Source organism: Dermacentor albipictus, unplaced genomic scaffold (assembly GCF_038994185.2).
Source record: "Dermacentor albipictus isolate Rhodes 1998 colony unplaced genomic scaffold, USDA_Dalb.pri_finalv2 scaffold_19, whole genome shotgun sequence".
Taxonomy (NCBI): Eukaryota; Metazoa; Arthropoda; class Arachnida; order Ixodida; family Ixodidae; genus Dermacentor; species Dermacentor albipictus.
The window spans coordinates 5,792,800-6,054,414 of record NW_027225573.1 but is presented as its reverse complement, the minus strand read 5'-3'; the positions used below and the strand labels follow the sequence as shown (position 1 = coordinate 6,054,414).

The following is a 261,615-nucleotide window of genomic DNA, read 5'->3' as shown; positions in this document are numbered from 1 at the left end:
ATGTGCTTTCCACGAAATTATTTCCCATTATCGACTAGGCAGGAGGAAATTGCCACCACCTCACCCCAAATTGAACAAACCTCAGTCTACCACACTCAGACTGCTGCAAACCCGTTCGTGTTCCACTCCTCGATCCCTTAACAAGATAGATCCTGAACACTCACAGTCGTGCCCCAAATGTGGTCATGACTCATGCTCTTTAGACCACATGCTCTGGCTGTGCCCAACCCTTAACGCCTCTCCAGCCATCACGAAAGAACAATGGCAGGAATCTCTCAAGAGCAGCAATCTCCACATTCAGCTTCAGGCTGTCCAGAAGGCCCACGACATTGCGGCGGGACTTGATCTCCCGGTCCCATCGTGGGTGGAGCCACCGACTTGATCTTCGGGAGCCTTTGGTTCTGGCTCGCCAAGATCTCAGTCCCTCAGGACTCAAATAAGGTTCTTGTCATGTCATGTTTTCTTATGTCAATGTGCAAAGGGGCTTTTCACCTGCACAACCGTCCTTCCTTGATGCAGTAAGCTGCTGTATAGCTGCGGATGCAGCAGGGCTCGATATCATGACAATACGCTAGCTAAACAGTTCACTTTTTCTGTGTCCCACGCACGTGTTCAGAAGCATGGTTTAAAATGAAAGCAATCTTCTAGGCCCTCTTCTTGAGGAAAATGTACCAGAATGGTGTGCCGTACAAGATGCATTGCCCTAGTCTCTAAGAGCAGCAACGAAATGTCGAGAGTGTGAGCTAGGCGTTCGGTGAGCTCTCGAAAAATCTGATAAAAGGCTAGGTGCAACGAAATTTCACTCTGACTAGAATTATTACAAACAAGTTGTATATACCACTGACGCCATCTTGGCAAAGCCGAAGGGCTGGTAATTCTATAGTTTTGTCGTTGTTGTTGTTAGCAGCCTTTAAATAGCACTTATACAGAATATGGGTGGCCCTGGCGGTAGATTCTATAGACTGATTTCGAAGCACGCCGCCTAAGAAATTTCTTAGTGCGCCGCGAGCTGCCAGACGAGGGCTTTTAGAAATGGATTTAGGCGCAAAAAGAAACACCAAAAAAGCGCGGACAACAGAATAAAAGGCACAGACAGGCGCACTATAGTAACCCTCATTGCTACTACGTCATGCAGAGCAAGGACATTTCGTACTGCCTGAATAACAGTTTTGTTCCCAGGGAAGTGGCGAACCTGTTTGATTTCGTGAGACCATCTTTGGGACATGCCAAGCGCGTGTCAAAGATTGTGCGTTGTGCGCATGGCCGTGTCTTTTATTCTGTTGTCCGCGTTTTATTTTTGCGCCTAAAACCATTTCTTAGAGCCATGTACCGACTAGCCCGGCAGCAGACGTTGCTAAACCAGCCGAGGGCACCGTCTTATTGTGAAGGTCACGTCCAAGAGCCGCGCGTTCTGGGTCGTGTGTCACTTCTGGCGAGCGGTGATGGCGGCGCTTTTTCTTTCAGTTACAAGAAGAGTTATTTTTTAGAGCATTTTGTGAGACTTCCGGTCGTATTTCAAACGTGAAGCTTCGAACGTATGTTCCTCTATGCCTACGCTACCTTAAAGTAGACTTTTTTTTATCCGGTCCCACAATTTTGTTGCAAGCGCCCTTTAGGTTGGAGACTTCAATTTCTACGGTCTCATCAGTTCTCATTCCGTTATATGTGTTTGCCATAGAAAGGAGGAGTACTCACACATGTTTCTGACACCGCAGGGACTCTATGCAACAGACACATCACGCCCAAATGGATGACACAAGCATGGACGTTGGAAAAACGCTTATAGGAATTATTTGCATTCTTTACTAAAGTTGGTCCCGAAGTCACGGACCAGCCGTCATCGATATTATAGCGACGTCGTGATGAAAAGCGAAATTTGCTGGCTTCGTCCAGCAATAATACTGCAGTCGGGTACAACTTTAGAAAAAAAGGAGGTCTACTCCTCCAAGGCGCATGCGCAGGAGCCTCCACCAATGGGCGCGCACTCTAGATCGACGTCACGAGGCGGACAGCCGGTGACCCCGCCGGTGGAGAGACGGCCGCCCGCGCTTCGAACTGGGCCGAATCGCGTCAGTCGCGTGCATCTGCCCCCTCGTCAGAGTGAATTCCCAAACTGTTTGTTGTGGTCTGTCATGCCGGAAATATTATTGCGAGCTTGTGCCGCGTGCTTTCATTCTGAGCCATGCTCCGGCGACGAAAGATTGCAGCGAGCATCGCTGACGCAACGCTACGCGAGCTCGCGAGATTGGCTTGAAAAAAAAAAAACTGAAAAGGAACAAAAAAAAAACCTATCACATTCTTGAAAAATGAGCTTGTGAAAATAAAACAAAAAATGTAAACCTTATGCTATTTAAAACCAAGAGTATTTATTTAAAACGATGAATGAAGCATTTTTTATCTTTCGTGCCTGGATCGTCTTCTCACCCCAGGTTTGAAATGGTTTCAATAAATTCACTTTTTTAGGTGGTTGATAAATAGCAACTGATTAATTTTAACCTCAGAAAACGAATAGTAAATGTGCCGTGTACATATAAACCAGCGCAAAACCCATGCATATGTGCTCTTTCTTCTCTTGTCCCTTGGAATGAAGCTAAAAAGCAGACGGCGCGTAGCATTGTAGAAGGCACGAGGTTATCTTTCTCTCGCGATCCCGCATATGCTGTTCTATTCCAATGCCGAGAGCTCTACCAAACCAGACATCAAAATACAAAAGTCTTTATTTATGCCGAGAACTACGTGTTTTAAAGCACGGTTCTTTGAGCGGGGCTATTTACGTCGCGCAGGCAATCGGCTGTCACACTTCGGTCATCAGGACGGGGCCTCCCCTTTTTTCTGAATTTCTATTCGACTATAGGTGGCGTTGCTTGAGAATAAGCAAGACTGCATATGGCGCGCGTGTTTCCATTGGCTGTGTTCACATTTCACAGCTACAGCGATTGCAGAAAAGGAGTAGGTAAAGCGTATCATGACGTCATGGCGCACCAACCTCCTCGGTAAAATGCAACGGAAGCTGGCAACCGCATTCACAAAGCTTTCCGCCAGTGACCTTTGCATTGCCGACCACCTTCAGTAACATGTCCAGCACGAGGATTGGCTGTAATTTGCTGTTAGAATCATTTCTCGCGTAAGAGCTTTCTTTTTACGAATACGGGTACTCGTACGGAAGTGGGAGAGGGGGGCTGTCATTCAAAGAATGGAAAATACCGTGAGTGAAGGTATTAAAAAAGAAGGATTGATCGATTTCGGCATGCATATCCTATACCAGTGCCGCAATGTTATGGCGATGCCTTCTGCTCGATTCTAGGCCACTCTTCACAGCTATCGTTCTGATCCGCATAACCCTATCGATAACATGGGAGGAACGTCACTCTCACCACTGGCTCAGAAATAGCATTCGAAAAGGCATCACTAGAATATATTGCTTTCTGTCAGCACAACTCACATATTTCACGCCATGAGCGTGCATGCACTGCTAATCTTTATTATCTCCTACTGCGCTGTACTACTGCGGCTGTGTACGTTCTATACAGCGACACGTTCAGGCATATGCCTATTAGGCAATGCAAGATGGAGATGTCATAGTTCGATAGTGACACTTGGTTATCTTTATTGGGTGACCGCGTTACGCTGTCAAGAAATCTTATCGCTCAGCGCAGGACGCACCTGCATGTATCTGAAGTTTCTCGAATCTTTTCAATGATTCTATCCGTTGTCTGTTGTTACTGAACGTTGTGTAATCTGGTTACTCGTATATGTGACGCGAATTGTGAGAACTTTCTGGAAGACACTCGGGCACCCGTGATTATTCTGGAACCTCCTATGACTGATGTATAAAAGCCGACGCGCTTGCCCCGAAGATCAGATTGAGACGATCGCGGATTGCGTTCGCCGCTATCGTTGAGCTTTAAGTGTAGCCTGTCATCTTGTGGGCGCAGGTTCGCTCAATAAAAGTTAGTTTCATCATTCACAGTATTGCTGCTGTTTTCTTTACCGTCGCTACTAGGTGACATCTGGTGTAGGTGCTTGTGCGTTCATGTGCCAGGCACCTCCGCAAAGCCGCAATCAAGACCCGCAACCTGAAGACCTCACCAACTTGGCCCCGGACCATTGAGCAAGCCGCAGGCTACAAAACCAGCCCCCGGTTACGTACTTCTAACCGAGACGACCAACAAGATCGTGGTCAACTCGACAACCTCAATGGCAGCCCCAGCGTACCCCTTCGTGCTGTGACCGCCTCAGAACCACAGACCTTCCGTGGATAATCGACTGAAGACGCAGAAGCCTGGCTTGAACCTACGAAAGAATCACGACATTCAATAATTGGAACAGCGAGGGCAAGCTGAGCCATGTTTATTTCTCGTTGGATGATTCCGCTCGGACATGGTTTGAGAATCGAGAGTCAACCTTAACGTCATGGAATCAGTTGCACAGCAGCTTTCCGCAGTCCTTTACGAGCGTCGTACGGAAAGCAAGAGCTGAAGTCGCTCTAGAACGCCGAACGCAGCTACCTAACCGAAAATTCGCCATCTTCACCGAAGAGATGATCCTCCTGTTTTGTATTGCTGACCCTGACATGTCAGAAGAAAAAGAAAGTCTGTTGCCTGATGACGGCTGTCAAACAAGACCTATTCGCCGGAATAATTCGCAACCCACCGAAGACGTCACGGAAATTTCACCTGAAGCCATGGCCATCGCGAAGACGCTGGAAATGCGCACGAGTCAATATGATCGCCAAGTAGTCAGGACGAAGTACGAGGTCCAATCCCTTGGCACCGACGACACGCGCGAGCCTATCGAGCGATTGTGCGCTACACAGGATGTTTCCAACGTTCCAGACTCAGGTTGCTTCCATCACTGTCGCCGTGCGAGAAGAAATCCAGTGGTCATTGGGAACTCCTAAGTTAAGTCAGAATCACCACAAACCCACAAACCCCACGTGCGCCGCCGTAGCATGCCGCCACGTTCCCCCTCCGCGGCCGCGCCAAGGTAACGCCATAGTTCCGCCGTCCACCACCGGCGCCGCCAGCATGCCAACCAGTCGCCGCGCGCAGTATTCCAAGGGAGACTGCGATTTGGCGCGCCCCTGACCACCGCGCGCTCTGCGATCACTGGGAAAAAGCTGGCCACGTGCACCACCGATGCCCATACCGCGAGATGGGCCTATGAGGATTCGCCATCAACGCACAGCCTCCGATGCAAGTTCAACGACCACCTGAGATCGCTGACTACATCGCAGCCACTGAGTGGAGCCCTCAGCGACCACCCCGTTTGCCGTCACCAGGTCTCTACTTATCGCCACAGCACCGACCATACGCTGGTTCAGCCCGGAGCCGGTCCGTAAGGCCATATCCGGAAAACTAAACGCAGCACCCGATGGAGGTGCAATTGCTGTTCGTCGAACTGACGAAGATCCTTCGCCGCCAAAGAAGACGCCGACAAGACTATCTCGACAACACACTGAAGTGTTATCACTCCTGGCAATCGCTCGTCGCGCTTTCGCAAGCGTGAGTACCGAAGGAAGGTACATGTTGGTGCGGGCCCACAAAAAGCATCACAAACTTGCCCCACTGACCCCCGTATTCACAAACGCACCTCGAATCGACCCTTCACTCGAGATGCTCCTTGAGTGCAGTTTTTCGTTTCACAGATCGCCCTCCACTCGAAACGCGCCTTGAGTGAAGGAAAGCTGGAGCATTTTACTCGACAATGTCAAGGTAGCCTCGCACCTAACTTGAATCGCTCCTTGAGTGAAGTTAGTGCGTAAACATGGCGGCCTTGTTATCTGTCGCTCGCCTCATCAACTTCTTCGGATGGACGCCGGTTGCCTCCGTAACTTTTCTTTAGTTAACGATACTTCGCATTTTCAAAGGCTTCGTTTTTGGGACCGCTGCAATCCTCTGGAGTGCTTCGGCAACGGAATTATTCCACTGCGGTGCCGACACAGATCGGCCGTCCTGTCAAGAAGCCTGCGAGCTAGTGCAGCGGCTGTCGTATTACTCCTGGCATGAGCAAGTTGTTGACCTGCATACATGTATTTTTCGCGCGAGTGCTCCAAAACTACTATTGGCGCCAGAGCATTTGCGTGTTTTTCATGGCTGATCGTACAAGGCCGCATCAATTCAAGCACGGCGTGATGCATTACTGCAGTTGACTTCAAACCTATGAAAAGAAAACAGCGCAAAAGATTCCGGCGATTAGTGCGTGTATTGCCTGTGCGCGTGTATTGCTTGTGCAAGCGCCGGCAGTCGTCCACGTTCGCGCGGTTTGCACTAGGGTAGATCGTCACTGACTGCGCTAAAAAAGGATGGCAAAGCACACCGAACCAAGGCTATCATCTCTATAAACGAGCAGGTGCGTTCACTTTAATTTTTTTTTCATTATTCTTTAATTCCATGCAGCTAGTTGTGCTAGGAAAAGCAACATAACGTACTGTAATTTTGCGTGGACCGTGTGCAGTTGGTGGAATTTAAAGTCGTAACCAATAATTACGTGAGCCTTGATTCTAACTATCCAGTTTAATTGGCTTATCATGCCTATGAACATCCGAGCCCAACTAGGAAGTGGCCAGTTATGAATTGGCATTCAGAATTATACCTTCACGTATACACAGGTGAATGGAATGTTTTATTTGGGTGAAAAACACAATAAGAATACAACTGAGTATACTTTTTGCACATCACATTATTTTTTATTGTGATTAAAAAAGCTGTAGCAGTGCAGTGACAGCTCCTGGTACAGACAATGCTAGCAAGTGGTAGCAGATATGTCTCGAATATCTTTGTTGCGAACATTCCAGGTCTATAGAGAATTCATTACGTAAGTATTAGATCGCTGTATATCAGTCTGGTTGCGCAAGCGCCAAACCAGCTGAAAAATGTTTCTTTGCAAAATGACTAAAACGGGTATGAGCTTATTATAGTAAAAAAAAGGCGCTCTAGAACATAAACTCTTAAACGAATTTAATTAGTACGGAATTTCATAGGTTGATTAGTCCAGTTTTTTTTGCAGTGTCTTTTCAGTTGTTGCTTTGTACATGACCATTCCTTGGATGTTTGTATTATTGTTTTGCCCCCCCCCCCTATGGAATACCCGACATGGGGCCCTTAAGGGAATAATAAATGATGACGATAAAAGTAAACTAAAGACAATGGATAGAGTACCCAAATTTCTTTTCAAGCACCTTACCATCATTGTATATTTATCACCAACCCCATGTCCTACGCTGGAACAAGACTGGCAACACAAGCACGCAGAGCAAGTGCCTTTCCAAGTGTGCTGTGTGTGATGCGCTTGCATTGGTGTGCAAGTGAAGAGCTCCAGTTAATGTGTCCTGCTGCACTACGATAGTTGTCACAATATTCTGGCTAAGATGTATAACCGACCACATCTGACATACTAACAGCTAAAACACCACTAAAAGCAGTTTGACTGCATGCATTTGGCTTCGTAGACAGGTTGTAGCTGAAGTGATTGTATTTTTATCCAGGTTTCTTTTTCTTCAGTCATATTTAAAAAGAATAGTATGTACCCCTAATAATTTCTGGTCAATCCAAGTGCAATTATTTTTTCTAAAACAACTTAACATTATGCTCGTCTTTCCGCACTTTGATAATATGCAAATACTGCGTGAACTGTGATCTTGCAAACAAAAGCAGTAGTATTGCTTACAAATATATTATAGAATAAAACTCCACCTGTATTCTAGACAGTAGCTTGTCGGGTGTGGGCACCCGACGGCGTCTAATGGTAAATACTTCCAGAATATATGCTCTTTCTACTCTGGTTCTAGCTTCAGCTTAAGATGAATTATGAGGGTCGCAACAATGAATTTCTTCTATTAGATAGGGACGACAGCTGGCTTCCACGGGGCTTGCAGAACTTCACCAATTGACCGAGGAACAAAACGCAGGGTAGCAGCGCGTCTTGTAGGATACCAAATTAGGCCAAATGATGGTGCAGACTTTCGCAATGATGATCCTGAAAAATATAGTATAGAGTGCACCACTACCATTACTTCAGACAAGCTGTGATTAACCATAAAATTATGGAATATTTCTTAGTGTACACTAGCTCATGCTAAAGTAGCTTCAGCATACTAAAGTGCTGGCTACAAATGCTACGAAACTGCTGCATCATATATTGTGGGCAGTAGAAAGCTCACATCGCATTGCAACGCATCACGGGCACTGATGACTTCGCACATCATAATGATGAATATGTTGTCTCCAAAACAAGTTTATATGAAAGTTGAAGAAGAAGGAAATATGCATTTCATTTCATTATGGTATAGCTGTTTCATGTTTGTGGTTCGAAATAACACGGTGTACATTTCGCTATTTTGTCAATGTAGGAAGATGTAACATCAATATTATTACAAAGTTTATGAAAATAAGCACACACTAGTTACCGGGTAGGTTAGTCAAATAGTTCTTGAGCACCTAGGTTATTCCAAGGAAGCGGGCTGGTGCATTTCCAGCAGGGCATGCAGGCACCGTATCTATCGATGCGTTCAGGTCTGCCAAGCGCCTTGCTGTGCAGCACAGACATTGATTTTTTTCATCAACTGGTTCTTCCAAAGCCCAGATGCTGCACCAGAATGCCAAAAACTTTATGTACACTGGGCGTTCGCGCGCTAAGTAAGATCAGTGTATCTAAGCAACGGAAATGAAGACATAGCCCAACTTAATAAATGTGGCCACAGCGTGAACATAAATCACAGTTTATGGATCGTGCATCAGATGCTGCCACATAGCACATTGAAAAAGGTAAGGAGAAAACCACTAATGCTGGCGATGTACTGAAAAATAAATTTCCAGAAGATTGAAACATTGCGTAGCGTATATGTGAAGTGAGGAAACACTGGAAATGCGGGCACCAGTGCTGGTTCATTCACTGTGTGCTACAATTTGAACAAACCGACTAACCACCACGGTCTCTAAAACAAAGTACAGGACTGAAAAACGCTTTTGTTCAACCTGCCGGTGCTACGCACAGAACCATATGCATTCTGCCACATGTTTCATGCCATAACATAACATGCCACATAACAGCTTCTCCTCAATACTGAAGGATTTCATACGCGATCAGTGGCGTAGCAACAGGGGGGGCCGGGGGGCCGTGGGCCCCGGGTGCAAGGGGCCAGGGAGGGGGGTGGGGGGGGGTGTCATATACGTCTGAACACACCCGTCTTTCCGCCGGCTACACCCGGGGGGAAGGGGGGGGGGGGTGCGACTGAAGACCTATGGGCCCCGGGTGCTAGACGACCTAGCGACGCCACTGTACGCGATACTAGTTGGTATGGTCGTTCGACATAGGCGCCGATAGGTACATTCTGCATTTTTGTTTAAAAAAGCGAAACCACTAACAGACTGTCGTGCCGAATCTCCTACAAGCTCCGATTAGTAAAAAAAAAAAATCGTTTTGCGCAATCTTATGCTGCCTCAAATATTCATCAGGTGCTAATGCCTGCAACATGAACAACAGGCATGCTTGAGCACATTGGAAACGTTTTATTGACAGCGCCGCAGCAACCTGCGAACACCGCATCAACATAATGTGCTTCTATGCAAAAATGGTTCACTCACCCATATTTTCTGTCCTCTTGTTGCTTTGAGTGAACTTTCAGCGCCGATCGGTCTTGAATCTTGAAGGTAAACAAAGCTGCCCATCGGCCGTTCCATCTGTGGCTTCCTTCGAAGTCAATCCGGCTCGGTCACCATACAGACACGGACAATATCCCCCATAATAACCGCGATTAACAACGGCAACGTAAACCACCAATGAAGCACTAGATAACAAAGAGCAGCGGACAAATGTCGGCGCAAATTTTGTTGGTTTTCAGCCATGCGTCATGCTCTCAGCTGTTGGGGTGCGATTGTTGCCAGACCTCAAACACAGCTCCCGCTTGATCTATCAGTCGAATTGTCACAGTGGCAGCGTTGCCGAGCTAAAGTTGTGCATTGCGGCTAGTAGTCGTTTGATTAGGAAGATGAATTAAAGGGAACACATATTTGTCTTACATAATTGTAGTTTTGACAAGCAAATTTGGGAATAGTCTCGACATCAGGCGCATTTCTCGGTCGGTGCGCTTCACTCGAGTCAAGGGCGCATTTTCAAGGCGTTCCTTGGCGGAGGAAAGGTGGAGTAGTGTTCATGAAACGCAACGGCGCCTTGAGTGAAGGAAGCCCCGTCACGTCGACTTGGCTGAGTCGAGGAGAAGCGTGAAGGCGTGTTTAAGAATACCGGGGTGAGACTCAGTGCACGCCAAACATACTTTCTCACCACGACTGCGTTGCTTTTCGCTAACTGCATCACAACGCCAGGCGCGCTGAGCCTACCGCAAAAGTGTCTAAAAAGTAAGTAACGAAATTACTATAATGTTGGATGGTGAAAGAATGCGCCACGGACTAATCCCAGCATGATTCAGTACAGGCAAAACTAATCGCGTCACAAAACCGAGTTGCTTTTCGCTAACTGCGTCACAACGCCAGGCGCCGTGAGCATGCCTCAAAAATATCTCAAAAAGTAACGAAATTAGTCGCAATGATGTTGGTGGTCAGAGAAAGCGCCAGAACTTGTCCCAGTAATATTTAGTACAAGAAAACTAACTGCATCTCAAAGCCGGATATGGCGCGCGTGCCCAAAAACTACCAAAAAAAAAGTTAAAATAATGTTGTGTCTCATAGAAAGCATCACAAAAATCTCCCAGTGCGCGTTATTAACCCACACTACGCCAGTACGGTCGAGCTGTTTTTCACTAACTGCCTCACAAGTCTCGCTTCCATGCCGTAAAAGCTTAAATTGTGTGAAATGCGTCGTAGACTGTCAACCAAATTTTCTCACCTTGCCACAGTCCAAAATGATGGAGGACGCTTAAGCTTTACTTCACTTTACCGAAGAAAACATAGAGAGCATAGACAGTAGGCTCGCGCATCTGATCGAGGCCAAACAATCCATTCTGCAAAGATGGAAAACGCAAAGACTGAACCGAAAGCTCAGGAAAAAGATAGCGTTGCTAAACAGACAGATCGAGGAGCATTCGAGAATGCTCGTGAAACAGCAGTGGGACGAAGTTTGCCACTTGGCAGACGGCAGAATCAAACATGGAGGCAGTTGGAACATCCTCAAACATCTATTGAACGAGAGCGACACTAAGTCAAACAAGAGAACAGCAATTACAAAACTGGTACATCAAGTCAGCCAGTGCACGACTCAGGAGGTAGTCATGAGACCGCTCGCGGACAAATATCTCCCGCTCGAACAACCGGGCGATAGCGACGAACGCGTGGAGTACATGGGAGGACCGTGCGAGGAAATGGACCGCGTTTTCACCGAGGGTGAGGTACGGGCCGCCCTCCATGGTGTCTCTAGTAGATCGGCAGCCGGACCCGACGGTATTACCAATAAACTCTTAATGAATCTAGACGATGAGTCGATCACTTTCCTGACGGATTATTTCACCGAGTTGTGGAGAAAGGGAGACTATCCGGAGGAATGGAAGATAGCTAACACCATCCTCATACCAAAACTGGGCAAACCACTCCATCTGGATAACCTACGTCCAATATCGCTTACATCGTGCATTGGTAAAGCTATGGAACACGTTATTCTTAACAGACTCACTAGATACGTCGAGCAAAATGACATACTCCCGTATAACATGATCGGTTTCCGCCCCGGACTATCGACTCAGGACGCCATGCTCCTGATCAAACACCAGCTCATACAAGTTAGCCCGGTGCACGCGAGAGCGATTCTGGGACTAGACGTCGAAAAAGCTTTCGATCGCATAGAGCACAAGGCCATCCTCGAGGTCCTGTCCGAGCTGGGGTTGGGCGAGAGGCTATACAGTGTAGTCAAGGCGTTTCTGGGCGGTAGGCAAGCGAGCCTCACGCTAGGTGAACTAAAATCAAAGGTGATGAACCTGGGAAACAGGGGCACCCCGCAAGGGGCCGTACTTTCGCCCATGCTATTTAATCTAGCAATGACCAGAGTCGCGAGGAAACTGGAGAGCATAGAAGGCATACACTTTGCAATATACGCCGATGATATAACCATATGGAGCGCCAACGGTAACGTAGGCCAAACGGAGACCAGACTGCAAGAGAGCATACACGCCGTGGAAGGCACGCTAGGCGAGATGGGACTCAACTGTTCGGCGGCAAAGTCGGAGCTTTTGGTCCTAAAACATCGACGCAGGGGTCGAAGACCCAGGGGCTACGTCCCCGGGGAGGAACCCAAGATTATGTTACGCTGTCACGACGGATCCGCGATCAGGCAGGTGGAAAATATTAAAGTTTTAGGCTTCCACATAGCAGTGGGAGGTACCAACCTGAATGCCATTCAGCACATTTCCAACAAGACGGACCAAGTCATCAGATTACTAGGGAGAATCAGCAACAGACACAGAGGCCTGGGTGAGGACAGCGCTCTAAGGCTAGTGCATGCCTTCGCTTTATGTCACTTCACCTACGTGGCAGGTCTATTTAAATGGTCGCAGGCCGAGCTGAACAAGCTAAACACTCTGATCAGAAAGTTAGTGAAGGCTACCCTAGGTATACCCATCAGCACCTCGAACGTGAAGCTCATGAACCTAGGCGTGCACAATACGATAGAAGAGATGGCGGAAGCGCAACAGATGGCGCAGCAGGAAAGACTGACGAAAACGCGAGCGGGCAGGCTTATACTCAAAGCGATAGGGACAGACCCAAATAGATCAATGAACCCGAAGGAATCCGAGGTAGAATTGAGCGCGAAACTTAGAGACGCGATCAGAACCACCCCTCTCCCGAGAAATATGCACCCGGAACACAATGTTAGCAGGAGAAAAGCGAGAGCGAAAGCTTTGTTGAAAGAAATTGAACAGCTAGGACAACAGGCGGCCCTTGTAGACGCTGCCTGGGTCAAAGGCAAAGAGGCCTACACCGCCGTGGTGGTCGACAGCCGGGGCGAGGTACGGGACGCCATCACTATCTTCACTAAGGATTCCACGGTGGCGGAGCAAGCCGCGATTGCTCTAGCCATCAGGAACCGTAAATTGTCTTTCATCTATAGCGATTCCAAAGCAGCAATTAAGAGCTTTGACAAAGGCTATGTAGCTGGGACTGCGGCTAAAATTATCGACAAGGTCGAAACTATCAAAACTGAAATCCGATGGTTTCCTGCACATATGGGACAAGTGGACGAGACTCGGCCCAACCTCAACGAGGTGACGAACGACCTGGCACGAGGACTTGCTTGCCGTGCCGGTCAGAGCCGAACCGACGCCCACTACCATTCCGGGGAACATAAAGATCACTTACTAACTTACAACGACATAACTAAATATTACTACTTGGGGCGTAGGCAATTCCCTCTGCCACACGTAAAATTGAACAGGGCTCAGGCAGTGACGCTACGTTTACTGCAAACCGGGACGTACCCCACTCCGTATTTCATAAATAAAATTCACCCAGAACGAGAAATTAGGAAAGAATGTAACGTGTGCGATGGCATCATTGACATCAGACACATGCTGGCGGGCTGTCCCGCGACTCTCGCCGACCCCGAAGAAAAATGGATTTACTGGCACAAGTTGATAACAAGCTCGTCATATCAAGATCAGCTACGGGCTGTCCAGAGGGTCCACGATGACGCCATAAGGCTCGGCCTGGCGGTGCCGACGTGGACGCGGCCCGCCTCGGTCTGAAAAGGCCGGGCTTCAGGACACTAATAAAGTTTTGTGAATGAATGAATGAATGAAGCTTTACCTTTAGGAATGGAACGCGATAGCATTCAAAGATCCCTGACTGCTTCTCGCGCTACCCGGCAACTGGAGCGTATGAAACCGTAATGTTTGCCGGAAACGCTGTCCGCGAACGCTATGCACGAAGGCATTCTACCACAAGGGGCCGCGGTAGAAACGCGGCCCCTTGCGTGGGCCACGATGCGGGGGAGGTGAGCGCCATCTGAAGGCATCGCATGGAATCAGGCGCACCACTCCCTGGTCCCAGTGATACTCACGCGCTGGTGCGCGCAAATGGCCGACGCCGTGACCGGTCTCTGGATTGTAGAAACGCTGGAAGAGGGGTTTCTTTCAGTTTACGTGTAACAGAATTATGTTTTCTCGTATATTAAAATGACGATCTGACGATATTATGTCTGTAGGTTGCGTGTAACTCGTACTTTACAATTTGTCTACGTATTTTATCTTGATAAATTCAATTAGCTCAGTAGCTTCCTTGCGCCACATGGAAGGTCTGGTTATGTGTGGTTGAAAATCTTTTTACCGAAGCAACGTTTGACGGGGGACGCCGACGTTGAATTTTTTTCTGCAACATGGGGCTCTAACGCTATCACGTTAATAGAGCAGTGATGCATGTCGAAGTACACAAGGAACGCAAAAATATGCGGGGCCTTGACAAACAAGCTACGTCCAAAAGAAATGGGTCGTCAAACGGGCAAACTTCATAAGCAGAGCCGGCCTCACTCGCTTAGTGGCGTGTCTGGCGCATGACGCATGCATATGGCTCGTCTGGCGTGCCTCTAGCTTCTCCCTAGGTAACGCAAGAAAAATAAGTCGCAAAGTGTAAGTTCATTTATACGCAAAACTTTGTAGTTTTTGAGGGAAAGAAAAAAACACGTTGTCTACGTTAATTTCAATTTTTTTTACCAATGGTTGTGTCATCTATCAGATGGGATTAACACTAGGAGTGACGTGTTTCCTGTTGCCAGTTTTTGCCGAGTGTCCCCTTTTGTTGTATTTCTTTTTCTATGGAAGCACTCGCCTGCATCTATCGGAAGTTTCTCGAACGTTGTCGATGGTTCTATCCGCTGTCTGTTGTCACCGGATCTTGTGTAATCCGATTACATGTTTGCCCGACGCGAATTGTGTAGTACTTTGTGAAAGACACGCGGGCACCAGCGAGTATTCTGGAACCTTCGATGACTCGTGTATCAAAGCCGACGCGCCTCCCCCGCAGATCAGATTTCGACGATCACCGAATGTGTTCGCCGCTATCGTTGTGATTTAAGGGTAGCCTGCTATTGTGGGAACAGGTTCACCCCCAAAGAAGTTGGTTTTGTCAATCACAGTATTGCCACTGTGTTCTTTACCGTCACTACTACGTGACAATAGACAGTTTTAGCAGAGCGTTTGCTTGCGCTCCGCTCCGCACACGTTTCACGCGCGCCGGTGGCTGCATAGAATGCATTGATTTCGCTTATCTAACAAGCGCGTCTCCCAGAGACGCCACTGACGTGCTCTCAGCTTGGCGGTAAAACGATTACGAAAGCAACTACACGCCCCCTGACGCACCGCTAAATCAGGTTTCTAGCGGAACGTGGTCAGCGTCCCACGTTCCGCTGCCGCTATGTGTGCTGTGCGCACGCGCGTCAGTGTTCCCGGTAGCGTTTTGCTGAGCGGCTGCGTGCCAATTGTTGCGATGGGCCGGTCTGAGCGGAGCGGAAGGTAAACACTCTGCTAAATCTCTCTAATATGAATAGCCATATGTTGTGTCGGTTAGGCACGGAACAAGCAACAGTTCTAAAATGTTTAAACGCGACGTTCTTGTTTATTTAAACATGCGTGTGGAGCCTGCATAAAAGCATAGTTTTTTCCCACGGGAAATGCTCCTAAATTGACGGGCACGAAATATTTCCTGCAACGCGTGGCTGCTCGTCGAACGTGGTTTTCGACGCCCCGAAGGAACAGCGCGACGAGGCCTGCACAAAAAAATCACCCGTGCCAATGAAGGTCGATACATTATTACGTAGTATTCACGATGTGTCGTGTAACTTATATAGTACTTGCCTGCTTTCAGTGCAATTTTGCACGAAGTGCAAATCTTCGTGGTGCATTAATGTCTCAGCTCTAACCATTAGTGATCATGTAGCTGCCATAACATCTGATGCCTTGTTATTTAGAACTTTTCTCCGATAAAGGTATCATTCCACATTTCGGTCACAGCTGGTGCCGATATAAACTAGGAGGTGATTTTATCTCTAGTTAAAATCGATGGAAGACGACACTGTGTTCCTAGGCGAGTTGGAAGTGACAATGATGTATATCAACCGTATGAATTGTTCGTGGAAGCCGCGTTGGAGCGACAATGTTTGGTCGATGTCAGTCGAAGTTCGAATCGCCTTACAACTTCTTACCGTCTGTTATCATCATCATCTTATCGATCACCTAAGTTATCATCACTATAATCAATGTTATGATTATAAACACAGTGATCATTAGCACGTGTCTCAGAATAAGTTATACGATTCATCGTGATCATCATCATCACCAGTTGGAAACACTTTTACAGGGCTCCATCTTCGGTATCAGCACAAGAAATAGGTTAGAAACAGACGTACTCGATATGAAAAAGTGGCGGTAACTAGCCAAGGAAGATGTTCTGCGTGCAAAAATATTTTGCTTTTGCCCGAGCATCTTCCATAGAAGAGGCACAACCATCACCGCAGCTTGTAGCGTACCCGCACATGAGCCAAATAATATTCCTTCGCATACTTCCGAATTTATTCTGGTTGCCTCAACAAGCTGAATTTCACGTATTGTACATACGTATCTTGATCGCGATGGTAAATATACTTGGAGGGCATTGCGTTCGCTGAAAGACTCATACAATTCCTGGTGACCCTAGCTCTGCAACGACGATGGAAGTTAAGTTTATTTAAAGGCAATGCCGGCGCAATTCAAAGGAAAACCAGACAGGGTATGTCTACTTTTTTCTCGCATACGAAAAGAAGAAAGTTTCACGTGTCAAAACCACGATCTCATTAAGAGGCACGCTGTAGTGGGGGACTCCAGATTAATTTCGATGACCTGGGGTTGCTTCATCATCATCATCAGCCCGGTTACGCCCACTGCAGGGCAAAGGCCTCTCCCATACTTCTCCAACAACCCCGGTCATGTACTAATTGTGGCCATGCCGTGCCTGCAAACTTCTTAATCTGATCCGCCCACCTAACTTTCTGCCGCCCCCTGCTACGCTTCCCTTCCCTTGGGATCCAGTCCGTAACCCTTAATGACCATCGGTTATCTTCCCTCCTCATTACATGTCCTGCCCATGCCCATTTCTTTTTCTTGATTTCAACTAAGATGTCATTAACTCGCGTTTGTTCCCTCACCCAATCTGCTCTTATCCTATCCCTTAACGTTACACCTATCATTCTTTTGTCCATAGCTCGTTGCGTCGTCCTCAATTTAAGTAGAACCCTTTTCGTAAGCCTCCAGATTTCTGCCCCGTAGGTGAGTACTGGTAAGACACAGCTATTATATACTTTTCTCTTCAGGGATAATGGCAACCTGCTGTTGATGATCTGAGAATGCCAGCCAAATGCACCCCAGCCCATTCTTATTCTTCGGATCATTTCCGTCTCATGATCCGGATCCGCCGTCACTACCTGCCCTAAGTAGATGTATTCCCTCACGACTTCCAGGGCCTCCCTGCCTATTGTAAATTGCTGTTCTCTTCCAAGACTGTTAAGCATTACTTTAGTTTTCTGCAGATTAATCTTTAGACCCACTCTTTTGCTTTGCCTCTCCAGGTCAGTGAGCATGCACTGCAATTGGTCCCCTGAGTTACTAAGCAAGGCAATATCATCAGCGAATCGCAAGTTACTAAGGTATTCTCCATTAACTTTTATCCCCAATTCTTCCCAATCCAGGTCTCTGAATACCTCCTGTAAACACGCTGTGAATAGCATTGGAGATATCGTATCTCCCTGCCTGACGCCTTTCTTTATTGGGATTTTGTTGCTTGCTTTATGGAGGATTACGGTGGCTGTGGAGCCGCTATAGATATCTTTCAGTACTTTTACATACGGCTCGTCTACACCCTGATTCCGTAATGCCTCCATGACTGCTGAGGTTTCGACAGAATCAAACGCTTTCTCGTAATCAATGAAAGCTATATATAAGGGTTGGTTATATTCCGCACATTTTTCTATCACCTGATTGATAGTGTGAATGTGATCTATGATATGATTGATGGTGTGAATATGATAGTGTGAACAGGGGTTGCTTAACGCGTGCCTAAATTTAAGTAGACAGGTGCTTTTGCATTTCGCCCACGACGAAATGACACTGCCGCGGCCGGGACTCGATCCCGCGAGCTCGTTCTTAGCAGCGCAATGCCACAACCGCTAAGCCACCGCCGCGGCTCACAGGTTTCAGATGATACAGATCATTGTTACCCTTGACCGACCACATGTAAAGTTGCGTAACCTCATGTACTTCTGTCGCATGGTAAACAGCAGACGTGTGAGAATTTTCGAAATGTTTAAAAATACCAAATTAGTCACCTTTAGAAAACAAACACCACATTTGTCAGCATTCTTTTTTTGTATTTTGCGCAAGGACGTTGAAACGCGCAAAATAGAACTAAAGAAAACGTAGCTGGCTGGAACTACTGAATACGTTGCTTTATATATTGTTAAGAACAATGTGATATTCGAACATACCTCATTACCACGGAGGAAAATGTACAGGACAAGGCCAATCCTTAGAGGTCGCGAAACTTCGGGCGAAAAGCAGTTCAGAACCAATTGTTACCGAGCAGGAAACCAAGATTGAGAAAGAAAGAAAAAACTTGTCTTAAAAATATAACAATTTACAGTTTCATTCATTCAAAAAAAAGGTTCCTAACAATTTTTATATGCGCGTGGCGAGGAGAGAGAAGGCAACTCTATTTTATAACTATCAATAGATTCCTCTTTTTTGGCACCCACTATAACAGGGGATGGCGACGCCGCTATTACTTGCAATCCATTGCAGCTATTGATGTTTGCAGAAAGACGCGATCGCAAAATTCACCCGTTACAATGCAGCCCGTCCCCTTTGCGCGTTGTGTTGTTTTGCTTGTTGTTTCGTTTCGTCACTTGTTTCGCCACTTGTTGTTCAGATGGCGACACTTGTATTACTTCACGACAGCCGTTAGAATTGGCGCGTTTCTTTCGCCGTTGTGTTGCCAACCGCAGTCACCGCGTGCGCTTATGACACTTGTCGCGTCGCCGATGAGGGTTCGTCTTTCGACGTTACGCTCGTAGACGTTCGCTTGCCACGGTCGTGTTGGATAGACGTTCTCGCTTGACAAGTGCTAAATTCATTTGGACGTATTTAAGTACGGTGCGAGGCGGTTACAATTTAGTACACGCAAACTATTCAAATGAAGCTCAATATTTTCACCCCCGAGCCTGCTCAAACAACCAGTAGCAAAGGAGCTACCTGGGGTATCGAGCCGTTTGCTAGATTTCGCCCATGTACATCACGGCACCATGAATAATTTTTTTTGAAATATGAGTACGGATTGTAACAGCCGCAGGGAACAGCATTTCAATAGAGAAGAAACGGGATTACAATAACTCTTACTACCAGAAAGTAATCCTCCATGTGCACTTCGTTTCACGGTTATGTTCTGAGTGACATAAGAGCATATCTTAGGAACATTCGTGCATTGTTCACGAAGACGAACATTTTCGTGTCTGTTGTCATAACGCGCTGCCAGCAGAAAGCGAAACATTTCTTGACTTCCTAACCGACTATCATACGCGATTAACAACTTAAAATCGTTACATCTTCAACGAGAATCACGTTTGAGTTCAACAATACATTGGAAAACTAACGCGCGCCAGCTGAATACTGAAACCACCACAGAAATGATACAGCATGCCGCGACAGCTGCATAGCATGAGAACCGCTCGAGACAAGCCGGTATCTAAGGTGAGCAATCGATTTAGGTTTGCAACACTTATCAAACAGCCGAGTAATGCTTGCACTGTTGATCAGCTGGCACACAGCTTTGTTCTGATTTTATCGCCTGCTATGAGGTTCCTCGGCCACGTAAGAACCATTTCTGAAGGTGATTGTTTAATACCCAATTTCGACGTTACGCGGTGCATTCTATTCGTGCTAGCAGCCTGGAGAAGAGCAGGAGTGGGGTAGCACTAACGAATGCCTGCTGTGGAAAGTGGGACCAGTGGAGGCCGAGAGCTCGAAAGCGGTCTGCGCCCGCTGACGGTGAGCGGGTTCGTGGCATCATTAAGGGAACAGAGCAGACGCATTGGCGAGTGCCAGAGTTAGCTCTCCTGTATATTTTACTCCGTGGTCATGACAGTATTAATTTTCAATGTGGTGCATTATCAAGGAATAATAACTATCTACATATAAAATAAAATGCGCCAATTTGCGGAAGACTCCTTACAGGACATCGTTTGACCCGTTCTACTATCTCGTACTCTGATTAGAGCGTGGCCTGTGCTAGCTGGGACACCGAGTATACAGCGGCAGCTGCTACGACGCCGCCCAATTCGAGCATTTCCGCACGCCCCTACAATGCCATTATCAGCTGAATTCTTTCTCGGTGCATAGATGGCTTCTTCTTCAAATGAATATAAAATATGGATCCTGACAAACAAGCATACCTTAATTAACCTCTCCGCCTATAGCTGTGAAAATAGTGTTCGACCACCAAAGAGTTCCTATAGCAAATTAGAGCACAGAAAACGAGCTCGTCGACGAACTATAGGCTCGACAAAAAGATTGCAGCAGATCCAACGAGTTAGAATCTGTATACGGCATGGAGGAAAGGAACAAAATGAGGGAGGCCCTGACGTCACGTTTTCGAAGCCGGAAATGCAGCCATGTTGGTGTGCCATCTCCTCTCGCGCGCCTCCAATCAGCTCGCCGAAGCAGATAGGCGCGAGCTTTGAACTTGCTTTGCTACAAGTCAATGGAAGTGTGTGCTGCGGACGCGCGTCAGAACAAGGCCTACGAAACTTCTGTAACAGTATTAGTGAAGCAGATGCGCTCCTGTGCTTTTCCGTGGCACGTTGAAGAAGACGACGAAGACCCGCATCATGAATACTTGAGTGTGTCTGTTGCTGGCTGACACTGACACTCATAGTCCCTAAACAATTTTGAAGCTTACACAACATGCTACCAAGTCACCGTGTCTCGCGAACTCTCACTTTTCAGAGGACGAGAGCAGCAGCGAGAGCTTCAGGAGTGTGGTTGCTATGGTGACGTTGACGTCTGAGGTAGCAGCCCCATGCTCATTTGCGAAAAACAGCATGTAACTTCCACCACAATTTCTCCAACACGTCAGGCCACAAAAGCGCTGCTGCAATATTTGAAAGCGACCGGATTGAGTCAGCGCCTGTGATTCGGACTGAGTGACCAACTGATATCTCCAATGGACTTTCTCTTCTTTCCATCTTTCCGTCCCCCTTTCCCTTTCCCCAGTGTAGGGTAGCCAACCGGGCTCAGTCCTGGTTAACCTCCCTACCTTTCATTTATCATTTTCTCTCTCTCTCTCTCTCCAACACGTCCGTGCTGGCTGGGGCCTCTCCTACGCTTTCCTCCCTCCATGATATACAGCGAAGCTTTGTGTGAGTGCATAAAAGTCGAAACACGAGTACACGCACGCACGCACACAAGCACGGGCGGGCACACAAGCACGGGCGCGCACAAATTATGCCGAATCTCTTTTTAAGCGGAGTTGCTCCTACTGGGAAGTAGGGCGGACGCCTTGAACGTATCATGGTTTCAGAGGCAGCGTGTGCATGCGAACGTAGTTCGCAATAAAATACGAGTGATCCTTGCTTCTGGTTGTTAGAAACCTCGCCCCAAGCTTGCACCATCGAATCGCGAATCGAGTCAGCAAAGGGTAGCATAGGAGCGAAAAGGTATAATTCCTGTAGTCAGGCCCAGGGCCGGCCACGTGCGGTGAAGCCTGCAAGAGTTCCAGCCAACCGCGAGCGTTTGCGGGTGGCTTGATGGAGCCACGTACACCACTTTGCCGTGTCTGCCACTCAAGCCACTGTGGGTACATAATTTTCTCAGCCACGGTCACGACAGTCTCCAAGATCTACCACAATGACCACTATCTGCGGCTGACGTCGTTGTCCAGCTCGCTCAGGTCGATCTCCGGCACGAGTGGATTGCACGACGTCACTGCAGCCTGGCCCGTGCCGCCCTTCTCCTGACGCCCTGTGCACCTGTGGCAGCTTTCATTGACGTCGCCTGTTGTGCCGAGCAGCCCCGACCAGTGACGCTCTCAGTGACGGGTGGCTGCTGGCAACAGTGGTCCATCGGGTGCAATGATGCCAGCCCAAGAGGAATCCTGATGACAGCCGCCGAGACGAGGAACTCGAGCACCTGATGAACACTGGGGACAGCAGGCGTGGGGGCCATGACGATCTTCTCTCAATCCAAGACGCACTTCAAGGACATGGAGTGGTTTGGCGGTGAAATTTTACGACACGTTGTCACGACACAACGTAACATGCAACCAGATGTACTAGATGCATGATGTGCTTACGTGTTTGGTTTCGGTTTCATTTCATGATGGCGCGGGGATTGGCCAAGATTTGGATGTTATTAGGAAATTGGTGTTACTAAAAGAATCGGTAAAATTATCAGGAAGAAATTAATAAAAGGTAAGCTATAGAGAGCTTAAGAAAATCTCTTTGAAATAGCCTTATATTCCTCCACGGCTCAGGAAACATCCCTGTAGTAGTTTCCAAGAGAGAAAGCTCCTAAAGAAGGTGTATTCAGAATCGTAAAATTTAAACCAAGTCGTCTGAACCTTGATTCCAAAGTGTTTTTCCTGAAAGGAAGCGAAACGGTGGCAGAAAAAGAAAAAAAATTATTCAAGGTATCTCCTTCGCCACAGATTGGGCACAAAGGGCATGGCACCAGTTAAGCCCACTAAGAATAAAAGTTAATACTGGTATTCGACAAAGTAATCGGGTCAACATTACTTCAGATTTTTTTTGTTTGAAAGCAATTTTTTTGCCAAGGGAATAGGATATGTCGATATGCTGAAAATTTAGCAATAGCTGGGTTCAAGAAGTCTTGAATGATTGCCTATCGCTTACGTGTTTTTCCCCGTCTTTATCTCTCCTACAAAGGCACATGGCAGCAGCCGCGTTCATGGTAACGCATGGTCTAGTAATGTAGTAAAATAGGAACTCTTAAAGCACATAACTATAGAAAGATATACGAAAACGGTTACTACGCACTCTGTGATGTCCATTCTATTGTTGCACATAGGATTTTACAGGTTACTGTCAACTCATCTACCCGCGTAGATAATTTTCTGCCACACGGGCTCCTTAACACTATCGCGTTAAAATCGGAGACACTTTTATACACCGACAATCTTTAATTCGCACCTATTCTTTGAAATATATATGTCGGTTAACTAGAGCGGAAGTTTATTTCCATCATGTCTTAGCGGACGCTCTGAATTATAGAAACCTGCTGATGGTGATGATGATAGTTTCAGATTCCGCCCTTTTCAATAAGCGAGTTGCATGTGTTGTTGATTATGATTACTTTTAAGCCCCGTTAAACGCATTTGTAGTGTTGGGAGGCCTGTTCCTCAAATACTTCCAACGTTGGCATCAAAGTATATTTGGTTCCTATTTCCAGATTACCTTTTCGAAATGGATCATATTGTCCTCGTGAGCCCTCCACTCTGCCAATACTATCGGTAGTTGCTAACCTGCATTGACAGGTTTAGCAGGCAGTCTGAAGGCTTCCTCTTCATGGATGTCACAGTTGTCACAGTAGCAGCAACATTGCTGTCAATCTATGTGGCACGTTTCGGCTGTCCCAGCACTATCGTCACAGACCGCGGACGAAAGTTCCAATCGTCATAGATAACAAGTGCTACAATTTTCTTCGAGCGACTGGGCTACGCGCAACGAAGGAGCGTATTACTTACAGACATATGGTTTCGTTGAATGTTCCTCTCACAATTTCAAGTCGGCCCTCTAGTGGCGGTTATAAGGGGGCGGGGCGGCATGGGTGGTCACCCCCGTTCCCCCTAAACCGTGCTGCCTGTGAATCCAGTTGAGCTTTTCAATCCAGTGTCACAATTCAGCTTTTATCACGTTTTTCCAGTGCGCACCAAAGAGCAGACATAAAATATGTTGCCATGCTCTGAATTGAGCATATCGCCCATTAACGCCAACGATTAGCAAACATCAGCGCATGCCGAACCGTAAGAGCGTCCGACAAAACATTTTGCGGCGACCAGCTGCATTTTTCACCACTCGCGTCCAGGTCCGACCGGGAATGCTCACCGAAAGCTCCAAGCGCCGGAGTGTTACGTCACTACCCCTCACCTTTGGCTTCTCTTCCAGTGAGCTGTGCTCCAATCCGTAGCCTGTGCGCGTTGCGTCGTCATCAAGCTTATCATCCAGGGCCCAGTGTACCGCGGGCGTCGCCTTCTGCAAGAGGCCGTTTGCTCCCAATCACCCTTGCTGTATCATCTCCCTGTTTATTTATTATTGTGAATTTAAACAAATAAGTTTGTCTCTGGTTCCTGGTGCTTCATCAGAGGCAACAGTCTTCGCAAGTGGCCAGACCGCAACTCGGCTAGCCGAACAGAATGTTCTCTCCGCTACAGGTGAATGAGTTGACTAAGAAACAAGTGTTCTCTCATGCACAATATAGCAAGACTTCCGGTGATGACAATTTCACAGGAGACGTGCTGCGCTCCGAACATTGTTCACGATGTAAATATTGCGTGGCATCGGCTAACCTCGCCCGGCAGCGTTCGCTTTATGTGTCAACAGCCACTATTTTGACTCACACAACTGAACCCGCCGGGCGAATTCCGCAGGCTGATCACAGCGTAAGTGCTCGATGGATTCCTCTCAATTTTACTGCAACCATGCACGGTGGTAGAGTGGAAGTCCGAACCAGATTGTTAGCAAAATAATTACTGCAAGCGGCCCAAAATACTCACAAAACTCTATCGACGGCTCAGACGAACAGCTCGCTTTTGAGCTTGCACTTGCACAAAGCTAATGAAATGCATGGTACATTGATGATTTGTACAGTTGTGTCACCTGTATAACGTATGCTTGTTTTAAATGCATGAAATATAAACACTAAGTGTTTCATGTCACTGGTATAGCGTACTTTTGTTGCGAGAAACGTGATGCAATGTTTCTGGTGCTTCCCCATCACAAATGCTCGTGCGGTCGAGCGACATGCATATTAAAACACGAAGCTCGCAGCTATGGTGCGTGATTATGTACCGACGGTATTCTACATCAATATTTTTGTTTGTCTGTACCCCTAATGTTTTTCCACAGAAGGAAGAGAGCAAGCTTGCAAAATACGGATCAATTCCTCACTCCTGCTCGCAAGAAAGCTCTACAAACTGCAGTCGAGAGCCCCGAACAAGCCAACTCATTAGCAATATTCCCAACGTTGCCATTGGACGAGAAAAGCACGAGCATTTGTATTCCTCCCGGGCCTGCATCACGTAGCATATTGCTACCTCTTGGAAGGGAAAATTCGCAACCTGCTTCTGCACGTAATCGAAATACGGATATCAAGTCGAAGCATTGGACACGATATCCTCGTATGCCTGCTCGAACACGTCGGTCACTTTGTTAGTGCCAGCTCAATGCGACATCGGAAAGTTTGTCTGCGGACAAGTCGATAACTACACTAAGCCATATTTGTTGAAGAGGCGCTGGTTTCCCCTGGATAACTACAGTTTTCTATACTGAGTTCACAGAGAGAGAGAGAGAGAGAGAGAGAGAGGGAAAGGAAAGACAGGGAGGTTAACCAGAGGTTATCTCCGGTCGGCTACCCTGTATTGGGGGAGGGGCAAGGGGATGCAATAGGTGAGAAAGAAAGAAGGATAAAGAAAGGGAAAGAACCTAAACACACGCACATACACGCGAACTATTTCTGTGGGCACTGTCACGCTGCCCGCAAAGGCGTTCCTAGTTCACAGAAGAGGCGGGAATGACAAGCAATTCACAAGTCAGTCGCATTTGCACAAGTTCTCGTGGCCTGTCGCACTCCGATTCTCACAGGCGTCTGTAAAGGATGTACTACGCTTTTTTCATAACAGGTACAATGTGAGACTGTAAGAAAACTGTCCCCCTTCAGGAACTGGTTACTGAGCCACTCATGTCCTTTGGAAAACTGCTGGGAAAAGATGGCGATCTTCCTGTATATGAAGCAAAGAACTACCCCAATGAAGCAATGCAGGCCGGGAAAGACTTTCTCGCCTGTGTCTGCGAACCTGAAAAAGATGCGGCCAACCAAATCCGCATACAGCATCTACATCAGGTGAACGCCAACCGAAACCACCTGTTTCCAATCACCAAGTCGACTATCTTTCTAGGGCTCCAAAACATACAATTTCGTCGACACCGAGGCGACGGAACACATCTTGAGCAGTCAAATGAGGCCTCATTGACTTCGAATGAGGGCAGTGTCCGCGAGCTAGAAGGCCCGGAACAAACTTGCTATGGAGACAAGATCTCGCTACACTTATTCAGTGGGTGCGAGAGTCAAGCGTCTACAACATGATGTTCGTGGAAACAACCGATGTATCTCACATGTCACAGCTAAACCTTGTCCTACGGTACGTAAACAAGAACATGGTCCGAGACGACTTCTTCCACTTCACCTATCCCAGCACTGACAGCAATGCTGTCAACGCCAATGTAACTGAGCCGATCCTGAGAGAGAAAGAACTCGGTGAACGGGTTCTAAAAAAGCTGAATGACCTAGAACTCGCCCTCGGCATGTGCATTGGCATAACCATCCATGGCTGCTTCACCATGGTGTGGGGGCTATGTGGTGCCATGTGCGAAATTAAGTGATGTGCACCAAACGGAGCTCACTCCCCATGCTTTTTTCACGCACTCAACTTGTCTTTATCCAAGTCATCGCGCGTTCAAGCCATCAGGATTGCAGCATCGATCATGAAGGAGATAATTTCCTTCTTCACAGCGTCACCAAAACGAAATAGTGTACTGAAAAACACACTTGTCCACGATATTAAATGCCTTTGTGAGACGAGGTGGTTTGGAAAACACGACAGTGTCATCCAGTTTCGTGACTCACTTGGCTTCGTGGCTAAAGCTCTCAACACTGTTGCATGCATGAGAAAACTGCAACGATCTGCAAAAGCGAGGCCGTTCTGCGCTGATGTTGGAGATGGCAAGATTATAATGGCGATACTTTGGATCTCCGACGTACTAGCGCATGCGTTTCCATTGAGTCACCTCTACCAGAAGGAGTGCATCGATGTGCATACAGCAATGAACACGTTGACACCGTAGCTGTTTTAACTGCTAAAAAAAAAGCAATTCGAAGAGGTGTTCCCGCCTATCTATGAGCAAGCCATCACCCTAGTGGATGAGCTTGAAACAAAAAGAGACAGACCCACAGTTCTACCACTCGATCAAGAAACCTTTTATACAGGATGCCAATATACATCCCGCTACAGGACAATATGTCGGCAGAACCCAAACCAAGGTTTACTAAAGAGACTTTTGGAGTCTGCGGGCTCTTGTTCTTTTTGCTGTCTCCGCTGTATACTATCACAACGAAAGGCGAAGCATAAAAATTCGGCAGAGACACTTAAGACTGCTTACGTGTAGGCATGTGAAAGCATTATATTGCTTTCAGTAAGATGTTTCTTTTTTCTCCGCGTTCATTGTCTGCAAAAACTCTCGCCTACATTGTAATTGCGCCTCGTTAAGGGCAAATCAAGATGCGCCAAGGATTTCAAGCCACTCACTTGCCCGTGAGGAGTTCATAATTCGAAGGACCACTTAGTGGCATTCAATCGGATATTAATGATTTTTATTTTATACACTCATGACGTGGCGCCACCTCCTACCCATTGCCTGAGCCGCCACGTGCCCAACGATCCGCACGCACTAGGCCACACGTTTATTCAGCCAGATGGATGCGACGTGACAGGCGAATAGATGCACACAGTGGGTACACTTTAATTGGTCAATCAGAACCGTGGAGCCGCTGTGACGTCGGGAAAGTGTGCTTGTCTCACACCCCATATGCTCGGGTTCGATTCCCACTCAGACCGAAATTCACCTAACATTCTTTTCAAAAGGGATTAGTTCTCTTTGTTTACAGGAACCTCCATAGGAAATTTGAAGTCTATCAGAGTATTCTAATGTGAAAGGATTATATGCCCTATTACGCCAAAATCCGGCATTGTCGTTGGTGGCGGGACCGAAAGATGGTAACAAAAACAGCCGACGGCGCAAATAGTAAAAACAGGTAAAAAAAAATGCTCGAATCGACGTCCAATTTATGAGGCAGGTTCGTGTAAACAAAGCCTTCGAAAAGAAAAGTACGTAAATTTCAGTCTGGGTAGGAATCGAACCAGCGCCTCCAGGGTGCGAGATGATCACGCTTCACGGATGCCACGTTAGCTCCATGGCTTTGGTTTACTAAATTTTTGCCTAGTGAGCGCTTCATCTTGCAGGTCACGTGATTCCTGCGTCACTGCCTCCCTCGTGACGCTCTTCTGATTTCATCGGTGCTGCGTCCACTACGATGCACTCTCAAAGCCAAATAATGTGTATAAAATGAGAGAGAGGTATTTATTAGGAGAGAATCAATGTTGTGACCTGCCACTCGGCGTTGAGGGAAGGGGAATGGGTGTAGAAAGATACAATTGAGAATGCATTGATTATGGGGATGAAGATATTGGTGAAAATCTTGCATGCTCCATTACTCTTAAAAGTCTCTTCTCCTGTCCGCTCTCATCCAAAAATTTGCTGAGAACCTTCAGACTATCAGGTGATGACGAAGACCAGGCGAAGGTTCCAAGGGAGCCTTTTCAGTTAATTGTGCAACGACAAATTTTAACAACGTGTCAGTCAGCGATTTTCTGTGTACATAAAAGCGCGGGTAGATGCAGAAGAGCTGTTCCAGCGTCTGAGGAATACCGCATTCCTCACATTTTGGACTCTCCGCCCGGCCGATGATATGCAGGTAGCGCCGGATGAAGGCCACACCTAACAGTAATCTGTGCAGAAGCTTGCATTGCACCTTGTCATGGTGAGTGGTATCCGTATTTTCACCTCTAGAGTCGAGTTCGTGGCGGTGGCAATGACAATGCCCTAGGGAGGCCCAATATGCTGCGATATTATTGCGCAGAAGCCTGTGCACTAGGGCATTAGTGTCCGATCGTGAAAATGGGATGGACACTGGTGTGGCATTAATGTTTGCCATCATTGCCGGCAGTTAGCAGCAAATACGTTCCCGGAGCTAATCATTTCATGCCTTTAGGCAGGTGCTGCATGCGGTCATCGGACGCTTCACTGAGGCACGGGCAGTGCAGCCGCTGGCATCGGTGAACCTGGATCTGCGCAGGCTCTGTGCAGACAGCGGGTTTCCGTCTGCAATTTCCGTCCGCAAGCTATCACCCTCTCGTCAGCACATCACCTAGCCTGCACCCCAGACACTTGAGAATGCCTACTTAAGGAACAGCATTGCTCGGCTTCTTTGCAGTTAGCAGCAAATACGTTCTCGGAGCTAATCATTTCATGCCTTTTGGCAGGTGCTGCATGCGGTCATCGGACGCTTCACTGAGGCACGGGCAGTGCAGCCGCTGGCATCGGTGAACCTGGATCTGCGCAGGCTCTGTGCAGACAGCGGGTTTCCGTCTGCAATTTTCGTCCGCAAGCTGTCACCCTCTCGTCAGCACATCACCTAGCCTGCACCCCAGACACTTGAGAATGCCTACTTAAGGAACAGCATTGCTCAGCTTCTTTGCAGTCAGCGGCAAATACGTTCCCGGAGCTAATCATTTCATGCCTTTCGGCAGGTGAGCCTTTTGCTCTTACTTATTTTACCACTGTAATTTTTTACCGCTGACTGCACAGAAATGTCTTCTGATTGTGCTGCTTGCTCTAAGCCGTTACCTTCGGATGCGAAATTTTTAACATGGTCGGCTTGCCAATAAGGTTTCCACCTTGGAAAACGATGCTCTACAGTAGTTGAAAACAGCTACGAAAAAATGAGTACAGTTAAACGTTAAACCTGGCTGTGCCATACATGTCGACCGGAAAAAAGCACACAAGGAGAGTTGACACAGACAGCTAAAGAAGAATCGTTTGCACAGCAATTTATTGCTGTAAATGAAAACTAGACCGACTTGCATCTAGTGTAGAAATACTCGCCACGAAGGTAAAGGAACTTCTTACATTTAAGGACTCGGTTCGAAAGATCGAGAATGGGACACAGGTAGTGCAGACTTCAATAGAATTTCTTTCCGCGAAATATGACTCGGTATTGGAGACAGTCAACAAAAATCAGACGGAAGTGGCGGAATTACGTTCCAAGGTTGACTCGCTGTCTTCTACCGTCGAGTTCCAGTCAAACCTGATTCACAAAATACGTGAGCAATTGGATGAAATGGAGCAGTACAGTAGGAGAAACAATTTCGAGATCCATGGGCTTCCCAGTTAGCCAAAGAAGAACTTGCAATCCTTCCTCAGTGATCTTGCGCAACAACTTGATGTACCTAACTTTGCAGCAACTCATATCTCTGCTATCCATCGTCTACCGAGTAGGGACAATACTGCACCAGCTATTCTTGTCCAGATGTGCTCCGTTGAAGCGAAGGAACATTGGCTTCGATCACGTAAAAACTTGCCAGGATTAGTTCAGAATGATTTTCTATGGTTGTATTTTAGTGACAACCTCACACGGGTTAATCGTGAACTCTTCTGGCTAGCTGGCACTAAAGCAAAGGAAATGTGCTTCAAGTACGTCTGGACAAGAAATGGCAAGGTGTTTGCAAGGAAAGCAGACGGCGCTCCACTCGTTCGAATTAATAGAAAATTGGACATTGAGAGGCTTATCTAGTCATGGGTAGCACTTTCAAGGTTTGCAATGACCTTTTAGAAGTTTCCCGGTTTTTTTGTTATGCGAGTAATGACGCTTTCCACGTTACTCACGTAAACATCAGAAGCATTCGCAAGCACTGGGACTACTTAGTAGGCATTCTATCTTCTGTTCCACTGCTTTTTGATGTCACCGTACTCACCGAGATAAATATCTCGCCAGGTCTATTTTCTAGTTTCGCGGTGCCGGGCTATCAGTCATTCTCCTTTCTTCGTCCGGTCCGGAAGGGGGGAGGCGTGGCTGTCTTCGCAAAAAACACTTGCCCCCGTATTCTTAAACACGCCTTCACTTGAAGCTTCTCCTCGACTCAACCAAGTCGAGGCGACGGGGCTTCCTTCACTCAAGGCGCCGTTGCGTTTCATGAACCTTCACCTTTCCTCCGCCATGGAACGCCTTGAAAAAGCGCCCTCGACTCAAGTGAAGTGTACCGACCGAGAAAAGCGTCTGATATCAAGACTATTCTGAATGTGCTTATCAAAAGTACCATTATGTAAGACAAATATGTGTTTCCGTTAATTCGTTTTCCAAATCAAACGACTACATGGCGCGATGCACAACTTTAGCTCGGCAACGCTGCCACTGCGAGCGTTCGACTAATAGAGCAAGCGGGAGCTGTGTTTGAGGTCTGGCAACAATCGCATCCCAACAGCTGAGAGCATGGCGTATGGCTGAGAACCAAGATTATTTGCGCCGGCATTTGTCCGCTGCTCTTTGTTTCCTAGTGTTTTATTGGTGACTGACGTTGTGGTTGTTAAGCACGGTTATGATGGGTGATTTTTTCCTTGTGCGTATGGTGACCGAGCCTTCGAAGGAGGCCACAGATGGAACGGCAGATGGGCAGCTTTGTTCAGCTTCAAGACCGAGTGGTGCTGCGAGTTTGCTAAAAGGAACAACAGGACAGAAGATATGGGTGAGTGAGCCATTTTTTCATGGAAACACAGTATGTAAATACGGTTTTCGTGAGGTTGCCGCTGCGCTGTGGATAAGGCGTTTCCGATGTGCACAAGGATGATTGACTCCAGTTGCTCATGCTGCGGGCATTAATTAGTACCTGAAACATATTCGAGGCAGCATAAGCTTGCGCAAAACATACTTCACTTCACTTTATTTCTTAAAGACCCTCATGTGAGGGTATTACATAAGGGGTGGGACACATATAGGTTAACAACAGTAAACAGAAAAATGTTGAACGAGTTATACAAACAAAAATGATTATTGTGATGCAAGCGCACGCGTAATTTGGTTAAGGAACATAGGTGGGCATGTGATGGCAGCAAATTCTTGGGGAAGGTCGTTCCAGTCGCAAGCAGTCCGGAGGAAGAATGACGAAGCAAAAGTTTTTGTGTGTGCTCATGGTCGAGACACCTGCTGCTGATGTCCGGTGCGAAGAGAGAAACGTGGTGGGGGAGGGCAGATGTGGGGTTCCTGTGATAGCTCGGAATAAAAGAATTTATGAAATAAGCCCAAACTAGAAATGTGGCGACGAAGTGCAAGAGTAGGTAGGTTGGACTGCGATTTCAGAGATGATATGCTGATATCAAAAGAGTACGAGGAATGAATGAATCTAGTTGCCCTGTTTTCAACTGATTCAAGTGAATTAACAAGGTATACTTGTTTCGGGGACCAGATGGGTTATGCGTATTCTAATTTCGTTCGAACTAGTGATTTGTATGCGAGTAGCTTAACATACCTACCATACCTTGACATAACATACTTGCTTAACATACCTTGCAGAGTGGAGATGACGCTTTAAGAAGCCAAGCGTTTTGTTAGCAGATGAAATAATATTCGCGATATGGCTATTCCACGTAAGATCATGACTAAGATGAACACCGAGATATTTATACGATTGGACAGGGTCGATAGGAACGTTAGAGATAGTGCAGGGAATCAGGAGAGGAAAACTGTGACGGTGGAAAGATGTATATTTGCATTTGTTTATATTAAGTGTCATTAGCCAGTCGTTGCACCAGTTTTCTACCAGACTTAGGTTATTTTGTAGGGATTGTTGGTTAAAGGTGTCAGTAACTGTTTTGTAAATAACGCAATCGTCGGCAAACATACGAATATGGCAATCTAATTTCTGAGGTAGGTCGTTAATATAAATTAAAAACAAAAGAGGCCCTAGGACGGATCCTTGGGGTACCCCTGAGGAAACTGGTAGTAAGTTAGACATTTGTTTATTAATGACGACTGATTGGGAGCGGTGAGTCAAGAATTCTTTTATCCATGCTAATATGTCACAATGCAAGTTTAGGCTGGAAAGTTTCAGAAATAGGCGGTTATGGGGTACCTTGTCAAATGCCTTAGCAAAGTCGAGGAAGATTGCGTCGGTTTGGAGATTAGCGTCAAGGTTGGCATGCAGGTCATGAACGAAAATGGCTAGTTGAGTCTCACAGGAGTAACCTTTACGAAATCCATGCTGTGATGAGTGAAAGAAATTATTTGAGTCCAGAAACTGCATTGTTAAAGAGTAAATGACGTGTTCCATGAGCTTGCAGGGTATGCTGGTAAGTGATATGGGGCAGTAGGTAAGTGGTGAATCTTTTTTACCCGACTTGTGGACTGGGACGACCTTCCCCAATTTCCTGTCGTGGGGTATGATACCTGTAGAAATGGACTGCGAAAATAGCAAGCATAAAAACTTGGTAGAAGTGTGGCGAGTGTTTTTCAAGACCTTTGTTTTGATTTCATCAATGCCGGTAGATGAAGAAAGCTTTAACTTATCTATAAGAAGGGATATGCCGGCTTCTAAGAACGTAACGGCTGGCATTGCAATTGTGGGGTCACTGGCTGTCATGAGGGGTGGTGGTTTTTGTTCTTTAGTGAATACAGGTGCGAAGGCAGAATAAATACGTTAGCGCACTCAACGTCTGAAATAACACGTCCAGAATTGTCAGTCAGGGTAACAACGCGCGAAGATTGGGGGTTTAAAAGCTGCCAGAATTTAGTCGGGTTAGCTGCAAGTATGTTTGGCAAATCGATGTGGTAAAAGGAACGTTTAGCGTTTTTTACTGCGACCAAATACGCCTCTTCAGCAGCGTAATATTTTTCCCATGCGCAGTCTGTTCTGCTCAGTTTAGCACTAGGGAAAAGGCATTTATTTTTATTTTCTAATCTTCCCAAAGTCTTGGTGAGCCATGGCGTGTGGTGGTTAGCGCGGAAGCTGCATTTGGGAATATATTTATTAGTCAATTCATTCATTTTATGTTTAAACATTGGCCAATTTGTGTGGATGTCTTGTTCGTCAAATGACCCCTGATATGATGGAAAAAAGGCCTCCAATTCCGCGTTGAAGGCCTCATAGTTTCCTTTGTTGTAGAGAGAAATTGTTTTTTGGCAAGTTGCTTTTGTTATTGGGGTGAAGTTAAAGCATGCATGAATAACTTTATGATCGCTGATTTCACGGAGATAAGTAATAGTGTTCAGGCTGTCGGGGTGGCTAGATAGTATGAGGTCAAGAATGTTAGCAGTATCACCGGCGATGCGTGTAGGCTGGGTTACTAGTTGGGCTAGGTTAAAAGTTAAGCAGACATCCATATGCTATCCATATGCATAAGCGCTATGCTATTTCCTTAACCGTTTCTGTGGCGGCATCCAAGGTGTAGTGTTTCTTTCCTCTTTCCAAGAAACAAAGTCTTGTATCGCAGGGAGAACGGTCCGGTTTTTGCTTTTGCAAATGCGACAAGGTGTTTGCGTGGTTTACGAACAGGAAGGGAAAAGTCTTCTCCTATGCTTTGCTAAAATTGGTGCCCTTTAACTTGGGCCCGTTTGAGAGGACAGTTTCTTTTGTTTTATAGGACAAAAATTTAACTATAATCGGCCGCTGACGGCCATCTTCGTAGCGGCCCAGACGATGTGCACGCTAAATTTGACATGGGTCCAAGGTTATGCGTAATTTGTCACGACAATGGCGGATTAGCAATTCTTCCGATTCAACGAACGTTTCGCGCGAATTAGAATTTGAAAGGCCATAAAATATAAACTTGCTGCGGCGTGACCTATTTTCGGCGTCATCTAACCGAGCTTCAAGGTTAGTAACAAGAGCAGCAGTCTTAGCGGATACAGATTGGGCAGAGTGCAGATCGATTTTGAGAGTTAAGACACCCTGGAAAACATTTTATAGATCTGCTACGCGCTTGCTCAAATCAGAAATAGTTTTGTCAATAGAACGCATCTGAGGTTTAAGGTCCTGTACATCGGTTATTATTTGGTCCTGGCCGGTTGACAACGTCTCCAGCTTAGCAAGAACACGGTCCAATCTGTCAGGACCAGGGTTCGTCTCTATATCGCCCGACAAGAGCAGGAGGGATCTCATAACACCAAAACATTCACCAGCGACACAAATCGAACACTGCAGGCTCGGCAGCTGTACCAGACAGTAGTTATTAGCCTTTTTAGCGAAAAGGCAGCATGATTTACTGACCTGCATTGCGAAAGTCAGTGGATGAGAAGGCTGTGTCATGGCACAACCACCGAGCCCACAAAGCGCAGGCGGGAGGCGGTGCTCTTTATACGCTGGCAGGAACGATGTTGTCGCTGCCGATTGCGCTTTCCATCCGATGTCGAGGATCCAGTGGGGGAGCGCGGCTTTCGTCGACGCTTCCGAGGCGCTCAAAACAAGGGCTCCGTAGTTCCCGTTCCAGAACGGCATTTCCAGCTGAGGTAGGACGACCGAGGAAACGTTGAAGAGTGCTGGCGAGACGTAGGCGAAGGCAGTCACGAGTACGTGCATTGCGAAAGTCAGTGGATGAGAAGGCTGTGTCATGGCACAGCCACCGAGCCCACATACATTTTTTTTTTGCTAATGAAAGCTTGTGGCAGATTCGGCAGGGCAATCTGTTGTTGGTTTCGCTTTTTTAAACAAAAATGTAGAAGGTACGGATCGGCGCCTGCATCCAACGATCATTCCAGTATCGCGTATGAAATCTTTCGGTAGAGGAGAAGCAGTTATAGTATACGTGTGGCAGAATGCGTATGTGGTTGAGTGCGTAGCTCCGGCAGGTTGAAAAAAAAAGACAAGCATTTTTTGAGTCCTGTACTTGTTTTAGAAGCCGTGGTGGTCAGTCGGTTTGCTCAGCTTTTAGCACATATGCTCAACGAACCAGCACTGGTGCCTGCATTTCCAGTGCTTCCTCACTTCACATATACGCTACGCAATGTTTTGATCTTACGAAAATTCACATGTCAATAGTTCATCACCTGCATTTGTTTTTTCGTCTTAACTTTTTCAGTGTGCTGTGTGGTAGCAACTGATGCACGTCCCATAAGCTGCTTTTAAGTTCACGCAATGTCGACATATTTGTAGTTGTGCTACGCCTTTTCATTTCCGTTGCTTAGGTATACTGAATTTACTCAGCATGCGAGCGCCCTGTCTACATAAAAGTTTTCGCATTCTGGTGCAGGATGTGGGCCTTTGACGCCCAGCTGATGAAAAAAATCAACGCCTGTGCTGTACAGTAAGGCTTCTGGCAGACCTGAAAGCATCGATAGATGCGGTGCCTGCCTGTTGGAATTGCACCAGCTCGCTTCCCTGAAAGAACCTAGATGCTGAAGAAGTACTTCACTAACCTACCCGGTAATTAGTCTGTGCATATTTTCATCAAATTTGTAACAATATTCATGTTACGTGTCCCCACATTCACAAAATGGCGAAGTGGACGCCGTGCTATTTCGAACCACAAACATGAAACAGCCATGCCATAATGAAATCAAATTATTATTTTAATACTCTTCAGCTGTCATATAATTTTTGTTTTAAATAGCATGAATATGATGGGCGAAGTCATCAGTTGCCCGTGGTGCGTTGCAGCTGCGACAGGATCTTTTTACGGCCCACCATTTGTGATGCAACACTTTCGTAGCATTTGTAGCCAGCACTTCAGTATTTAGTGGCATGCTGAAGCTACTTTCAGTAAAACACGTTGTGGTGCTAGTTGCTGCATAGCTTTCAGTAGGTGAAGCGCCAATAGTGAGGGCACACAAGAAGGAATACAGACAGGACAAGGCGCTTGTCCTGTCTGTATTCCTTCTGGTGTGCCGTCACTATTAGCGCTTCACCTATTGAAAATGAAGCTACGTTAGCATAAACAAGGATAGATTAAACATATCCCATAGTTTTGATGGTTGATCTCAGCTTTTATGAAATTACTGTGGTAATGCGCTCTATGCTGTATTTTTCAGCATTGTCATTGTGACAGTCTGCATCACCATTTGACCTATTTTGGGATCCCACAAGACACGCTGGGTTTTGTACCACGGTCAATTGCTGAAGTTCTGCAAGCCCCATTGAAGCCAACTGTCATAGGCATCCAATCGAAGAAACTCATTGTTCCGGCAGTCATAATTTATCTTAAGCTTAAGCTAGAAACATGGTAGAAACAGCATATATTCTACAAGGATTTACTACTGCATGCCGTCGAGTGGCTACAACCGACAGGCTACTGTCTTGAACAGATATGGTGTTTTACTCTAGAATATATTTGTCAGCAGTACTACTCCTTCTGTTTATACCCCTGGAAACAAACAAGCGAAGACACCAAAGACAACATAGGAGAAATTACTTGTACTTACTAATTGAATTAAAGAAATGACAAAGTAATGGCAATGAAAGTGGTTGAGTAAACTTGCCATAGGCGTGCGTTGCTCAAACCAATTGATCTACCGCGGCGCCGTTTTCCCATCCACTTTCTTGTGTATTTATATTTTATTACTAAAACTAACTACTACTACTATGAGAACTAGATCATTCACCACCTGTGGGAAATTATGTGTTCACCTACTTTCATTGATATTAATTTATAATTTCTTTAATTCAATTAGTAAGTACAAGTAATTTTCCATATGTTGTCTTCGGTGACTTTGCTTTATGGGTTCTCATGATATGATTATTAATAATCACGCCCCTCGGTTAACTCCCTTTCTTAATTCTCCTTCATTACTGCTTCTGTTTGTGCGATAAGAGTTCACGCTGTAATGCATACTATCAAAGTACAAGAAGGCAAGAATAATGTTAATTTAATGTTTTAGACAAAAAACTGGCACTTGAAAGGATCAGAAATTATTAAGGGCTACATACTGTCTTAATAAATATGACTGAAAAAAGACATCTGGATGAAAAATACAATGACTTCAGCTACAACGTGTCTATGAAGGCAAATTCATGCAGTCAAACTACTTTTAGTGGTAATGTTTGAGCTGGTAGGATGTCAGAAAAGTGATAGATGTCTTAAGCAGAATATTTTGACGGCTATCATAGTGCAGCAGGACATTAACTGGACCTCTCCTCCACTTGCACACCAATGCAAGCGCAGCACACACAACACAGTTGGAAAGGCAGTTGCTCTTCGTGCGTGTGTTGGCAACCTGGTTCCTGCATAAGAGAAGGGGTTGGTAATAAACATACAATGACGTAAAAAAAGGTCCATGAAAACTAGATTAGGTACTGTATTCGTTGTCCTTAGCTTACATTTCGTAATAATACATTCGTTTAAGAATTTTGTGTTCTAGAGCGCGATTTTTTCAGCATTAATTAGCTCATATTGTTTTTATTTATTTTTATTTGCAAAGAAACATTTTCCAGCTGGTCTAACGCTTGCGCAGCAAGACCGACATACAGCGATCTAGCACTTATATAATGAACCCTATAGAGAGCTGGGATGTTCGGAATAAAGGTGTGCGAGATATATCTGCTACCACTTGCTAGCACTGTCTCTATTAGGAGTTGTCACTACAGTGCTACACCTTTATTCATCGGAATAAAAAATAATGTGATGTACAAGAACTCAACTCTTTGTATTGTTATTCTGTCTCTTTTATTCGAACAAAACATTACATTAACCTGTGTATAAGTGCACGTATATTTCTGAATGCGATTTCATGGTTGGTGACTTCCTCGTTGAGCTCGAATCTTCATAGGGATGATACGCTTATTAAACTGAATGGTTTGAAGCAAGGATTACGTAATTATTGCTTATGCCTTTAAATTGCACCAACTGCACACGGTCAGCGCGAAATTACACTACATTTCTTATTTTCCTTAGCGCAACTAGTCGCATCAAATTAAAGGCAATTGCAAAAATTACAGTGAACGCACCTGCTCGTTTACAGAGACGCTCGCTTTGCTGACGGTGTGCTTCGCCGTCCTTGGATTAGCGTAGGCAGTGACGATCTGCCCGAGTGCAAACAGCGCCGACGGGGCGACGGCCGGCGCTCGCGCAAGCGACACACGCGCACAGGCAATACACGCACTGATGACAGGAATCTTCGTAGCTGTTTTCTTTTTTACAAGTTCGAAGTCCGCCGCAGTTCTGTATCGCGCCGTGCTTGAACTGATGCGGCTTTCTACGATGAGCCGCGAGATACCCGTGAATGCACTGACGCTGATAGTATAGTTTCGGGGCACAGGCACGAAGAATACCCGTGTGCAGGTCATCAACTGGCTCATGCACGGAGTAAGACGACAGTCACTGCACTAGCTCGCAGTCTTCTTGACAGGACGACCGATCTGTCTCGGCGCCGCAGTGGAACGACTTCGTTGCCGATGCGCTCCAGACGACTGCACCAGTTCCTAAAACGTAGTGATAATGCGCAGCATGGATAACCCAAGAAAAGCTACGGAGCCAACTGGCGTGCATCGGAAAAAGCTGACGAGGCGAGCGACCGATCGCAAGGCAGTCATGTTTACGTAATAACTTCACTCGAGGAGTGATTCAAGGTAGCGGCGAGGCTACCTTGAGATTCCCGAGTAAAGCGCTCGAGCTTTCCTTCACTCAAGGCGCGTTTCAAGTGGAGGGCGATTTTTGAAATGAAAAACCGCCCTCAAGGAGCATTTCGAGTGGAGGGTCGAGTCGAGGTGCGTTTGTGAATATGGGGGTTGGTCAGTCTCCGAACTCAAGTTGCCTTTCGACCATGCCGAGACTGTTACTCTCCGCTTATCTAATCCTCGATTTTCATTGGCCTTGCTTTCTGTATATCGTCCCCCATGTGGTAACAGGCGTCTTTTCTTGGCTGAGCTCGACTCTGCGTTATCACGTCTAGGAACCGATGAATGTAGTTTTCCTCACAGGTGACGTCCAACAGTAGGAATAGTTGCTGATTATTTAGATACACTATCTAAATGGGGAAATGAAATGACAATCCATGCAGCAACTCAAGAAGAATTCCTATCGCAACGTCTTGTTTCATCCTGCATTGATCATGTAAATGTTCGAGCCCATAATCTGGATGTAAAATCTACTATTGCACAGGTTAAGCTTTCTGACCACTACTCCGTCTGCTGTTCACGGAAACAGACTGTGAATCCTTTGTTATCAGAGGCTAATAACTCTATCAAACAAATTTGCATAATCGATCCAAGGATTTTCGATTAACTAGTCCAGGAAAATGATTGGGATAATTTTTTATGTACTGTGTCACCGGAAAACATGTACCGCGAATTTGTAGCTGCGTTTGATGCTTTTAGGCAGGCGGCAACGCGCGTTGTCAACATCAGGCAACGTAACCTGAGCCAGAAATGGATGACAGGCGAAATCCTAGCAGCTATAAAGGAAAAACTTGGTGTGGACTAAGGCCAAGCGGTCGTCAAACTGGAATGACACGCGCGTAAGATATAAATGTGCCAGAAACAAGGTGAATGCAATGATCAGACTTGCGAAGCGCGTTTATTTTAGAACGAAGTTTCAAGAAGCTCGATCTTACATAAAGAAAACATGGTCCCTAATCAATAATCTTAGAGGCGGCAACATTTCAATGCCTAAAAAGCGCCTTTCATCTTATTTTTCTGCAGACGACGAAACTTTGGAAAACTTATTTAATCACTGTTCTTTTCAAGTGTCTCGCGATCCAGGACACGCTGACCATCGGCGTGTACTTTAACAGATAGCTTGCCAGATTCCACATATCTTCCTTTACTATGGCTTGAAGAATTAAGCTCCATTGTCTTCAATCTTAAAACGAACAAATCACCTGGCTTCGACAAAATCTCTTTCAGTGAACTCCAGAGAAATTTTGACGCAATTAAACATGTATTGCTATCTCTTTTGAACTTTGTTTTGTAAGGTGGTGTGATTCCAGTTGATATGAAAACCGCAACTGTAATTCCGCTTCATAAGCAAGGTGCATGCAATAGTATTGAAAATTACAGACCTATTTCGATAATTCCCTGTATAGCTGAAATATTAGAAAAACATGTGGCTCTTACGGTAACACAGTTTATAGATAAGCATAGTGTATTATCATCACATCAGTATGGATTTGTACAGGGGAAGGGTACACAAACATTGTTAGAAGCTTTCTCTGATCTTTTAAACTTAACGCTAGACCGTAACCGGGTAGCATGTGCCCTCTTTATGGATGCCTCTAAGGCATTTGGCAGTGTTTGGGATGACATTTTGTTACGGAAACTATCTCTTCTAGGCCTTCATGGATCATTCTTGAATTCATTAACTAACTTTCTGCAGGATAGACGACAATGTGTAAAGGTGGGAAATAGTTTAAGTGTTTTTACCAGTATTCACTCTGGAGTCCTTCAGGGCTCAATATTAAGCCCCCTGCTTTTTAACATTTATGTGAATGATCTGTCCAGTGTAGTAAGTAATGATATATATCAATGTACCGATGATACTGTTCTTGTATCCTGTGCAACTGATTACCCTGATGCAATCAGCTCCTTACAGAATGAGGCAACTAAAGCTATGGACTGGTTTACGGCTAATTTAATAAGCATAAACCCTTCTAAAATGCTACTTGTCTGTTTCCATAACCCCATGAAAAAAATCCTGCCTACGACATCATTATTCTTACACACATCGGACTGTTATGAATGTACATGTCAACCTGTTAAAAATGCATCTTCTGTTAAGTATTTTGGATTGCTTTTTGACTGTGATCTTTTATGGAACTCACAATTATCCCACGTCTGTAAAAGGCTGCGCGCGGTCTCCTGTGTATTATACAATGTACGATGTCTTAAGCCAATCTCCGTTCGAAAAATTATTGTTCATGCTTTAGTCTACAGTGTGCTACGTTATGGCTTGACTGTATGTGGCCATTGTACTCTTAGGTGGAGCTCAAGAATTAATTCAATTTTAAGTTCACTGCTGTCAACAGTGGCTTACGATTTGTGTCCAAAGCAAGATGCAGGTGTGTTTAGGATGCTGAATTTGCCAAACTTCACTTCCCTCATTGCTGAAAGTGTTGTAATTAAACACTTCTGGAATAATGATTTTAAAACACGATATACGCCTATCCGCTCCTTAAGACCGAAGGAACCCTACGTCATCCCCAGGACTGCGACAAAGAACAGGAAAGAGAACGCGGCAATACTGTGTTCCAGCCATATTTAATAAATTGCCAACGCCTATGCTAGAAGCAAACACAAGACGTGGTATTAAGAAACTACTTAGAATTGTCGATGTTTAATGTAACATTTTGAATAACTTCTCTCCACCTTGCGGGTTTCCGCAGAACAATTATGTCAAACTCTTATGCCTTTTCTTCGTGTTGTCCAGAAATTCGACTTCACCCTGCCATCTGCTAGCCGCCTGGTTAGCTCAGATGGTAGGGCGGCTGCCCCGGAAAGGCGGTGGCCCCGGGTTCGTGTCCAGGACCAGGACAAATTTTTCTTCAACTATGAGGCTTTTCTTTCGAGGAACCCGTATGGGTTTCCTTTGTAGCAATTGCTACGAACGGGTGGATGTCTGATTTTCCCGTTATTCATTACTTCTCTCCACCTTGCGGGTTTACGCAGAACAATTATGTCAAACTATTTTGAATAACTGTTCAACATTTTGCTCCGACCTGCTAATAGCTAACTCCGCTATTAACCTTGTGCAATTTTCTGTGACCTGACTGTCAGGCACTGCCAGTCAAGCCCTCTGAGGCTTTGGAAGGCCTGCTATATGTACTTTGTTTTCTTTATGCACAATAAAGATTGTATTGTATTGTATTGTATTGGCCCCACGTCGGAGCTCATTTCCATCTAAGCCACCGTGTCCCTGAATCTACTGAAACCTTATGCAATGGCCCGCTCTTAGGGTGACATCGTGTGATTCGATCACCTCTTGAGCAAGGACCAAGTAAGGTCCTCGTCTAGTGGCGCTCTTTGGCCAAACCTGGCCCTTGCGCCATAAAACACCACACATCATCATCATCCTCGTCTAAGTGCAGAATCGATCACTTGAAGTGTCGGCTTGGAATCGCACAATATAGTCCAAGTCCCATGGGGCTCCATCGACATATAACGAATTGCCTCCCGGATAGCAACAATCTCTGGTTGATATAGTTTGGTGGTCTACATGGAAGCGCTTACTGGTCTTCATATTCGGCATTGCGAATGCCGCTGTTGAAGTGGCTGTTGACACTGACCCCTCAGTATATTTATGTATGGAAGCGGGATAATGTTCGGATATATGATCAAAAATGAGGTGCGCCTAGTGCATGCATCATAACACGTCCCGTCGTTGTCTCCCGCGCGTCACTTGACCTTCGGATTTCATCGGTGCTGTGTCGACTCTGATGCACTCTGAAGCGTCTACCTCAACGACAGCTGTGAAACGTGGTGGTCCACGGAAGCACGTGTCAGAAGACCAAGCAAGGGAACACAAAAGAAGACAACATAGTCGCGACAGACCTACCATTAGGCATAAAATAAAATTCATCGTCATGAAGCAAAATTGTCCGAATGTTTCCAGCCTGTGGCCAACGTATGAGCAAACATACACATCGATTAAGGAGAAAGAACTTTAATGCATGTCAAAAATATCAACCCAAAAGAGTTCGCCTAAGTGATTGTAATGCTTTCGCATTCCCACACGTGAGCAGTCTTAAGTGTCCCTGCTGAATTCGTTTGGCGCATTTTGACTCTTTGCCGTGGGCATTTTTGGCGCCATAATTCGGTCCCGCCGCCGACTACAACGCCAGATTTTCGCCTAATGGGTCATGTAATGATTTCGCATTAAAGTAGTCACTGAGATTTCCCAGCGGTACGGCTCACTCATCGGAAGGCGTGCGCCGATAACTGCAAGTGTTATTGACGTCGAGCTGTGGCTAAGGCGGGAAAAGTGGAAGCGCGAAAGCGAAGGAGTGGACATCTCTTAGGCTGCGGTTGAAGGTTGATGCGGTTTACAAGATCGACAGTGACATCTGCCGCCTGCAGCCAGCCACATCTCCCTCTATCGTCCAGTGCACAGCGTGACTCCAGAATACTCCAGCCACGCTTCGCAATACTTATCCATTTTCAATGCGCTCGCTGAACTACTCCCGTCGCCTGACCGCCACGCATTGTGACTTTTGTGAATTAGTATCCGGCAAGCTTACCTTTCCCTTGTTTCTGAACTCTGAGCGGCACCCCAATATCCTGGAACAAATCACAGCGTCTAAGCAGAACGAAGAACATCCGCTTTTTCTTCAACGCGGAAAAGAAGCCTACAGAGTCTAAACAACACATTCTAAAAGTAGTTCGTCGCAAGGGTGAGAGCTTATGTTTATCGCAGATGGAAACAAGCCTCAAATGATTTGGAAGCCTTACTACTTTAGCTTTAGAGAAGAGAAGAAAATGAAACAAAATTTGAGGATTTTTTTTTTTTACTCAGGAAACCGCCACTATGAGTTCAGGTTTCACAGATACTGGTTAGATATACGAATGTCAATACAAATTTGCAAAGAAATGAACGCAGGGAGATAATTTTTCACGCAAAAGTCTATCTAGAACGAATCGTGCATTTAATTATTCAAAGTGCAAACGATTGATTTCATAAAAAAAGAGGTGGAGGGGGAGATCTTCAACTTCGCGTCATATCTTAAAGGGCATGTAGCTTCATTTGGCTCTTTCGCCCATTTTTATGGCGTCGATAACTGCACTAGGGCGATGCAAAAAGGCACGTGCTCTTGCAAGACCAAGCTGCGGGGGCGCGTTGGCTCTGACAGGGCTATGGCTCTAGTAAATAAACTTAAAAACACACTGGCGCATAAAGTAGCGTACGTGGATGCCGCCTACGGCAGAGACGGGGCTGCGGTATCGACGGTGGTTAATGGCGACGGGTGCGTTAAGATAGCATGTTCCACGTGCACCAGTGACGCCTGTACAGCCGAGGAGGTTGCAGTAGCGCTCGCTTGTGCGGGCACAAACGCGGGAGTAATATTATGCGATAACAAATTAGCTATCCGAAATTTTAACAAAAGTAGAATCTCAGAAGAGGCCCACCAAATTCTACTCAAAAACCCTCCTGGGAGGTACGTAACTTTTATTTGGGTTCCGACCCATGAAGAAGTCGCAGGCAACGAAGCCGCACACGAGCTCGCCCGAGCACTCTACCACTGGGCAACTCTAGAGCAGCCAGTTCCAGGGATCAAAGATAGCATCATTACGTACAGGGAAATTGTAGATCATTACAAAGCCGAAAGAAGAATCTTTCTGCCTCCGCATCGGTCTCCCTCTCTGGAGAACGCTCGCATTTGGCAGCGCCTCCAGGGAAACAATTATACATCCCCACATTCAATCTACTTAACACAGACGACGGACTATAACGACGTCCGCTGCAAAATTTGTAAGAAAAAAGGTACGTTAGACCATATAATATCGGAGTGTTCTGGCTCCCCAGGGGCTAAGGAAAACTTTGAAAGTAGAGAAGCCCGGGAGGCCTTGCTCCAGAGCGAGGCTGAAGACGACCAGGGTCGAGCAATCCGCCTGGCTGTTGAGGCCGTGAAGACTCACCGTCCTCAACGCGCGGGGTCTGCTTCGTCATCCCCTCCTACCTACGTGTAGGTTAAGAGGCGGGCACCCCAGCTCGGTGGAATAATAATGCTTTCAATCAATCAATCAATCAATATAGCGAGAGCTGCGTGGTGGCGTTTCGAGGTTTACATGCTGTAGTCGTTGGTGCATTGGCGCAGCGCTTGTCGGCTAAGTACGCTGCGCGTGTCTCAACCAGACACACTTACTTGTGAGCTGCAATTGCTAAATATAACTGAAATGACCTGTAATGCCTAGTAATTGCTCTGAAATGACCAATATGTCTCACGAGAACTTGAAACGACAATTCATTTGAAATGACTTAAATGTTTAGTAATGACCAGTAATAACTAACAATGACTGAAATGGGTTGCAATGACTACTAATGACTAGGGTATGACCAACATATCTAACGACGGCTTGTAGTGAACCAAATTGAGTCTAGATGACTAAAAAGCTTTAGTAGTGAGCAGTAATGAGTAAAAGAAAGAAGAGAAAGAGAAGAGGCAGAGAAAGAGGCGAATGATGAGTAGGAAGAGTAGGCTTTCACTGTTCGCCTCTCAACAGAGATAGTCATTATGATCATCATCATTATCATTAACATCAGCCTGGTTACGCCCACTGCAGGGCAAAGGCGTCTCCCATATTCCTCCAGCTACCCTGGTCATGTGTTATTGAGGCCATGTTGTCCCAGCAAACTTCTTAATCTTATCCACCCACCTAACTTTCTGCCACTCCCTGCTACGCTTCCCTTCCCTTGGAATCCAGTCCGTAATCTTTAATGACAATCGGTTATCTTCCGTACTCATTACATATCCTGCCAGGCCCATTTCTTTTTCTTGATTTCAACTCAGATGTCATTAACGCGCGTTTGTTCTCTCACCCAGTCTGCTCTTTCTTATCCCTTAACGTTACACCCATCATTATTCTTTCCATAGCTCCTTGCGTCGTTCTCAATTTAAGTAGGCTTGGAGTGGGCTTGGCAGCAGCACTTCAGGCACAATGCTCAAGAACCCATTTTACTTCATTGCGCAGGTTTTGACCCTCTTGCTGCCCGCACAACTGCTTTATCCCGGTGAAGGATTCGCCCGATCTCCCTCTTACCAAGCAACTGACGTTGGCTTCGAGCATCCAGCACGAGCTGATTTTTGCTTGATCAGCGACCTCATCATGACTTCCATCAACGTGTCTGCGCCTGCGCTGTCAACGGTGACGTCACATCACGGGGACACCATGCCCTATATAAGAAGCTTCCCATCGCCGGTTGCAACCAGTGGGCTTGGCAGCAGGACCTCAAGCACAATGCTCAAGAACCCATTTTGCTTCATTGCGCAGGTTAGTAACTACTTATCGGCCTACTGCTATCGTAGCGACAACCGCTTTTTGTTGCTGCTGCCCAGCCCACTACGTATAAAGTGTGTTTGTGCATACCTTTTTTCTTCCCAAGACAATCTTTTAAAATGCGGTGATATTGAATCAAACCCAGGCCCAGACACGACTGAAAGGGAAATGCTCCAGCAGATTCTATTAGGTCAAAGTTCCCTGAAATCATCTATCAGTGACATTCTTGCAAAACAGGGCTCTTTTGAGAAAAAAATAGATGGTTTGACCGAGAGAATCAAAAATTTGGAAGACGAGGTGGCAACCATCAAGACCGTAAAAGCAGAAGTCGAGCACGTGAGGTCAACTATTAATAAACTGGAAGCCACTGCATCACACCTGTTAACTAAAACTGACGACTTGGAAAATCGAAGCCGTAGGAATAACTTGCTTATTTATGGCATAAAAGAAGAGGAAAGGGAAACAGAAGCGGAACTTACGGACAAAATAACAAAGGACATTCTTAGCGAAAAACTTGGAGTTTTGATAAAGAGCATGCAAAGATGCCATCGAATAGGTAGGAAATCAAACAGGAATCGTCCTGTCATCATAAATCTACATGAATACCGAGAGAAGACTTTAATAATGAAGGCATGCACGAAATTGAAAGGTTCAGAATATTCAATCAGCGAAGACTACTCGAAAAGAATTCGTGATGTCAGAAAGAAATTATGGGAAAGCGCATCACAGGAAAAGGTTAATGGTGCTAACGTTAAGCTGATTTTTGATAAGTTAAGCATTAACGGTGATATGTTTGGATGGGATAATGCAAAAAACAAACGGTATAAAATCCCGAGGAACCATAAATGACACCGCAAAGGGACCAGCCCTGCATTCAAAATCTTAAACATAAACTGTCGTAGCGTCGTCAATAAAGCTGCAGAACTTGAGGGCATGCTGTTCTCGCATGATGCAGACGTTGCCATGCTTACAGAGACGTGGTTGAGCAGTGAAATATTTGACAGTGAGTTTGTTCCTAAGGGCTATAAGGCATTTCGGGGTGACCGTGACAGAAGAGGTGGAGGAGTGGCCATTTTGTACAAATCATCAATGCAACTTTTTAGTATGCCCGATGCGCAAGATATTGAAGCTGTCTTTTGCAAAGCATACATCAACAAGGTCCGCTTCATCCTTGGTGTTTTTTATAGGCCTCCAAACTCTTCTGCTGCGGTACTTGGAAACTTAAGGGAATATATGCACTGCCATGTAAAATCAGAGGACAGAATACTACTGGCAGGGGACTTTAATTTACCAAACATTGATTGGCACACCTTTTCATTGCATTCTGCTCACAGTATTGATAACACTATCTTTGATATTGTATTCACATTTGACTTACTGCAAATGGTAAATAATTTCACGAGAGTACAGGGAGCCGTAGGCTCAATTCTGGAGTTATATTTTGTAAGTGGCGCCATCCGAAATGCGATAACCTGTGAAGTCACAAACAGGATTTCTGATCACAAAGCTGTCTTGTTGAGCTTGTCAAATGTCTACCCTGATCACAAAAACGGTGTTCATTTGTTTCCCAATTTTTCTCGTGCTGATGATGAATCTATTCTGGATATGCTTGCATTCTACTTTGATGACTTCAGAAACAGCACTTGCAATGTAAATGACTTGTGGCTTTCTTTTAGGGGCATTGTCTCTGAATGTATCCAACAATTCGTTCCCACAATTGCAAAATCTTCTGTGCACCGTAACCCATGGATTTCTCGCGAGACGTTACGCTTACAGCGAAGGCTTAAAAGGTTAAAAGTGAAAGCAAGAACAAATGTAACCTTAAAATCTGTTGTAGAAGGCACTTCAGAACAACTAAAATAGAAAATAATTTGCGACAAAGAAAAATATTACGGAACGATCCTGCCTTCGTTTATTAAAATGTCTCCCGAGAGATTCTGGCGCCAAATCACACCTAAATCTTCTTCTACCAGTGGGTTCATGATAGACGGCAAATGTGTAAGTGATGAGACTGTCGTTTGTTCTGCTTTTAACAAATTCTTCCAGACGGTATTAACCAAAGATAATGGTTGCCTTCCCAACTTTTCTATATCGCTTCCTGTTATATCTGACGTTGTCTTTTCTGAGAGCGGCGTTTTTAATTTGCTATTGAACGTTGATACTAAAAAGTTTCCAGGACCAGATAAAATACCAAACGCCTTTTTAAAGCGTTATGTGGAATGGTGTGCTAAGTACCTGTATGTCGTGTTCACCAGATCTTTACGCGATGGTTCCCTACCGGATGACTGGAGGACGGCCGAATTCAATCCTTTACATAAATCCGGGAAAAAAAACACACATAGACAATTACCGACCAGTATCTCTTACATCTACATCATGCAAAATTTTAGAGCATATAATTCATAAACATATATTAGGTTTCTTAGAAGAGCACAAGGTATTTACAGAGGTCCAACATGGTTTCAGGCATAGCTTTTCTACATGTACTCAATTAGTTGAGACTGTTCACGATCTCGCACAGACAATTAATGAAGGGAAGCAAACAGATATTGTGTTCATGGATTTTCGCAAAGCATTTGACAAGGTATCACATAACAAATTAATCCATACATTAGGGTATTATATAAAAAATGAGCAGATACTTACATGGATCAGAGCCTATCTTACTAACAGACACCAATTTGTCACCTTAAACAATACTTCTAACAATACAGAGGTTGTGTCTGGAGTCCCCCAGGGATCAGTTTTGGGACCACTTTTATTTCTATTATTTGTAAATGACATAGTCGCAGAACTTTCAGTTTCCGTGAAACTTTACGCAGATGACTGTATTTTGTATGAAAAGATACCTTCTGTTGATGATCAGGTGCGTCCAAATAATGACCTGACAAAGGTCACTGCTTGGTGCGAACAATGGCAAATGTCTATTAATTTTGAAAAAACTGTTTTTATGAGAATCACACATAAGAAAGAACCTCTTCAATTTGCACATAATGTTGACAACGTATCTCTATCAGAGGTAAGAGAGTACAAATATTTGCGCCTATGGATAACCAATGAGCTTTCCTGGACGAAGCACATAGATACTGTTGTTGCGAATTCTTTGCGTAAACTGTTTTTCTTGAGGCGCTCTCTGAAATCATCTACGTCTGGTGTTCGTTTACTGGCGTACAATTCCTACATTCGTCCGTTGTTGGAATATGCCGTAATTATTTGGGACCCATTCACTTTAACCAATATTAAAAAACTGGAACGTGTACAGCATAAGGTAGTTAGGTTTGTTTTTAATTCATAGGGCCGCGCGTCTGTTGGTGAGCTCGTAAGGCACAGTGGATTACCCCCGGTGACTGTGCGCAACCGTATCTGTCGATTAAAGTTCCTCTTTCAACTTGTAAACGGCCATTATAAGATTAATACTTCCAAGTTCTTTACTTACTCATCAGGTTATAACACGAGACGAAGGCATGCTTTATCGATAACCCCCATCAACGCACGGAATAACTGTTTCAAATATTCTTTTTTTCCCAGCACAATAACAGACTGGAATAATCTTAATTCTCATATTGTTACCCAGAATTCCTTATCAATGTTTGAAAAATGCTTGCAAATGTTATGAATTCGTGTGCATTGTCTGTTGTATGTTTTTTTTCTTGTATGTATTCTTCACCGATGTCCTAAAATGCCTGCATATGTGATGGATTTGTATGTGTTTACATGCTTGTACATTTCTATGTATACCCACGCTGCTATGATCTGATTTCAGATCGCATATCTATAAATAAATAAATAAATAAATAAATAAATAAAAGTAGAACCACTTTCGTAAGCCTCCAGGCTTCTGCCCCGTACGTGAGAACTGGTAAGACGCAGCGGTTATCCACTTTTTTCTTGAGGGATAAGGCCAACCTGCTGTTCATGATCTGAGAATACCTGCCAAATGCACCCCAGCCCACTCTTATTCTTCTGATTATTTCAGTCTCATGATCCGGATCTGTGGTCACTACCTCCCTAAGTAGATGTATTCCCTTACCACTTCCAATGCCTCGCTACAAATCGTAAACTGCTCTTCACTTCCCTGACTGTTAAACATTAGTTTCCTGCAGATAAATTTTTAGGCCCGCCCTCCTGATTTTCCTCTCCAGGTCAGTGAGCATGCATTGCAATTTGTCCCCTGAGTTACTAAGCAAGGCAATACCATTAGCGAATCGCAAGTGACTAAGGTAATCTCCATTAACTCGTATCCCCAATTCTTCCCATCAAGGCTTCTGAATACCTCCTGTCAACACACTGTGAGCAGCATTGGAGAAATCGTATCTCCCTGCCTGACGCATTTCTTTATTGGGATTTTGTTGCTTTCTTTATGGAGGACTATGGTGGCTGTGAAGCCGCTGTAGATATTGTCACGTGGTCTTGACGTCAAAGAACACAGTAGCCATACTGTGAAACACAAAACTAACTTTTATTGGGCGAACCTGTGCCCACAAAAGAGGCTACACTTATAGCACAACGATAGCGGTGAACACGGCCGGCGATCGTCGAAAATCTGATCAGCGGGTCAAGCACTCGGCTTTTATACAGTAGTCGTCGAATGTTCAAGACTAATCGTTCGTACCCGCGTGCCTTCCACAAAGTTCTACACCATTCGCGTCACGCGATGAAATCAGATAACATAAGGTTTGGCGACAACAGACAGCGGATAGAAGCATCGATAACTTTCCAGAAACTTTGGATACATGCAGGCGCGTCCCACGCTGTGCGATTACATTTGTTAGGCGGCGAAACGTGGTTGCCCGATACAGATAAGTACACGTGTCAATACCCCCCTCTTAAAAAGCATCGTCCCGATGCTACAAGTACAAGAGAGCGAAACACAAAAGGACACTTCTTAAACATAAGTAACAAAACAACAAAAAGAAACAAAGTCCAAAGGTCAGTTACGCGAAGCCCCAAAGTTCATTAACGCTGGTAGTACGGTTTGAGTCGCACAACGTGGACTATTTCAGGTCGTGAGCGGCGCCGCTGTGATAGCGAAATGCCGTCTGGCACGACCTCATAGTCCAGTGCGCCAATACGTCGGATGACCTGGTACGGTCCGAAATAGCGACGCAAAAACTTCTCGCTCAGTCCTCGTCGGCGTATAGGGGTCCAAACCCAAACACGGTCACCGGGTTGGTACTCGACGAAGCGTCGTCGGAGGTTGTAGTGTCGGCTGTCGGTCCTCTGCTGGTTCTTTATTCGAAGGCGGGCGAGCTGTCGGGCTTCTTCGGCCCGCTGGAGATAGGTAAAGACGTCAAGGTTCTCCTCGTCAGTGACGTGCGGCAGCATGGCGTCGGGCGTCGTCGTCGGGTTCCTGCCGTAGACCAGCTTGAACGGCGTGATCTGTGTTGTTTCTTGCACCGCCGTGTTGTAAGCGAATGTTACGTACGGCAGGACGGCATCCCAGGTCTTGTGTTCGACGTCGACGTACATCGCTAGCATGTCGGCGAGGGTCTTATTCAGTCCCTCCGTAAGACCATTCGTCTGCGGATGGAAGGCCGTTGTCCTCCTGTGCCTTGTCTGACTGTATTTCAGAATGGCTTGGGTGAGCTCCGCTGTAAAGGCCGTTCCTATGTCGGTGATGAGGACTTCTGGGCGCCATGTCACAGCAGGATGTTTCAGACAAAGAATTTCGCCACTTCGGCTGCGCTACCTTTCGGCAGTGCTTTAGTTTCAGCGAAGCGGGTGAGGTAGTCCGATGCCACGACGATCCACTTATTTCCGGTTGTTGACGTCGAAAAGGGTCCCAGCAAGTCCATCCCGATGTGCTGGAATGGTCGGCAAGGAGGGTCGATTGGCTGTAGTAATCCCGCTGGCCTTGGCGGTGTCTTGCGTCGCTGACAGTCTCGGCATGTTCTGACATAACGGGCGACGTCGGCGGTCAGGCGCGGCCGATAATACTTTTCTTGTATCCTCGATAGTGTCCGCGAAAATCCGAGGTGTCCAGCGGTCGGATCGTCATGTAGGGCATGCAATACTTCTGGACGAAGCCCTGACGGGACAACAAGAAGGTAGTTGGCGCGGACTGGTGAGAAGTTCTTCACAAGTAGATTGTTTTGAAGCGTGAAGGAAGATAATCCGCGCCTAAATGCTCTCGTGACAACGTCGGTGTGCCCTTCCAAATATTCAACGAGGCCTTTTAGCTCCGGGTCTGCCCGTTGCTGTTTAGCAAAGCCTTCCGCACTTATCATTCCAAGGAAGGCGTCGTCATTCTCGTCGTCTTGCGGCGGAGGGTCAACGGGGGCGCGTGATAAGCAATCGGCATCGGAGTGTTTTCGTCCGGACTTGTAGGTTACAGTGATTTCGTATTCTTGTAGTCTGAGGCTCCACCGCGCCAGTCGTCCTGAAGTATCCTTCATATTCGCTAGCCAACACAACGCGTGATGGTCACTGACGACTTTGAATGGCCTGCCATAAAGATAAGGGCGAAATTAAGCTGTAGCCCAAACGATGGCGAGGCATTCCTTTTCGGTCGCTTGAACAGTTGCCTTCCGCTTTTGACAGTGACCGGCTAGCGTAAGCTATCACTTGTTCGACTCCGTTTCTCCTCTGGACTAGAACGGCACCGAGGCCTAGGCTACTGGCGTCAGTATGGATTTCTGTATCGGCGTACTCGTCGAAGTGCGCAAGTACCGGCGGCGACTGCATGCGTCATTTGAGTTCTTAAAATGCGTCGGCCTGCGGCGTTTCTCACTTCAAGTCAACATCACATTTAGTTAGACGTGTCAACGGCTCGGCGATGCGTGAAAAGTCCTTGACAAAGCGCCTGTAGTAGGCACACATGCCAAGGAATCTACGCCCTGCCTTCTTGTTGATGGGTTGCGGGAACTATGTGATGGCAGCTGTCTTTTGCAGGTCTGGACGGACACCAGATTTGCTGATTACGTGGCCTAGGAACAGAAGCTCATCGTAAGCGAAGCGGCATTTTTCCGGCTTCAGAGTAAGCCCTGACGACTTGATGGCCTCTAGTACTGTCGCAAGCCGCTTGAGGTGATCGAAGTTTTCGGCGAAGACGACGGCGTCATCCAAGTAAACGAGACAGGTCTGCCACTTCATTCCTGCTAACACCGTGTCCATGACGCGCTGGAACGTTGCAGGCGCCGAGCACAGTCCGAATGGCATAACCTTGCACTCGTAGAGGCCGTCTAGGGTGATGAAGGCCATCTTTTCGCGATCTCTTTCGTCGACTTCTATTTGCCAATAGCCAGACTTGCGGCCCATCGACGAGAAGTATTTAGCGTTGCAGAGCCGATCCAATGGGTCGTCTATTCGTGGGAGCGGGTATACGTCCTTCTTCGTGATTTTGTTCAGACGACGATAATCGACGCAGAAACGTATGGTTCCGTCCTTTTTCTTTACCAGGACAACAGGGGATGCCCACGGGCTTTTCGACGGCTGGATGATGTTGCGCAGCATTTCGTCGACTCGTTCTCTTATAGCTGCATGTTCTCGCAGCGAAACTCGGTAAGGGCTCTGGCGGAGTGGTCGAGCGCACTCCTCGGTGATTATGCGATCCCTGGCGACTGGTGTTTGTCGAATACTCGATGACGTCGCAAAGCAGCCTTTGTATCGTCGGAGCAGACTTCTGAGCTGCTGTTGCTTAATCATGGGGAGAGTTGGATTAATGTCGTAGTCTGGTTCGGGAACCATCGTCGTCGGGGTAGATGCGGCGGAATCCGAGAGGACAAACGCATTACTGGTTTCCAGAATTTCCTCGATGTTCGTGATTGTCGTGCCCTTGTTGATGTGCTTGAACTCGTGGCTGAAGTTTGTCAGCAACACTTCAGTTTTCCTTCCATGCAGTCGAGCGATCCCTCTTGCGACGCAAATTTCATGGTCTAGCAGTAGACGTTGGTCGCCTTCGATGACGCCTTCTACGTCAGCGGATGTTTCGGTGCCGACCGAAATAAGAATGCTGGAGCGAGGCGGGATGCTCACTTGGTCTTCAAGCACACTCAAGGCGTGGTGAATACGAGGGCTCTCCGGCAGTATCGCTTTATCTTCCGACAGCGTTATTGACTTCGAGCTCAGGTCGATGATTGCGCCGTGTTGGTTCAGGAAGTCCATACCGAGAATGACGTCTCGTGAACACTGTTGGAGGATAACGAAGGTGGCAGGGTAAGTCCTGTCATGAATGGTTATTCTTGCCGTGCAGATTCCAGTCGGCGTGATGAGGTGTCCTCCAGAGGTTCGAATTTGAGGGCCTTCCCATGCAGTTTTAACTTTCTTCAACTGCGCGGCGATGGGTCCACTCATGACGGAGTAATCGGCTCCTGTGTCCACTAAAGCGGTGACTGCGTGGCCGTCGAGAAGCACGTCGAGGTCGGTGGTTCTTTGTCTGGCGTTGCAGTTAGGTCTCGGCGTCGGTTCACGGCTGCGTCGTGTTGAACTGAAGCTGGAACGTCGCGTCATCAGGTCGTCTTTCGTCGTCGTATTCTTTGCTTCTAGACTTCGTCTGGACGGCGGCGTGTCGTTATGTCGTCGAGGTAGTTTCTTCGGTGTCTTCGTCGGCGGCGGAGGATCTTCGTCAGTTCGACGAACAGCAACCGCACCTCCATCGGTTGCTGCTTTTAGTTTTCCGGATGCGGGCTCGCTGACTGGCCCCGGGCTGGGCCAGTGTTGGTTGGCGCTGCGGCGACAGGTAGCGGATGGTGATAGCGAACGCGACGGTCGTCGAGAGCTCCACTGAGTAGCGGCGAGGTAGTCGGCGATATCGCGAGGGCATTCACTTTGCTGCGGGCGCGGAGCGTTCATGGCGAAACCTCGCAGTTCCATCTCCCGGTATGGGCATCGTCGGTAGACGTGACCCGCTTCTCCGCAGTGGTAGCAGAGCGGGCGGTGGTCAGGAGCGCGCCAAACGTCTGTCTTCCTCGGGTAGCTGCGCTGGGCGTGCTGGTGGCGCCGGTGGTGGTCGACGGAATTGCGGCGTTACGGGGCCCTGGCGCGGTCGTGGAGGGGGACCCTGACGGCGGGCGACGGCGGCGTAGGTCATCGCTTGCGGCTGAGGCTGCGGTGATTCAGGAGCTACTCCAAGTTGTTGTTGGAGCTGCTCACGTACGGCGTCGGCAATCGAAGCCACTTGAGGCTGTGATGATGTGAACTGCTTCTGTAGCTCCCCCCGGACGACAGCTCGGATAGTCTCGCTTAGGTGGTCGGTGGCCAGTGACTGAACTCCGGCGTAGTTTGTCGAGTTCGTGTGGCGGTGGAATTACCGGTTTCGCATCTCGAGTGCCTCGCGAAGAAACTCGTCGACGGTCTTCGGTGGGCTTCGTACCATTCCGGCAAAAAGTTCCTCCTTCACACCACGCATGAGTAGGCGGACTTTCTTCTCCTCGGGCATTTCAGGGTCGGCGTGGCGGAAGAGACGGCTCATTTCCTCCGTGAAGATCGCGGTTGTCTCATTAGGTAGCTGAACCCGGGTTTCCAATAGCGCTTGGGCTCGTTCTCGGCGCATGACGCTTGCGAATGTCTACAGGAAGCCGCTACAGAAAAGTTCCCAGGTCGTTAAGGTGGCTCTTCTCGGTTCTCTAACCACGTCCTGGCTGCGTCTTCCAATGCGAAGAAGACATGTCGCAGATTGTCGTCGCTGTTCCAGTTGTTAAACGCAGCGACTCTCTCATACGTGTCAAGCCAGCTTTCCGGGTCCTCGAAAGTTGAACCGCGGAACGTCGGAGGCTCCCTGGACTGCTGCAGCACGACGGCGGACGCTGGGGCTGCCATTAGGGTGGACTTGGGGGCGATCTTCCTAGTCGTCTTAGGCAAAAGTCCGTGCTTCGGGGGCTGTCCTTGCAGCCTGCGGCTACCTCGCTGGTTCTTGGCGACGTTGATGTCTTCCGCGTGAGGACTTAGGTCACGGCTTTGTGGGGGCGTCTGGTACATGAACGCAAAGCACCTCCACCAGATGTCACGTGGTCGTGACGTCAGAGAACACAGTAGCAATACTGTGAAACACAAAACTAACTTTTATTGGGCGAACCTGTGCCCACAAAAGAGGCTACACTTATAGCACAACAATAGCGGCGAACAACGTCGGCGATCGTCGAAAATCTGATCAGCGTGTCAAGCGCGTCGGCTTTTATACAGCAGTCGTCGAATGTTCCAGACTAATCGTTCGGACCCGCGTGCCTTCCCCAAAGTTCTACACCATTCGCGTCACGCGATGAAATCAGATAACATAAGGTTTGGCGACAACAAACAGCGGATAGAAGCATCGATAACTTTCCAGAAACTTCGGATACATGCAGGCGCGTCCCAACAAGCCGAGAGGCAAGTGCTGGTGCGCGGCAATTGTCATGTCATCGCTGTCACGCTGTAATCATTCCTTTGTCCTCGTGCGGCCGTCGTCGTCACGCTATCATGACTGCGTTACTAAAACATGTGGACACGAATTTGTGCCGCAATCATCAAACACCCTTTAATGACGTCAGCAATATGCTGGGTGTTTAACGTAACTTGTGTCAAGGATTAAAAATAAAGTGGTTTGCCGCAGCACAATGAAACTAATGGCATACGTTTCGCCCTCATGTGGCGCACCTTACAGAATTTCTTTTGCATTCAGCCTAATTAGTTAATTAACTAAGGTGAATTGTGAAAAATTTTAACATTCACTTTATGGCTAAATGCGTTTCATTGTGTTGTAGAGGGGATTCAAAACGTCCGATCAAATTTGTTGTGGCAACGTAAGCACAGTGGCGATTTCTTTTTCGGCGTTTAAAGAAAGCCCGCTAAATATGAGATAAAGCCACGTGACTGCGCTCGCGCGCTATCGTATTGGAGCGCTCTCACTCCCGTATTCACAAACGCACCTCGACTCGACACTCCATTCGAAATGCTCCTTGAGTGCGGTTTTGCGTTTCAAAAATCGCCCTCCACTCGATACGCGCCTTAAGTGAAAGAAACCTCGAGCGTCTTACTCGAGAATGTCAAGGTAGCCTCACAGCTACCTTAAATCGCTCCTTGAGTGAAGTTAGTGCGTAAACATGGTGGCCTTGTTATCTGTCACTCGCCTCGTCAGCTTTTTTGGATGGACGCCAGTTGCCTCCGTAGCTTTTCTTTAGTTAACCATGCTACGCAATTTCAAAAGCTTCGTTTTTGAGACCGGTGCAATCTTCTGCAGTGCTTCGGCAACGGAATTATTCCACTGCGGCGCCGAAACAGATCGGCCGTCCTGTCAAGAAGACTGCGAGCTAGTGCAGTAACTGTCGTATTACTCCTGGCATGAGCCAGTTATTGACCTGCAAGCAGGTATTCTTCGCGCGAGTGCTCCAAAACTACTATTGGCGGCAGAGCATTCACGTGTTACTCGCCACTGATCGTACAAGGCCGCATCAGTTCAAGCACGGCGCGATACATGCCGAGCGCGGCAAGAGCACCGGCTTCCTGCACGGGGTGGTCGGGTTACCCGCGGACACAGACCTGCTGGGAGCCATCGAGTCGAGCGTTCCCGTGCTGTCGGCAACGAGGGAGGAGAGCACCATCACCATCCGATTCGCGGGACCGGTCCCCCCTGAAAACGTGCGCCTTTTCAAGCTCGGGTTCAGGGTCAGGCCTGCGAGGCCCCGTCCAGTGCAATGTCGGCAGTGCGGCCGCTTCGGGCACGTGCTGAAGTCCTGCAGATGGCCGACCGACTGCATCTCCTGCGGCAAAAGCCACGCGGAGGGCGCCTCCTGCCAGAAAGTCCGCTGCAGGAACTGTGGGGGCCCCCATAGGGCCGACACTCCCGCCTGTCCCAAATGGCAGGAAGAACAGGGCGTGGCCACCATCATGGCTTCCTCCACCTCGGCATTGTCGAGGCGTGCTGTCAGGGCAGCAGTCCGGGAGGAGAAGCATCCACAGCAGTCCTTCTCATCTCCGGCGCGGTCCTATGCGAGCGTGCTGAAGGGCCCCACTGCTGCACCCAGGCATCCGGTACCATCCCCTCGTGCCTCTCAACGCCAGCAGACACAGGATACTGCTGCTCCACCCGCCCAAACTACTATGGATCAGCTGGTAAAAAACCTGCTGCTCACCATGCAAGCAGTCAGCACCATGCTGCCAGCAGACCATCCGCTCCCGGCCATCTGCGCAGTGGCACGTCAACAGCGACACAATCACCATGGCTAGTCGCACAGCAAAACGTCGGCCGCGAATCCTCCAATGGAACGTGCCTTCGCTTCGCCGACGACACGCCGAACTTTCCGAACACCTACTTCTGCACGAGTACGACGTGCTCGCGTTGCAAGAGACATACACGCGCGACGGGAAGTGCAACTTTCCGGGATTCGTGGGATACCACAGTGCGACCACCTGCGAGTTACGGACTTGCGCCAACGTGCAGTGCTGTGATCCGCTGCATCCACCCGGTCGCTCCCGCGCGTCTATTTACGTCCGTGCGCGCCTTGCCCAAGCCGTCCTTCGTGTGGCCGACATCGTTCCCACCTCCGTAGAGAGTGTGGCTGTGACTGTGCGCGTTGGGGGGGGGGGGAGGCGACACTTGTGTCGCCAGCGTGTACATGCAACTCGTACGACGGTGGGATACGACCTTCATCGAGAGCCTCACCGCGCGCATCGGTGGTGACTGTGTCGTGTGCGGTGATATCAACTCGCACCACACGGCGTGGGGCAGCGCCCACAGTGAGCCGAACGGCAGGGAACTGCTGAGTTCCATCCATGCTTCGGGCCTGCTAATCATCAACACCGGAAGTCCCACTTTTGTGCGTCGGAGGGTACACGGGAGTGCGATAGACTTGTCGCTCGCGAGTGAGCGATGCCACTACTAGTGGGTTCGCAGCCCTGACACGCAGGGGTCGGATCACTATCCGATCTCTCTCGACCCGTTCGGCCTGAACCGCACGAGGACATGTACGTACCGCGTCACGGACTGGTCCTATTTTCGGTCCCTCTGTGCCATACCCCCTCCGGCAAATACAAACTTTCTTACGCATTTTACGAGGTGCTTGGATGCCGCTACAAAATGGTGCACGGTGCCTGCTGAAACGCCGGTCCCCGATATCAAGCTTCTCAATCTGCGCGCTGTCCGTCGTCGCGCCGAACGCCGTGCCATCAAGAGCGACAAGGTGGAGCATTGGACTTTATACAACCGCCTGGACGCTGTGTGTCGCCGTCACGCCAGGCAGCGCCGCAATCAGAGCTGGCAAAGTCTCTGCGTGTCGTTGGAGGACACTCGCGACATGTCACGCCCTTGGCGCATTCTCGCTTCCCTCCTCCGTCCCAAAATCGCTCGCCATCCTGCACTCTCCATCGCGGTGGCTACGGGCTTGAGCACAGAGCAACTGGCCGAACTCTTCGCCGATGCCTTCGCTCCACCGCCACCGTCTGTGCGCCCTGTCAGTGCACCCTGCGAGCTACCGCCGCACAACAAGGCTGAACTCCTCGCTCCCCTGCGCTACTTTCCCTACGAGGGCAATCTTGGAGCACGTTGAGGTGCTTTACTCGGCCGAGTTTACCCTCAGTGAGTTGCGCATTGTTTTGAACAGGCGTAAACGACGCTCAGCGCCTGGTGCCGACGGACTAACTCATCAGGTCCTCAGGAACGTCGATGCAGCGCAGCTCCCTTCCCTACTCGAGGCCTTCAACGGCGTCTGGCGCAGTGGCATTGTTCCTGCTGACTAGAAAGAGGCGATCGTCGTCCCTATTCTCAAGCGCGGCAAAGCTGCCACGAGCGTTAGCTCCTATCGCCCAGTGTCGCTCACTTCGGTAGCCGGCAAAACTCTGGAGGCCATGACTTTGCGCCGCCTTGAGTGGATTGCCTCCACCCTCGACGCTCTCGCCCCTGAACAGAGTGGTTTCCGGCGACTGCGCTCAGCAGCTGACTCGCTCGCGGACGTCGTCGCTACGCTCGAGCACGCAGCAAGTCGCCAAGAAGCCGGATATCTCGTGCTGCTCGATGTGCAACGCGCATTTGATAGTCTCTCTCACACCACCATCATTCAAGCCCTCTGTGAGCTACGTGTCACCGGCCGCCTCTTTGACTACATCGCGGCCTTCCTCAGTGACCGCACGCTCAGAGTGCGAGTTGGCGACAGGCTCAGTGCCCCCCGCAGCGTGACCTCCGGGGTTCCCCAGGGCAGCGTGATCAGCCGATTTCTTTTTAACTTGGCTCTAGCAAGACTACCTGACTACATCCCCAAGATGACAGCCCACGAAGTCCACTTGGCGATCTACGCCGATGACATCGCACTGTTCGCGTGCGGGCCCACGGACCTCGGCTTCCAAGTGCGAGAATCCCTGCAGTCGGCGATCAACGCCGTCGATGAATATCTCGCCAGCATAGGGCTCCAGCTCTCGGCGTCAAAAACTGAGGCGTTGTTAGCACACCCCCGTGCTCGTGCGCGCTTCGAAATGCCTTGTCTCACGCTGCTCGGAAGCCCCCTCCCGTGGCATAGAAAAGTGCGCTATCTCGGCCTGAACATCGACTGTCGGCTCAACTTTAACGCCGCCGTCTCCCAGCTCTGCAATAATTCTAAGAAGGTGGCTGGCGCCGCACGCTCCCTGCTCGCCCGTGGTCGTGGTTGTACACCGCAACTTGCGCTTCGAGTTTACAACTCGGGCGTAACAACGCGAGCACTCTATGCGCTTCCCCTCACGAACGCCAGAGCCACCAACTGGAACGCCATCGACATGCAGCACCGCACCGTAATCTGCCAACTTTACGTGTTTCCTCGCAACTCGCAAGTAGAAGCAACTCTCGCCGAAGCTGGAGACTGGCCGCCCTCACTTCGCGCACGGAAGCAAGCGATGAACCACATCGAGCGCCGTCAACGTTCGCCACAGGGACAACGCCTCGTTTGTCGCCTCCACACCCTCGAGGGCTCGGGCATGGGCCAGCGTGCCACCGAATTCAGCGCACTCGTCGCATCGACGCCGCAACTCCTGCCCCTGCCGGTATCGCCGCACGCCTCCGCGCTACTCGATGTAAACACCACGGTGCCAAGCGTCAAGTCCAAGCGTCAAACAGCTGTTTGTGCTATGCAGCAGGAAACGGCCGCACTGCTGCACGAGCGCCTAGGGGGCCGGCTGCTCGTTTACACCGATGGCTCAGGTGCTGCAGCGTGCACGGCGCCGGATATTTGCGCTACACGGCAGTGCCGCCTTCGTGTTGTGTCGTCGTCGACGGTGGCCGAGCTTGCTGCGATCGACCTAGCAGCTGATCTCCTGCTTCAACAGTGCAGTGTTGTTTCTGCCGCGATCCTTTCGGACTCGCGCGCGGCAGTGTGTATGCTGGCGAAGGATTACCTTGGACCTCCGTTGGTGCAGCGCGTCGGCTCAAAGCTCCGCTATCTCGTCGCCAGGGCTGCGATTTGGCGTTGCAATGGGTTCCAGCGCACATCGTCCTGCAAGGGTACGAAGCCGCCGACGCTCTCGCAAAGCAGGCTCACTCCCTGCGCTTCCACCTCGCCACCTCCGTCAGCGGCTTCGACGTGGCCAAAACAACCATTCTGCGAACGCTCCGTGCGCAGCACCCGGACCAGCGCGTCGCCGTGGGTACGTCACTTCGCCTCCTCCCCCGCGTGGGCTTCTCTCGGGCGGACCGCTCCTTCCTGCTTCGCCTCCGCGTCGGCTGCCAGGAGACGGCTGCGAGAACGCACAGGCTTCAGGGAATTGGCCGCGCCGCATGCAGCAACTGTGGCGATTTGGAGACGCTCGACCACTTGCTACTTCCCTGCCCTGCCTTCGGTGTGGAGCGCACGGACTTGTGTACAGTGTATCGACGACTGGGACTGACTTACGATACGGCGACCGCGCTGCTATTCCATGCAGCCCACTCGTCCATCGTGAAGCACGCTCTTTCGGCACTGCTAGACTACTGCAATGCGACGCACTTGAGAGCGCAGCTCTGAGCCCCGCACCCAATTTTTTTTCCCCTTGCCACGTTCGTCATGTCTTTCTCTCCTTCATCTTTTTCTTCCCATTCCCCCCTTCCCCGTGCAGTGCTGTTGAGGTGTCCTCCTGTGAGAGACAGTTACGGCGCTGCACTCATCTCTTCCGTCTCCTTTTCTAAAATCACTTCACACACACACACACACACACACACACACACACACACACACACACACACACACACACACACACACACACACACACACACACACACACACACACACACACACACACACACACACACACACACACACACGCGCGCACGCACGCACGCACGCACGCACGCACAAACGCCGGCAGTTTCCCGCGTTCGCGCGGTTTGTACTCGGGTAGATGGTCACTGACTACTGTAATCGAAGGACGGCGAAGCACACCGCAGCAAGGCGATCATCTCTATAAACGAGCAGGTGCGTTCACTTTAATTTTGTTGAATTTTTCTTTAATTCCATGCAGCTAGTAGCGCTAGGGAAAACAACATATAGTACTGTAATTTTGCATGCAGTTGGTGGAATTTAAAGCCGTAACCAATAATTACGTGAGCCTTCCTTTTAAATATTCAGTTTAACTATACAGCTTATCACGCCTATGAACATCCGTTCACAACGAGGAAGTGGCCAGTTATGAAACGGCATTCAGAACTATCTATACCTGCATGTATACACGGCGAATGGAATGTTTTATTTGAGTAAAAACACAATAACAATACAACAGAGTATACTTTTTGCACCTCACTATTTTTTATTGTGATAAGAAATGCTGTAGTAGTGTAGTGACAGTTCCTAGTACAGACATTGCTAGGAAGCGGTAGCAGATATATCTCGCGTACCTTTGTTGCGAACATTCCAGCTCTGTAGACGGTTGATTATGCAAGTGTTAGATCGCTGTATGTTGGTCTGGCTGCGCAAGCGGCAAACCAGCTGAAAAATGTTTCTTTGCAAATATAAATAAATAGAATATGAGCTTATTACAGTAAAAAATCATGCTCTAGAACATAAAATTCTTAAACAAATTTAATTAGTACGAAAAGTAAACTGAAGAAAATGAATACAGTACCTAAGCTTCTTTTCATGCGCCCTTAACATCATTGTATATTTATAACCAACCCCTTGTCTTATGCAGGAACCAGGCTGCCAACATAAGCACCCAGAGCAAGTGCCTTTCCAAGTGTGCTGTGTGTGATGCGCTTGCATTGGTGTGCATGTGAAGAGCTCCAGTTAATGTGTCCTGCTGCACTACGATAGTTATCACAACATTCTGGCTAAGATGTATAACCTACCACATCTGACATCCTATCAGCTAAAACACCACTAAAAGCAGTTTGACTGCATGCATTTGCCTTCGTAGACACGTTGTAGCTGAAGTGATTGCCTTTTTATCCAGGTTTCTTTTTCTTCAGTCATATTTTAAAAAATAGTATGTACCCCTTAATAATTTCTGGTCAATCCAAGTGCAATTATTTTTTCTAAAACAACTTAACATTATGCTCGTCTTTTCGCACTTTGATAATATGCAAATACTGCGTGAACTGTGATCTTGCAAACAGAAGCAGTGGTATTGCTTACAAATAAATTCTAGAATAAAACTCCCCCTATACTCTAGTAGTTTGTCGGGTGTAGGCACCTGACCGCGTGTAATGGTAAACCCTTGCAGAATATATGCTGTTTCTGCTCTGGTTCTAGCTTCAGCTTGAGATGCATTATGAGGGTCCCAACAATGAATTTCTTCCATTGGATAGGGAGGACAGCTGGCTTCCATGGGGCTTGCAGAACTTCACCAATTGACAGAGGAACAAAACGCAGGGTAGCAGCGTGTCTTGTAGGATCCCAAATTAGGCCAAATGATCATGCAGACTGCTACAATAGCGATCCTGAAAAATACAGTATAGAGTGCATAAGTACCGCTACTTCAGACAAGCTGCGATTACCCATAAAATTAGGAAATATTTCTTAATGTACTCAAGCTCATGCTAAAGTAGCTTCAGCATACTGAAGTGCTGGCTACAAATGTTACGAAACTGCCGCATCACAAATTGTGGGCAGTAAGAAGCTCACATCGCAATCACAATGCATCATGGGCATTTGATGACTTCGCACATCATAATCATGAATATATGGTCTCCAAAACAAGTTTATATGACAGTTGAACAGGAATAATATATGCATATCATTTCATTATGGTATGGCTGTTTCATGTTTGTGGTTCGAAATAACACAGTGTCCATTTCGCTATTTTGTGAATTCAGGGAGATGTAACATCAATATTATTACGAAGCTGATGAAAATAAGCACAGAATAATTACCGGGCAGATTAGTCAAGTACTTCTTGAGCACCTAGGCTATTTCAGGGAAGCGGGCTGGTGCAATTCCAACAGGGCAGGCACCGTATCTATCGATGCTTTCAGGTCTGCCACAAACCTTGCTGTGAGGCACAGACATTGATATTTTCATCAGCTGGTCCTTCCAAAGCCCACATCCTGCGCCAGAATGCCAAAAATTTTATGTACACTGGGCGTTCGCGCGCCAAGTAACATCAGTGTACCTAAGCAACGGAAATGAAAAGACATAGCGCAACATAAAATTCTGACCACAGCGTGAACTTAAAGCACAGTTTATGGAACATGCATCAGACGCTACCACATAATACATTGAAAAAGGTAAGGAGAAAAAAACACTAATTCTAGTAATGAACTACTGACAGGTGAATTTTCAGAAGATTAAAACATTGCGTAGCGTGTATGTGAAGTGAGGAAGCACTGAAAACGCAGGCCCCAGTGCTGGTTCATTGAATATGTGTGCTACAATTTTAACAAATGGACCTAGCACCACGGTTTCTAAAACAAAAAACAGGGACTCAAAAACGCTTTTCTTCAACCTGCTGGTGCTACGAACACAACCGTATGCATTCTGCCACATGTATACTATAATGGCTACTTCTCAATACTGAAAGATTTCATGCGCGAGACAAGAATGATCGTTGCACATACGCGCCGATAGGTAAGTACATTCTGCATTTTTGTTTAAAAAGTGGAATCAATAACAAACTGTCGTGCCGAATCTCCCGCAAGCTTCGATTAGTAAAAAAAAAAAATGTTCGCGCAAGCTTATGCTGCCTCAAGTATGTTTCAGGTGCTAATGCCCGTAACATCGACAACAATCATGCTTGAGCACATTGGAAACGTTTTATCGACAGCGCCGCAGCAACCTCACGAAAACCGCTTCAACCTAATGTGCTTCTATGCAAAAATGGTTAACTCGCCCGTATTTACTGTTCTCTTGTTGCTTTCGGCAAACTTTCAGCACCAATCGGTCTTGAATGTTGAAGCTAAACAAAGCTGCCCATCGGCCGTTCCATCTGTGGCCTCCTTCGAAGTCAATCTGGCTCGGTTACCAGACACACACGGACAAAATCACCCATAATAACTGCGATTAACAACCGCAACGTGCACTACTTTTGCGATGGTTGACGGGTGGAGGCAACGCCCCCTCCCGTAGTGAACGAGACAGTCGTTCCGGCCGAAGAACACCGGGTTTATTCACGCTCGGAAATATAAAGAACAGATAAGGGGAGAGGGAAGGTGTGAAAGAAAGAGTGCGCACATGCGTACTGAAAGAAAAGCTTGCTTGTCATGTTCATGGGTTACCGCAACTATCAATGAAGCACTAGGAAACAAAGAGCAGCGGACTAATGCCGGCGCAAATTTTCGTGGTTTTCAGCGATGCGCCATGCTCTCAGCTGTTGGGGTGCGATTGTTGCCAGACCTCAAACACAGCTGCCGCTTGATCTATCAGTCGAATACTCACAGTGGCAGAGTTACAGAGCTAAAGTTGTGCATTGCGCCATGTAGTCGTTTGATTAAGAAGACGAATTAACGGAAACACATATTTGTTTTAAATAATTGTAGTTTTGATAAGCACATTTAGGAATAGTCTCGATATCAGACGCTTTCCTCCGTCGGTGCACTTCACTCGAGTCAAGGGCGCATTTTCAAGGCGTTCCTTGGGGTAGGAAAGGTGGAGTAGTGTTCATGAAACGTAACGGCGCTTTGAGTGAAGGAAGCCCCGTCGCCTCGACTTCGCTGAGTCGAGGAGAAGCTTGAAGTGAAGGCGTGTTTAAGAATACCGGGGTCAGCCGTGCGTCGAGCCTATCGCCTATCGGGGACGACAGCGTTGCCTTTCCGTGCGCCAGCGCCAATGATGCTGACGCAGCGTGGAGCGATGCCTATGGAGCCGCGGTCCGCGCGCACCTCTCTTTCGCACGAACCGCGATTGAGAGCGCTGCAGCACGATAGCGCATGAGCCCAGTCCCGTGGTTTTAGTTCACATTTCGCGGCGTTTCTTTAAACGACGGAAACAAGTCACCGCGCAGCATGTATGTACGTTGCCAGGAAAAATTGGATCGGTCGTTTTGGAAGGCCCTCTACAACGAAACGAACTTGGCCATCAAGTGAATATCAAAAATTTTGCGCAACTCATCTTAGTTAACAAAATTAGGCGGAATAGAAAACGTACTCTAAGGAGTGCCGCATAAGGGCAACCTATACGCCATTGGTTTCATTTAGCTGCGGCTAACCGCTTTGTTTTAAATCCTTCGTACAGGTTACGTGAAACACCTTGTATATTTAATTCGAAAACAGTCCGCGTCCGTTTCGTTTCTGCCATCCGCATTAGCTATATTGCTTACTTCGATATACTCGACCGTTTCTGCAACATTTTTTTGCCCTCGCATCGCTCTTTTTCTAAATATGTTCACCTTGTGAACTGCTGCACACATATCATTAGCGTATTCGACACTCCAACAGCGTTTTCTTATTCTTTTTGCGCTATCGCAGTTTTAAAGACACGTTCCATTTCACATCGCACTGGCAGAAGACTGACTCCCTGCGTTCGCAAGCTGATAGTGGTGTGAAATTTGATATGCTACTTCGCGATGGCACTGCTCTGTTTTATGTCGAAGCTAAGTGGGAGAAAATATATACACTTGCATTATCTCCGCTTGCTTCGGTACCCGTCGCTTTCTTAAGGTGGGGGCCATTATCGCAAGGCATTGCTGGCGCTAAACTATTTTCGCAGTCGCCTGTTTTTTGACTTCGAACTGCCTCGGTTTAGATCCGAGAAGCTTTGTGTGACATAGGAGGGCATCTTTTTGTTTTGTTTAATATTATTTCCGCTCTCTGTCGCCTCGACCACAGTGGAAAGTGGGCTCTCTAAGGGCGCACACAGCGCTGTGAATGCCGACGCGAGAACTTCCAGATAACGCACCGTTGCGCCACCCTTAAGCACATCGAAGATCACAGCGTCACCCGGTGCAACAGCGGCGAAGCATATATTAGACAAAAGTGAACGCGAAGGCAAATAGTATCGTCGCCATGACAACTGGCTTGCAGTTCGATCGCTTATCGTGCACAGGACCAGCGGCAACGTTTCTGCCTCGCAATTGGCAGCGTGCTAATAGTTATTCTCGAAGTGCGTTTCAGCAGCGCCCCAAAATTGCTGCTTTAGCAGTTCTTAATAGAGAATAATTTTTTGTGACTTCGTGCACACAACAAAGTCATCCCATTCATTCATTGCCTGTGTTTATGCAATACGTAGCCTAACATTGTTGACGAATCTGTAAATTGTAGAAGAATTCACAAATTTCAATATGCAATGCGAAAGATACTATTTTCTGATCACAACATGTTTAACGAAAGGTACTGGCGTTTTAAATTGTTTGATGTCATAGGGATGTTATAAATGTTATATTCTCAATGTATAACTTATGTTAGTAACAGAATGTTCGTATTTTCTGCTGCGCTGTATTTGTCTATTTACTTGCCATTTTGCTAACAGTTGATGCTTTGCAATCTGTTTAAGATTTTGCTGTAAATAGTTTGAATTTTTTTCACTCTTATTATTTGTATTGGGTTTTATTAGTCAACTGCTACTTCTGCTGCGCCAGCGAGGCAAAGGCCTTAATCAGGAGGTTTACGCACTCGTTTCGCTTTACCTTGCGTGTAAACCTTGTATATGTATTGCCCAAATAAATAAAGAACTTACAAATATCGCGTAGAAACGATGCTAGAACGCGGGCATTTCCCTATATATATATATATATATATATATATATATATATATATATATATATATATATATATATATATATATATATATACATACCTGTCTCTTACGTGACACACCTATGGTTGAAGAGTCATCTGCTGGCGCTATTTTAAAATAGCGGACACTATGAGCCGTATCTGCAAGGCGCGCTGTGCACGCGAAAAGAGTATATCTTGCGCCATGTTCTCGACTTACTCTTACTTTCGGATTGGCTGTTTATCAGAGCTGGCACGCAGTGACCAAGCCATGATAGTTCTCGAAGGCTGCTTCTAGAGGAAGGACGGGACAGCGAGTTCTGCAACGGCACGATGAGGACGGCTTGCGTGGTTTTGCGGCTGCTTTCTCTCGAACCGACAAGTGAGTGCATGGGCGAGCGGATGAATTTTTAAGCGTTTTCATTTTGGTATTTGTAGGTTCTGTGCAAGTTCAAACCGCAGCGCGTAAAATAAAATTGCCAAACTCAACTGTAGTAGCCGTCTACGCAATCCGAAGCATTCGTGATTTGTCGAGAGCTATTGTTCGGATAACGTAACTGTTGTGTATCGAACGGTTATCTGATGACTATAGGCTGTAGTGTTTACATTTATAACAAGCACGGCACAATGTTGGTTATGGCGCGATATAACATTGCACGTGAACTAAAACCCAGAGGCGCATACCCCGTGACACGTACACAGTGTCCCCAGTGCACATAATTTTAAACAGCACTTTCACCTGGATCGGCTCACGAAAACGGCGAGATAGGCTGGCCCACCAAGAAGTGTGTTACTCAAAAGTCAAATATTAATTAACCAATGAAATGTTGCGCTTTTACGCGCAAAACCACGATCCCATTATGAGGCACGACCGTTGTGGGGGACTACGGATTCATTTTGACCACCTGGGATTCTCTTTAACGTGCACCTCTCTGTCAAGTTAATTTTTACAATTACCTCGGCCTTTACATCATTCACGATTTATCACGGCACAAGCATGTTGAATTTAAAACTCATAACGCTAATCGCGTGCTAGGCTATCTACGCAGAAACTTTTACGCCGTTCCTGCATCTTTAAAACTGACGCTCTACAAAACACTTGTCCGATCAAAATTAGAATATGCCTCGGCCATCTGGGATCCCCCTCAAGTATCACTTACCCTCTCACTCGAAGCCATTCAGAACCGTGCGTCCCGCTTTATTCTATCTAATTATTCTCGTCATGCTAGCGTAACACTCATGAAGCAAATCCTTAACATACCGGAACCATCAGTACGTCGTGCATACAGTCGCCTCTGCCTTTTCCACAAGATTTACCACAGCCCGGTATTAAATGAAAAACTTCTTACTCCTCCTTCCTACTTTTCATCCCGCAGCGATCACTTTCATAAAGTTTTCGTGCCATCTTCTCGCGCAAACGCGTACTATTACTCTTTTTACCTCGCACCTGCAATAACTGGAACCACCTCCCCGCATCGGTCACTACTATTATAGACTCATCGAGGTTCAAGACTGCCGTTTTCCATGCCATCTAACAAATATTTTATTCATTGCTCTGCATTCTTTTTCTGTGTAAATGTACCACTCCTTTCTGTAGCGCCTACGGGCCTTGATAGTATTTCAAATAAATAATTAAATAAATGAACATTACTTGGGCGTTCTTGCATTTCGCCCCTATCGAAATGCGGCAGCAGGGACGGGGATTCGATCCCGCGACCTCGTGCTTAGCAGTGCAACGCCATAGCGAGAAAGCCATCATGCCGGAGCACGCAGAAGCATGCTTCGCATTCGAAATTGACGGCTGTACCCACATGACGTCCCTATTCCGGACCACTTTCCCCCAATTCATTTTAATTAGCCCGTCACTATGCGCGCTTGTTCGCAACTGCATGGTAAAACCAGCAGCAGTAAAAATCAATTTGCCGATTGGCGCGGCCTATATGATTGGTTCTGCTCATTGAACTGGTTTTGCACACGTTTGTCACTGCATTACTCACTAAAACCGGATGCGCACTGCAGTGTTAATAATCATAGCGACCACAACTAGGCACAATACCCCATGTTTCAGGAAATCAGAATCAACAATTTCAATAGGTGCGTATCTCGAAACAGAACCCGTAGCACGATATACGCCGTAGTAGAAGGCTACCTATTCACCTGGGTGCTTAAACGTGCACTTAAATCAAAGTGCATGAGCGCGCACTTGCATTTAGCCACCCGCCGCGTTGCATCGGAAGCCGCCGGGAATCGAGTACGTGACCTCCTGCTCGGTAGCTGAACGCTATCGCCGCTGAGTCACGTACGCCCCTTGGTGGTGTCAAAATCAATGAGGCGGAGTTAATTAGCGCAGCCCTGTCTCACGCACAGCCATCACGCTCTCCATTCGAATACTTTGTTCTGACTGTTCTATACCTCGGATTGAACGTGTTTGTGAATGAGGAATACGGGAAGGAAACCAATTATTGCAATCGGCTTGCTTTCTTTCTTCCTAAAGGTTACGGCTATGAGGAAAATGATTTCGAATGCCCACATACCAGTGTCATTGTTCCAACAACATCAGTTTGCGACGGGATTCCGGACTGTACTGTACCGTCTAATGTTAGCAGCCGTGACGGCCTGTCCGACGAGAGCACAGATATTTGTGGTAAGCTTCCCCGGAAAACTCGCATGCACTTCAAAACCTAGGTGCACTCATTCTACAGCTTGTGGTAACTATTTATGCACTAAAGTATCTTGAGTATGTGTAATATTTTATTCATTTAAAGTAGCGCTTCATTTTCTATCGTTCGAGCAGTGGCACGAGCGCGAGGGGCAGTATGAGAACGCTGGTATGACGAGCGGCATCGGAGTCAGCTATGGAAGAAGACGACGACGAACGCGAGAGCAGGGGCACGAGCGCGAGGGGCAGTATGAGAACGCTGTTATGATGAGCGGCATCAGAGCCAGCTATGGAAGAAGACGACGACGAACGCGAAAGCAGGGGCACGAGCGCGAGGGGCAGTATGGAAACGCTGGTATGACGTGCGACACCGGAGCCAGCTATGGAAGAAGACGACGACGAACGCGAGAGCAGGGGCACGAGCGCGAGGGGCAGTATGAGAACGCTGGTATGACGAGCGGCATCGGAGTCAGCTATGGAAGAAGACGATGACGAACGCGAGAGTAGGGGCACGAGCGCGAGGGGCAGTATGAGAACGCTGGTATGATGAGAGGCACCGGAGCCAGCTATGGAAGACGACGACGAACGCAAAAGCAGGGGCACGAGCGCGAGGGGCAGTATGGAAACGCTGGTATGACGTGCGACACCGGAGCCAGCTATGGAAGAAGACGACGACGAACGCGAGAGCAGGGGCACGAGCGCGAGGGGCATTATGAGAACGCTGTTATGATGAGCGGCATCATAGCCAGCTATGGAAGAAGACGACGACGAACGCGAGAGCAGGGGCACGAGCGCGAGGGGCAGTATGAGAATGCTGGTATGACGAGCGGCATCAGAGCCAGCTATGGAAGAAGACGACGACGAACGCGAAAGCAGGGGCACGAGCGCGAGGGGCAGTATGAGAACGCTGTTATGATGAGTGGCATCAGAGCCAGCTATGGAAGAAGACGACGACGAACGCGAAAGCAGGGGCACGAGCGCGAGGGGCAGTATGAGAACGCTGGTATGACGAGCGGCATCGGAGTCAGCTATGGAAGAAGACGATGACGAACGCGAGAGTAGGGGCACGAGCGCGAGGGGCAGTATGAGAACGCTGGTATGATGAGAGGCACCGGAGCCAGCTATGGAAGAAGACGACGACGAACGCAAAAGCAGGGGCACGAGCGCGAGGGGCAGTATGGAAACGCTGGTATGACGTGCGACACCGGAGCCAGCTATGGAAGAAGACGACGACGAACGCGAGAGCAGGGGCACGAGCGCGAGGGGCATTATGAGAACGCTGGTATGACGAGCGGCATCAGAGTCAGCTATGGAAGAAGACAACGACGAACGCGAGAGCAGGGGCACGAGCGCGAGGGGCAGTATGAGAACGCTGTTATGATGAGTGGCATCAGAGCCAGCTATGGAAGAAGACGACGACGAACGCGAGAGCAGGGGCACGAGCGCGAGGGGCAGTATGAGAACGCTGGTATCACGAGCGGCATCGGAGTCAGCTATGGAAGAAGACGATGACGAACGCGAGAGTGGGGGCACGAGCGCGAGGGGCAGTATGAGAACGCTGGTATGATGAGAGGCACCGGAGCCAGCTATGGAAGAAGACGACGACGAACGCAAAAGCAGGGGCACGAGCGCGAGGGGCAGTATGGAAACGCTGGTATGACGTGCGACACCGGAGCCAGCTATGGAAGAAGACGACGACGAACGCGAGAGCAGGGGCACGAGCGCGAGGGGCATTATGAGAACGCTGTTATGATGAGCGGCATCATAGCCAGCTATGGAAGAAGACGACGACGAACGCGAGAGCAGGGGCACGAGCGCGAGGGGCAGTATGAGAACGCTGGTATGACGAGCGGCATCAGAGCCAGCTATGGAAGAAGACGACGACGAACGCGAAAGCAGGGGCACGAGCGCGAGGGCCAGTATGGAAACGCTGGTATGACGTGCGACACCGGAGCCAGCTATGGAAGAAGACGACGACGAACGCGAGAGCAGGGGCACGAGCGCGAGGGGCAGTATGAGAACGCTGGTATGACGAGCGGCATCGGAGTCAGCTATGGAAGAAGACGACGACGAACGCGAGAGCAGGGGCACGAGCGCGAGGGGCAGTATGAGAACGCTGTTATGATGAGTGGCATCAGAGCCAGCTATGGAAGAAGACGACGACGAACGCGAAAGCAGGGGCACGAGCGCGAGGGGCAGTATGGAAACGCTGGTATGACGTGCGACACCGGAGCCAGCTATGGAAGAAGACCACGACGAACGCGAAAGCAGGGGCATGAGCTCGAGGGGCAGTATGAGAACGCTGTTATGATGAGCGGCATCAGAGCCAGCTATGGAAGAAGATGACGACGAACGCGAAAGCAGGGGCACGAGCGCGAGGGGCAGTATGGAAAGGCTGGTATGACGTGCGACACCGGAGCCAGCTATGGAAGAAGACGACGACGAACGCGAAAGCAGGGGCATGAGCTCGAGGGGCAGTATGAGAACGCTGTTATGATGAGCGGCATCAGAGCCAGCTATGGAATAAGACGACGACGAACGCGAAAGCAGGGGCACGAGCGCGAGGGGCAGTATGGAAACGCTGGTATGACGTGCGACACCGGAGCCAGCTATGGAAGAAGATGACGACGAACGCGAAAGCAGGGGCACGAGCGCGAGGGGCAGTATGAGAACGCTGTTATGATGAGCGGCATCAGAGCCAGCTATGGAAGAAGACGACGACGAACGCGAGAGCAGGGGCACGAGTGCGAGGGGCAGTATGAGAACGCTGTTATGATGAGCGGCGTCAGAGCCAGCTATGGAAGAAGACGACGACGAACGCAAGAGCAGGGGCACGAGCACGAGGGGCAGTATGAGAACGCTGTTATGATGAGCGGCATCAGAGCCAGCTATGGAAGAAGACGACGACGAACGCGAAAGCAGGGGCACGAGCGCGAGGGGCAGTATGAGAACGCTGGTATGACGAGCGGCATCGGAGTCAGGTATGGAAGAAGACGACGACGAACGCGAGAGCAGGGGCACGAGCGCGAGGGGCAGTATGAGAACGCTGTTATGATGAGTGGCATCAGAGCCAGCTATGGAAGAAGACGACGACGAACGCGAAAGCAGGGGCACGAGCGCGAGGGGCAGTATGGAAACGCTGGTATGACGTGCGACACCGGAGCCAGCTATGGAAGAAGACGACGACGAACGCGAAAGCAGGGGCACGAGCGCGAGGGGCAGTATGAGAACGCTGTTATGATGAGTGGCATCAGAGCCAGCTAGGAAGAAGACGACGACGAACGCGAGAGCAGGGGCACGAGCGCGAGGGGCAGTATGAGAACGCTGGTATAATGAGAGGCATCGGAGCCAGCTATGGAAGAAGACGAATGCCAGAGCAATGGTATGAGCGCGAGGGGCAGTATGAGGACGCTGGTATGATGAGAGGCATCGGAGCCAGCTATGGAAGAAGACGAATGCGAGAGCAGTGGCATGAGCGCGAGGGGCAGTATGAGGACGCTGGTAGGATGAGCGGCATCAGAGCCAGCTATAGAAGAAGACGATGACGAACGCGAGAGCAGGGGCACGAGCGTGAGGGGCAGTATGGGAACGCTGGTATGATGAGCGGCATCGGAGCCAGCTATGCAAGAAGACGACGACGAATACGAGAGCAGTGGCCCGAGCGCGAGGGGCAGTATAGGAACGCTGGTAGGATGAGCAGCATCAGAGCCAGCTATAGAAGAAGGCGATGACGAACGCGAGAGCAGGGGCACGAGCATGAGGGGCAGTATGAGAACGCTGGTATGATGAGCGGCATTGGAGCCAGCTAAGGAAGAAGACGACGACGAACGCGAGAGCAGTGGCCCGAGCGCGAGGGGCAGTATGGGAACGCTGGTAGGATGAGCAGCATCAGAGCCAGCTATAGAAGAAGACGATGACGAACGCGAGAGCAGGGGCACGAGCGTGAGGGGCAGTATGAGAACGCTGGTATGATGAGCGGCATCGGAGCCAGCTATGCAAGAAGACGACGACGAATACGAGAGCAGTGGCCCGAGCGCGAGGGGAGGTATGGGAACGCTGGTAGGATGAGCGGCATCAGAGGCAGCTATAGAAGAAGACGATGACGAACGCGAGAGCAGGGGCACGAGCGTGAGGGGCAGTATGAGAACGCTGGTATGATGAGCGGCATCAGAGCCAGCTATAGAAGAAGACGATGACGAACGCGAGAGCAGGGGCACGAGCGTGAGGGGCAGTATGAGAACGCTGGTATGATGAGCGGCATCGGAGCCAGCTATGCAAGAAGACGACGACGAATACGAGAGCAGTGGCCCGAGCGCGAGGGGAGGTATGGGAACGCTGGTAGGATGAGCGGCATCAGAGGCAGCTATAGAAGAAGACGATGACGAACGCGAGAGCAGGGGCACGAGCGTGAGGGGCAGTATGAGAACGCTGGTATGATGAGCGGCATCAGAGCCAGCTATAGAAGAAGACGATGACGAAAGCGAGAGCAGGGGCACGAGCGTGAGGGGCAGTATGAGAACGCTGGTATGATGAGCGGCATCGGAGCCAGCTATGCAAGAAGACGACGACGAATACGAGAGCAGTGGCCCGAGCGCGAGGGGAGGTATGGGAACGCTGGTAGGATGAGCGGCATCAGAGCCAGCTATAGAAGAAGACGATGACGAACGCGAGAGCAGGGGCACGAGCTTGAGGGGCAGTATGAGAACGCTGGTATGATGAGCGGCATTGGAGCCAGCTATGGAAGAAGACGACGACGAACGCGAGAGCAGTGGCCCGAGCGCGACGGGCAGTATGGGAACGCTGGTAGGATGAGCAGCATCAGAGCCAGCTATAGAAGAAGGCGATGACGAACGCGAGAGCAGGGGCACGAGCGTGAGTGGCAGTTTGAGACCGCTGGTATGATGAGCGGCATTGGAGCCAGCTATGGAAGAAGACGACGACGAACGCGAGAGCAGGGGCACGAGCCTGAGGGGCAGTATGAGAACGCTGGTATGATGAGCGGCATCGGAGCCAGCTATGGAAGACGACAACGAATGCGAGAGCAGTGGCATGACCGCGAGGGGCAGTATGAGGACGCTGGTATGATGAGAGGCATCGGAGCCAGCTATGGAAGAAGACGAATGCGAGAGCAGTGGCATGAGCGTGAGGGGCAGTATGAGGACGCTGGTATGATGAGAGGCATCGGAGCCAGCTATGGAAGAAGACGAATGCGAGAGCAGTGGCATGAGCGCGAGGGGCAGTATGAGGACGCTGGTATGATGAGAGGCATCGGAGCCAGCTATGGAAGAAGACGACGACGAACGCGGCAACAGTGGCACGAGAACGAGGAGCAGTATGGAAACGCTGGTATGACGAGCGACACCGGAGCCAGCTATGGAAGAAGACGAGGATGAATGCGAGAGCAGCGGCACGAGCACGAGGGGCAGTATGGAAACGCTGGTATGACGAGCGACACCGGAGCCAGCTATGGAACAATACGACGACGAATACGAGAGCAGTGGCACGAGCACGAGGGGCAGGATGGAAACGCTGGTATGACGAGCGACACCGGAGCCAGCTATGGAACAATACGACAACGAATGCGAGAGCAGCGGCACGAGCACGAGGGGCAGTATGGAAACGCTGGTAACGTGCGACACCGGAGCCAGCTATGGAAGAAGACGAGGACGAATGCGAGAGCAGCGGCACGAGCGCGTCTCGGCGCGAGGCGAGCTCACATGACTTTCTGTACCGCATGCCGCGTTTTCAAGGCATCCCTCCGATGGGACATTTAAGGCTTTCGCCTTAAAAACGGCACCTCCAAGTAGCGGCCGCAGCCACTCATCGACTTTAGCCTGGCCACGCCCACCGCAGGGGAAAGGCCTCTCCCATGCTTCTCCAATTACCGCGGTCATGTGCTAATTGCGGCCATGTTGTCCCTGCAAACTTCTTAATCTCATCCGTCCATGTAACTTTCTATCGCCCCCTGCTACGCTTGCCTTCTCTTGGAATCCAGCCTGTAACCCTTAATGAACATCGATTATTTTCCCTCCTGATTACATGCCCTGCCCACGCCCATTGCGTTTTCTTGATTTCAACTAAGATGTCATTAACTGGCGTTTGTTCCCTCACCCAATCTGCTCTCTTCTTATCCCTTAACGTTACACCCACCATTCTTCTTTCCACAGCTCGTTCCGTCGTCCTCAATTTAAGTAGAACCCTTTTCGTAAACCTCCAGGTTTCTGCCCGTGACCGATCAGCTTATGGTCCGTTGCCTACAAAGTATTTACTAAGGTAATCGCAAATAGAATCAGGAACGCCTTAGACTTCTGTCAACCAAAGGACCAGGCAGGATTCCATAAAGGCTACTCAACAGTAGACCATATTCACACTATCAATCAGGTGATGGAGAAATGTGCGGAATATAACCAACCCTTATATAGAGCTTTCATTGATTACGAAAAAGCATTTGATTCGGTCGAAACCTCAGCAGTCATGGAAGCATTACGGAATCAGGCTGTAGAAGAGCCTTATGTAAAAATACTGAAACATATCTATAGCGGCTCTACAGCCACCGTAGTCCTCCATAATGAAAGCAACAAAATCTCAATAAAGAAAGGCGTCAGGCAGGGCGATACGATCTCTCCAATGCTATTCACTGCGTGTTTACAGGAGATATTCAGAGACCTGGAGTGGGAAGAATTGGGGATAAGAGTTAATGCAGAATACCTTAGTAACTTGCACTTAGCTGATGATATTACTTGATTAGTAACTCAGGGGCCAATTGCAATTGCAAAGCCGTCGAATCAGAAATACTTATTTTCTTTCCTTAGGTTTAACCATGCATAATCAGTGTGCCCGCATTATAGCCCATGGGGTGTTTTCGCGGTTTTCGTGACGTCGTGTCAGAGAGAGGCAAAGTGGGGGTGGCCCAAAAATTGTTCGACCGATTATGGAAAGCCGATTGCAGAATTGGGCTGGAAAAGTTTGGAATATCTTTACATTACCGCGCCTCATTTTACGATCAATATGCATCATGCAAAGATGTTCGGGCACACGCACATTGAACGTAAACGCTTGGCACGTTCTTCAATGTGTACCTTAGAAAACAGTGTCGTCGAAGGTAGATCTACGTATTTTGTGGATTTTTACCTGAGTTACCGGCGGACATGAGCGTGCATCGCCGTCACTAGCGGGGAGAGAAAAATTTGCTATATTTGCGACCTGCTTTATGTCATATTAGATAAATCACAACGCATTAGTATGTGACTCATTAACGAAAATTTTGTTATGAACGAACCAATGTAGAAATTTAGACACATAACGATGTGGTACCCGAGCAGGTCTGTTTACGGATTTCTTTGGCGTAACCAAACACGTGTCATATCTGCATATTTGCTAATTTTACCATACCACCTGATTTTCAGCCGTCCTCGAGTGCGTTTTGCTTTCCCTTGGTGCACATTCTGTCACCTTAGTTAGTCCCCTTCTACCCGCCCTACACGCATGAAGCAGAATCTCGCCTATCCCCGTTTGATCTCAAATCCAAAAGCGTTGTCTTGCTGTCTCTCAACACTGCGCCTATAATTTTTCATTCCATCGCTTACTGCACGGTTCTGAGTTTCTTTTCAATCTTCTTTGTTGATCTCCAAATTTCTGTCTCATATGTTAGCACCGGTCTATTGCAACGACTGTGCACTTTTCTTTTGAAGAAGAACGTTAAGGCTTCCGGTAATTACATGGCAATACTTGCCGTATGCGTGCCAACCCATTTTATTCTTATGTAAATTTCGTTATTATAATCATGGTCCCTCGTGAGTAATTGGCCTAGATAAATGTACCCTTGCGCAGATTAGAAATGTTCCAACTGATCGCAAATTCTCGTTCTCTTACCATCTTACCTTAGTATTACCTTGCCTTAGACGAACATTACCCTGCATAGCGTCCTCAAATATTTTGTTTGTTTTGAAATCGTTTCTAGCGATGCTGAACAGGACGCTCTCGCAGGAGGGCCACATGTTGCGGAGCTATGTTCCTCACACCCAATCATTCCCCCTATCACAACTTGAATACATTTAAGCGTGCAGTGAATAGCAGTGGAAATACCTGGACACATTTCCGGGCCCTTTGCTTAATCAGCACTTTCACGTTTCCCTTTTCAGGAATTATTGTAACTTTGCAATCCTTGTAGATAATGCCTACACACATTCCAGCATGCTTCGTATATTTCATGGCTGCGCAACGTACACCTGTACAACCTTCAATGTGTACCTCTAATTAAGTTTCACAAAAAGACCTGCCACCCTCTCGTTAATGCTATAAAATTCCTTTATATTACCAGCTATATCCTTATTAATCAGGAATCCGACTCCTAGTTCTCGTCTCTCCGCTAAGCCCCGGTAGCACAAGACCTGCCACTCAGCAGACCTGAAACGGTAGCTGGAAGAGGGCCTTGTCTTTCAGTTTCCGCGTAGCCGAAATATATTTTCTGGCATATTCAAATTACAATCCGTCAGACCTACTGACGGTTGTTCATCACTACGGGATTTTCTAGTGAATGAAACTTCCCTTCGTAACATACGAAAGCCATATAGAGACGTTGGTTATATTGCTCTAATTTATCAATTATCTGTCTGAAAACATAGACGTGATCCATTCTTGGATAGTCCCCCCCCCCCCTAATGCCAGCCTGTTCTGAGGCTTGATTTAAGTGTTGTCCTGAAAATGACTTTAGTGAATTTTTTTTGCAATAACGAAAGCAGTTAATGCGCACGTAATTCTGTTGGAAATAGAGCTTAGCAAAATTTTTGAATTTGTCTATTTAGTTAATAGAGAAAAAAATTGGAGGACGCTTAAGCTTCGCCTTCAAGAGTGGAACGCGACAGCGTTCCCGTCGACCCGCCAAGGGGTATAAGACAATGGGCTACAGGGCAGCCATCACTTACGAGGCGCCCCGCATCGGACGCGGTGAGCGTCGAGCCATATGGTCGAGCAACGTGGCGTTCGGCGCAGCAACGAAACGTGCACCTGAGCAAGCGGAACGAACCGAAGAACTCGGTATCTCGGAGGGGGAAATGATGCACGCCAGCCAAACGTCGTGACCGGCACGGGCAGAGAGATAGACAGATAGCGATCTAAAGAAAGGAAGGACGCTTGATTCTCCAGAGGGAGCAAGGCGAAGCGTTGTCAGGGGAGAGAGAGTCCGGGCCGCGAACCGCCTCGCACCGGTCCTCGCAGCTCCAATGCGCTCGTGGCGCACCATCTGTTCGGGCAGCGCCGTACATGGAGAGGAGGGGGTCTTCTGTGTTTGCCGCAAGATGGCTCTGCGTGTGCGGAAAGCGCAGAAGAAATGCAGCGGAAACGCTCTTCGCTACTCGTGTAATTGCGACTTCTGTAAGTTACATGTTCATAATTACCGATATACACCGCAGTATAACTGTCCACGGCTAGTTTCGAAGGCAACACCGCCTTCACTAGAGGCGCGTTTGTACCGCTTGGAAGCATCGAACTCGTGGCTGAGTGGTAGCGTCTCCGTCTCACACTCCGGAGACCCTGGTTCGATTCCCACCCAGCACATCTTGGAAGTTGCGTTTTATTTACGAAGTGCCTGCCGTGATTTATCGCTCACGGTCAACGCTGCGGACGCCGACCCCGACGACACCGGCTTTTCTGCGACACGAGCTCCTTAACGCTGTCGCGTTAAAGATCACAAATTGCCGCACAAATTGACGAGGGCAGGAAGACATTACACGAGACAACGGCTACATTGCCAACTGATGGTTTATTTTAAAAACACTGCACTTCCTTCCAACTACCACCCCAGGAACTGGACATCACACTTGTCATGTCTTGTTTCAAAAAGTCCATTGAAAAATCCTACTTCACGGACAGGCTGCCATCTATTTAGAAAAACACTATCTCAAGCTATTATGTTTCTATGACGTACCCCGGGACTGCAGAGGGAGCGAACGAGTGAAAGTGTATGCAGCTGGCCAAGAGACCCATACTGCAACAGGAAGCACGTATTTGGGGGATTGTATGTTCTACAGTATCAGCATGCTACAGAACGGACGTAATATTTATCACTTTTGACATATGTTTCAACTGTGAACAATGTTTCTGCTGTGTAAATCGAGGGTTCCACACTAATATTCAACAGTTTCCTTCTCGTGTTCACATTGGGCAAAATAATAAAACCGATGCGCTGAACTAAAAAGCACTTTCACACCTCTAAAAGAAATCAGAGCACTGCCCAGAGATTAACTTTCTTCAGAAATGGTTAACTTCTGTTTCCATGGTCTCCTGACAATATACAAATGGCCTGCATATATTAAAGACGATCAGCCGAAAAGCAATTCTATAGAACCAGAGCAGAAACGGGTGTGCCACCCTTCTGCTTGCCAGCGTGGCTCTTGAGATAAGGAGCAGCATTTCTCAGCTTTATTCTATAGAAATTGCAAGTGTTGAACATACGCAGCGTTCAGGTTTGATTATGAGAAAACGTACTTGAGAGCTTGCGAAAAGAGGCTCCACATGCCTGCCTGCTGCAGAGAGATTCCGGAAGGGTAAAGCGTAGTTCAAAATACCGTCTCACCGCTCAACACCTTCGTATATGGAGTTTCCTAGAAGCTTCCTGGCGTGTAGACACCATCAGACAGCGTATCCGGCATGAAACTATTAAACAAATGCTTCATGCATATAATAGGTATGTACGTGCACTATACCATTAACATTTACAGACGATGAGATCTGAGAAGAAGCCCAATATCTCCACAGCCTCACAACGAAATCTGGTATTAGCATTTACGACCTCTACATGTATATGCGAACGAAACTATCATGCACGCTTTTATTGGCCCTGCTGTCACACGCTCCTCTAAAATTCAACAGTTGCCAAAATCCCATGGTCCGCAAACGTTTTGGTGAAATGTGCGTACGGCACACGCCTTCAGTACATGTTGTGTCATTATTTAGACGCAGGCCTTGTGCCAAGACCGCACAAGAGTAATCATCATCGTTGTTCATTTTTTATGTACTTGACGAGGCTCTCAGGTTTAGTATAGCATGAACAATTCTATTGTGTGACAGTTATTTATTTCGCCAAGAAAAGAATAATAATTACAATCAGTAAGAACTATCAGAATTTGCAGGCTAGGTTGGACGTTAATGAGTGCTAGTAATAGATAATTTGTACTACCAAATGGCGCAGGCCTTGTTCACAGTAGCTTTACGCGGTAAAATTCCTGCGCCTACAGTTCAGTGCTACACGGGAACGAATTGAAGGGACGGGGCAGGTTCTCTCTGTCCTTTCTGCTATACAATAACAAAAATTATCAATATCACGGGAAGCCAACAAACACTGACACCAAGGACCACATAGGGGAAATTACTTGCACCTAATAAATGGAATGAAGAAACGATAAATTAATGGAAATTAAAGTGGATGAAAAAACAACTTGCCGCAGGTGGAAACCGAAGCCACAACCTTCGCATTTGCGAAGGTTGCGAAGGTTGTGGGTTCGGTTCCCACCTGCGGCAAGTTGTTTTTTTCATCCACTTTAATTTCCATTAATTTATCGTTTATTCATTCCATTTATTATGTACAAGTAATTTCCCCTATGTGGTCCTTGGTGTCAGTGTTTGTTGGATTCTCATGATATGACTAATAAAAATCGGGCCCCTCGGTTAACCCCCTTTCTTCTCAAAAATTATCAACAGTATTACAAGCAGGCCAAACTCATTACTGGCAACCATTACCACCTCCACAGCTAAATATGTGAGCACCGTTGTAAAGAAGTTTCCTAGCCTTGTACTCTGCACCGAGAGAAGGAAAGTAGTGGAATATTATTGTTTCACCCTGGGACGCAATCGCTCAGCGCAGTATTGTACACAAGTCGTATGCATTTTCGTCTACCAACGGATGGAGTAAACATTCACATATCTAGGCGAGCAATTTGCTTTCGAAAGAGATTTATATGTAGAACAAAAACAATGAGGTGCGTTTAGGTTAGCAGCAGAGAGGTAGCATGCGTGCATCTAAGAAAAGAAAATAGGAGAAAATTGGGAAAGAAGGCGGGTGCACAATGGCACAAACATTATGGCCTGGCACAGCCACAGGACTACCACAGGATATCACAACACCTCACTAAGCGCGGCCAATTTCAGAAAACCAGCACAGATTGAAGTGTGGAATAGTATACTGATTAAAGTATGAAGTAAAGGGCAGACTGGCTGTCAATAATGCCTCGCCGGAACAGTATCTATTGGGCATCTTGAAACAGCAAGCCTAAGTGATGAAGACGTTTTATTTTTCATTGCTTTTCTCTACTTGGCCTATTTGGAGCAGCACTCTCAGAGTGCGTGCGATTGGTCTACTTTAACGTGACCTTTAACGTGACATTTTGAGGGAAGGTACCCCATTCTATGTAGCTGGGTGGGGGTGAAAGCACTGTTATGCGGGTGCGCAGCCAAGACAATGTCGATCTCTCCACGTGGTTGAAACCTCTCGTGGCCAATGCAGGCTTCCCCGCTGAGCAGCCCCGTGCGATGGACGGATAATGGCTGCGAACAGCGCCGTTGAGCACTCCACGGTTGTGAGCCGAAGTTGGTGTCAGTGGATGAGAATGCGCTAACCAGTGTGGCAGCCCTCTCACTGCCTGCAATTTCAACGTGGGAGGGCACTCATTGAATGACCACTTTTGTGGAGTTACTGTGAGTCGCTTTAGTTTCATTTGAAGAGAACGTTCCTCAATATCGAATCTAGCTTACGTCGTCTTCCTGTTTTGAGGCTGGCGCCCTCAGATGGCGAGCCAGTACTTCGTTCGCTCTCTTGTCCTGCATTTTGCGTCGTAACCGTCGATCGCTGCTTACGTTTAAACCCAACTCGGTGTTGGTTTATAGATCATCTCCAAAGCCTCGCATGAACCAATTACCACTCTCCATATGTATTATTCATTTCTGTTGTAGCATATCGGCAAATGAGCATTATTAGGCGCAGTAAGTCATTCACAGTTCCGCACTGCTATGATCGAGCTAAGTTTTCCAAGAAGCCATCCACTACCACACCTGGCGGTGGAAGGATGCCCCACCAGCAACACGCAGCCGTCACGGTTGATGTTCACGCCTCATCGTCCACTTCGCTTCAAGAAAGCAACGTCGCCCTTCTGACCATCACGAAGTGGCCAATTATCGATGAAAAGGTCCTTCCCGGTGGAACGCATAGACTACAGATGACAGTTGAATGTCTCCTATTGTGACACGTTGGAGACAGGGGCACCACGTACACGAGCAGCTCATAGAGGACATGAGCTCCCCGAGCAGCTCATAGAGGACAGAGCCCAAGCAGCAGCACGCTGATAACCAGTGAGGGGCGATGGAGGTGGTGAACAAATCGGCGTTTTGATTGGCCAGTCGATTCTCTCAACGAACGAAAGGCCGCCCTGAGGCCTGAGGCCGTTTGAGGCCATCCTGGCCCCCGTGTTAGATCAGAACCTCTCGAAACTCGGATGAGAGCCACAACCATGTACCAATGAAGTGAATAAAATCTTTTCTACTTTTTTTTTCATCTCGATGCCCAACTTCCTCGTCGTTTCTTGATTTTTGCATTGGAGACCCACCTCACCCGGTCGAGATCGTATTAACTGGTTGGCAGCAATGGGATATTCCACCCTTCGTCCTCGCTGCAGCATAATGGTGAGCGCTTGACTTTCTTTGAGAATTTGCCAACCTTTAGCTTATGTGTCTGCTAAAACTGCAAGCTAGTTTCTGTGCATGAAGGTTTCTGTTGAAAGTTTCTAACGTCACAGCAGAGAAAGAGAGTCCTCGTTTGGCATTGACCACGGATTTAAGGAAACGGGAAAGCCAAAATTGTTATTGCTACATTAAGAGCTGAAAATAGAGGTCGGGAAAGTTAAAGAAAGCAGCGGCTTGTTGACGTGATTGAGAAGTTCGCGCCTCTTGAGGACGAAATTTAAGAATCATGGGACGAGATAGAGAAACGAGTTCAGAAAGCTGAACAAAACGCTGCAGAGTAAATGCAAAGAGCTGTAACACAGGAAGCTCAACAAAACGCTGTAGAAGAAAGGCAAAGCTAGAGCTTCAAGGGAAAGCCAAAGAGCTGATCAAAGGGAAGTTGCAGAAAGAGAGGAACGAGAGCAGCAGAGAGCTACAGAAGAAAGACAGAGAGCTCACGAACTAAAGTTAAAAGAACTAGACGTACAGGGGGATCTGGCCAAGTAATCGGCAAATAACATCTCAATAAATGAAAGACGTTCAGGTGCAGCAGGAGTAAAGATAGGGAATGTCATGCCGTCGTACAGGCTAAACAATGACATGGAATTGTTTCTCAGTACTTTTGAACGAACCTGCAAGAAAAACGGGTTGGCACTAGAAGGTTAGCCTCAACATATTCTGACCGCTCTTCCTGAAGACGTAACCTAATTGATTGCATGGCTAACGATAGCCGTAAAAGCTGTGTTGCTAAGGAAATATCGGCTCTCAGTGGAGGCTTTCCGTCTCATTTTTGGGAGACAGCTAGAATAACGGGCGAGTATTTTCAAGATTTCACTTATAAGCTGAAAGCCAATTGAATTGCTAAAAGGGGAAGATGCATTCGGTTGTCAAGACAAGGTTGTTGAGTTAATCTGCATGGAGGAGTTCTATGGTTCCTTGACCGAAGAGATGCGACTGTGGATTCAAGATAGGTCGGGCGAAAGGGACCTTAAACGGGCTGCAGTGCAAGCAGATGAATCCGAGGTATCGCGTGTCAGCCATTCAATAAATTGACCAAAGAGGAAAACAGGCGCCCCATTCACCACGAAAAGGATGGAGGTGGGACAAAAGAAGTGCAGTCCGATAATTCAGGAGAGAATAACACCGCAGTAAAAGATGAAAGAAAAACAACAAAGCGTATGAGACCAGGAAACCGGTCGTCTGCTTCCATTGCCAGGAAAGTCCAGGAACAGCCTGGACTCCTTGCGATCGGCAGTCGGAAGCCTAGAATTGTTTTTCTTTCGTGAAAGGCGGTGATGACAACTTGACCCTCTTATAACCATACCTTCGCGACCTAGTAGTGAACGGTATGCCGTGTAAAGTACTGTAAGTAGCAAAGGACACATCTGGGACAATGGACATTGCCCACCCTGCGTCTGTGAAACCTGATGATTTCAACGGGGAATATGAATGGATCCGTGAGGTAGTCGAGAAGGATAGTGTTTGAACGCCCACAGCCGGCGTAAAGATTGAAGGGCCGTTTGGACTATTGCTGAGTGAAGCAGCAGTATCACCAAATCCGTCAAAACACTATCCCTACTTATTTTCAAATTACTAGGAAGTTGAAGTTGAAATTACTAGGATGTTGAATTACTAGGAATGTTGAAGAAAAAGGGCCTGGGATTCAGCGACCATGCCATCCGAGCTCTCACGCATTCCGAGGCTCAAGAGATCTCGGCGGAGATAAATCACAGCAACGAAGCCAAAATTGTGCCTCGTGACAGAGACACTCGGGAAGCACAGCATATAGCTAGTCAAATCAGGGAAAAAAGTGCTAGTGAGAAGGCATCCGGATCCGTGAGATTACCGCAGCAAGGACTAGCAGAGGAATTAGAGAATAATTTGGTGCAAAAACATGCGAAAACTCTTTAGACCTACTGAAAGCTGTTAAACAAGGAATCGCGACGAAACAAGAAAGCAATTACGTCGCGAAAGTAGAAACAAGAACTATTCTGGAGGACGTTCCTTGCGGAGACGAGACCAGTTTCATCATCATCATCATCATCATCATCATCATCATCATCATCATCATCATCAGCCTGGTTACGCCCACTGCAGGGCAAAGGCCTCTCCCATACTTTTCCAACAACCCCGGTCATGTACTAATTGTTGCCATGCCGTCCCTGCAAACATCTTTATCTCATCCGCCCACATAACTTTCTGCCGTCCCCTGCTACGCTTCCCTTCCCTTGGAATCTAGTCCGTAACCCTTAATGACCATTGGTTATCTTCCCTCCTCATTACATATCCTGCCCATGCCCATTTCTTTTCCTCGATTTCAGCTAAGATATCATTGACTCGCGTTTGTTCCCTCACCCAATCTGCTCTTTTCTTATTCCTTAACAATACACCCATCATTATTCTTTCCATAGCTCGCTGCGTCGTCCTCAATTTAAGTAGAACCCTTTTCGTAAGCCTCCAGGTTACTACACCGTACGTGAGTACTGATAAGACACTGCAAATATACACGTTTCTCTTGTGGGATAATGGCAACCTGCTGTTCATGACCTGCGAATGCCTGCCAAACGCACCCCAGCCCATTCTTATTCTTCTGATTGTTTCCGTCTCATGATCCGGATCCGCCGTCACTACCTGCCCTAAGTAGATGTATTCCCTTACCCTTTCCATTGCCTCGCTACCTATTTAAATTTCTGTTCTCTTCCGAAGCTGTTAAACATTATTTTAGTTTTCTGCAGTTTAATTTTTGCACCCACTCTTCTGCTTTGCCTCTCCAAGTCAGGGAGCATGCATTACAGTTGATCCCCTGAGTTACTAAGCAAGGCAATGTCATTAGCGAATCGCAAGTTACCAAGGTATTCTCCATTAACTCTTATCCACAATTCTTCCCAATCCTGGTCTCTGAACACATCCTGTAAACACGCTGTGGATAGCATTTCTTTATAGGGATTTTGTTGCTTTCTTTATGGAGGACTACAGTGGCTGTGGAGCCGCTCTGAATATCTTTCAGTATTTTTACATATGACTCGTCTACACCCTGATTCCGTAATGCCTCCATGACTGCTGAGGTTTTGACAGAATCAAACGCTTCCTCGTAATCAATGAAAGCTATATATAAGGGCTGGTTATATTCCGCACATTTCTCTATCACCTGAGTGATAGTGTGAATATCGTCTATTGTTGAGTAGCCTTTACGGAATTCTGCTTGGTCCTTTGCTTGACAGAAGTCTAAGGTGTTCCTGATTCTATTTGCGATTACCTTCGTAAATAGTTCGTAGGCAGCGGACAGTAAGCTGATGGGTCTATAATTTTTCAAGTCTTTGGCGTCCCCTTTCTTATGGATTAGGATTATATTAGTGTTCTTCCAAGATACCGGTACACTCGAGATCATGAGGCATTGTGTATATGGGGTGGCCAGTCTTTCTAGAACAATGTTCCCACCATCTTTCAACAAATCTGCTGTTACCTGAACCTTCCCAGCTGCCTTTCCCCTTTGCATATCTCCCAAGGCGTTCTTTTCTTCTTCCGGCGTTACCTGTGGGATTTTGAATTCCTCTAGACTATTCTCTCTTCTATTATCGTCGTGGGTGCTACTGGTACGGTATAAATCTCAATAGAACTCCTCATCCCTTGAACTATCTCATCCATATTAGTGAAGATATTGCCGGCTTTGTCTCTTAACGCATACATCTGATTCTTGCCAATTCCTAGTTTCTTCTTCACTGCTTTTAGGCTTCCTTCGTTCCTGAGAGCATGTTCAATACTATCCATATTAAACTTCCTTATATGAGCTGTCTTACGCTTGTTGATTAACTTCGAAAGTTCTGCCAGTTCTATTCTAGCTGTAGGGTTAGAGACTTTCATACATTGGCGTTTCTTGATCAGATTTTTCGTCTCCTGCGATAGCTTACTGGTATACTGTCTAACGGAGTTACCACCGACTTCTATTGCACACTCCTCAATGATGGCCACAAGATTGTCGTTCATTGCTTCAACACTGAGGTCCTCTTCCTGAGTTGAAGCCGAATACCTGTTCTGTAGCTTGATCTGGGATTCCTCTATTTTCCCTCTTACCGCTAACTCATTAATCGGCTTCTTATGTACCAGTTTCTTCAGTTCTCTCCTCAGGTCAAGGCTAATTCGAGTTCTTACCATCTCATGGTCACTGCAGCGCACCTTGCGGAGCACATCTTGTATGATGCTAGGGTTAGCGCAGAGGATGAGGTCTATTTCATATCTAGTCTCGCCGTTCGGGCTCCTCCACGTCCACTTTCGGCTATCCCGCATGCGGGAGAAGGTATTCATTATCCGCATAATATTCTGTTCCGCAAACTCTACTAATAACTCTCCCCTGCTATTCTAGTGTTTATGCCGTATACCCCCACTGCCTTGTCTCCAGCCTGCTTCTTGCCTATCTTGGCACTGACGTCGCCCATAAGTATAGTGTATTTTGTTTTCACTCTAGCCATCACCGATTCCACGTCTTCATAGAAGCTTTCGACTTCCTGGTCATGATGACTGGATGTAGGGGCGCAGACCTGTACAACCTTCATTTTGTACCTCTTATAAAGTTCCACAGCAAGATCAGCCACCCTCTCGTTAATGCTATATAATTCCTGTATGTTACCAGGCATATCCTTATTAATCAGGAATCCGACTCCTAGTTCTCGTCTCTCCGCTAAGCCCCGGTAGCACAGGACGTGCCCGCTTTTTAGCACTGTATATGCTTGTTTTGGCCTCCTAAACCAGGAGACCAGCTTACGCAACCCCAAAAGGTTCAAGGAAGCGCTGAAAAACTCCCTCGTACCAGCGCACTTGGGCGACTTTCCGGAATCGACAAAAGGAGAGGAGAATACCAGGGCGGTCCAGTAGGGCAAGAACCCAATGCTCGGGAGCTTCAGAGGCGCATTAGGCGGCCGCGTGGCATGACAAAAATTGGTACAAAGCGCAAGATCAACGCGCCAAGTATTCAGCTCAGTGAAGAATAGGGAAAGTCGCCACACCGCAGCCCGTAAGACAAGAGAACAGCCATCGCGCAGGACTTCAAAGGGCTCGTTGTGGCGGGTGAGACAACGAAGGCGTCACCTAACAACAAATCAGAGGGTGTCTCTGCGAGTACGGGTGGGGCTGAAAGGTTCAACAGCGCGGAGATATGCGCGTACGAACAGGACCAGTCAGACTGTCACTGCAGGAGAACGCGCCGCGAGAGCGAGGGAAAAGGGAGGCTGACAATTCTTCCCGCGTTTATGGCCTCCTTTTCAAGGACGAAAAAGCAAGCTTCGGGCACACAAAGTGGCAGACGATGACACAGGGCAGCGTATGCCTCGCGCCCTTTGTCGCCATCGGCGAGGCCCCAAGGCCTTCAGACAGTGCTCCAATGAGGTGCGCATTAAGAGGTAATAATTGTAGATTTAGGCGTATTCATAAGCTTCTTGTTTATTGTAAAAGGGCCCCTTTTCGTTTTTTTGCTTTTCTTGGAAGGAGTTTTGATTGTCTATTTTGAATTTATGACTAATGCCGTTATTGCTGGGTTTCAATACGTTCTCAGTCTCTCGACAACTGTGGCGTTCTCAGAAAAATGAAACACCTAAAACCTTAGGCATTATGCTGGTTGAAATACGTACTGAAGTCTCGTTTTCTCCTTTGTTAGTTCAGGAATCTCGAACGAGAGCTCCAGGTACGATTCTGATATTGTTTACTGTGAAGAACGTGTGAGCTTCACAGTTCTCGAGGTTATTGGGGTGATCTCTGTTTGTTATGCCTTGGGCTTGGCGCGGTTTACTTCCAGAAGGTGTCACCTGGCAGGCCTTAAAACGATCGGCGGAACAAAGCGAAGGCACGGGGTCTTCCGGTCTCTTCGCGGTGGTTGGTGTATCGGTAATGACGCACGTGCCATGCCTGGTGCGGCGATTCATCGTGCTCGCCTAGATTAGATATGCGCCTTGGTTGCCACACCCCTTGCGGCTATAAAAGCACTGTACGTTCAGCAATAAAGAGCATTTGGTCGCTGGCCACCTCGACTGATACATGGTGTCAGAAGTGGGATGGCTCACGTCGATGGAAACACAATGGAGCAACTGCTGAAGCTTCCTGAACCACTACTGTTGTCTGGGAATATCGCCAAGAACTGGGAATTGTTCCAGCAGAAATTCGAGCTTTTTCTGGACGCAACGGAATCGCCAAAAGAGCCCCGAACCACGGCCGCCAAAACAGCACTGCTGCTCAGCACTGCCGGAGACGACGCATTGGAGGTATTTAACAACTTCCTTTTTCTCGGGGACGAGAACAAGCAAGATTATGCTACCGTTGTTAAGAAATTCAAGGAGTACTGCCAAGAACAACAGAATGAAGTCTATGAGCGGTACATATTCCGATCCAGAGTGCAAGGCGAAGGGGAGTCATTCGAGCATTTCTTGCGGGACCTGAGAAAACAAGCAAGAAGCTGCAATTTTTTGGGAATAGCTGATTCCTTAATCCGCGACCAAATAGTGTTTGGCACCAGTAGCCCACGACTGCGTGAAAAGCTCCTCAAAGAAAAAGACTTGACACTTGCCAAGGCTGAGCAGATTTGCAAAGCGGAGGAAGCAGCATCGCTGCAAAACAATGCCTGGGCGCAGCCCGATAAGCACGTGGCGCTGGTCATGAAGCGGTCTGGGCAGGTTCGCAAAGCGGAGCATGCGGTACAAAAAGAACCGTCGGCACAGCCCGATAAGCAAGTGATGCAAGACATGCAGCAATCTCGGAAATGCACCAGATGCAATCGTTTACACGCCATACCTGGCAGATGCCCTGCGTTCGGCAAAACGTGTTTCATATGCCGAGGTGTTAACCATTTCGCAGCTTGCTGCAAGAAGGGCCCGCAAATCCGAGAAGTTGGCGAGAAGCAAGACAGCTTCGACATTCTCGATGTGACAGTCTCGAGCATCGACGCGAGAGCGGACTGGGTAGTACAGTCGCGGACAGAATATTATGGACCATGAAATCTAAGAAAAAGCTGAATATCTCCGCAACATCACAACGCAATCTGGTTTTTGCATTTTGGACCTCGACGAGAATATGCTAACAACGTTGTCGTGGGCAGTTTTACTGGTTACTGCTACAGGCTGCTCGGGAATTGAACGTTTTCGGAGATCCCGTGGTCCATTTTATTCTGTCCGCGACTGTACATGTGAACGTGGCTGACCAGATGGTTAACTTCAAAGTGGACACGGGATCTCAGGCCAACTTGCTGCCTTACTCCATCTACCGACGATGCAAGACGGCCGCAGATTTGAAACCGAGCTCTTCGGTGCTTCGATCATACAGCGGTGGTGTCATTCGACATTTCGGTATGGCAAGGCTACCAGTGACCGTGAACGGCCGGTCGAAGGACGTCAACTTCTATGTCGTCAAAAAGGGCAACCAAGCTATACTGGGACTACTAGCATGAGAGTCGCTTGGTCTGGTGTCACGTACAATGGATGCTGTAAAAGAAGGAAGCACCACAGCGGGCGGCAGTGAGGACGTTCTAACCGAATTCCGCCAGCTTTTTCAGGGAACAGGCTGCGTGAGTCGCCAGTATAAAATGGTCCTACGCAAGGATGCGACGCCAGTTGTCCAGCCAGCTCGGCGGGTGCCCTTGGCGCTGAGGGAACCTCTGAGGGAGGAGCTGGAGCGCATGCAGCGAAGTGGCATCATTGAGAGGGTCCAGAAACCGACAGACTGGGTGAGCCCTTTGGTTATCGTGCGGAAGAAAGACGGAAAAATACGGGTTTGCATGGACCCTAGAAGTATCAACGAGTGGATACAGCGAGAGCATTATCAGATGCCAAGACGCGAGGACATAGAAGCTGAGCTCGCCGGCGCTAAGTACTTCACGCTCCTCGATGCAAGGGCGGGTTTTCATCAGGTACCTTTGGATGACTCCACAGCAACTATATGCACGTTCGGTACTCCGTTCGGGCGTTACCGGTTTTTGAGGCTCCCGTTCGGAATCTCATCAGCCCCGGAAGTTTTCCAGAAAATCCTGAGCGAAATATTTGACGGCTGTCAAGGTGTGGGAGTGTACATTGATGATATTCTAATATGGGGCTCGTCTAAGGAAGAACACGATGCGCGCCTGCGGAAAGTGCTGCAAGTGGCAGAAAAAGCAGGCTTAACTTTCAACGCTGAAAAGTGCAAGGTTGGAGTGACTGAAATTAAATTCTTGGGTGACATCATTAGCCACGATGGAATAAAGCCTAACCCGGCGTTGACGCAGTCGTTGAGGGAGACGCCATGTCCAACGGATAAAGCCGCTGTCCACAGAATGCTAGGGGTAGCAAATTATTTCAGCAAGTACTTGCCTAATCTCGCAGAATGTACTACGCTTCTTCGCAGCCTCATCAAAAAGGACTCTGTCTTCGAGTGGACCGAAAACCACGCTAGTGAGTGGAGGATGATCTGCGACATGCTTAGCAGTGGGCCTCTCCTAGCTATTTTCAACCCAGCCAGAGAAACTAAAATCGTGGCAGATGCATCAAAGAATGCTTTGGGGGCTGCACTTTTACAGCGCCACGGTGAAAACAGGCGGCCAGTCGCTTATGCCTCGCGTGTAATGGCCAACTCGGAGCAGAGGTACTCACAGATTGAAAAGGAAGCATTGAGGATAACGTTCGGTTGTGAAAAATTTCCTCAGTTCGTATACGGACGTAAAACTGTTATCGAGACTGACCACCCTCCACTGCTTAGTGTTGCAGCGAAAGGAATCAGTGATATGCCACCCAGGCTTCAACGTTTTTTCTTGAGGCTAATGGCTTATGATTTTGAACTGCAGTATGTACCAGGAAAGAAATTCTTTCTCGCAGACATGCTATCAAGGGCTCCAGGGACAGCGACTAAGGACTACTCCGACGACACGGAAGATGTGGAGGTCCACGCGGTTGCAGTCATGTCAACCTTGGTAAGCGCTAGAACACTGGCCCGTCTGGCCAAAGCAACGGCGAATGATCAGGACTTGCAGTCAGTGATGCGCTACATTAATGGCCACGGTGACATTGTGGGAATAATGAAGCCATTCGCGTCCAAGCTCTCATTGATTAAAGGAATTGTATTTAAAGGCAGCAAAGTTGTAGTCCCGAAGTCAATGCGAAAGGAAGTTCTCGAACGTCTTCACGAGGGACACATGGGCTTGAACAGGTGCCAAGCAAGAGCCAGGGGCCTAGTGTTCTGGCCGGGGCTGAACTCTGATATCAAAAACCTGTTGCAGAGTTGTGCAGTTTGCCGCAAATATACGTACAAACAGCAAAGTGAGCCTTTTATGATCAGACCTACACCGGCCCATGCATGGTACCGCGTGGGCGTTGACATTTTTCAGTACGGAGGCAGCTCGTACCTGTCCGTTTTTGATGCCCATTCCAACTTCCCGGAAGTGGAGAAGCTGACTCGTACAACATCCAGTGCCGTAATTGAGAAATTGAGCGCCATCTTTTCAAGATACGGCATTCCAATGGAAGTCCACACGGACAATGGGCCGCAGTTTTGCATCCAGGTACGACTTCAGCCACGTCACGTCGAGCCCCGAGTTCCCGCGATCGAATGGACTCGCTGAGAAGGGGGTTCAGATTGTGAAAAGAATCCTAAAGAAAACGGAAGAAACAAAACAAGACTTCTGGCTCGGGTTGCTCAACTACAGATCCACTCCACTCGAAGATGGCCGCTCCCCTGGTGAACTCTTGCAGGGCAGGAGGCTTCGCACTCTACTCCCAGACTTCAGGCAGCAGCCAAGCATACCAGTATTCAAGCGAGCCCAGGCAGACACTCGGGCGAGAACGTTACCACCTCTCAATACCGGCGATGTCGTGAGAGTACAGGAAAAGACATGGAATCGCCGAGCTCAAGTTACCGAAGCAGTTGCACCGAGGTCTTATCAACTAGTTACCGCGAGGACAACAGAGTGCTACGTCGCAACCGACAGCATCTGCTTCCAACTGGTGAGCTGTTCCAGCAAGAAGCCCTCGAATGTGATGACCGGGAGAGCGAACGAGCGTGTGAAGCACTGCAACCCACGGCACCTGCTGCAACTGGAGACTCGCCTGTGAGCTCCGAGAACATTCCGCAGGCGCCGCCGCCCGTGATTACGACTGGACCGACTGTGAGCTCAACGGCTTACATTGCGCCGATCTACCAGAGATAGGAGACCACGCAGCGCCTGCGGTACGACCGCAATTTCAACCAAGTACTTGGCATCTATTCTCCACAGGAGGGAAGATGTATCGGTAATGACGCACGTGCCATGCCTGGTGCGGTGATTCATCGTGCTCGCCTAGATTAGATATGCGCCTTGGTTGCCACGCCCCTTGCGGCTATAAAAGCACTGTACGTTCAGCAATAAAGAGCATTTGGTCGTTGGCCACCTCGACTGATACAGTTGGAAACTGCAACCCCTTCTAACTTTCTGTGGCGGCAGACGGGCTGTTATGATCGAGCTTAGTTTTCCAAGACGTCATTAACTACCACACCTGGCGAGCGAGGAATGCCCCACCAGCAACACGCAGCTGTCACGATTGAAGTTCACGCCTCATCATTCACTTCGCTTCAAGAAAGCAACATCGCCCTCCTGACCATCACGAAGTGGCCAATTATCAATACACGACCGGTGGATGCCTCCTATTGTGACCCGTCTGAGACAGGTGCACCACGTACACGAGTAGCTGATAGAGGACATGAGCTCCCCGAGCAGCTCATAGAGGACAGCACTGGAGCAGCATGCTGACAACTAGTGAGAGGCGATGGAGGTGCTGAACGATTCGGCGTTTTGATTGGCCAATTGATTCACTCAGTGAGAGAAAGATGGGTTATCTGTGGACGTCCTGGCCCCTGTGCTAGATGAGAACCGCTGGAGACTCGCATGCAAGTTACAACCATGTACCAATGAAGTGAATACAATCTTTTCTATTCTTTTTTTTTCATCACCTCTATGCCCGGCTTCGTCGTCGTTTCCTGATTCTTGCGGTGAAGAGCCACCTCACCCGGCCGAGAGTGTATTAGCACCGTATCACTTGGGATATCCATTCGCAGGAGAGAGCGGTGCGATCTCCTCTCAAGAAGAAGAAAACTTCATGTGGAGCTAGCATTCCCCAGTACCTCAGATTTGTGGTCTCCACTCGGGGCGCTAAGTATTTTTTTTATTTCTTCATAAACTTATCTCAGAGCACTTAGGTATTGCTGCAACGGGCGCTGTCATACACCACGCCCGCAGCGGACATGAAAGCGACTATGCGAGCGCGCCCAAGAAGGTATCACCGTAAGAAAAAAGAAGAGAAAAGAAAATAAATATCCTTTTTTACGTAAGTGGCGTCAGAGAGTGATCATCGGAGCCTTGTATCTCACCCTTTTGTTAGTCGCGGGACCCGAATGCCGCCCATTAAAACAAGTGCCTTAAGTAAGAGCCTTCTGAGTAGGGGTCTTGTTTACGCTTTACGTCGTGCTTATATAATATGTGGGACTGCACATTAACAACTGGTCCGGGCGCGCGCTGGAGGCGTCCTTATTAGATATCTTCAATGCTGCCCCTTATCTCTCCGCTCCTCTGCGCAGCACCGGTAGAGCCCGGCTTGGTGTCCGTGCTCTCGGCCCAGCAGCGTCGCATTGTGCTCAACATCATAGGCCCACCGACCTGGAACAGGGACCCAGTCGGTTTCAATGTGGCGTGGCAGGTGTTGAATGATCGCCGCGGACCACACGGAGAGCTGAAAGTGCCGCTGCCGCCCAATTGGTCAACTGAGGAGAACTCGCTGAACGCCACGCTACCGCTTCCAGGTGGCCACGACTACTGTCTTTCCGTGAGTGCACTAGGGTCGGATGGTGCGGACAACGATATCTGGGGCCCCGCAGTAGACGTCAACGTAAGCCTGCCACTCGGTGAGCCAAATGTTCTGTGGACATATACAAAGTGTTCAACATGAAGCTTTATGGATTTCTTAAAAGTAGGCACTACGAGGCACGCGAATACCACCTGCGCAAATAAGTTATATGACCAGGGGGACACAAATTGAGATTGTAATTATCGCTGTGAGCAGCCCAATGAACTAAAATTGAATAATTAACTTTTTTGTTGACTGCAGTAAGTGGGTTTGTTTGTATCGAAAAGTTAGCGGCAGCCATATTTCTACACAATATCAGTTGGAAGAATTATTCTAGCATGTGTGTGCTTCGTGATATATGTCTCCTACCCGCCGTGGTTGCTCAGTGGCTATGGTGTTGGGCTGCTGAGCACGAGGGCGCGGGATCGAATCCCGGCTACTGCGGCCGCATTTCGATGGGGGCGAAATGCGAAAACACCCGTGTGCTTAGATTTAGGTGCACGTTAAAGCACCCCAGGTGGTCAAAATTTCCGGAGTCCTCCACTACGGCGTGCCTCATAATCAGAAAGTGGTTTTGGCACGTAAAACCCCAAATATTATTATTATTATCTGACTCCAAATTTTAATTGTCTTTCGCATGATCACGTGTGCAAGAGAGGAATGGCGCAAAGCTCCTTCCTGATGTAACGCGGCTGTTGCGCGCGGCGTTTAGTCTGAGAACGGGGCGGAGGCATTGTCAAAGATGATAACTGTCCCCTTTCCCCTCTCAGCTGGCGAAATAAAAAATCGAAGAGCCCAAAACTACCGTCGTAACTTGCGACCGCGCAGCGTGTAACTATGGCGACAGCTGCCACGCCGAGATATTGGCGCGAGCGGAGAAGCCGGAGGGCAGTTCGCATGCGTAATGTTGACTAGATGAGCCGGCATGGTCCTTGCTTGGGCTACGAAAATAGAGTGACTGCTGATTTCCAAGTATAGTAAATTTTAATGAAATCAAGAGCAACAACTGCACGGCACACTTCGCTGTCATATCTTGATTTCGCCAGCCGACAGGGGAAGGGGAGCAGTTATCATCTTTTCCTATGCTTCCGCCCTGTTGTCAGGCTAAATGCCGCACGAAACAGCCGCGTCACACCAGGGAAGAGTTTTGCGCCGATCCTCACTCTCTTGCATGCGTAATCAGCGAACGACAACTAAAATTTCGAGTCAGAAATCTCGGAGCACAGACACGCTAGACGAATTCTTCCAACTGATACTGTGTAGTAACACGACTGCCTCTAACTTTTCAGTACAAACATACCCACTTACTGCAGTCAATGGAAATGCAATTATTTAGTTTTAGTTAATTGGACTGCTGAGAGCGTTAATTATCATCTCACTTTGTGTCCCCCTCGCCACATAACTTATTCGCGCAGGTGGTCGTCGCGTGCCTTGCGGTGCCTAATTTTAAGAAAACCACAAAGCTTACTGGTGAACACCCGGTATAGCTGTGCGGTATATGCAGTTCATTGCGCCTGGTCCAAATAATGGTATAGTGCCCTTAAATCACACCTGTCTAGTAACCTAGCTGCTGCTGTACAGGAAAGCGCACACTCACAGAGAAGGATGGTTTGATGAGCGGAAGAAGGAACCCGCCGTGCTACTATGTGCTGACTATGACCCACCCCCCCCCCCCCCTTAAAAAAAAGAAACACACACCCACACACACACACGGTCGCAGAGTGGGAACACGTGCCAAACAGAGGCGTGGGGCGCTGGTGGTGGGCGGTCGTCACGCCGGAGCAACGCAAGACCCAATGGCGGAAAGTTTTGAGTCTGCGAGCGTCGGCGATGACGTTGTAACAGCGAGAGGCTGAGTTGAAAGAAAAAGCGAAAAGCGTAACGCCGGAAAATACAGGCGATGATGTCAGAAAAGCACGAGACTTCATTAGGGCAATTAAAAATTAGCAAATGTGTGCAAGTGTAAAGGTGCAATGAAGAATGAATTATGCAGCGAATTGTGCACATACGTGATGCACATATCATGCGATGTGCATCACGCGTGTGTATTATATGTCTATGAGCATCATATGCACATCCTCAAATGCACATCGTATGCTTATTATCATCGCACATATGAATATCTGGTGAACATACCGCACTGGATCAATCAAGCGCTATTGGAGGGTGACTAGAAAAAAAAAATACACGTTTTCTAATGTCTGAGAGAAGAAGGAAGAAGAATTAAAACTGTACATATATATAGAGAGAGCTTTTTCTTCTTAGAACAATTTAAAAAAAATATATGAAGCACATGACGCACTTTGGTCTATTCAAATGCATTACCTCAGGAGGGGGACAGTAGTTACAGGAAAAATTACAATTTTCAGGCTTCTAAATAAAACGATTCACTGAATAACTTGCAGTTACTCCCTTTAGAGGACAAGTTACCTTTGCGGCACTGAAGCCGAGCAGTAAGTATAGTAAAGCCATGCCTGCTTAACGCACTGCCTAAGCTCTACTTTTGAGATATCCGTGCCTGATATCCGTGCTAAACCTGCATTGGCGCTCCAATTCAGATCGTCCCGAAATCGCTTTGCTCACGCTTTTGGCAAATTGTCAAGTCGAACGTCAATGTATTTCGTAGCACATTTTAAGGCAGGACATCTCGAAAGTGGAGCTAGTCTCGCACTTTCTTCAAAGCAAGCATGAATGCACTGCAGCTTGGCGTCAATATCCTGATTGCAACATGTACCTTGGAATAAATACTGAACAAATTACTAGCTGAATCTTTTTAGTTAGTCATCAAAACTATTCGTGTTATAGTGGTGGTAACTCTTGACGGTCACGGAAATTCAGGTGAAAAAGTGGAACAGAAATGCCGCAATCTATTTCTTTAATTAGATGGTTCGAACTGACGATATGGCTTACGTGTAGCCATTTGTAATGCTGCAGATAACGTCGATTCCACGTAGTGTAAAATCCACGTAACGTTTGCAGCACAGCTGCTAGGCGCCTGTTCCTGAGGCGAGCGTCGGCGTAATCGAGCAAGCGGTTGCAGCGGAGGATGAAAGAGTGAACGTGGAGCGCAGCAGCGGATGAAATACGCGAGGAGGAGAGCGGAGGAGGAAAGTATGACGAAAACGTGCGAAGACAAGCGTAGTGCGGCGACGTTGGCTGCGACATGGAGCCAGAGTAGCGCGCCAGCATTGTTCGCCTGCGAGGTACATCAGCGGCGGCTGCTGCGAATCGCGCCCTCGCATTACCCACGCGCCGGCTCTCGCGATCTCCCGATTAGCGAGGCAGTCGCGCCGCACTTCGCTCCGTTTGCAACGTGCCGCACGAGACAGATTGTCCATGCCAGCCAATATATCGCGAAATGAAAACACGTACAGAGCTGCGCTGAAATATCGCATTAGGGAGTATCGTAATTGTTGGTTAATTTTTTTGACCAGCAATTTAAGTGCGCTATGTGCCACGGTAAATCGACGTGTGATCGGCAGCATTGTTACTTCATAACCTCGCTTTTCAGGACGGAAAGGGCCATTTTCCTATAAAACGCATTGTGGAAGTTTTTAAACATGCTTGCATTCATGGCTCGCTTTCGTTTTTTTAGACTATTACGAGATTTCAGCGCACGCCATTGGCCCATCCAGGGCAGTCATCTCGTGGCGAGCCTCCGAGATAGTTGAAGTCTTCAAGGTAAGCTCGACAAATAATGCTTGCGAGCATTTTTTTTTCTATTTTAAAGATTCATATTTACGTGTAGGCCATTGTGGTATTGGGTAGTTCATTATAGCTATTCGTTCATGGTGATGGCTGGTGGCTCCCAAGAAGACCTAAAATTGAAGTTTAAGGATTGGGATGTAACAGAATGAGCTCAGCACTGTTGTAAAATAGACATGTGCATAGATAGTAACATATTTGTAACCTCACAGTCAAGTGAAATGACTAGAACAAGAGAGACATATTTCCTTCGTATGCGTACGACGGCGCAAGCCCTCAAATTTTCAGGCAATTCCTGAAGAACTAACGTCAAGGGCAAGAAAATGCGATACAGCTAAATGAATATACGAGAATATAAAGTACAAATAGCATGAGAAGGGCTAACAACCGCCAAGTTTCCGCCAGGTTTCCTGTTATTGCTTCCTGTGAAAGACATCGAAAGGATCTTAGAGTCAAATAAGTTAGTTTTGTCTCTTGTAGAAGAAAAACAGTGCAGGGATGGAGAAATTTCTCTTAAGTTCGATACGACCACGTAATATTGTGCTGTGTGCGAACATTCAGGAACACTCATTTGTGAAGAGTGGGTTGACGGCGCTAGGTTTTAGAGTCGGTCAAAAGAAATATTACCCTATGATGCTGAACGGTGTCTGTGATCAGAAAGTGACAATACAGGGATATTAAATTTCCAGAGTTTAAGAATACTAGCAGTTATAAACATGGACCCAATAGATAAAAAGTTACACAGAAAAACAGGAATGTGTACTCAATACTAAGAGTGCGAGGTAGTGCAACTTGTGTGGAAAAGAGTTGTGTTTCCCGAATTTACACATGTAAACACGATGTTGTCTTTCAAATATAAAGGTTTAGCATAACTAGAGATTAAAGCACTGTGTGAAGAGTACCTTTAGGTACGCACTGACAAACCACAAGTGAGGCTGTACAGGTTGACGTAGGCTGGGCATTCTAAGAATTGTGGCAAGTTCCGGGAAAAATCTGCTTCGGCAGATGACTGAGAAATAAGAAGAAAAACAGGTAGGCAGCTAGGGTAATGGCGTACTTGTATAGAATAAGATGTCGCATCGCAGTGCAGGAACAGAACCGAGAAACTAACCATAATAATGGCGCGAACAATGGCATGCAAAAGCTGGTAAACATATAATTAGAGATGCAGAAAAGAATACTTAATAAGCGCGATGGGGAAAAACCCAGCTACTGCTGTATCTCAATCCGCAAGGAATTAGCTCTGAAGAGCGAACGTTATGATAATTCAAAGAACAGCGTACTACTGTTGGTAGCTGTTCTATCAGGATGTCGTAGAACACGGCATCAAAGTAGAAAAATTGCCGATGAGAACTGTGCATGCGTAGAGCGAAAATAGCGTGGCATTAATTCAGACTATTTAGTTATTATGTCGCAGAATCCATCCAGAAGTAAATAAGGACGTTGTTACCCTGTTCTAGGCCTTGGGCATTTAGGATAACAGCGAAAAGGAGAATGAATCTGCGGTAGAGTGTACTCAAAGACAGCCTGACAACGGATAGCGTAGGCGTAGGAAGAACGCATATTGAAAATACTTTTTGGGACAATGAACATCTCACCTAGGATGGTTTGCTAATATGAACCACGGATTTTCATGCCACCTTTAAATGCAGAATAAAGGTAAAAATAACCTGTTTGGTAGCATCAGCTGCCTTCCCCCATGCGATTTTCAATGAGGGTGCTTACAATATTGCCACATGGTGTCACGAAGAGACCCATAGGAGACGAAGAAGTAGGAAACCTACGCTTCGTTTCCGAGGCCCCACGTGCCAGCGCCAGATTACAATGATGTTTAAAAGCGTTTCATTTTACCGACCAATTACATGAGAAGTCTGGTGGAGGTGCTGCGTAACGCGTAGTCAGTGACTGCAACATCGCCTAGCAGCTGAAACATAAGCCCTGTGCCTGTGGACATTCCAGTGCATTGTGCCAGTTAACAACTGCTATGCCGGCCCGTTGAGTCGGAACAACATCCTAACGAGGCAGCAGTACGACCAGAAGCTCATTGTACGACTCATAGACGTCCCTAGCTCTGTCCATTATACCCTACACAACTCGCGGGTGCGAAATTCATTCCACGGCGAGTTGTTTGCAGACGTGGAGGACTGGTTAGTCCAGTATAAACGTGTTCCTGCGTTCCATGAGCGGGACGATGCCACAATACTGGGCGATGTCTATTTCAGCCTGGAGGCCTGTTCCCACACCTGGTTTGAAAACCGAGCACACGTCTTGAAGTCTTAGCGCGAATCACCCGTCGGTTCCTAGAAAGATACATCAGTGCTGATCGTCAAGACCGAGCCGCACATGCTCTCCAGTCGCCCGTTCATCTGCCAGATCAGTCGACCACAATGCATGTGGAACGCATGACGCGCCTTTTCCGATGAGCGACCCTGCCACGACGGAGCCCAAGAAGCTGTACCATTTGATGCGTGGCGTGAAAGAGCAGCCGTTTGCGGGTCTGGTGCGGAGCCCCACAAAGACCGTCGCTGAGTTGCTTACTGAAACCATTATGATGAAGGCGGCCAGTAAGGACTGCATCAGCGCCTCTTGGCTTGGTCACACGCTTCGCATGCAGCACCGACTGGGTTCGCGAATTAGTATATTCCATCAGGCGCGAACAGATCCAAAAGCCCACGGAGAGCCCAAGTATGTGGTTGGTTCCATCATCAGTGTCATCCGCGAGGAAGTTAAACAAGCACTCATGGTTTCACCCAACCCCGGTGTTGATCCACAACTTTCGTGACCATACATTATCGCTCGACTTAAGGCCAGAATACATGGAGCGAATATGCGACGAATAGTTGGCATTCGACGCCCGGCGGCGTACGCGCGACGCGCGGCGGCGGGGAAATCGTCGTTCGCCACCGATCTAGCTGGCGCAGAAAAGTTCGTCAGGCGTCAACGATACCGGAAGCGGCAAACGAGAGGTGCCCCAAAGGGAGCCAATCAGGTCTCACTATCCGCCCCGGCTTCCGACTAGGCTTCCCACCCAGTGTTGCCACAACGCATAGAATCGCCGCTTTCTTTAAACTACATCGGCACATGAATGTCTCAAACACATAAAAAATTCTATAAATCATTTCTAACCAAATTTTACGCGTTTTAGAGTGTTCTGCAATTCAAAAGCGATAATAGTTGTCGTTAAAGTTTTTTTTGTGTGTCATGTGTTTCACTACAGCGCATTTGCCTCGTCTAGCCACACTGATAACAACGCAGCGACTCGCCGGCCGCGGCCGCCGTGCCTTCGCTCCATGTAGCGCAGCCCGACGAACATACGGCGTCCCTCGGCGGCAGATTTTCTGCCGCCCGAACTTCGTCGGGAAAGTTCGCTCCATGTATTCTGGCGATTACGCGGATGTTTTCTGACAAACCATACCTGAGCCATCTCCTGCTGCCGCAGAGCACGCCATGTCTTCATCCCCAGTACCATCAGCAATAGTCGATCCATGCATCAATGGTTACCAATTGTTCTCACGGAATTACCATGCCTGGCGCACTTGTGACCGACGACCCTTTTGCCTTCACTACGGTGAGGCGGCTCACATCTATCGCTAGTGTCGGTACTGACAACTTGGACTACGTGGCTTTTGCGTCAGCTTGCCTCATCCCGAATTGGCCCAGTGAAATTGCAGAATTAATCGCCCAGCAGCCCATGTCATCATGTCTAAAACTTCAGTCTATTTCACCATCTCCCAGGTGATTCTCACTGAAGCGTACATGCTTCGCGACCATGGAACAGAGGTGATAATAACGAACCCGCGTCGGCAACCCCGAAGGCAACGACCTTCGGAGGCAAGGTCACTGGGCGTCGGCGTGCAGATGACTACACATCGCCGCGCTCACGAGAAAACGCGCATCAACCGCAGATATCTAGACCTTGACGCAATCATGGCACATGTCGCCCCTTGTGTGAAACGACAGAATCTGACAACCAAATCTGACAACGGTGACCGTATTTGGCTAGACTTACCTGTGACGGTTGGTCGCGGTAAAGTTAGTGCATTAGCAGCCACGGGTGCAGATTTTTCAATTCTGGGCGGAAAAATGGCGATGGCTGTCCGAAATGTTACGATTCCTTAGAATGGAACGCACATTCGCACAACCGGTCACCACGTTGTTATTCCTCTGGGCCGTTGCACGGCCACAATCGAAATTCGAGCGACCACATTCGTAACCACGTGTCTCGTTTTCCGCGACTATTCTGGCGATCTGATTCTCGGCGTGGACTTTTCGCGAGCACATAGTGCTCATAGTGGATTCTTCGCGAACGCACCGTCCTCTTTAGGAAAGAACGAGCTAAAGGGCGAAACGGCGACAGCAAATGCAAAATTGCGCTCCGTATTTCTGACGACACCGTGACTGCATTCACAAGCGACAGTTCTTGTCGAGGTCACATGCCAAGGCTTGCCGGATGGAGACGTGGTCGCAGAAAGCAGCGCATCACTTTTGTTGCACATGGGGTGCATGCGGCCAAAAGCTTCACCAAGTTCATTACTCAGGCACACAGAGATACCTGCCACAAATTTTTACGAATATTCGCACCTTTTATGCGGCACAGACGTTGCCTATGGAGACACTGCTGCCGACATTGCCGAGTGCTTTGCATACGGGAAAGTACACGTTGACGCCGCTTTCTTTGGTAGCATGGATGTCAAGCCGAAGCATTCTGACTCAAGCAAGACCACACTTCACGCGCTTCTCCTGGAATTCCGGTCGTGCTTTGAGTCTTCGTCTAAAGTGCGCCAAACGCATCTCACCAAACACCAAGACACTACCGATGCTGATACACGCTCTTTGCGACACTATCCCTATCATTTTTCGGCTAAAGAACGCGAGGCTGCGTAGCCGTAAATAATTGATATCCTTGAAGATAGTGTCACCAAATCATGCAGCAGTCCATGGTCCTTCCCGGTCCTTTTTTTTTTGTTGAAGAAAAAAGCCGGAACACTCTGTGCGACGATTATAGAAAATTCAGTAACGCCGCAAAATAAAAGACCTTTTGCCGTTGCCGCGTGCTGGCAACTGTCATGACCGTAGAGGCATGCTAAGCATTTTACATCTAAGGCTAGATGAGTGAAACCACAAAAAAAACTGCGTTCCTCATTCTGGGCTGTCCGTACAAATTTCGTGTGCTCCCGTTCGGCCCCTGATCTGCTCCGGTCACAAAACAGTGAAAGATGGACGCCGTTCTCGTTGGCTTGAAATGTCAAAGCTTCCTCGTATAGCATGACGACGTCGTTGTCTTCGAAAACAATTTCGGGGAACACCTAACGCGTCTAAAAAATGGTCATAGTCGCCACCAGCACGCGTGACCCCCACTCAAGCCCCATAATTGTCAAAGTAAGATGGCGGTCGCTGCCGGTGGGAAGAGGTTCGAGCTTGTCATTCAAGACGCCAATATTAAATTATTTAGAGCCTGCATGCACAGCTTTGCAATTTCTTTATTAAGTGAACGTGCTCCGGCACATTTCTTTGCAAAGCAAAACTTCAATTTGACTGTCGAAAATTCCCTGGTCTCTTTAAGGCGAGAGGGCTGGCGTATTGATGCGCGATGTTTTGGAGCTCACGTTGAGTGCGGAGGTTTGCAGGCACGGCTCGGCAAAATGCTAAAAGGAGCTGGAGTGCGGAATGTCGACTTGCGAAGTGTGGTTTCCTGGCGTCCTAAAAGGCGGTGCTTGGGGTCATCGCGTGAACTCTATTCAAGTGAGTTATAGCGCAGGTACAGGCGATGAGCGAATGTTTGCTGCAATTTACACTACCCATAAAAATGGGAGCCTTGCTTTGTCTGAGATCGTAATACTTTGCTGTCATGGCCAACGCTTCGCCCACAGAGCGAAAATATCCATATCTTTGAAGTTAACGAGGGATTAAATGGTACAGTTTTAAGAGCGAATAATGCGTTGCCGGAAAAAATTACTTCTTTATATCTGCTTCAATAATGTGAATAACTGGTATCCTGGCTGAAAGGATTGCTATGATATATTTTCAAATATATGTTTAGTGATTTTACTAATTTTTGCTACATTCTTTCTTTTTTGCAGGTGACTGTGTACATTGATTATGTGAGTATTGAATTGAATGGGTGTTTTTTTTTGTTGCAAATAGTACACAGATAAATATTTAAAAAAAGATCAATTGGATCCTTAGCGCGAGGTTAGCTGGTATCCAAATGCATTCCTAATTTTTCAGCTTTCCGTCGTCCGAATGTAGTAAGCTTTACAGCAACACAATAATCTGTGTACGCTCAATGTGACATGCATTTTCGCCTGATTCTTTAGCGCATTTTCTCCACACCAAGCAAGCACCTCTCTTATCAGAATGAATGGTAAGATTAAAACGTATGTGCAATACGAAAGGAAACACCTAAATTTATTCAAATTGTCATAGTGTCATAACGCACGTTCCTTACGGAAAAGTATACAATGATAGTGAATGTTCAATAGGTGAGGCACTTTTCACGCATTACAATCTCAGGTTCAATTTCAGATACCACGACTATAACCTTTTGCTTGTTCTAAACTTTAAATGGCAAATACGGTGTTCAATCTCATAGTGCTCACAAATGTACACTAATGTTTTATCTGCCTTAAATATTGGCACCATTTTATTTGATTTCTTTAGCACGTAAAAAAGAAGGATAAGGTGCTGAGGGGGCTGCTCTTATTCGAGTAAGGCAGGTTAAAAGAAAACTTCGTGTATTGCCGTGTAAGAGGATGAGGAAAGCACCCCATTCGATAGGCGATGAAGGCAAGAATTTGACCTAACGAATTACATGTAAGTAATTACTAGTCACTAATTAAGTTCTTCTCAGTATTGCAATGAATGAAATATTTTGTTTGCTCGGTAATGCGCAATGTAATTCAATTACTTTATTTCGCTGTCTACCTACAAGTGATTCTAGGAGGGTGGGTAGCGGTAGGGGGTATTAGCAAAACGTTCTATCTACATGTATGTCTATAATTAGGCAACGATGGCAATTGTATTCCTACGAACAAACATAAAAAATTTATCGACGATTACAGTATTGCCTAATGCGAAATTTGAGCGCCGCTGTATACGTGTTCAGCTGCACGTTGCAAAGGGAGTGATGCGTGGCGCGACTGCCTCAATAATGGGGAGATTGCGAGAGGCAGCGCGTGGGTGGCGCGTGGGCGCGATTCATAGCAGCCGTCGCAGGCAGACCTCCGCTCATACAGACCTTTGTGTCCATGCAGATGACGCGAACTACTCTGGCGACATCTCGTAGCCAACGTCAACGCGACGCGAGTCTTGCGCGGCACTACGCTTCTCCTATATGAACCTCCTATATGAACAACACAATCAAACCCCGGCCCTCAGTCCCCAGCAGCTGCGAAGCAACTGACCACGGCGGCGGTCAGACCTGCGACGCTGCAGAGGGTGCTAAGAATCACTGGCTCCGGACAGGCCGCCATTGGAATATGAACCTGGCAACGTTTAACGCTAGAACGTTATCTAGTGAGGCGAGTCTAGCAGTGCTATTGGAGGAATTAGAGGGCAGTAAATGGGATATAATAGGGCTCAGCGAAGTTAGGAGGCCAAAAGAAGCATATACAGTGATAAAAAGCGGGCACGTCCTGTGCTACCGGGGCTTAGAAGAGAGAAGGGAACTAGGCGTCGGATTCCTGATTAATAAGAATATAGCCGGTAACATACAGGAATTCTATAGCATTAACGAGAGGGTGGCAGGTCTTGTTGTGAAACTTAATAAGAGGTACAAAATGAAGATTGTACAGGTCTACGCCCCTACATCCAGTCATGATGACCAGGAAGTCGAAAGCTTCTATGAAGACGTGGAATCGGCGATGGGTAGAGTGAAAACTAAATACACTATACTAATGGGTGACTTTAATGCAAAGGTAGGCAAAAAGCAGGCTGGAGACAAGGCAGTGGGGGAATATGGCATAGGCACTAGGAATATCAGGGGGGAGTTATTGGTAGAGTTTGCGGAACAGAATAATATGAGGATAATGAATACCTTCTTCCGCAAACGGGATAGCCGAAAGTGGACGTGGAGGAGCCCGAATGGTGAGACTAGAAATGAAATAGACTTCATACTCTGCGCTAACCCTGGCATCATAAAAGATGTGGACGTGCTCGGCAAGGTGCGCTGCAGTGACCACAGGATGGTAAGAACTCGAATTAGCCTAGACCTGAGAAGGGAACGGAAGAAACTGGTACATAGGAAGCCTATCAATGAGTTAGCGGTAAGAGGAAAAATAGAGCAATTCCAGATCAAGCTACAGAACAGGTATTCGACTTTAACTCAGAAAGAGGACCTTAGTGTTGAAGCAATGAACGACAATCTTGTGGACATCATTAAGGAGTGTGCAATGGAAGTCGGTGGTAACTCCGTTAGGCAGGATACCAGTAAACTATCGCAGGAGACGAAAGATCTGATCAAGAAACGCCAATGTATGAAAGCCTCTAACCCTACAGCTAGAATAGAACTGGCAGAACTTTCGAAGTTAATCAACAAGCGTAAGACAGCTGACATAAGGAAGTATAATATGGATAGAATTGAACATGCTCTCAGAAACGGAGGAAGCCTAAAAACAGTGAAGAAGAAACTAGGAATTGGCAAGAATCAGATGTATGCGTTAAGAGACAAAGCCGGCAATATCATTACTAATATGGATGAGATAGTACAAGTGGCTGAGGAGTTCTATAGAGACTTGTACAGTACCAGTGCCACCCACGACGATAATGGAAGAGAAAATAGTCTAGAGGAATTCGAAATCCCACAGGTAACGCCGGAAGAAGTAAAGAAAGCCTTGGGAGATATGCAAAGGGGGAAGGCAGCTGGGGAGGATCAGGTAACAGCAGATTTGTTGAAGGATGGTGGGCAGATTGTTCTAGAGAAACTGGCCACCCTGTATACGCAATGCCTCATGACTTCGACCATACCCGAATCTTGGAAAAATGCTAGCATAATCCTAATCCATAAGAAAGGGGACGCCAAAGACTTGAAAAATTACAGACCAATCAGCTTACTGTCCGTTGCCTACAAACTATTTACTAAGGTAATCGCAAATAGAATCAGGAACACCTTAGACTTCTGTCAAGCAAAGAATCAGGCAGGATTCCGTAAAGGCTACTCAACAATAGATCATATTCACACTATCAATCAGGTGATAGAGAAATGTGCGGAATATAACCAACCCTTATATATAGCTTTCATTGATTACGAGAAAGCATTTGATTCTGTTGAAACCTCAGCAGTCATGGAGGCATTACGGAATCAGGGTGTAGACGAGCCATATGTAAAAATACTGAAAAATATCTATAGCGGCTCCACAGCCACCATAGTCCTCCATAAAGAAAGCAACAAAATCTCAATAAAGAAAGGCGTCAGGCAGGGAGATACGATCTCTCCAATGCTATTCACAGCGTGTTTACAGGAGGTATTCAGAGACCTGGATTGGGAAGAAATGGGGATAAAAGTTAATGGAGAATACCTTAGTAACTTGCTATTCGCTGATGATATTGCATTGCTTAGTAACTCAGGGGACCAACTGCAATGCATGCTCACTGACCTGGAGAGCCAAAGCAGAAGAGTGGGTCTAAAAATTAATCTGCAGGAAACTAAAGTAATGTTTAACAGTCTCGGAAAAGAACAGCAGTTTACAATAGGCAGCGAGGCACTGGAAGTCGTAAGGGAATACATCTACTTAGGGCAGGTAGTGACTGCGGATCCGGATCATGAGACAGAAATAATCAGAAGAATAAGAATGGGCTGGGGTACGTTTGGCAGGCATTCTCAGATCATGAACAGCAGGTTGCCATTATCCCTCAAGAGAAAAGTATATAATAGCTGTGTCTTACCAGTACTCACCTACGGGGCAGAAACCTGGAGGCTTACGAAAAAAGTTCTACTCAAATTGAGGACGACGCAACGAGCTATGGAAAGAAGAATGATAGGTGTAACGTTAAGGGATAAGAAAAGAGCAGATTGGGTGAGGGAACAAACGCGAGTTATTGACATCTTAGTTGAAATCAAGAAAAAGAAATGGGCATGGGCAGGACATGTAATGAGGAGGGAAGATAACCGATGGTCATTAAGGGTTACGGACTGGATTCCAAGGGAAGGGAAGCGTAGCAGGGGACGGCAGAAAGTTAGGTGGGCGGATGAGATTAAGAAGTTTGCAGGGACGGCATGGCCACAATTAGTACATGACCGGGGTTGTTGGAGAAATATGGGAGAGGCCTTTGCCCTGCAGTGGGCGTAACCAGGCTGATGATGATGATGATGATGACGCTTCTCACGTTTTTGCCATACCCTCCTCCTCCACTTTATGGTTCATGGTTCCGCTGCACCCTCCACCTCCGCCTTGGTCCTCGCACTCTCTTCGCTATCGCAGTCTTTTATCTCCCGCTGCGATACTCCTTCGCTTTCATCCATCGCCGTGTTCGTTCGCTTGGTTACGAGGGTCAACGATGACGCTTGCCGCGAGGACGGGTGCCTGAGATCAGCGATCTGAAACCTTTTCAACCTGGCCCTGTGATGAAGGCAGTACAACGCTGCACACCTCCTACGTAACGTTATCTGCTGTGGGGAAAGTACTAGCAAATATGGACAGGTCCCGAAGGCAGTGCAGTACAACAAAGCGCCTAAAAGGGGCTAGCTCAGCGAGGAAAGAATGGGGAAAACTGGCTCGTGACGCTCTTTTCCAACCGTTTAAAGTGTTGGCTCTGGCTCGAGATAAGTAGGCGTCCAATCGTAGCTTCTGTCTTCGAGCACAGCAGCTTGATAATGTACATGCTGGAATCTAGTGAAAACGGGGAGACATAGTTCACCCTGACTGCGCGTGGTCGGTGATCTGGCAGCGCGTGCTCTTCATGAGATAGAACACGTTTGGGAGACCATTAAACGTGTCCGTATGTGACTCCTCGTCTGGCCGTGTCGCTCTTTCTTCTTAGCTACAACTTGGTGTCAGAAGAAGAGGTTCTACCAGCGGACATCGGCTCCTAGTCCTCCTCCGTGGAACGAGCGATGCCAGAAACGAAACGCCGGTGAGTTGCTCCCTATACGCACCTCGGTACTCAAGCAACGCGACCACTTAACGTTCGAGGCCATGGCGTCATTCGTAATTCTACTGCCGGACACCTCCAACTTTTCATCGCCAAACGAGCGGCCGAAGTGAAAACAAAGATTTGAACGTTTCCGAACCTCTTCAGGATTTTGCGCGAAGCCCGAGAAGCATCAAGCAGACGCGCTGCTCTACATCAAGGGCGAGCTAGCCGAAGAAATCTACGCCAATTTCGCTCTCTCTGAAGAGAACACCAAGAAATTCAACGCAGTCGTGGAGCAGTTCGACAAATAATTTATCCCGTGACGCAACGTAATCTGTCAACGAGCCAGATTCAACACCAGAGTGCAACAACACGGTGAGTCGGCCGAAGATTTCTTTACTGCGCTTCACACATTTTCGAAAGACTGCGATTTCGGCGCTCTTCGAGAAGAGTTCGTGCGCGACCGCCTCGTAGTTGGGATAAAAGATAAGCAGCTATCCGCCATGGCTACAGCTCGACGCAGACCTCACTCTTCAGAAGGCTTTCGAGTCCGTCCGCCAGATCGAGAGCATCCTTCAGCAATAAGTCGAGCTCCGTCACAAAATGCCATGTGCGGACAAAGTTGCGCCCGCTCCCCAATCCACCTGGGGTACTTCGAAACAGGACAAAAGCGGCAGGTATTCACGTGGGGCAAAGAAGCCATCTTCATCCTCCGGTAAAAACAGCATGCAGAAACCATGCCGTTGGTTCAGTCAAGAGCGTCACCCTCGTACTCTGCGCCCAGCACGCTCGGAAGTGGGCAGGAATTGCCGGAAAAGGGGTCATTACGCCTCCGTATGCATGTTGCGGCGCCTCAATTAAGTCGAAACGCAACAAGTCAATTTAGAAGCACGATTCTTCGGAGTAATCAAGACGTCGGATACAGGAACGGAGGAGGCAACAGTCTTGTTTCAAGGTGAGCCAGTACATTTCAAAATTGACACTGGTGCCGACGAAACAGTCCTTCCGATGCAACTATTCCATACGCTGAAGGACAAACCTTTTCTATCAGCTCCTCCTCGCCAGCTACATGGCAGCTCCTCGCCAGAGCTCATCTACCGCGACCATGTGACTACTCAGGATGTCTACGTCTTAGATGAAGTCCGCACTCCGTTGCTAGGCAAGCCAGCGATCAAAGAACTCCGAATCTTGACACTTGTAAACGCCATTGCTGAGAAAGTGAATGTAAAAGAAAAATTTCCAGCGTTGTTCCAGAGACTCGGCAAGCTGCAGAAGGAACATCGAATTCAGCTACAAGCTGGAGCGAAACCTTGCGCACTGAGCTCTCCGAGGCGCACCCCGATTCCTTTATACGAAAGGACAAAATTGGAACTAGAAAGAATGCCGAAACTCAGAGTCGTATCACCTGTTGACGAGCCAGCTGAGTGGTGTGCAGCAGTGGTAGTCGTCCCAAAGCGCTCCGGAGACGTGAGAATCTGCGTCGACTTCACCGAACTGAACCGCCACTTTCTTAGAGAATGGCATCCTATCTCTTCCGTGGAGCAGACTTTCGGATTTCTTCATGGAGCTAAAGGGTTCTCTAAACTAGATGCTGACTATGGATTTTGGCAAATTCCACTTTGTGAAGGTTCTAAAAAGCTCACCAGGTTCATGTCACCTGTTGACGCTTCTATTTCAAATGGTTACCGTTTGGAATTCCGTCTGCTCCTGAACACTTCCAGAAACAGATGTCCTACATTTTGCAAGGCGTCAGTAGGGTTGTCTGTCAATGGACGACATACTCATCTGGGATATTCATGAGCATGAGCACAATGAGACCCTCAGAAATGTGCTGCAGCTACTCGTCAAGGGTGGAGTGACATCGAATGAAACCAAATGCTTGTTTAATGACCAGCGCCTCGCGTTCCTTGGACAGTGGCTAGAACAAGACGGAATACGACGCGATGAAAAGAAAGCTGAAGCCATAATCAAAATGGAGAGCCCAAGAAACAGGACAGAGCTGCAGAGAATTCTCGTAATAGCAACATACCCCGATATATTCTTTACCAATCTCTCTGAAGTCCTGCAACCACTTAATCGTTTGCTCTGAAAGAAGGAAGAGTTTGCTTGGGATCCTGCACAACAGCAGGCGTTCAACAGATCTAGGTCGGCGCTCTCGTCTGGCCCTGTCATTGGAGTTTACAATCCTCGAGAGAAACGATCATCACTGCAGATGCATCGTCCTTCGGACTTGGTGCATCAATCCTGTAGAAGCAAATGAATGGCAAGTTTTCTGTCATCGCTTATGCTTCACGAGTACTCTCAAAGACCGAGAAGCGTTACGCTCAAATTGAGAAAGAGGCTCTTGCTTGAGTCTGGGCATGCGACAAGTTCGGGGATTTTCTTGTCGGCAAGCTCTTCAAGCCGGAGACGGGCTATAAGCCGTTCGTTCCGATCTTGACTTCGAGGAGCCTTGATGACCTGACACCAAGATTAGAGAGGCTAAATATGAGAATGATGCGATACCAGTACGAGATTGCATACGTTCCAGACAAAGACCTTCTAGCCGCAGACCTCTAAAAAAATTAGACGACATAGAGTTCCATGAAAACGCGCAAGCTTTCTTATGCTATTTGAAAACATCTTTTCCCATAAAGGAGCACTGCCTTCAATGGTTAAGGGCATCCCCACAAACAGACCCTGTTTGTGCACAAGTTGGTAGGTGTAGCAGGAAAAAAGATTGCCCTCCATGTGAGATTTACTAGTGGCCCTAAAACCCTTCTACGAACATCGACACCAGCTCACTCTGGAGAACGATTTACTCCTCTACGCTGCTTGAGTTGTCGTCCCTGCCTCTTGCCAAAACGAAGTCCTACGACTCTTACATGAAGGACATTTTGGCATAACAGAGACACTTGCTCGAGTCAGAGATTGTGTCTGGTGGCCCCCTATAGAAGCTGATGTCACGTCCTTGGTAAAGCAGCGTCAGCAATGTGTCGAAATAACAAGTAACAGGAAAATGCCACTAAAAAGTTCCAAATTTCCGGAAAGACCCTGGTAACGCTTTGCAATGGACTTGTTTCACTGTAAGAGCCAGTGGTGATTGATAGCAACAGATTATTGTTCAAGATACCCTGAACTGGCTCGGGTCGAGAAGCTTACGTCTGCAGCTGTAGTCAACCACTGCAGGTCATTTTTTGCATGCCACGGGATTCCTGAGGAAGTGGTTTCCGACAGCGGCCCGCAGTTTTTGTCGACTGGGTTTTCACTCTTCGCTCAGGAGTACGCCTTCAAGCACATTACCTCTAGCCCTCGCTATCCTCAGAGCAATGGACTTGCTGAGGCAGCGGTAAAAATCGCCAAGACTTCCTTGACAAAGACGAAAGACCCCTATTTGACGCTTCTAGCTTACAGGTCGACTGTTTTGAAGAATGGGTATAACTTTGCGAAACAACTGATAGGTCGTCAGCTAAGAACCAAGCTTCCTCTTAGTTCCACCAAGCTAACACCCCAACTTCCGGATCAAGAAAGCCTTCGGAAGTTTGAGGAGCAGTATTGGAAACGTCGAAGACTGCAACAGACGTCACAGAGTCCACGACCTGCAGGAGCTATTCTACGGGGACGACGTCTGGTTGACAGACCTCAAGTGCAAAGCGACAGTACAAGCCCCAGCCGATGAGCCCCGGTCCTACTGGATTAACACCGACACTGGTGCTGTACGCAGGAACAGGCCCAGCTAGTTCGCGATTCCCCTGCTAAAACCAACGCAGACAGTGTTTGTATCGGTGATGGTGTAGCAGACGCCCGTTCGTGTTGCCAAGACACTTCCCACATGTATACTAGAAGTGGAAGGTCCGTGAAGGCGCCTGATGTAGTGAACTTCGCTTGCTCTTCTAGGGAGATGTACATGCTGCCATATAGTGAAAGCGGGGAGACATAGTTCCCCGTGTCTGCACGTGGTCGGTGATCTGGTAACGTGTGCTGTTCTTCTTGGAATAGAACACGTCGGAGAGACCATTAAACGTGTGCGTATGTGACTCCGCGTCTGACCGTCTCGTTCTTCCTTCCTGGCTACAGCAGATGATACTCGATATGCCTGCAGGGTCATATATATATATAACTTTTTTATATGTATTTAACTTCATTTCACTTATTCAATTTTAAGGGCTGGAAGGCATTACATAAGGGGGGAGTGCATCAAAGTCGAACAGCTTCATAAGAAAGTTACATAATAAAGTGCACATTGGTTGTAATCAGTACAAAAAAGAGAATTTCAAAAAAGAAGAAAACGGAACATATACACAGTACCAACGAGGCGATAAATAAATAGATGTGGTATTCATGTGGTTATGTTGGCATTATCAAAATTGTTTAGTTTTTCGCGAAATGTTTTGCGGTCGCTGCATGATACAATGTCATCCGGGAGTGCGTTCCAAAGTGTTACGGCATGGGGGAAGAAAGCTGCTCAACGCCATCGTCCAGCACTTTGTCGCAGCCAAGGGGCGAGTATGCAGATCCTAATCACCATGGGGAATTGATGTAAGTGAAACTTTGATGGACCTACAAGGCAAAACGGCACACCACGATGAGAAACGCGTAGCGCTTTTCGTCGACGAATGCATCCCTCACAGCACGTGTCGAAGCATACGGCTGAAAGCGTTCCTGGCAGGGAGCGAAGGTAGCGAGTGCCAGCAACGGTGTCAGATGGAACCCTATGGCGCGTTCGTCGCGAGCGATAACGCGACGCGGCTGCCAAAGCCCGCAGCAGCCCATGCCGCCACCTATGCGAGGGCTTTCACACGACGGGAACGGTGAGGCGTACCTGCGTCGCGCCAAAATTTCCACCATAATGCAGGTGCAATCGATCCGTTCCATCCTCCGTGATTCAATCAGGGCGACACTCGTAAGTTCATTATACCCTATGCTCACTCTGAGTATGGCGACACTATATCTGATGATGTTGCAGCCTGCTGGGAACCGAGCCTCGCGTCGCGTGACTGAATTCGCCGCCTATATTAGGAGCGTGCGCACGTGGCATCGCAAAACAAACTGCACTTACGGCTAGAGCAGCAGCAGCTTCCGTAGGATATGAAAAAGCAACGACGGCCACGGCCACGCTCACGACAAGTTATATCGCCGAGTAGTTCGAAAAGAAAGTAAAAAAAAAGTGCCGTAGTGAAAAAAATTTCGGTTTTACGTGCCAATATCACGATCTGAATTTGAGGCACGCCGTAGTAAGGGACTCCGTATAATGACCACCTGGTGATCATTAATGCGCCCCCAATGCACGGGACGCGGGCATTTTTGCATTTCGCCCCCTTCTAAATGCGGCTGCCGCGGCCCGGATTTGGCCCCGCGACCTCGTGATTAGCAGCGCAACAGCATAGCGGCTAAGCCACCACGGTGCGTAAGTGTAATCGTGGCCCACTGGTTAGAACATGGGGCTGCTATGCTGGTAGACCTATGTTGCGCGCAGAGTGGACGTATATGGTTATATGCGGTGTGAGCGGTGAAATGAACAAGTGGGCAACGACTATGACGTGCCAAGACGAGCTGCTATGGTGCATCGATTACCTGTGCACGTGCCCAGCGGAGAGAAGAAAAAGAAGCAGGTGGAAGGGGCGCGTAAGAGAGTTCGGAGGGAGACCGCGATCGTGACAGAGGTGTCGGAACCCAGAAGGTTGTGTCCATGGCGTGGTAGCAGCTGCCTGCCAAGTTCCTGACGCAAGGACGCGCCAGGCTCCCACCTGTCCGGACGGTTATCAAGCATCAAAACGCAGCCCACAATTGGCGAACGACGCATGGACGTCCAAACTGGGCAAAGCCAGCGTCTCTATCGCCGTAACCGGAACGCTCTTGGGCACCAAAAGGGTGACCGGTCCTTTCCTCCTCCACATGCAAGCCCGACGCGCTACTGCGCCGTCGACTGCCGCTGCTAGATAAAACCTGCGCTAGCGTGGAACTTCGCAGCCAGTATCTCCGCAAGTCCCATTGAGATAAAGGAAGCGGAGGAAAGAAGTCAGCAGCGGCTGAAGAAGCAGCCTGTCAGACGACGGGTATTGGCTCCTGCCTATGCTTGGTTCTCCTGAGCCTTCGGCTTAACGTCTACGGCTGGTTTCTTTCTGAGGGAAGTCCAGCAGAGCACAGACCACAGCCTCTGTGCTCCTGGCCTTCCGTCCTGGCCTACCTTCCTGCACCGTCTTGCCCTGTCGTCTCACCGCCCTGCTTCAGCTAAGGTTCCCGAGTGGCAGCCCACTCGACGCCTGCACAAATCTGGTCAGGATCTCTTCCGACACAGCACCGAAACACATGGTGATATGTGAACTTCTATGATTTATGTAGTTTGAAGACTAGTTATTGACTCCATACTTAGAGAGTGTTGTAATTCATATTTGGTTGAAGTTTTATGTCATTGAAGTGTTAAAAGGTATGTTTCTGTGCTTGCTACAGGTAGCGTATGTTTCGTGTTTTCTTTCCTAAATTGGTTTGTACTGAACAAATTGAAAAACAGTTTAAGCTTTCAAAATGCGCTACCACGATTTTGCGTTGCCCCATGAAATCCTTCCAGGTTCTTCTATGTACAGTTCTGTCTTGCATATTACCGCACGCTCTGCTCTCTCTAAGCATGACCAGATTGCCTATCTCCTTGACGAATTCTGTTTTCAGTATAGTATTTTAATGCTTACTCAAACATGGTATTGCCACGGGTGTGCAATGCTCCATCTTAATGGATACAACAACTTTTTTATCCATCGCAGTAGTCGTAGGGGCGTTGGCGTCGCTTTTTATGTTAAAGCTTCTAAAGAATATGAGGGGAAACACGGGGAATGCGGGAGATGGAAATTCAAGACGATGAACAAAACGAGAACAAGGTGAAAGCAGGAGCCAACGTTTCGACAAGTGGACTTGTCTTTTTCAAGGCGACGTATGCTTTGCTCACCACATATATACACCTATATCCACCTATACCACCTACATACCCACCTAACCCCAGCTATATATACTGTGGCGAGGAAAGCAAACGTCGCATTGAAGAAGACAAGTCCACTTGTCGAAACGTTGGCTCCTGCTTTCACCTTGTTCTCGTTTTGCTCATCGTAACGAATATGAGGTAATATCAGATTATACATGCATTACAAATCATTACGAGGTGCTAACACTGAAACGAAACGCTGACGTCATTACTGCCGCTTATCACCCACCAAATGGGAATTTGAGCACTTTATCAACTTTTTTGAAAACTTCTTGCAATTTGTCTCCACAACTAGTTTGAAAGTCGTTTGTGGTGGAGACTTTAATATAGATACCCTTGAAGCTAGCACCTGCGCTCAAGATTTCAACAACACCGTTTCTTCCACAGGCTTTGTGAATATAATCACTACGCTGACACGCATCACTGTACTAACTCCATCGACACATGATTTGTTTATTACCAACGCTGAAACTAGAATCGCTGATGCCGGAACATTAGCCTCTGACTCAAGTGACCACTGCCCAATCTTCATAATTTTCTCCCCCCCCCCCCCCAGAGTTCATAAATATAGTCGAAGGGACGCAAATACAGTGCAGTATGTATCAGACGATGCATTACTTTTATTTAAGCGTGACATCAGTGCTGAAGATTGGTCTTTTCTATTCGGAATAAACAACGTGAATGATGCATATTCGAAGTTCATTAAAATTTTTCAGTGAATATACGCTATACATTTTCCTTTTACAATTTTCAAACCGTCAAAAAGAATAAGAAAACCTTGGGTCACTCCTGCCCATAGGATGCTATTAATAAGAAAAGTCGATTATTTCCCACCTTTTTACGTACAAGAGCACCATGTGACTTGAAAAATTTTAAAACTTTCAGAAATAAACTTTACGCCGAGCTTAGGTCGGCAAAGTTGGGATATTATCACCGGTTGTTTTCTGATATAAAGAAACAGCAACCTGACGCCGCATGGAAAGTGCTAAACAGGGTTCTCGGTCGCGAAAGTAAAACTGAAATGATCTCTCAAAGTTAACGCACAATAACCGTGAAATAGTTGGTCAGGCGCTTTTTGATCATTTTAACCAAGCGTTTCTAAAATACGCTCTTCCAGATAGTAACCTAGAGCCTATCAGACCATCAAACAATTGCCCTGCTGAGAGCTCTCCTCTGCATGTGATAAGTGAAGCTGAAGTTTATCGAACATTTCTAGGGTCTAAAGAACAGCAAGGCTTTAGATATAGATAGCCTACAAATAAAGCCCATAAAATATGTTATCGAATGCATTACACCTGCGCTCGCTCACATATTCAGTCTCACTATTCAATCAGGTCAAATTCCTGGCGCACTGAAACGATCCAAGGAAACAGTCATTTAGAAAGGGGGCAATAAAAACGAGACAAAAAAATTATAGGCCAATATCTGTGATACCAATTTTTTCTGAAGGCTTAGAAAAGATATTGTTTTCTCGGCTAACTAACTTCATTGACAAAATAAATCGTCTTTCCGACGCTCAGTTTGGTTTTAGAAAAGGACGCTTTACTGAAACAGGTTCATTAACTCAAAAGAAAGTGTTCTAAAAAACATTGAAAATAAACATATAACTCTCGGTCTTTTCGCAGATTACAATAGGGCTTTCGATTAACTTAACCATAACATACTTATACCAAAACTCTAGAACTACGGGGTTCGGTTTATGGTAAGCAGCTCGAACTATTCCGTTCGTACTTAGCCAACAGGACTCAGTGTGTACATTGGTAATCACCATTCCTCTCCCCTTAATATAAAATGTGGTGTGGCCAAACCCAGTATTTTAGGTCCTCTTTTGTTTAACGTATATATAAACGATATTGTCCGTATTGACACAAGCACAAAATTTATCATATATGCCGATGACAGCACTATCCTACTCTTCGGAAATGATGAAGCCGATCTAGCGTTAAGATGTAATCCCGTCCTTGAGAAGCTCGTATTTTGATCAAAGCCTAACTGCCTCAAAATTAACGCAGCTAAAACCAAGGTACTTCTCTTGCGTGTAAAAAATAAGGTAATCAATATGCACCAGGATATATACTGCGATGGGCACAGGATCTAAATTGTCAATGAATATAAAATTCTCGAAGTAACAATTAGCACAAATCTCACATGGGATTTGCATGTTGACAGCTTATGCAAAAAACTTTCAATGACCACCGGAGCTCTATCGCAGTGCCATGCAATTCTCCCAGTGGAAGGAAAAAACCAAATTTATTTTGCATTGTTCGCTTCCAATATTAATTACTGTAGTTTCGTTTGGTCGACCACTACACAAATGAATATTACGAGGAGTTGTTTATTACAAAAGAGAGTTGTTTGCAATATCGCAAATATTGATTATTTAGCTTCCACAAAAAATTATTTCAGGTTGTACAACATTAATAAAATACAGCATATGTATGAATTTCCTGCTCTGCGTTCATTCTTTCTGTCTTCACCCACTTTTAAAAACTTTGTTAACACAATAGCACTGCTTCAGCAATATGCCAATGTTCGTACAGGTGAAGCTACATACATTATTAATTCCTTTTTTTCACAGAAGCTAAATCCTCCTGTGTCTGCTTGTATTTCACATTGTAGTGTTTTAGAATGTAATATCTCTTCCTGATATATTATATGTGTTTGTATGTATGCATATGTGCATTCATATATATATATATATACCTATATATATATACATGGTATTTTCCCCTGTCTTTCTTTATATTCAACTTTTTTATGTATTTTTTTCTGCTGTAGATAAGCATTTATTTTTCACTTACAGGAACATATCTAGTATTGCGTATTCTTATAGTGTATTCTTATTCTGCTGAACTGTTATGTTTATGTTTAATGGTTCGACATGCACGTCGAGGTGAAGCCCTGCCTTGAATATGGTGTCCGGGCCTCTGTCAAGCTGCAGACCGCAGCTTTTAGGCCTGTCCACCACAAAACTTGGTTTGGAAAAATAAAGAACTTGAATTTGAATTTGAATTACCGCCCCACGTAGGTAACTAAGGAGTTACTCGAATGCAATAGATTATTCTTACGTTACTTTCCTGCGAAACTCTTATTAACTAAGCACAGATAGAGGAAAGAGAACCAGCGGGCTCGGCACTCTCAGGGAGTCCTCTGCTGCTTTTCACACATTGCTTATGTTCACTGACAACTGATTTCCAAAAAAAAAATGTCGTTGGTGTTCAGTCGTTTTTGTTGCGAAGACATCAGCAACGGCACTAAAAGCTCGCTTGGTGCACGCGCTGGACGGAAGCGCGGGGTTCTAACCTATACGGATCTTGCTAACATATACGGTTACTCAGCATCTAGACTCTCTGTGAAGCACATCGCTTCACTGTTGCTGATAATTGTAGAAGACGCCCTCGCTTGGGCTAGTGAAAAGTTGAGAAAATCGTCCACATTTGACTTCGTAGCATCAATGTGGCCATCGCTAATCGAGACGTACCAGCACTTGCTCCATTTGCCGGCCATCATCTGGCAGAGCATTGAGTCTAGAAAATAATTATTGAGCTCCAGGGCTTGCCTGTCTGAAAATCCGCGAGGATGCTTCGTGGCCCGATCTCGGGCGTTCTACTGCAGTTGCCGATGAATTCAGGTTCTCAAAGCAGCGTCGCCTCTTACAGCTTGCCTCGTCAACAACGTAATCAGTTGCATGTAATTTGTCACTGAAAAAAAAAGTACTCGACTTGTAGTGAGTGTTGCCGAGCTAACAATCTAATCATAAAATTATAATATTACCAAAAATGTTAACGGATTACATGTAATTCGTTGTGCGCAAATCTGTTGTTAACATGTAGTGCATTACGCACGAGCATATGTAGAACGCCCATCTTGTTAGCTTTTCTTTGCTGTTTTTATTTTTAGATTTAGCGTTTTCATCAGGACCAGTATGTTTGAATCTCTGCGGTATGTGTAGATGTCTAACATGGGGACAAGGGCAGCCTTGATTTCTGGGAATAGCCCTCTCTAACGTCGCCTATATTCAAATTTGTCTACAGCTATGAAACATCTACAGCAAAACCGTACGGTGAATATATTGCTAAAAAGGTAATTAAGAACTAAGCCTCTGAGATACTAAATTCTCGCGCTTTCGGCATTGCACAATGGCCGATTGTTAAAATGTCAAGACAACTATCGCAGCTTTCGCAAACATGTTTCGTTCTTTACAGGACGAAGGAAACCTTGATTTCTACTCTATGTGGGAATTTGAAGGTACCGACACGACGTCCTCGAGGCCTACTGTTCTTGTTACCGATCTGCCGCCTTGGATGTACTACATGGCAAGTCTTGAAGGTTGCCTTGGTAAAAACTGTAGCGCTACAGTAAATACAACATTCAGAACACCACCAAAATGTAAGCACGCAAATCTTAAAACACTCCTCAAGTTGAAATATACACTGCGGAAAAGCACACATCTACGAATGTGTTATGCATGGTGCATGTATGCTAAGAAAGCTGTTTAATGTAGGAAAAATTATTAGAATTGTTATGAACCAATGCATTGTAGCTTGCTACTAGGTGTCGGCTTAAGTGTGCGGGTAAGAAGACTGAAAAGAAAAGCCTCGGTCAAAAAAATTCTGTTAGAAACTGTCATCAAGCCGTTTATATTATATATCTCCAATTGCATTTAACACGAACGTGTGTGACAACGGCATGACAGCGACGAAGATGAAGCTGGCGTGATGATGACGGTGACGAAATGGGCGGATGGACGGTCCCGCCACCTGAGAGCCTAGCGCAACGCCCCAAGGCCCGTTCGCCAATCCAAGAAAACCGTGGAAAGCTCTGAAAAAGAAAAAAAAAGAAAGCATTCGCTTAAAATGATCTAGCAGCAATTTTTTTTTGAGTTTATCATCGAGTTCGCTGTCTGACAGAAAAACCACAATGTACTCCATGGCCTGACGAGCAGAGTATTTCGCCCATTGGGCCCAAACCAGCTATTGCATTAAATCGACAGTGGCCCGAATGTGACACTACCTTTAGTGTCACATTCGTGCCACTGGCGATTTAATGCAATAGCTGGTAATGCTACTTCTTGTGTCCCGCGATGAAAATTTACGGGATGAAAGCTACAATACGTGCCGATTACAATTTATACACTGACAGTTGTGATAATGAAGGCGGCGTATCGTTTCGTACAAAAGGAAAGTACCCTTTGGGGACATGTTCCTAAAGCAATACTTTTGCATGGAAGATATAAGACCGTGAAAAAAAAGGCACTATTGCTGATGTCGCTGCTTCCTACACGCTGTATGCCATTGTACGAAGCGGTCATCCAATGTTATATAAGCAGAACCCTGTAAACCTAAATCACCTAAACGGATTGCCACCTAAACGAAACAACAACCTTTAATTTGGTTTGTTTTGTATTTGGCTAACGCAAGAAAACATTCCCTATTCGGAATGAAAATTTTCGAATTTCTCTCTAAACGCAAAAGAAGCTAGCGGTGAGAGAAAGAGAGAAGAAAGTTTATTAATGAATGCTCCGGCAATTTTGTTGTGGTGGCCTCATGTGGCGGCTCGAAGCTGTAAAGGATCTTTTTTAGAAAGAGGCAGGATCTGAAATAATTTTTCTTGGCGTCACCTTTCTTTTTTTGTATTCACCAAGCCCTTCTTAAAAAGGGTGGCAAAGACTCAAAGAGGCACAAATCTGACAGATGTTTAATGCACGTCCTGTACTACGTGGAACTCCTCGTAACGCCACCACTCGCCTCATAGGCGACCGAAATAAGGACAACCGAAATTTTTCGGACGCCTCATAGCGCACGGCTCGATAATTTGGACTGTGTCTGCACGAGCACTTGTTATTCTGCCGCCGACAAGCGCAGTAGGAGCCATGCTTTTGCTTTGTCATGCCGCCAGCGAGTCCTCGAAATGGAAACTAGCGAAGTCTCCTCTATCCAGCAGCCACCGACGACGCCCAGAACACGATACAAATTAGCTGCTACATTTGATTCCTTACGCTTAACAAATCTGACAGTGGTACGAAGGTGCATGTCATATAGTGGTGCACCTCTGCACATCTTTCTCATAAGCGGCACTCCTGTTAATGGGAAAACATTTGTCTGGCTCGTTGAGGTACCGTTTGAGGAGGCTCTACTGCATTTTATTCAATGCCACTTTATGCACTCTTTTAATTGGCGGAATGTGGCAAACGAATTCGACGACGTGCAATTTGCCATCATTTGCCTCTTTCCCTCCCGCTACCCTTCAGCTTATCCCGTAGGGAACTGCTGGTGAACGCCACACAAGTGCCGCCAAATGTAATTACATGATACCGTGCTAACACAGCGCGAACCCGACATGCTGGGACCTAGGGTGGTAAACAGCTGACATTGTATTTTGCACAGAGCAGAATATTCAAAATTATTTTCTTTTGTTGCCTCTCTCTCTCTCTCGCCCTTCCACCCTTCAAAGTCTTACCAAACCCCGTTCTAGTCAGAGCTGTATCTACAAGCAACAGCTCGTTCGAGCTCGCCTGGTCGTTCCCGAAAGACGATGTCCGCCTCTACAACGGCTTCCGTGTGCGCTACTGTCGCACGAGCGCTGCGTCGTGTCTCCAGGTTTACACCGAGAAACAAGAACTGACTGTGCGCGGGCTTGATTCGGGCGTGACCTACGATGTCGGAGTGCGCGCACAGTTCGGAAGTACTGGCGGACGGCTGATGATCGGGTCGCCTGCTTCGGCATCCGTGACTACGTGTAAAGACTGTAAGTGCTACGTTCGCCTTTTCTACGCAGACCGGTCAGTGTTGTTGTTCGACGCCTGCGTGAACCTGCTCCTTCGGTTTAGCCCGCAGCGATAGCAACTCCCGTGGCTCACGAGTGCTTGTGCAGACGCCATTTTTTCTATTGCGAGTGCCGTTTTATCCTTGCAATGATCGCGAGAAGGAAAGCAGTGAGTCATCTGCAGAGAACGTACCATACTCGGCCTGGATTTCATGCTGGAGAACAGAAGCCCCTGTTTTTTTAATTTATGCCGTAGGCCATACTAGCGCCAGTAAATAAAAGAAAAAGTAAGGAGCGGGGGAGGAAGTAGAAAGCAGCCAGTACCTAAAGGTCCGCCTCGGGTTACACAAAACATTTTGACGAAGTGTGAGAGGTTCAGAATGTGTCATTAAGTAATCGCTACTTAGTGAATTTCCGTACAGAAGCCATAAAGTCCCGTTTGGAATAAAAGAAGGGTGTAAAAAAGCACAGGCACAGGCAGCCGAGTAAACTTTAATTTTACGTTTTTTTTAAGTGCACAGAAACATATGCCTTTCACCTAGCTTTGAAGATAACTCACTGAAATGTTAAAATGATGATCGCAATTTGATACGCCCAACCAGAGAAGAAAAGTGTAAAAGTAGTGCACCTCACCAGCACTAGCCTATTAGTACGTGCTGAAAACTTGAAGGATAACGCATAAGCTACGGAATGAGCTTGCCCAGCGAGTGGTGGAACGCAAAAAAAAAAGGAAAATGCGGATCCCAGGCACATTTTGGCATCTATGTGAAGTGAAGCTTTTGTGAAGCTTTTGTGAAGCAAATGGTATAAACTGGCCCGTTTAATTCGTGCGTCTTTCGCGTAAAAGAAACTGGTGCACCCGCGTGTGTTGTCACGCATCCGTGCTATGCGCAATGTGACAAACTTCCATGTATTGCCTCGCAAAAAAATGTGGGGTTTTACGTACCAAAAGCCCGCTACGATTCTCAGGCACGTCCGGGTGGGGGACTCGAGAACAACTCCGACTACCTGGGGTTCTTGCAAAGTGCACTCCAATGCGCGGTACATGGGAGTTTTCTTTTTTTCGTACCCCCGGCGAAATGCGGCTCTCGCAGGCCGGAATTCAGATCCCGCGCCATCGGGCTGAGCAGCACAACACCATAGCCGCAACACCACCACGGGGGGTCGTGTATTGCCCAGCATTTCTCCCTTTTTTTTTCTTTTCTTACGTGTGTTAAATGTGCCGCCGCTTCTTGGACAATTCCCAATTGTATAGGTATGCACCATAGTGCAGGGTGATCCTTTTTAACTTTTAGAGCAGAATTCTTTTCCTTGAGCTGAATTATTCGAATAGGCGGACATTACTAACACGAGAAATCTAAACACATAATCAACTAATTAAGGGAAATTCACTAATTATGGTCTTAAATCTATTATCTTGCAGCACATATTGCCATTTGCCAATTCTATCCGGTGAGCTTGCAAGACGTATCCACTTGAAATGAATTTCCCAGATGGCATCGGTTTCGAGACATTATTTCCCAAAGTGTGGAACGAGCTACATGGGCGCTGCAGTTACTTTTTCGCTGTAATGGATAAAAGAGCGTTTTATTAAAAAAAAGTAAGTCGGATGACAGTGTTTTTTAGGGCAAGTTTAATGGGGCATATCTCCAAGCTGGCGTCATTCTGGAAATTTATTCCAAGAGGATACGTCTTGCAAACTGCCCGGCTACAATTGCTTAAATGCAATACGTGAGGTGAAGAAATTCATTCAAAAGATAATTAGTATAATTTTGTTAATTCGTTGAATATGTGTTTCGATTTATTGTGCAGGTGCTGTCCTCCTCTCTGATTAATCCCGCTCAAGGACTGACATTATGTTATCTACAACAGCTTATTTTTTCTTGATTTATTAAAACTTAAAAATGGTCACTCTGCATAAAAATAAGCACCATGAACACGCGGCTATTATCTGAAAGCGCTATAGCTCACGTTGGCATGATAGATGTGCGCGTATACGTGAAAGAGAAGCTTAATGTTTAGAGCATGGTGCTGCTGTGCTGGCGGACCGAGGTTGGGCAATATAAGAGCCCCCATGGTAGAGTGTATAAGCGCGACTGAACGAGGACGTAGAAAGAAACAGATACACAGACCCACCGCGGTGGCCGCGTATGTAACCGCAATGTTTACCGCGAAACGGTCGCCGCGAATGCTATTCACGAAAGCGAGCTTTGTGGTAGAGAAAAATTATGCAGATCCCACACATTGTGGGAATCGGTGTAAGCGAAGCTTTCCGTGCTGAACGCTTTGATTGACGGTAAGCAGCGGGCATGCTGACGGCTAAAGCCTAATTCCTTCAACGTTTAGGCTAACGCGAGAGTGGTGAGTTGATGTTAAACGTTACCTTGCGTGTGCCACTGCTGTTTGTCTGCGTGGTACACAGAAGACACAGGAAGAGGCGTTTGCTCGGGGTGTTGTTGTGCGCCATATTTCATAACCTCTGAGAGGGTTGAGCGTTGTCATTTCCTCACATGGCAGATCACATTGCCGCAGAAGTATTAAACTTGAATTGGATTATGGGGCTGTACATTCCAAAACCACACTCGGATTACGAGAGAAGCCGTAGTGAGGGTCTCCGGATTTATTTTGACGCCGTGACGTTCTGTAACGTGTCCCAAAATCTAAGTGCACGTGCGTTTTCTATTTCGCCCCCGTCGAAGTGCGGCTGCCACGATTGGGATCAAATCCACGACCTCTAGCAATGCCATAGCCGCAAAGCTAACGCGGTGGGCACAGAAGTGTTGATTTGACGGTCGACCATTCCGTAGTGTCTCTTGGACCTGCGAGGCGCTTTAATTAATGCGGCTCCCCTTCTGCACGCCCTCCGTAAGTTTCCCGCTTGACATATTTGCATGGCGTTTATTTTTCAAAAATAGCAGCAACGTACTGTACCGTATCTTCAACTTGTACGCGTACGCTCTCGTACGCTACTGACTGGATGCAGCTGTACGAGAGAGGAGGAGACCAGTGACCCTAACCAATCAGCAGCGGCCGAAATGGACAGTCCACTAGGTGGACTCTTACAGAATACCCCCCCCCCCCCTGTTTCCCCGCAACCGCTATCGCATAGTAGTGGGGTATCCTTGCGTTCTCATGTCACTTCCCCCCTCTCTTACATCGGCACTGCCTCTTCTCCTTCTCCTTCTTATCCTCTCGAAAGTTCTATTTGCGTCCCCTCTAACCTCGCACGTTAGTAGAAAGGGAAGCGCTGCACTTTCTGCAATGCTAATGAGGGGAGTCACGGATAATTACAGCTATCAGGCGGCTAACGTGGCGACGGCCAGGGAGCTCCAGAGGGCATTGTGTACATTCAACGTGGTGGGGTGAAAACGAGTTTCTCCCGTCGCCTTTCTCTCTTACTCGCGTCTGTCATCTATATACACGCTGTGAACCACCCCTCGACGTGGTGTGCGCGACGGCAGAAGCGTACAGCAGCAGCAGCAGCAGCAGCAGCAGCAGCAGCAGCAGCAGCAGCAGCAGCAGCAGCAGCAGCAGCAGCAGCAGCAGCAGCAGCAGCAGCAGCAACGAAAAAGTCGAAGGAAGCGGCAAAGAAAGCTTCGCTTTAAAAAAAAAATTACCGACGATTACGTTACTTCCTAATGCGAAATTTGAGCGCAGCAAATAAGCTGTTTCACCTTTTCGATAGATTGAGGCAAAGAAATCGAGCAACACATGTATGCGCTATCACAGAATTTTTTTTTACTTATCACACGTATTCCTTCAACAAAGACTCCACTAACAGTTCTTGACAGTCATGAAGGAAGCTTTGTGGTCGGAGAAATAGACTGATATATGTTCGACTTGGTACACCAAGGCTTGATTCTCAAAGACGAGATCTATACAAGTGCCTCGCGAGGTTGTCACAGCCGTGGGACGCGTTACGAGCGAGAGGAACGGGATGTTCTCCCGCATAAGTGTTTGGAAATTGCTGTTTGTCTTTATGTCAACATTAAAGTCCCCCACTACTAACATCGGTGTGGATCGATGGACGGTTAATGCGAGTTGCAGGAAGTGCACGACGTCTTTCGTGAGTGCGGTAGCGGACTCACGAAAGCGGTATCAGTCGGTCGCTGCTAGCGCTGGGGGGATGAAAGGGGGGCGGAGCTGGTTACGAGGCCGACGACAACGCCGACGCGAAACCCAGGAACGGACGCCAAAGAGCCATTTGTGTAGCCAGCCCTCCTCCACAGTCTCTCCTCCTCCCTTCCATCATCCTCCCTCGCCCGGAGAGCCGACAGCGCGCATGCGCGGCGGCGGAGCAGATTCGTCGGCGAGCTGGTTTCGAGGCCGACGACAACGCCGACGCGAAACCCAGGAACGGACGCCAAAGAGCTGCGCTCTAAAACACGGCGTCTTGCGTGGGCCACGATGCGGCGGAGGCGAGCGCCAGCTGGAGGTATTCCAAGGAACCGGAGGCACCACTCCGTGGCGCCGAGATACCCACGCTCCGTCGTGCGCAAATGGAGGACGTGAATCGTAGAAGCGCTGGGAAAGGGCTTTTTTGAGTTTTCGCGTAATAGAATTATGTTCTTTGCTATAGTCAAATTACAAGCCGAGAGCTATCATGTCGATGGGATGTGTGTCTGCCGTAGTTACGATTTTTCCGTGTATTTTAGCTTGAGAAATTCAATGAGTTCAGTAAATTCCTTGCGTCACATGGATGGCCTGGAATGGGTGGTTCGAAAATGTTTTTTTTTCCCTGTAACTACATACCACGCCGGACGCCCGGCGCCAACGCGGAACACCGGACGCCGAGACGGGACTTTCGGTGACACAGGCTTCACGCTGTCGCGTTAATAGATCTGCCAAGCCCGAAGAGACAGGAGGAAAATAGGTGGTTTGCATTGGAGAGCAAATGGTGGTAGCCGATGTTAGACCTGAGATTAAATAGAAGCAGTGGAGTTACGCAAGCCATTTATTGGGGAGATCAGACAGGGATTAGGATCACAGAATCGGCGCCAAATCCGCCGCGGTGGAATAGCGGCTATGGTGTTGCGCTGCTAAGCACGAGGTTCCGGCATCGAATCCAGGCCGTGGCGGCCGCATTTCGTTGAGGGCGAAATTAAAAAAAAAAAGAAAGAAAACTATGTCCCGTGCTTTGAGGGCACGTCAAAGAACCCCGGGTGGGCAAATTATTCCGGACTCCCCCACTATGGTGTGTCTCATAATTACAACGTGGTTGCGGCACGTAAAACCCCAGGATTGCATTAGTAGAATCACCGCGAATGGAACAGAAATGCAGTGAAGGACGGCAGTAGAATAGGTGGTCTGATGAGGGGAAGAAATGAGCAGGTGCAGATGGGAGTCAGGGGCTGACGCAAGGAAAGCGATTATTGGAGATCGCTGGGGGTGACAACCCTGCAAGCAGACATATCGATGTTCACGAAGACGACAAGACAGCCACCATGAGCACACAGTATAAGGCGCTTTTTTCAGTGAACGCTCGAAGGGCGTTTGGACAGTACAGTGGGGCCTCCTAACATTTTTTCTAATGAATCTACAAAGGTAACAGTTGGCCTCAATAGACATTAACAGGGCGTTCGCCAAGAAAAAAAAAAGACGCCAGCATATGTTATTTTAAATCAGTCGTATGGTGGCTATTCATCGTTATCCCCCAGTGATATCCGCTTACACTGCAAAAAGCTGGTCTCCGATGCACGTGAAGACAACGTGAACCGCGAAGCTGACTCCGCTATTTCATCCATGTTGCAAAGCGTTTACCAACGCACTTTATCTTTCAAGCCATTTTGCGACTTCGAGTTCGCTGTACACTTATTGAAGATTCATCTAATCTTGAGAAGCAGTAATGTAAAGACGCACACATCTATTTAATACGTGAATCGTTTAATTACCAAACCGCTCAACGTATTGAACTACATGTAAAATAATAAACCCATAATAGCAAATAGAATGATATATGCTTATTAATACACCGACCCCTTCCTATATTTCATCAGACAGGTCGGGTGAACCCACTAAGGTCTTTTCTTTATTTATTTTAGATGTGTGTCGCACTTATTTGGCAGGTTTCGCGAACAATACCTTGGACATGCCTACGGACAGTTCTTGGCACAGCCACTTTAGGCAAAGTTCTGCACAATCACGTCAGTGCAATGAATCACCCGCGCTCAAATTGACCCAACTGCACCTCCTAACACCCGCGGTGGTTGCTTAGTGGCTACGGTGTTGGGCTGCTAAGCACAAGGTCGCGGAATCGAATCCCGGCCACGGCGGCCGCATTTAGATGGGGGTGAAATGCGAAAATACCCGTGTACTTGATTTCTGTGCACGTTAAAGAACCCCAAGTGGTCCAAATTTCCAGGATCCCCAGCTACAGCGGGCCTCATAATCAGGTCATCGTTTTCGCATGGAAAACCTTATAATTTATTTGTTTGCACTACCTAACGTCACTTGCATAGGATTTCCCTCCCCGCAATCAGTGTCAACGGAAGATCAGCCATTTTCTATATCTGTACGATCCGCGATGGCTAGAGTGGACCTGCGTGCATCAATATTTCCAAACGGTGCCAACACTTAGTCTTGGTATGCTATTCCCTATCCCAAACTGGGTGACACCAATACGCCAAACACGCGAACTATCAAACCAGCGAATACGCGCTGCTCGTTGGCCTTCGCCTTGTCCATGTGGAATGACAGTGTCGGAAAATGCTTTTTGTAACGAGAGACAACTTGTACCCGCATTTAGTAACAGTCTATGTTATGTTAAGTTTGCTTTTTTTTTCTTCCCTTTTTTTGTTATCGTGCGCTGCGCCGAATGGCCGATAACGGCGGCGCCGCGGTGTCTGAGCCAATAACAAATATTTAATGGACTCTTAGAGCGCGCCGTACCCAACCCCAGCTTTCTAAAGCCGCGTGGCGACCGAAATGCGCCATACGACCATCTGTTTTATATACTACGGGCGGGCTCTATACCACGTGCAGGCTATATGCGTGCAGGGGCCCTATAACGTAAAACTATTCCAATATGTTTTTATTCCAATCTCCTGACGTGAAATTTGCGTAACCGCCGACGGAAGCACCGGATGGTGACCCGCAGGGTTGTCTGAACAGACCAATCAAACGCTGTCCTCGTTTATAGGATGTCACATTTGTTTGCACTGAAAACGCATAATATTGCCTACACTGAGCGGCTTGTTTTATCTAACTGGCTGACGAGAGGCGAGGAGCATGCTCAAGTAAAGAGGGACTCGATGGGGCCGAGCCAGTGCACTGAAAATTGATAACCGGATGGAGAGGGTGGTGCCGGCGTCTGCGATTGGTCTGCTTTCCCTTACTGAGCTTGCGGGGGCTGTTCGAAAATCATGGCGGCATGCAACGGAAGCTTAAGAATGCCGCTAAAACTGATGCTCAGCTAAGAAGACTTGTCCGAACGAGGATCTAAACTTACTGAAAATGCTCGAAAACGTTACACGGCCACGGAAAATAGCTTTATTTTTTGTACGCAAATAAACCCATGCTCTGCGGCAGGTGCAAGTAGCCAGTGCCTAATCAGTCATTCCTTTCAGAAAGGGACAGCCGGGGCCTATTCAGAAAAAAAAAAATCAGTTTTTTTCGGCATAATAATGCATCTATAACGCGTACCCGTCACTTTGACGTGGTGAGTTTTCGCGGTTTTGTGACGTCACGTGACAGGCAGGTGAAGTGGGAGTAGCCCGAAAACTTTTGACCAATGGCCGAGGCCTAATGGCGAAAAATTGTCCAATCAGAAACAACTATTTTTTTTTGTTCTGTCCTATCAGGCATAACCAGTGTGTACACGTCATATCAGATGGGGAGCTGTCATGGTTTTCGTGACTTCGCCTGACATGCAGGCAAAGTGGGGAAGGGGGCGAGGGGTCCAAAAATGTTTTTGACCAATCGCGGAGGGCTGATTGCAGAATTGGAATAAAAAAGTTTGGAATAGCTTTACGTTATAGCATCCCAGGCTTATTTTTGCAGAGCCATGTCAAGACTACATATACAGTATAACCATGGCCCACCATACGGTCTATTATGCGCCGTGCTGTGTTTGATCTTGTACAGCCGAATGCTTTCACTTGAATGCGCCACGGATGAAGATTGGGGATATAGGCCGGAACGCCGCGTTCACTATCTCACATAATGCTGATAGAGCCGCGTAGATTCCAGGGGCGGAATCTTATAACGGTTCGGAAAACGAACCATTCACTTCGCCGCTTACGTCACTAAATGTGCCACTCCCAAGCCGGTGGTGGAAGAAGGGGAGGACGCGACCAATAGGTGAGAGGGTGCCACCTATGAAGTGTACGTCATTATATGACAAGCTAATCAAGGAACTGCATAATGTTTCTGCTTGCTAAATAAACATAAAATATAAATTAAATATTATACGGCAAGTTCTAAAGTATAAAGGTGTCATGGCGGGCGTTTACACAATGAAAAAGTAATTTATTATTGTCATTTTTTTATTCTCAGCGGACAGGCGGTATCGCAAGCGTAAATGAGTTGGCAGAGCGCAGCGCTATATGTCGTCTGCTACCAGGAGCTCGCACGATGCACGCAACAGGAACGCACTGCCAGCACTTCTTAAATCTCGAGCGCGACAAAACCCTGAACTTGTTCTTAGGCCACCTTTACTAGCCAACCATATCAATTTTACTTCTTTTTTCGCCCTTCGGCATCGGCTCAGACATGACTCGCTCACTGCCGCGTTGGCGATATATCCCTGCGATCTGCCCCACGGCGCGTCCCATGATAGAAGCAATGGATCTTGAAATCGAACATTACGATATACGGGCCCTGCATTGCGTGCGCGAAGTAAAATTGAAGAGCGTGGTGCTGACGATGCGCATTGTACCATGAAATTGAGGAACAAATGCGGCCCTTTCGAAGTAGAGAAAAAAGGGCAGCCAAATATGAGATCTCATCAATAATCTTCCCAACCTCACTAGTTTTATCAGCCAAACGAAGGAAGCGCTCAACCAGCCGAGGCTGAACCACTCTGATTGCTGAACGGCGATGTGCGAGCTATTCACGCTGGCGATAGCACTGGGAATCCAATCTCACCATGCAAATATCTCCTTGGCATTGGCTTTGAAGCGGAGGTCTTGGGAAAGCTGACCCAGCCCTTCTACCTCCCTACACAGTAATTCCGAGATCAACTTTGTGGACAATGTCGGCAGCAGGGGTCTAGGCCATTCCGATCAATGCTTCGCTTCCGACCGAGATCTAGGAGCTGCAGGTCGGTGGCGAGGAACCGCAGCGCGCAATTCCGTCCTCTGTGTGGAATGACCACTGGTGTGCTTGCACCCGAGTCTCCTCGAGTTCGTAGCGTAGCCTAGAAAGCGTCTAGTTAGAAAGCCGGCGGAGGGGGTGCAAATAATTATCCGTCATCTCTTCGAACGCGTATCACCCTTCCAGCCGTGTTCGACACCGAAAGAGCAACGCCAAGTAGACGACAAAGGCAAGTGATAGCCTCCGAGTGAACCAACGCACGCGCCCGGATCCCCTCTTAGCTCACGAAGGGTTCGGTTTGAAAATTATTCATAGATGCGTGACGTGATTGAAATTTGCGGTGCCGCACCGCTGTCTCTGACGACTTCTGACGCAAGCAAAATTTTTACCAATCAGGTGAGGGCAAGTGAGCGGTTCCCCTTCCGAACCGCTATAAGATTCGGCCCCTGGATAAAGGTTCAATAGGCCCATTGCTGCGCCGATAGATCGCAGTGTTGTCGGCGTTGGAAGAGGAAAGAACCCCTGAGTAGCGCAATTGTTGCTAGGGTTCCCTGTATAGTTTCTCGTACATGGCTCCCAACTGAACAATGCCGGGACAGCTGTTCCTAATCCACCCTATTCCGCCTTATTCCACGTACACACCTTAATATACTCCATTCCACCCTAAGGCACCTAATTACACCCTAATCAATGTTGATCCACCTTAATTCACCTTAATCCAACTTATTCTACCTTAATCCACCTTCCATGGTGACGACGCTCTTTCTGACCACTCGTTGTGGACAACACCGGCTTTTCTGCCTCACGGGGCGTATAATTCTTTCCAATTAATTCAAACATTCACTGCCACCTGTGTTTTGCTATACGAAGCTTTAATCGGCGAACACGAGTCGAATCCAGTGAGCCGTCATTCCTCTCTATCTTATACACTGCAGAGATTCACGAGACCCGTACCGCAGATGTTTTTTTTTTCTCAAGACCAAATGGGGTATGGCAGTCGTTTTTACTTTGAAAATAGACTTACTCTTCTGACGTACCTCTAAGTAATATTATTTGAGCGTGTACAGTCGACCAAAAAAGTTTACGGACCAAGAGATCTGACAAAAAGCTGAATATCTCCTCACCCTCAAAACGCGGCTTGTTATTCCCATTTCCAGTCTTTAGTGGTAGGTGCGAACAACATTGTGATGCACGGTTTTATAGGCTGATATTAAAGACTGCTCGTATCTTTAGCATTTTCTCAGATCCTGTGGTCCGTAAACTTTTTTGGTCGACTGTACGTCCAACGCACCTTAAAAGGAAAATGTTCAAAGTGAATCAGGTGTGTTCGAAGGACTTTCAGAAATACTGTGGCGTTCGTTTAAAGAATTGAAGGGGTACTTCGGACGTACCTTTGGCCACAACCTAAACGTAAAGCTCAAGTGACCACGATAATATATGCATTGACTCATTGACTAGAGAACAATTCTGCTATGCAAATGTTTCTAAACAGAAAAAAAATGAGCAGGAATCACGCTCTTACGTATTTATGTCCTTGTTCTCAGTGCTTTTCCGTTGTTATTGTTGTCTCCAGTAGTGCAATTTTATTCTTCTCCCACACCCCTCAAGAGTGATGGTAAAAGAGCTACATTTAGGGAAACATTGTTTTCTCTAGGTTAGGTGTCGCAAAAAAATTACAAACTAAAGAGCTCAGAACTTCAGAAGAAGAAGACGCTCAGAGCCCAGAGCCCCATATTTTTTCCTTATAGCCTAACTTCAACGTTTTAAAATAAGCTCTACATATGTTTTGTGTGGCGACAATTTTGTGTGTATCACACGTACGCAGTCCCCGACATAGAGGTCACCGATGAAGCAACAATTCCAGACCACGTTTGAACCTATTTGCTACGCTGGGAGTGCGTCAACAGCAACGTCGATTACTTCCAGGTATGATTCACTAAAGCAAGGAAAGCAAGTAAGAGGTATTTAAGATTCCAAATTATGACGTCGAGTGAATTTAAAGCCATGAGGCTATGCTGAAGCCCCATGGGGTCATGATGGTGTCGTCTAGTCTTCCATATGCTCATCATGGAAATGTCTGTAGTGGATCGTTATTGACACAAGTGGATGACATTGACAAGGCTTGCCTGTGATCACTTGTAACGCAAAAGAATTTGCCAGCAACAGTAAGCGGTGGTATGTCCTCTTGCAGTACAGCGAAAAAAATTTCTTCGCGATGATGTAGCGTGATCTTTTAACTCGCTGACTACAATCTTCTGCCTGAAACTCGCGGTTGTTGCAGAGAGCCACTTACATTTTCTTTACTATGATTAATATAACAGCTTACAATTTTTAAATTTTTTTCTCATTCAGTGGTTGTACTACCCAGTGGCACATACCCAGTGACGCGAGTTGGTGTCAAAGAGGTTCACCTAATACCAAAACCTGCCCAGTGGCACATATCTAGTGACCCAAGTTAGCGTGAAAGAGGGTCGTTGAATAGCGGCACCTACAGAGTGCCACATACCGGGTGGCGCAAGTTAGTCCCACGGCTGGTTCAGAAGCCGGTTCCTTCACCACCGCAGCCCAATGCTCTACCAATCATACCATGGAGAAACATCGACCCAATATGGCGAGAAAAGAGTTAGACAGACAGGCCGACGGGCACATAGACATCTGGAAGTGCGTGAAGTGTCCCAAGAATGCAAATCGCATTAAAACCGAAACCCACATGACAGAAAGCGTTGGTGTTGTTTCATCATACTCTCAGTCACTCGCATTGGTCTGCATTAACCTTGGCAACGTTTAACTTTCAAGCGCTCCAAAAAAATACCAGTCGAGTAAGTTTATGTATACACTTACCGTATAATCTCGAGTAAGTCGCACCCGTTTGACGTAGTAGTTCTGTGGAAACCCGCAAGGTGGAGATAAGTAGTGAACAAAGGGAAAATCAGACATCCATCCTTTCGTAGCAATTGCTACAAAGGAAACCCAAAGGAAACCATTGGGTTTCCTTCGTAGCGATTGCTACGAACGGGTGGATGTCTGATTTTCCCTTTATTCATTACTTCTCTCCAGCTTGCGGGTTTCCACAGAACTACTATACGTCAAACTCTTGCCTTTGCTTCGTGTTGTCGACAAATTTGACTTCGCCCTGCCATCTGCTAGCCTCCTGGTTAGCTCAGGTGGTAGAGCGGCTGTTCCGGAAAGGCGGTGGTCCCGGGTTGGAGTCCCGGACCGGAACAATTTTTTCTTCAACTATGAGGCTTTTCTTTCGAGGAACCCGTATGGGTTTCCTTTGTAGCAAAATGTTACGAACGGGTGGATGTCTGATTTTCTCTTTATTCATTGTCGCACCCGTGTATGGACCACTTCCCTAAATTGGCAGCCCAAAATTTTGCGAAAAAAATATTCCAACCGAGGAGCAATCGAGTTGGGTGTATTGTTGCGGCGTGCGTGCATCAGTGTAGTTTCTTGCTCAGCATTCCTTCGCATGCCGCCACTAAATGGCGAGACCCGCCGTGGTTGCTCAGTGGCTATGTTGTTGGGCTGCTGAGCACGAGGTCGCGGGATCTCATCCCGGCCCCTGTGGCCGCATTTCCTTGGGGGCGAAAACACCTGTGTACTTAGATTTATATGCTCGTTAAAGAACCCCAGGTGGTCGAAATTTCCGGAGTCTTCGAGTACGGCGTGCCTCATAATCAGAACGTGGTTTTGGCACGTAGAAGCCCATAATTTTTTAAATGGCGAGAGCGGTGCTTTTACCTCTGACCTCCGGGATCCGGCCGCGACCAGTTCCTCCATGTTCCTCTATGACATTGCGCAAGTCGCCGGCGCCATCTTTTCTATGTGCGATTAGCCTTCGCAGCCACCCGAGTCAGCTCCTTCGGCTCATCTGTCAGCTTCCAGAAGAACGCGAAGAAGCGTTTGATAGCGTCCGACGCTGCATTTAACTCTAGGTTGCCACGAACGCCGAGGAGTGCGGCAAACGAAGAGCCGGCCGAAACTTCAGCGTCGACTGCAAGTGCTTATGTCGGTGGCTGAAACAGAAGGAAGCGCTCGTCGCAACAAAAATAATCGAGGAAGGAGTTCCGTGGGAAAGCGGCCAAGTTCCTGGAAATAGTATTAAGAAAAGCAAGGCCCTTACACGATCGAGTCTATACAGTATTTTAATATAATGAATCTTCGAAAAGTTGTGCGACGTCCCGTTTGAAAAGTCGCCCCATTTTTTTCCTTTTCTATTATCTGTGATCAGAGTCTTACTGCCATAATTGCTTTATTTTTTTTGGATATGTGTTTTGTGAACAAGAATTATATCCGCACTGCATACCTTACACCTTAAGGCGACATCAAAATATCTAAGGTTCGCGAAATTATTAGCAACTGAACCACTAACAAATTCCGAGAAGGTAAGCCTTTTATCGCAGGTTTTCAACTGTGATTGAAAGCAATCTGAGGCAGCTGGTTACGTGAGATAAGTTTGGGAACTCACATAGGAACGGCCTCGTACACAACACGCTGAGCATAAATGCCTTGTATAAAACTCAGGAACCTCACAATATTTAAAAAAATAGGGGATGAATCCAAATTAATCATACGGCAATGACACAATGCGACAGCACTGAATCAAGGCACAGAGCACAATATGCATGAGGTCAGAGCGCAAATCTTACGTGTGGTGACGAAGGCTTTAAACTTATGAATCAGAACGATGGTGGCCGCTGACTACAACGCACAGTGTATAAGGCATTGTACTGTCCGGCTGGCACAAGTCGGAGGGGATACAAATATCCACGTGTTAAAGCAGAAGCAGCGGAATAAAAAATATATCAAAAGGGATAATCACGACGTTAAATAAACGGCGAGTATAATTATCAGGGAAAGGATGTTGGAGGGAAGGAGTTCCTTGCAACGGCTTTCCTCTGTTACCGTACCGTGCATTGTGTGGAGTGAAGCTAGTTCCGGCGTCATGTTAAGCTCAGCATCAACACCGCAAATGAACACAAGAAGTTCGGCTGCGTCACATCCGTTGACTCATCTAGCGTAAGAACGAGAACCCCCTCCTCTTGTCATCGGAAGCCCCACCCCCGGCCCCGGGTCATTGAGAGACCTACGCGTGCCCAATCCGACCCGCGTGCCATAGTTTGAAAATCTGTGTATATTAGATTCACAAAATGGCTGCCAAGGGAATGGAAGCGCAATCGAGTGCGACAGAGAATTAGGTGGTGTGATAAAGCTACGAAATTTTTCGGCGCAACTAGGATTCAGCCTGCGCAAGACACTAGAGACACTAGACACTTTTCGCTAGGAAAGGCATCTTTTCCTGCATTGCACCTGAAATTATCATGATTATGATGATGATATTGATGTTAAAATGATCCTAAAAATCAGGAATGACAGGAACTAAAACCGCAGTATTAACAATGTGTCTTATTGCGGGTTTCGCTTGCATCTCATATGTTGTTGCTCTGAGACATTCAGTGTTGCGCACTTGCTGAAACCTATCTGCGTAGCTTAGGGGCTGGATTCAGAAACATTTTCGTTCATGTGTGCTGTTTGTCATTGGCTGGCCCCCTTCGCTAATAAAATGCCCGGCGTCAGAATTTGCACGCACAATTATGGGATGCTATAATGTAAACCCATTCCAAACTTTTCTACTCCTGTTCTGCAATCATCCTTCAACGATCGGTAAAAAAAAATGTCCAACCACCCCCACTTCACGCGTCTGTCACGCGGCATCACGAAAAGCGCGAAAATGCCACATTTACCCGCCGTGGTTGCTCAGTGGCTATGGTGTTGGGCTGCTGAGCACGAGGTCGCGGGATCGAATCCCGGCCACGGCGGCCGCATTTCGATGGGGGCGAAAATGCGAAAACACCCGTGTGCTTAGATTTAGGTGCACGTTAAAGAACCCCAGGTGGTCAAAATTTCCGGAGTCCTCCACTACGGCGTGCCTCATAATCAGAAAGTGGTTTTGGCACGTAAAACCCCAAATATTATTAAAATGCCACATCTGACACGATGTATGCGCACTCATTATGCATAATTATACCAAACGAAAAAAAAAATACATATTTATGAATCGATGCCTTTTTCGCCATTAACCCTCTGCTATTGGCCAAACGCTTGCAGGCCATGCCCACTTTGTCTTTATTTTACGGGACGTCCCAAAACCGCGAAAGCGCACCGCGTTGATGTGACGTGTACGCGTTAAAAACGCATTAGTATACCGAACAAAACTGAATTTCTTCTTGAATAGCCGTAGACTGCCCCCGTTCCGAAAGGAATAGAAGATGGCTCACCGGCGATAGCTCTGGCACTGGATAATGGGAGCTGCCGTGGAGCATGGATTTCTTTGCGTACCATAAGCACTTTTGCGTATCAGTATAACGCTATCGAGCACTTTCGGCACGTATACGACATCGCTGTGCCAACTCTTCTTTGCTGAGCATCCATTATGGCGACAATTTTAACCTTCCGTTGCACGCCGCTGCGATTTTGGACCAGCCACCGCAAGCTCAGGGGAAACAGACCAATCACAGACGCCAGCACTGCACTCTTTATCCGGTTACCTAACTTTACTTTGCTGACTTGGCCCCCTCGAAACTTTCTTCACTTGAGCGTGCTCCTCGCCTCTTGTCAGTCAATTAGATTAGAAAAACTGCTCAATGTTGGCAATGCTATTCGCTTTGAAAGGAAAAAGTGACCTTCTTTCAACGAGGAGCGCCTTTGATTGGTCTTTTCAAACAACGCTGCTGGTCACCGCCCGATGCTTGCGCCGGTGTTTACGTAAATTTGACTGACAGGAGATTGGGATAGAAGCAGATTAGAATATTTTTGCATTATAGGGCCCCTGGCGTAAGAGATTTTTGTGAATGCGGGCACTGACCTGAAAATTAGGACATCTACGAGTGCGTGTGCGTCGGTTGCGCTAATTTAAGGCCGCTGCTAAGCACGGTTTCTCTGTTTTCCTCAGTACAAAACAGCGGAAGGAACACCCTGGATCCGGTGCACTCATTTGGTTAACTGCGCTGTCACGGTTGATAAGGGACGGAGCACCGCGTTCTCAAGTGGATACCTACGGCTGACTAACCAAGTGACGAACTTCGACTTCAATCTTTGGGTCCGCGGCTGTAATGACTCTGGATGCGGAGGAGAACGCTCTCTGTCAGTGAACTCATACGTTCCAGGTATAACGTTCAACCCTTTTCGTACTTATAGTTTCATATCTATCCAAATTACATAACACTTCAGATGATTCTTTGCCGACATGGTAAGCAACAACGCCGGTAAGGTGGTCACTCCTTCATGCGCTGCTCACGCATGGTTCTGCCTGAATACAGTGATTGAGAATGTGCGCTGAAACTTACTCAAAAATACGGCAGACGAAATACCTTAGCTTTTTCTCGGGGACTCCCTCTACCGCAGCTACAGGTATTTCGAAATGTCTCGAGATATTAAAAAGAGAAGGTAATATCAAACTAATTACCTTTTTAACTAAAACAGCTTTAAGATGGATCCGACTACGAGTCTTGAAGCACTTCACATCATTCGAAGAGTTTACAAGTGCTTTTACATTTGCAAAAAGCTAACGCTGCTCCCTTCGACGTGCAGCGGTAGTGCACGCGTGGTCATTAGTAGTTGTAGTGCATGCTGGCCATCTTTCTCTCCATCTTGAACTCAAGCAACACGTTGAAGAGCTTGTAGGATATTGTTCTGTTTGCTATGCTGCCTGTCATACGACCGCAGCACAAGGCTGCTACCTTCCGCTTTAGTGTCCGATGCTCAAACTAGGGCACAGTAATACCATGGAAGGACGTGGTAAAAAACGTGGGTACATAAAAGAGGGTCAAGAACTAATTATGAAGTGTTGCCTACTGACTGCATGTATAGCTTTCAATATACCGAGATGACAGCCACGGCACTGGCCTGACTGAGTGCTTCTAAAGGTTCTCCTTAGTTTTGACATATGTTTCCATCGTGAAACAAGCATTCTTCTAGTCAAGCGTGCCTTGGTTGCTGCTAAACATTTGAGAATTTGTACAAAATCTTTGTGATCAATTACAAAGAAGCATTACATGGCACAAATAAATATTTTCTACGGGCTGCTTGAAGAGTGTCTGAATTAGAGTGCGCGCCCCTCTGAATTCTTTCACTTGGATTTTCTCTTGTACGTGTCCATAAGTGCGTGGTGCAGGATCCCTTGTTCCATTTATTTTAGCGTGCTCCTTCCTGTTTATGTCATGCTCGTGCACTTGATTTTGGTGCACCGACTGTAAATGTAAATGGAAAATACACATGTATTCACAATGAAAAAGACGTAATCTTGACTGTTTTGGCAGTACATGGGCATCAGCGAAAACTTGGGGGTTGAGTTAATTTGTATCGTCCGAGTGTTTAGGTAGAATACAGGATGGCAGACGTACTATATATAAAAGGGACATGATGGTCACGAACACGACACGAACCTAGTTGAACCACCGATCAACATATTTGTGTTTGCGCTTACCCATACCCGGTCCTGTGTTCTGTGCTTTAGTGGTCTGTATGATGTCGCCCTATAGAGTAGCCGACTTACATAACTTGTAACCAGTACAGTGCGTTCGCGCGTTAGATCTGAAGCAATGTTAGTGACAATAGCACACGAACAATTATCTGTACCACATAGGGCTTACCACTAGCCCATACTCTGATAACTGTCGCAACTTAGAGACAATGGAGCACATATTACTAGACTGCCCCGCGTACCGCTACCAGAGACAATTTTTCGAGCAACAAATGGACATGATTTGCCATGAACCGTTAATCTTACCAAGCATCTTAGGTCCAATGCCTGGCCCTTCAATACAGCGATGGGTTTTGGATTTATTGTTCAAATACCTGTCAGAAATTGGACCGATAGGAAAGCTTTAAAGATTGCACACTTCATATACAAAAGCCTAAATTTACCCGCCATGTCACCTGTAAATAGTAGTATCAGGTCCACTCGGACATTTCATGTTTATTTTTATCCTCTTTTTCTCCCACTCTCTTCTGGAACCTTTTAATCCCATTCCCCATCCCTATACAAATTACCATGCCAGCGGTTACATACGCACCGGCAAAATTCTCTGTCTTTCTAATAAAGAGCCCTCTCTCTCTCTCTCTCTGAATTATACAGTAAAACCGTCAGTTGCATTATACGGCAATACATTTCATGAATGACGAAAAACACAAGGTATAAAATAGCAAAAGAAAACAGGAGGCAGAAAGCACAGGTAATATTTTACCTTAGTGTGGCTGCGCGATGATAGTTGTGAAGCATGAGAAAATATTTTCATATTGGCATTTTGTGTCTAGTCTATTTGAACATACCTATAAATGTATTATAATTCATTGGCTGACGTTGTTCTTGTTTGCTTTGATTTACCACCTAACGAAAGATGTAAGAGAGCTCAAAAATTGATACACTTTAAAGAACATCGTATATAAGGAAAACTGCGCACCCCTCTGTAATGTTTAGAACGGTGCGCGTCTACGAATCTGAAGCCTTAAACTTATTTTCACGTGCTTGCGTGGATTGCAATGAGAGCTCTTGGCAGGTGAGAGTACCTTGTCCCTTGGCGGTTATAACCTACATTTCACTTAGCTGTTACTACCACTTTTGCCAACGCACTAAGGTACCATCAATGATCATTGTGCTGGTATTTTGTTGGAGACCAGTAACCTAATACCACGTATATAGTGGGCTTGTGTCTGTATAAGCAGGCTTTCTGCGAGAGTGTGCTGCCCATCCGCTCGCCTGCTGCATTAGATGTCCAGCAGGATTTCCAGTTAGGTTTTTGTTGCCCATTGGTAAAGTTACCGTCTTAGTGGTTGTGGTTGTTGGCAAAGAAAAAGAATGATGTAAAAAGCAGGTTTCTAGCTTCTGGCGTGCCATGCTTCCATGCCACACCCAAGAACTTATACAAGGCACAACACGAAGTAAGGGAAATGCCAGCCTAGTGTGGGACATGTTAGAATGTCAGCTACGATGACTTAATTGCAGCAAAGTAAAATAAATGCCGGTAAGTAACATTGATGCAGCTGACAGTATTCCACACATCCTAAAGCGTCTCGAAATCTCTATTATAAACAGGCTGAACGCCGTTCCGCTAATGTCAAGTTGGGGATATTATATATGCAAGAAAAAGATCAGCGTTGCATGCAAACAGCTGCTGCTTAATAATATTGTTAAAATTAAATGACGTTATGGGGTGTTATGCGCCAAAACCACGATCTGATTATGAGGCACGCCGTAGTGGAGGACTTTGGAAATTTGGACCACCTGGAGTTCTTTAAGGTGCACTTAAATCTAAGTGCACGGGTGTTTTCGCATTTAGCGACCATCGAAATGCTGGCGCCGTGGCCGGCATTCGATGCTGCGACCTCGTGCTTAGCAGCCCAACACCATAGCCACTAAGCAACCATGGCGGGTCGACGATAATATTGTCGATGTATTGGGAGATGAATTGGGGTCGATGGATAAAGGTGTGCAGAATTTGGAACGCCACTGCACTTTCATAGAGGGACAATAAAGCGAAACAATAAATCAATTTAGACTAATAAAGCATTGTTTGAGAACCCTGCAGGCAGTCATTTCAAAATAAGAGATTCCTTGTTAGAGTAGAAAAGTCTTCAACTTTCTGCGCCATATGTCAGCACAGGTAAAATGCACTGATTGTATACTGTCCTTTTCAATGACGCCCGTAAGCTTCGTGACAGGAGCTCATGATGTCTGCCGCATGCGATCCAACCCATTTTTGCTCTTCCGTGAACTTCATTCTCATGGTCAAGGTTCCCTGTGGTTAGTTGACCTAGGTAAACGAACTCCTTTACAGACTCTAGAGGGTGACATGCGATCCTGAACTCTTGTTCCCTTGCCCGGTTGTTCATGTATATCTTTGTCTTCTGCATATTAATCTTCAACCCCACTCTTAAACTCTCCCCGTTAAGGTCCTCAATCATTTATTGTAACTCGTCTGTAGTGCTGCTCAATACAACAATGTCATCGGCATACCGAAGGTTGCTGAGGTATCCGCCGTCAATCCTTACTCCTAAACCTTCCCAGTTTAATAGCTTGAATACTTCTTCTAAGCACGCAGTTAATAGCATTGGAGAGATTGTGTCTCCTTGTCTGACCCCTTTCTTTATAGGTATCTTTCTACTTTTCTTGTGTAGAATTAATGTGGCGGTGGAAACTCTCTAAATATTTTCCAGGGACTTTACGTAAGCAGTCTGTATTCCTTGATTGCGCAATGCCTCTATGACTGCTGGTATTTCTACTGAATCAAATGCTTTTTCGTAATTTATGAAAGCCGTATAGAAGGCTTATTGTACTCTGCGGATTTCTCGATAACCTGACTAATGACATGGATGTGATCCATTGCAGAGTATCCCGTCCTGAAGCCAGCCTGTTCCCTTGGTTGACTAAAGTCCACTGGTGCCCTTATTTTATTGCAGATTATTTTGGTAAATATTTGATATAATACTGGGAGTAAGCTAATGGGCCTATAAATTTTCAGTTCTTTAACGTCTACCTTTTAGTGGATTAGTATATTGTTTGCATTCTTGCAGTTTTCTGGGACCCTTGCAGTCGATAGACACTTTGTATAGAGAGTCGCCAGTTTTTCTGGCATTAGGTCTCCTCCATCTTTGATTCAACCGGCTGTTATTCCATTTTGCCCTGCCGCTTTTCCCCATTTCATGTCCTGCAAGGCCCTTCTGATCTCACCTCTAGGTATAGGAGGAGTTTCTGTATCCTGTTCATTATTGTTTCCAATGGGGTACCCTTGAGTCTTCAGGGTACTGTACAGGTCAGTATAGAATTCTTCCGCTGCTTTTATTATACCTTCGAGATTGCTGATGATATCACCCTGCTTATCTTGCAGTGCATACACCTTTGTTTGTCTTATGCCCAGCTACCTTCGCACTAATTTCAGGCGGCGTCCATGTTTTACGGCTTCTTCAGTCTTTCTCACGTTATAGTTTCAAATATCACTTATTTCCGCCTTGTTCAGTTTAGACGAAGTATTAATTATTGTATTTTATTTAGTGAACTTTTTATCAGTGCTTGAATCGCAAATATGTAAATTACAAAGTTGTACGTCTCATTAAATAACCTCCGAATCAAGTATTTATTTCGTGCTGAAGTGTGCCTGGTTGTTTTATCGAAGAAAAAACAAAAACCGCGAAATACGCGAAATATTAAATACATGCGCGCTCGCGCGCTGCTACTCCAACGCCTCCACGCAGCCTTTGAAAGATATACGGCTGGATTCGTTTATCGACGCATCATACACAGCTTCGTCATGTAGGATGGCTCGAGGCCTAAGTAGCGTGGTGCGGCAAGCGTCAGAAACAGCGGACGCAAGAATATGTGCTCGATCGTGAGGCACACGCGATAGCTTTAACTTTCGCGTATCATGAAACACAGCTACCATAGAAATTGAACCAATGGTGTAAAAACAGGGCGCGAAAGAGCACGAAAAAAGAAAAAAATGGCAGCTCTCGAAGAACAGAAAAGAGCTACTCATGTGTTTATTTCACTAAAAAACAAACCAAAAGCAAGTAAGGCGTCTCAGCCGCCCACAAAGGATCATGCAAAGGTGCGACTGCTTTAGCCATTTATCCTTTCTGCGTCTTGAACTCCGGAAATGAGGCAAAACAGCGAAGTTTTTTTACCTATTCCTATCTTTGTCGCAGGAATATTTTATGTGAGGATAGGGTGACATCATGAAGGTGAGCTAAACAGTCAGGTTTAAACCAGTTTTGAGCGGCTATTTTCCACTGTCACTTGCAGGACGTGCTCAAACAAGTCACTGTCTGAAGCCAATATAGTACTTGCTTCTTTCCAACACTTGGGCTATTGCAGCTTTGACCAACGACGTTGGAACCTCACGGCAGACTCTACTAATTTTTGGCATTAGGGCGACCGGTGTGGTAGTTTCACTGCTATACGCGCGATCTTTCACGTAACCCCCCTAGAAGAAGTCCAGCGGTGGCATGCCCGGCGACCTTGCAGATCAGGGCATAGGTCCATGTCGGCCAATACCCTGTCCAGGAAAAAGCTTGTCGAGCCACGCTCGAGACTGACTACTACTATGCGCAGGAGCACCATCGTGTTGAAACCAGATGTGCCGAAGGTGCACAAGTGGAACGCTGCAACAGACGTCGTACACGGGGCCCTTGAGGATGTCGTTGACGTAGCGGTGCGTCGGTAGTGTGTTGTCAAAAAAGATAGTTTCGAGGGTGTTGTCATCAAAAATACCGCACCGTGCCTTCAACAACCACTGGTATTGGTGTCGTGTTTGTGCCAGCCAGTGGGGATTCCTATCAGTTCAGTAGTGCGCGTTGTGAATATTAACTTGTGCGTTTCTGGAGAAATTAGGCTCATCCGCCCAAAGCAGGCGAGTGAGAAAGTCCGGTTGTTCACATTTCGTGAAAAACCAATTGCCAATGTGAAGTCTGTTTTCAAAATCTGAGTCGAAGTTTTCGTTGAAGGTATAGATGGTACGGGTGCGTATGACCTTTTTTTATAATCCTCCACACTGATAACCTTGAGGTTCCGGCCTCCGCACTGGCGTCGCGCGCACTACCAGGGGTTAGCAGCAAAGAATGCCAAAACACCCGTTTCCGCTTCTTGAACTACCGTCGCGGTCCTGTGTCGCTTTCTTGGGAAGCTACCCGTCTCGGAAAGGGCTTCGTAGGTTCTAAGTATTATTGACGGAGTAGGGCGTCTTTCACAAAGCCACATCCAGAATAGCTTGGCTACCTTCCTCTTGTCGCCGTGCGCCGACCCCAGAGCCCGGATCAGTTTATCCTTCAAATTATTGGTGAATAGCATGGCTGTCTCCTTCAAGAGCTGGTCAGTGGCGTGCTACCATTGAGATCGCAGCTATTATCTAGGCACATAGACGTCAAGCAAAAATGAGTTATGTGATGGACAACAGCATATGCCGCCGTAAGGATCCGCCAAAACGCATTAGATGAACATAGCCTGCGCAAGGTGTGTTTCAATTGGCAAAGGGAACAAAAGGAACATACTTTCGGGCGCGCCTATCTGTAGAACAAGATTAATGCCAGAATTACAGTCCCAAGTGCGCCGTTACGGTTTCCAGGCTTCGAAACTTCCAGGCCTCCCCTACGGCTCCGCTAGGCTTATCAATGCGTCAGCGGCGTGCTGTCATGATGCCGTGACCATCACATAACGTGAAGCCCTGTATGGAGCTGCAGACAGTAGCAAAGCCGTGTATTTGTGGCTATTCCCTTGGGGGCGCTTTAGTAGCTGCGTGCGGTGCGAGCGCGTATCTATTTTGTATTTTGGACGTTTCGCGCGCTCTTGTTTTTCCTCGGAGAAACCAACGAGGTGAAACTGAGCATTAAACAAATGCTTGATTCGGAGGTTATTTGAGGTGACCTACAAATTTGTAATGTATATGTTTGCAATTCAAGCAATAATTAAAACGTGCGCTAATTAAACGCAATTAATTAATACTTCGTGATGAGAAATATACTGGCTGTATGCCTACAATGGCTGTATGGCTACGACTATGGCTACAATACAGTCGGTATGATTTCTCTAGAAGTCTTGTTTACTTATTTTTAAAAATTTTGGTCGAAGTTAACTGGGACAACCGGTATATAAATACCGTATAGTCGAGTTAGCGCGGGCTAAGCTGTTTAAAAAATAATTCGGGATAAGAGGATGAGACCAACGGCATCTTCTTAGCAGTCACCTTGCGAACACAGGTAAATTATTATCTTAGCATTAATAAGCGAATTAGTAAAGGTTATACGCCTAAATTTATATTTATTTGCATGACTGCGTAAGTTTCAATGTCAAAACGTGCAATGCATTTAAGAAAATCATCGTCCTCAATTTGAAGCTCTCAACAATTTCCGCAGTATTTTTCACCGACTTTCAAACTCATGGCGCGAAACGAGTAACAGACTGCGAAATGAAAACCTGTCGATATGGCGTATCGAATATGGCATTGTGCTGCATCAAATCCCGGCCGCGGCGGCGGTATTTAGAAGGGGGCTAAATGCAGAAACGCTCGTGTAACGTAGATTGAGTGCGCGTTACATAGTCCTAAGCGGTGGAAAGTAATCCGGTGTCCTCAACTAGTGCATGCCTCATAGTCAGATCGTGGTGTTGGCGCGTAAAATCCCGGGGTTTAAATAATTCTTTTACTGAGCAATGATCGCGTGACACACGCGCGCGATAAGAGCGCTGTCAAAAGATGTTTCGAAGAATCAGCTCTACTCAATGGCTCACTTGGTGACTGCAAGAAAGTGGCAAGGCGAGGGCGTAGCTGTTGGATGCTGCCAGGAGCAAGTAGCTGCTTAACGCTCTCGTCTAGAGCTTTGCCCACCGGCTTAGGGCGGCCATAAGAAATAATACTGAACATACATGTCCAGGAATTCTGGACATTCTCCTTCGGAACTTCGCAGCAACGCACAAGTGTAACTCAATGGGAAAATTTTTTTTCTAATTTATATTTCAGAATATAGGGCGAGGGTCAAAAAGTTTCAAATGACGACAAGAGGGTAGTCCCTTCTAGCAACATATGCATTTTGGCACTTAGTCGGAACATTGGTGGTACGTTAAAGCAGTTCAAGAAAGTCAGACAGGGGCGGTGAAGTCCAACGACAGGAGAAAATCGTTTTGCACCCTCCCGCCAGAGGGCACATTGGCTTGAAAAAGCGCCAAATTTAAACCATAAATCGATTTATTACAGTTGGCATTGAGAAGGTATTGGTAGAGGGAGTGTTATGCAGCCTGTTGGCACGTGCAGGCTTTTGAGAAGCAGCCGAGATGGTACAGAGTGGTTATGCATCTGCATGTCTTAAGCGTGCCTGGGTATGGTTCTATGCGCATGTTCGCTCTGTGTATGAGTGTGCGGGCGTGTGCCTCTGTACCACTACCTTAATGTTAATGGTGTTCCCAATATTCTTAAGACTGTGCGATACACCATGTTTGTATGGCACCACTGCACTTTTTGTTTTCATTTTCCACTCCTTTTGTGGTGCAAAAGTAGGTACATTCAGGTGGCCAGGTTTGAAAGCTTTAATAAGTAAACCTTTGGCTGCTGAAGTGATCACCGACTGTGGGTACCCAGCATTTTTTAGGCGCTCAGCTTGGGCCAGAAAACTACTTTGACACTTATGAATACAGGAGCGGCAAAGAGCGTTCATTAGAGTTAGCTTCACAATACCCCTCTTTGCGAGCTTAGAATGACCAGACGAAAATGGCAACAACTGCTTATTGGCCATAGGCTGATTTGATCAGCATACATGGTCACTTGCCTAACAAATTCGTATACCAAGGAATCAGATTATCATTTTCCAGCATTTCATGGGGGATTACACGCAGATGAAGGCACTTTTTAATAACGTTAAGTAGCTGCACAACATCCTAATCAAATTGATTGTATCTAGGAAAACAAGGTAATCATCAACATACCGGTGCACTTTTTTTGACATTTGAACTACACAGTTGTCTTTCCAAATTTTTCTTTACGCGGGCAAGATACAAGCTACTTAGAACAGGCGCTATACATGAACCAATACAAATTTTTTGTTTTTGAAGAAACAAGCTACCATCGCAATCCGTAAATGTGGCTTGCAAATAGAAAGACAGCAACTCAAGAAAGCCTTTCAAAGGTACACAAACAATATTCATAGATTTCAATTCATCATAAGCTTAAATATTTTCTTGAACGTGTAAGAGCAGCTCATTATGTGGTAAGGAATAGTACAGGTCTTTGACGTCTACTCAGAAAGCCTGTAATGTACTTTGACATTCAGTTTGGAGATAACTGAATCACGGGATAGCGGGCACGGGATAGCGGCAACCATGCAGTCGCCGCTAAACCCTTTTTGCTTCTTCATGCAGTTCATCGTGCTCCTTGGAGTATGGCTGTATCCCTCGACCTGCGCATGTGCGGTTTCACCAGTGCTCATCTATAATGACTCACCGACACCATTGCCAGTCCTGCTATCTGACGCAAGTCAAGATCTTTGGTGCCAGCAAGTAATCCAGGGCGCCATCTTCATACCTTTGCACACGGATTCACAGCCGCCAGGAGCGACATCTCCCTTCTGGCTCTACTTAAGCAGCTGCCTTCGTCCGGCCACTTTCAGTGGGCACGGGATAGCGGCAACCATGCAGTCGCCGCTAAACCCTTTTTGCTTCTTCATGCAGTTCATCGTGCTCCTTGGAGTATGGCTGTATCCCTCGACCTGCGCATGTGCGGTTTCACCAGTGCTCATCTATAATGACTCACCGACACCATTGCCAGTCCTGCTATCTGACGCAAGTCAAGATCTTTGGTGCCAGCAAGTAATCCACGGCGCCATCTTCATACCTTTGCACACGGATTCACAGCCGCCAGGAGCGACATCTCCCTTCTGGCTCTACTTAAGCAGCTGCCTTCGTCCGGCCACTTTCAGTGGGCACGGGATAGCGGCAACCATGCAGTCGCCGCTAAACCCTTTTTGCTTCTTCATGCAGGTCTGTGAAGCTCCGTCTCTTTACTCTAAACGTACAAGTAACGTCTGTCTGCTGCTTTTCCCGTGCCCAAATGTATTTTTTGCCTCACTGTGTGAATGTGCGTTTGTTGCAAGGCTACTCATCCTATCTGGCGACGTTGAACTTAATCCGGGACCCGCAACTGACGCGCAGTACAAAGAACTTCTTGCAGCCATTTCTGCCCTTTCAGCAAAAATAGATTCACGACACACAGAGATAATGAGTGGTCTCGCCGAATTAAAGGAAAAGCAAGCTCAATTAACTAATCAAGTTTCCGATTTAACCACTAGATTAACGACAGTTGAATCGCTTGTTGAATCACTTGAGCTTAACCCGTCGTCAGCTGACATACCTGCAGTTGTAGCTCACGCCATTAAAACTGAAAATGCCTCCCTCCTGACACGTCTCGATGATCTGGAAGATCGCTCCCGCCGGGATAACTTAATATTTTATGGTATTTCTGACACTCCCTCAGAAACATGGGCACAGTCCGAAAAATTGGTGTGTGAATTTTTGTCTCATCATCTTAAGTTTGAGGTCCCCGAGAATATGGTATGTAGAGCCCACCGACTTGGCTCGTATACTGCTAATAAGACTCGCCCGATTATAATGAAATTTTCTTGCTCAAAACTAAAGGATAAAATTCTGGCACTAAAATCTAATTTCAAATCCACCGGGGTATCTGTGGGCGAAGATTTCTGCCGAGCAACGCGCCAGTCTAGGAAAAAGCTGCTTGATTTTGCTAAGGCATCAGGACAGACATACTCAATACGGCTAAATAAGTTATTTTTGAACAAGAAGTGCTACGTTTACTGTTCTACCACTGACAATGTATGCGAAGTCAGCATGCCACGTGCAGCACGCTCTTCTGTTCGGTCGCGTCAAGCTATCGAAGCAAATGGTTCGACATAGCTAGCACATGCGCAATCTAATAACACCATATCTGTTTTTGTCACTAACGTGCGAAGTCTACTAAATAAACGTGCAGCGGTGTCCTCGCTGATTGATTCATGCGCTGCTGACATAGTATGTCTCACTGAAACATGGCTCTCGGCTCGGATAAAAAATAGCGAAATTTTTGATTGTGAAAAACTGTATTCATGTTATTGCTGCGATCGTGGTGTGCGATCAGGTGGAGGTGTCTTGATTGCGGTTACTGAAACGCTCACATCGAGCTCAGTTTCCATAGAAACGCCACTTGAACTTGTTTGTGTGCGCGTCGTACTCTACAAAAGAGATGTTATTTTTTGCACATGCTATCGCCCTCCTACTGCTTCGACGTCATTTTGCGATGACCTTCACGATGCATTGAACAAATTAATTGTCAGATACCCTAACGCTCCCCTTTTTCTTCTTGGTGACTTCAACTTTCCCGATATCATTTGGCGTAACGACACGGCAACGTGCCAGTCTTCTCAGAGTACCCAGTTTATAAACACTTGTTTGGATTTCCACTTCACCCAGCTTGTACTGAAACCAACGCGCGTGTCTGCCTCCTCATCTAACAAACTAGATCTGATTCTCACTACGAACCCTGACACAGTTTCCCCAATTCTTTACATAAAAGGCGTAAGTGGTCACCTTGCACTCAATTTTCATATCAATACACGGGCTCCTGTAAAGAAAACTACGAAGGTGATCCGCGATTACAGCAAAGCCGACTTGGCTTCCATTACCACTGAAATGGAAAATTTCGCAGCTTCTTACATCGCTAATTGCGATCAGCGCTGTGTTGAAGAAAACTGGTGCATTTTCAAAAATAAATTGTTGTCATTAATCGAACGTTTCGTACCGCAAAGAACAGTCTCTTGCAAGCCACGGTCCCCTTGGTTCAACCCCTTTCTGAAGCGACTACGTAACAAAAAAAAGCGGTTGTTTCGTCGCGCAAAAGCTTCATGCAGTGACGTTGCTTGGTCCGCTTACTACCTCACTGAAAGTGACTACAACACAGCCGCCGCTAGTGCGAAACAGCATTTTTATTCTGTTACCCTTCCGTCCATCTTGCAAACTAATCCTCGTAAATTCTGGACCATAGTTAACGGTACTCCAAGCAAAATAATCCAATTAACATACCCAAACGATCAACCTGTTGCTCCTGAAGAATGCTGTAATGTATTTAATGATGTGTTCTCTTCACATGTTACCACAATGCCACGTGGATTACCGCTTTTATCCAATTCTGGTTTTTCGCCCATGGATCCAATCTCTATTGACTGGGTTGGTGTTAGCTGCCTAATAAACAATCAAAAAACGTCCTCCTCTGCCGGCCCAGACTGCCTGAACTCAAAAATTTTGAAGTGTACTGATGTATTTTCTGCTGTTATCTTGTCACACATTTTCACTCAGTCATTACAGCAGTCTGTTCTTCCACACGACTGGTGCGTGGGAAAGGTGATTCCAGTTCATAAATCAGGTAACACACACTTACCCAGCAATTACAGGCCTATCTCACTAACTAGCATTTCATGTAAAATTCTTGAGCATATAATATATTCACATTTGGCTGAGTTTTTAGAATCAAACTCCTTTTTCAACCCCTGTCAACATGGTTTCCGTAAGTTCTTTTCCTGTGAAACACAGCTCTTAACATTTACTAATGATCTCTTTGCAATTTCTGATCTAGGTACCGACATTGACTGCGTATTTCTTGATTTTGCGAAGGCCTTTGACTCTGTGACCCATGATTTACTTCTGCTTAAGCTGTCTCAACTTAACTTGGACACAAATGTACTCCAGTGGATAAAAAACTTTCTTTCTAACAGGACGCAGTTTGTAAACGCTAATAACTGTAATTCTCGGTTTTCTAACGTACCAGCAGGTGTTCCTCAAGGGTCAGTCCTGGGTCCACTTCTCTTTCTAATCTATATTAACGATCTTCCGAACTGCGTTCTTTCCTCTTCCATAAAGCTTTTCGCGGATGACTGTGTTCTTTACCGTAAAATTACTAATCCTTCAGATTCCCAAGAGCTGCAGGACGACCTTAACCGCGTAATTGAGTGGTGTTCTAATTGGTGCATGCAACTAAATTCAAATAAATGCAAGGCCATGCGTATATCTCGTAACACTGCCACGCACACCTACTTTATTAATGGTGCACCTGTGACGTCAGTTAGCTCTTACAAGTATCTCGGCCTTCACATATCAAATAACCTTTCTTGGCACTCGCATATTGACTATGTTACTAAAAACGCTAATAGCATGCTTGGTTACTTACGCCGTAATTTTAGCTCTGCCCCTTCTTCCCTGAAGCTAACTCTTTATAAAACTTTAGTTCGCTCCAAATTGGAATATGCTTCAGCCATTTGTGATCCGACTCAGTCGTCATTAGTTTCTTCTCTTGAAAGTATTCAAAACCGCAGTGCACGCTTGATATTATCTAATTATTCTCGCTATGCAAGTATTTCTTCAATGAAACGAACTCTTAACTTACCTGATCTTTCGTCACGCCGCAAATCTTCCCGTCTCTCCCTTTTTCACAAAGTTTTTCACTTGAACCCCCTTTTAAAAGAGACCCTTCTTACCCCTCCGTCATATATTTCTGCCCGCACTGACCACAGCCTTAAAATCGGGGTGCCATTGTGCCGTACTAACCGGTACAGTGACTCATTCATCCCCAGGACAAGCACGTACTGGAATCGCCTTCCCGCCTCAATCGCACTCATCACCGACCCTACTAACTTCAAAACCGCCGTTCAGAATGCCTTTTGTTAATATCTTTTGTAAATTTTTTGTTAATACTTGTTTGTATTTTTATTTTTTACTGCATTACTTCTTGTTTTGACTCCACTCCTTTCTGTAACGCCTTCGGGCCTTGAAAGTACGTGAAATAAATAAATAAACTGATCACTTCCTCTGAATTCTTTGTCAAAAACGGATCATCAATGTGCAGTCATTTCAAGTTCTCTTGAATGTAAAGGCCAACAGACTTTCGCCAAGTGCCCGATTCTGACACGATAATGTGCAAAGACCATTCTGGCTTATGGGTTTTTACGGAAAAGAACATTTGAAGAACATCGGCTTTTTTACTGCCAATATCACGGGGGAGTTTGCTGACGTTTAACTTTGGAGAAATTCTTTTTGCTTTGATCTTTAATTTCTTCAGTGAAACATTTTTACGCATAAATGCACATCTGACAGCTGCATTGGCCTTTGCATTTAAAAGCTCTTGTGGAAGCACCACAAAACCGCCTTCTTTGTCTGCAGGAATGCCTGCTGGGCTATTATCCTGAAAAAAAAAACTGCACACACACATTAAAAGGATTTTCGACTTGGGAAGCTTAGCTCGCGATACCGCATCAACGCATGCTGAAATGCATCTTAATAGATCGCTGACTTTGTATTACTGTATTACTGACTCTGTATTAACTCACTACTACTGTTTTTTTTTGCACTCATGAACATTGTGATGCCAAATTTGACAAATGCGGTTGTGTAGGCTGTTGCTAAAATCCATATATATATATATATATATATATGAGCGTGACACTTCTGAAAATAAATATCTTGAAAATTAGCGCCTGTCTTCATCAGTTTTCACTACGTTCTTGTCCTGTGTTGTTTGCCAGATGCAGTAATTGATATAAGTGCATTGGAAGGCCACTTATCAACCTCCCATTTTTGGTCATTTAATTGCTTTCTTGTCTTTAAATGAAAATATGCTAAGTATTCAATTTGATATTCACAGTCAGTCTTTATTTTTGTAGACATTATCACTTCATGCATTTGCAATAATACTGTCATATACCGCACGTAGCTCTTAGAAGCAACAAAGGCACACGTGCAACCTGACTTGCAAAAACACCCTCTCGTTGAAAGTGACTACGCAGCATTGATTTGCTCCTATATACATATATTGTGAGGCCATTATTTTTGTCCTGGAATAGATCATAAACATATCAAATTCAAGGAAACAAGGAAATGTTTTCATTTGTATTTCAGATATCAGAACAGTGTGCATTGTTATGCTTATTGCAAAGCTTCTACGTGAACTCAAGGCATGTGATGAAATTCTTGCTCCACGGGTGAGTTTATAAAAGCGTGGGAATATTTTGCAAAAGTGCATATGTGGTGTATAAATGTATAAACTGCTGAATTATTCTGTCACTTTCTATATAGTATAACATAATAAAATTCTAAAATATCTTCAATGCCATTGGCATTATGATACGAGACATCTTATAGTTAAACCTTGACTACATTGGAATTGTAAGAGGATTTATTGGCTCTTCAAGAGCCCTTAGTGAATTAGTCATGCACTAACCAATATTTCAGTAATGAGAGGTAGGACACGAATACAAACTATAGGGCGTAAAATTGTGTGAGTTCGTTCAAGTTCATTGTGATGGCGGCACAAGAGGGATGACCAGACAGAAAAGGAGCACACAGGACAAGCGCTGAACTAACAGCAGAGAGTTTATTGCAATCTGCAAGAAATAAATGGAAAAAGCCCGTCGCCTCATTTAGCCGCAACCTCATTTAGCCGAATTTCTTAAACAAATTTTGCCTTCAAGCAAGTTGATGGGAGTGACAAATGCAAAATTCGTCTTTTCCATGATGATTTCACATGCTTTGACCTATGATTCTGTTTACGACGTGTTCTTTCATAAAGAGCTTACAGCCACATAACTGACAATGCAGTAACAAATGTGACAAAGGCATGCTCTGTAGAGGTTGTTTAGCGTAACTTCTCATTAAGGCAGCTGCCAGTCTGACCACTGTATATTTTGCCACAGGATAGTGGAATGTTGTGCACCATGCAATAGTCAGAAGAGAAAAAATAATTGTAATGGTTTGCAAAGCACAGGGTTTTCCCCGAGTTACCTGCCCTCTTTTTTCCACAGAAGCACAAAACTCTAACTTGGTCCGTGCAGAAAAGACACATGCGCATGTTGTGTTTGGTGCTTTTTCAGCTCGGGGTAAAGTCTAAACTCACCTGTGCCATGGCGAAAAAAAAATGGGAGGGTAGGTCAGTCAGTCAGGGTAGGTAGTCAGTTAAAAACCTATGCTCTGTAAACCATGGCAGTCATTTTTTTTACTGGTGGATGATGCATGGTGTACAACCTTTCACTATACTGTGGAAAAATATACATTTCTCAATTGTCGGACTGGTGCCTGTCTTAATGAGGTTATGCCAACACAACAATTTAACCTGAACACCTTCATCACATCCATAAGTGCATTGTCGCATGTGGTTGTAAGCCAAACACATCTCATAATTCGGAACAAAGGTTAAAATGTATGTGAAATAGCAAGACCCTCCACATAGTGAAAAACCGTTAATTTTGCATTTCTATTTCTACTATCAACCTAGTTGACCACAAGATCTGTCATGAAGATTTGGCTTAAGTCGGTAGTATGAGGCTGCACACGCAGACGGGCTTTTAAGGCGAAAGCCTTTTAGGCTCATGGTGAAGTTTGTCAGCAAACCTCACTGTCGGAGTGTCCGCCGAAGCATCATCATGCCATATGAAGACAGATTAGAGAATGAAAAATGATTGATAGTGACAGTTAGGGAATGATAACGTTATAATAGAGATTGGTAGAGGTTAATAATGACTAATAATGACTACTGATGACTTGTAATGACTACTAATGACTACCAAATGACTAATATGTCTAACGACGGCTTGTAATGACCACAATTGATTAGAAATGACTAGAAATGTCTATTAATGAGTAGTAATGACTAAAATGAATACTAATGACTACGAAATGACCAATATGTTTAACGATGGCTTGTAATGACCACAATTGATTACAAATGCTTAAAATGCTTACTAGGCAACAGTAATGACTAATAATGACTGAAATGACTTGTAATGACTAGTAATGACTATGAAATGACCAACATGTCTAACAATGGCTTGTAATGATCACAATTGATTACAAATGACTAAAATGCTTATTAATGAGCAGTAATGACTAATAATGACCGAAAAAGCTTGTAATGACTAGGAAATGACCAATATGTTTAACGAAACTTGTAATAATTACAATTTATTAGAAATGACTAAAAATGCTTAGTAATGATCAGTAATAACTAATAATGACTCAAATGAATTGTAATGACTATTACTGACTATGATATGACCAACATGTCCAACGACGGCTTGTAATGACCACAGTTGATTATAAATGACTAAAATTCTTAGTATTGAGCAGTAATGACTTAAAGAAAGAAGAGAAAGTGAAGAGGCAAAGAGAAAGAGGTGAATAATAAGAGGAGGAAGAGTACGCTTTCGCTGTTCACCTAGGAGAGATCTTAAAAGACCCTGTAATTTTTTTGCATTCCTTCTTTTCAGATTACCATAAACTGGCAGTTGTTGAGTCCTTATCTTGTGCTATGTCCTGTTGTCCTTTTTTTGCGTTGCTGTAATAATAAGTATATGATCTTTAAGGTCATGCAAGCACATGAACAAGGGCAACAAACACAAACTTAAACAAATAAAAATAATCCAACTGGTAATGACAGTGTTGAGCACATTCTGGCAGTCCATAACGCATTCTAACTGGTAGTAATTCAGTCATGTCAATTTTTTATCACTTTTGCAAATGTGAATTTCATTTGTGCATGGTTTTCTCAAAATATGTTGTCTTTCTATTGTGGCCATTCATGCAGTGATTTTGTACATGTGGGCTTAGGGATAGGCACAGGTGAAACGTACTCGATTTTCCTGCTGAAATATTGTGTGATGGAAAAATGTTGTCATTCCCATTTACTCAGGGTTCGAGGCAGCCTGTACACCATGCCTGACCTTTATGGGAGAGAGAATCGAAGAAGCAGAATTTTTTTTAATCGACAAGCACCAATTGCTTTGCGTCATTGACACAGAAGAAGGATTGATGGCCGTCATGGGTGGATATTGGCAGTTTGACATAAGTTATGACAAGGCAGCACACAGCCTGTGTTGTATTTTTGAGAAGCTTTTTCTTGGTGTCAATGTGTCCAAAGCAAAGTGCGCTGCACATTGTTTTATTGCTCTTCACAAAGGACATTTTGGCGCGTGTATAAGGCTTTGTTGATATTATATGCTTGAGATCTGCGCTAAAAAAACATGGCCTTTGTTGCATTTCTCAGAAAGTATTTCGTTTTCAAACCAAAGTGCCCTACGAAGGCGCTTTTGTGGTTTACAAGTTCAGCCCCTGTGACTGAGCGCCCGCTCTGAAGGCCCATTGCCTTTATTTACATTGCTGTTTCTTTATTTGTAATTTTTATAACAGAGAGAAATAACTTCCTCCTGCTTGAAATTTCTCTGTCCTCTACCTGATCTTTGTATTTCTATACATGCTTTCGAAAGAGCGCTTCTGTTTGTATATTATGCACATGGATAGTGGATAGTGTTGCAGTCACAAGCTATCTGAGGACTGTCAGCAATGAATCAGACATCTGTCATGTGATATCTGCACCACTCATGTCAACTGCATATAAATGTATGGTTAATTTGTGCCTGATGCATGCATACACAACCTATAGGAAAGGGTGGAATGCTGCTTAATGCACCCTTAATTAAAATGGATGTTGTCTGCAAAAAAAAAACCTTGATAAATGTGGAGTGCAATTCTCTCAAAACACCAATTGAGTGAAAAAGCTGTAATTACAGCTAAACCTTTCATATGGGTGTGTTAGTTCTCTAAAACACTGTTCTTTAATTGTGTAAGGGGCGAGTTATAGACATGAAAATCACCCTTGTGGGTGCAGTTTTTCCTAGTGCTTGATGTGTTCCGTTTTTCGAATAAATTTTGTTGAGTTAGCGCTGCGTATGTCTACTCCTGTCCGTCTTGTCTACTTGGCACTGTATAGTCATGAATAACCAACAAGCCCATATTTACAAAGTATCTTGGACCTCCCATGTCGCCAACATCTGCAGCTACTCTGCCTGATGCTTAGGTTATGCCAGAACCTAGGTAAGACACAGATTATAAGGTCTTCATTTTAGCTTATCATTTTTAAAGATGCGTAACAATGAATTGTCACAGCTCCTAAAATATTCAGCCACTCGGTCCACGGTCGTCTTAAGATGCGAGGTGATACAAATTACGAGCTGGCTGTGTCAGCAATTGAAGTTCGCCCTCAACTTGAACTCGAGTGGTCTATATGGTCCACTCATTGGGGGGCATCGATTTCACAAATACGTCCGAACCAATTCAATATTGTACTGCTCAATTTGCAAGATTAAAACTGACTCAAGAACATAATGAGAATTAAAAATTATCTTCGTTAGTCCCTTAGGCACTCGTTATGCGGCACACTTACCATTATTTAACAAGTACATTCAGGGAACTAGGCCATCACTCCCTGCCCCCCCCCCCCCCCCAATTGAAATGGCGAAGCCTACACAATCTTTTGTTCACACGCATCAACGGCAAAAAAGGACACTACTTATTTATCAGCCCTTGATGTGTCACCCTCTCGTGGGGCGACTTTTCCCCAATGTAATTGAAGCTTAATCCAACAAATGTTCCGCCAGCACCTAAAAGAGAATTTTTTAGATTAGCATCTGTTTCCTCGGGGTCGCATGATGGTACAGATAGCTGTATGAGTGCACAGGTGAGGAAGACGTGCCTTCTCAGTGCAGAGCAATTACGCTGCACATCAGGACGCTGCACACCAGCTATAGTAGTGGTGAGATTCGTTGCAGCTCAGCTATATCACGCTCGTCCCTGGACTGAACAAGCGGTCCGTCCTGTCATGTGAAAGCTTAATGTGCGTTAGTGAACTCTATTCCTGCTAGTTGATATTGGTTTGTTGTTCTTAACTACAGCTTCTTCCTGGCTTACTCTATAATTTTAGCATTCATTATTGTAAATGTCTTCATTGTTGGCATGTGATATCTGTATTTGCGTGCTATATTATATATTTATTTATTTACTGCAGAAGCGGAATGTCTGCGCTCTCCCGCAGACATTCGTTTCACGGAAACTACATTGTCGCCTGACACAGTGGAACACATGATAACACGCACATACTGAGTCGGCATATACCTATAGACACACATATATCCTCTGCAGATTTGCCAGTCGGTGGTTCTGTTGTCTACGGTATTACGCAACCAAATGACAAACACTACATAGATGTCCTCACTTGAACAAGTATATATCTTGAAGCGCATCATTCCTTTAATCAACATCATCATCAGCCTATTTTTGTGTCCACTGCAGGACAAAGGCTCTCTCAGCGATCTCCAATTACACCTGTTGCACAAACTGATTCCAACTTGCGCCTGTAAATTCCCTCATTTCATCACCCCTTCAGTTTGCTGCCATACTGGACTACGCTTCCCTTAGCACCTATTTTGTATTCCTAATGGTCCGCCAGTTATCTGCCCTATGCCTTACGTAGCCTGGCCAGCTCCCTTTTCTTTCTTTTAATGTCAACTAGAATATCGGCTATCCCCGTTTGCTCTCTAATCCACGTCGATGTCTTCCTATCTCTAAAACATTACTTTTAACATTTTATTGCGACAGCAATTATTTGAACACGCCAGACGCGTTTCTGCCGCTGCCGTGAGGTTCCGTACAAAGTCCAAGGGCGGCAAAATCGCCACGCGCCGTATGCTGTATGTGCGAGTGAAAGTGTGCGAGGGTGAGCCAGCGATCGCGCCTCATTCTGAAGCACGCAAGACAGGAAAGCGAAGAGGTAGCGCGCCGCCCTTCGTCGCACGCAAGGCTCCGGGGGGAGGGTAGGTAGGGGGCGCGCGTTCTATTCTGGTCGTAAGGTCCCTGAATATCCGGGCTTCCACGCGCCCGCCCGGGCCGCTGTATCTTGAAAGACATCTGCGACGGGGACCGAGTCCGCCATGCGCTTTATTTTCGCGGCTTAGTTCCAGCACGAAGGTCAACCCGCTCGCTCCTGCTGCCGCGCTTCCTCTTTCCAGCGTTTCTTCGGTCATCGAGTGAGATGTGTTCAGGTTTGCTTGTGCGCGCGGGACACCATGCGAGGGTGAGCCAGCGATCGCGCCTCATTCTGAAGCACGCAAGACAGGAAAGCGAAGAGGTAGCGCGCCGCCCTTCGTCGCACGCAAGGCTCCGGGGGGAGGGTAGGTAGGGGGCGCGCGTTCTACTCTGGTCGTAAGGTCCCTGAATATCCGGGCTTCCACGCGCCCGCCCGGGCCGCTGTATCTTGAAAGACATCTGCGACGGGGACCGAGTCCGCCATGCGCTTTATTTTCGCGGCTTAGTTCCAGCACGAAGGTCAACCCGCTCGCTCCTGCTGCCGCGCTTCCTCTTTCCAGCGTTTCTTCGGTCATCGAGTGAGATGTGTTCAGGTTTGCTTGTGCGCGCGGGACACCATGCGAGGGTGAGCCAGCGATCGCGCCTCATCCTGAAGCACGCAAGACAGGAAAGCGAAGAGGTAGCGCGCCGCCCTTCGTCGCACGCAAGGCTCTGGGGGGAGGGTAGGTAGGGGGCGCGCGTTCTACTCTGGTCGTAAGGTCCCTGAATATCCGGGCTTCCACGCGCCCGCCCGGGCCGCTGTATCTTGAAAGACATCTGCGACGGGGACCGAGTCCGCCATGCGCTTTATTTTCGCGGCTTAGTTCCAGCACGAAGGTCAACCCGCTCGCTCCTGCTGCCGCGCTTCCTCTTTCCAGCGTTTCTTCGGTCATCGAGTGAGATGTGTTCAGGTTTGCTTGTGCGCGCGGGACACCATGCGAGGGTGAGCCAGCGATCGCGCCTCATCCTGAAGCACGCAAGACAGGAAAGCGAAGAGGTAGCGCACCGCCCTTCGTCGCACGCAAGGCTCTGGGGGGAGGGTAGGTAGGGGGCGCGCGTTCTACTCTGGTCGTAAGGTCCCTGAATATCCGGGCTTCCACGCGCCCGCCCGGGCCGCTGTATCTTGAAAGACATCTGCGACGGGGACCGAGTCCGCCATGCGCTTTATTTTCGCGGCTTAGTTCCAGCACGAAGGTCAACCCACTCGCTCCTGCTGCCGCGCTTCCTCTTTCCAGCGTTTCTTCGGTCATCGAGTGAGATGTGTTCACGTTTGCTTGTGCGCGCGGGACACCATGCTTGTTAACTTGATTAGTATGCCTATATTTATAAGTTCATACAGCTAGTAACTACTATCCTTACTACGTATAGCTGTCCACTAATTTGCTATTATTTCGCCTTTCAGGCGAAACTGCGACTTTTTTTTTCGTTCCATCGCTATTTGCGCGGTTAACTTGTTCTCGAGTTTTGTTAATCTCCAACTTTGTGCCACATATATTAGCACCGGCAGAATTCAATGATTGTACACTTTTCGATGCAATCCCTTTCATAAGCCATTTTTTTTATATTTGCTCTTGCGTTTTGTACTGTTTTAAAGCGAATAACTTTATGTGGTTCGTTCGTCCGTTTTCATATTTTCGTCGTCGAAAGCCGACTAGCCTTTTACACACTTGCTCTCGTGCGGACTCAACCACAGCCACCCGAAGTGAACGGACGTGCCGTCGGCGCTCTCCGAACCCCGAAATCTGCCAGAAGAGAACGTATCTGCTGTCGCCACGCACTCCGAACCGATCTGAAGTGAGCTTTGCCCGTCGCCCCCTGCCCGGGCCTCCCGAGGCGCGAGCTTTGCCCGTCGCCCCCCGCCCGGGCCTCCCGAGGTGCCGTGCGCTGTTTGTGCCAGTCACCACGGAATACGCACGAATCCCCTCCGTTTGCGCCGCTGCCGACCGCTAAACCTACATCCGAACCTTTTTTGGACCGTATCGATGTCGGAAAGTCTGCTCCTGGCCAGCCGCCGCACTGGGTCTTGCCTCGCTAGAGGCTAGGCCAATCACTGGTAGCGTACCCACCCCCAACAGCCACGGAGGTGCAATCGCAGGGCGAAGACCTCGACCCGACAACGTTCAGACCCAGTGAGTGGACCACGATACTCCGTGCGTACAAGGGAGGAAACCAAGCCCGGAAACGCTGGTTGTGCCTACTCATGCAGCCCCTGTTCGAGATAAGCCTGCCGCACCCACCGTCGGTGCTCCGCCCGACACTGCCCCTGCGACCTTCAAGCCGACATACCGTGCTCAACAACAACAGCTGCGCGTGACGCACGCAATCGCATTGCGAAGTAAGCAACTTGCTTCACTCCCTCCCGGCACAATAACGGTAGTCTTCCGACCAACAGGAGGCCTCGCTTCGAACGGAGCCATGGCGCAGCCACTCATGAAAGCTCTGCGAGTCACCGCCGCTGACCGGGACCTAGGAGAGTTTCACCTCCGGATTCACCCGACGAATAACACCTTCACGGTCACTACACCTCACGAGTCAACGGCCCTTCACCTCGTCCAAATCAAGGAAGTGGTCCTTCAAGAAACCAGTTACCCCGTCGCCGCCTACATCGCGCCGCCGCCCGCTGCTGCGCGCGGAGTCATCTCGCAAGCCTACTGGGCGGAAACACCGGAAGAGATGCTACAAGACCTCCAGACTCGCAACCCGGAAGCTGATATGATCGCAGCCCGCAGAATGGGTAGGACCCTTTCCATATTGATCATATTTGCGCATGGCCCAGTCCCTCACACCGTACGCTACATGAGTGTAGTGCATAGATGGACGACGTACATGGGAAGTCCAGACGCGTGCACAAACTGTCGTCGACCGGGCCACAGATACGACGTGTGCCCCCACCCCAAGAGTGGTCTCTGCCCGCGGTGCGGGGACAAGCATGAACCGCAAGATGTTTCCTCCTGCATCCCGATCTGCATTCTCTGTGGGGGCAGCACCTCACGGGCACCGGCTTGTGCAAGACAAGAAATGCCGCCACCAAACGACTTAGCCCACCGCCCCAGAAGACAAAGTTCCCTACTAAGAAGGACTTTCCCTCGCTTAGCATGACCCTACCGTCTGCCTCTAAATGGGCTTCCAAGGTTGCCAAGACGAACATCATGACCTCCCAGGACTCGGACGTGAAGGCTCTGCGGGATGAGGCAAGGGAGCTCAAGGCAGCCCTCTTTAGTAGCTCCACCCCTGCTCTACGCCCCGCTCCACCATCCCTATCTTCTTCATCCACCCCGTCCGACCAACCTCCTCAGAAAAAGAGGAGGCCTGATGAAAGCCCAGTCCAACCTATAGACCTGGAAGCCAAATTTCAGGATAGCAATAGGGGCTTGTTTGTACGGCATATCTTATTTTGTTATAGCGCAAGCTTGACAAGGACAAAAGAAGGCACATCTGACACACACAGCGCTGTGTGTGTCAGATGTGCCTTCTTTTGTCCTTGTCAAGCTTGCGCTATAACAAAAATTTCAGGATCTCGCCCAAAAGCTAGAATCCTAGTTCACAGAGCGCATTACTGCGCAGGTCACTGCACAGTGCCAGACTATGATTGAAGCTACCATTACCGGTATAATAGATAGGGTCATATCTAGCATCATGGCCAAGGTTGAGGAGCGTTCAGCTAACCTTATGCCTGGACTCTTAGCGGCCTCTCCTCTCGCAGTCCCACCTTCTGCACTCCTCCTTCGCCCCGCCACCCTTCAACATGGCTCCTCCGAGGCACCATAATTCCTTACAAATTATTCAATGGAATTGCAGGGGCTTTCGGCGAAAGCGCGACCCTCTGCAGCAGATTATCGCCAACTCTTTGTCCCCACCAGACATTATCGCTATCCAGGATGCCAATGTTTGCAGGCAACTGCCAGGATACGCTGTTATCCCCTCTGACTCCACTGATCTTCCTCGGGTGGTTACATACGTCTGTAACACCTTGCATTACGCGGAGCACGACGTTACCTCCCCTATTGCTCACACCTTCATCGAAATTTTACCCCACACCCCTGCACAATCTCCCCTGTTCATGCTTAACTGCTATCTTCTCCCACGACAGCCGATTCACCTACTTGCTCCGCTCCTCAAATCCGTAACCCAAATGGCCGGATCAAACCCCCTACTGGTTGCCGGTGAGTTTAACTGCGCTCACATGGAATGGGGCTATTGACGCACCAACCACAGAGGCACAGCTTTATACAATAATACGCTATTACTTTACTTGACCATCTTTAATGATTTTAGCCTACCTACGCGGGTTGGTAACAGTGTTACTGCCGTTACTAGCCCAGACCTCACGCTTGGTAGAAGCTTGGCTCACCAAAGTGGGAAAGAACGCAAGCCACACTAGGCAGCGACCACCACCTGATTCGCATAGCGGTGAACTATCGCCGACCTCAGCGGAAATTTACCGCTAGGCACACTAATTGGGATCAGCTCCGTAAATTTAAACAAGCGCAGCCAGCACAGGGCCCCTTCGACCTAGACACCTGGACCACTCAGTTACAGAAAGACATTCGCCAACATACCCAAACGCTCGATACTACCCCAGACACCCCCGTTATCGACAGTTAGCTCGCCCACCTTCTTGAAGCTCAAGAGAACATAACGCGAAGGTGGAGAACTCAAAAGCACAACAGGAAACTAAAACTCAAACTCACCCAACTTCAATCCCAAATAGAACACCATAGTGCCACTCTTTGCAAAGCTAACTGGGCTCAGGTTTTTGACGGCCTCCGAGGCAATCTCTCCACAACCCGCGCTTGGCACCTGTTATACGCCATATGCTCGATCCCACGCAATCTAAAACTCAGACGCGTCTTAGCATTCGCCGCCTCACTCATAATCATCGGCAGGACACCGACGCCTTCCTCGCGCAGGTGAAATGCACCTATACCACCCCAGGTCCTCCTTGCAAACATACCGAGTACACGGGCTCACCCCAACCACAGCTTGACGCTCCTATTACAGAATCTGAATTTCGCGCAGCCCTATTGAGATTGCGCAATACCACACCCGGGGAAGATCAAATTACGAACGCTGCCATCCGAAATCTTGATGATGACTCCATATCTCACCTCGTTACCTGCTTTAACGAGTGCTGGGAGGCAGGTACCCTTCCTGCCTCCTGGAAGCATGGAAAAATTATATTTATCCCCAAACCCCACAAGCCCATCACCCCCGAGAACATCCGCCCCATTTCTCTTACATCTTGTCTCGGCAAGACTTTGAGCACGTAATCCTTGCCCGACTGACAACATGCATGGAATAAAATAGCCTTTTCCCCCACAGTATGGTGGGCTTCCGTGCGCATCTATCTGCGCAGGATGCCCTACTTCAACTTACGCACGATGTGCTTGATGATACCATCCCCCATCTTACTAAAGCCATCCTGGCGGTTGACCTCATTAAGGCATTTGACAGAATTTGACACGCTGCCATCTTACGGGAACTGCATGAACTACAGGTAGGCCGTAAGACCTACAACTACGTTCGCACCTTCCTCTCTGGCCGCACTGCCTCCTTGCACATTGATCAGCTCAGCACACCCTCTTATACACTCGGTGAATTTGGAACCCCGCAAGGCGCCGTCCTCTCCCCCCTTCTATTTAACATTGCTCTCATCCCCTTAGCCCAGAAGCTTAATCTTATCCCCCACCTAAAACATACTCTGTATGCTGATGATATTACCGCATGGACTGCTCAAGGCTCAGACGGGGAAATTGAGGAAACTCTACAATTAGCAGTCGACACGATTTCCGCTCACGTATCATCTATCGGACTCGAATGTTCCCCCTCTAAGTCCACGCTCCTCCTAATTAGACCAAAATCTGCCGCTAACTCACCCATCCAAATCACTTTACAAGGATCCCCCATCCCCATCACTCCCACCCTGCGCAACCTTGGCCTCTACCTGCAGGATTCCGGACGCAATGACCATACCCTTAAAACACTCAAGGCCTCCACGCAATCAGTGTTGCAGCTTCTACGCCGCGTATCTTCCCTGCACAAGGGTTTAGACGAAGCAGACAACATGAAAGTTGTACATGCTTTTACGCTTAGCCGCATTCTGTACGCAACACCATGTCTCAAGCTGAACTGCACGGAAACCGAGCGCGTGAACGCCATGATCCGCCTTGCAACTAAGGCAGCCCTCAACCTACCTCGCAGTACTAGCACAGCCAAACTCCTTGCACTAGGCATGCATAACACGCTTCTTGAACTAGTTGAGGCGCACCTTCAGACGCAGTATTTAAAGGGACACTAAAGTGAAAAGTGATTTCTTCTGCATCAGTAAATCACCGTTCTACAACACCAAAAACACCACCCTTACAACGATAGGACGTTTGGTAAGCGAGAAAAAGCGCAAGAACGAAAGACGGGTGGCGACGCCTACTTAAGTTCCCGCACCTGGGGGCTGTGACGTCATGGATTTTGATGGCATCTTCTAGGGCCTACTAATTATATATAGCGGTACAGATTGACTACATTGTGTTCTAAAGGAACCAAATATTAAACATGCCAAGTTTCGGGAACCGTTATTCAGTCAATGCGGCCCAAATGCGAAAACAAACTTTGGAATCCCTGACGTCACGCTGACGTACCGGCGCTGGCGTTTCGGCGCGAAATTCAAATACTGATACTTGGACCTTCATTTTCTCATCTAATATTCAAACTATTTTTTTAAATGACTGCCTGCAGGGTTCTCAAACAATGCTTTATTAGTCTACACTGATTTATTGTTTCCCTTTAGTGTCCCTTTAAGACTTGCCACGAGTGCCACTGGCCACCATATCCGCGCCTCCCTTCGCATCAACATACACGCTAATCAGTCAACGCTTATGGCCATTCCGCGACACATTCATACCCCCCTTGTAGTGAAACCCCTTTTTCGAAACGTCCATCCCCAGTATCACATCTCTCGCCGCGTAGCTCGCGCAAATGCCCTCCACAAGTATTACGGACAAGTCGAGAAAGCCATCGGGGTAGACGCCGCATGTACAACGCATGAAGCTGTAGCAGTTGCTTACAACCCAGCCTTACCCCGACCCCTAACTCACCATCTTCCCTCGGGCTCTACACCTGAGGAAGCAGAAGAGACCGCCATCGCCTTAGCCCTTGCCCTTTCGGATGCTGAATACATCTTTAGCGATGCAAAGACTGCTTTGTCCAACTTTGCCAGAGGCACAATTCACAACCCTGCCTGGAACTTGTTGAACATCCCCACCCAGAATTTACCACGCAGGGTTGAGCTCCGGTGGGTGCCGGCTCACTCGATCTGGGAACCCCGGAAACGAGGCTGCCGATAAATTGGCCCGATGTTTAATTTGTCGGGCTCAGGACAGCCTCGATCCGGGTTCCTCGAGGGAGCGGGTACACAGCTTAGCGGAGCTCACGCAAATACCCCGTTTGGACCGTCGGACTTACCCTCCTCCCCACCTCTCCCTGACGCACTCCCAACGCACTCTCTCTGGAGACGCCTCCAGACCCGCTCTCTCCCATCCCCTCAGCTGCTATCCCACTACTGTGGCATCTCCCCTACATGCTTCCTATGCGGAGACCCTCACGCCACACTCTCCCACATCCACTTTGGCTGCCCTGCCGATCCTCCCCCGCAGGGACAGCCCGCAATCTCAAGCTGGGAGGACTGGGAGGTCCTGCTCTCGTCTACGGACCCGACATCGCAGCTTACTGCGGTGGCTCGGGCTGCCGACGTCATGAACAAAAGGAGCATGAACGTCTCAACGTAGTGCGGGACCGTGCGGTGGTCCAGGGACCCAGAGGACTCCAAACTGACTTGCTATCAATAAAGTTTTTCTGTCTGTCTGTCTCATGCGAGAACTTTGAGGCGTTTGAAGGTTTAGATGCTGCAGTCCGCGGTAGCTCTGTTTCGTGTTTCTCCACCGCTAAATATTTCATTGCCTTTTTGTTTATGCTCTCGAAATCTAATCGGTTTCCATGACTAACACCCACTTTAATGGCGTGTAGTAGCTGCAAACGTATTTGCAAGTATAGCGGCCTTAGTTTCTGCGGTAACCTAGTTTGGTTTAGTAATCAAATATCCTTAATTTTGGTGTGAAAGCATCAAGTGGCCCATTAAGCGAAAAAACCGGCGTCTGTAGCAGCGAAATGGCCCCTAAATTCCCATTGGGTGCGACGCCACGTCACGTGCGTGCCTCGCCAGAGCGGAGATAGGGAAGCCGTGCCTTGTGATACCGCGCTCGCGCGCCAGCTGTTGCGTGAGGGGAGCGGATATCGCCATGACGCCACGTAACCTTCGCTCTCGGAAGCATGCGTTATCCACGCGTTCCTTGTCTGCGCAAGCTCTCTTTTGTGTTCTAGCTTCGCCCGGTAATTGCTATAAAGAAATTATTGTATAAACCCACATTTGAAGGGAAGAACGTTGGTGCTAGCGAGTTTCGAACTATACGACCACACGCTCAGAAGCCGAGTGTCTCCCCCACTGGGCCAAACCAGGGCCTTATAGGTAGCACGCCTGTCCACTCTGCTTTATGCAATCATGCTACTTCGACTGAAATTTCCATTGCCAAGCCCTACGTGACGAAAGCGGTGATGTCAAGATTACCGTGGCTTACTCGGTAGCGTCCCCATTACAATCTATGGCAGTCGGGCAAGGTAGCATGACATCACGCATCAAAGTGCAGCGGCCTTGTGATATACCATAGGCGTTGGCCAAGCGTCTCACAGCGCTCGCTTGCCCTCGAGGAGTTCGTAACTGGAAGGATCGCTCAGCGGCGTTGAATTGGACATTAATGATTTCGCATTCACAACTCACAAGAAATGCTTAGGTGTCTGCATTTTTTTAAAACTCTAAACGTGTATATGTTGCTTTTTCGTTGCAAAACTGTGCCTGTAATACTAATTGACTTATGCTTTGCTCAAGATATGAGGTTTAAACGTTATTGGGAAGTCCTTGTTACTCTCGCAATGCTCATCGTTTGACATGTAAAACATTTAGAACATTCGCTAAACTGATCACATTCTCTAACCGCTTAAAGACACGCGACCTACATTACTGTAGCCGTTCAGAAATTCAGCCATTCGGTTCTCCATCGTATTAAGATAACAGATGTGACAAAGCAGGCCCGTATCATCAGTAATGCAAATTCGAAAGTTTCGCTATGCCAGTGCTTGTGTTCTCTTTCTTTCCAACGCTTCGCAACGTGTCCTTGGTGCTTCCTGGAAAATTGTAGCATATAACCATCTCTTGTTTGCAATGAACATCGAAATGATTTCCGTGAAATATTAAAACGTTTCAGTGAAACGTCTGCGCGCCATGAGCATTCGCGCTTCTTCGTATTAACGCGATAGCGTTAAGGAGCTCGTGTCGCAGAAAAGCCGGTGTCGTCGGCGTCGGTGTCGGGTGTCGGCGTCGGTGTCGGCGTTTTGCGGCGTTGACCGTGAGCGATAAATCACGGCAGGCACTCCATAAATAAAAAGCAACTTCCAAGATGGGCTGGGTGGGAATCGAACCAGGGTCTCCGGAGTGTGAGACGGAGACGTTACCACTCAGCCACGATTTCGATGCTTCGAAAAGGTACAAACGCGCCTCTAGTGAATGCGGTGTTGCCTTCGAAACGAGCCGTGGAAAGTTATACTGTGGTGTATATCGGTAATTATGAACATGTAACTTACAGAAGTCGCAATTACACGAGTAGCGAAGTGCGTTTCGCTGCATTTCTTCTGCGCTTTCCGCACACGGAGAGCCATCTTGCGGCAAACACAGAAGACCCACTCCTCTCCATGTACGGCGCTGCCCCGACAGATGGCGCGCCACGCGCGCATTGGAGCTGTCGCGCCTCGGACTCTCTCCCCTGACAACGCTTCGCCTTGCTCCCTCTGTAGAATCAAGCGTCCTTCCTTTCTTTAGATCACTATCTCTCTATCTCTCTGCCCGTGCCGATCACGACGTTTGGCTGGCGTGCATCATTTCCCCCTCCGGGATACCGAGTTCTTTGGTTCGCTCCGCTTGCTCAGGCGCACGTTTCGTTGCTGCGCCGAACGCCGCGTTGCTCGACCATATGGCTCGACGCTCACCGCGTCTGATGCGGGGCGCCTCGTAAGTGATGGCTGCCCTGTAGCCCATTGTCTTACACCCCTGGGCGGGTCGACGGGAACGCTATCGCGTTCCACTCTTGAAGGCGAAGCTTAAGCGTCCTCCAATTTTTTACATGCAGACAGCCTCATGGTGTAAATAAATATGCACTAAAAAGCGAAAGTGCGAAGCGACGCGACTCCGTGACGCGGGCCCTTTCGCCCGGCCGGCATGCGGCACGTTCGAACCTTCCATTTTGGTGTTTTCTTTTTAGAGCGCAGCTCTTTGGCGTCCGTTCCTGGGTTTCGCGTCGTCGTCGGCGTCGTCGTCGTCGGCGTCGGCCTCGTAACCAGCTCGCCTCCGCCGCCGCGCATGCGCCGCTGCGCCGCCGCCGCGCATGCGCGCTGTCGGCTCTCCGGGCGAGGGAGGATGATGGAAGGGAGGAGGAGAGACTGTGGAGGAGGGCTGGCTACACAAATGGCTCTTTGGCGTCCGTTCCTGGGTTTCGCGTTGTCGTCGGCCTCATAACCAGCTCCGCCCCCCTTTCATCCCCCCAGCGCTAGCAGCGACCGACTGATACCGCTTTCGTGAGTCCGCTACCGCACTCACGAAAGACGTCGTGCACTTCCTGCAACTCGCATTAACCGTCCATCGATCCACACCGATGTTAGTAGTGGGGGACTTTAATGTTGACATAAAGACAAACAGCAATTTCCTAACACTTATGCGGGAGAACATCCCGTTCCTCTCGCTCGTAACGCGTCCCACGGCTGTGACAACCTCGCGAGGCACTTGTATAGATCTCGTCTTTGAGAATCAAGCATTGGTGTACCAAGTCGAACATATATCAGTCCATTTCTCCGACCACAAAGCTTCCTTCATGACTGTCAAGAACTGTTAATGGAGTCTTTGTTAAAGGAATACGTGTGAAAAATAAAAAAAAATTCTGTGATAGCGCATACATGTGTTGCTCGATTTCTTTGCCTCAATCTATCGAAAAGGTGAAACAGCTTATTTGCTGCGCTCAAATTTCGCATTAGGAAGTAACGTAATCGTCGGTAATTTTTTCTTTCTTTCACTTTCTTTTGCTTTTCTTTCTTTCTGTCCGTCGCTCTTCTAGCCAACAGCGTCTTCTCGCCTTGGGCGGAGGGGGACCTACCACGTGCTTTTAGAGCGCAGCTCTAGGCGCCCGTTTCTGCGGCGAGCGTCGGCGTTGCCCCTCGTAACTGAGAGAATGAGCACAGCGAAGTATGAAAGCGAACGCGGAGCGCAGCGGGAGATGAGAGACGCGATAGCGAAAAGAGCGCGAGGAGGAAAGCGGAGGAAGAGGGTGCAGTGGAACCATGAGGCGGGAAGCGAAGGGGGAGGGAACGGCGAAAGCGTGAGAAGAAAAGCGTAGTGCCGCGCAAGGCGGGCCTTGCGGCGACCACGTCTACGACATGGCGCCAGAGTAGTGCGCTGCCTCTCGCGATCTCCCAATTAGCGAGGCAGTCGCGTCACATTTCGCTCCATCTGCAACGTGCTGCACGAGGCCGATTGTCCGTGCCAGACAATATATCGCGAAATGAAAACACGCACAGAGAGGGAGTTGCGCTCAAATTTCGCATTAGGGATTATCGTAATCGTCGGTGAACTTTTTCTGTTCCTAATGAATGGCACACCCTGCCAGAGCGGTCCTTCTTTCAAACACGTCTATCGCGTTTTTTCAACATGGGGGAAAGTGATGGGGAGCGGCTTCAAGGACTTCTTGACTTCTTGCGCCCTCTACAAGCAAAATGGCGGTATCGTCGTGCACAGCGCAGACGGTGGCAACAGGGGATTATAGTGTTTTATCGAGATGTCCGCATTCGATGTTTTTCCGCGATTCTATATCGGAATATGATGCCGTGTGGCTTTATAAGTTCCAAAACAGAAAAAAAAGAGAAGAAAAAAAGTGCTAGCATGTATTTGTTAATAATTTAATTTTAATATTTGGGGTTTTACGTGCCAAAAGCACTTTCTGATTATTAGGCACGCCGTAGTGGAGGACTCCGGAAATTTCGACCACCTGGGGTTCTTTAACGTGCACCTAAATCTAAGCACACGGGTGTTTTCGCATTTTGCCCTCATCGAAATGCGGCCGCCGAGGCCGGGATTCGATACCGCGACCTCGTGCTCAGCAACCCAACACCATAGCCACTGAGCAACCACGGCGGGTCATATATTTGTTAAACGGAGGATACATAGGAAGCAATGGTTATGTACATTTCGGAGAGGCCTAGTTTCTATTATTATGTTCGATATTTCTGATCTCAAGGCCCTTAAGTGAGATGCGCCAAACCAATCTCTTTATCATTGTTGAAACGATTCCTTTTTAATGCGAAAGCATTAAATGCCACATTACGCGAAAATCCGGTGTCGTCGGCGTCGCCACCGAGCGATAGTACCAAAAGTGGCCGACGGCGCAAAGTTGGGATACGTTAAAAATGCTCAGATTGACATCAAATTTGTCTGATAGGTTCCTGTAAACAAAGTAAATCAATAGCTTTGAAAAAAGAGAAGAAAGCGGGACGAGCCCGCTTCTCCAATGCCACAGCGGCTCCGCGGTTCTGGTTGACTGAAGGTGTTCCTAGTGCGCGCGTCATTGCACATATCACACTGAAAGGTGTGGCCTAGTGCGTGCGGTCTTGTGCACGTGATGGCGCAGCCAAGGGGAGGAGGTGGCGTCACGTCATGAGTGCATAAAATAAAAAAGCAATAATGTACAATTGAACGCCGCTGAGCGGTCCTTCAGATTATGAACTGCAGTTTTTCTTCGCGCGCACAAGAAGCGCGCGCAGAAAGAAAACCTGGCAGATCCCACGCCCTGTGAGAATCGATGTTATGCGAAGCAGTGTGTAAGGAGCCTACCAAAACAACGAAACGACCACGAGAGCACCAAGGCGTAGGCGGCTCTTTCATGACCTACATGACACACATGTCATAACATTCATGTGGTCAAATGATGAATGTCGTGACCTATCATTTATGTTCGTCATGCACTCGTCATACTATGCCAATTATGGTACATACGAAGGCAGACGTAGGCGGCTGTTTCATGACCTACATGACATGCACGTCATATTAATGTCATCACCTATTATTTATGTTCGTCACGCACTCTTGTCATACTGTCGCGAAAAGAGTATAGCGCGGGCCTCTTTGCTTGCTTTCCGGGAATTTTGTGGGCTCCTCGACGCGGGGGAAACCTTTGTACCCCGAATGACCTCGACGGCGCCGGGCATGCACTGCCGCCCGGCCGCCGCGCCTGACGTCACACATGCACCTGACGCGTCTTCGTCCCACGCTCTGCTGTCAAAAGCTGATTAGTTATGGTCAGAGTGCTTTTGTGTACGGAGTGTTGACGCGACCATTTCTTGACCCCTTGAACTCTGACGCTCATTGGATGATGTCGGCTTGCCTGATTGGTCGGAGTAACGAAGTAACCCATTGGTGGAGAAAAGTGTCTCTTGGATGCTGGGGAAACTTATTTAAGGGATAGTTCGAGTAGTTTTTGGGAGTGAGCAAGTAGACAGCAGCAGACACGGCGCAACTTCACCAGGGGAGACCAGGCCGGTCAGGCAGGCCGACAACGACGGGTATGTCACCGTTCTGTTTGTAAATATTTTTGTACAGTGTTAACTTAATGTAAAATATCAAGTAAATAAACCTAGTTGTTGAAATGCTACTTCTCGTCGTCGTACCAGTGGATTTGGACTTGCCCCTGCCAGAGCTCATCCCCATTCATCTCCGTCTCCCTGGTGAGCTGATGCGTCAGATATCTCACGGCTGCGTCACTTCGCTACAAAGTGGTGGAATGTGCTGGGTACCGAAGTCCATGCTCTAATATCATGGGCCGTGGCAACAAACCCGAAGAACCTAGCTCTAACAGCTCGACTATGACCGAACCCCCTACTGTCCTCGCCACCATGTCCACCTCTCAAGCGGAACCTTTCATCGGACCGCCAGTATTTAAAGGCACACCAGAAGAGTCCATATCCGAGTGGCTGCTTTGCTACGAATGCGTAGCCTCCCTCAACAACTGGGATGAAGGGACGAAAGTAAAATTTTTATATTTGGCATTAGAGGGCAACGCAAAAAAGTGGCACACGACGCAAATTTTAACGGGTGCCCCTAATACATGGAAAGAGTGGACGACGCTCTTAATAACGTCTTTCACAAGTCGCCACTCAGTTGAGATCGCATATTTGCGGCTCCAAAACCGAACGCAGCTGCCATCAGAATCTCCTGAAGATTATTACTATGACGTTGTGCAGCTGTGCGCCAGAGCCAATCCATCTATGACGGAAGAGGAGCGGATGCGAACCTCGTGCGCGGATTGCGTCCGGACGTGCTGGAAAAAATTCTTATTGCAAACCCGGACAGCTGCTCCGCTTTCCTCGAAATTTTACGCCGAATTGATCGGGCAGCTTTTTTGATGCTGCGTGCGTCGCAACCAGAAGCGACCGGCACCTATTTCTCTGCCGACCAGCAGTCGTGCTACCCATTCGCCTCGGCACCTGCCGCCGGAGTGACACCCGCTGGAGCAACAGTGCAGCCGCCTCCAACATGTCTCGCCACCTGCGCTGCGGCAAAGCGTCACTGCCCGCTAGAGGCCACCGACCACGACAGGGACTTGAGGGCGATCGCGGACTCTATAGCCTCATTATTTGACCGCCTGAAAGCTATTGAAGAAGGTGTACGTCGTCCTCCAGTTCCCTGGCCAGCTAGAAATATCCGTGACGACGACAAGCAACCACGCTGCCAGCTATGCGACCGCATCGGCCACTTTGCGCCCCAGTGCCGGCAATGGCTCCAGGAAAACGGACCCCAGTGGAAGGAGCAGCGCTCTAACTTTGAGCAAAACAACTCCCGCACGCTTTCCCGACTTCCGCATGATTCCGCGCCAGCAAGCGACGAAAATCCCTTACCGTTGCTCGTCCTGGATCATGTGGACATCGGCGAAAAGCAGAGAGAGGATTCATGGATGCGAGAAGTAATACAGCACCTAGAGCAGCCTAGTGCGCCCGTTGCCAGAAAAACGAAAAGAACGGCACGGAGCTTTCGCTTGATCGGCGGTACCGTTGTCAGATGGGAGGAGGACTTGGCACCTTTGAAGGCACCGCGTCCATGAGCATACATATCTCATCAACCCATCATCATCCGATACGTCGACCCCGGTACTCCCCCACAACAACCCGGGTTGACTGGGTGGGGGGACTTGGTTCGGGCCAACGGTCCTTCCCGGACAAGGGGGCTGTTGTGGTGCAGCAACACAAAGTTACCGCACGCAACACACAAACAGCCATGCTGGTCGTACAGGACTCGAGCCTGACTGACCTTCGGACTGCCTCGGCGCAAAAGAGGCCAAGGCATACAACCATGCAGAGCACCAAAGCCGTCCACGGAGCAGCGCGACCAACCAAGGGTGCGCCGCCACCGGTTCTAGCTCTGGGTTCCACTGAACCAAACAAAACCCCGTAGATCGACTGGCGCACACGGCCGAGTCGAGCGACCTTAGGAGCATGCATCATAACTTAATGGAAAGCTTTCCGCCTGACTCATCAAAAATTACCGCAGGACGGGCCCACACTTCGAGAAACTTCTTCTCGCCCAAGCGCTGCCGCTCCCGGGTGAGATGGAACCAGACCTCCTTCCGTGCTTTCGCAAGCACTTCGTGAAGGCCCGGCGCCCCCCTCCCGAAAACTGCATCGCAACGTGCCAACCAGACTTGGTAGGAGCACTCAGCGAGGAGAAGCACGAACTGGTTGACCGCCTGATTAGGCAAAGGGTGCAAAAATCGAACTGTCTGATAGGGAATGCCAGGGAGATTAAAAAGACTAGCAATCCTACGGAGAAGAGCTGCAGGAAGCAAACACTGCGCAAACGCATGAACCGTGTCCTCACGAGCGCCACAGAACGGGCACGCTCCACGAACCGGGACGGCTGTGAAGGGCCTGTAGCCCAACGGCAGGCACCCTCGCGCCAGGCGATACATGAAAGTGGCACGCCTAGCGTCGAGGAAACTGGCCGTGATGAGCTTCCAGTTTGGCCTGTGAATGGACAGGTCATACATATGGCAATGCGGGGAGAGGCCTGGGGTGAGGATGTCTACTAACTCTTGGAGTGGAGTTGAAACTACGTCGATGTCGGGGCGAACCGTGCGGAGGCTGACCAAAGAGTTAGCAGCCGCCGCATAAATGGTGGATGGGGTTCCTGAACGAGGAGCACAGTGGGAAAATGTGCTCTGCGAAAACAAGCGGAGTCGGGTGCTAAGGAAAAACGAGGTAAAGCTTCGAGTCAGGAGCATATCCGAGTTAAGAGCGACCTGGGTCCATCTGACGTGTAGTGCGGTAGCCACGATGCCCAGGTCGGGAATTCCGAGTCCTCCCTTATCCCTGGGCAGCTTGAGCACCCGCCTAGCTACACAACCAGTTGTACCCTTCCAAAGGAAGCGAAAGAGAACCCTCTCCAAGATGAGCTTGGTTCGGGTTGGAACAGGAGACACACACGCCACATACGTCAGGAATGAAAACAAAAGTGAGCGCAGGATTGTCGCTCGAGCAGTCAATGGGCATGACAACGCGCTGAACTGCTGAATTCTGGTTTCAAGCTTCTCCTTAGCCTGTTGCCAGTTTTCAGGAGACAGACCATCTGGTTCGAATTGGAAGCCTAGAATGCGCAGCCGCGTTTTCACGGGGAGACCATGAACGGGCTGCGGACTGGACGGAGTGGAGTTCAAGTACATGGCTGCACTTTTCGACCTATTCAACCTTGCACCACTCGCCCTGCAGTAACTGTCCATGACCTCCAAGACGCCGCAAACTGAGGCTTCGTCCGGGACGACAATGGACAAGTCATCCGCATAGGCAAATAGCGCAACCGGAGGGGAACCTGGTGGGAGTAGGAACCTGCCAATTCTGCGGTCACAAGACAACCTCTGCAGAAGCGGTTCAAAAGCGAGCACGTAGAGGGCAGGTGAGAGGGGGTCCCCCTGCCGTACACCACGCCCCACAATGAACGCCTCCGAGACGCGGTCCCGTATGACAACAGCAGAAGTCGGTCGAGAATACAAAGCTTGGACCATCTGCCGAAAACCCACACTAAAACCAGCCTCTTCCAAAACACGGAAAAGGTACCTATGGCTAATAATGTCGAAAGCCTTCTCCTGATCAAAGCGGTGTGTTGTATAGAAGAGCGAAAGGCTTTCAAGACGGTCGCACGGTACTTGTTGTCCCAGGGTGTTTGAGGTCGGAGGTCTTACGACATTGTCAAGTCGATAGCTCGGCGGGCCACCTCGACGTCAGGCGCACCTGGGGGAAAGTTCGCCGCCGTTATTTCTGGCCAAAGATGTTTTGCCACGTCAGCAAGTACGTCCTATCCTCCTCTGACTGCCAGAAACAGCCGCTCGCCCACAGAAAGCCAGCCAGTGTCGCCCCCTTTGTAAGCTCCAAAAATGAGCCTCTACTTCAGCTAGGCCAAGGAATGCAACGCGGAACCCAGGACGCCAAGAAAGTGGCCCACAAAACAGACCCTGCTCAGATTCTAGCCGACCAAACCGGCAAAAAACGCGACGTTTTTAATGTTGCGCGGTTAAAACAGTGCCATGTGAGACAGTGCTCCGATGACGATGCAGTGTTCCTCGCGTTGTGCCCCAATGTAGTTGGCGTGGTGACCGGAGGCATGCCCCGTGTGATCGTGTGTGTGAGACGTCGACTAGTGATCGAGGACGACAACCTAAGAACCCGGACGGGACTGAACTTTACTCCAACTGGAGTACATTTAACTGGAGGACATTTCATAGGAAGGCTGAGCCTCGAACCATCGCTCCATACGACGCGGACACTGATGTGTATTGTAGCGCAACCGAATAATCTTCATTGTTAATTTTATTGTGTAGCGCGCGCGAATGAACTTTGAGGTTTCTTGTCTTGTGCATTTTGTTTCCACTTTGTTAAAACTTGTTTGTTTTGTTTTATGTGATGTTAAATCTTCCTTGCGGATACTTCAGTTTTTATATGAATCCCTAAATGTACGTGTTTAATTTGTTAATTCGTTTTTGTAGTAATACTTTGTAACGAGTGGGACACTCTTTCTCGCAGGGGGGAAGTGTCGCGAAAAGAGTATAGCGCGGGCCTCTTTGCTTGCTTTCCGGGAATATTGTGGGCTCCTCGACGCGGGAGAAACCTTTGTACCCCGAATGACCTCGACGTCACACGTGCACCTGACGCGTCTTCGTCCCACGCTCGGCTGTCAAAAGCCGATTACTTATGGTCAGAGTGCTTTTGTGCACGGAGTGTTGACGCGACCATTTCTTGACCCCTTGAACTCTGACGCTCATTGGATGATGTCGGCTTGCCTGATTGGTCGGAGTAACGAAGTAACCCACTGGTGGAGAAAAGTGTCTCTTGGATGCTGGGGAAACTTATTTAAGGGATAGTTCGAGTAGTTTTTGGGAGTGAGCAAGTAGACAGCAGCAGACACGGCGCAACTTCACCAGGGGAGACCAGGCCGGTCAGGCAGGCCGACAACGACAGGTATGACATCGTTCTGTTTGTAAATATTTTTGTACAGTGTTAACTTAATGTAAAATATCAAGTAAATAAACCTAGTTGTTGAAATGCTACTTCTCGTCGTCGTACCTGTGGATTTGGACTTGCCCCTGCCAGAGCTCATCCCCATTCATCTCCGTCTCCCTGGTGCGCTGATGCGTCAGATATCTCACGGCTGCGTCACTTCGCTACAATACTATGCCAATTTTGCTACAAACTTAAAGGGGCCCTGAACCACCCTTCAGGCTGGGTGAAGTAACGTAGTCGGCGTGTAGCATACGCTGTTGTGAGCATCTCAGCCAAGTTCTGCTGTCGTACGCGATCCGTGGAGCTCGCAAGCGGAGCGCGAGTCACCTTTCTCTCAAACGCTCTCGTTTCAAAAACCTCATAATCCTCGCTCTTTTCTGTGTGCTTTATTTCGTCATAAAGCACACTCCAATACACGGCTTCTACTGGTTGCTGCGCTCGGCTACGCCGCGAGGTGCCGCCACGAGTCCAGTGGCTAAGCGCACTGCGGCTCTCTGAGGACAGCCGCTTTTGGCTTACGTTTAGAGCGGCATGGGCACCAAATCGGAAATTTGAACTGCGTGCCACTGTGACGTCCCTGCCGAAGCCTTCGCAGTGCAAGGAAGGGGAGCACAGCTTAGGCCGTGTTTGATTGCCGATAACTCCGCTTCTGCTGGACGCATTGAAGTACTTTTCGCGGCAAAGTGGTTCTTAAAAAGCCTATCTTCACTTCAAATGTCTTTCGCCACTTCGATAAAAGGTGGTTCGGGGCCCCTTTAATGAAACGACCATGAGAGCAAGCACCATGACGTAGGCGACTGGATAGATAGATACTGTCAAAGTGGCAAATGTTCGCCAAGAAATGCTTGGCATTTGACAGACAGACAGACAGATAGATTCAATACGACTGAAGTAACCAAAGGATGCTAATCGCATTAAAATATGAGAGTGGAAAGGAAAACGAGAAAAGTGCGCAGCAGACGATAGGTGTGTGTGTTGTAAGTGAATGAAGGCCTTTTCTCGTAAAACTTGTCTACTTCACTTTTATTGCAGCACAAATATCATGAAGGACAGTATGGTGAAACGTATAGCACTAAACTCAGGAATGCGTCCGGAGATGTGGTGCAGAGCACCGGAGAATGGTTTTTCTAGCTTTAAACTTTGAGCTATTAAATTTTGAGTCCCTTGTTCATCCCACACTGGAAACACGGTGCCCAATAGTCCATAAATTAGGTTCAAACTGAATTTCAGGGCAGATGTAGTTGAGCCATGGACGGAAGTTTTTTGAAAAGACAGCATTTCATTCAGCCGTGACGCGGTCGCCTTCACCGTCCGCACGTAACCTATAGTTGCCACCGGGTTCTTTTTCATGAGGTTAGGTTTCTGCCCTGCGTGCTTTTCTTCTGTCTTCTGACCTTACATTTCGATAGTCTTCCCCTCCTCTTTTAGCGACACTACTCCACCTACACCACTGGCCTCACCAATGCTGCTTTACGATATTTCGAATGTAACACTACATCCGAGAGGCTGGAGCTCCGGCAGCAAGACTGGTGGTGTATGCTGAGCCTTGGGGTTGCACTATGGTCACTTGATCGAAAGCGAATGGGGGAGCGCCTTGTGGACCTTGTGGGACCATGACTGGATTTCCGTTGCCAGTGGCATTCGGCGCGAAGACGCCAGCGTCGGCCTTTTGTCCTGGCAGCATCAGCTCCGGAGGGCTTTCCTGCACTCCGAACGTAATCCCTTGAAGGCACTGCAGTACTTCTAGCCTTCTTTTCCTCGTATATGTCTCTTTGGCTTGTAGTTCTTCCCGCTCTCTCTTCAGTCCATGCAAAGTGGCAAGTGTCGAAGCGATGCTCTCGTCTAGTTCCGATATCCGTGACCGAATAGCGTCCTCTTGCCGGTACTGGAGCGTTAGATTGTTCACTAGGTTTTGAAGTGGACTGGTCACAAGTGTGGTGTTTGTTGACGGCGTCGAGGATGGATGAGGATTAGAGATGAAGGCTGATGTAGGGGCTTGCGACATCATCACGGGCGGTTCAGAGCTGGAAATTACCGCTGACGTCGGGGCTTGCGCGTTTGGTGTTGGAAGTCCCACCATGTTCTCCATGCTAGGATCCATCATACTGGTTAGATGAACTGGATCATTCTGTAAAGGAAGCGATGATCCATTGTTTGAGACAGCACCAGACGATGTTGCATCGGTCATAAATGATTTAGTAGACATGGAAGTTATTGTGCTTTGTACCGGCACTTCAAGCAGAACAGTAGGCTTAGAGATGACTGCTGACGTCGGGACTTGTGCTTTTGGTGTTGGATGCCCCACTACGTTCCCTATGCCATGATTCATGATGCTTGTTAGAGGAACTGGTGTCGTCTCAGAAGTAAGGGATGATCCATCGCTGTAGGCCATTCCAGAAAACTGCGATATCCCCGTAAATGCAGAAGTAGTCGCGGAAGTCTCACTTCTCACTCCTGGAGTTTCGAAGAGCTGCACAGAAGGTAGCTGCGCTGGCGGCACTCGCACAGCAGGCGCCGGGTTGCCCACTTGCAGTTTCGGCTTACGTCTTTTTTTCTCTGGTGCCTTGGAATGCGACACGGTTCGATTTGGGGGTAGCGGTGGCTGCATCGGTGTAGGCGGTAGTACAGAGACCGAGGTCATGCTTACTTGTGGTTGCGGTGCCTTGTCTAGTTGTTCTGACTCGACACTAGTCGACAATGACGGTGCTGACGGCGGAGCCGGTAGAGATCCGACTGTGTCAACCGTGAAGCTTGTACTCGCATCCGAAAGTCTGCCGCGTTGAGCAGGCGGCTGCGCTTCAGTGACGTTGAATGGCTGCTTCCTTAACCTCCGGCCCCTCTTGCCTGTCTCTGTCCGTTGTTTCTGAACCTGTAGCATCCACTTATTCAATTGAGTCTGTGCCTTGATAGAAGACGGAAAGTTCACTACCGTTTCCATTGCTCCCAATGGGTAGGAGTTCTTGCCTGGAGCCAGGCGACGGACCGGAACTTTGTGGGCGAGTCGTTTCATTACCGGGCTTGCTGTCACGGCAGACCTTGGTCGTCGCTTTCCTATTCGTCTTTGGAGCGTCGGCGTTCGAATATACTTCGTCGTCTTCTACTCGCGACCGCACGTGCTCACGTGGAGCTCTCGCACGCACGTCGTTGCCAATTACCCATTCTTGCTAAGTTGATGATGAGAATATGTATTTATCATCATCAACGTATGAAAAAAATGGGCAATTGACAAAGTTAAAGAAGGACGTAAACGTGAAATAAATGAAAATATGTAATCAATAATGCGCATCTATTTCATAATAGAAACAACAGAAGTGGTACAGTGGCTACAAATATAAACGTTCATGCTTTGTGCGTCCTTCCATACTTGGACCATCGTCATCGCCATTGATATCAACACTCGCGGTAAATTTAACTACATGGAAGCACCCCACAGGCCACAAAACTGTGTGGTTCTTGTTCAGCCATGCAAGGTGAGCATCACCGCTCCGATCTGTGTTGCAGTTCCTACATTGTCACAGACGCCTTTTGCCGATCGATTTGGAACAGGCAGCAGATATGTCTGTTTGAAGAAAAAGTCGGTCTATTTTCGTCGTGTTGCGAAGAGAGCGAGAGAGAAGTGGTTCTTTATGAAGAAGGGAAAAGTTAGCACTCTGTTCTGCAGCCCTTGAGGGAGCATGGCTCAGTGCGAAGTGGGAAAAGGACGATGAGGGAAATGACATACCGCGTGAGAGAAAGAGAAGAAATGTTCAAACTTTTCCTTATGCTAAGCCTTTCTATTTAGTCAACGGGTGGGATGCACTGGAGCTGTGAACAAAGCCATAACGACTAAACTGAGTTTCTTTGGAAACGCCACCCTACAATATACTAATAAGATGCAACGCAAGCGGAAATAATTTACGGGCGTGTGCAAAAATAGTAGCGCCTCCCCCAACTCGATCACTTTGCGACATCTTTGCTGCTGGTGAAAAAATGCAGTCATAAAGTGAATGAAGCGGGGGAGTTCCATTACATTAGCGCACAAGGCTAGATGATACAATTCGCACACCTCTCCACAACGTTATTCAATAACCCACAATGATGACCAAACGAAATAAGGAAATAAGAAACGAACAAATAAAAGCAGACTGGAATCAGGAAAGCAAAAGTTTCCAAGCCGATTAGAAAGCCTATATATATGCAAGAGGCGATTGTGACAACCTAAGCACTTCGACGTGGACTAGAGGGGTGACGTTTGCTTTGCTTTACTGGAGCACGGAGAGCTTACAAGACACCATATATTGTTGCTAAACTAGTATTTTAACTGTTGTTACAACACTCAGACGCGATTGCAGCGCCTTCAAACATGCATACAAACGTTGTCATCTAGTGCGTTGCGCATCTTACTCTCGTTCGATGCCAGAGCTAGATGGGTGTTTCATAAGCACCGAAGATGCATCTCGAAGGCTATTAACGCGCTGGAGGAAAGAGCGCGGTCGCTCATTACCAGTGCGATAAAGTATTACCATATGTGACGAGGTTTGCGTATGAGACCATTGCGATCCATGGCGCTTGGCGGTAATGTCACTAGAGCTTTCTTTCACTTATATGGACACTCCAGGTGCATTTCTACCGTCGGTGTCGCCGTGAGGCTCCGTATAAAGTCCAGGGGCGATAACATCGTTGCCGCGCGCCGTATGATGTATGTGCGCGTGAAATCGTGCGAGGGCGAGCCGGCGATTGCGACTCAACCTTGCGCACCCAACGGAGGAAAGCAGGGAGGAAGCGCGCCGCCTTCCGTCACGCACAAGATTTCGGGGGAGGGGAGGGAGTGGGGCGCGTTCTACTCCCGGCGGCACGGGCTGCCGCGCGCTCCCGGCCGGGCTGCTGTATGTTGAAAGCCATTTGCAGCAAATACATGTCCGCGTTGCGCTGTTTTCACGGCGTAGTTCACGTTGATGCGAGCGGTAGCACGAAGGTCAATTCGCTCGCTGCTTCTACCGCGTTTCGTCACTGCAGCGTCTTGACAACAAGTTTTCACGGTCATCGAGTGAAATGCGTTAATGTTTGCTTGTGCGCGCGTAAAACCATGCTTGTGAATTTATGTATAGTCGGATACAACTCAAGTCTGCAGTGAAGCCCCGCCCACGCCCTCATAAGTGCCAGCTACTGTTCCTCCGCGAGGCTGCAAATAGTTCGTACTTCAAACTTGCCCTGTTACCTAAATAAGGCGGTAACCAAAAAAATGAAATCATAAGCGCGTAATTTTGTACGTTTTCACTCGTCTAATGTAGCGGAATGGTGCAAGCCTAATTCTTTATTCAATTGAAATCAACCGCTTGCTTCGCTGCAACTATTCACTGTCAAGTTTCACTTTAGTTGGCATTGAAATTTCATGAGTAAAACGGGCTCAGCAGTGAATTGAACTGTACCGTGCACGTGGACTTTTGAAGAGTGAAATGCTCAGAGTCCGCACACTTTGTCCATCTCTGTTGCACACCTCACCGCTTCTGCCTATGGAAAGGCTCTTTAAGAACAGCAGGCGCTCCGGAGGAATCAAGTATGACGCCATATTGAAAACGTCGCATGACGTTTTTTCTTCTGTGATTGGCTGACGGAGTAACAACCTCGCGCGGTCCGTGTGCCTTGGTTGCCAACTTCTGTTTTATCCCACTATAGTGTGCCTATGTTTACAAGTTTATGCGACCAATAAAACTGCTATCCTTACTTCTTATAGCTGTCCACTAATTTTCTATCGCTTTCCGGGCAAAACTGCGACGATTTTTTGTGTGTGTCTTTTTCTGAAGCGTTAGCTTTCTCAGCTCGTTTCTTAGTTTCGTGCCGTTGGCGCCGTCCGTAGCGAGAGAGGGGAGTGGGAGAGAGCGCGCGATACCACGTAGCTATTCTAGGGACCATAGCATTACCCAGTTTCGCGACGTTGGTCGCAGGCGCACATCTTGAGAGCGCGCCAAAAGGTGCTTCCATTGGTTGAAGCGTCCGCTACCACCAATGAGAGGGGACACTTCGGTCACGGTGGTGCAAGGCGCGGTTCCCTTGAACACCACGAGACGTGCTTGCCGTCAGCGCATCATGGGTGACGGATACCAGTTACCCAGAATTGGCGTGACCCATTCACAAAGGTAAACCCACGAATAAGCCAACCCATTGCGGCCACAGTGTCGTGGAAAGTTTTAAGACAACAGCAATGTCATTGAGAAGGCAGGACTCTCAGATAGCCAAGCGATGAAGCGAGCTCCAAATGAAGAGCGGAAATGCCCAGCCCGCCAGAACAATCCTGCTTTGCGTGCCGCGGAGCCAGCAACATGGCGACAGAAGCGAGATGACTTATTGGTTTGAGCCGCAGAAGCAGAAGCACAGCGGCATAGACGCAACGACTCTGCAGCATACAGTGGCCACTCGACCAACATAAGAGTGGCCACTCGAGCCGTTTCGCGGCCGAGCTCGAGTTTACTCGATTCCAGTAGTTGGCCCTATTTGTTTTCCGAAGAGGTGGCGGGGGCCATGACTACGGCTGCGGCTATAGCTAGCAGCTTGACAGGTGGCATGACCCAACACGCGCGAAGCCCAGCTGGTTCTTTATTCTATAGCGACTCCGTTCCCCGTCGCCGGGCTCGCTGCGTCGTTACTCTGTTAAATGCGCCCCGAGGATCGTTGCTGAGTATTTGTGCCAGCGTCTGATACTATACTGCTTCGTGGCCGTTTCATGGTAAGGCCGCAGGCAGTCCTTTTGCGTGTTGCTAAAGAGTTATTTTCTTTGTATTTCGTTGTGTCACTGTTAGCCGGGTGAACAAGTGATGGAGAGGTGGGGGGTGGGGGGGGGGTGGCATGGCGGTCTTGAAGTCATGAACAGCTGCTGCCCGTACGCAACGTTGCATTTCATATTGCATTCTTTTGAATAGGGAAGCTCTTAGACGACCGTTCCTGCGTTGAACGTGGGCGTGCTTCGGCGTACCTCGTAACCTAGCGAACGAACACATCGAAAGATGAAAGAGTGAACGTGGAGTGCAGCGGGGGATGAAATACGACGATAGTGAAGCGAGCGCGAGGAGGAAAGCGGAGGAGGAGGCTATACAGTAAAAGGAGGCGGAAAGCGGAGGAGGAGAGTAAGGCGAAAGTGTGAGGAGGAACGCAAAGTGCTGCATGAGACAACGAGATGGCGCCATAGTATTAGAGTGCAGCTCTTAAGGCCTAACTACACGTTGGCGGCGCGTGAAAGATCGTGCCCGCGCGCCTTGTGTTTGTCGCGCCTCGCGAATAGTGGCGGTTGGAAACTTCAAGACGCGCGCCAGCGCGCGTCCACTTGGCTCATATTTTCGCCTTGGTAGACATAGTTTCATATTTTTGTGAGGCAGCCAGAGCACTGATACTTGTATGCAGAAGATACGGTTTTAGGATAGCGTTTGTCGCCTTACGTACATTAAACGCTAGCACCTTTGTGAGACGTTTTGGTGTGCGTCCCTTCAAGACTTTAGTTTAACGTACGGGAACGCAAACGCCAGGAAGCTTTATTGAGCGTGATGTTAAAATCTAATTTCGCTCAAAGAGAAAATGCGGCAGCCGTGGAACCTACCACTTCGGGATCCAGTGGCAGAGCATGATCGAACACGCACGCGATGAACAAACTCCACCAGCGCCGGCACAGAAATTTTGACGTCGTAATTTTCGCAGGGGAACTGCATTTGCAGCTTGTTGCTCTGGTCTCTACGAGGGTTTGCGGTCATAATCACGTTGTGTGATCACAGTCACAAATAGTGCTCTCTCCTATTTTCTCGGGCATCATATTACAGACATGAGCGGAAGCAGCATATTACTGCATCTTTGGTAAACATTTCTTAGTCCACAACATGGGTGAAATGGCGCCTGAACTGTTCCAAAAAGTGTACTTCGTCGACAGGCGGTATTTGCTGCTGCTGTTGTAGGCGTTTAGAACAAGGCTGCTTTAAGCCCCCGTTATTATAATTGAACTTGGCAATTTCAATGCAGACCCGTCAGTGTTTGTGTTCCTGCTGACAACGCGGGTGGGTTGCCTGGGTGTGAACCTGACGGGTGCTGACCGAGTGGTCATCTATGGCCCAGATTGGAACCCGAGCACAGACACACAGGCCCGAGAGCGTGCGTGACGCATTGGCCAGCGCCAGCATGTCACCATCTACCGCCTGCTCACGGCTGGCACCACTGAAGAGAAGATATAGCACAGGTATTATGCATTTGGCCTTAACCCTTTAAGGAAAAGACAAACAAATATACAGAAAAACTTTATTTTTTATATAAATGTGCAAAGCACATCAAGAATAAGCATAATCAACAAAACTAAAAAATATATATTGTGGAATTTTTTTTAGCTATAGAGAGAAGCCCCAGGAAGGAAACTGGACGTGGGCTTCACCCCAAATGACCTAAGGCTTCATTTAGTATTTGTACAAGCAGGCCTCGTCAAATGTGAACTACGGGTGTGCATTTAGTTTGCTTTAGATCACGTGTGTGACACCATTACAGCCAGACATGTCTCCCCTGAGCTTGCTTTCAAGCGAGTCGCATGCCAAACTTCATCTCACATTTCTGCTCCAAACCAAGAAATGACGCTTGCTGCCTGTCATTCAGTGTTTGCCGAAGACATTTTGCCAGAAACTTCGTACTCAATACTGAGACTAGAGAAGATAAAAAAAAAATTTCCGATGCAGCAGTGGTGCAGAGGTAGAGCATCCGCCTCGCGTGCAAGAGGACCGTGGTTCGAACCCCGGTGCCGCGCAATTTCCCACCGGATTAAAAAAAATCCACATGTTGATAAAGTTGCATAAACAGGCCTGGAGTGCGGCCTGATCCCGGTGACCAGAACCGGTAACGCACTCCCTCACAAGAGCAGGATTGGCCACCCTGGTGCAGTACTTCGTCACAACCTCCTATATGAATACAACAATCAAACTCCGGCCCTCAGTCCCCAGCGGCTGTGAAGCAACTGAACACGGCGGCGGTCAGACCTGTGACGCAGCAGAGGGTAAGAATCTCTGGGTACGGACAGGCCGCCATTGGAATCTGAACCTGGCAACGTTTAACATTTGAACGTTATCTAGTGAGGCGAGTCTAGCAGTGCTATTGGAGAAATTAGCGGGCAGTAAATGGGATGTACTAGGGCTCAGTGAGGTTAGGAGGGCAAAAGAAGCATATACATCGCTAAAAAGCGGGCACGTCCTGTGCTACCGGGCCTTAGCGGAGAGACGAGAACTAGGAGTCGGACTCCTGATTAATAAGAACATATCTGGTAAACTACATGAATTCTATAGCATTTAAGAGAGAGGGGCAAGTCTTATGAAAGTTAATAAGATGTACAAATTGAATGTCGTACAGGTCTACGCCCCTACGTCCACTCATAATGACCAGAAAGTCGAAAGCTTCTATGAAGACGTGGAATCAGCGATGGGTAAAGTCAAAACAAGATGCTGATGGGCGACTCCAATGCCAGGGTAGGCAAGAAGCAGGCTGGAGACAAGTCAGTGGGGGAATATGGCATAGGCTCTAGGAATAGAAGGGGAGCGTTTATTAGTAGAGTTTGCAGAACGGAATAATATGCGGATAATGAATACCTTCTTCCGCAAGCGGGATAGCCGAAAGTGGACGTGGATGAGCCCGAATGGCGAGACTAGAAATAAAAGAATACGAATGGATTGGGATGCGTTTGGCAGGCATTCTCAGATCATGAACAGCAGGTTACCATTATCCCTCAAGAGAAAATTGTATAATAGCTGTGTCTTACCAGTACTCATCTACGGGGCAGAAACCTGGAGGCTTACGAAAAGGGTTCTACTTAAATTGAGGACGACGCAACGAGCTACGGAAAGAAGAATGATGGGTGTAACGTTAAGGGACAAGAAAAGAACAGATCGGGTGAGGCAACAAACGCGAGCAAGCGTTCGAAACAGCGTTCGAAAGGGCGAGCACAAATTTCGAGGACGATATCTGCCCAGCGCACAAAAGACTTGGGGGGTATTGCGTACACCACTGAAGTTCCAGTTTTGTTTATTTATTTAATTATTACTTTTCCGCGCACACGCTAAGCTCCTCTTAGCGTGCGCAAGCCGCTTGAGTTCGCCGTTGCAAAAGCTCTTTTAACGAAGCATATGCTCCGCTCCAGGAACGAAAACCAAAAATCGAATATAATGTGGCCCGGGCATCGCATGCGCGCATTTCCAAACGCTGGGAGTCCTTAGTGATAAGCAAAACAATGAAGTGCAGGAAACTTGCGCACTCCGCTTCCTCCCCTCACCATCCAACGGACAGCCGAGCGTAAGTGTCGTACGCGCGACAATGAGCGCTGGAACAGTGAAAGTGTTCCAAAAATATACTGAGAATCTGCGATGGCAGTTAGAAAAGCTACCGCCCGAAAAGAGCAAGCAGTGACCTTCGCTGAAACGAAGTACACGATTTTGAAGTACTCTTCGCGAATCAACGGAAACGATGAGTATAGCACCAAAAAGCGGCCCCGAGAAGTGTTTCGAGTTCTGCTTCCCTGGTGGGCGGCGTTCTGTATAAGCAACGACGCGAAGAAGTTTATTCAGTAACCAAGCATTGTACGCTAGTGTCGATGAAGTAAATTCCCCAGTGCTTATGCTAACCTAACTCATTTGTTTTTCCTGCTATATGCAAAATTAAATCATAAGTAAAATGGACATTGTCTAGGGGCTGGATCCCGAAAACGGTCATACATATTGCATATTGCTCAGGGGCCAAATTCACAAGGCTTTTGGCCCACCAGAGCGGTATGCGATTGGCCAACCGCCTTCTGTAATAACATGTTCAATATCGGGATTACTTGGCACCTCCTCTTACGAACAATGCTAGCTTAAGAACTTTTTCGCGAAAAGGGACACATCTTTGTCATATTAGCAGTGGTAACGAAATCTCCAGTATTGCCTATACCCATGTAACTTAACTTTTGATAGCATTTTGTTCTTCAAATATTTTTTTCGACGAACCTAGGGATCTATAAGATTTTGTTTTCATATATTAAGGGGCAAATTTACCAGAAAACAAAGAAACGTGAAACAAGCGTATACATGTAACACGTGGCAATCCGTTAATGCTTTCAGTTCGCGTTGCGCTGTCCCCATTTCCACATAATGCACTTGCATGCGTACAAAGATGTATATCTATGAGAGAGAGAGACAAAACTGTAGCCGTTATTCCGCATAGTTGCGAGACAGCGCCGCAAAGTATATATAGACTGCTCCATACGCGTGTGGTTCGCTTTTTTTGAGGACGAAATGCAAGGGGGTATCCATCAGGCGATTTAGTGCGTCCTCCAAAGAAACAAAGAGTGATAAACGAGCGATTTCGCAAGAAAAGTTTATGGAGAATTTGCAGGAAGGCAAGTGAAATGGCCCCCACTAATTTTCGCCGCCAGTTCGCGCGCGCAGTTACAGCAAGCGTTTCTTTTCAAGCCGAGTCTGAGCTGCTCCGCTGAGAGCTCTTCTTCCACGTCTCTTCGTGACGGGCGCACAAGTTGCTTCACTTTTCCAGGCGGCCTGGACAAGTTGCTTCCGGCGCGCGCGCAGCCAGCTACAGATCGTGCGAGTTGCTAGCCTGCGTAATGAGCATGTAGGCGTGTACAGGCAGCGAGAAGACAATATGAGCCTGAAGAGCAGGTGATATGCATGCGCCTGCTGTGATATATACCCACCCTGCAGGCGCAATATTAGTGCGCCGTAATTAATGCTTCAAATGACGAGCTCCCCTCCATGCGCAAACAACCCGTGCAATGGCAGGCAAGACGATTCCGTGGAATAATCGCCAAGTAGAGAGAAGTGTGCATTGCCCAATGGGACATGTTTCATACAAATGGTTCTTACACTCTGAGGAAAGTATATGCTGAATAATGAAACGAAATCAACCATAGGAAAAGAAGCGAACCAACAAAAAGAAATCGTCAACGAAGTGTCGATACTGAAGAAGACAAGGTCGGCGTATATGGTGGTTAAAATGATTCGATGACCAAATGTTGACTATGGGCCCTATGACGCAAAACTTCTCCATTAGGCTTTTATTCAAATCTCTTGACGTCAAATTTGCGTAACCGTCGACGCATGCATCGGGCGGTGACCCGCAGGGTTGTCTAAACAGACCAATCAAACGCTCTCCTCGTTTATAGGAGGTCACTTTCGTTTACTTTAAAAACCAATAACATCGCCTACACTGAGCGGCTTGTCTTATCTAATTGGCTGATAAGAGGCGAGGAGCACGCTCAAGTGGAGAGGGATTCGATGGAGCCGAGCCAGTTCACTGAATATAGATAACCGGATGAAGAGGGTGGTGCTGGCGTCTGCGATTGGTCCGTTTTCCCTTACATATCTTGCGGTGGCTGGTCGAAAATCGCGGCAGCATGCAACGGAAAGTTAAGAATGCCACTAAGAAGTATCCTTAGCAAACAAAAGTGGGGTGAGCGAGGTCGTAAACGTGCCGAAAGTGCTCGAAAACATTACACAGCCGCGCAAAAAGTTTCATTGTACGCAAATAAACACATGCTCTCTGTCAGGTGCAAGTAGCCAGTGCCTGAACGATCGGCGGCAGCCATCTTTTATTCCTTTCGGAACGGGGCAGCCTTTCGGGGCGTTCCTCCGGGACGGGGCTTTTCAGAGAAAAATTGTTTTTGTTCAGCATATTAATGCATCTTTAACGTGCGCACTTCACTATGACCCGGTGAGCTTTCGCGGTTTTGTGACGTCATGTGACAGGCAGGTGAAGTGGATGAAGCCCAAAATCTTTTGACCAATAGCCGAGGGCTACTGGCGAAAAGGCGTCGAGTCAGAAATAATTTTTATTTTGTTCAGTCCAATCATACATAATCAGAGTGTACGCGTCATATCAGATGGGGAGCTATCACGGTTTACGTGACGTCGCGTGACTGACAGGCGAAGTGGGGGTGGCACAGAAAAGTGTTTGACCATTCACGGAGGGCTCATTGCTGAATTGGAATGGAAAAGTTTGCATGAGCTTTACGTTACAGTGCCCTATATCTCTCCATTCTGCCTATTTTTATCTCTACTTCATGTGATTATTCACTCATTTCGTATCTTACTCGTTTCATATTTCACGCGCAACTACGTCGACCTTGTCTTTTTTTGGCATCGTCACTTGGCTGACCTTTTTTTATCTGGAAGTGATTACAAGATGGCCAGATCCTAGACACGCCAAACCTGTGTGTCGTCAGCAAAGATGAGCTTGTCTTCAAAGGCACGCACACTGGACGCGCGCGACGATAGCATATGGCAAGCGTATAGGGCGTGCAGGAACATCCGGGATTGGCCGAGCACGTGTGTAAGTAATTATTTTGCTGTTTGCGCCATAAAGTAAAGAGGGGAACTCGTTCGGTGAGCGCTCCTTCCCAAAGTGGTTAACGCCTAATAACTTGTCTAACGCAAATATAAAAAAATTGATCTGAAGCTTCCATTAGCGTTTGAATGCTATTAATGTGTTTCCGGAAATAGTCGACGACCGTGCTCGCAAACGGTGTGTATGTAAGTACCCGTTACCTTAACAATATCCGGCCAAAGCAGCAGACAGGGCCTCTTGTTCCATTGAATAGGAGCCACAATAAGTAAGGAAGAACTACTAGTAAGGAAGAACTACTGCCATAGAGTGCATTTGAGGATGAATCGTACCTGTAGCTGAGGAGCTATCAGAGCCTCGATAGTTTCAGAAGTTTTAAGGCTCGCTGAAATCATATGGATATTTACTTTTCTGTTCGCATTAGTGAAATTTTAATAAAAATTTATCGAGGTAAGAAAAATTATCTGCGTGGAACATTGTTGGGTGTGACGTGGAAAGACAGGAAGAACTTGACAACTTTCACATGAACATGGTGTCCTTAATAATAAGAATAGCAAAAATAATTATTATTATTACTATTACCATTTTGTGTCAGCGGTGTCTCTCGACTATAACTTCAACTCCAACAACAATGTTTCACGCAGTGCGAGTTTGATAATGATATTGATGACGATTTCTATAGGCATCCCCTTCGAAACGGATCGGCGACAAATAGTCACTGAATCTGCTTGAGCTAATCAAATTTTACTACATATATTGCGGTTTAGCATTTCGTCTATCTCTCTTTAATTTTTTCTCTCTTCTATCTCTATGTAGTAGCGTTAACCGTGTTTACGTCCCCGGTTTTATCAATCTCGTTCCTTCTCCTTTTTTTTCTAACCAATACTCTGAACGTCACTTGCTCATCTCATCTGCTGTCCACGGTTAATGTTTCCATTATCTTTGAGTCCCAGCGCTCCCGGGAGGTGGACATTCCCTGCGGTTCTTGCTGGGTAACTAACTTGGCATTCCAGTACGATTTGCCGAGTCGTCTCCGGACTTTTGCTGCTGCAGGAACATGCCTAAAAATATTCGCCCTGCTGCGAATATTTTCTCCGGTATAATTTTGTCCTCGGGCATCCACCTTGGGCCTAAAATAGCAAGGCATTGTCCATTGTGTTGCCGTACGAATGTTCCATCCTTATTTCTATCTCATCATATTTACAAACCTCTATATGGTATTTTTGGTTTATATCCTATGCATCCAATCTACCCTCTCCGTTTCTCGTACTTTCTTTTTGATGACTGCGGGTTCTCACTTTTCAAGTATATCCTGTACTTGGCTGCAAACTTTCTTGACCTCTTCCTCCATTCTGTGCCCGCGCTATTGAGGTACATATATTTGTGCTGTAGCCGCCCATTTATTTTCATCCATATTCTTGAACGACTTTTCAAAACTGATTTTGCTCGGCGCTTTTCTCACTTCAAAAGAGGCCCAACCCACGTCACCATGCACTGCTTCATTAGTGGTTTATACCGTGCCCTCATAGTTTGCTCATAAGGTACGTAGAGCCAAAAATTTGATATGTACCAGCGGGCAAATTACATTACCATTGGGAAATGTTCTAAGCCTCGTAATTTATATAATCTGATTAAATTTTCTTTGTATTTCTCCTTCAAGGTCTAAGATAATGGCAATTCATTCACATCTCGGCTAAATAGATATCGGAAAATTTCTAGAGAAGTCCTTTGTCAGAGAAGTGCTCGCACATTTGTGCGTACAGATGGCCGAGGGTTCTTGTCGCAAATAGGGAAGAAAATGTCGTACTAGGCTCCGCACTAAACCACGAACGGCAGCGCAAATGCTCTTAGTTTAGATTTTACACCTGCTTCTAAAAAAACTGCAGTTTTGCCCTGAACACTTCGTGTCCACGTATAAGTCATGAATGTGCCTCTCGTTGCAACTTCACGTTGAGTTTATTGACGCGTTCATCTAAGTCGACGCGAAAGGCCCATTTTCAGAGCCACTCGAAGCTGGACAGTTGTGGCTCTGGGTGATCCATCTGTCAAGGTACGTCTTTATTTCTTCCCTAGGGTCAAGGAAACGAGTCAAAACTTTTCTGCAGCTCAGCCATCGAACTGCCGTGTGATACGTCCGATCTACGAACTTAGATTCCGTATCCTTGGAGAAATTCACAGAACTGGCAGTGATTGAGTCGAAAGGCCTTCGCGGGCCGTAGTTTGGAGACACCTGCAGTAGCGGATTGTGTGTCGTTCTTTGTCAGCGATAAGTTTCCGCCTTTAAAGCACTAAGCAAACCCTGCAGCGGATTCCGCAACAGGCGTGCATTCCGCGAAGGGTAGCTGTCTATTGCTTAGTATATATAGGCGGCATGGTCATAACGCTTTGTTCACCAAGATGTCCGGCGACATGTAAAGCAGCGTTCTTGAACCACATCACATCGTTGCGTTCCTCTTCCTGACAAACATGCGTAGCCAGCACAGATCGCACCCGTCTCTAGGGATCGCTCCTTTACCGACAATAAATAGATGTCCTTGTAGTTAAATGTGCAGCTGTATCGACTCGCCAAACTTGCTATACATTCGGCTTTTACATCATATCACTGCTGGATAGGACATGCCGTGCTTCAACGAGGGCGACGTGCCACATCATAGACAGGGCAGCATATATGATCGACACCATGCGCAGACGGGACAGCTCAACGCGCGATGCATTAACGCTTTTGTATCTCGAATGCTCCAGGCTACCTCTTTGCCGTCTTCTTTGGGTAGACTCATCCGGCTCACTCACGGTAATATGGCAAGGCAAATCCATTCTCAGAAAACGCCCACAAGCTGGACAAAGTGCTGCAGTATGAAAGACTAAACCCGCTTGGAGCGCTGCAGTTTCTTACACGCAAGGATGTCCTATTATTAGTTTATTTATTTATTTATTTCGTGTACCCTCAGGGCCAGAGGCATTAAAGAGGGGAGTGGTTACATCAAATACAAAAAAAGTACAGTGCAGCAAAATAGTTAATAGTACAGAAATACATGGTTCTCGGTTATACAATGTTATTTGAGTGTTCCTGGAGTGCTGGTCAATAAAAGTAAATACGGTACAGGCAGTGCAGTAATACAGTGTTCCGGTAATACAAAACAAAAACAGTAATACAATTGGTAGTACAAAAACACGAATGAAATGCTCCTGTTTATACAATGCTATCTAATACTGCCGTGAAGTGCTGATGGTCAACAATAGTAGCGGTGGAGGCTGGTAGGCGATTCCACTCGGCAGATGTTCGCGGAAGGAATGAATGAGACATGACATTGGTTTGGCATAATGTAATTCCAACTTTGTTATTGTGATCTAACCTTGATGAAATGTATTGAGGAGGGGAGATTAGTTCGTCGCGAAGTGAAGGATGATGAAATATCTTATGAAAAAGTGAAAGTCTAAGGCCTTTACGGCGAGAGGCTAAAGGTGGCAAATCAAGGTTTAATTTCATTACAGAAATGCTGGCAGTTCGGTTATAATTAGAAAAAACGAAACGAGCAGAGTTATTTTGTACCATTTCTAAAGAGTGAATTAGGTGTTTCTGAAAGGGATCCCAAACTGCTCCGGCGTACTCTAGTTTTGAGCGGACTAGTGACTTGTATAACATTAATTTTAGGGAAGACGGTGCCTTAGTAAAATTGCGTTTTAGGTATCCCAGCATGCGGTTAGCATTTTTAATTACGTAAGAAGCATGCATGGACCACGAGAGGTTTCTAGTAATATGGACACCAAGATATTTGTAGAAGGAAACAGGGTCTAAGGGGTGATTATTAACGCAGTAAGAAGGAAGCTGGTTAGAAGCTCTGGACACGCGCATAAATTTACATTTTTTGATATTTAATTCCATTGACCATGATTGGCACCAAGTAGAAATAGCGTTAAGGTCGGATTGAAGAGAAGATATATCAGTGTCACATATTATTTCCCTGAAGATTACGCAATCATCGGCGAATAAGTGAATGTTAGAGGAAACACAAGAGGGTAGATCATTTATGTAAATTAAAAAAAGGAGGGGACCAAGTACCGACCCTTGAGGTACGCCGGACTGTACTCTGCTCGGTTGAGAGTTTGAGTCATTAGCAAAGACAAACTGTGAACGGTTAGAAAGAAAGCACTCAAGCCATGCAAGCAGTCTGGGATCAATGTTAATTTGATGCAGCTTAAACATTAGAAGGTTATGGCACACTTTGTCAAACGCTTTCGAAAAGTCTAAAAATATACAGTCGGCAGTTGAAGAGCGGTCAAGAATGACGTTTAGCTTATGCGTAAATAAAACTAGTTGTGTTTCACATGAATATGTCTTGCGGAAGCCATGTTGCGATGGTGAAAAAAATGAGTTAGTTTCAAGAAAGCTAGCAAGATTAGAGGCAAGTATATGTTCTAACATCTTACATGGAATGGAAGTGAGCGAGATAGGGCGGTAGTTATATGGAGAATGCTTGTCACCCGACTTATGGAGTGGGATCACCTTCCCAATCTTCCATTCATCAGGCAAAGAACCCTTATCTAGCGACTGTTGGAAGATCATTCCTAGGAAAATTGAAGAGTAACAGCTAGTGCTTTTCAAAAATTTCGCGTTTATTAAATCGTGTCCTGGAGCCGAAGATATTTTTAAAGATGAGATAATTGGTACGATGCCTGCTGGTTCAATGATTATGGGAAACATTGCTTGGTAATCGTAGTCGTGCGTGGATGGAAGAGTAATGTGTGTAGTTGATGAAAAGTTGTGCATGAAAACATCATTAAGCGCGGACGCACATTGATTAGTGGGAATAACATTTCCAGAGCTGTCGATTAAGGTTATCATGTCGTCCGCCTTGGGGTTAATGACGCGCCAGAATTTCTTGGTGTCGGTTTTAAGCATTAAAGGCAAGGTATTGCCAAGAAAGTGATCTTTGGCTTGTTTAAGTGCGGCAACATACTCATCTGCCGCCAGTTTGTATTTGGTCCAGCGGTTTGCGCTAGGTGAACGTTTGGCTAATTTGTGCAGGCGTTTCTTTTTATTAGACAGGCGCTTGAGACGGAGGTTGTACCATGGGGCGTTTAGATTACATGCAATGGTGCGCAGTGGGATGTATTTGTTTGTTAGTTCCGCAATTTTTGCAGCAAACATATTCCAGTTGGTCTGAACGGTACGGCTGTCGAAGTTGTTTATAAATACGTCTAGAAAAGCAGATAATTCGGCGTTGATTGCTTCAAAATTTCCTTTCGCATAGTCTCGAAAAGATTTGATTTTTTTACCGGATTGTGGCCGCAAAATATTTATGTCAAACGAAAGTGCTGAATGGTCGCTCAAGCCGGGTAAATAGGTGATGTCGGAAACTAGGTCAGGCCGCGATGTTAATAGAAGGTCAAGTGTGTTCTCAACGGATTCGGTAGTGCGTGTGGGTTGAGTAACAAGTTGTGAAAGTGAGAAGACAGAGCACATGCCTAAGAACTCATTGGCTAATGAAGAAAAAGGGTGTAAAGTTGGAGGTTCAGTATTCCATATTATGTTCGGTAGATTAAAATCGCCAAGCAAAAATAAAGGTAATGTAGGATGACGAGATGTAACAATATTAATGATATCATGCATCTCATTTACGAAGTTAGATGAATAAGTTGGGGGGCGGTAACAAACACCAATGATTATCTTCTGGTGATTTATTTCCATGATGGCCCAAACTGTTTCGAGGTCAGTATTGACGTGAATACACTGAGATGGGATATCTTTAGAAATGGCTAAGAGCACGCCGCCTCCCTGACGCATTGTACGGTCACAACGATACAGTGAAAAATGTTGTGCGGTTTGAAGAATTTCGTTATCTTGAATCTGTGAATGTAGCCACGTTTCGGTAAGCACAAAGATGTCGGCGTTGCAAGTCTCCAAGGCAGATTCTAAGGAAGTGCGCTTATTCATGACGCTTCGAATATTTGTAAAGAAAACAGATACGATGCATGATTCTCGTGATTCTCGTCCACATCCCCTCACGTTTTCCTAACTGGGCACGTGCTGGGAATTTGCATGCCCACCGTTATCTCGTGGTTCATATGGCGCATGCTCGTTGACGGTGTCTGTTGCCGGGTCATAGACGAACTGTTTTTTATTCATTATTAGTTTGGTGTACCTTAACTGGAAAGGGCATGGTTGGGGCTGGCTTTTAGCGTACTCAATTAGTTTTTTTACGGACGTGACGGGTGGCGGGCGAAAAATCTTCGGAGGTAGAAATACCCTTTTCTTTCAGCTGTGCGCGCAAAGAAAGTACTTTGTCTTTTATTTTCGTGTTGGTGAATTTAACTACAATTGGGCGACACTTATTAGGCGTGTAGTGACTAATGCGATGAGCACGTTCGATTGCCGTGTCAGGCAGGCTGTCGATTACACCAGTTAGTGCTTCTCTTATGCGTGATTCGGACTGTTCCCACGATTCCCGAGAGTCACGGATGCCATGAAATATGAGGTTGTTGCGTCGCGATCTGTCCTCGAGTTCGTCAACGCGCATTAGTAAAGAGTCAAGCCGAGTTGTTTGGGCTTGAGTCGACGCCTGAATGCCAGTCATTTCATCATGGAGATTGTCTAAAACGTTTGTTTTTTCTTCAAGGTTGTCTAATCTTTTCTGGATACATTCCATTTTGGTCTCGATGTTCTTTTGACCAACCTTAATGGCCTTGACGTCGTTAACCAACTCGGCCTGACCCTTAGCAGATTGTACAGAACGAGCCTGAAGGTCTTTTAACAGCCGGAAACGAACTTCCGTCTGCTCAGAAGGATTTGATGGCAAATTCTGCAGCTCGAGTAATGCCTCAGTACGCGTAGTAGGACCGGGATTAGTTTCCACGTCACCTGAGCACAATAACAGCAACGCCATAGAAAAACAATCTGCGACAATTTCACAGAGTACTTGTTGGCACGGAAGCAATAGCAAAAATGGGTCGTCACTTTTCTTAGCATAAAGCGGAAAGTTTTTACAGACCTGCGAAGTGCAAAGGTGCGTTGTATGAGCCATGGTGCTCCAAATGCTGCTTCCGTGCCAACTAAACGGACTGACGCTCGGACAGCCGCTTAAGTTGCCACTGCGATGTGACGACATGGTTGACGATGATGGTGCGCAGAAGGCTGGGCGCAGTAGTCGTAGTGGGTCGATGTGGAGATAGTTGCCGGTCTGCTGGTAGATTGTGGCCTTGCTTGATAGTAGTAGCGGTTGCGAAGGGTCATACTCCGAATACGCTGTGCACGGACACAGCAGCAGCAAGAACGTGAAGATCGCCTGCGAAGTGCAAAGGTGCGTTGTATGAGCCATGGTGCTCCAAATGCTGCTTCCGTGCCAACTAAACGGACTGACGCTCGGACAGCCGCTTAAGTTGCCACTGCGATGTGACGACATGGTTGACGATGATGGTGCGCAGAAGGCTGGGCGCAGTAGTCGTAGTGGGTCGATGTGGAGATAGTTGCCGGTCTGCTGGTAGATTGTGGCCTTGCTTGATAGTAGTAGCGGTTGCGAAGGGTCATACTCCGAATACGCTGTGCACGGACACAGCAGCAGCAAGAACGTGAAGATCGCCTGCGAAGTGCAAAGGTGCGTTGTATGAGCCATGGTGCTCCAAATGCTGCTTCCGTGCCAACTCAAGCCGCTTAAGTTAAACAGTTAAAGTTAGCTTAAAGTTAAAGTTAGCTTAAAGCTTAAGTTAAACAAAGGTTCTAGCCATATCCGTTATATTTACTTTCTTTTTTTTCGGTGACTTTTTGGATTAATAATTGGAACGTTTGTAAACACACGCACACACACACGCGCGCAGATAGATAGATAGATAGATAGATAGATAGATAGATAGATAGATAGATAGATAGATAGATAGATAGATAGATAGATAGATAGATAGATAGATAGATAGATAGATAGATAGATAGATAGATAGATAGATAGATAGATAGATAGATAGATAGAAGCTTGTACGTTTGAAAGTTTTCGTATATACATATAAAGTTGACCGTCATGTGCTACATACTGCATGTAGCACAGTCTTTATGAAGCTATGATGAAAGGTTATACTATAGCTCATGGTTAACGGGCTGTGCGATGTTGAGTGAAATGCCTTATTTAGGGCATGAATTAGCTTGGGGCTCCTAAGTATAACTAGAAAAGGAGAAATTCATTTACTCGGACCAACCAGTGCATCAAATTTGATGGGGTCGTTTGCTGCATTTAAAAGAAAAAAGTTAAAATCTAGTGACTGTTGGCAAGAATTGTTTGATTTAGGCCGCCGCTTATACTTTAGGAATTCTTGAAAATCGCAAACTTTCAGAAAATGATACAGTAAAGTTAGAACTCGGTAAGTCAGCAATGAAAAATGCTATCGCAATTCTGTAAATTGCATCAATAGTACATCTAAAGCGGACTAATGTGATGTGTTATGCATAGCTCTCAATCACACCACTAATATGTGAGTAGCACTTTTTCATAACGTCTGTAAACATTGTAACAAAGTCGCGTAAGATATAAATAATGAAATTATATTCAAATAATTATGTCCGCTTTGGCCATTCTGATGGATGCAATTTGCAGAACTGCGATATCTGTTCTTGGTGCAGAGTTGTGGGTTTAAACTCCGTGTTTATATTTTTCCCAACCTACAACTTTCTGCAATTATCCTAAAAAAGTTCAGAAAGTAAATCGAAATGCTGCTTCCAATAGTCTTAAAGTAGGATACAACTTAAAGAAAGAAACAGCAGTTGGCAACCAAGGCACACGGACCGCGCGGGATTGTTACTCCGCCATCCAATCACAGCAGCGAACAAAAACGTTGTCATGCGACCATTTCAAAATGGCGTCGTACTTGATACCTCCGGAGCGTATGCTGTTCTTGAAAAGTCTTTTCATCGGCGGAAGCAAGAGACACGGACCAAGTGTATGAAGTCTGAGCTTTTCCCTCTTCAAAAGTCGGCGGCACAGTTCATGTCACTGCTCACCCCGTTTTACTCATGAAACTTCACTGCCAATTGAAGGGAAACTGGAGATAAATAGGTGCAGCGATGCATGCGTTTTATTTCAGTTCAATAAAGGATGAGGCTTTCACCGTTCCACTATAATAGACGAATGAAAAAGTTCGAAATTGGGCGCTCATAATTTTATTTTTGTGGTTACCGCCTTATTTAGGTAACAGGGAAGGTTCGAAGTCCGAACTATTTGCAGCCTCGCGGAGGAACAGTGGCTGGAGGTTATGAGGGCGTGGGAGGGGCTTCACTGCCGACTTGAGTTGTATCCAACCATAGAATTCAACCTTTTCTCTCAAATGCCAAAAATGTGATAAAAATGGGCCCAGGGGTTACCTCAGAAAGGCAATTTCTGCGTTTTACATGTCGAATGGAGAAGTAAGAAGCCGGTAGATATGCAGTACTTCGTTCGCTTGTGCAACATTATTCGGTAAGGTATTTGCTTCTGCGGTCAGTGCAGAATTTACCTGTCCCTTCTCGCGTGTGGATGCGCAGCGCCTGCTGTCCGACTGCTTGAATCTTCTCGCTCGCCAGTTCACGCAGATCCCACGCGGAGCCGCTACTGGGTTGCCAGTGGCGGTCGAAACCGAGATGTTGAGTCTCAATATCCTGCAACAGGTGGCGCGCTCGGCCGCACTACGATCGCGACTTGGCGCGAATATCTGCGCTTCGCTGTAATAGCTGATATATTTTTTTCTTTTTTCCTTTAACCGCTAGCGTTTACTTTCCTTCATTTTTAAGCCTTTCCGTTGGCAGACGGGTTTTTCAAGCCTCAGCGTGCATGCCACAATTGAGTAAAGTCAATGTCGCAAGCAGTTGATGGTCACTTCCAATAAGAACGTCCCACTGCAGTCGCCTGAAATAGCCGAGCTAGAAAAATGCTAAACTCCAGAGGTGGCGAAAATAGCATTAGAATGCATTCATGCCACCACTCTTGAGTAGGTTTTTCATTTGCGTATGCGTGCTACTCGAAGTGAGCCTGTGTCCTCCTCTTGGGAAATAGTTATCCATTTGAAGAAGCGCCTACGCACGGGCTATAAAAGACATCAAATGCGAAAAGATAGGAGCGCACTAGGCCACAATGTCTCAAGCGACATCCCAAGGCTCTTGCTATGCCCTAACGTAACGTGCTTGGCGATACTCAGCAGGCAACAACAATCCTACGTCAACGTTGCCGTCTTGGGTTGAAGTATACAATTAAACTTATTTTATCTGTTATCCATGCGTCCGTTTTGGGTTTCCTACTGTGGAGTAGTCAGGTTGACGTCTCGCCTTCCAAGCGCTAGGTTCTTACTATGATCTGCAGTAAGAGAGAGAGAGCAAGAGGAAAGCGGGGAGGTCAACCAGACGAGCGCCCGGTTTGCTAGCCTACACGGGGGTTAAGGGAAAGGGTGAATAGAAAGAGGAAAAGCGGGAGAGAGAGGGAGATCTGCAGTAAAATGCACAAAAGTGTTACTGTACGGCACCATTTTTGTCTTTTACTATAAATCATAATAGTAACAGCAAAAATAAAGGGAAGACGTAGTGTCATGGACCATACTTACTGCTGTGTCATGGAGTTTAAATAAAAAGCGTTTTCAAACTTTTTTATTTTGCTCTTCACGCAACATGTACTTGCGTTAATGGTGAAATTGTCAGTATAGGTTCAAAATTTTTTTAAGGTTTAACGTGCGCATAAACTATCAAATCTTACATGTTTTGTTGTTCAATTTTTACTTCATTTAGGCACGTACGTGGTGACTTTGCGCATGATTGTGGGATCACTATGTTATCCTTCTTTTTGTTCATTGAATTGCCTGCTGCTGTTACAACTCCAACTATATACAGGGAGATTCTTTTTGAAGTTTTAAAGAATTCTGAACAATCGCCTGTGGCAGATAGCACAATTCTTGTCATTGAGCTGGATGACTCGAAGAGGCGGTCATTGCTAGCACGAGAAATTGAAATACATATTCAACTAATTCGCAAACGTTGACTAATTAACTTCTAAATCATTTTACGGCACATACTGCACTTTACGAATTGTAGCCTGAGAGTTTGCAAGACGCATCCACTTGAAGTGAATTTTCAGGATTATACCAGTTTCCATGTATTATTTACCAAAGTATGAGACGAAATACATAAGCGTTCCAGATACTAAAGTGGAGCAACAGTGCATTCCTACGGCGAATTTGATGGCGCATACCTCCAAAATGGCGTCATCCTGCAATTTCGTTCTCAATGAATGCGCTTGGCAATCTCACAGGCTACAATTCTTAAATTGCGATATGTGCCGTAGATTAATTATTTGGGAACTTAATTAGTGAATTTCTTTTATTTAGTTGAATAAGTGTTTCGATTTGTCGATCAAGTAATGTCCGCCTCTATGCACAATGCAGCTCTAGGAGTAGAATTATGGTGTCTGCAAGAGACGATTTAAAAAAAATTCCACAGAACTTGAAAATCACCACCCTGTGTGCAGTTCGCGCCGAGACCTCGTCAGGCGACAGTCTTTTGCTTCGGTGTCCTCCTTCTTTTTGTGAACAAGAGGGAAAAAAACTTCGAACGTCAAAACTTCAAACTACGGTCCATGGATTTTAGAGAGGGTCCGTGGCGACGTCAATTGGAAATGTCAAACGTGTTTAGTGACGCTCGATTTCAGCGCCCTGGTTTCCTGCGTGCAACGCCACCTTCGTTATATCGATTTTAGACTTCGAGTGTCAAATACGCTAAACATTTCACAACAATTCTGACAGTGTGAAAGGTGATATCTCTTTATGGCTGTGCCAAAATTTAACACCTTTCTCTAAACTCGAATTTTTTAGAGGACAAACGTACTGAATGGGGTCCATCACAGACGTGCGGGCAAAATGGCTATACGTTTGAGAACTATTGCCTTAAACGCAGCCTGCTCGGTTCAGGAAGGATACCGTCGAACAAAACAACACCCGCCGTGGTTGCTCAGTGACTATGGTGTTGGGCTGCTGAGCACGAGGTCGCGGGATCAAATCCCGGCCACGGCGGCCGCATCTCGATGGGGGTGAAATGTGAAAACACCCGTGTACTTAAATTTAGGTGCACGTTAAAGAACCCCAGGTGGTCAAAATTTCCGGAGTCCTCCACTACGGCGTGCCTCATAATCAGGAAGTGGTTTTGGCACGTAAAACCCCACAATTCAATTCAGCAAAAGAAGTGGCGTGCGCTTAAATGTTCCTTGGGTGCGTATCGTAAAGCAACCAACGACGTCTTATAAGTGAACACGTTAGTCAAGCTGGTCTGTACTTGGAGGATGTCATCGTAACGCAAATAACACGATACAATAACGAACAGAAAACGCACACTTTCTGTCTTTTGTTATTTGTGTCCGCTTTCTGTGCCCTAATATTACTTCCCCAAATTACAATAATATACAAGACAATTACGCCGAAAAAAAGCACAATAGAAATGCACTCTTTTCGATTAGCTGCCGGAATAGTTAGGAATATATGATTAAGTTCCCGTAACCTCCTTACTTTTGATGTTGAAAACAGAAAATGAAAATTTACCACGATGGTTATACTAGCGGTAACACGTCCGCATTTGCGGCGCGCGTGCTGTAACCGCGTAGGCCATGTACAACCTTAAGCAATAAACCAATATGAAACTACCAGCAATACTCCTTAAAACTCAGTCTGGATATATCGAAGAAAGAAACATCACGAATGTGAATTTGTGGCGTTTTATTACTTCCGTGGCGGCACAAAAACTAAGTAATATGAAAATACTTTACGAAGAATCTTGCCCACAACCTTCCAAGAAAAATAGCGAACAAAGAGTTAATAACAAAACCACCGTTAACTCAACTCGTTAACTACCGTTAACTCGACTGACTCGACTTGCGTCCTGAAGGTCGCTCGCGGACATCACAGATTTCTCAAGCTACAACAACCTCGCACCTAAACCCGAGACACATGTAGGCGCGCAAGATATCGTCGTTATACGGGCGTGTAATTTAACATGCACACTCGGGAACCAAATCCACCTTTCGCTGTTTGGTGAGAAAACATGGATGAGTAACACAATCTAGGCCTAGAAGAGATTGAAAAAAATAAACCAGGTTGTAAAACAGTGTTGAGAGCCAGGAACACAAAATAAAAGTTAGAGAGGGAAAGAAATGAAGGTTTATTGGAATGACGTCAGATTGGATACAGGAAAAGTCAAAGAAATATTCGGAGACTATAGCGAGGACTTTACAGTGGCAAATTCTCCGGGCGGCTTCCGTCTATTGTTGCATTAGCCGGTGGTCCTTAATTCCGTGTTTGTTTCAATGCCTTCAGCAATGACAATTATAGATGAAGCTCTCTAAAGCACCGAGAAAAGGATCGCAGACGCCACGCCCCCCTCATAGCTGGCCAGCAATGTGGCCGCTTTTCTGTCCAGTCGCTACTGTGTCCCATAAATATCCCTGCTAAATTGGGCGTGGGTCGCCCCCCGTATAGGGCAATCGTTAACGGGGCGAAAGAAAGATTTGCCGTGCGTGTGTACAGCCCAAGCCCCATCCCGCCGGGAAGTACAGCCGATGTCGCCGGCGCGAAATATGAAGTACGCCGTTCCGGATACGGCACTCTTTTCGTTTTTTTTTATTCATGCGCGTGTATGTGTATGTGTGCCTACACACCTCGAAAGTTTCCTTCAAGCCACATTCAATTCTGACATCACGCCGCCGTCTCCCTTGACTCGACGCTTCCGGAAACTGCCCGGCGCCCAACTGTCACATTTAGAAGGAGGAGAGAGAGAGAGAGTCGCCCTGCGTGTTCATGGCCGTTCGTCACGAGAGCTCACACAAGTATGGGACAAAACAGCTATATGTAGACCCGAATTAGGTTGCCTCACGGAACGGCGCGTGCTCCGTCTGACGTCAATCGTGGTCAATTGCACCACTGCGCTATACCTGACAGGGCAAAGCTCTCCCAAATGTGACTGTTGCACAGCCTGCAGCACATGCCGCGTGTGCTGGCATGCGCCGGTAAGCAAGCACACGCGGCATCTTGAAATTCGGGCTGCACTGATGTCAAACAATAGCTGCTGCTAGCGTTGTTTTCTTCTGGTGAAGAAAAAAATACGTCGTCATTTTTAAGCAACAACAACAAAAAAATAACCAGCGTTTGAGCGGAATAAATACTTTGCGACCTTAAAATCGAACGGAAACACGAGAAATGATAACGGAGAGGCAGCTACAGAAGAAAATACAGGCTGGACCCGGTTGGCAACGCTGAACTGGGGAAGGGGACCAAAAGATTCACTGCGTACACACGCCCGAACATACAGTCAGCTGTTAGCGGTCACATTGGCGATGCACTTGAGGCTTTGTGCATCGCAAACGCACCAGAATTGAATTCTGGCGTTTTACGTGCCAAAACCACGAGTTCATTATGAGGTACGCCGTAGTGGGGGGCTCGGTATTAATTTTGACCACCAGGAGGATCTTTAACGTGTCCTCAATGCACGGAACACGGGCTTTTTTTGCCTTTCGCCCACATGCAAATGCGGCCGCCGCGGCCGGGATTTGATCCCGCGACCTCGTGCTTAGCAGCGCAGCACCATAGCCGCTAAGCCACCACGACGGATGTAAATGCACGAGACCACGGTCACAAAAGTTCTGCTTCTCTGAAAGAAATGTAATATATTGGCCTCAAAGCGGCGCGAAGGCAAGCCTGTAATCATAGTATGAAGAGCAGTCACACGGTACATATATGTGGTTGAAGTTCTTTTCTGCTCCACGGGTGTGTTACTATTGGCACTGTCCGCCATTACAATTAGGAATGAATTAGAGTTCGTAAAAGCAATGCATATTCGCAATTTATACAGTCTGCTTCTTATTCTTCTTCTCCTCGAGTAACACTAAATAACACCGGTAGTTTATTCTGCGAGTCCATTTTGTGCAAGGCACAGGTCAGTGAAATCCGATGTGCCACTGTGATGTATACGGGAAAGAAGGCTATAGGTGGCCCACTGCGTCCGTTCTCGACTACGAAATCGAATTGCGCACTCGGCTTCTCCGCGCGGGCAGCTTCGTCGGCCTTTGTTTATTGCCTGCCTCAAGCGCTTGATGGTAATGTACTCTGACCGCCGGTACGATTTGCTGATGGGGGCCGCTACGCATGAGCTTACAGGAGAGCTTGCAGAGGCTGTTAATCGCAGAATATAGGCCATTGAATGGACAACTTTTGATTGACATAATAGACTGCGCTAAGGAGGGCGACAACTTTGGACCCTATCGACGTCATGACGTAAGATATTTTGCACTCTGGTGGAACGTGCTATCGGCCCACGCATCTGCCTGCAGCCATCATTATGTATATGGCACATCGCTGCAGTTGAGACTTTCCTGCAAACCCACCTACGTGGTTTCTTCTTTCCGCTATTATATTTTTATGGCAGTTGCAGGTTCAGCCTACTTCTTGTCGCCATGGAAGATTTGCACGACCTCTATGTCTCGCGTCTACATCGAAGGCATTTTACATGGTGATGTCTACGAAATAACCACCGCACCAGTGGAGCTGGCAGCGCTGGATTAGGGGGGGGGGGGGCTAAGGGGGCTGCAGCCCAGGGCCTTACCTCGGACAGTAGGAGAAGGGGGCCCATTTATTCTAACCTGCTTAGTACATGGAACCATGGGCAACGGAACTTCGAGCGACATGTATGAAGCGAGAAAGTCAGAACGAGCAGACGGGGCCCCCTGACTTATGTAACAGCATGCGACCGCATGCGTTTAGCCTGATCAGTTGGGGAGAGCGTGTCGAGCTGCAAAAACAGGAATCCCCCGCCACAACGGCGGGGCCTGTTTCTTACGAAGCGGCATGCGTTTGCATAGAAGAGTTTTCGTGGTTTCCTGTCAGTCCGTCTGTCCAGTGCTGTCTCGAGAGGGGGGACAAGGGGGACCACCTAAAGCATGTATGTGCGACGAAGACCTAAATCTCCCTTGTCCCTCGTCACCACCACGCCGCCCTCCACCTCTCAAATAGTTTCGCCGCTGTCCTTCTCATTGAAAGGATGTGCTGCAGTGCCCAACAGTGCCTCCCATTCGACTTTTCTTTACCGTGATGGTAATTTTGGCGGAGGAGGATGAGTCCGATAGCAGCTGATGATGACTATGATGGCAGAGTCTAGGCAGGAAAGGAAAGAAGACGTCACACGTGCTTTTGTCCGCGTGCCGTGCGGCATGGAATGTTCACTGTTCGGGCTAGGGTTGCGGAAGAGTGAAGGGGGAAGTTGGAGAGCTGGACACAAAGCCCTGTTTCCAGGGCCCATTGTTGCCTAGTGGCTGCGCACTCTCGCGCGCGCTCGACGGAAAAAGTAGGTCAGACTGGCCGCCGAACGTTCCACAAAGTAGCAAAAGATGACTCCGAGGCGGCGGAGGGCGCGTAACTTCGCCCGCGCTAGGAGTCGCCCTCTCCCCTTCGTTCTCGCACTCGGCGTCGACGGGGCGAAAGAAATATCGAGAACTTCCCAGAACAGGACGCTTGCTCCTAGCCAATAGGAAGACGAGACCGGAACGTGAGAAGGAGTGAGTTCGTACGGAGAAGGAGGGAATTAGTGCAAGGAACTCTATGCGTATGTGAACGCCTGCTTTGGCGCTAAAAAAAGGAAGTTGATCGCGTGCTGCGATTCAGCCCCGAGCCGCCGGTTAAGCTTGCATAAGCCCGCCCGCTGAGGAGCTCCCGGGGGACGCACCACTCTCGGCCAGCCACGGACCACCCAGGCAGCGTGCGCCAGTCATCGGGACGGCCACCGTTGGACACCTGTGGTCGCGTCAGACTGACGAATTGCCCGGCGAACAATTAGCATTCATTCATGCGAAAATGCTCTGTCGGAAGCATCAAACTGGTGCATTTAAACGAAAGGTGAAGTTAGAAAGAGAAGAGCGTGAAAAGAAGCTACCAAATATGACAAAGTACCTACTGAATGCAGCTTCCGCGGAGCAGTATGATCGCTCTACCCAGAGTCCATGTCCAAGTTCCAATAGTACCGACTGTGCTTCTGTGGAGGACTTGCCAACTCCATCACCCTGGTTTCCTGGCAAGCAAGGTTTGACTCATCTTGGTTGTCTGGATCCTGTGAAAATGGTGCCAACCTCGGACGTCCATTTTTCTGAGCAGCCGACGCTAACCGAGCCCTGTCCTGTTCCTGAGTCAGCAACGTCTGTGCTACTCGGCCGGGCCTCTGCCACAAAGCTTCAGGCGTCCGGTCCACCACGCCCGATTTCTACTACTGCTGATCAACTCGTGCCAGACTTCCCCGATGAGCCTCCTTCTACTGACGAGCGCCAGGAAACAACACTCCAAGAACTGATTCACTTGTTTGCTGTTAGTTTGGCTTCAAATAATCATGTTCCCACCCACAAAGTGTGCCTCGAGAGGACGCATGAGACGGCTTCTCGTTGCGGCAACACAGAAGTACAGACACCCCCGCAGCAAGAGGTACGTTGCGAGATTCTCCGAAATGACCCTGCTAAGTGGCCGGACGTTATTACTGACAGCTTTCGGAGTGTATGCCTTGAGAAAGGGCCATTGTATTTTCAAAATCGGGCAGAAAAGTTTCCGTCTTCCGAAAGGCAATGCAAAACTCTGAAACGCTATATGTCACCTCATCTTTTCGTGCGAAAGGCTGTAAATGAGGAGGCGTTCGAGCGACACTGGTTAATGTACTCGGAGTCGAAAGCTTCCGTTTACTGTTTCATGTGCAAACTATTATCGATTTCAAGCACCCCAGTGCTTTCACCACGCAAGGCTTTTCTGATTGGAAAAGAGCAGAATAAAATGTTTGCGCACATGAAAATAGCGTCGAGCACCGGAACTACGTGGCAGCGCGGCTCGCCCGCTCTAACTCGAGCAGCACAATTGACAAGAAGCTGGTTAAGCACCTTGTCACAGAGACCGCTTACTGGACAGAGGTGTTGAAGCGCGTAGTCGTTGTAGTTAAGCTTCTAGCTGATCGCAACCTAGTGTTCAGGGCCAGTGAGGAGATTTTTGGTTCACCGAGAAATGGCAATTATATGGGAGTGCTTGAGGCCATTGCCAAGTTTGATCCCTTTCTAGAGGACCACATCAAACGCTACGGGAACAAAGGAAAAGGTAACCCATCGTATCTGTCAAAAACCATTTGTGATGAATTTATCGAGCATATGACAAAGGCTGTCAAGGGACGTCTCGTTGACGAAGTGAAACGTGCAAAACACTTCACTTTAATTGTTGATTCGACTGCAGACCTTACTCACGTTGATCAGCTGTCAGTTATTTTACGATACTATTTAAATGGGAAAGTTTACAAACGCTTTCTTGAATTTGTTCCAATTGAATCGCATACCGGCTTGTATCTTTTGGATACCGTGATGTCGTTCTTGCCGACCAATGACATGTCAATTGATGATTGTAGGGGCCAAGCTTATGATAATGCGAGTAATATGTCAGAGGAAAATACAAAGCACTGCAAGCTCAAATCAAACACCTGAACGAATTGGCTGTCTACGTCCCGTGTGCTAGTCATTCACTGAACTATGTTGGCACGTGTAGCGTTGACAGTTGCCTTGAGACAGTCAAAATTTTCACTGTAATTCAGAGACTGTATGTATTCTTTGCTACCTCACCTAAGCGATGGAGGTATCTTTTGGGCAGCATGGGCGGAACTGGCCAGCAGCTTGTTTTGAAAAGTCTCTCTGAGACCAGGTGGTCGAGACACGCTGAATCATGTAAGGCCATTCTGAAAAGTTTCGATGCAGTCTTGTGTTGCCTTGAAGCTAGATCAAAGAACGAAGAAAACGGTGACGCTAGGAACGAAGCGCACTCTCTCTTCAAGAAAACAACAAAACTAGAGACTGCATTCAAGGCGATTTTCTGGAGTGAAACCTTGGAGCGCTTTGACAAAACATGCGTAGCACTTCAGAAACTGGGTCTAGACATTTACACTGCTGTAGACCCGCTGAGCTCTCTAGAAGACTTTGTTAATTCTTTGCGACCTCTCTTTGATACCTTCGAAGAGAGAGCACGCACGCTAAGTACCAATCAATGTTATCAGGATGAGGGCAGACGCAGCGTTTTTAGTAAGCACTCGGACGGAAAAAGTGATAGTGCGCTACGAGGTAGAAAAAAGTTTATCGCAGAGACCTACAATGTTGTATTTGACAGTCTAGGCTCTGCTTTGCGAGTGCGAAAGGCTGCCTACCCTGAACTCTGCCAAATGTTCGGGTTCTTAAAATTGCTGACAGAATTTGGGAGCGAGGCCTCTCTGGCACAGCAGGCTGAGAAGTTGGTGAAAACCTACAAAATTGATTTGTAGCCAGCATTTTCCGCTGAAATCGTTCAGTTTGCGAACTTTCTGCACAGGCCTGTGTGCCAGGACACGAGTCCCCTGGAAATAATGAAGTTGCTGCACGAAAGAACGCTTATTGATGTGTTTTCAAACCTTTCTATTGCTTTTCGAATGTACTTAAGCATACCCGTGGAAAACTGCGAGAGCAAACGATCGTTTTCCAAGTTGTCGCTGATAAAAAATCGCCTTCGTTCGAGCCTCCTTGACGACAAGGTGAACTCGCTTGCTATCATGTCCATTGAAAGTGACCTCCTCCGCGATCTATCCTTCGAGCAGACTATATCTGATTTCGCCAATGCGAAGGCGCGAAATATGCCATTTTAAAAGAGGACTGTTTGCGCTCTACATGAATAGTTCCAATAAGTTCATTGTGTCGCCTCCCAGCCTCCACGTTGCCAATGAAACGCTGAGCAGTGTAATTCAAGATATGCAAATCTTCATTGTTCGTCTCTTGTTTGTTCTTCTTGTGATATTTAGCGTGCTTATAAAGAACTGTATTTTTGTTGTTTTTCATAGTGACACGTTTATTTGGTGTCGACTTTGCTTGTCTTACTATTAACGAAAATATTTTCAAATAACGCTTTGTAATTACCGTTGGTAATTTTCATCTGAATTCTGGTGCATATTTATGGTGTTTGTATTGCCTTAAGTATTGTATATATTCACTGCATATTTATCGAGTAACGTGTATAACGATTACTGCAGTCTGATACTTGAATTTTAATAAAGAATATTTTGGATACAACGATGTGTCTCCTCACATAAACAGCCTAGCTTCAGAAGGATCGACATCTGAGCTGTGCTGTCTTTTCTACGTTCTTGTTCGTCTTGAGTGCACTAATCGTTTCCTTAAAGCCTAGCTTTTACTGAAAACAGAATGCATATTAATCACAAAGTGAACATATGTGTTGCTGTTTACAACAGCACACGTTTCAAGCATGTTTTGGTGTTTTCCTTATAATAATAACAATAATAGTAATAATCCCGTTGATCGCACTTGGTTCTTTTTAATTTGGTGGAATTAAAATGAAACATGGCATATTTCCAGTAGCGTAGCAGGCGACAGGGGGGGGGGGGGGTTGTTCAGTATAGGAAAAGCGGGCCTGCATGCGCATTAGCCCAGGTCTCCCATTTTTATTTATCTGGCCCTGGGAGCTGGTGATGACGGAAGAACCATGTGAGTCGTGTGCATTCCATCTCAATACGCACCATGCAAAGAGAAGCAGAGTGGCTTGTTTCGGAGCAAACGTGAACAAGCTGGAATGGTTTCCAACTTCTGGAATGGTGAGGCGTCTTTGTGGTCGCCGGAGACACGACAAAGCAGGCGGTGTTCTTGCTTCAGGCGTGAAAGCAGACAACGCGAGAAATGAAAGGAAGCTACAATACTCGCGCACCTTTCTCCGGTTGCGAATGTGGACACTATTCGGAAAACGTATAACACCTCATAATTGGTTGCCCTCGATAGGAACCACATTAGATGTGTTTTGAGAACAGCACTCAACCACTTGATGACAGGCCTGAGGTAACGCTTCCGCGCAATGAGCTCCTCTGAAGGCTTTAGCAGCATTCCTAAGGGATCGCGACATAGTATCGAATTGTGAATATAGAGCGAGCTTGAGCCTTCTTTATGTATTACTTGTTTATTTTCTTGTGTTCTAGTTGCCTTCCTATTCTAGATTCTTCAAGCAAGATTTTGTGTTTGCATGGGTATTTGGCTTTGATAATGTCTCATGTTTGTCGTGTAGTATAGCAAAACTGCACGAAACCTATTTCTTTTTCTTTACTTGTTAAAGTGACCGTCTATGAAGTCGTTATGAAATGCCTATGAACGCTAGAGAACGGTTTCCTGCATTATATATATATTATATATGAAGAAGGGTAAAAAGAAAGACACCGACCACTGAATGAATACAAGAAAAGACGTTTCGGCTACCCTGACGGGAGCCTTGTTCACAATGAAATCAAGGGCGTGCGATACAATGTTTATATATATATATATATATATATATATATATATATATATATATATATATATATATATATATATATATATCAGACTTAGAGCGTCTGATATATATTATTCCTTATGTGTGTGCTTTCTAATTGCAAGTGACTGCCCAACGTTTGGTAGCGAACGGCTAAATAGCGAAATCGGCCCACTTCCCCTGCTATCCTCTTCCGTCGTTCTTTAAGCAATTAAATGTTGTGGAGTGGCCGGCGACATATCGTACTAGTTGCCAACATCTCCAATCCACAATATACGGATCAATCAATGAACGCCGGCTCTGGTCTACTCTCCGGAGGAGAAACAATGCGTTAAGACTGCAGCCGGGAGAGTGCCGAAGGTGCGTTCTAAGCATATCACTCACAATATACGTGTACTGTTAGGATAGTCCCTTGATCGCAGCGACACTTGTTGAGGCACATCACGGAACACCAGCACTGCTCGTAACCGCCTCGCCTTGCATGCTTTCAAGGGCTCGGAGATTTAACTTCCAGGTGATTTACGGTGCTGGGGTGCTGTGGTGCAAAAGTCCCATAAAGAGCGCTTTGTATACTTGGAGTAGAAGGAATTCATGAATGTATGAATGTGAATTGAAAAAAGAAATCGATGCTCCTGACAAGAAGGAGATACTTTGTTTTCTCTGATGATGGCTCCAGCGAGCACTATACGAGTCGTGTCATGCGATCTTTATTAGTTTACGACCGGCGTAAGTTCAGTACCACTTGAAATTGAAGTTTATTGATATTTTGTAATTTTACAACATGTTTGTACAGGATGAGTGTGCAATCGGAGGTACCAAAGTGAAAACTGTCAGGGAAACCTCCTAACAAAAAGTAGACAGGAGATGATTACATTAGTCAGCATACAGTGGCGAATTAGCGGGATAAATATACATTATCAAAGGTATACATGAAAATTGCGGCAACCAATAAGAATAATTACAGGTTTTTAAAGCCAAGAAATCAAAAGAAGGAAAAGAAAGATATGAAACCGATAGATGATCTAATAAATGAATGTGAAAACATAGACAAAATGAGTCCATTGTACATGATTTTAAACCAGAAGGTCACATGTTCCAAAGGGACAGACATGAAAATCTCGCTGCGATACGGCCGCAAATAGCTCGCACATTAAGTAAAAACAGATTACGGTATGTGGAAAATCTAGTGTTGTTGATATTCATAAGACTAAGGTCAGTAAAACTGAAAATACATAATTCAAGATTTATAAGACGAGACATGATGGTCAGTAATTTATGACTAACAAGTTTGCGTAGAGGTAAAATATTCAGCTAACGAAAAACTGGGGCAGATAGAGATCAATATGGCTTGAAAGCGATGAGTCTTAAAGCTGTAGACATAGATGTATGAAGGAGGTGTCTATGAAGTGTCACCGCTAAGGAAGAAATGTTTTGCTTTAACCAACAGGAAAGAAACGCCATGAAATTTGTCTTCGATGGATTGATGCGTAATGTGTTCGTTACGCACCGTGAGTGAATGTTCAGTTATATATTTAGTAGATGTTAGAACGTAGTGCATTCTTATGTATGGTAAGAATTGTGGTATCTTCAGCGTAGAGGAGAGAGTTAGTGTGTTTCAATCTAAACGGTAAATCGTTAATGAATAGCGAGAACAAAAGGGGCTCCAGGATTGATCCCTGGGCAACGCCTATTTTAGTGGTTGTTGCCGTTGAGAGACAATAATTTGCCTGCGCAACATACGTCTGATTAATAATATAGCTTTGAATCAGTTGTAAAGACGGTCCAGATATGCCGAAACAATCAAGCTTATAAAAGAGGAAGTGGTGATTAAATGTACCAAATGCCTTATTGAGATCAATAAACATAGCTTCAAAGAGTAGACCCTGATCTATTGCTAGTTTAACTCTGTAGGAGGAGGAGGAATAAACTTTTATTGTAGAACCAGCACTTTATGATGGCCGGTCCTAAGCCTCCCACGAAGGGACGTCGAGGGCTTGCCTCGCCGCCGCCTCGCGGGCGTGCTGGGTCGCCCAGGTTTGGTCGTCGAGGGCGGAGCTCCGCAGAGCCTCATGCAACCTCGACGAGAGAGTCGTGGTGTTAGTCTGGGTGTACTGTGCTGGGCACTCCCATAGCATATGCGGAAGCGTAGCCGGGTGAATTCCACAGCACCGGCAGTTGGGGGTAGTGTAGACGTCCGGAAATATACGGTGGAGGCGGGCGGGTGAAGGGTACGTGTTTGTTTGTAGTAGACGCAGGGTGGTAGCCTGCGCCCGGCTGAACTTTGGGTGAGGCGGGGGGAAGATTCGGCGACTGAAGTGAAAGGCCTTAACGAGATCGTTAAATGTTGTCAGACTGTCCCTGGTGTCCAACTCATCTCCAGTGACTCCGGCGCGGTTGAGTAGGCCTCGCGCAATGGAGTGGGTGACCTCGTTGAGATTGGGGAGGTGTGGGTGGACAGGGCCCGCATGAGCCGGGATCCATGTTAGGGAGATTATGCTGTCTTTAGAGTGTGGTGCCTGGCAGAGGATGCGAAGAGCTTGGGGAGAAATACGGCCTTTGCTGAAGTTAGTAACGGCTGAGCGAGAGTCACACACTATGGTGTGACAGGTGGGATCTAAAGTGGCCAGGGCGATGGCCACTTCTTCAGCCGTCTCTGCAGGGGGGGTAGTGACGCTGCAGGCGTGGTGTAGGGCTCCTTCGCGTGTGGCGACGGCCACAAATTTCACAAAAGTGAAAGTGATTAATATGACTTGAGCAGAGAGGCCGTGCCGGAAACGAAACTGACCCCCAGATGATAAGTTAAATTTACATAAGTACTTCGTTAAACGCTTGTAGATAAGTTTTTCAGTTATTTTACTAAAGAATGGCAAAATGCAAATTGGCCGATAGCTAATGCATTTGCGGTCACCTTTCGTAAAGATGCGAATTATTTTTCCTACCTTCTGGCTTTGAGGAAACACATCAGCTGAAAAAAAGTTTGTTCATTAAATCGGCCAGGATTGGCGAGAGTTGTTTCGATACAAGTTTACTTCTAGAAGGGGAAATTTGATCAAGCCATGAGCCAGTGGTCTTTAGTGATGAGATCATTTTGTTAACTTCCTCTGGTACTGTAGGGTAGAGAAAGAAGGAACGGGAACTGCGGAAGACTGCACAGTGTGAGTTCTAATTGAATGTTTTTATCTATATCTACTGGGGCGCTGAAATGAGAGCTGAAAGCGTTAAATATGACGTTAGGATCCGTGTATGCATCTTTATTAAAAGTTATGTTAGCTGGGTGTGATTTAGGTTCATTCGCGTTAAAAATTATTTCAGACACTCTTCACCGCTTTGTGTGAAGCCAATCATTCCCTCGAAAAATACCTTACGAAAGAATGCACGGTGTGATGCTCTTGCTTTTGCGTGTACATACTTCTATGCTAGTTGAAGCGAAAAAGGAAACAGGCGCTGATAAAGGTGAAGGAAATTCTTTAAAAAAACGGACGTTTCGACCCCCGACACGAGGGCCTTGTTCACGACGAAGAGGGAAGCAAGATGGGAACGAGGTTGTGCTGTTTGAGTTTATGTTGCTGTTGTCGTGGCACACGAGATGTTTGAATTTGAAAAAAAATGTATGGATCCGATGCACATTTTGGAATCTATGCGAAGAGATTTTCTAAATGCTCCGCAGTCATGCAATCTCAAACAACGTTTGTATTTATCCACGCCACAAAGTTCCCAAGTTTATTGTCACGCCACTTTGATTTTTATGCACTACACCGCTCACAAACTATGCCGAAATGCAACCATTAAATCAGGCGAATGCAAAATGTGAAATGTCTACGCAGCCATGTCACGAGGAAGAAGGCCGTGTATAATGCTTGTCGAGGGAAGAGTGGAGACAGCAGGCACACGCACAAAGAAGTACGACACACGTATATAGCTACATTTAAGGATTCCGTACATCTTGGGGTCACAGTGGTGCTACCTACTCTTGACCAAAAAGGGGCACGAACCCGGTGGCGCATACTGAATGGCTAAACCGAAGAAAATCAAGTAAATTAAAGAATGCGGTAAATATAATGCGTTATTCCTTCGGTCAGCAAATCTATGGGCTTTACAAATACCTTTGAGCTGACGTTATACTGAGTGTTGAGGTTTTATGTGGCAATTATTTTTATTTTTGGTACGCAGAACAGACGTGCGCTTATTTGCACAACTCTTTCGGTAAGCATACAAGGGTTTATATAAGCTCGTCCACTGGTTTCGCATATATATATATGCGAAAACTGCTGAACAAAATATAGCGCCCCAAATGTGAAACATTGCTGAAGCTGTCCTCACTAAAGATTGTTTACGCCGCCACCGCTACATTTGAGACCTCTTAGGTGGCAGGCATGACGTTCGCATTGTATTTAGCAGTGAGCTGTTAAATGGGAAGGTTCTCAGCGAATTGCTTTTGAGTGCTGAAACGTTGGACCCCAGCGGACGGTTTGCCATTAAAACAAGTAAACCAAGTAAACCAAAATAAATCAGAAACCTGATTTTACCGATCATCCACCGAACCAAAATCCGTCTGTTTGTGAGCTCGCATGGGACTCAACGGAATGGCCTTCAGATGTACATAGCTCGTTTCTTTATCGCATGACATTACAGTTACAAATGTGTGGCGACTAACGTTAACATAAGCGTTGAATGCAAAAGCACGTAAAAATACCCAAAGCGACAAATCACCTCAGACAAACGAACGCCATGTCTATTGCGGCGAAATACATATGGTATGGCTACAAAGGTGGCAATCACGCAGCGCTATCGAGCCACCTCTTCTTCGAAGAGTGGATTCATCGATCGAGGTGGCCGGCGTCTCTGTCGATCATGCGGCTTCTCCATAATGAGTGCAGTTTCACTGAAATAGACAGGTCTTAAGACACAATGTGTACGCATTTCTCTTGAACTGAGGGCACCAGATGACCTGCTATAATGCGCAGCACGCGCGGCAGTTCATGATGGTGATCACTATACCAGCGTATAGTATACCAGCGTACAGTATACCAGCGTACAGTACAGAGAAGAATAATTCATTTACACGACCCATGTCCGGGTCTGCGTTCTAGGGTTACAGTCATGCCATAGGAAGTGCGCGGGTGGAGCGAGAGCTTTGATGAAAAAGTACGTTATGAAACCCTGTTGTGATTTTCGGGAGCACTACCGAAGGGAGACGGTCAACACTTCAAGAAGTTGGTGGCAGTCAGTTTCGCACTGAGGTTTAGTGTACCTGGCGAGAGCGAGCCCGACAGCAGGTCGAACCGCTGCAGCTGAGTTACTGCGCGCAGCAAGGGCAGTAAAGGCGAGGAAGGTGGCACAGCTAAGCGCAGTGACGAACCATCGACAGCGCACATAGCGCAATAGGCTGAAGCGAGGGCAGTGGAGCTAAAGTGTTACGTAAAGTGCGGTGCCCTGACTGTTCTGCTGCGGTATGTGCAGACACTGCGGCGAATGCCAAAACAGCTGTTTGTGTAAAAGTACATTGGACATACGTATGATGTGTGTGATTAGGTGCGATTCTGGCAAAGTGCAGCAGACGGAACTCCCGGTTTTGTGAGCAAGAAGTTGATAACAATGTCGCAGGCGATCGCTAAATTGCATTTGAAAAGAGCGCCAAGGACCACTACGTTCTTTCCTTCTTTTTCTTTTCCCATGATTTTGACATGACTGAAGGTTGCATAAATAACAAAAAAACTTCGATACACTGAGTGAAAAAGAAAACTGTCGACCAATTCATGCAACGCCACTAAGGCGGAAGAGAATATTTACTGCCGTATTGAAGCCATATATGAAGGAACGACATGAAAGAAAGTGGCGTGCAAGGGGTTTTATGAACTATTTCTCTGGGCAAAACAACCGTTGTTGTAATGTTCAAGAGTACCACGATGGAAACTATAACACATATAACCGCCTCCTCGACGCATTTTTCTTTTTATTGACGTGAAGCCTCTGTAATATCGGTCAGAGAGGGTTGCTCGCTAAAGCCGCATTCAACGAAAAACAAGTTACAGCATTATGGCCTTATATCTTTGCAACCGTACTGCTCACGCACCTTATTTTGGTATCGTTGTGTAGCGGAAGGAAGCCATTGCTCGATCGCGCTTCTGTCGCGTGCACAGATAGCGCCGTTGTCGCACGACGCATGACGCAATCGGAGCTAAATTTAACCTCGCACGCGGCGTTCAGAGGCGTAGCTCAGTCTATACGAGCAGGAATTGTCGCGTTTGAGGAGGATGAAAGAGAAAAGCAGAAGGCAGGGAGGTTAACCAGAATAAAGTCCGGTTGGCTGCCCTACACCGGGGGAATGGGAAAGGGGAAAACAAAGATCACAGGGAGAGAGAGGGGGGAGGGAATGAAGGAAATCGCGGTGAGTTCGCTGACGCGCGTGGTCTTACAGAAATGGCATTAATAGTCACAGATGTCGCGTTTGATAGAGTTAACTACGCCATAGAGGGTATGTTTTATCAAACTCATACTGGTGCTTATCAAGAATTATAGGGCGAACAAGTGTGCAATTTGTTGCAGAAATTTAACGCTAGCTCGGCTATGCCCCCCCCCCCCACCCCCCTGCGTTCGACAAGTAGGGTCCACAAAACCGGGAAGCAAGACAAGGAGATCTCCAGCTCCTTCGTATACGGCCTCAACCATTTACGAGTGCGGCGGGTTCCAGCGGCGCAGGGCAAACTCGGGCACGACTAGCAGGGGTGTAGTGGGGGGGTCATTTCTTTACCCTAGTGCCCCAAAACCCGCTGCAAAACAAATTGGCCCACTACTAATAGGGAGCGAGCATGGGTGGAAAATCACACCGTGGGACGCCCGCTATATCTGTAACAAAAATTTGGCATGTATGCTTTCTAATGCTTGAATTAAGGTAACTGGTGCATTTAATTGCGTCCCCCGTTTCACTACCCTAGTGCCCATACACCCTCTGCAGAATCCACAAGACGCTTCACGTATCTCAGTGCTGCTTCGTCGCTGATACAACCTACCCGATCTTTTTTTCTGTAGTCCCTTGCGCATCATTTAGTATCTTCATCTTGTTGGTGGGGCATGACGCGGGAGGGGGGTTGGAGGGGATTACATTTTAGATATGGTACTATAGTAGCACAATGAAGTAATCGATCCAGCGTGGCGCGATCACACGCCTCGATAAAGGCACTCAAGAATCTTGGAGGAATAAGAAATATCAAGAAGGCTACTAAATCACATTATGGATTTTTCATCTCTTTATTCGTAATCTTATTCCTGTTCTTCCTGCCCGTGTTGTTTTTTGTTGTCTTGAAATAACAGACATCCTTGTTTACGCGTTTGTTTGTGTTTACGTAACTCTGTTCGTGTATGTGGGTACGTGACCTTTGTGCTTGGAATGTGGCCTTCAAAAGAGACCCTATTTGCATCTGCACAAGGTATTCATCTTTTGTGAACATTTATGTTATGTGAAAATTTATATTGTGTGAACGTTTGTATTGTGTGAACATGTACAATATAAAAAAGTTCAGATAACAAGAAAATACCTGCTTGTTGTATTTTTTCACGGTTCCGTTCAGCAATTATCAGGGACAATGAAGTTATAGCGCGATAGCGTGGTATGTAGCGGCATGGTGACATGGCTTAACCAGACCTGTTAAAGAAGATTAAACTAAAATTGTCGTTTCTATAGTATAACGCAAGGTCCACAGTGCGACCGCAGGAGGAACAATGGAATAGGCCATACCATAGTCATGTGAGCAATCATATCAGCGGTCACGTATTCTGATGAGAGATGTGTTGACCTCATGGATAGGTGACACAGAACGGTATGTTTCGTTACTGGCGTTTGTTGTACTATTATGGGCCCTCATATCAGACAGCTTTAGAATAGCGCTTCTTGCTTTGCGCACGTTAAGTGCAAGCACTTCTGCGGGAAATTCCGGTGGGTGTCGCTTCAAGGCACTTAGTATAGTGTGCTCGAATGCGAACGTAACGGAAACTTTAGAAAACAGGGAGCCGTCTGCTACCGTTCCACAACGCTAATTCTTAGCGAGCGTAAACCTTACGTACGTTGAACTCTTCGAGTAACCTAACCTAATTGAACCTAACCTAACCTAACGTACGTTAACACAGCGTACGTTCACTGCAGAAACCCAAAAACTTACGGAGCATGCGTGATGATGGCGACGCTGTTTCTTTACGTAGATGATGCGTTTACGTTTGGTTGCAAACGCCATTCTAAAACCATCTATTAATAAAGCCGCGCGTAAGATACAGTAGCTCGCAAAAATTGGCACCGGCTAATCATGATAGGTAAAACCCCTATCACCAATGCGGCTGGGCAAAAACAAACGACCCTTACTACCGGAAAGCTTTCTTAACTTGGCTGCCGGCTCCGATGTCGAAGTCAAAAAGTTTTGCGTTCGTAAAAGTTATTTGTGATTAGCCAGCGGCTTTCGCTAATATTCCAGTCGTGCGATTGACTGGAGCCTCTTCTTACGGACCACCTTATGCTGCCACGTTGGGCTACGCAACGAATAGCAGCATAGCAGATGGCATGGCGAGCCGGAGCGTGTACGCAAACGTCACGATGATCTGCTCCCACGTGGCCCCGTTCTCCGTCATCAGGTCATGATAATAGATCTCCAGGGAAATTAAACTGAAGCTAGTTCGCAGAAGAGCCAATGTAGTTAACTATTTAGGCTGCTGTGAGACCTGCGGGCATTTCTTTCTAGGTTTTCGAGCTTTCATTTCAGTATCGTATCAGTACTCCTTGACATTGCGTCGGGTAAGACCGGATGGTTTCTGTATATTAATTCATAGAGATGGTTTTTAAAACTTGCGTGGAGGAAACAGTGCAATTCAGCTTGTTCAGTTGGATTACTTGCAGAGGCGGACATTACTGGCACAACAAGTCGGAACGTATGCATATTATAGCACATTTTTAAAACGGTTATCTCGAAAGTGGTGCTGAGATTTATGCGAAGTAGACATGACTTCACGACTGTTTGGCTCCAATTTAACAATTGCAACATGGACCTTAAAGGGAAGAAATAGAAAATTATACAGTCAACCTTTATAATTAGCTACCTGAAAATTGCGATTACTAGTTGAGATAACCTCATCAGCTTCCAGAAATTCACCAGGAAAGACGAAACAGCGCAATCTGCCACATTTTTTTAAATATGTCCGAAATAAAAAAAAAATGCTAAACACGTAGAATCTAGTTCTTAAAAGCGAAAAAAAAACTTTTAAGTTATGCTCTTGGGACTGAATTACCAAATTATTTCGCTTAAGAACGGTCGTTGTTCTAACGAATGCTTCTCGCGCATGGACGGCTTTGTGAACATAGTCCCCGGTGTATGTGTGAGATACACCATTAATTCGTAACCGTAGCACTTAAATAGGCTGTTCATCCTTTATATGTGGTTACTTGCTCTCGTGTTTTTTATAAATTATTATTATAATGTTGAAAACACACCGCGATATCGCTCTATATTATATAGGGTCGTTTTGTTTCATAGAAATGGCCATTCGTTACAGAACATAGACGCTTGTAAATGTGTACTTTAAATATAGTATGTTCTATCTACCTAGATTACCCGCCGTGGTTGCTCAGTGGCTATGGTGTTGGGCTGCTGAGCACGAGGTCGCGGGATCGGATCCCGGCCAGGGCGGCCGCATTTCGATGGGGGCGGAATGCGAAAACACCCGTGTACTTAGATTTAGGTGCACGTTAAAGAACCCCAGGTGGTCGAAATTTCCGGAGTCCCCCACTACGGCGTGCCTCATAATCAGAAAGTGGTTTTGGCACGTAAAACCCCATAATTTAATTTTATCTACCAAGGTTACACTACACTTGTATATATAAGGTGTTTTTTTTGGAGTTAGAATATTATTTAAAAATCACCCCTTCCTTGAGATGGATTATACTCGAAGACGTGGTTGAGAAATTGCTTGAGAAATTAAAGTGGATCGTCAACAAACAACAAAATTTCACTAACTCTCGAACTAATTACTTTACGGCACATATTAGAATTAATGAATTGTAGCCGCTGAGTTCGCAGGAAATATCCACTTTGAGCGAATTCATTCTGAGGGTAACACTAGTATCAGGATAACGTAAAACTATTCCAATTTGTTTTTATTTCAGTTCATCCTTTAGCCCTCCCTGATAGGTCAAGGTGGCTCAGGACCCACCCGTATCTATCATGGAGCGCTATGGCGGATTTGAAATAAAAATAGATTGGAATAGTTCTAAGTCATCACGGCCCAGTTTCGAGATGCGCGATCCGAAACTGGTGTGACAAAATACATCTATGTTCTAGTCATTTTTATTCTGCAATAGAAAAAAAAAGGCGTTTTGTTAGACAAAAAAAAAAATTACTGAACAGTGCACTTTACCGTAACAGCGACGGCGCGTATCTCGAAACTGATGTTGTTGTTAGAGTTTTTTCGATGTTATCTTCTTCATGTCGTTATAACGTCGATCGACACCACGAATGACCAGAACGCCAGTCAATCAGGAAATTATCTTGTGTAAGAGAAGTTCTGTGAATACTGCCCCTGGTTACCTGTTTGACATGATGTAAGAAAGTGCAAGGAGCAAGGACAGGTTGCTTTCCTCCAACACACAAAAGAAAAGAAAAAAAAAGCGCGCAGATGAGTAGCAGAAAAAACTCGGTAAAATTGTCAAAAATAACTAAATAAAGGAAACGTGCAGAATACACAAAAAGAAAGAATTTTGTTAACAAATGACCGATAGATACGGGGCGGCACGGCTTCGTACATTGAAATATGAGAATTTGGTAGGGCTTCTCTGAACGGCCTCTGTGCGGCACGTTGCTTCATTACCACACAGCTAAGATGCCAGAACTATAGATTCTCGCATTGACAGAAACAGCAACTCCCACTGTCTCCTGTGGTTGAAAATTCGGTATACCTAACGAAAGACAACGTTACCAAGGCAGCTGGGGGACCGAACCGCACGCAATAAAATAGCAGGGAGGGGGGGGGGAGAAAGAGGGTCAATCAAGTGTCGACGCTCAGGAAGACGAGGTCTACGTACATGGTGGTTGAACTTATTATATCAATAAATGTTGATTATATTTCTCTGTTCCGTCTCTTTCTTTTTTTCCTTTTTCATTTTCATTATTCATTTCATTTTTATTTCATTTTGTATCTTATTTGTACATTATTGCACGCGAAATTACTTCGACATTGTCTTCTCTAGCATGGATAGTTGGTTGACCCTTTGTTTTTATGACCAAGAGGCCCGGTGGGCCGATACCGGTGATAGTGTACTGTATGATGTAATGTGGATAATATTCGACTAAACTGGCGCTAAGTACGCCCGTACCAATAATTTTGCCTACTGTGCGACTAATTATCGCTTCTGGTGGTCACCGGTGAAGCCGCCTGCCAGACATCATTCCCTCGTGCGAGCCCTGCTTAGTCTAAGCGAACTCGCTCCATTTCCCAAAAGTGTGCCCTACCGCGGCCTTGCCTGAACATGCCTATATCTACGGTGATGCAGCCTTTCCAGAAGTATAGCGTAATGGGGTTAATTTCTTACAGATAGCGCTAATTACGTCATTAGCTTTACCTACTCTCCAACCAATTCTTGCTTTTTGTCTCACTGAAACCCACATTGCGATACCGTTTGAGATTCGTTACGGCGCTTTGGAGGCTTGAAAGGCCCCCCCCCCCCTTTTTTTTTTACTCGAATTGGTTATACAAGATAACCAGATTTCGGATACGCCAGACCCTTGTGAAGACAGCTGAGAAAAGCCTTTCTTCAAAAGCGTGCGCATTGACAGGACAGCACACATCAGCCACAATTAATACTTTCTTATGTGTATCAACCAGCAAGCGCAGCACCGAGAAAGCTCTGCAACTGGACGTATTCATACCGCCGGGATGGGCTGAACAAATTCCCCGAGTCGCTACTTCTCTCCCGCTCATACTCGTTCTACGGGCCTGCTATAAAGCGACCAACCTATAGTCTGTTACAACTGAAGAAGGCAAGACAGGCCCCGCCCAGATGACGGAAGTGCGCGAGCCCATTGCCTCTGCGTCTAAAGAAGCGCCAGTCAAAAGTCCCGCCCTGTTCGAAGCGAGGGCTACTGTGTTCTCCGTGAGCGGGGTCACCGGCCGTCCGGCTCATGAGGTCAGTCTAGAGTGGGCGCCCAATTGTGGAGGCTCGCGTGCATCTGCCTTTGAGGGGCAAATGCCGCTGCCTTCTAAAGTTGTACCCGACTATCACCTAGCACCCGTAGCTGAGAGGCTCGTGCTGAGAGGTGGCGGCGCGTGCCCTGTGCAGAGCAGAGTGCACTCGTATTTAACGATGCTAAGCGACAAGAAGCCGCTAGCGCCGCACAAACTGTTAACGTGAGGCACCCGTTGCTCTAGCGAAATGCACAATAATTAATGTCGAAAGCAGGTACTGGCCATGCTCACGAGATCAAACTGGCGGCTTGAGTGCTTTTTTTTCTCTTCATAATGAATTACACCCGGAGACAAAGGAGACCACCTGTGGAATTGCTCAAATTTCCTTCTTCAGTATCATCCATGCGATAAATGTCTTTGATATATACTGGGTTCTTAAGTGGATATTTTCAAAAATGTTTAAAATCTGCCGGTGGCAGATAGCACAATTCTAGTCAATGAGCTTGTCTACTCATAAATGTGGACATTACTTGCACAAAAAACTGAAATGCATAATGGACTAATTCACTAAAATTCACTGATATAGTTTTAACAAATTTTCTTATGGCACACATTGCAATTAACAAATGCTTGTCGGATCCAAGGCGGATCCACTTGGAACGAACCCTCAGGATGACACCAGTTTTGAGATAATAATTCTCGAACTTTGCGGAGAAATGCATTGGCGCCCCAGTTACTTTTCTGGTTAAACGACGCCTTGTTAAGAAAGTAAGTGAAACGACAGTGAATTTTTTGCGCAAGTTTGACGCCGAGTATGTCGTAGATGGTGTCATTCATACAATTCTTTTCAAGTGGATATGCCTTGCAGTCTCACTCGCTAGAATTTGTAAGTTCTAAAACGTCGCTATTACCGACTTGTACGTTTTCCTCAAGCAATTTGTCGGAAACCAGAGCTGTGCTCGACTGCGCCGAAGTGTGACATGTCCATTCAGGTCACCAAGGCAATGGCTCTGCTTTTTGCCTGGCGGTCGCTTTGACAGTGCAGGTCATGCTTCAATATTCGCACTCTCCGGTGCGTTCATGGACTCAGAGTTCGACTCAGCCGCATGCGGCCTACAGGTAGAGGTAGAGCTGTCGTCAGCTCTGGCGTGCCCCTTCACACATGCATCGGCGTTCTTTGAAGTTCGAAAGTACGGAAGAGCGTGTGGCAAAGTAATGCCTTGCCTCGAACAATGGAATTTGTGGCTTTACACGCAAAACCTTTCCCCTCTCGGCAACACTAGGATACGAAAACAACGCCATAACCTAATAATGATAAAAAAAAGTGTAGCCATTGGTAACACTCACTAAATGTATTAAATAGAGGCCTTTCTCACGGCTCAACACTCCTCGAGTCTACTTAGTGCATCCACGCTCTTACTCGCCCCGTGTTAGTAAAGGCCAATGAATATGCCCGCAAGTAGCTCTGCACAAGAGCAACAATGTAGTGACTCAGCATAAAAAGATAGGGAGCCAAATTTGCAAAGGATTATTTGTAATAATTCTTCGTGATTGGTCGGAGCATCGAGCGAATATGATATCTTTGCCATTATTTCCGGCCCTTGCGTTTTCTAGAGAATGTCTCTAGAGCGTACACAAGTGTTTCGTGAATTCCCTTTTAGCTCGCGAGATAACGATGAGCAGGCGAATAATTTGTTTGTTTACCTTTGGCGTTGTTTGTTTTAGATGACCATCAAATCGAGTTTCGAACATATAAAAAAACAAGTAAAATATGGAATTCCAGAATGTTTAATAATTTCAAATAATACTAATATAAGAAAATCCATCATGGGTGTTCAGTATACAGGCTGTATTAAACTAGAAGTTAATTTCTTTTACCAGAAATACTTCGACCGCAAACTTTCATGAATCTTGCTTGATGTATTCGGCGTCGTTTAACTTAATATATGGTACAAGGCAAAGGAAAAGAAGTTTGCATATTTTGAGTGCTCCGCAATTTTCCTGCGCCTCGTGTTAATAAGTTCAGGACCTTTAAAAGCAGCTAACATGTGTGAGACGCATTAAATGTAGGTAACGGCTGCTTCTGATAGTCTTGCTCCGCATTCATATAATTTAGCCTAATGAGACGATCGGCGCAATCATGCCGATTGTCTCGTTATTACACTGTTTGCTATCGTGAATGGCTGCCTCTCGAACGTCAGTCACTAAGAAAATACCTAAGAGAAGTTCTGCAACTAAAGGCCTATGTTTTGCGACATTTTTTTATAGACCTGAGCCCTTATTCGCAAGAAGAACCTACGCTCAAATTTTTCATAAGAGGAGATGCAGGCCAATCGCGATGTCCAACATATCATTAGAGAATGCAGCCAACCAATGGCCAACAATACTTACGAAATAGAACTTTTGTGAATTCGACCCAATTTGTCCACGATATAACGATGGCCGGAACCATGTTCGCCGCCAGCTGCACTATGGGGCGTACATGCTTGTGAAATTGAAGAAAGTCGAGGCCACGCATACAGCAAAACTCGCACTTCCCCTTCTTTTCTGTGCCGTGAAAGTGACAGCCTTTTCATCACTATTGAGGCTCCGGCTAAAGGGATACGGGTTCGAGATTTGAAAGTTGGCGCAAACATTCGCAAAAGCTGAAGGAGCATAACTGCGACGGGGACAACGGTAAATGATTGTCAGCGTTATGATTAACATTGTCAGCATCAAAGTGGTTATCAGTCTCCAAGTAGACAGTCGGATCGGTTTTCTGAGGTAAAGCAAAGCCGAGCTCCAGTCAAAGCCCAGGATGTTGCGCAAAATAAAAGGAAAAGAAAAGAATGCTACTGACCGACGAGAACAAGTTTCCCTTGTGTGCCAGAGCAATACCTGCACCCTCTGTATAGCTTTCCAGTGGCGCGAACAGAAATGCGGCATTTATCACTTACGGATTTTATTATTTATTTATTTCGCACTCAGCGGCCAGAAAACCTCCGGACATGTGGCGCGTGACATTCCGGCCTGCACGCTAGGCGGCTGTGCAGGTATAGGGTTGCGCCAGACAGGGGCAGCATGGCTCCCTTTAGCGGCATTTGCTTTTCCCGCCATTGGGGGGCTTGGGACTCAGATGGAGCCCTGGATCTACGTGTTCGGGGAAATCGCCCCAGGCTGAGGATGCATCTCCTTCGCCTTAATGGTGTTTCGGGAAGTGCGCGAGCTTTCTTACATTTTGGTCCAGCTTAAAAGAGCGGTGCTCGCAGCCACAAACCAAAATTCACGCGGTGAGGCATCCGTAGAAGAAGAGGAAACATCATTTGGCGCGCCCAATTTACCGCGCCCAACATTCCCTGCATCCATTGGTGAACTTGCTTGGCGCGCAGTTGGAGTTCGTTTCGTTAAAGAGCTCGGTACGTTTCCATGAAAAGCAAGGCACGTTTGTTACGTTCAATTGGTGCTTTATCTTTGGACGTAAATGGGCCTCTGCATGACGCAGTATGCACTTGTCAGCTCCATGGTGGCACGCTAAGTGCAGAGATGGGTCACTACAAACATAACATGTTCCGTGTTTTCAATTCCTTTTTGTTGATCCGCACGAGCCTCACCACTTCTCGGACTCCACCTTCGGGTGGTCCCATTGGTTTCTTTTCACCTAAGGCAAACAATACATTTCTGGGCTTGGTCCCTTTCCATTTGACAAAAGTTTACATTTCATCCGGTAGCCAAATATTGCACAAATAGCCATTGCGATGATGTCGACGGTGAATGCAACGCTCGCAGAGCACTATCCTGTGCGAATGTCAACAGTGTTGTCTGCTGCAATGGGGGGGGGGGGAGGTTCCAGACAGATCGTTGAGCGTGAATGATGTGCACGTGATTCGTGTGCGCGTGAGTTTGTTGAGGTGAACGTTCCTCGGCTGTGGCTCACGGAGTTGGGTGGTGGCACTTCCTCTGGAGTCATCGGTGGAGGTTAGGCGGGCAGCTGGGGGAACCATGGTGCGGTGCGGTGTGGAGTGTGGTGTGTCGCGGCAAGGCCTATTGTGCCGACCTCTAGTGGCACTTCTGCTTACACCCGATGCTAATAGATGGCGATGCGGTCATCACGCGCGCCAAGGGAGCGAATTTTGTGAAGATTACGCAGGAGTTGGCGTTGCGGCAGGTTTTTACGGTGGGGCGCCATCCGAATAACGAATGGAAACAAAGCTGCGCGGAGTGCTGCAACGAAAGGTGACTCTGCAGATGATCGGGTCATGTGCACCGGGTGCGTGTCCAGGCATTTCCAGGGAACTACACAGTTTGCGCCTATGGAGGAAGCGGAGGTGGCACCAGCTTTCTACTGCCAGCAATGCAAGGAGATCGGCATTATCCTAGAAGAGTTCACGCTGCTGCTCAAGTAGGAAGCAGAGAACCGCAAGCTCATGGCAGCAAACGTGGCAATGATGCTGGAGGAAGATGCTGGTGCACAAGATCGACAGAGGGAGAGCACCTGGAGGGTTTGCTGAGATAGAAGTGCAAACGGGAGCAGCTAGAGGAGCAGATGGAGGTGGTGTCGCGGGGTCACAGAGGCCACCAGGGGAAAGTCTGGTGACATTTTCCACGACGCCCTGCAAGAGAGGACAGGTGAGGACAGGTGCAGGGCAGCGACGGAAACTGCTGTGGGGAGAGGCTTGCAGAGAAGAACACACAGATGGTGGTGGGCAGCGCAGAGGCACCCGATGACATGGCACGGCTGGTACAACAGGACTAAGACAGTTGGACACAGATATCGGCGCGCAGTAAGGCACCAGAGGGAGGAGCAAGCCTAAGAAAGCCACCGTGGGGAGGAAAGAAAAGCGGAGAGAGATGGCCAGACCCGAGAGCATAGCGAAACAGAGTCAAAGGGAGACTTGATAGATGAAGACAGGAGGCGGGTATTTGTGTGCGGAGGCGGTAACGCTGTCACAGTTAGGAAATGTTGCTAAAGATGGGGGGGGGGGCAAGCTGGAACCAACACGGGCAATTAAGAGCGGAGACGGACGCCACTATAACAGATGTGGTAACGATGGCAGAAGCACCGGCTGCATGGGGAACTTCGGAGACCATGGTGGTGTTGCATGCAGGTCGAAAGGACGTGATGGACAAGGATACATCGCCGGAGAGAGCATTAGCAGAGCTACACGCCCGGCTGCAAATGTGGAGAGAGGGCTCGGAACCATAGGTGTGTGGTATATGCGATGCCAACACCCTGGGCGGGCATGGACAAGCTTCGCTGCATGTGCAGGCAGTGGAATGCAAGTCTGAGATCTCTGCGTAATGACCTTGGCCCATGGTTTGAGATTGTAGACAGGAACTCGTTTCGGGGAGATGTTCTGAACGGCATGATGTCCAAAGAGAATAGGGAAGGGGAGCTGGAGAAACGCCTTGGACAAAGACTAAGCGCTTTTGAGAGGTGTGTCTACGGAGAACGCATTGGAGAGGAAGGTGGAGGGGTCTTCATCAATCCAACTCTACGATGTAGATTTCCAGTCAAGCCGTAGTCCATATGGCCGAGGAGTAGAGGAAGCAGAGAGGGGAGGGAAGTCCACGGATCCCAAGTGCTCGAGGACAAAACAGGCATGGGCGGAAAGCAACGGAGTGCAGTCGACAGAACTCCAGCTGTTCAGCGGTAACTGAAGGGGGGGGGGGGCTGTATATCAGGGACGCTAGAAAGGCGGCCAACTAGGGCGAACAGTGTACTGGTTTCATCAATATGCAAGGTGGCCTTCTGTGTGTGGTGTCAAAATTTTGCACAATCCAACCTCTAATTTTTTATACGAACACGCCCAGTCTTCAACCGTGGGAGGAAAGCTTTGCACTGTTCGTAGTTGTGGAGAGTCACCGGTGCGACCAGGAAGTTCTACCGTGTGAATCCGATTTTGCGTTGGAGGGGTGCAACAGGCAGGTCTGTGAAGGCCGAGGAGATGCAGTTGGGTGCATATGGGAAACCACACTGCAGCGGACGAGGGCTCCGGGCAGGATGTTCTGAGCATATGTGGCTGTCCTCAAACATAGCAGGTACATGGGTCGCGGTGGTTGTTGTGTACATGTGGACTGTGGAGCATAAAGAGAAAATATGGAGATGTTCAATGCTCACTAAGGACAGAGGGTATTTGTGCCAGGGGCCAGAAATCATAGTTGTAGATGCACATGTTGATGCACATGTTATGCACATAGTTAGATGCACATGTTGGGGACCTGGAATGCCGCACGGATGCCAATGGTAGGTTGCTCCTGGAGCTAGCTGAATCAGCTAAGCTACTAAAAGCCAATTTGACAAATAAGTGCTGTGGGACAATGACCTAGTCCACGCGGGATTGCCAGTCTACCATACGTTATTGTCTCATGACCGAACCATTGCACGAAGGCCTCAACAGGATGGTGGTTGAAGAAGATGGAGCTCGTAACCTCCCAAGCCACCACAGTCAGTTACGCCTGGGTTTCTCAACCAGCTTTCGGCGTAATTGACTGCAACTTTCAGTGGTAGCTCCTCGCCCTAATGAAAAGGCCCTGCTTGAGATGGCAGCCAAGCTGTAAACGAAGGTCGATGTGCTGAAATCCTAGGATCACCTAGTGTCAAAAATGAAAGAAGCCATGAGTCAGTGGGCTCAGCAGACATGAAGTCAGCGTGGACTCATGCAGTGGTAAAGCAGAGAAATGGCAGAAGCTATACAGTGGAAGGCAGGAAGCGAGCCGTACCCACATGCATATGAACAAATACAGGGATCTGGATGCTGTTCTGGTTCCCTAGGAGACCTATAGGAAGCTGAAACAGGATGCAGCTGTGCTGTTGCAGGGGTATGTACGGACCGTGAACAGGAAATTCATGGAGGATTTGAAGGCCGCAGGAAAGCAGGCACCACAGCGCTTCTGGCGATACATACAGAGGTAAAGCTGGCAAATATCCCAACTCACACTGCGGAGGCTGCCGGAGAGGGAGGAAGTGATAGGGGAGGAATGTATCCCATTAGTGGAGGAGTGGCTGCGATCACTGCAAGAGTTGGGTGCCGTAGACACCCTGCTGGACGACATGGCTTGCCCGTACGTACTGCTTACACCTGAGGAACAAGCGGACATCGAGCTATGGTTGGCACCAATGGAGAGAGAATTCCAGATATCGGTGACCACGGTGAATGCAGGACAGCAGCAGGGAATATCTCGAGGCTTCCGGTTCTGGCTTCACTTTCAGGTACAGTGAATGCGTGCAGCTGGTGCTGAGACAGATCCCAGCGCTGGTGTATGCCAACGATTTTGCACTCTTTGCAGTCTCTCCAAAGGAGCTGCAGAAATTTTCGACATCTGTGGCAACGAGATGGGGCGACTGCGACTGAGATTCAGCTCCTCAAAGCACGTGGAGTTGGTTTGTGGAGCACACGACTCGACAGAGCAAGAAGCCTGCAGGATGACCCAATATTCAAGAGTACCTGCACACATTATTTGGGCATCAGACTGACAATGAGCCCAGAATACCTGTCAGCATGTGAGAGAGAGATGAGAGGAAAAACAGCCAGACAAAATAGAGTTCTGTGCCAGATGTCCTTGTGGGCATACAGTAGATATGAGGTAATGCAAGCACTATGAAAGATAGTAGCAGTGCTGGGCCTTATATAAGCTAACGCCGTGCTATGTTTCCTCTGAGGAGTGCGAGAGTTTCTGGAGAGGCGCCAGAGAGAGATAGGCAGGCAGGAAGTGGGAGTACCAACTGTGGAGGTGGCACAAGGGAGAAAGGATGGTCCTAATTCACCGCGAGAGAGGCGGTGGCAAAAAGAACCTACGAAAATTGGCTCTTGAGGTGCGCAAGATGCTGGTGCACATCATTTTCGCCGACAAGTCGACGAGATGGACGAAACGACACAGTGTCGGTGTTTTGGGTTTGCCGACGGTCTTTCTGGAGGCGGCGCTGCAGAAGCCGGGGGACCCAATGAGCAACCGACTATGGCTACAGGTGTGACAGATGGAGAAAGCTGCGTGGCGGAAAGCCGCAGAGGAACAGTCGTCCCTGGAGTTATATCGCAGTGAGAAGCTCGAGATCCGCACCGCTTGCTGCTACAACTCAAATAGAAGTGCACTGCTGGCGGACGTGACAACTGGCGCACTGCGCACATGCCTTTGGAGAGCGCGCTTCACCGAGTGGATTTTGACAACGTGCGCTCTCTGTGGGAGGTCAGACAAGACGTTGAGTCTTGTGGCACTAGAGTGCAGTGGCATCTTTGCACCAACTCGCACATCAGCGCTGGCTTACTGCACTTGGGTTCAATAATGATGCGGAGGACGGCAAGGTGGTCAGGGCCAGCGAGGTGACCAAGAGATGACTCGAGTTCTGGTTGCAGCATGGAGCGTTGCGCCGATGACTAGGAGAACTTTTTTTGAAGTTCACGAAAAGATATTTCACAGTTTTTTTTTCTTTTATTGTGGTTACGCCGGCTTGGACGTGGTCAACTACGGGCCCTGATTTAAAGGGCAGGACCACCATCACCACCATACGGTAATGCGCATCGCCATATCCCAGAGTTCCATGTCGTAATACACATGTATCCTATGTACAATACTGTGTACATTACATGCATCACCACGCACACAATGGCAAACAATAATGGAAACATAAAAGGTGCAGTACATACTGTCTGCAATTTCCGATGATCTTCAGGAACACAAACTTAAGCCGCAGTGGCTTTGAAAAACGTCACACATAGTCAACAGAACAGCCAAGCAAGACTACAGGTTGGAGGATGCCCATAGAGGAAAATTAAAGCAAAAAATATAGTGACAAGTAAATGCTGGGTAACTGAAGTAACTACTGTCCTACTTCAGGGAAAGAGGAAAAAATGTATATACTCGGATATTTCTCAGTGTATGCTAGAGCTGAGGCTCCTCATAAGCGCAGAGACTTAATCCACAGTGGCTGTGCAAAAAAAAAAATCACATGCATTCAACATAACAACAGCAAAACAAGACAGCGTACAAAAGGAGGACTATACAGAATTCAGAGAAAAAATGTTTATGTACAAGTAAATGCTACAGAATTCAAGCAAGAACTCTCTCGCTTAGCTTAAGCCATTCACAAGAAGAAAACGCATGATGAACTAGTTGAGAAAAAATGGAAGGAGAAATATGCATACACGCATGGAGATTTCTCAGTGAGCATGCAGCAAACATGCCACTTTTCAGCAAGAGGAAACACAGTAAACGCGTTGCTGTAAACACCGTTTCATTTTCTTCGTGTTGCTTCTAGGCAGCTATGATAAGTATAATGTAATGCACATAGACGATTAAACATGAATGGTAATTATGCACAGGTTTTGTTTGACTTAAAGAGACGTTTTCCAGTGTACAAATTGCACAGTGGAAAATAAAAAGAACAAAGCTTAGCACACAACTGAACGTTGCGAGGCACCGAGGTAAATTTCTGAATAAACATACTACATTCCTGCATTGCAGCTGATAGCTCAAGTCGCTAAAAGATGCAACACCTACTTTTGCACCAACACTGGTGCAGCACAAACTTCAATCGCAAAACATGCAGACCAGTTATCATTATCATTGCCATGGCTAAGCAACGTAAAATGCTGTTCGATTATACACACTTTCCTTGAATTTTAATGAGCACTTAGCTGTAACTTATGGCTGCTTTTTGAATTGCGAACAGTGAAAGTTGTCTATACAATGTTAAGACAAATATTTCAAAATTTACCTAGCTAATTCATTAAAATGGTTAGTCGAACAATTTCTGAAAAGGTAACCATATTGCTGGGCTTCATTTTTCTGCATCAGAGGAAAAAGCCGAGCGAGAGCTGACACAGTGATAATTTCCCTTTTTGTACATATACAGTTGTTCAAAAAACTCCTCACAGTGCTTAATACCTTCAGCGATAACACTGTGAGCTCTGGTCTTTAGAAAAAAAGCATGATAGTGATCATGAAAGTACTTTGGGTCAAGTAATGAGGCAACCAGAAACAGCATCAGGTCATACACACCTATTAACGTTACCTTAGCAAAATGCGGCAAGTGATTACTCGCTACATGAATAGGTATCACATAACCTACATTTAGTGTCCTTTCAGTTCAGTTCAGTTCAGTTTTATTCCTTAAAGGCCCCCATTTCAGGGGGTGTTACATAAGGGGTGGAATTACATTTGTAGTGAGAAAAAACAAACAGCGATGGTGATTTAACATTGAAGGTGATCTGTTACGCGCTCTTGAAAAGCAGGTGTTGAAGCGATGGCGACGATGTCATGGGGTAGGCCGTTCCAGTCCGTGGCTGCTCGAAGAAATAATGAAGCTGAAAACGTAGTAGTACGTGATAGTGGGCGGGCAACTTGAAGGGGATGACTGGTGCGGTGAGGTATGCGTGATGCGGCGGCGATATACGGTTCTTGATTGAGAGGAGAATAAAAGAATTTGTGATAAAGGGTGAGGCTAGCAATGCGACGACGAAAAGAGAGGGGTGGCAGTCCGGATGTAGCTTTCAAGGATGAAACACTGACGTCATATGAGTATGAGGAATGAATGAATCGGGCAGCACGATTCTGCACAGCTTCCAATGCGGTGATTAGATATGCTTCATGTGGGCTCCAGATGGGGGATGCATATTCTAATTTGGGTCTTATAAGTGATTTATACGCGAGCAATTTAACATGTGGTGGGGCAAGACGAAGGTGGCGTTTTAGAAAACCGAGTGTTTTGTTTGATGCTGAAATGATGTTACCGACGTGAATCTGCCATGAGAGATTAGAAGATTATTAGAACAGTAGTGGAGGTTACGCAGCGCACATCTGACAAATGTAGACTAACTCCCTAGAGCCGGTCGCGCAAAAGGTTACATAATTCGCCTGCATCCACTCTTTTGCTTCTTACGGTAGTCTGCGATTCCTGGTGTTGAGACAAGGTATACATAACCTGCATTTGGTGTCGGCCACACAATGTTCAGCAAGTAGTCTTAAAATAGCGAGTTTTCTGGGAAATCTATTAAAAAAATTGATGCTTAGCCTCAAAGCGCATTCAAGAGTGTTTTGGCAGAGTGCCATGCAAACGCATTAGTTCAAGGTAGTGAACCAAGTAGTTCATATTCGGCACTATGTTCACAGTTGCAAAACTCTCCTTACAGGCACAGTAGAAGTCTCCAACCAGTACTTTCCAAAGTGAAGCTGCATCATGGCACACTTGGGGAGCAAGGACAATGTCTGCCACAGCACGCAATGCGAGGTAAACTTTCTATGCTGCGTTTCCTTTAAGGACAATGTCACCCACAAGTGTCACCCACAAGAAAGTGTCACCCACAAGAAAAACAAAGCATTTCTGCAGCTGACCGCTTGTTGCTTGATGTTCCAAATATGGCCTGACGTTTTAATGGAGGCAACTTCGATTTCTTGACTGCTCCTTGAAAAGAAAACGAGGCAAGCCTTTGAAGGGCCAGATCACAACTAGATATAATGTGCCGGATGACGTGCTTTATAATAAATGACATTACACCTTCAAATAGGTCGCGCATAACATCGGGTGGCAGTCCTTGAGTCGCATCAAATGAGTTTCAGGAAATCAGACAACTTTTGCCCGTTATTCCATAGACAATATTAAGTCTTGGGTCCTGCTGCATCAGCTGGACATAACGAGCATGCTTCTGATTTGTTATATTGATGAAGTCCTCGCCATGCCACTGTTCATTAATTTCTGCTTTTGTTGCCATACACTAACGGCAGATCAGCGCAGAAGAAAGACATTCGCGTAAGCCACCAATCTGATGGCTTGAAAGATTATCGCCACACACAAACAAAATGAGCCGTTAACTACTTCACCGTTCAACTCAGTGCCATTCTCTTCTAATTTCTGGAGGTCTTCGGGGAGAATTTCGTGCAAAGAGTATTTTGCTAAGAGAAAACTTTTCGCGAGAAGCACCAGATATATGTCATTTGTTTCGGAGCGAATGTTCGGAGAAAAGTTTAGAATTTTTAAATACCCTGCTAGGAGTTTGCGCTTTCCACGCTTACTTCCCAGAGGCTTGTGAATTTTGAAATCATCGACATATAGTTGAAGTGTTCTTAGCTTACTGCTCTTGAAATTTCGGAATATGCTTGGCTCCTGGTAATATACGTCATCAAGCGAATCCCGTAGAAAAGTTGAGCAGCCTTCACCACTTCCTCCAAACTGCTTAGGAGCTCTTGAAACAGCATGAATGGTTTCCAATATGGGAATATATTCAAAGCATCCACTTTTAGATTGCCCAGAAGGATTTATAGTTTCAGGGGTTACAAAACTAAACAAACTTTTCCACTAATTCTCCCTGCCTGATTTACTGCCAAGTTTATCAAGTTTTGTCAGCGCAACGGAATTCAGGGTAGCTTGAAACTATGCAGCAAAATTGAATACATCATTAGCAATTTCATTTACCATGCTTTCGGTAGTTGCCTATCCCCCTGCCATTGCAGAAGCAGGGAGGTCAAATGCGTGACACATTAATGATTTGCATTAAGAACACCATCACTGGGCTCATCACTGGATTCCTGAATTGTTTTATCACCAGTTTCATCAGTGGGTTCTTCACTGGGTTCATCGACTGCATCATGAGTGTTGTGAGGCAGCAGCAAGCACACAGATTTGCCACTGGGGGTCGAGGGAACAAGATGTTTGTGATGGCGGCTGACATGTTTGTGGAATGAGCTGTAGAGCCTGCAGGTTGCCACAGAGCCTTCAGAGATACAATTCCAGCCACTCTACGTGCCATGTGAGGAGCAGAGGTTCCCAGAAAGGGCAGCCAGACAATGTGTTCTCTGATGGCACAACCTGCAAGTGTATGTATTCTTAGCATCCGTCTGAAATGGAAAGATATTGAAGGTAAATAATTTAAATTATTATCTATATTAAAACAGGCAAACATTTTGAACGAACGAAATGCAAACCCACGTGAAAGGCAGCGAACCGAGCGCAGTAATAACATTTATGTACATGGTACTTGCACTACCGGTGCGGTGCATTCTTGTAGTGCCTGTCGTGCACCTAGCCTTTAACCCTTTCAGACACTATCTGCAAAATTGTGTACATTGTTAACTTATTTTTTTTCGGTACATACTGCCGGTCTGAGTGTCAGGCCTTGGGCAGGAGTGGGTACATATGAAACAATACAAGAATAAATGCTCAATACAAGGGTACAGAAATTACTTCTCAACAGCATCCTAACATTGCGCGTAACAGCACTCGGCACTGCGCATAACAAAGTGACTATTCGATGTCACAGCTTAGAACGAACGCACATGAATGAAAAAACATGAAAGAAGAAAAAAACGCTTTGTAAATAGAAAGCAATTACTTATCGCAAACGATCAAGCGCGCACATGAAAGACGGAATAGTGGTGCTTTCTACCACCTCAGCGGGCAGGTCGTTCCAGTAGCGGATTGTACGAGGGCAAAAGAAGTATTTAAAAGCATTCGTTTTGGCAAAATGTTCAACGACTTTCCTGGAGTGGAAGGATCTAGTTTGCTGTCGCTGTGCTCGTTGAAAGTATAAATTCTTATTTATTCCTAATTTGTCACGATACAGTAAATAGAATAGTTTTAGTCTATCGCGATACCGCCTCGTCTCCAAACTCTCCAAATTGGCTGTCTGTACAAGGGCTGTAGGGGATGTTTTCCAACTATAAGAGTTATAAATAAACCTGACCGATTTCCTCTGTACTTTTTCAAGTTTTTGAATGTTTGTTTGTGTATGGCGGTCCCAAATCACTGCAGCGCATTCGAGGATCAGTCCTACATAAGTTTTATAGGCCAAGATTTTAATTTCTATCGTTGATGTGCCTAAAGATCTGCGTAAAAATCCTAAGCGTTTCATAGCTCTGCTAATTATGTAGGGCAGGTGATTATTCCAACGAAGATCATGATTAATTAATAGTTCTAGGCACTTATAACTCGAGACTTCAGATCGACTGGTACCACGGAGGACGTAAGTGAACTTAAAAGATTGAACCTTACGTGTTACTTGCATTGCCACTGTTTTCTTAATGTTAATACTCATTTGCCTCGTGGAACACGATGTCTGTATGCAATTTAGCGCGCTGTTTAATAAATCCTGATCTGCGGGAATGCGAATTTCTTTATAAATAATGCAGTTATTTGCGAAAAGTCGTGCCACAACAGGAAGATTCCTTACCAAATCATTTATAAAAAAAAATTGGAGGCTTATCAAGGTTAAGCCCAGTGGATGCGAAGCATCCACTGCGCTTAACCTTAGCGTATCCTTAGCGTTTGGAGGCATCTTGACCGCATACACGCCCGGCGCAAAGACGCTGGCGCGGTCGCGGGCACAGAGACTGACGCGACGGCGGGCGCGCGCCGCTTCATCCTTGGCGTGACGTCACATATCACGTGATGCAGCGATGGTGGCGCCGCCGCCGCGTCGCGCGCGATGGCGCGAACCGAAGCGTGGAGGCCTCCGCCGGGCGACGTCCGACGGCGCGATATGAGGCCCCATATGCAGCCGGTGTGACGTCATCAGGTGAAGTCACATCATGTGATCTCACTTCAGGGTCAATGGTGGCCACCGCCGAGAGGTCACCGACGGCGCGATATGAGGCCCCATCTGCAGCCGGTGTGACGTCATCACGAGACGTCATGTCACGTGACCTACTTGAAGGTCGCTTGAAGGTCAATGGTGGCCACCGCCGGGAGGCGACCGACGGCGCGATATGAGGCCCCATCTGCAGCCTGTGTGACGTCATCACGTGACGTCATGTCACGTGACCCCACTTCAGGTTCAATGGTGGCCACCGCCGGGCGTCGCGCGAAGGCCCGAAACCTACGTTAATATGCTTCGCATAAAATCAAGAACAATATAGGCCCTAGTACAGAGCCCTGAGGGACTCTAGATTGCACAGGGGCAGATTTAGAAGTTGTGTGGCCAACGGTGACTGCCTGGGACCTGTGGGATAAGTAGGCTGCAAACCATGCGAGTAACGACTCATTCTTGAGTATTGGTCTTAATTTTGAGAGCAGTTTAGAATGAGACACGCGGTCAAAAGCTTTCTCGAAGTCTAAAAATATGATATAAATTTGACTGGACTTGTCGATGGCTAGCGTAAGGTCATGAATAGTTTCGAGTAGTTGAGTAATGGTAGACATACGCCGGCGAAAGCCATGCTGGCGGCTGTCAATTATGTCCTTTTGTTCAAAGAATGTCGACAGGTGTTTGGATATGATATGCTCGAGTGTTTTAGCACATATACAGAGCAAGGAAATAGGCCTATACGATGAGACAATTGACTTGTCGTCGGCCTTTGGAATGGGAGTGATGATGGCTTGTTTCCAATCGTGGGGTAGTTCAGCGCTTGCAAGCGAAGTTCTAAATATTAGGCATAGGTATTTCGAGAACCATTCAACGTATCGGTAGAGAAAGACAGTAGGAATACTATCAATACCAGGCGACGAAGAAGGCGCAAAGACGCCTTCTTCGCTTATATGAACGTTGTCAATAGGTGGTTTGTCGTCGAAACCAGGGAAGCGTGGAACGCTGCTTTCGTCACTGGTAAAAACCGAGCAAAAGTAATCATTGAACGCATCAGCGATTAGTGCCTGATCGCTAACAGCTATCCCTTGCAAAAGAAGATTGATGGGTGGTTTTTTTCCGGGGGGATAGATAAAGCCAGAACTTTTGCGGCGAGGAAGCAAGAAACTTTTTTACGCGAACGATTTCGTAGTGGTCTTTCGCCTTTTAATGGCGTCTGTCAAGTTTACGCGTAGTTGAGACAGCATATCAACGGTAGACGATGAAAGGCGTAGCTGGTGTTTTTTTCGAGCCTTTTTAACCCTGCGCTTTAGACGAACAATCTCCCGCGTCATTCAGCTGTTAGAAGGACGTTTCACGCAGCGTTTTGTCGGAGTGAAGTTGTGTATGCAGAAAGTAACCAGATTTTTGAAGCGGCTCCACAAAGGGTTTACAGAGGCGTTGTTTTGATACACAGAAACGAAATTGGAAAAGGAATTGTCCAGGGCATCTAAAATATCTGTATCGCTGGCACGTGCAAACACAGGAACGAGTCTTTCTTCGCGTTATTCTTTAGAGACAGGATTAAGTTTCATTGTCAGGCACACTGATTTATTGTGAGATATTCCATCAAGGATGCTGATAATTGGATCACGAGAGAGAGTTGTCGAATTGGCGAGGAACAAATCTAAAGTTGATGAACATCAGCTCTGAGCTCGTGTAGGCAGCTTGACCAATTGTGACAGATCGTGAAGCAGAACGATGTCAAGGTGTTCGGCCATTGGTGAAAGTGCCTGGTGAAATTGATCTGACCAGTGAACATCTGGGACATTAAAGTGGCTGGCCAACAAAATGTAACTCGAATGATTCCTGTGCCAACACAAAAACTCGTTTAGGCGTACAAAGAAATTGCTTCCAGTGGATGGAGGGCGATAAAAGGCTCCGATAATTAAACACGAATTTTTCAAGTTAGCGTTCAAGATAACGCATTCAATTCCTGCAATATCAGGCAACCAAGACACAGTTAATGACTCATCGAAAATTATTGCAACACCACCGCGTCTGGAATCTCGGTCTTTTCTGTGAATGCCGTAGCCAGTAGTTGTAATGTCGAAATCGGTGATGTCTTGATGTAACCATGTCTCGATGATAACTGTGAAGTATGGTTTGTGTGCAATAATGAGACTTTCAAGGTCGGCGCCTTTGATAACCATGCTTCTAGCATTTATATTAAGATACCAGAATGCTGCGAGATTCGTGGGTCATGGTGTTTGGTCGTGAGTGGGTGCTTCCCTGAAGGCATGTACTTTTTGCAATTTGGAACAGACCCATTGAAACACATCATTGCCAATTTTATTTATGTTGTAGACGAGTTTTACTTTGCCACCCTCTTTCCTAATGTCAGCTGTGCTATCCCAAAGTTTCTTCCTAATTGACCTAGTGGTAGCAGAAAAGTCTTCCGATATGGATATGTTCTTTCCCTTTAGCTTGGAGCTATTCTTAAACACGTTTACTTTATCTCGGTAGTCAGTTAGCTTCAATATTATTAATCGTGGTTTGTTTAACCTTTTCCTGCCAAACCTATGTATTCGCTCAACCGAGGACACCTGAACACCGAGCGTGTTCATAAGTAAGTCAGTAGCCCCGATATCTGTCAGGGATGCCGTTGTTTCATACACTCAGGGATGCCAAAGAGAATATGATTGTTTCTGCGGCTTCTGTCTCCCACATCCACTAGGTTTCTCTCCAGGTTTTGTATAGCTTTCTCTAGGCAACAAACGTTTGCCCCAACTTCCCTCGCTTTTGCCACAGAGGCCTCGACCTCCTTTAGTTTAGCTTCGATGTTGTCGAATCTTTGATGAATGCTCTTTTGACCATCAATAAACTGTTTTAGCAACTGTTCTGTAGTGCGACCTGGGTTCGGTTCGATGCCACCACACAACGAGAGCAGTGAAATGAAAATGTTTTGCACGTACAAACAAAGGCACAAAACACTATGGCGGTACGTCAGCAGGACTCAGCAAAGATTACTCGTTTTAGTCGTAGAACAAGTGTTACTGACCTGCGAAAAAGGCAGCAGCGGGTTTCGCATGATCGGGACGGGAGGCCAGCTGACGTGCCCACTGAAGTGATCCCTTAGTGATGAGCTTCTCATAAAGGCAGGCGCCGAAGAACATGAAGGCGATGGCATTCACGTGAGCCGATATGCGGGCGTATCAGATGCGCAAGCGCTGTCTATGGCGGCGCGAAGAACCAGCCATGAAGAATCCTTGTAAATAGCGGTTGCTACCGTCGTCTGTAGGCGCAAATCTGCGAAAAAAGCAGCAGCGGGTTTCGCATGATCGGGACGGGAGGCCAGCTGACGTGCCCACTGAAGTGATCCCTTAGTGATGAGCTTCTCATAAACGCAGGCGCCGAAGAACATGAAGGCGATGGCATGTACGTGAGCCCATATCGGGGCGTATCAGATGCGCAAGCGCTGTCTATGGCGGCGTGAAGAACCAGCCATGAAGAATCCTTCTCAATAGCGGTTGCTCCCGTCGTCTGTAGGAGCAAATCTGCGAAAAAAGCAGCAGCGGGTTTCGCATGATCCGGACGGGAGGCCAGCTGACGTGCCCACTGAAGTGATCCCTTAGTGATGAGCTTTTCATAAAGGCAGGCGCCGAAGAACATGAAGGCGATGGCATCTACGTGAGCCGATATCGGGGCGTATCAGATGCGCAAGCGCTGTCTATGGCGGCGTGAAGAACCAGCCATGAAGAATCCTTCTCAATAGCGGTTGCTCCCGTCGTCTGTAGGAGCACAATCTGCGAAGAAAGCAGCAGTGGGTTTAGCATGATCCGGACGGGAGGCCAGCTGACGTGCCCACTGAAGTGATCCCTTAGTGATGAGCTTCCCATAAAGGCAGGCGCCGAAGAACATGAAGGCGATGGCATGTACGTGAGCCGATATCGGGGCGTATCAGATGCGCAAGCGCTGTCTATGGCGGCGCGAAGAACCAGCCATGAAGGATCCTTGTCAATAGCGGTTGCTACCGTCGTCTGTAGGAGCAAAATCTGCGAAAAAAGCAGCAGCGGGTTTAGCATGATCGGGACGGGAGGCCAGCTGACGTGCCCACTGAAGGGATCCCTTAGTGATGAGCTTCTCAAAAAGGCAGGCGCCGAAGAACATGAAGGCGATGGCATCCACGTGAGCCGATATCGGGGCGTATCAGATGCGCAAGCGCTGTCTATGGCGGCGTGAAGAACCAGCCATGAAGAATCCTTCTCAATAGCGGTTGCTCCCGTCGTCTGTAGGAGCACAATCTGCGAAAAAAGCAGCAGTGGGTTTAGCATGATCCGGACGGGAGGCCAGCTGACGTGCCCACTGAAGTGATCCCTTAGTGATGAGCTTCCCATAAAGGCAGGCGCCGAAGAACATGAAGGCGATGGCATCCACGTGAGCCGATATCGGGGCGTATCAGATGCGCAAGCGCTGTCTATGGCGGCGTGAAGAACCAGCCATGAAGAATCCTTCTCAATAGCGGTTGCTCCCGTCGTCTGTAGGAGCAAAATCTGCGAAGAAAGCAGCAGCGGGTTTAGCATCATCCGGACGGGAGGCCAGCTGACATGCCCACTGACTCGTGCGTTTTCCTCCAAGCATGTAACAAATGCTGCCAATTTCGCGGTTTCTCCACTTACCATCGTGCAACTGGGAAGTTTACAACGTCCTAAAGTGAGCCCGCATAAGAGAGAGAGAGAAAAAACATTTATTAGAACCATCGAGGTGGTTGCTCTTGAGGTCGAGTGGGTGGTGTCCTCATTCCAGGACTCCACTGGCCATGGCTGCTCGACGTACTTGCTGGACGAGAGCTTCTTGTCCCGCCAGGGTATCGCCGGTCAGCTGTACCTCCCACCGCTCAAATTGCGTGCTAGGCGTCTTTAAGTGTTGAGGTTTGCCCCCGCACCCCCACGAGATGTGGAAGAGTGTAGGGCGTGTGTCGCCGCACCAGGGGCAGATGCCGCGATATGTATGTGGGAACATTTTACTGTATTTGTGTAGGTTAGGAAATGTGTTTGTCTGAATAAGTCGGAGAGCTACGGCATCTTCAGTGCTGAGCTTTCTGTGAGGCGGAGGATAAATCCTGCGGTTGAGTCGCTGGATCTCGAGTCGGTCGCAGTAATTGGACGGCAGGGGCATGAAGGTAAATGGTGGGGATTGATGAGACGATTCGTCGTGCCCCGCTCGGTTGATTAGCGCTCGAGCTAGGGCGTTCGCCCTCTCGTTCCCCTCCAGACCCGCGTGGCCCGGCGTCCACGTGATTTGATGGTATTCTTGCAGCCTCGGGCCTAGAATCTGAGCCGCCAGAAGCGGTGTTCGTCCATTGGTAAAGTTACGGCAGGCCTGTTGCGAGTCGGTAACGACATGGACTTCCCTGCCTACCCTGTCTTCTTGCTTTATTACCAGTGCCGCGGCTATGGTCTCAGCCGCAGCTGGGGTCTCTGCCCTTACGGAGGCCGCGAGGGTCAAGGAGTTGTCTCTTCCGTTCACGGCGGCTACCGCAAAGAGGCCCCCTACAGGGTACGCCGCCACGTCCACGTACGTTACGTACGGGTCACCCTTGAATTGTCGGCGCTGTCTGTCGACGCGAGCCTTGCGTCGTCCTTCATGGAGTTCATGGCTCATGTGCTTCGGTATCGGGTTCGCCTTGATTTTGCTTCTGACCTCAGGCGGGAGTGATCGTTGCCCATCGAGGGCACGGAGCTCCGTTGCCGTTCCGGTCCGGTGGAGGATGGCTCTGCCCGCCGCCGTCTTCTGCAGTCTGGTCTTTTGCGAAGCCATAACCGCGTCCGACAGCTCAGCGAAGGTATTGTGGATCCCGAGGGCCTCTAACTTCTCGTTTGAGGTGGTGACAGGGAGACCCAGGGCCGTTTTGTACGCGCCTCTGATGATGGCATCGACTTGTTCTTGGTCGCGTTTGTTTAGCGAGTGATAGTGATACGGCATGCTATACGTGATTCTGCTGATCACCAGAGCCTGGACGAGGCGAAGCGTGTCCTCTTCTCGCATGCCCTTGCGGCTTCTTGTAATTCGTTTTATAATCCGCGAGACCTGGTTGGTGGCAGACCTTAGGGTTTGGATGGTGTGGGAGGCTTTCAGGTTGCTCTGGATCCAAAAACCCAGAATCCTAGTCTTATTGCCCTCCGTGATCTTCTGGCCCTCAAGATAGAGGTCGATAGGGCCAGGAGACTTGTAGATTCCTCCTCCGTGCACCCGGATCACCTCGGACTTTTCTGGCGCACAACGCATCCCGCTCGCTGCCGCGAATCTCTCCACGGCCGTCGCGGCCTCTTGAAGGGTCGCCTCTTTTCGCGCTAGGGAGCCCTTGGTGGCCCAGAGCGTGATGTCATCTGCGTACAGGGCGTAACCTAGGTCGGGGATCTTCCGCAGCTCTTTGGTCAGCGCTAGCATCGCGACGTTGAATAGAATCGGGGAGATTATCGCCCCTTGCGGTGTTCCTTTGTTCGGCACGTCGATCGTATCCGATCGAGTCTGGCCAATTCCGATGGTTGCCGTCCGGCCCGTCAAGAACGATTTAACGTAATTAAAGATGTGCTCCCCGCAGCTGATGTCGTTCAGTCCCTTGAGAATGGCCTCGTGAGAGATGTTATCGAAGGCCCCTTTTAGGTCGAGTGCGAGCAGGAGATGTTCTCCTCCCTTCGGGATGCCCTTAAGAACTTCTTCCCTTAGGATTAGGAACGCATCTTGCGCAGAAAGTCCCGGCCTGAAGCCAAGCATGGTGTGCGGGAAGAGGTCACCGTCCTCTATGTAATGTTGGAGGCGGGTTTCGATGACCCTCTCGTATAGCTTGCCGAGGCACGAAGTCAGCGAGATGGGACGCAGGGCGTCGATCGCGGGCTTCTTGCCGGGTTTGGGAATGGTCACGATTTCCGCGTGTTTCCACTCGTTCGGTACGTGGCCCTTGCTCCAGAGTTCCTCGTTTAGGTATTCGGTGAAGTCCTGGATGTGCATCGGGCTCAGGTTTCTAATCATGGCATTGGTGATTTTGTCAACTCCGGGAGCAGTGTTGCGCTGTGAGGCTCGTGCCGCGGCATACACCTCTTCCTCCGTGATGGGAGCGTCCAGTTCTGGTCTTGGTTCTCCTTCATATTTTAGGAGGCAGGGTTGTATGGCGTCGCTTCCAAGGTATCTGGTTATTAGGGTGTCAATCAGATCCTGGTCGTTTCCGGGGAACTTGTGAGCGATTTCTAGGAGCGTCCGACTGGTTGTCGATTTCGCCTTGTCGGGCTCAATCAGGCAACGTAGGATGGCCCACGTCTGCGCCGTACTCAGGGTACCCTTGAGCGAGGTGCAAAACTGTACCCAATTTTGATGCGTCAGCTCGTTCGCGTAATTTCTGGCTTCGTCTGTTATTTTCTCGATTCGTAGACGTAGCTTCCGGTTTGACCGCTGTCGCTTCCACCGTTTGAGGAGGCCCTCACGGGCTTCCCACAGGTGTAAGAGCCGGCGGTCGACTTCGGGCGTCTCGACCGTGCGCTGGATGGTTTTAGTGGTTTGGATGTGGGCGTCCCGGAGGTGCTGCATCCATTCCGCTATGTCTGTTATACCGTTTTCGGGCGGGGGGTACTGCCTGAATGCCTCCCAGTCCGTAAGCCTAATTTCGCCAATTGTTCTCTTGAGTTTCGGCGTGGATACCGAGATGCTGAGGATGTAGTGATCGCTGCCCAATGTTTCGCCCAGGTGCGCCCATGAGTATTCCCTTACGTTTTTGACAAATGACAAGTCCGGAAACGTGTCTCGACTTACACTATTGCCTACTCGGGTTGGTTGGAGGAGATTGGTTATCAATTCGAGGCCCATTTGGTCAACCGCATCGAGGAGCGACCTCCCCTTTTGCGTGTCTTGTTGGTAGCCCCAAGTCGTGTGTCTAGCGTTCATGTCTCCCACCACAACCAGCTGGTTGCCGCCAGCGGCTCTCACGCTCTCGTAAATGATGTTGCGGAAGTCGTCTTTCTGAGCCCTCGGTGGACTGTACAAATTCAGGATGAAGGTGCTACGTCTACCCCTCTTCTGCGGGAGGACTTCCACTAGCACGTGATTAATGGCATGATGTTGATAATGTTGTCCCACGGCCGTCACCGTTTTGTGAACTAAAACCGCGACCTTCGGTGATCCCGCGTGTTTAATTACGTAGTAACCCCGCAGTCTGATCGGCTGGTTCCCGACCTCCTGAAGGCAGATGACGTCGGGGGGGTATAGGTGATTTTGGATGAAAAGTTGGAGTGAACTTGCCTTCTTGTTGAAAGAGCGACAATTCCACTGCCAGATCACGAGGTGTTCGGGCGCGCTGCGTGTGGTATTAGCCATTGCTGACGTTCATGGCACCGCCGTCACAGTTTTCGGCGTCCCTGACGTCGCCCGTGTTGTTCATGCGCCTGTACGCCTTCATGCGTGGGTTGCTGCTCTCGTCGTCGACCCGCTTGCGCGAGCCAAACTCAACCTTGCGTATTCTTCTTTCAAGGTCTTCATGGCTAAGTGTGTTCTCCTTGACTTTATTGTTTAATTCACCCATCTGGTAAAGCATCTGTTGTATTGTAGCATAAATGCCTTCGAGGGTGACTACACTTGACTGGCCTGCCGCTGCCGAGGCCGCACCGGGTAGCGATGAGGGCGTGGTGGTTCTTGAGGGGCCAGGAATGGAGATGGCGGGCTGGTGGCCTTTAGTGCCGCTTTGCTGCCCTGCCTGTGTGTTGTTGCTTGTTTTGCTTAGCAACGCTTCTAAGCGTTGCATGCGTTGGTTTAGGTCGTTAACCTGAGCCTTCAGTTTTTTATTTTCTTCCCTGATGCGCGTACATTCTGGGGAGCATTTACTATTTTCACTGGTATTTTGAGCGGAGGAGGTACAAGACTGATTCCGGCTCACCTTGTTGTTGTTGGCTTGGTTCTTCTTGCCCGATTGGTTCTTCGGCTTCGACGTGGATGTCGAGGTAGAAGGCTGGCGCTGCCCTCGCTGCTCTCCTGGCTTTGGCCACTCCGAGCGGAGTCGGGACCTGGACCTGGACTGGGACTGGGACTGGGACCGGGATCGGGATCGGGACCGGGACCGGGACCTTGACCTGGACTGGGCCCGGGACCTTGAGCGGCTCGCCGAGGATTCCGAGCTGAACCACCGCAGGCGGCTTCGTCTTGGCCTTCTTCCATCAATGTCGTCGTCTTCCTTCCTCCTTCCGGGCGGAGGATGCTTTTTGGTGGTAGTGTTGTGTTTTAGCTTTTGCTTGCACTCGCGAGACCCCGTGGCGTGAGCTTCGCCGCAGACGGCGCACTTGAGCGAGCACTCGTGGCCGTCCGTCGGGTCGTGCGTCCCGCAAGCGAGACAGATCTTGACGTTCGGGGTAGGACAAACGTCCGATCGGTGTCCCATGCGCTGGCACACATAGCAGATTTGTTTTGTGGGCTTGTAGGGGTGGCACTCGGTCTCCCCTCCGTAGTAGTAGACGTATCGTGGAACTACGTCAGAGCTGAACGTGATCACGGCCGTCTTGGTCTTGCCCAGCATGCGGGCCTGCACGATTTCAACGCCTTGGGTCCTCACCCTTAGGTGAGTCATAAGCTCCTCGGGCGGGGTATCCGGGTCGATTCCATGAATGACGCCCCGGGCCACTCCGTCTGGTGCCGCAACGTAAGAGTTGACTTCGTGAAGGTTGCCGCCCAGCCCAATCCGCGTGATCTTGCGTGCCATATCAGCGACCTCCTGATCGGGGGTGCTAACAATAATTATGTTGGAACCGGGTCTCAAGCGCACGATGAAATGCGAATCGTCAACTTTCCCTCCGCAGGCGGCCGAGACGGCTTTCGATATTTGGTGGTTGCTGAAACTCTTCACCTGAAGGCCTTTCTTGGGTCGAATGATGATTTTGAAGTCGCTACGTGGCAGTGGGGGCAGCCGTCGCCTCTTCTTAAAAGAAGGCTTCTTTGATGCCCCAGCGCCTGCAGCTGCGTAGGATGATGATGATAACGCGGTGGTGGAGGAGGGCGATAGCGGAGAGATCACCCTGCCTGCCACACACACTTGCTCGCCTCTGGCGAGCTTCTTCTTCGTTCTTCGCTTGAGGTGTAAAGACCAATTGGAATAAGGACATTCCGATGGCGTCCCTTGCGAAAGGTCATGTTCCATAGTGGCAGGGTCGTCATGGCGATCTTCCGAGATATCTTGGAAGTCCATGGCTGTAGTTTCTTGCGACGTAGGCCCGGCGCCAGCTCCAACAATAGCACCGGGGGCGGGTGGGGCTGTAGCAACAGCTTCACCTCCACTCCCTCCGGTAGAAGTAGAAGCGGCCGGCTGGGATCCAGCAATGTGCGCCATAGTGAGTCTCGAGTAATCGTAGGAAGCGAGCGGCGGCAAACGCGGCGGAGCGCCTCGCCTACCTCCGCGCTGCTACGTACGGCGGCGTCAGGCTTAACATGGCTGCGCCACCCCGGAGAACTTCAAAGTCCAAGAGCGCAAAATAATATGCACTCACGGTCTTCAAACTTCTCAAGGGGGTTCCGGATGACTTCACGAAGGTCGTCCGACAAAGACTTCGGTCCTCCGATGTGAACTTCTTAAAAGAATAAGGAAAGTCGACAGAGCCCATGCGAAGCACGTCTACGCCGCTCGGCTCTTCTTCTTCTTCTCCCCGCATAAAACTAATGCATATTCCGCTTGTCAGAACCCGGTTTGGCCCTACCAATGAGCTAACTTTATTAATTTTTTCTGCATTTGCAGCATTGTCTAGTACATTTAAAAAGGGAATACCCACTGATGTAACCATCATGAGAGTGGTTTGACACCAAATTACAACAACCACACGCGCCGGGTGTCCTATCAGTTCCAGAATTTGGGTACATTCATAAACGTGTACAAAACGTCATGCTGTAAATAGTTGAAACACTACACAAAGCAGCATGCAGCATAGATCTTGCTCTACTCGGCTAGCTCGTATATCTCTACAAAGTTGGTTGCACCGCCTTCTTCCTTGTTTTATGGGAGTAATTTCGACGATGCACAAAAGTAATGTATAGACAAGCTGCTGGAGATACACAATCCCTAAACGTTTCGGATGTCAGGTGAAGTGACAAGTAGGATGAAGATGTTGCCAGAGTAGATTTTGTCTCTTCCGCTTATATGAATAGGCTGAGAAAAATGTGCAAGATGCATAAACTTATAGGTGGCTTTAGTACTGTGAAAAATTGTGAGTCACACTGCTGATCTTCAAAGGAAATCAGCTGCACTCTCTGTTACCCATTATCTCCACCAGTAACACCGCACTCAGAGGACAGCTTCAAAGGGTCTTAAATACGGACATCCTGCCAAAACCACACACTTCTTGAGCAACATGCTTGAGCTAATCTTCAAAATTGTTTTTGAAGCGACAAATGCCTACAGCGCTCCGGAAAAACACACCAATGTGAATGTGACTTCCAAAGAAGAAATAAAAGAGACCGCTGCTAGAAGCTCGTCATTACTACCAGCAAACAGAGCCAGCTCAGAGCCACCTAACTATTTGTTGGAGGAATAAAAAGGCTAATTGAGAATGCACTAGTCTTCTCTGACAAAAAGCAAGTGCTTCTACAGTTTCCATGCCTGATACACATCGCTGAATTTTCTGAACACCGCTATGCTTTGTACACAAACATGTACATATGTATAAAAACAAGAAACTGCAGTATTTCCGTTTGCAACTGACCTATGTAGTTTCACTAAGACCTACTTGGGTGGCTTTTTGTGAAAAAAAAAAATTTTTCTAGAATGGCAAGTGGCATCTGACAGGGTTAAGAGAGTTCTTTTTCACGCACAAGTGCTCCTGCTCCAGCCGTGTCAAGCGACATATTTTATGCTATTGAATCTTAGGATGAAGCTGATTGCCTGGATGAAGAAGTAAGGAAGCCAATATTTGTTTTAAATTGCCTTCCAAGGTTGATGGCGTTCAATGTTTCTCTGCAGTTCAGTTGCTCATAATAGCTTATTACTTGTGAATTCGCAGTTAGAATTAGCATCAACCTAATTTTATTATCTTAAATACCAACTTCGCCATCCCAAGAAGAACGAACACGCGAATATGGCACAGGAATGTAATGGGAAAGCTTTCCATTTAAATATAGTGTAAACAATCTACAGTAATGTTAGCTTTTTACTTTTGTTGCAATTTATTCTGTATACAGTTTCTCATGCTAAACATTACGATGACGAACTTCAAGGACATTAGAGTAGTATTACTAAAGGTGTGAAGGCAAGTACAAAGGCCAAACCACCTTGTGTCGATTCATTGTATTACAATTCAATAGTTATGTTCTGGGCGATAGTACGCGCGGATTTCTCAGTCCTGGTCATTAACGAATAACATGTGAAATTATTGGGCAAGTCAAAAAGGTTGTACGCTTGCCTTGCGTTGTGTCAATAAGAGACTGACCCGTATGGGCTCCGAAGCGTGAATCGAGAGTATTTCCTCTCATTTTTAACTACCTATGTATTTTTTTAAAATTATGCCCCTGTCGCACCAGAGAGATTTTTCCTGAACACTGCATTAAACCAAGTCAAGCCACCTATGTTTATTCGATCTCTGAAGACACCAAATACACGCGCGATATGCGGCTGTTCATTAACGCGGGTCATCGTACGCGTCACAATTTTGCGTTTACGCAAGCTAAAAGTATTGAATAAGTGATGCGACGGCTCTCGCGTTTTTTTCTTCGTTTTCTTTGTTTTTCTTTTTTTACCAAAGAGTACTGTTATTGCACTCTTTGTAAGCCCTGTTGTTAGCAAACCTTAGCTGGTGCACGCAAAATCTGAATCTCCCTAGTGAGGTGAGGAAACAAGGACGCGTCAGATGGGCAAACCAGCTCACTGCATGAATGAAATTCAATTCTGGGTGTTAACCGCAGAAATCAGGGTTGCCAGATTGAGCAAGTTGGGATACTTTTTGCCCGAGTTGGCGTCAGCGTTTTCCTTTTGGCTATGTGGCTATTTTTGGGCTACATCTTTTTCCTGTGTAAAAAAAAGTGAAAATAGCTAAGCAGAAATGAAAAGCACGCTGGAATAAAAATGCAGACGACAGCAGGTTAAAGAAATTGAGCGCATCCGCTACAAGATCAAAATTTGCAAGTTCTATGTGAGCGAACATACGCATGTCAAAAGGCGAAGGATCGCACCCTTTGAATAACTTTAATTAACAAAACTGGCCTGAGTAAACACGTCTCCATCCATGAACTAACGCTAGCCCCCTCCTGCGCGTGCCAGCGAACATACAACTGTTGCTGTCTCCGCATGTGAGGTTTCGGCGTCCTACGTTTTAAGCATGAGATGTTTTTAGCTCCCGTTCACGATGCGCCACGCGTGACCCCGGCGTCAGAACGGAGGGAGAACACCGAGCTGAACGTAACCGAAATTTACCGAATTTTCTGCCTGCCGCATGGCGCTTACGTGGCAATTGGCTCGGACACTTCCTGCCGAAATTGCCCCTGCTCCAACGCCAACGTAGTACATATTATCTTCGTTGCCTCACAGCCACCACAGCCATCTATTCCCTACACAACTCCAAACCCTCCTGTCTTTAATTGCCATCACTACTTGTATCAAATGCCGCCGTCGAACGAGTGTTCAGCCAGGTCTCGCTCATTAAAACCGACCTTGGAAATCGAATGTCGAACGAGTCATTGGTAGCGCTCCTCCACGTGAAGTTTCGCCTGCCCAGGAACGGAGGCTGCTGCAAGGGTTTTAAACCGGGCCAAGAATTTTGTCCCGTTTCATCTCTGACATTTTGTATGGGCCAAGCAGTGCCACTTCGCAATAAGCTCATATAAGCTCGTGATGCTTAATTATAGCACAGCTTTTTTATATTTATATATCGTAGTAGATTTTGTACCAACCACCATCTATTGTGTTAGACTTTGTCTTGCAACTTTTTGTAGTTTTTCGCTTAGTGCATTGTGTGGTGTTAAGCGAAATTATCATGAGCAGTAAATAATAATACTGAACACCTGAATGCATGCCATAGCTTAGCGTGCTTAGCGCGCGGCGTTATTTCTGTGTTGTTCTTTTGGTGATCTTTGGTGCTCTGGGAAAAGTAAAACAGTGCATTTAAAATGAAGACTGCATTTTCTTTATCATTAATTTGCCTGCATGCCAGCGTTTCTGCATTTCTTGCGCTTGTGCAGCATCTGTTTTCCGTGCCGCATGGTGCCCGTGAGGAGGCGCGCGGAGGTCATGCTATAGGTGTTCTGTGGTCATGCGTGGTCAAGCGTGCAAAAACTAATAGGCAGGTATTTTTGCCGTAATTCAATATGCTTAAGAAATGACTTCTCAGAAAGACAAAGCTTTTTGACTACTTTTCGGCAACACAAAAGTTTTGCTTTTGGCAACATTTGGACTTCTGCGGAGGCCAATTTGGCTACCGGTGGTTGGAGCGATCTGGCAACCCTGGCCAAAATCACGATTTGATTATGGGGCACGCCAGAGTGAGGGACGCCGGATTCATTTTGACCACCTGTAGAGCTTTACTGAGCCCACAAAGCATGATATACAAGCGCTTTTCTTTTCCTTTTGCCCCCATCGAAATGCAGCCGCTGATTGCGTGTGACATTTCCGTCGTACAGCGAAGCGCAAGCCGACGACGTTACATCACCGTGTGCGAACAGGCATTTTGACATGGATTACAGCATCACCCGACTCTTAAGTGCATAACTGGACGCGAAAATGGGCAATTATGTATTGACTAACCTTTTGTCGCGCCCGATGTGGCTCTGAGTATGAAAACATTTCTAGTGAATGAAGTGCGGCAACTCTTCAATATTGTTGAAACTTCAGCACGTGTGTCCGTCTGTTCATGGTGGGATGGACAGTACAATAAAGAAATATGGGAGAACGAACAGCACGTCAGAGTGAACCAGATTGAGGGAGTGGGTCCAGCCAGTCCAGCGCGCGCTACCCGCTGAGGCTTTCTTTTTTTTTGCCAAAAAGTTAGTGAGACCACAGTCGCGTTGAACGAGAGGCTCGACGCGCCGGTCAGACGCTTGTCGAGTCAAAGACCCTACCGCAGCTGCATGGAGCTTTTGAAAGGCGTTTCACTCTGCTGCATTTAGTTTAAGTACTCGGTGGCGGAAATAATGATTGTATTCCGCACCCGCCTGTAGTCCTTAATGACCATCGGTTATCATCTTTCCTCATTACATGTCCTGCCCATGCTAATATTTCTTTTTCTTGATTTCAACTAACGTGTCACTAATTCGCGTTGGTTCCCTCACACAATCTTTTCTTGTCCCTTATTGTTACACCCATCATTCTTCTTTCCATAGCTCGTTGCGTCGTCCTCAATTTAAGTAGAACCCTTTTTGTGAGCCTCCAGGTTTCTGCCCCGTACGTGAGTTCAGGTAAGACACAGCTGTTATACACTTTTCAGCTGTGTTACGCTGGTTACCGAATGGATTCCAAGGGAAGGGAAGCATAGCAGGAGGTGGCATAAAGTTAGGTGGGTGGATGAGAATAAGAAGTTTGGCCACATGGCCACAAGTAGTACAAGAAGGGGGTAGTTGAATAAGTATGGGAGAGGCCTTTGCCCTGCAGTGGGCGTAACCAGATTGACGATGATGATGATGATGATGGTGATGATGATTGTGACGCGTAGTCGATAAAACGGAAAAAGAGTGACGGAAACGATTGAAGCGACGCAAGAACAACGGTGCCTCGAACAGACGACAGCTACTCAGCGCGGGAGCTCGCCTCAGTGAATAGGCGCTGCCGAAACAGCCGGAGCTTCAGGATGAGGCGACGGCAGCGTCATCGCAATTTCAGCGCTCTTTTTCATTATCATAGGCGGTTCCCAAGTCACCCGCTGACGCCACTCCTCCATTCTAAAAGCGGTCGACATAAAATGTCGCTGTAGCCAGCGTTTCGACCGTGTGGACAGATGTCGCCGCAAAGTGAAAAAAATGTTTTTGGTATAAGAAAGAAATGGCAGTGAGCAATTTTTCATAAGTATGTGTGAACGTGTTTTTTTTTTCGTAAAATTTTGACTCTTATTGTTATTACGTTGCGATGTGCCTCCTTACAAATTTAAAAGCGTTGCCAGGAACCGGGAGAAAACAAAATGACGCAGAACCTCCTCTGGTAGATGTCTAAGTGTGCGTAAGAATTGTGCCACCTGCTTATCTGCACGCAGCCCGCTGTTATCAGTCTTATGGATCTACATCCGACCAGTACAAGCGCTCATCAACCCTCATCGCTCGTTCGCTTATGTTGGATAGCGAACATCATAAGGCAGGTTTAATTAGGATAGAGTTCATAAAACCACCACCATTGGTGTTAACTAAGGTGAAGTTAATTACCCAAAGTTAATGAAGGCACTCGAACCCTCAACCTGCGGTGAGAGCCGAACGCACGACCTTTTGTAGTAAGGTGAATTAGGGTTAATTTAGCGAAGCTGTTGCAAAACCACCACTACATTTGCTGATGGGGGTATGCAGTTCTTTGTTGATGGTTCAGGCGCTCGTTTACAGCTTGGTCTTTATTCGAACGTATCCTGTTCTTTCTGTTTTATGGACGATTTCAATGAATGTATATGCACTGCCCACTTCACTTTCCTGAGCGCTTGTTTCCAGAGCACTTGCCTCTGCCTTACGTTGGTATGAGCCATTGCATTTTTTTGCTTGCTTCCAGTGGTATAAGCCATTGTTTGAGGGGATATTAGCTATTTATTGTAAACATTTCATTCATTCATTCATAAAAGATTTGTTCACTGTGCTCAACTACATTCCACCTCGGTCAGGGAATAGACCTTTTCGCGCAACGCGAGCGCCACCAGTGGTCGCGAAAGTGCTTATGGGAAAGGTGTGTACGCCATAGAGAGAGGCGTCATGCTAGCGACACGTCCAAGAGGGAAAATTTGTATTTCTTTATAGTGCTTTACAAAGTTATGCAAGCACACCGACGAAGCAAACAGCTTAGCTGTGAGTGGTGCTTTAATGTATGCACAATGCTGCTGTTTAGCATGCGCCCAAAGACCTAAGAAAAATGCCCTACTAACTTTTGATGTAGTACAGCTGACTAGAGTCACTTTCAAGTAGATTTTGACCGCTAACCAGCAACAAATTTCACTTGTGATTAATGTGCTCAATGAAAATAGTATATTGCGAGCTATTTCATAGTTGTAGTGGATCACACACTAATGCAATTCTGGAAGTATCAAAGCCATAAATTTGATCCTAGTACATCCTAGGTTTAATTGAAAGACACGGTAGTATAGGCAAACATTTTGTTGTTGTTGCTGTTGCTGTGTAGCACTCAACATGGGACTCACAAACTGGTGAACAGTGAAGCTATTTTTAAAGGTACATACCACATTTGCCTGCTCGATCCATATACATTTTTCCCCAAAGCGCGCTCTGCACCCACAAAGTATTGTGGCATTGCATGAGAAAAGTCTCTTTCTTGAGAGATGTGGCAAGGGTGCACATAAGTTGCCAAGTGCCACCGACTGCAGTTTAAGTTAGCTGATGTTATGCTTTGCAGACGAGTCAAGAAGTGTTTCAGCGCTATGACCATGGCGGCTGGGGTTTTATGCAGCCCAGGCTCGAAAACATGGCGTTTGATTAAATAAAAATATTCAGTTATGGTGAAAATAAATGTTACCAATACAAGACTACCATACTGTGACAACAAGCATGACGGCTGAGTAAGCAAGTGGAAATGCTGCGATTGCACTCCTACAGTGGCGGATGAGACATAAAAACACTTTTAATGATATTATCAGAGTGCCAAGCCCCGTGCCGCTATCAGCAGCACCCAAGGCAAACAGCTGGTGAAACTCCCGACAGACATATCTGTTCTGCAATAATCCAAACAGTTTACAGTTATCATGCGTATTGTGCATCCTGCTCACAGAGCAGAAATGAATGTTTCACCTGACAAACTTTCAAGCTATTTCTCACACATTCTTGGTTCTTTCAGTGCTCGACATGGCTTTCATGCTTGCTTGCTAGCCTTAGTGCAGCTTTATAAGGTCAAATGCTTTACGTCATTTTACAGTACTATTTATTTACTGTAACAGATTTCTACTAAGGTAGAAACTAGAAGCCGTTGCACAAGGGCCTTAATGTATTGCAGTGCACAAGCCCCCCACAGGACTGCACACGCACCGAGCTGCACTGTGCTAACTCGGCAGCAACTACAAACATCAGTGGTCTTGAATCTATGTAAGATTGAACACGTCATAATAGTAATATACCTATGTCATTTATTGCAACCTCAACAAACATTCCATACCACGGTTTTAATGTATGTGTGCTTTCTTTCAGTGATTGTACCTCGGGCATCGCGGTCGTAGAGGTAGCATCTGTACGCATTGAAGATAGGCAAGATTACCTGTATTTTGTGCTGCCATCATTTGGGCCATGTGAGGAGGTGTTGTCGAGGGGCACACCTATCAGTGGGCCATAGCGCTGTGCCATTGTGGATCGCCTGTTCCAGGCGTGCTTCATGCTACCTTGGTATGTCGTGCTTTCATATACAGGCAAATCATTATGTTTTGATTGGACTAATAATGATATTGACCTGACTGAAAAAATGATAGTTAAGTAAAAATTCCTTTTAATCTTTTCAGTTATTCTCTTAAGTACTATTGCTACCCAACAGTGGTACTACATAAATGTATCCACGATTTGCTTAAAGGTATCCATCACGCAAGCTTTACAGAACCGTGACAGAA

The 261,615-nt window shown here is 47.2% G+C and overlaps 2 protein-coding genes, 1 long non-coding RNA gene and 1 pseudogene across 4 annotated transcripts; 3 read left to right on the top strand and 1 right to left on the bottom strand.

Annotated features, from left to right (window-relative positions):
- The first annotated feature begins 29,370 nt into the window (after positions 1–29,370).
- LOC135917085 (uncharacterized) lies at positions 29,371–38,391 on the top strand. The gene is made up of 3 exons (XR_010569172.2): positions 29,371–31,607; positions 36,103–36,275; positions 36,881–38,391. It is a non-coding gene; the product is annotated as an uncharacterized lncRNA (long non-coding RNA).
- A 3,442-nt stretch (positions 38,392–41,833) lies between these two features.
- LOC139052197 (uncharacterized) lies at positions 41,834–160,879 on the top strand. Its single transcript, XM_070529269.1, has 11 exons — positions 41,834–41,839; positions 46,589–46,763; positions 96,680–97,003; positions 100,541–100,626; positions 106,731–106,751; positions 122,878–122,988; positions 125,126–125,419; positions 136,515–136,615; positions 141,645–141,858; positions 157,161–157,243; positions 159,946–160,879. Exons 1-7 carry the CDS (start codon positions 41,834–41,836, stop codon positions 125,144–125,146), a joined length of 744 nt encoding a protein of 247 aa, XP_070385370.1. The 3' UTR covers positions 125,147–125,419; positions 136,515–136,615; positions 141,645–141,858; positions 157,161–157,243; positions 159,946–160,879.
- On the top strand, positions 91,078–95,942 carry LOC135917091 (uncharacterized). Of its 2 annotated transcripts, none has more exons than XM_070529224.1 (3): positions 91,078–91,374; positions 93,949–94,043; positions 94,632–95,942. In XM_070529224.1, exons 1-3 carry the CDS (start codon positions 91,168–91,170, stop codon positions 95,179–95,181), a joined length of 852 nt encoding a protein of 283 aa, XP_070385325.1. In that variant the 5' UTR covers positions 91,078–91,167; the 3' UTR covers positions 95,182–95,942. The 2 variants fall into 2 exon arrangements, with proteins under 2 accessions (XP_070385325.1, XP_065306655.1); XM_065450583.1 differs by lacking the exon at positions 91,078–91,374 and adding an exon at positions 92,394–92,828.
- Positions 160,880–200,406: 39,527 nt separating the features above from the next.
- LOC135917089 (uncharacterized) lies at positions 200,407–202,550 on the bottom strand (annotated as a pseudogene).
- Positions 202,551–261,615: the final 59,065 nt, after the last annotated feature.

What these genes read in the sequence shown, in the direction of transcription:
- LOC139052197 (XM_070529269.1), top strand. An exon ending in CAACGTAAGCCTGCCACTCG is followed by an intron (nt 97,004 to 100,540) that starts GTGAGCCAAATG and finishes TCGTTTTTTTAG; the next exon opens with ACTATTACGAGATTTCAGCG. An exon ending in TGACTGTGTACATTGATTAT is followed by an intron (nt 106,752 to 122,877) that starts GTGAGTATTGAA and finishes CGTTCTTTACAG; the next exon opens with GACGAAGGAAACCTTGATTT.
- LOC135917091 (XM_065450583.1), top strand. Translation starts at nt 92,580, where the DNA reads ATGGATGCTGTAAAAGAAGGAAGCACCACAGCGGGCGGCAGTGAGGAC. An exon ending in TCCAGAAACCGACAGACTGG is followed by an intron (nt 92,829 to 93,948) that starts GTGAGCCCTTTG and finishes TCTTTCTCGCAG; the next exon opens with ACATGCTATCAAGGGCTCCA. An exon ending in TTGCAGTCATGTCAACCTTG is followed by an intron (nt 94,044 to 94,631) that starts GTAAGCGCTAGA and finishes TTTTGCATCCAG; the next exon opens with GTACGACTTCAGCCACGTCA.